Source organism: Geotrypetes seraphini, chromosome 1 (assembly GCF_902459505.1).
Source record: "Geotrypetes seraphini chromosome 1, aGeoSer1.1, whole genome shotgun sequence".
NCBI lineage: Eukaryota > Metazoa > Chordata > Amphibia > Gymnophiona > Dermophiidae > Geotrypetes > Geotrypetes seraphini.
In genome coordinates, this window is record NC_047084.1 from 131,618,435 (window position 1) to 131,906,792 (window position 288,358).

The window sequence follows — 288,358 nt, forward strand, 5'->3', positions numbered from 1 at the left end:
GGTCTTGCAATACGAGTACATACAGTATACACGCGTCACATCATCACAACTGAGCCTATGGTTCTTCTCTCTCTGACGCTGCGGGAGTGTAGTGACTGTTCTAAACGAGCAAAGTCTTGCAATACGAGTACATACAGTATACGCGCATCACATCATCACAACTGAGCCGATGGTTCTTCTCTCTCTGACGCTGCGGGAGTGTAGTGACTGTTCTAAACGAGCGAGGTCTTGCAATATGATTACGCATAGTATTTTGTATTAAAGTTTTGGGGTTGTGGAATGAATCGTCTGAGTTTCCATTATTTCTTATGGGGGAATCCACTTTGATATACGAGTGTTTTGGATTACAAACATGCTTTCGGAACGAATTATGCTCACAAACCAAGGTTTGACTGTAATAACCTATAAATTATTGGTGAGTGCCTCCATTTTCTGACGTCAGTGACCGAAGACATCACAGTAGCAGAAACTCATAGACTGGCTGCAGAAAGGTTTTTCACAGTATACATAGAAACATGAGGGCGGATAAAGGCCAAATGGCCCCTCTAGTCTGCCTTTCCGCAGTACCCATTATCTCTTTCTCTCTCCGAGAGATCCCACGTGCCTATCCCAGGCCCTCTTGAATTCAGACACAGTCTCTGTCTCCACCACCTCTTCTGGGAGACTGTTCCACGCATCTACCACCCTTTCTGTAAAAAATTATTTCCTCAGATTACTCCGGAGCCTCTTAACGTCATCCTATTCACTCTCATTGCAGTTTCCTTTCAAATGAAAGAGACTCGACTCGTATGCATTTACATTACATAGGTATTTAAACGTCTCTATCATATCTCCCCTCTCCCGCCTTTCCTCCAAAGCATAAAGATTGAGATCTTTAAGTCTGTCCCCATAAGCCTCATGATGAAGACCACACACCATTGTAGTAGCCTTCCTCTGGACCGACTCTATCCTTTTTATATCTTTTTGAAGATGCCGCCTCCATATTGTATATAATATTCTAAATGAGGTCTCACGAGTCTTATACAGGGGCATAAATACCACCTTTTCCCTACTGGACATACCTCTCCCTATGCAACCTAGCATCCTTCTAGCTTTTGCCATCACCTTATCAACCTGTTTGGCCACCTTAAGATCATCACATACAATCACACCCAAGTCCCGCTCTTTTCTCGTGCAGATAAGCTCTTCACTCCCTAATCTGTACCGTTCCCTCGGGTTTTTGCAGCCCAAATGCATGACCTTGCATTTCTTAGCATTAAATTTAGCTGCCAAATTTCAGACCATTCTTCAAGCTTCGCCAAGTCTTTCTTCAAGTTATTCACACCATCCAGGGGGGTCTAGCCTATTGCAGATTTTGGTATCATCCACAAAGAGACAAATCTTACCTGACAGCCCTTTAACAATATCGTTTATAAAAATGTTAAAAAGAACAGGCCTAAGAACAGAACCTTGAGGCACACCACTGGTACCATCCCTTTCCTTAGAGCGATCTCCTTTGATCACTACCCTCTGTCGCCTTCCACTCAACCAGTTCTTGACCCAGCCCGAGGACACTCAGTTTATTTAGTAGATGTCTATATGGAACACTGTCAAAGGCTTTGCTAAAATCTAAATGCACCACATCTATCCAATTCTATGGTCACCCAGTCAAAGAAATTGATCAGATTTGTCTGACAAGACCTACCTCTAGTGAATCCATGTTGCCTCTGGTCCTGTAATCCACAGGATTCCAGAAACTTGACCATTCTCTGCTTTAAAAGTGTTTCCATTAGTATGCTTACCACAGAAGTCAGACTTACCGGCCTGTAATTTCCTACTTCTTCCTTACCTCCACTTTTGTGGAGAGGGACCACATTCGCCTTTCTACAGTTCTCCAGTACCACTCCCGACTCTAGAGATTCGTTGAAAAGTTCAGTCAGCGGAGCTTCCAGAACTTCCCTAAGTTCCTTCAGCAACCTCAGATGTACACCATTCAGCTCCATCGTTTTGTATACCTTTATTTTAGCTAGGTCCTCACGAACACAACCCTCTGAAAATCGATCAGGGTCTATTACTCCTTCACCCCTATTCACGTTTTTCTTCTGCAGTCCTGCTCTCGGCACTTCAGCCATGAATATAGAACAGAAATATCTATTAAGTAATTCAGCCTTTTCTTTAACAGCTTCTATATATTCCTCCCCTTCACCTTTGAGTCTCACAATGCCACTTTTGCACTTCTTCCTATCACTGATATATCTAATAAATGTCTTGTCTCCCCATTTTACTGTTTCAGCTATTTTTTCTTCCATTTGCATCTTTGCTTTCCTGATTTCTTATCCAGCCTTTCTTAACTTTTCTAGATATTTTTGCCTGTCTTCCTCTTTCTGCGATCTTTTGTAGTTTGTGAAAGCTACCCTCTTATTCCTTGGCCTTCTTTTCCTCTTACTTACTTATCTCACAAAAAGGTTTGTTGCCCTTACAATTGCTCCTTTCAGTTTTCTGCATTTCCACTCCTTCCAGACGTTCCCATCCAGACAATAATTCCTTGATGTAAACCCCCATCCGAACAAAGTTAGTTTTTTTAAAGTCTAGAACATTTGCTTTCGGATGAGCCCTCTCTATACCCATCTTAATATTAAACTGTACCATGCAGTGATCACTGGATGCCAGATGATCACCCACTGTAACATCCCTGTTTGTAAGCACTAATTCCAGTATGAGCCCATCCCATGTGGGTTCCATTACCAACTGCTGGAACAGTTCTCCTTGAACAGAATCCAGGATCTCCCTACTTCTAGAAGACCCTACAATAGGGATACTCCAATCAACATCTGGCATGTTAAGTCACCTATTAGCAAGACTTCCCCTTTTTTAGATATATTCTGAATGTCTACTATTAAATCTCTGTCCTCTTCTTCCATCTGTGACGGAGGCCTGTATATCACAGCAATGTAAATATATTCACAATTCCCTCTTTACAAATTGATCCACAGTGTCTCTTCCTTGCCTTGCAGATCCTGCAATTGTGTGGCTTTAATATGATCTTTAACATATAACGCTACTCCTCATCCTTTTCTTCCTACCCTGTCTTTCCTGAACAGATTATAGCCCAGTATAACCACATCCTAGTCATGGTTCTCTGTGAACCATGTCTCTATGATTGCTACTATATCCAACTCCTCTTCTTCCTTCACAGATTCTAAATTCAGAATCTTGTTTCCCATACTTCAAGCATTATTATATACTGCTTTGCAGACATTGCCCCCTTTTCCCATCCGTGTAGAGGTGTTCAGTGATTTACTTACCTGAGGACTTATACTCACCCGGGAGCTTTGCTCACCCTGCCTATCACTTCTAGTTTAAAGCCCTCTTCAGAGTTCTCAGCGGTTTACATAAATAGTTAATGTTGATGCCTCTGTATAAGACGCTGGTGAGACCTCATTTAGTATATTGTGTACAATTCTGGAAGCCGCATCTTCAAAAAGATTTAGAAAGGATGGCGTCGGTCCAGAAGAAGGCTAGCTGCTCTTCTGGAGGGCCAGCTCCAGAATGGGATTTTCTTCTGGAATGAAGCACTGTATCTGTTGGTGGTGGTGTGCTCTGCTGCTCTAGTTTGGTTCCAAACATGGGTTCTTCCTCCTCTTCCACCACCTTGTCCTCTTCTAGGATTTGGGCCGTTCTAGGTCAAGTGGTCCAGAGCTCCTCACTCGACCATCTCAGAAATTGGTGACATTTTTTTCAGGGGATATGTTGGGCTTCTAATGAAGATATCCAAAGATTTGCGGCATGGTCTCAACTAGGTCCAGAATTAGGGGCCCCTTTATTTGGGCCACTTTTTTGTATCCATGGAAGATGTCGAGTGGTGACCCTCCTTGAAATTGGACCAGTTGACACAAAAGAGGGGTAAATGAGTAATTCCATCTATTCCTTTTCCATGTGCACATACAGTTTGTGCCCTTCAGCAAGAAGGTCAAAGCCAACACAAAGGACTTCACAAAGGACTTCCACATTGGTCAACTAGCCAAAGCACCTGCTTCAGACAGATGGGCGCCTTCCAAAGTCTTCCATAAACCAGTGGTCTATGAAGCGAGCAAGAGATCCTCCATCAGCACCAAAATGGGATCATACACAGGGTGCTATGGATCGTTACCTTAACCGTCACAAGATGTAACTCAAAAAACGTCAGCTTTTACGATCACACAGTTGTATTCAGAAAGAGCTGTAGGAATGCAGAATTTCTTTTTTGAAAATGTAGTAAGGAAGATGTCAAATAGGCAAATACGAGTGTGGTTTAAAAGGTTTGGTAAAAAAAGCAAGCCTCCATTGAGGGCTACGCTCTTAGCCCAGTTAACAATTTTTTCGTAAGCTATTTTTCTTATGATACAAAAAAGCTGGAAACCTAAGTGTATAGCCCTTGATGCAACTCCATCTACATGGGAATCAACACTACTCTGATTCACAAAATGCAACTCATCCAAAATACCGCTGTCAGACCAATCTTCAACCTGAGAAAATATGACTCGATTACAGACTTCATCAGGCAACTGCACTGGCTACCTATCCCATCACGAATAACCTTCAAAACTGCATACCCCCCGACGTCACCAGCTGACTCCCCCATAAAAGGGGTCGAGCAAACGGCAAGGAGACCAGCTCTTTTCTTATTCTCTTACTGCATTTAGAAGGTGCTGAGTGGTTTTAGCTGACCCGAAGCACGTGGAGAGAAGGTGCAAGCCGAGCGGGGATAGCGAGGAGCTGCAGGGAGAGAGGCAGTCTGAGCGCTGAGAGGCAACAGGGAGGAGCGGAGAGGAAAGAGTTAAGAGAAGCGGAGAAAGAGGCAGACTGTGCGGAGGGGGTCAATAAGAAGGAGAGGAGAGCAGAGTGGAAACAGGCAGAGGAGAAAGCAGCAGGACAGGAACAGACCGACCAGAGTCGAGGGAAAAGAGGCGAGAGATAGCTCCGCCTACCCCCCGACGTCACCAGCTGACTCCCCCATAAAAGGGGTCGAGCCAAAGGCAAGGAGACCAGCTCTTTTCTTATTCTCTTACTGCATTTAGAAGGTGCTGAGTGGTTTTAGCTGACCCGAAGCACGTGGAGAGAAGGTGCAAGCCGAGCGGGGATAGCGAGGAGCTGCAGGGAGAGAGGCAGTCTGAGCGCTGAGAGGCAACAGGGAGGAGCGGAGAGCGGAGAGGAAAGAGTTAAGAGAAGCGGAGAGAGAGGCAGACTGTGCGGAGGGGGTCAATAAGAAGGAGAGGAGAGCAGAGTGGAAACAGGCAGAGGAGAAAGCAGCAGGACAGGAACAGACCGACCAGAGTCGAGGGGAAAGAGGCGAGAGACAGCTCCGCCTACCCCCCGACATCACCAGCTGACTCCCCCATAAAAGGGGTCGAGCCAACGGCGCGCAGCCGTTCGGTGCGCGGCGAAGGCGAGCGGCAAAGGCGCTCGCCTTAGCGAGAGCGCCTTTGCGAAGGGCCTTTGCAAAGGGCCTCAAGGGAAGAACCTTCAACTTTAAATCTGTACTTGAGCTTCTACAACTACTAATTACCAAATTAACTTCAATTTAACACCCAACTTCCTACCAAATCTTTCCATTCTCTACCAAACCACCAAGCACCTACAACCTTCACACTAAGCAGGCAGACCTCACCAGTCACTTTCCTCAAGCCATTTAAATCAGGCAGACCTCCCTAGCCCAATAAGAAATAGACAGTCTTAACTAACAATTATCTGACTACTAACTACCTCTATCTCTCATACCTCAACACTATCTAACCTATAACAAATTAACTATAACTAATTATCTAAATAAAAAAAAAAGGGGGATTGCATAATAATTTACACCTTCTAAAATGGCAGGTAGAACCAGAAACAGCAAGACTTCAATCAAGACAGGCAGTACAGTCACCGGGGGTATCCAGGGGGTGGCTACGGCACATGTGCAGATGGAGGGAAAACCAGGACGGAGTACTGAGATCTCTGTACAGACCGAGGCCATTCCCTCGAAAATGTCTACAGTCGCTACACAGACGGATGCAACGAATCAGCTAGACGAAAACCTTCTACTGGAGCTGAGGAACCTGAGAGAGGAGGTCCAGCGCTTAAGAAGCATTCGAGACGATGAGACCTTCATCGACGGCGTCATTCAGGAACTGTCCCAGATCACCAAACAGGAACCTAACGGGACCATACCCACGACACCCAGACAAACTACCAATCCCGATACCTCCAGACCAACCATCGGAATACAGGAGGAGGCTGGAGACGCTGACTCCTGGCAACTGGTAACTTCCTCCACAGGAAAACGCAGAAAACCTTCCTCATCTTCTGTCTTTCTCTCACACACAGGGCTGTTCTACATCGACCCCGCAGATCACCTTGAAGAACAGATTCCAACTGCTACAGGTCGGACCTGACAACGAGGTATAGAGAGATGATCAACAGGAGATTCCAGTTCCAGAGACAACAGGACGACCCACCCCTAAGAAGCGCAGAGTGGTTGTCATTGGAGATTCGCTACTGAGGGGCACCAAGGGACCAATCTGCAGACCAGACTTGCAATCAAGAGAGGTTTGCTGTTTGCCAGGGGCCAGGATCCGGGATGTAACCGCTTGCCTGGATAGACTCTTCAAACCTCAGGATTATTTCCCCATGATCCTCATACACGTCGGAACAAACGACACAGCCAGGAGCACCCAGGATAGCATACCGGCAGACTTCAGAGCCCTGGGTGAGAAGCTGAGGAGGATGGATGCACAGGTGGTCTTCTCCTCGATCCTCCCTGTAAGGAGCAAGGGCAGAGCCAGGGAGGATCGCATCCAGAGGACTAACGACTGGCTGCGAGATTGGTGCAAGGAGATGAACTTCGGGTTCCTGCAACATGGAGAGACACTACTAGGACTACAAGGACCAGATGGGCTACACCTGACTAGAAGAGGGAAGAACGTCCTTGATCACCGACTGGCACGCCTACTTCACAAGGCTTTAAACTAGGTATGTTGGGGGAGGGTACAAGCACAAACAACCTGTCTGACGAGCTATGCCATCAATACTTTTCTGAGACTGGGGTAAACAAACACCACAATTCTGGGTCTGGGACTGGGACGAGTAAACACATTTCTAAGTATGGGGCGAGTACACACATTTCTAAGTCTAAGGTAGGTTTACATTGTAATTCTGGGTCTAGGGAGGATACACACATTGCAAGCTATACTGAAAGAATTAAGGTAGCTCAAACAGGTATTCCACCACAGGGTACGAACACTTTCAAACAAAGGGTAGGTTCACATTGCTATACTGGGTCTAGGGAAGGTACACAAACTCCAAGTAGTACTGAAAAGGTCCATGCAGCTCAAGCAGGAACAGCCCCAGGGAGGCATAGCAAACATACTACATGGAGGGCTATGTACGTCAACGCCCATAGTCTGGGCAACAAGATCCTGGAACTTGAGACTGAAATGAGAAACGCTGACCTGGATGTGGTGGCAATAACTGAGACCTGGCTCACTGACTCCCACGGGTGGGACATGGTGATACCAGGATACAACCTTCTTCGCCAAGACAGGGAGGGCAGAATGGGAGGAGGTGTAGCAATATACACTAAGGATGATATTAAAGTCACCAGAATCACAGATATCAGGTACACAGGGGAATCCCTTTGGGTAAATTTGGCCAGGGGGAATGACAAATGCCTGTATCTTGGCATAGTATACAGACCCCCAAGGCAACAGGATGACATAGATATAGAATTAATAGGTGACATAGAGAATATCACCTTACGTGGGGATACAGTGTTGTTAGGAGACTTCAATATGCCTGATGTGGATTGGAACACACTTTCCTCTGCATCAAGCAGCAGCAGGAGACTATTGAACTCTATGAAGGGAGCTAAACTGAGGCAACTGGTATTGGAGCCAACAAGGGAACAGGCAATACTGGACCTATTGCTTACCAATGGCGAAAGTGTCACTAAGGTCTCAGTGGGAGATAAGTTGGCCTCCAGCGACCACAACATGATATGGTTCAAATGAACATGATATGGTTCAAACTCAGGAAGGGTTTCGCCAAAACTAACACATCGACCAGGGTCCTTAGCTTCAAGAACGCCAACTTTGAGGGTATGGGGGATTTCATCCATCAAGCACTACAAAACCGAGCAGGAACAGATAACGTAGAGGAATTGTGGTCGACTCTGAAAACTACCATTCAGGAGGCGACCAATCGCTATATAAAATCAGTGAGTAAACAGCGCAGGAACAATAAGCCACAATGGTTCTCAGCGGAGATCTCGGACCTCATAAAAGAGAAGAAAAAAGCGTTCATCTCCTACAAACATACAGGATCTCAGGACTCTAGAGAAGTCTATTTGACTAGGGCAAGAGCCGTCAAAACAGCAGTTAGAGAGGCCAAAATCCAAATGGAGGAAACTTTAGCAAAGAACATCAAGAAGGGCGATAAATCCTTCTTCAGGTATATTAGCGACAGAAACCGCAGCACAAGCGGGATAGTACGCCTTGGGAAACCAGACGGGAACTTTGTAGAAGCAGACTCGGAAAAACCTGAATTGTTAAACGAATACTTCTGTTCGGTCTTCACCCGCGAGGCGCCGGGTTCCGGCCCTCAGCTACAGAAAAAGGATGGCTCAGTGGACCCGTTTAGTAATTTCAAGTTTACAACAAGCAGTGTCTACTGTGAGCTGACTAAACTCAAGGTTAACAAAGCAATGGGGCCAGACAACCTACACCCCAGGGTGCTCAGGGAGTTAGGGGACGTCCTGGCGGAACCACTATCCGCTCTCTTCAATCTCTCCCTTAGTACAGGTAGAGTCCCGTTGGACTGGAAAATGGCTAACGTCATTCCACTCCACAAAAAAGGTTGCAGAACAGAGGCTGAGAACTACAGACCAGTGAGTCTCACATCTATAGTGAGCAAACTAATGGAAACCCTAATCAAACACCAATTAGATAAGATCCTGGATGAGGAGAATCTACGGGATCCCCGTCAACATGGATTTACCAAGGGGAAATCCTGCCAATCCAACTTGATCAGCTTCTTTGACTGGGTGACGGGGAAGCTTGATATTGGAGAGTCCTTGGACATTGTATACTTGGATTTCAGCAAAGCATTTGATAGTGTCCCACACCGCAGGTTGTTGTGCAAAATGAGTTCTATGGGATTAGGTGACACTTTGACAAAATGGGTTGGGGACTGGCTTGGTGGTAGGCTTCAGAGGGTGGTGGTGAACGGCACCCCCTCCGTAATGACGGCAGTGATCAGCGGGGTGCCACAGGGCTCGGTCTTAGGCCCGATCCTTTTCAATATCTTTATAAGGGACCTGGCTGAGGGGCTTCGTGGTAAAATAATGTTATTCGCCGATGACGCCAAACTGTGTAATATAACAAGCAAGAGCACAACGGACAATATGAAACACGACCTACTCCTATTGGAGCAATGGTCAAAGACCTGGCAACTGAGTTTTAATGCCAAGAAATGCAAAGTCATGCACCTTGGCAGTCAAAATCCATGCGAGACTTACACCCTAAATGGCGAGATCCTAGCAAGGACGGTTGCAGAACGGGACCTAGGGGTGATCATCAGTGAAGACATGAAGACTGCCAATCAAGTGGAGCGGGCTTCATCTAAGGCTAGGCAGATCATAGGATGTATACGTAGGAGTTTCGTCAGCCGTAAGCCTGAAGTCATTATGCCGTTGTATAGATCTATGGTGAGGCCCCATCTGGAATATTGCGTGCAATTCTGGAGGCCTCATTATCGCAAGGATGTACTGAGGCTTGAGTCGGTCCAGCGAATGGCCACCCGGATGGTCTCCGGACTCAAGGATCTCCCGTACGAGGAACGGCTGGACAAATTACGGCTATACTCACTCGAGGAACGCAGAGAGAGGGGAGACATGATCGAGACGTTCAAATACCTCACGGGCCGTATCGAGGTAGAAGAAGATATCTTCTTCTTCAGGGGTCCGACGGCAACAAGAGGACGTCCATGGAAAATCAGGGGGGGGGGGGGAAAATTGCATGGCGACACCAGGAAATACTTTTTCACCGAAAGAGTGGTTGATCGCTGGAATAGACTTCCACTTCAGGTGATCGAGGCAAGCAGCGTGCCTGATTTTAAGAAGAAATGGGATCGTCACGTGGGATCTCTGCACAGAGTTAAATAGGGGAGGGTTATTAGGGTGGGCAGACTAGATGGGCCGCGGCCCTTATCTGCCGTCTTTTTCTATGTTTCTATGTTACATCATTCACCGTATACTTTACGGAAACTCCGTGGCTCCTCTCATCCAATTCTTCTCCAAGGCATGGTCTACTTCTCGCAGAACCCTCAACAGAATACTTCTAAATCTCCCTTCCACAAAAAATCTGCAATACAAACATGTTTTCCACTCCATGCTCACCTTTCTAGGCGTAAAAACTTGGAATGACCTTACTGAAACGACCAGGACGGAACCTAACCACACCACATTCTTGAAGAAACTGAAAACTCATCTGTCTGACACTTAATCACCTGTATCCTCTCCTCCCACCTCCACCCCTCTTCCTCCCCCCTCCTACCCTCCTCTTCTCTTCTCCCACCCTTCCTCCTCCTTCTCCTTCCTCACCCCCCTCTTTAAGTCGCCTTGAGCGTACCTAGGTATGAGCAACGCCAAAATAGAAGATTAGATTAGATTGATGGAGACTACGTTGTTTAACTTGCTTTTTCACCAAACTTTTCAAACCACCCTTGTATATGCAATGTGCTTTTTTGGATTACTGTTTTTTATACGGAGGATTTGGAAGCAGAATGATTCTCTCAGCCCTCTCTTCTCCTTCCTTAACTGCAAGAATGCACTGTGTACAGCTCTGTTAGCAAACATTTTCTGGCAGTTTGAAAATATAGTTTCAAGATAACCTTGAACTGTCTCTGCTGCTATAGAATATTATTATTTATTACAGGAAAGTATCACTGTGTGTTTTATCTGTTCTGAAAGTGTGTGTGTTTGTGTAATCTGTCTGGAATGCCCAGGATGTTCTTGTAACCATAACCGCTATGAACCTATTTCAGCGAATTATATCAACAATAGCACATTCTGTGCAGCCGGATACAAATCTTTGCTTTGTTTTTCCTTAATTGAGTTGGGTTGAACAGATGTTTTCCAGCCATTAGCAGGTTACTGGCCCTGTTTTGTGCTCGACAGTTTCAGAACGGGTGCTTAATTCAGAGACTTCGAAAGGAGAGGGGGAGTGGATCAGCAATGGTGAGCGAAAAAGGGGGACGAATCGGGACAAGGGGGAATTAGGGGTAGGATGAGGTGGGGAAAAGGAAGAAAAGATCTGAAGAGAAGTAGCAGAGAGGAAAGGAGGGAGAAAGGATACCAAGGAAAAGCTCTGTGATCTTGGGAGTTGGAGCCAGAGAGAATAGAGGAAAGTGTACTTCCCTAGCTCCAGTTCTGCTCTTCTTTCTTCAACTGACAGGCAGCCATTCGAAGTGCAGCGAGGGACCAAGCAAGCATGCAAAAAGCACACGCCTGCCTTGTACACTGCTGTGCCACTGCCACTGCTGGAAGAGAGCAGGGGAACTGAAGCAGGAACGCGGAAAGCGTGCTGGACCGCCGGGATGGGGAAAAAAGATACCGGGGGTGGTGCCTGCCTTTGCCTTGGGGCTGGCTGGCTGGCTTGGGACTGGCTGGGGGCTGGGAGCAGGCTGGCTGCCACTACATGTGCCTACCATTAGATGTGCCCACCACTAGATGTGCCCTGTACCCTGTTCCAGCCTACCAATAGACCATGAGAGGGGGAACAGAGTACAGGGCACACCATTTGGTTCAGAATTTTTTTCTTCCTCTACAGGTGGGTGCGTCTTATGGTCAGGTGCGTCTTATGGAGCAAAAAATATGGTACATCAAAACCCTGCTAGTGCACATTATTCGTACTGTTTATTTCAGCATTACAAATAACATTTTGAGAAGTACAGGACAAAATTTAACAGATCATGGGGGTCCTTTTACTAAACTGCAGTAAAAAGTGGCCTCAGCATGCCCTGGATACTGGGCTTGATGGACCTTTGGTCTGTCCCAGTATATCATTTCTTATGTTCTTATGTGAGCCAAGTATAGGACAATCGAGCCAGCTCTTAGGCATTGGTGGAATGAGACATTATGATGTCACAATCTCAGTTCTGGAATGTTGCTTCATAAGAACATAAGAATAGCATTACTGGATCAGACCAATGGTCCATCTAGCCCAATATCCCATCTTCACTGAGGTCAATCCAAGTCACAAGTATCTGGCAAAAGCAAAAATAGTAGCAGCATTCCATGCCTCCGATCCAGGGCAAGCAGTGGCTTCTCCCATGTCTGTCTCAATAGTAGTTTATGGACTTTTCCTCCAGGAACCTGTCCAAACCTTTTTAAAAACCAGCTACATTAACTGCTCTTACCACATCCTCTGGCAACGTATTCCAGAGCTTAACTTTTCTCTGAGTGAAAAACTATTTCCTCCTATTGGTTTTAAAAGTATTTCCCTGTAACTTCATCGAGTGTCCCCTAGTCTTTGTAATTTTTGACGGAGTGAAAAATTTATCCACTTGTACCCGTCCTACTCCACTCAGGATTTTGTAGACTTCAATCATATCTCCTCTCAGCTGTCTCTTTTCCAAGCTGAAGAGCCCTAACTGTTTTAGTCTTTCCTCATACGAGAGGAGATTCATCCCCTTTACCATCTTGGTCGCTCTTCTTTGAACTTTTTCTAGCGCCATTATATCTTTCTTGAGATAAGGAGACCAGAATTGAACACAATACTCCAGATGAGGTCGCACCATGGAGCGATACATGGGCATTATAACATTCTTAGTCTGGTTTACTAACACTTTTCTATTTGGGTTTCTGCCAGTTCTTTGTGACCTGGTTTGGCCACTGCTGGAAACAGGATACTGAGCTTGATGGAGCTTTGTTCTTCCCAGTATGACAATTCTTATGTTCTTCTATGGGTCTTTTCTGTGTGCTAAGGCTACTGTTTTGTTGTGGCTGGAAAGTGGTCAATTTTTCATTTTCCAAGTTAATGATCATATGCTAATTTATTTTTTGTTAAGTATTTATATACTGACTATGAAGGCTATCTAGGTGGTTTACATATAGACACTTCAAGCATCTTCCCTATCTGTCATGGTGGGCTCACAGTCTATCTAGTGCAGTGGAGGATTAAGTGACTTGCCCAAGGTCATAGGGAGCAGCACAGGGTTTGAACCCACAAGCTCAGGGTGCGGAAGCTGTAGCTCTAACCACTGCATCTCACTCTCCTCCAATGCAATATCGAAAGTAAGCCAAGTATAGAACAATGAAGCCATTGTGACATCACTGATGAGGTTGGCTCTTATTGGTGGAATGAGGCATTATGACATCAGGGAAAGGGACTCAAAGCGCTTTACATACAGGTACATCAAGCATTTTAACCATCTGTCCCAGTGGGCTCACAATCTATCTAATGTACCTGGGGCAGTGGACGACTTGCCCAGGGTCACCCACAACCTCAGGGAGCTGAAGCTGTAGCTTTAACCACTAGGCCACTCCTTCCTTTAGGATACAGCCATTAACAACAATTAGCATGTGTGCACTTACCGTCACCTATTTTGTAGGCAGGAAGGGCTCACGCACTAACCCTGCGCTAATCAGTTAGTGGGCAGTAATGAACAGACAAGCCTCTGACAACACAAAGAAAGGGATCAAAAGATACACCCAAAAAACCAATGGACAACGGAAATGGCGTCAGGGAGGGCCGAAGCCGATGCGGGCAAAGAATTTGTGATGCTGCTCGCACCGGGAAAATTAAAGAGGTACAAGGGAAGGGGAGGGGGGTCGGGAAGGAGCAGGGGGACAGAGGAGGATGGGTGTCAGTGCCCCCATCAAGACAGCGCCTGGTGTGGACGGCTCCCCTTACTATGCCACTGATTACTATTACTTAGCATTTCTATAGCACTGCTAGAAGCACGCAGCGCTGTACATAAAAACATTCATGTGTCAGATCAGATATGCTGCTGAGCAGCGCCCACCAAATGCCAAGCCGTGTGCTCTGTTCATATGGGCTGTAGCGCTCCTTTTGAAAAGCCTGCATGGTAATAAGCGAATTCATACCAGAGGCAGTAGGGAGAGCTAATGAGCACCTGAAGAATTAGAAACATAGAAACCTGATGGCAGATAAAGACCAAATGGCCCATCCAGAGCATCCACTATCTCCTCCTCTCCCTATTGGCTAAGGCTCTTAACATTTGCATCTCCTCTCCCTATTGGCTAAGGCTCATAACACTTGCATTGTGAGGTTATAGAAACATGATGGCAGATAAAGGCCAAATGGCCCATCCAGAGCATCCACTATCTCCTCCTCTCTCTATTGGCTGAGGCTCTTAACATTTGCATCTTCTCTTCCTATAGGCTAAGGCTCTTTACACCTGCATTGTGAGGTCATAGAACTTTATGGTTATAGAAACATGATGGCAGATAAAGGCCAAATGGCCCATAGGCAGCATCCACTATCTCCTCCTCTCCCTATTGGCTAAGGCTCTTAACATTTGCATCTCCTCTTCCTATAGGCTAAGGCTCTTTACACCTGCATTGTGAGGTCATAGAACTTTATGGTTATAGAAACATGATGGCAGATAAAGGCCAAATGGCCCATCTAGTCTGCCCATCCTCGGTAACCATTATCTCTTTCTTTCCGAGAGATCCCACGTGCCTATCCCTGGCCCTCTTGAATTCAGACACAGTCTCTGTCTCCACCACCTCTTCCGGGAGACTGTTCCACGCATCTACCACCCTTTCTGTAAAAAAGTAATTCCTTAGATAACTTCTTCCTATTTCCCTCTCCTTCCAGAGCTTCCTTTCAAATGAAAGAGACTTGGCTCATGCGCGTTTACATGACGTAGGTATTTAAACATCTCTATCATATCTCCCCTCTCCTGCCTTTCCTCCAAAGTATACAGATTGAGATCTTAAGTCTGTCTGTCTGTCCCCATACATTTTAACAGCTTTGTTTACTATCTAAACTATTGCTAGAAGAAACCCAGTAGGGAAACTGCCAGACAAACCCCTCCCTGCTGGCATCCTTTAAAAGCTGGTCACCTTTACGCACATCAGATCAGGCTGCTTCAGAACACGCCTCTCGATCATTTCAGCTGTGTTTTTCTACTGAAAACACACATCCCTCCATGCCACTAAGTTGTGTGGCTCAATTTATGCATCTATTAAGTTTAGACATGTTGAATCCCACCTTTGAAAAGTTGCTCCAGGCAATACTTTCTGGGAGAATTATGATTTTTATTTATTCATGTGGGTTTACTTTGCAGCTTTTCATTGACAGGCACAAGATGAGCGATGTTCAGGTTGAAAAAAAATCTTTCCTTGTCACCAAAGGTCTCGCGGTTGAAGGGGGGTCAACATTCAGAAGATTTGTCCGCATAACCATGGGAGCTACCTGAATAAATCTGCATTTTAAATTCCTCCCTGATAGAGGAGTAGTTACTAAGGGTTAGATTCACTAAGCAAACCGATCATGTACCGATTGATTTGCGCCCCCTTTGCGACCCGATTCCGATCCGTGCATGCAAATGAGGGGAAATGGCATGCAAAGTAGGCAGGGATGTGATTCACTTAAAAAGAAAAGGGACACCAACTGGGCTGACCGATCCAAAAATAAGCGACTGGTGAGGACCAGTCACTCAGGTCCTTTCCGACGGGCCTGCTCTCTGCCGCTCTGCTCTCACCCCAAATTTCTCCTGCCGCCACGCCTCTCCTGCCCTTCCCCGCAGTGCAAGCCCATGGTTTTAACCTGGGGGCTTAAAGTGGGTCAAAACCACGGGCTTGCAAAGGAAAAATAGAAAAAAAAACCTTGTTTTCTGCTCTGCCGAGCACGGAGGGCCGGCGCATGCGCAGACCATCTATAGTCAAGGAAGATGGTCTGCGCATGCTCAAGGATCGCTCTCCAGCGATCCATGTGGTTGGTGGGGGGCGTGCCAACGATCGCCCTCATTTGCATGCAGGCCTTTTGTGAATTTGTCGGCCTGCATGCAATCGGACAAGGAAAGTAAGGTTAATGATTATAGCCCTAAACAGCTTAATTGACCATACAAGCCATTACCTTTCATGTGGTACCTGAAGATTGCATTGCAGTAGTCGGGAACAATGGCTCATTCCTGTTCACATTAATGCAAATGTGGAGGGCCTGAAGTTGGGCCATTTTTTAAAGGACCCTCCCACCCCCAACAAGGATCATCTTTCAACATGAACTTTTCTACACCAATTCTTCCCCCCCCCCCCCCAGCACCTACGAGTTCTTTACCTGCTGGCTGGTGGGGGCACTCTTGCATAACATGACCATACATCCCGTTTTTAGGTAGCCTGTCCCGTTGTCCCCAAGCACAGCTTCGGGATTCCAAAATGTCCCATTTTCAGGGGCCCGCTGAAGAAACAAGTACCGTAGCGAATCCAGCCCCCCCTTCCCTCAGTACCTTTTTTTAATCCCGGCGGTTGCCTCCTGTCCTGATGTCTTCCGGCAGCGGCAGAGCGGCGTGCCTGCCTGGTCCTGCGCCACTTACTGAATGGATGCCGTCAGTTCTCGTGAGTCCCGTGAGAACTGACGGCAGCCATTCAGTGAGTGGCGCAGGACCAGGCAGGTGCGAGAGAAGCTCGCGCCTGGCCTGGTGCGCCACTCTGCCACTGCCGGAAGACATCAGGACAGAAGGCAGCTACTGGGATTTTAAAAAGGTACAGGGGGGGGAGGAGTGATCCTGTCCCATTTTGAGGAAAAAAGTAGCCTGGATTCAAAAAGGTGCCATAATCCCCCTAGTGGTATTCTCATGGTACTACCACCAAGGCTAAAACTGCCAACCCCCCCCCCACCCCAAACATCTCTTTTATATAGACGCCTATACTCAGAATAGTTTACATGAATTTATTCAGGTAGGCAAGCATTTTTCCCTGTCTGTGCTTCTTATAGAATGTGTACATACATCACAACTTCACACCTACTCTACCCAAACTACCTCCTGGATACACTTAGAAGTGAGTCATTTAGAAATATGTGTCAGCTTGTCAACACATGGACATCTATGCAAGGATCCAGCCACCAATTTTATAAGCAAGCTTTCTGTAAGCAATTTTATAAGCAAGCTTTTCATGTGTCAAAATGCTTCACATGCTGAAAAGTTCTCAACCCAAGCAAGAAGAGAATGACGTGGAGCCATGAAACTCACAAGTGATTGCTCAAGAGAAGTGTGGAATAACTTGTACGATTTATGGCTCCACATCATTCTCTTCTTGGTTGGACTGAGAACTATTCAGAGGCTCCTCGTATTGTGATGTCATAATGCCTCATTCCACAGTCAACCTCATCAGTGATGTCACAATGACTTGGTTTACTAGATGCATTTGCCTCATTGAAATGAAAAGTGTGGAATAACTTGTAAGATTCATGGCTCCACATCATTCTCTTCTTGGTTGGACTGAGAACTTTTCAGAGGCTGCTCGTATTGTGATGTCATAATGCCTCATTCCACAGTCAACCTCATCGGTGATGTCACAATGACTTGGTTTACTAGATGCATTTGCCTCATTGAAATGAAAAGTGTGGAATAACTTGTAAGATTCATGGCTCCACATCATTCTCTTCTTGGTTGGGCTGAGAACTTTTCAGAGGCTCCTCGTATTGTGATGTCATAATGCCTCATTCCACAGTCAACCTCTTCGGTGATGTCACAATGACTTGGTTTACTAGATGCATTTGCCTCATTGAAATGAAAAGTGTGGAATAACTTGTAAGGTTCATGGCTCCACATCATTCTCTTCTTGGTTGGGCTGAGAACTTTTCAGAGGCTCCTCGTATTGTGATGTCATAATGCCTCATTCCACAGTCAACCTCATCGGTGATGTCACAATGACTTGGTTTACTAGATGCATTTGCCTCATTGAAATGAAAAGTGTGGAATAACTTGTAAGATTCATGGCTCCACATCATTCTCTTCTTGGTTGGACTGAGAACTATTCAGAGGCTCCTCGTATTGTGATGTCATAATGCCTCATTCCACAGTCAACCTCATCGGTGATGTCACAATGACTTGGTTTACTAGATGCATTTGCCTCATTGAAATGAAAAGTGTGGAATAACTTGTAAGATTCATGGCTCCACATCATTCTCTTCTTGGTTGGACTGAGAACTTTTCAGAGGCTGCTCGTATTGTGATGTCATAATGCCTCATTCCACAGTCAACCTCATCGGTGATGTCACAATGACTTGGTTTACTAGATGCATTTGCCTCATTGAAATGAAAAGTGTGGAATAACTTGTAAGATTCATGGCTCCACATCATTCTCTTCTTGGTTGGACTGAGAACTTTTCAGAGGCTGCTCGTATTGTGATGTCATAATGCCTCATTCCACAGTCAACCTCATCGGTGATGTCACAATGACTTGGTTTACTAGATGCATTTGCCTCATTGAAATGAAAAGTGTGGAATAACTTGTAAGGTTCATGGCTCCACATCATTCTCTTCTTGGTTGGGCTGAGAACTTTTCAGAGGCTCCTCGTATTGTGATGTCATAATGCCTCATTCCACAGTCAACCTCATCGGTGATGTCACAATGACTTTGTTTACTAGATGCATTTGCCTCATTGAAATGAAAAGTGTGGAATAACTTGTAAGATTCATGGCTCCACATCATTCTCTTCTTGGTTGGACTGAGAACTATTCAGAGGCTCCTCGTATTGTGATGTCATAATGCCTCATTCCACAGTCAACCTCATCAGTGATGTCACAATGACTTGGTTTACTAGATGCATTTGCCTCATTGAAATGAAAAGTGTGGAATAACTTGTAAGGTTCATGGCTCCACATCATTCTCTTCTTGGTTGGGCTGAGAACTTTTCAGAGGCTCCTCGTATTGTGATGTCATAATGCCACATTCCACAGTCAACCTCATCGGTGATGTCACAATGACTTGGTTTACTAGATGCATTTGCCTCATTGAAATGAAAAGTGTGGAATAACTTGTAAGATTCATGGCTCCACATCATTCTCTTCTTGGTTGGACTGAGAACTTTTCAGAGGCTGCTCGTATTGTGATGTCATAATGCCTCATTCCACAGTCAACCTCATCGGTGATGTCACAATGACTTGGTTTACTAGATGCATTTGCCTCATTGAAATGAAAAGTGTGGAATAACTTGTAAGGTTCATGGCTCCACATCATTCTCTTCTTGGTTGGACTGAGAACTATTCAGAGGCTCCTCGTATTGTGATGTCATAATGCCTCATTCCACAGTCAACCTCATCAGTGATGTCACAATGACTTGGTTTACTAGATGCATTTGCCTCATTGAAATGAAAAGTGTGGAATAACTTGTAAGGTTCATGGCTCCACATCATTCTCTTCTTGGTTGGGCTGAGAACTTTTCAGAGGCTCCTCGTATTGTGATGTCATAATGCCACATTCCACAGTCAACCTCATCGGTGATGTCACAATGACTTGGTTTACTAGATGCATTTGCCTCATTGAAATGAAAAGTGTGGAATAACTTGTAAGATTCATGGCTCCACATCATTCTCTTCTTGGTTGGGCTGAGAACTTTTCAGAGGCTCCTCGTATTGTGATGTCATAATGCCTCATTCCACAGTCAACCTCATCGGTGATGTCACAATGACTTGGTTTACTAGATGCATTTGCCTCATTGAAATGAAAAGTGTGGAATAACTTGTAAGATTCATGGCTCCACATCATTCTCTTCTTGGTTGGACTGAGAACTTTTCAGAGGCTGCTCGTATTGTGATGTCATAATGCCTCATTCCACAGTCAACCTCATCGGTGATGTCACAATGACTTGGTTTACTAGATGCATTTGCCTCATTGAAATGAAAAGTGTGGAATAACTTGTAAGATTCATGGCTCCACATCATTCTCTTCTTGGTTGGGCTGAGAACTTTTCAGAGGCTCCTCGTATTGTGATGTCATAATGCCTCATTCCACAGTCAACCTCATCGGTGATGTCACAATGACTTGGTTTACTAGATGCATTTGCCTCATTGAAATGAAAAGTGTGGAATAACTTGTAAGATTCATGGCTCCACATCATTCTCTTCTTGGTTGGACTGAGAACTTTTCAGAGGCTGCTCGTATTGTGATGTCATAATGCCTCATTCCACAGTCAACCTCATCGGTGATGTCACAATGACTTGGTTTACTAGATGCATTTGCCTCATTGAAATGAAAAGTGTGGAATAACTTGTAAGGTTCATGGCTCCACATCATTCTCTTCTTGGTTGGACTGAGAACTTTTCAGAGGCTCCTCGTATTGTGATGTCATAATGCCTCATTCCACAGTCAACCTCATCGGTGATGTCACAATGACTTGGTTTACTAGATGCATTTGCCTCATTGAAATGAAAAGTGTGGAATAACTTGTAAGGTTCATGGCTCCACATCATTCTCTTCTTGGTTGGGCTGAGAACTTTTCAGAGGCTCCTCGTATTGTGATGTCATAATGCCTCATTCCACAGTCAACCTCTTCGGTGATGTCACAATGACTTGGTTTACTAGATGCATTTGCCTCATTGAAATGAAAAGTGTGGAATAACTTGTAAGATTCATGGCTCCACATCATTCTCTTCTTGGTTGGACTGAGAACTTTTCAGAGGCTGCTCGTATTGTGATGTCATAATGCCTCATTCCACAGTCAACCTCATCGGTGATGTCACAATGACTTGGTTTACTAGATGCATTTGCCTCATTGAAATGAAAAGTGTGGAATAACTTGTAAGGTTCATGGCTCCACATCATTCTCTTCTTGGTTGGACTGAGAACTATTCAGAGGCTCCTTGTATTGTGATGTCATAATGCCTCATTCCACAGTCAACCTCATCAGTGATGTCACAATGACTTGGTTTACTAGATGCATTTGCCTCATTGAAATGAAAAGTGTGGAATAACTTGTAAGGTTCATGGCTCCACATCATTCTCTTCTTGGTTGGGCTGAGAACTTTTCAGAGGCTCCTCGTATTGTGATGTCATAATGCCTCATTCCACAGTCAACCTCATCGGTGATATCACAATGACTTGGTTTACTAGATGCATTTGCCTCATTGAAATGAAAAGTGTAGAATAACTTGTAAGATTCGTGGCTCCACATCATTCTCTTCTTGGTTGGACTGAGAACTTTTCAGAGGCTCCTCGTATTGTGATGTCATATTGCCTCATTCCACAGTCAACCTCATCGGTGATGTCACAATGACTTGGTTTACTAGATGCATTTGCCTCATTGAAATGAAAAGTGTGGAATAACTTGTAAGGTTCATGGCTCCACATCATTCTCTTCTTGGTTGGGCTGAGAACTTTTCAGAGGCTCCTCGTATTGTGATGTCATAATGCCTCATTCCACAGTCAACCTCATCGGTGATGTCACAATGACTTGGTTTACTAGATGCATTTGCCTCATTGAAATGAAAAGTGTGGAATAACTTGTAAGATTCATGGCTCCACATCATTCTCTTCTTGGTTGGACTGAGAACTTTTCAGAGGCTGCTCGTATTGTGATGTCATAATGCCTCATTCCACAGTCAACCTCATCGGTGATGTCACAATGACTTGGTTTACTAGATGCATTTGCCTCATTGAAATGAAAAGTGTGGAATAACTTGTAAGGTTCATGGCTCCACATCATTCTCTTCTTGGTTGGGCTGAGAACTTTTCAGAGGCTCCTCGTATTGTGATGTCATAATGCCTCATTCCACAGTCAACCTCATCGGTGATGTCACAATGACTTGGTTTACTAGATGCATTTGCCTCATTGAAATGAAAAGTGTGGAATAACTTGTAAGATTCATGGCTCCACATCATTCTCTTCTTGGTTGGACTGAGAACTATTCAGAGGCTCCTCGTATTGTGATGTCATAATGCCTCATTCCACAGTCAACCTCATCAGTGATGTCACAATGACTTGGTTTACTAGATGCATTTGCCTCATTGAAATGAAAAGTGTGGAATAACTTGTAAGGTTCATGGCTCCACATCATTCTCTTCTTGGTTGGGCTGAGAACTTTTCAGAGGCTCCTCGTATTGTGATGTCATAATGCCTCATTCCACAGTCAACCTCTTCGGTGATGTCACAATGACTTGGTTTACTAGATGCATTTGCCTCATTGAAATGAAAAGTGTGGAATAACTTGTAAGATTCATGGCTCCACATCATTCTCTTCTTGGTTGGACTGAGAACTTTTCAGAGGCTGCTCGTATTGTGATGTCATAATGCCTCATTCCACAGTCAACCTCATCGGTGATGTCACAATGACTTGGTTTACTAGATGCATTTGCCTCATTGAAATGAAAAGTGTGGAATAACTTGTAAGGTTCATGGCTCCACATCATTCTCTTCTTGGTTGGACTGAGAACTATTCAGAGGCTCCTTGTATTGTGATGTCATAATGCCTCATTCCACAGTCAACCTCATCAGTGATGTCACAATGACTTGGTTTACTAGATGCATTTGCCTCATTGAAATGAAAAGTGTGGAATAACTTGTAAGGTTCATGGCTCCACATCATTCTCTTCTTGGTTGGGCTGAGAACTTTTCAGAGGCTCCTCGTATTGTGATGTCATAATGCCTCATTCCACAGTCAACCTCATCGGTGATATCACAATGACTTGGTTTACTAGATGCATTTGCCTCATTGAAATGAAAAGTGTAGAATAACTTGTAAGATTCGTGGCTCCACATCATTCTCTTCTTGGTTGGACTGAGAACTTTTCAGAGGCTCCTCGTATTGTGATGTCATATTGCCTCATTCCACAGTCAACCTCATCGGTGATGTCACAATGACTTGGTTTACTAGATGCATTTGCCTCATTGAAATGAAAAGTGTGGAATAACTTGTAAGGTTCATGGCTCCACATCATTCTCTTCTTGGTTGGACTGAGAACTATTCAGAGGCTCCTCGTATTGTGATGTCATAATGCCTCATTCCACAGTCAACCTCATCAGTGATGTCACAATGACTTGGTTTACTAGATGCATTTGCCTCATTGAAATGAAAAGTGTGGAATAACTTGTAAGATTCATGGCTCCACATCATTCTCTTCTTGGTTGGGCTGAGAACTTTTCAGAGGCTCCTCGTATTGTGATGTCATAATGCCTCATTCCACAGTCAACCTCTTCGGTGATGTCACAATGACTTGGTTTACTAGATGCATTTGCCTCATTGAAATGAAAAGTGTGGAATAACTTGTAAGATTCATGGCTCCACATCATTCTCTTCTTGGTTGGACTGAGAACTTTTCAGAGGCTCCTCGTATTGTGATGTCATAATGCCTCATTCCACAGTCAACCTCTTCGGTGATGTCACAATGACTTGGTTTACTAGATGCATTTGCCTCATTGAAATGAAAAGTGTGGAATAACTTGTAAGATTCATGGCTCCACATCATTCTCTTCTTGGTTGGACTGAGAACTTTTCAGAGGCTGCTCGTATTGTGATGTCATAATGCCTCATTCCACAGTCAACCTCATCGGTGATGTCACAATGACTTGGTTTACTAGATGCATTTGCCTCATTGAAATGAAAAGTGTGGAATAACTTGTAAGGTTCATGGCTCCACATCATTCTCTTCTTGGTTGGACTGAGAACTATTCAGAGGCTCCTTGTATTGTGATGTCATAATGCCTCATTCCACAGTCAACCTCATCAGTGATGTCACAATGACTTGGTTTACTAGATGCATTTGCCTCATTGAAATGAAAAGTGTGGAATAACTTGTAAGGTTCATGGCTCCACATCATTCTCTTCTTGGTTGGGCTGAGAACTTTTCAGAGGCTCCTCGTATTGTGATGTCATAATGCCTCATTCCACAGTCAACCTCATCGGTGATATCACAATGACTTGGTTTACTAGATGCATTTGCCTCATTGAAATGAAAAGTGTAGAATAACTTGTAAGATTCGTGGCTCCACATCATTCTCTTCTTGGTTGGACTGAGAACTTTTCAGAGGCTCCTCGTATTGTGATGTCATATTGCCTCATTCCACAGTCAACCTCATCGGTGATGTCACAATGACTTGGTTTACTAGATGCATTTGCCTCATTGAAATGAAAAGTGTGGAATAACTTGTAAGGTTCATGGCTCCACATCATTCTCTTCTTGGTTGGACTGAGAACTATTCAGAGGCTCCTCGTATTGTGATGTCATAATGCCTCATTCCACAGTCAACCTCATCAGTGATGTCACAATGACTTGGTTTACTAGATGCATTTGCCTCATTGAAATGAAAAGTGTGGAATAACTTGTAAGGTTCATGGCTCCACATCATTCTCTTCTTGGTTGGGCTGAGAACTTTTCAGAGGCTCCTCGTATTGTGATGTCATAATGCCTCATTCCACAGTCAACCTCATCGGTGATATCACAATGACTTGGTTTACTAGATGCATTTGCCTCATTGAAATGAAAAGTGTAGAATAACTTGTAAGATTCGTGGCTCCACATCATTCTCTTCTTGGTTGGACTGAGAACTTTTCAGAGGCTCCTCGTATTGTGATGTCATATTGCCTCATTCCACAGTCAACCTCATCGGTGATGTCACAATGACTTGGTTTACTAGATGCATTTGCATTTGCCCCTCCCCCGAGCCCGGGATTTTGCTGCGGAAACGCTCCATCGGGAGCCTTTGCCTGCCCAGCCGCCGAGGTGCACGTGTGAGCCCCGCTCCGCCCCTCCCCCGAGTCCGGGATTTTACATCGGAAACGCTCCATCGGGAGCCTTTGCCTGCCCTGCCGCCGAGGTGCGCGTGAGAGCCCCGCTCCGCCCCTCCCCCGAGTCCGGGACTTGGCCTCTGAACCGCTCCATCGGGAGCCTTTGCCTGCCCTGCCTGCACGAGGCGCGTGTAGGAGCCCTGCTCCGCCCCTCTCCTGCCCAGCAAGGGAGCCATTTAAATTAACAGCACTAACCTAAGCAGCAATCACAAGTTAACTTGAGGTGAGAGAGAACAGCAATTTAACACTAACTAGAAATCTAACTACTAAGGCCCTCAAAAGTACCAGCAAACCCTACAACAACCACTCTCTACCACTCACACAATGGATACAAGTACACCCAAACTCATCCTGGCCCTACTACTGCTTTCCCTCTTCACAGATAAATGGAAAACAGCAGGATACCACACACAATCAATCCCAATCATCACAGTACCACACAAACCCTTCCTACAAACCAGAAAACTCCAAACCCCAAGAACCTTAATCCTCTGTTCATCATCCAGCCATACAAGCATACCCTCAATCTGGGGAAAAAGACATACAACAAATGCCAAGACAAGCTCACAAAGACTACAGACATCACAAAAAATACTCACAAATATAGATCCTACACCTATCCCTCTCACAAAAACCACATCAATAGCATGCTCATACCTAAATATAAGATCGGTAAGCCCAAAGACAGAACTAATCAAAGACTGGCTAATTAAAGACAACCTAGGATGCCTCTTCCTTGCTGAAACCTGGCTCACAGCAGACACAGACCCTCACATTATCGAAATTTGTCCAAACGGATACAAAATTGAATTAGTATGCCGAGACAACAGAAGAGGAGGAGGGCTAGCAATCATAGTAAAAAACAACTTCAACATCAAAGTCCTAGCCAAGCACTCCACACCTCACTTAGACCTACTAGCCTGCCAACTTTCAGATAACACACTGACAGGAAATCTAAACTGCCTTCTATGCTACATCACCCCAGGAAAATGGAACACCACTAAACAAGAACTAGAAGAGTTCATCCTCCAGAACTCTCTTTCCTCTACAAATAATCTGATCCTCGGAGATTTAAACCTCCACCTAGAAGACCACACCTCCAAACAAGTAGTAGAAATGCTATCATACCTCAATATCCTATCGTACCAGATCCTCAACCCAGAACCAACACACGAAAAAGGTCATCAACTCGATATTGCAGCATACTCATCCCCTAATCTCAACACACAACACATCAAAATCACCAATGGCGCCTGGCAGCCCACCCTATGGTCAGACCACTATAAATACAACTTCACCATCAAATGGGAGCACAATAAAAATAAACCCACTCCTCCCAAAACAAGCATTATGTTCAGACAGAAAATCGATCCCACCACATTCTGGAGAGCAGTGGATCCTGCAATAGATTCCAGCAACCCTAGTAAATTCATAAATTCCTGGCGTTCTCTCAGCGAACAGACCTTGAACAAACTAGCACCACTAAAATCAAAAAATAAAATATGTAGACAATCAGACAAATGGTTTGACACGGAACTCCTACATCTAAAAAGGAAATGTAGACAACTAGAAAGGGCATGGAAAAAACAGAAACAAGACAACACCAAAACAGAATGGAAAATCCAAATCAAGCAATACAAAATCAAACTGAAGGAAAAACGAAAAAACTATTACTCCAATCTCATTGGCACTGACAAATTAGACACAAAAAAACTTTTCAACCTAGTAAGAAACCTCACCGATACCAAACCATGCCTAGCCACCCAGGGAAACCTAACACCAACAGCCTCTCAATTAGCAGATCACTTCAAAAATAAAATCACCACAATCAGAACAACATTCAATAACTCACAAAACAACATAGAAGATATCCTAATAAAACCCACAACAGATGAAGCCATCTCAGCAGACAGGTACTGGACCAACTTCCCTACAACCCAGTGGTCAGAACTGAACAGGCTATATAAAAAATACTGCAAGTCCTCATGCGACCTGAACAACTGCCCATCATACCTACTTGCAACAGCTTCCACCAACTTCAAAGCTAGCTACACGTTGTGGTTGCAAACCACACTCAGGGAAGGCCAGTTCCCACCAGACCTTGGAGAAATCATAATAACCCCTATACTGAAAGACCCCAAAGGTCTAATAAATAACCCGTCAAATTACAGGCCAATCGCTTCTATCCCTACATACGTCAAAATAATAGAAGGTCTAGTGGCACAACAGCTATCCATGTACCTAGAAGCCCACAACATCCTACATCCATCCCAATCTGGATTCAGAACTAACCACAGTACAGAAACTCTCCTGGTATCTTTACTAGATATAGCCCGAAGACACCTCAGCCAAGGAAACAGATTGCTAATCATCCAACTTGATCTCTCAGCGGCTTTCGATCTAGTGGACCACTCCATACTTCTCCAGATTCTAGACGCAATAGGAATCTCAGGTAAAGTGCACAACTGGTTCCAAGGCTTCCTTAAAACAAGAACATATAGAGTCAAGTCAAAAGAAATACTATCAGAACCATGGTCTAACCCCTGTGGAGTGCCACAAGGCTCTCCCCTCTCTCCCACACTTTTCAACCTATTCATTGCTTCCCTAGGCAGCACCCTAGATGCCCTAAACATAACATCATTCAGCTATGCGGACGACATAACCATCCTCCTTCCATTCGACATCCATGACCCCATCTCCACAGGACGCCTGAAAACTACAATGGAAACAGTAGAAAAATGGATGACAAATCATAAGTTGAAGCTGAACACGGACAAAACTAAATTCCTACTACTAGAGAAGGACAAAAAACCATCCCTAACTGAACTGGAAGTAAACTCAATCAAGTACCCAATACAGAGTTCCCTCAAAATCCTGGGAATACAACTAGACAGATGCTGCACTATGCAAACACAAATCCATAAAACCATCCAAAAAGCATTCTTCACAATGCGAAATCTGAGAAAAATAAGAAAATTCTTTAATAAAGACCAATTCAGAATCATTGTCCAATCCCTCGTACTAAGTATGGTAGACTACTGCAACAGCCTTTACCTACCTTGCCCAATCAACACAATAAAAAAACTACAGACCGTCCAGAACACAGCCCTCAGACTCATATACTCACTCAGCAAATACGACCACATTACCAATGCATACTTAGAATCTCACTGGCTACCAATAAAAGCAAGAATACAATTCAAATTCTACTGTCTCCTATTCAAAGTAACCCACGGCGCGGCACCCAGCTACCTAAACAACCGCTTTCACTACTATCTCTTATCCAGAAGAAGGAGAACACAGAACATTTTCACCTACCCTCCTCTCAATGGTACCCGACGTAAGAAACTATATGACAACCTACTAGGGACACAGGCAGCTAATATTGACTCCGATATCTCAAAATTACTGATCAAAATTACAGACATAAAAGAGTTCCGAAAAGAAATAAAAACACTTCTGTTCAAAAAAAATCTCCCATCAATATAAACCGCCATCTAATGAGTTCCCAACCAATTCCTTGGGAATAGAATCTCTTTATCCAACCCAAACTAAATACCCCCTCTGTCCATATCATCAACATTAATTAACCAACATCATGCAATCATCAAAACAACAAATACACTTCCACTTATAGGCATATGATGCTAATCTCCATCCGAAGAAACTTGACTCATCTCATGTAACATCTTTTGTAATCTAGAATATATTGTAATTCTTATTCTCCACCAGTTATAAATTGACTCAGTTGCTATGTAACATCTCCTGTGATATTGAATGTACTGTAATTCTTCACTATTACCTGTAATTAACACTTCCCCTGTAATGTAATTCTACTGGAAATGCCCAGATATCTTCCTTATTGTAATCCGAGGCTAAGTTATATCTGCTGCGATGTTGAATGTATTATAACTCTTCACAGTTACTTGTAATCTACTCTTCTCCTGTAATGTAATTCTACTGGAAATGTCCAGATTCATCTTTATTGTAATCCGCCTAGAACCGCAAGGCACAGGCGGAATAGAAATCCCTAATGTAATGTAATGTAATGTTCATGGCTCCACATCATTCTCTTCTTGGTTGGACTGAGAACTATTCAGAGGCTCCTCGTATTGTGATGTCATAATGCCTCATTCCACAGTCAACCTCATCAGTGATGTCACAATGACTTGGTTTACTAGATGCATTTGCCTCATTGAAATGAAAAGTGTGGAATAACTTGTAAGGTTCATGGCTCCACATCATTCTCTTCTTGGTTGGGCTGAGAACTTTTCAGAGACTCCTCGTATTGTGATGTCATAATGCCTCATTCCACAGTCAACCTCTTCGGTGATGTCACAATGACTTGGTTTACTAGATGCATTTGCCTCATTGAAATGAAAAGTGTGGAATAACTTGTAAGATTCATGGCTCCACATCATTCTCTTCTTGGTTGGACTGAGAACTTTTCAGAGGCTGCTCGTATTGTGATGTCATAATGCCTCATTCCACAGTCAACCTCATCGGTGATGTCACAATGACTTGGTTTACTAGATGCATTTGCCTCATTGAAATGAAAAGTGTGGAATAACTTGTAAGGTTCATGGCTCCACATCATTCTCTTCTTGGTTGGACTGAGAACTATTCAGAGGCTCCTTGTATTGTGATGTCATAATGCCTCATTCCACAGTCAACCTCATCAGTGATGTCACAATGACTTGGTTTACTAGATGCATTTGCCTCATTGAAATGAAAAGTGTGGAATAACTTGTAAGGTTCATGGCTCCACATCATTCTCTTCTTGGTTGGGCTGAGAACTTTTCAGAGGCTCCTCGTATTGTGATGTCATAATGCCTCATTCCACAGTCAACCTCATCGGTGATATCACAATGACTTGGTTTACTAGATGCATTTGCCTCATTGAAATGAAAAGTGTAGAATAACTTGTAAGATTCGTGGCTCCACATCATTCTCTTCTTGGTTGGACTGAGAACTATTCAGAGGCTCCTCGTATTGTGATGTCATATTGCCTCATTCCACAGTCAACCTCATCGGTGATGTCACAATGACTTGGTTTACTAGATGCATTTGCCTCATTGAAATGAAAAGTGTGGAATAACTTGTAAGGTTCATGGCTCCACATCATTCTCTTCTTGGTTGGACTGAGAACTATTCAGAGGCTCCTCGTATTGTGATGTCATAATGCCTCATTCCACAGTCAACCTCATCAGTGATGTCACAATGACTTGGTTTACTAGATGCATTTGCCTCATTGAAATGAAAAGTGTGGAATAACTTGTAAGATTCATGGCTCCACATCATTCTCTTCTTGGTTGGGCTGAGAACTTTTCAGAGGCTCCTCGTATTGTGATGTCATAATGCCTCATTCCACAGTCAACCTCTTCGGTGATGTCACAATGACTTGGTTTACTAGATGCATTTGCCTCATTGAAATGAAAAGTGTGGAATAACTTGTAAGATTCATGGCTCCACATCATTCTCTTCTTGGTTGGACTGAGAACTTTTCAGAGGCTCCTCGTATTGTGATGTCATATTGCCTCATTCCACAGTCAACCTCATCGGTGATGTCACAATGACTTGGTTTACTAGATGCATTTGCCTCATTGAAATGAAAAGTGTGGAATAACTTGTAAGATTCATGGCTCCACATCATTCTCTTCTTGGTTGGACTGAGAACTATTCAGAGGCTCCTCGTATTGTGATGTCATAATGCCTCATTCCACAGTCAACCTCATCAGTGATGTCACAATGACTTGGTTTACTAGATGCATTTGCCTCATTGAAATGAAAAGTGTGGAATAACTTGTAAGGTTCATGGCTCCACATCATTCTCTTCTTGGTTGGGCTGAGAACTTTTCAGAGGCTCCTCGTATTGTGATGTCATAATGCCTCATTCCACAGTCAACCTCATCGGTGATATCACAATGACTTGGTTTACTAGATGCATTTGCCTCATTGAAATGAAAAGTGTAGAATAACTTGTAAGATTCGTGGCTCCACATCATTCTCTTCTTGGTTGGACTGAGAACTTTTCAGAGGCTCCTCGTATTGTGATGTCATATTGCCTCATTCCACAGTCAACCTCATCGGTGATGTCACAATGACTTGGTTTACTAGATGCATTTGCCTCATTGAAATGAAAAGTGTGGAATAACTTGTAAGGTTCATGGCTCCACATCATTCTCTTCTTGGTTGGACTGAGAACTATTCAGAGGCTCCTCGTATTGTGATGTCATAATGCCTCATTCCACAGTCAACCTCATCAGTGATGTCACAATGACTTGGTTTACTAGATGCATTTGCCTCATTGAAATGAAAAGTGTGGAATAACTTGTAAGATTCATGGCTCCACATCATTCTCTTCTTGGTTGGGCTGAGAACTTTTCAGAGGCTCCTCGTATTGTGATGTCATAATGCCTCATTCCACAGTCAACCTCTTCGGTGATGTCACAATGACTTGGTTTACTAGATGCATTTGCCTCATTGAAATGAAAAGTGTGGAATAACTTGTAAGATTCATGGCTCCACATCATTCTCTTCTTGGTTGGACTGAGAACTTTTCAGAGGCTCCTCGTATTGTGATGTCATATTGCCTCATTCCACAGTCAACCTCATCGGTGATGTCACAATGACTTGGTTTACTAGATGCATTTGCCTCATTGAAATGAAAAGTGTGGAATAACTTGTAAGGTTCATGGCTCCACATCATTCTCTTCTTGGTTGGACTGAGAACTATTCAGAGGCTCCTCGTATTGTGATGTCATAATGCCTCATTCCACAGTCAACCTCATCAGTGATGTCACAATGACTTGGTTTACTAGATGCATTTGCCTCATTGAAATGAAAAGTGTGGAATAACTTGTAAGGTTCATGGCTCCACATCATTCTCTTCTTGGTTGGGCTGAGAACTTTTCAGAGGCTCCTCGTATTGTGATGTCATAATGCCTCATTCCACAGTCAACCTCATCGGTGATATCACAATGACTTGGTTTACTAGATGCATTTGCCTCATTGAAATGAAAAGTGTAGAATAACTTGTAAGGTTCGTGGCTCCACATCATTCTCTTCTTGGTTGGACTGAGAACTTTTCAGAGGCTCCTCGTATTGTGATGTCATATTGCCTCATTCCACAGTCAACCTCATCGGTGATGTCACAATGACTTGGTTTACTAGATGCATTTGCCTCATTGAAATGAAAAGTGTGGAATAACTTGTAAGGTTCATGGCTCCACATCATTCTCTTCTTGGTTGGACTGAGAACTATTCAGAGGCTCCTCGTATTGTGATGTCATAATGCCTCATTCCACAGTCAACCTCATCAGTGATGTCACAATGACTTGGTTTACTAGATGCATTTGCCTCATTGAAATGAAAAGTGTGGAATAACTTGTAAGGTTCATGGCTCCACATCATTCTCTTCTTGGTTGGGCTGAGAACTTTTCAGAGGCTCCTCGTATTGTGATGTCATAATGCCTCATTCCACAGTCAACCTCATCGGTGATGTCACAATGACTTGGTTTACTAGATGCATTTGCCTCATTGAAATGAAAAGTGTGGAATAACTTGTAAGGTTCATGGCTCCACATCATTCCCTTCTTGGTTGGGCTGAGAAACTTTCAGGGACCCCTCGTATACCGCGCATTGGAAAAGACTATCTAAGCATTTTATAGTAAAACTAATAGAATGCATATAAATGGATGTTTTGCAAAACAAAATCTCTACTTAATACAGAAAAATGGGTACAAAAGGCATGGCGGTCTCTTTTGCACTGCTCAGTCCTCGGTAAGAGAAAATGGTTCAAAAGAAACTCTTCCTTTTCCAATTATCCTCCACTTCTCAGCTTTGTGGCTGTTCTTTTCCACCTACCAAAGGAATACATTGGGGAGAATACTTTTGTCTCAGTCTCGTAATGAATGGATTCCGGGGAAATGCAAATTTCCATGTGGATTTTACTGGAGAATGAGAAATCCGGTTCATAGTTATTCGCGCGTGAGACTTCAGCGTGCCGACATTCCTGCGCAGACAATTCGGCACAAGACCCCAGTGCACCGCCTAAAAGTGATTTTTAAAGAGCTTCGATGCGGGGTGTGAGTGGGGAACCCCCTCCCCCAGTTTACTTCATACTCTTCGCGCTGCCGTTGGGGGGAGGAAGGTTGAGGGTTGGAACCCTCCATTATAGAGTAAACTTAACTTTTTCCCGATTTGTTAGGGAAAAGTTAAGTTTTCTCTATAATGGGGGGGGGGGGGTTTGTACCCCCCACATCCCCCCAACGGCAGCGTGAAGTAAAGTGGGGGGTTCCCCCCACGCCCCTCATCAGAGCTCTTTAAAAATAACTTTTTAGGTGGCTTGCGCTGAATTGTCTGCACTGCAATGTCGGCGCACCGAAGTCTCTCGCGCTTTTGTCCCATCACCACAAATCCAGATGTTGGGATCGTTTATTCTAGAAGCTTCTGTTGTAGACTCTAGAGCAGGGGTGCCCACACTTTTTGGGCTTGCAAGCTACTTTTAAAATGACCAAGTCAAAATGATCTACCAACAGTAAAATTTAAAAAAAAAACACAAAGCACACTGTTTGCATAGAAAATGTTAATTATTATTCCTATTCTGAGGTTTTTTCAAAGAGGTCAAAGCAGATGACTCTATGCACTGTCACCTCAGTAAAAACTATACAAAAATAGACAAATATACCCCCCCCCCCCTTTTTACTAAACCGCAATATCGTTTTTTAGTGCAGGAAGCTGCACTGAATGCCCCACGCTGCTCTCGACGCTCATAGGCTCCCTGCGCTAAAAAACACTATTGCGGTTTAGTAAAAGGGGGCCATAGTGCAAAATGTAGACAGCAGATATAAATTCTCGGACCGGACACATTTTGATCACTATATTGAAAAGAAAATCATTTTACCTACCTTTTTGTCTGGTGATTTCATGAGTCTCTAGTTGCACTTCCTTCTTCTGTAAATCCAATATTTCTTTCTTTCTGCCTTTCTTTCTCTCTCCCGCTGGCATCCCCTCTTTATTTCTGCCTTACTTTCTCTTCCCCCCTGTCCCCCCAAGCCATCATGCCAATTTCTCCACTTCCCCAATTCTTTCCCTACCCCCAAGCCACCAACGCGATTTACCCCTGCTGCTTCGCCGCCGGGCCCACAAGACTTCACTTCTGACATCAATTCTAATGTCGGGGAGAAAGTTCCGGGCCAGCCAGGCAGCGATTGGCTGGCCCAGAACTTCCTCTCCGACATCAGAATTAACATCGGAGGTGAAGTTTTGTAAGTCCGGCACTTGTACATGCCAGGCCTGGCTTGGGGAAGCAGCAGGGAGAAAAAGATTTCAAAGGCAACGCGATCGACTCACGTTGCCTTTGTGATCTACTGGTCGATTACTATCGACCATTTGGGGACCCCTGCTCTAGAGATATTAGATGCCTTGGTCTCATGTACTCATACATTGGAGAGTGTCTCTCGTTCCCCCTCCCGTTTCCTTCCTAAGTTTGTGACAGCTTGAAATGTTTTCTTTCTTCACCTACAAGAGCCGAAGGACTGAAACATCTCCTAGAAGAGTTCTGTATGCCACCTACTGATAGATCACCAAAAATACATTCCCTGAACAGAAACATCCTCTGTTCTAGAGAATACACCTGTCTTCTTCCAGAACAAATTACTCTGTACGGTAGGGTCTAAAGATCCTTTTGTATGGCCATTGACTCACTTCTGGGGATTTTTTTACAGTAGAACCAACACGTTGAAGAAATCCACGAACATTCAGAAGCCCAGGAATATGTTTGTACATTTTCAGCTACAATATCAGATCTGAGAACAAGATATTGACTTTCGGAAAGGAACATAAAAATCTTTTGGTCTCAAATACTGTGACTTTCAATGTTAATAAGATGGGAGAGTTAAATGCTAGAAGATTAAACAATATGATGAGAAAGTTTGAGTATATAGCACTAAATGATGAGGTAGATATAAGAGGCATCTCAGAGACCTGGTGGAAGGAGGACAATCAATGGGACAGTGTGTTACCTGGGTGCAAATTATATCGCAAGGATAGAGTAGATCAAAGGGATCATTCTGCAGTGTGGAATCGATAACGAGGACTACATGGGGTTGGGTTATACTAGCGTCAGGGCTCGTTTTAGACATGCTGGGGACCAGGGCAGAAATTAAGGAGGGGTCCCCGATCCCCTCTCCTCTCTGCACTCGTTCTACTTTGCAGTTCCGAACTTATGGAAACATTTGTCCCGAGAGTTAAGATTAGAGGAAATATTCAAATCTTTTGAAACTATGATAAAAATGGGTTGGTTTGTTTTTTTAAAAGAAGCATTCGGACAAAATTCGATCCAATCTGAATTAACCCATTTTTTTTTTTAAATGATTTGTGGGTCCTGTGAAATCTTAATATTATTTTATTTTATTTAGGAGTGAATGTTATCCTATATGTTTGTTGTTGTGTGAGTTAGGTCTATTCTATCTACCAATGGAGTTCGTTATTTATTTTTTATCCTGTTTTTGATTTGATTGTATCATGTAAACCACCTGGACCAGTAAAATGAATGAGCGGTATAACAAGATTAATAAACCATAACCCCCCCCCCCTCAATATCCCCCCCTTTCATTACTACCACACATAAAACAACTTTAAAAGACTTCTTTATACACAAAACACAGACAGACCTTTACCAAAGGATCACAGAGATAGAAATTGAACTGGGAACCCCAAGAAATTAAACTCAGCAAGTATTACAAGACTGGAGAAATAACAACAGACATGCACTTCTTTCTCTACTGAACACACTGGGATCCCAGGCCCAGGTCCACCTGAAATTAGCCATTTCCCTTGCTGTGGCTGGTGGGGATCCCCAAACCCTGCCAGTTAAAGACCACCTCCTCCAATCAATCTCCAAGCTCTGCAGCTAGCGACAGGGTCTCTGAGCTGGCACCAGCTGCAGAGCTTGAAGAGTTCTGAACACTGGACTGGAGGAAGAGGTGTTCAGTCGGCAGGGCTTTGGTAAGCCCACCAACGTAGGTATTTATAGTTTGTATTAGGCAAGGAGGCATGGGGCATGGCAAGAAGAAAATTTACTGCCCGCCATTTTATTGGACTAATTCATTTCTCAATTAGCTTTCTACTATTGCTACTACTAATTATTTCTATAGGCTAGGGCCTAGGATAGGCACGTAGGATCTCTCGGAGAGAGAAAGAGATAATGGTTACTGCGGATGGGCAGAATGGATGGGCCATTTGGCCTTTATCTGCCATCATATTTCTATGTTTCTATAACCATAAAGTGCTATGACATCACAATGCATGTGTAAAGAGCCTTAGCCAATAGGAAGAAGAGATGCAAACATTAAGAGCCTTAGCCAATAGGAAGAGGAGGAGCTGGTGGATGCTGCGGATGGGCCATTTGGCCTTTACCTGACATCATGTTTCTATGTTACTAGATATAAGCAGCCCTGCACAAATTCACAATGAAGACAGTCCCTGCTTGAAAGAGCTTATAATCTAAACAGGCAGAACAGACAAACAGGATGTCATGGATACAATTAAGGGGAACAGTTACTCTGCTGGCTGGGTTGGAGGGCAGAAGGGAGTAGGGTTATGGATTGAAGGCTACATAAAAAAGATGGGTCTGCTGTTAAAGAAGGGAAGGGGCTTGGTGGACAAACTCGGGTAATTTATTCCAGGCAAAGGGGCAGCTAGATGAAAGGAAGAAAGTCTGAAATTGTCAGTGGAGGAGAAGGGTACAGCTAAGAGTAGCTTATCTGAGGAACAAAGTTCTCTGGGAGGTGTATAAGGAGAGAAAAGAGAGGAGAGATATTGAGGGGCAGCAGAATGAACATACTTGTAGGGGTCAAAACCTCTTTCTTCAGGTTAGTAAAGTATACTGCTGTTACAGTATCGCTGTCCTGACCTGAGGAAGGGGGGTTTGGTCTCTGAATTACTCAAAAATGTATTAAGTTTAGCCCAATAAAAAGGATCACCTTATTTCCATTTTCTATGTTTAAACATTTATCAACACAACTACAATACTACTTTATCCCAAAGCAATAAATAAATAAAAGAAAAAGAATATTTTTTTCTATCTTTGTTGTCTGGTTTCTGCTTTCCTCATCTTCTCATCATTCTCTTCCTTCCATCCACTGTCTGCCCTCTCTCTGCCTCTTCCATATGGCATCTGCTCTCTTTCTATGCCTCTTCCAGAAACTGTCTGCCTCACCCTTCCATCTCTCCCTCCTCCACATTGGCCTGGCATCCATCTTCTTCCCTCTACCCCCTTTCCACGCTCATGGTGTGGCATCTGTCTTCTTCTCTTCCATCTCTGCCTCCCTCCATGCCCCCCAGCAGATTTTATCATCTCTCTCGCCTCCTTTCCTCCCCTCAGATATGGTATCTGTCGCTCAGAGGAAAGGGAGAAAGGTGCAGGACCTGCAAGGAGGAAAAGAGAGAAGGAAAGAGAAAAGCTGAACCATGGAGGTGAAGAAAAAGTGAGTGAAATATTGAACATAGTGGAGGGAGGGAGGAAAGAGAGAGTGTGAGAAACACATTGGTGTAAGGTTGTAATACAGGGAGATATACAAAAAGAGGAGAGATGGTGGGATAGGATGGGAACATAGGAACAGGGACAAAAAGGGGAATGCTGCATCTGCATAAGAGTGATATATGGACACAGAGGGGTAATGCTAGACATGGGAGGGTATATGGACACAGAGAGAAGATGGCTAGACATGAGAGAGAATAAGAACACAGAAGGAAGATGCTGGACAAGGGGAATATAGAGGAGTGATATTGTGTACAGGAGGAGGGGGTCATAGAATGGAGAAATGAAGGCAGGGAGATGGGCACAGGGGAAATACTAGAAAGGGATGCATAAATAGAGACATAGAGAAGGGAGATGCTGAACATGGGGAACAATAAATACACAGAGATAGATGGTGAGCATGGAGAAAGAAGAAATGTTAAATGGTCAGGAGACCCTGGCATGTGAGTTAAAAGAAGACAAAAGAAAATGGAGACTAGCGTCTGAGACCAACATGATTTGAAGAATAAAATGATGAGACAGTAAAAGGTAGAAATTTTTTTTTATTTTCTATTTTGTGATTAGAATATATCAGATTTGAAATATGTATCCTGCTAGAGCTGGTGTGAGACATAACTGGGGACTGCAAAGCCCAGGCTGTGCTTCTTTAGCTTCCAGTTGGCTTAGGTCTCTCTCTGACTAAGAGGTAGTTGCCTTAGCTGCACTCCCCTAACACTATTCCTACCATGTGTGACTGAAGTATTCTGTTAGCTTGATTTTTCTATGTAGCATTCTATAACAATTTGACTTCAGTTTTCTCAATAGTGAAGGAGATATTTGTGAGGGGGAAGAGACGAGAGGTAGGGGTTTTGTTGATCCTTGCTCTGTATTATTTGTGATTTATAAAATGACAATTGTACATAATATTGTTTCTCTTTATACTGTAATAAAATAAGTTCAGTATAAAATCATAACTATTTGAGGCTTGTGCGATGGGATCAGATGGTTTGGAGGGACAGAGTAGGGATGGGGACTGAGCTGGTGGGAACAGGGAGGGGATGGGGCCGTGCTCACAGGAACAAATTTTTTTCCCCATGCCATTCTCTACTCTTCAGCTTGGAAAAGAGATGGCCGAGGGGAGCTTGAATACCCCAATCTTCAGCCATGAGACCAGTGTCTCATGATGATAGTCTTCTGGTACCAAAGCCTCAGAGAAATGGATCTTACACGAAACCGACGAAGAATCTGCAATGCATCATAGAAACATAGAAATAGACGGCAGATAAGGGCCCACGGCCCATCCAGTCTGCCCACCTTAATGTCCCTCCCCTACCTTTGCCCTGTGAATAGATCCCATGTGCCGATCCCATTTTGCCTTAAAATCAGGCACGCTGCTGGCCTCAATCACCTGTAGTGGAAGACTATTCCAGCGATCAACCACTCTTTCAGCCAAGCACTGACAGTGACACTGATCCTGATTTTGAGCCTCATTTTATAACACAGTCAGAATTAAACTACCCGCTCAGAGACTTAGGTTTGTCAAAAGCAAAAGCAGAATTATTGGGTTCAAGGCTGCAGGGATGGTGTTTGCTCTCGCCAGGTATGAAAATTTCTGTCTTTCAAAGCCGCCAAGACGATTTAACAAATTTCTTTGCACAGGTTGTAAACCTCTGTTTCTGCACTGACATTGAAGGGTTCTTCACAGCTTTGAGTTGTATGTATGACCCACAGGAGTGGCATCTTTTGACTGATTCATCATTGTTAAGCCTCAAGGCAATGTCTACCCATCAATACCTATTGGCTATGCTGCACACATGAAAGAAACATATAATAATAAATAATAATAACAGCTTATATACCGCAATACCGTGAAGTTCTATGCGGTTTACAAAGATTAAGCAAAGGTACAAATTGATTGACTTTAAGAGGGGAGGAAGAAAGAGGGTTAATAGGACAGGAAATCCATTTTTGAGGAGAGAGTGATCAATAGAACAAGTTAATCGCTATAGAGGGGAGAGAGAAGAGAGGATCAGTTGTCTAGATACTTTAGGAACAGGTGTGTTTTCAGACGTTTCCTAAATTCCTCATAAGTGGTGGGCGAAAGCAATTGTTCTAGGTCTTTACCCCATGATGCTGCTTGGTGCGAGAGAAGGTGTTCATGGTGTTTTTTCAGTTTACAACATCTCACTGGGGGGGAAACGAAGTTGGAATGTGAGCTTCTCTTGTGTCTGTTGGCTGAGAAGACGAAAAGGTCAGTTATATATTTAGGGGCAAGTCCGTGTAGTGCTTTGAAGCAGAAGCAGGCAAATTTAAACTTTACGCGCGCCTCCATTGGCAGCCAATGCAGCTGCCGGTAGTAGGGTGTCGCGTGGTCAAACTTCCTCAGCCCAAAGATCAGTTTGACCGCTGCATTTTGCATCAATTGTAAACGCTGCATGTTCTTTTGGGAAATTGCTAAATAGGCGATGTTACAGTAGTCAAGTAGACTCAGTACGAGGGATTGGACTAGGGTTCTGAATGCCGCTGTATCGAAATAAGCTTTAATGGATCTGAGTTTCCAGAGAGTGAAAAATCCCTTTCTGATCAAGGAGTCCACCTGGTCTCTCATGGTTAGGCACTGATCCAAAGTTACACCTAGTATCTTTATGGTAGGTTGGATAGGGAATTAAGATTATTGATACATAGTGGTGATTTGGTGTCAAGCGGATGTGGCGAAGCAATGAAGAAACATGGACTTGCTGTTAAAACATATCCAGTACACAAGGTACAACTGGAACTTCTACGGTGATCTTAAAGGAGTAGCTCTTCTACTTGGAATGCAGCTTGGGTATACAGTACCAAGCACTGTTGTTTTATTTGTGAATGGGACAGCCGTGCTAAGGAGTTGCATTGCATTCAGAAGAATTTGGTTCCAGGACAGAAAAATATGGTACATGAACCACTTGACCTGACAAAGATATTTTTTGCCTCCTCTTCACATGAAACTTGAACTGATTAAAAATTTCATAAACGCGATGAAAAAAGGAAGGCAAAGGGTTTCTTTATCTAAGAGAGATGTTTCAAAGACTAATTGATGCCAAGATTAAGGAAGGCATTTTTGTCAGTCCACAAATCAGACACAACATCAATGATGAGAGATCTGAAGATCTTTTAGTCGGTCCAGAGAAAATCGCCCAGAAAGCATTCAAGGTTGTCGTTGTGAATTTTCTTGGCACTTACAGAGCGCCAAACTAAATCCAACTGGTTGACAAACTTCTTAGAGCATACAAAACCATGAACCATGAAAACAAATATTCCAATTCACAAATCTACAAATCAATCTATTTGGGTGAACTCCAAGATTCAAATTGGTGGAGAAAGACTTGTCTGGAAGCATTGGATGATAGCAGGAATACGTATATTAGAGGATGTTATTTCTAATGGTAAAATACTTGAATTTTCACAGTTGCAGCACAAATATGGCCTTACTAAATCAGAAAGTTTTAGATGGTTGCAACTGAAGCATGCCATTCAGGCGGGGTTCCCTGACTGGAAAAACCTTAATGATCAATATAGTCTGGAGTTCCTATGTTTTCAGACAGACTTCTTGGGTCACCAGGCCGCTCAGTGGTATAAATTATTAACTGGACTTATTAAGAAAAAACCAAATACAGGTCTGTGAGACATTTGGAGCATTGAGATTAAGCATCAAATTACTGCATCTCAATGGCCACGAATTTGGTCTTGGAGGATGAGATGTACAGTGTCGGCATCCATGAGACAAACTTGGTTTTTTCTGTTACATAGAGCTTTATGGACCCCTGTTCGTTTACAAAAACTGGATAGCTCTAAGTCTAATAAATGTTGGCACTGTCATCTCAAAGCAGGGACTTTAGATCATTTATTATTCTATTGTCCATTTATTGGAAATCAATTTGGGACCAAATTAACTGTTTATTAGATAACCCTGTGGCATTATCATATGATACTGTGCTGTTTGGCATGGCAATGAGAGCAAAGAGTCAGATATCTACAAATAATAACAAAATATTACTTATAATGACTGGGGTTGCCATTCAACAAATTACATATAATTGGAAAAATTGGAACAGATTAAATTATAATTTTTGGTGGAACACCTTATGTCATATTTATAAAATGGAGAGACTTATTGCAATACAACAGGGTTGTTTTAGGAAATTTCAAGATATTTGGGAGCCATTAACAAAGTATTGTAATGATTAGAAAAATCTTGTTTCCCTTAAATTTACAAGTTCAATTATGGGGTGGGAGGAAGGGAATTTTTATTGTTACATGTTGTATAAGTATTGATTATATGATAGATAAGGGTGGGGAGGGGGGGAGATAAGAGAATATTATATGTATCATTGTTGATTATTAAGTGATATATTTATGGTTATTTGTATGGATATGTTATCTCACTTATAAGTTTAAAAATGAATAAAGATTTTTTAAAAAACCACAAAAAACCATGAAGCGCAACAAGTCACTGAAGACACAGTTTCTACCGTTACACTTGGACTTCTTCCCCACAAATCTTGGTGCAGCCAGCGACGAACATGGTGAAAGGTTTCACCAGGACATTGCCATTATGGAAAAAGGATATCGGCGCAACTGGAATCCATCAATACTGGCTGTCTATTGTTGGACACTGCAACGAGATGCACCGGACACCGAATACAAATGAAAATCAGCAGGAAAACACTTTTAGCCACAGCGAACTAAACTAAAGCTTAACTTTATAGACCGGGTCATAAACCTAAGGAAGCTCGTCTCGGTTTACAACAATTACATAAAAACTAAAGAAAGTTTACAGCCGTATCAGAAACATCATAGTCAATTAAAGATACCACTTTGTTTCTCAAAATTCCTACATGATACAGTCAGTGGAAAATTATATTTGTGTTTATTTTTAAGAGGTCTATCATAATCACTAGTTTGTTGTAAGGAAGCAAAACTTTTGGAAAAAATTGTTGTCCAGTATAATCATAAAAAATCCATTAACATGAAAATAATCCCTTGGATCTTTCGATAGTACAACTGCAAAATATTAGATATCTCCAGTTGTGATCCAAAAACTGCTCAGGAAGAAAAAACATATTTCACACGAAGATATTTAACCACATATTTAACAAAAAGGATACACCTAAAGCCTACGACTTGTCTTAAAGCTAGAAAGGATTTTCCATGGTCTTGAGTTTGGGTAAGAAACATAGAAACATAGAAAGATGACGGCAGATAAGGGCTACAGCCCATCAAGTCTGCCCAAACCATTGACCCCCTTTTAAGTCTACTGGCCCCCTTAACTCTACTGACCTGCTCTATTAAGTCTATATCCTAGCGACCCTATTTATTGGTATGACTCCCGCAGTGATCCCACATAGGTATCCCATTTGTTCTTGAAGTCTGGGATACTGCGGGCCTCGATCACCTGTACTGGAAGCTTGTTCCAATGCTCTATCACTCGTTCCGTGAAGAAGTACTTCCTGACGTCTCCACGAAACTTCCCTCCCCTGAGTTTGAGCAGATGTCCTCTTGTGTTCGAGGGTCCTTTGAGAAGAAAGATATCATCTTCCACCTCGACCCGTCCCGTGATGTACTTAAATGTCTCAATCATGTCTCCCCTCTCCCTACGCTCCTCGAGAGTATAGAGCTGCAATTTGTTTAGTCTCTCTTCATACGAGAGACCCTTTAGCCCCGAGACCATCCTGGTGGCCATCCGCTGAACCGACTCAATTCTGAGCACATCTTTACGGTAATATGGCCTCCAAAATTGCACACAGTATTCTAGATGAGGTCTCACCATGGCTCTGTATAATGGAATCATGACCTCAGGCTTCCTGTTGATGAAACTTCTCTTGATACAACCCATCATCTGCCGTGCCTTAGATGAAGCCTTCTCCACTTGAGTAGCAGTCTTCATGTCTGCACTGATGATCACTCCCAAGTCTCGTTCTGCTGTAGTCTTGGTCAAAGTTTCTCCATTCAAGGTGTAAGTTCTGCATGTATTTCCATTTCTGAGATGCATGACCTTACATTTCTTGGCGTTGAAGCCCAGCTGCCAGACAGAGGACCAACTTTCTAAAGTACGGAGGTCCTGTTCCATAGTATTCTGCAGATTGTAGCTGTTTATGATATTGCATAGTTTGGCATCATCAGCGAATAAGGTTACCTTACCTTGAAGCCCTTGAGTCAAATCCCTAATGAATATGTTGAAGAGGAGTGGACCCAGGACTGAGCCCTGCGGCACTCCGCTGGTCACTTCCGACGTTTTGGAGAGGGTACCGTTAACCATCACCCTCTGAAGTCTGCCACTTAGCCAATCTTTAACCCATGCAGTTAGTGTTACTCCTAACCCCATCGATTCCATCTTGTTCAGCAGTCTGCGGTGTGGGACGCTGTCAAAAGCCTTGCTGAAGTCAAGGTATACGACGTCTAAGGACTCTCCTGAGTCCAGCCTTCTTGTTACCCAGTCAAAGAAGCTAATAAGATTGGACTGGCAGGACCTACCCTTGGTGAATCCATGTTGACTGGGGTCCCGGAGATTCCCCTCATTCAAGACCGTATCTAATTTATGCTTAATTAGTGTTTCCATGAGTTTACATGCTATTGAAGTGAGACTCACCAGTCTATAGTTCGCAGCCTCAGCCTTGCAACCCTTTTTATGCAGAGGAATGACGTTGGCTGTTTTCCAGTCCAACGGAACTTTCCCCGTGCTTAGTGAGAGATTGAAGAGCACGGCCAACGGTTCCGCCAGAACATCTCTCAATTCTCTAAGCACTCTTGGGTGTAAATTGACCGGTCCCATAGCCTTGTTCTCCTTGAGCCTTGTCAGCTCGCTGTAGACGTCTTCAGGTACATCCAGATCTTTTTACTGCAGAAAAGTACTTGGGAGTTCTGAAAGGACAACCTCAGTTTTGCGTTAAGATCTTGTTCAAATACAAATGAAGCCAATAAAGTTGCCCTTTCTGAGTCGTCAGTCAAAGATGCTTCCAAAATTTCAGATGTGTTTAAACCCTCTGATTTTTGTCCTTGAGCCAAAGATCCAGTTTATCAGCCAATGATGTTTTTGATGGTGTGTAAATCTCTATCTATCTATCTATATATCTATCTATCTATCATCTGTTGAAAACATGCTGATTGGCTAGATGCCAGCACTATTTGTATTGGCAGGAGCCTTGGAGTGGCTGAAAGGTGGCCATTAACAGAAAGTGCTGACAAGGCGATTATAAGATTAACACTCTGTGTTATATCAACAGTGTCAAGGCCTTCCTCCTGCCTGTCAGAATGAAAGAAAACCTTGCAGATGGCTAGCGAATGCTAGTGCAACCATTTGTATATACTAATTTTCCAAAAATATTTCAGTTTGGGTTAGCCACTCAGTTCTAGCATATAAAGGAAGTTCGTTCTTGTTGAGTCTGGTTTGTGAACTTAGACAGAATTCAGACCATGATGTTCTTACCATCTGGGTCACTGTCAGCGGTACAGAAAGACAACTTTGAAAGCTTTGTTTGAATTTCCTCCATTTGAGAGTCACACTATGGTCTTTATTTACTCCAAGGAGATTCTAAGCAGTAGGAGGTTTGCGCCAAAAAACATACAAGGAGTGACTAGAAGCCCTGAATATGTATACCCTAGAGGAAAGGAGGGACAGGGGAGATATGATTCAGATGTTCAAATACTTGAATGGAATTAACGTAGAACAAAATCTTTTCCAGAGAAAGGAAAATGGTAAAACCAGAGGACATGATTTGAGGTTGAGGGATGGTAGACTCGAGAGCAATGTAAGGAAATTCTTCTTTATAGACAGGGTGGTTGATACCTGGAATGTGCTGGTGGTGGAAGAGAAAATGGTGATGGAGTTCAAAAAAGTATGAGATGAACACAGAGGATCTCGAATCAGAAAATAATGGTAAATATTGAAGAACTAAGGCCAGTACTGGGCAGACTTGCACGGTCTGTATCCGCATATGGCCATTAGATTGAGGATGGGCTGAGGAGGGCTTTGACGGCTGGGATGATTTAGATGGGCTGGAATGAGCTTTGAGGGAGACTTCAGTAGATGGAACCTAAGCACAATACTGGGCAGAGCTTTGGGTTCTGGCCCAGAAATAGCTAAGAAGAAGGACATTTTAAATTAAATCAGTAACTTAAAGAGTGGGTAAGGTTAGGCAGACTGGATAGACCTTTTGGGCCTTTATCTCCTGTCATCTACTATGTTGTTGAACAGGTACTTTAAGTGTTTCCCTATATTTTCCTGGTAGGCTCACAATCTAACTAGAATACCTGGGGCAACTGAGGGTTAAGTGACTTACCTACAGTCACAAGGAGAAGCACTAGGATTGAAGCTGCAACCTCAAGGGTTCTAAGGCAGCAATTCTAACCACTAAGCCACTCCTCCACTTATCTCCGAAGGTGAGCTCAATGATTCAAACACTTTTGACGTTTTGGGAATAGAAAGTTTGAAGGTTGTCTTTCGATCTCAACACATGTTAGAACTACACGAGAATTTAATCTGATCCACAGAGAATCAGATTTTGTCCACATCTCCTAAATGTATTGGGTCAGCTTATTTGTGACCCAAAAGATCCAAGGTGGAATGTGAATTAGGTTACAGGTGACTTCCCTAACTCTCTCATAAACAAAAGTCATCCACTAATCTACTTAAGGACATATTGTTAACACTATGAAGTGCTGAGTTCAACTTTGTTATTCTGTGTTTCTCTATTGTGTTGGAGATCCATGTTTTTATCCTCTTCCTCAAATGATGGCAGATGAAGACATTCATAGTCTGCCCGGTGGCTTGGAGATACGTGATGATGATAACTTGGACCTCAGAAGAGCTAGTGAGGGAGTGATACTTCCGGTCTGATCAAGAGATGCCCACTTGCTGGATAACAGATGGGAAATCCATTCAGTGATCTTTATGACGTCATTGTTGAGGTATATCTAGGCTGGAGGAGGTAGAAAATAGAGGGCAGCACGCGGGACAATTAAACAGAACTTGCCTGCTGTCAATGAGAAAGTCCAGAGGAGTTTTATCTTCATCATGATGGTAACTAAGGCTGAACACATCCTAGCTGCAGAGAAAGACTAGGTGGAAAATGCAGCTTCTCAATCAAAAAGATTTTTTTTTTTTGTAAATCTTTATTCATTTTAAAGCCAAAAATAAGTGCAACATATTATACAGTCATCTTACACTTTGACAGCACTTAAATTCAATCAGAATTATATTCTGTGACATAAGCACATAAGCATTGTCTCCGCTGGGTCAGACCAGAGGTCCATCATGCCCAGCAGTCCGCACACGCGGAGGCCCATCAGGTCCAGGACCTGTGCAGTAGTCCTCTAACCGTACTCTTCTATCCCCTTTTCTTCAGAAAGTTGCCCAATCCCTTCTTGAACCCCATTACTAACTAGAAATGCCTTCACCGGATCAGACTTTAGGTCCACCTATTTTGGCGACCCGCACACGTGGAGGCCAAGCCAGGTGCTCCCAGATGGAGACCCTGATTACCCTCAACATATCCCTCAATGTGATTTGCAAGGAGGTGTGCATCCAACTCACGCTTGAAACCCAGAATGGTAGTCTCCGTCACCACCTCCTCTGGGAGAGCATTCCAAGCGTTCACCACTCGCTGTGTGAAATAGAATTTCCTGACATTTGTCCTGAGCCTGCTGCCCCTCAGCCTCAGCCCATGACCTCTTGTCTGTGTCACTTTTGACAATGTGAACAACGGTGTTTCTTGCTCAATTTTATCGAATCCATTCAGTATTTTATAAGTCTCAATCATATCTCCTCGCAGTCTCCTCCTCCAGAGGGTGAACAGTCCCAGTCCTTCGAGTCGTTCTTTGTAGCTCAAATTTTCCATACCTTTTACTAGCTTCGTGGCTCGCCTCTGCACCCTTTCCAGCAGGGTTATATCCTTTTTTAGGTATGGAGACCAGTGTTGGACACAGTACTCCAAGTGAGGTCTGACCATTGCTCTGTAAAACGGCATTATAACGGCCACCGATCTACTCGTGATCCCCTTCTTTATCATACCTAACATTCTGTTTGCTTTCTTTGCCGCCGCCGCACATTGAGCCGACGGCTTCAGGTTCCTGTCTATCAGTACCCCCAGGTCCCTTTCTTGATCGGATTTGGCCAATGTTACACCTAACATTTTATATTCATGTTCCTTATTTTTCCTACCCAGGTGCATCACCTTGCATTTGTCTATGTTGAACCTCATTTGCCACTTTTCCGCCCATTCCTCCAGCTGATTTAGATCCTTCTGGAGATCTTCACTTTCTTTTTGTGACCCAACTGCCCGACATAGTTTTGTATCATCTGCAAACTTGATTATAATACTTGTTGTTTCCTCTTCAAGGTCATTTATGAAGATATTGAATAAGATGGGCCCAAGAACCGATCCCTGGGGCATGCCGCTAGTCACCTTCTCCCAGTCCGAGAATTTCCCATTTATGCTTACCCTCTGCAGTCTATTCTCTAGCCATTTGCCTATCCATCTAAGTACGTCCCCTTCAATTCCGTGGCTACATATATCATCCACCCCTTCTACTTATCCAAAAATTTGCACTCAAAATTAAAAATATCTTCCCACCCACCCTGGACATGTATTATCAAAGAGGAAAATCAACAATCACTCCTTACAGAATTTTGTCAATGGCTCCCAAATATCCATAAACTTCCTATAATGTCTAAACTAAACTAAACTAAACATTAGGTTTGTATACCGCACCATCTCCGCATGCGCAGAGCTCGGCGCGGTTTACAGAGGTTAGGAGGAAAGGAAATTACAAAGAAGGGATATAGGAGAGGGACTGAGAAGATAGAGAGGGGCAGGGAACCAGAGAACGGGAGGAGATTAGATTTTTGAGAAGAGCCAAGTTTTCAAGCGTTTACGGAAGGATTGGAAGGAGCTAGAATTTCCCTGTTGTATGGCCATCATACGTTCCATTACAGAGGCATACCTCAACTCACACTGGCTACCAATTCAGGAAAGAATTCTATTTAATTTCTACTGTTTACTATTTAAAACTATAAACGGAAACAGCCCAACCTACCTGAACAACCGCCTCCTCCAAACTACCTCAACCGGGCACAGAAGAACACACACCCCATTCACACTTCCTCCAATCAAAGAAGTTAAACGAAAAAAACTATATGATGGCCTCCTGGCCACTCAATCAGTGGCGCAGTGGTTGACGCTACAGCCTCAGCACCCTGGGGTTGTGGGTTCAAACCCCGCGCTGCTCCTTGTGACCCTGGGCAAGTCACTTAATCCTCCATACCCCCAGTTACGTTAGATAGATTGTGAGCCCACCGGGACAGAGAGGGAAAATGCTTGAGTACCTGATTGTAAAACCGCTTAGATAACCTTGATAGCAGATGGCAGATGGCAGATGGAGTTCAATGTTGAGAAATGTAAAGTATTGCATGTGGGAATCAGAAACCCGAGGCACAGCTATACGATGGGAGCGATGTTATTGAATGAGAGTACCCAAGAAAGGGACTTGGGGGTAATGGTGGACATGACAATGAAGCCGACGGCACAGTGCGCAGCGGCCGCCAAGAGAGCGAATAAAATGCTGGGGATAATCAAGAAGGGTATTACAACAAGAACGAAAGAAGTTATCCTGCCGCTGTACCGGGCAATGGTGCGTCCGCATCTTGAGTACTGCGTCCAGTATTGGTCACCATACCTTAAGAAGGATATGGCGTTACTCGAGAGAGTTCAGAGGAGAGCGACACGTCTGATAAAAGGGATGGAAAACTTTTCATACGCTGAGAGATTGGAAAAACTGGGTCTCTTTTCCCTGGAGAAGAGGAGACTTAGAGGGGATATGATACAGACTTACAAGATCATGAAGGGCATAGAGAGAGTAGAGAGGGACAGATTCTTCAAACTTTCAGAACATAAAAAAACAAGAGGGCATTCGGAAAAGTTGAAAGGAGGCAAATTCAAAACAAATGCTAGGAAGTTCTTCTTTACACAACGTGTGGTGGACACCTGGAATGCGCTTCCAGAGGACGTAATAGGGCAGAGTACGGTACTGGGGTTTAAGAAAGGATTGGACAATTTCCTGCTGGAAAAGGGGATAGAGGGGTATAGATAGAGGATTACTGCACAGGTCCTGGACCTGATGGGCCGCCGCGTGAGCGGACTGCTGGGCGTGATGGACCTTAGGTCTGACCCAGCGGAGGCATTTCTTATGTTCTTATGTTCTAATAAAAACTTGAAAACATACTGATAACAACCCCAGACTACAAAATGTTCAGAAAAGAAATAAAGACTATACTCTTCCAGAAATCCCTGAAAAATCTTAGCACCACGAATACCTTTCCTTCTTCCCAACTCACCGATCTACTATTTACCCTCCGGAATTGACCAATGATCTTCTTTTTTAACCCACCTTCTATATATCTTCTGTAAGCCGCCTTGAACCGCAAGGTAATGGCGGAACAGAAATCTCCAATGTAATGTAAGATTCCCACCAGAATGTGTAATTTGACTAATCCCAGTTTTTCCAGTTCCTCCAAATAAGTTGTATGGTAACCCCTGTCATTATAAAGAGAAGTTTGTTATTCCAAGCAGATCTTTGGCTTTATTTGGGATTATTTGATTCATTCCACTTTCTTTGGAAGGAAGAGGGAGTCAAAAAGATGTTTAGTTGGAAAATGCCCATTTATTACAGAGATCTCAAACCAAAAACTGCTCTAATATTTATTTATTCCATTTTCGATACTCTTCTCCCAGGGGAGCTCAGAATGGTTTACATGAATTTATTCAGGTATTCAAACATTTTCCCCTGTCTGTCCCATAATCAATGTAATGTACCTGGGGTAAGGGGGTGGGGGGGATTTTTATGATTTTAAGCATTGTTCACTTCTTTTTCCCACCCTGATGTTCTTTGTCCTTATGCTTTTGGTTAGTTAATTGAACATAAGAACATAAGCAATGCCTCCGCTGGGTCAGACCTGTGGTCCATCGTGCCCAGCAGTCCACTCATGAGGCAGCCCAACAGGTCCAGAATCTGTGCAGTAATCCTCTATCTATACCCTTCTATCCCTTTTTCCAGCAGGAAATTGTCCAATCCTTTCTTAAACCCCTGTACTGTACTCTGCCCTATTACTCCCTCTGGAAGCGCATTCCAGGTGTCCACCACTCGTTGGGTAAAGAAGAACTTCCTAGCATTCGTTTTAAATCTGTCCCCTTTCAACTTTTCCAAGTGTCCTCTTGTTCTTTTATTTTTCGAAAGTTTGAAGAATCTGTCCTTCTCTACTCTCTCTATGCCCTTCATGATCTTATAAGTCTCTATCATATCCCCTCTAAGTCTCCTCTTCTCCAGGGAAAAGAGACCCAGTTTCTCCAATCTCTCAGCGTATGAAAGGTTTTCCATACCTTTTATCAGACGTGTCGCTCTCCTCTGAACCCTCTTGAGTAACGCCATATCCTTCTTAAGGTACGGCGACCAATATTGGACGCAGTATTCTAGATGTGGGCGCACCATTGCCCGATACAACGGCAGGATAACTTCTTTCGTCCTGGCTGTAATACCCTTCTTGATTATACCTAGCATTCTATTCGCTCTCTTAGCGGCCGCTGCGCACTGTGCCGTCGGCTTCATTGTCATGTCCACCATTACCCCCAAGTCCCTTTCTAGGGTACTCTTTTTCAATAACATCCCTCCCATCGTATAGCTGTACCTCGGGTTTCTGCTTCCCACATGTAGTACTTTACATTTCTCAACGTTGAACTTCATCTGCCATCTCGTCATCCATTCCCCTAGTTTGTTCAAGTCCCTTTGCAATTGTTTTGTTTTTGCATATGTGAGACTTGAATATTTATATTACTGTGTTCCGTTTTTATTTGTACATTGTTTAGAAATGAGCTTTGACGGAGATTTCAGTAGTTGGAACCTAAGAACAGGACCGGGCAGAGCTTTGGATTCTTGCCCAGAAATAGCTAAGAAGAAGAAGAAGAAAAACCCAACAAATTTTTAGATTGAATCAGGTTGGGCAGACTGGATGAACCAACTAACACAGCAAGATTCGTCCCGGTTCTCTGAAGCAACCCGCTCTACTCTTTAATTCCTCTGGAAATGGCCGGATAACTCCTTTTGTAATCCGCCTTGAACCGCAAGGTAATGGCGGAATAGAAATCACTAATGGAATTTATCTGCCATCATCTACTATGTTAGAAATACTGATACGCACTTAATCAGATTTTAATAAAACTTGAAACAGTGACTTGCCCGGGGTCACAAGGATTTGAACCCAAAGCTTCAGGGTGCTGAGGCTGTAGCTTTAACCACTGTACCACATTCTCCCCCTGCGTGAATTGCTTGTCTTCAAACACTTAGGTCTCCTTTTATGAAACTGCACTAGCAGTTTCTAGCGTCGGGAGCAGCGCGAGCCTTTCAGCGCGGCTCTCTCGCAGTTTCATAAAAGAGAGGGTTAAATGACATGAAACACTTTATTTTTCATTCCTAAATCATCGGTCTCCACGTCTCCATGCCCTGTTAAGCATAGTTTCCAATATAATCTTTGATGCTGCCTTTATTTTCAGCTGAAGCTGAAGACTTCCCTAGACTCCTGAGGCAGGCCAGTTTGGCCGAAACATGTACATGTCAAATCATTGAGATATTGGATAAATAAAATCGTTTCAATCATTGGATGAATAAAAGGACATTTTCATAACAGCTTGTGTTCACCAGTCTTACTAGGATAATTCTACTCCTTATTTTGTGTAGTTAAAATTTATGCAGGCAGAAAGGAGATGGAGAAATCCAAGCCCTCCACCTTTTTTTTTTTCACTAGGAGGGTCCTTGAATAATAGGGCATCAAGGCAAAGGGAAAGAGCACAAGCGAACGCTTTTTGTTCAGAGGTCAAAAGCTCGTTCTTCTTTGGGGTCTGTTTGATCATGGACAGTCGAGGCAGATGGTGAAGCTAGCAGCGGTCCATGGAAGCATCTAGAACTGCTTTGATTTGATGGTGTGTTGATATATATATTTTTTTATTTGTGAACACTTGATCCCTGTAATCATTAAGGCAAAACACCCGACGTAGGATTGTATATTCAAAACACAGGAGACCTCGGCTTTCTTCCCTTTTTACTGCTTTAAAAAGAGGTCAGTGAATAAAACTACACCTGGCCCACGCACAAAAGACTTCCAGCCGCAGGAAAGCATGATATTACAATACTTGAGGATGGGTTTTGTGTCAGGTCCCCCACCGCTCCCTCCTCATTGGGAAGCTCAGAGCTGGTCGGAAGAAGAATTTGGACTTCTCGCAGTGCATTTAAAAATGTTTAGAATAGTTCAAAGCACATATAGTGTCGGACATTATTAGTGGGGATGCAACTGGGAAAACTCTGCCCCATTCATCTACAGCGGTTGGGTCTCAGCATTAGGCTTTTTCTAAAATTTTCAGTGCTGGGTTTTTGGGTTTTTTCCTGGCTGCGTTGCTCATTGAATGAGGGTGGTTGGAAAAGTTTGGTTAAAAAACCCAACAAGTTAAATATATATATTTTAGTATTTATATACTGCTTATAGCCTAAGTGGTTTTTATTCAGGTACTCTAGCATTTTCCCTATCAGTCCCAGGGGACTCACAATCTATCTAATGTCCCCGGGGCAGTGGAGGACTAAGTGACTGGCCCAGGGTTTGAACCCTCAAGCTCAGGGCGCTGAGACTGTAGCTCTAACCCAGGGGTCTCAAACTCATGGCCCGGGGGCCACATGTGGCCCGCCAGGTGCTATTTTGCGGCCCGCGGTTTGTACTAGTGCTGCCCGCTCTTTGCAGCATCCTCTGGCTTTCCCCCTGGCCTCCCGCTCTTACCTTCAGCTAATTACCGCAGCCTGCAGACAGGATCTCCGGTGCTGTAGCGATCCTTGCAGGCTGCTGTCGTCCTCAACAGCATGTTCCCTCTGCTGCGATCCTGCCCCTGACATCAGAGGAGGGGCGGGACCGCGGCAGAGGGAATGTGCTGCGGAGGCCGATGGCAGCCTGCAAGGAACGCTACAGCACCGGCGATCCTCTCTGTAGGCTGTGGTAATTAGCTGAAACTAAGACCGGGAGGCCAGAGGGGAAGCTGGAGGATGCTGCAAAGAAGGAGGGAACATGCAGGCCTTTGGGGGGGGGGGGGGGATTTATAAACTATGAAGAGTTTTACCTCATGCAAAGTTGTCATTTCTTTAATAAGATATTAACTATTTTTTCTGCGGCCCTGCAAGTACCTACAAATCCAAAATGTGGCCCTGCAAAGGGTTTGAGTTTGAGACCACTGCTCTAACCGGTTTAGAAGTCAAGATTCAGGAAGTTGTTGAACTTGATGTTCCATCCAGCATGGGGGTTCTCTGAAGAAGCCTGTCGGCGAAACACGTTAGGACCCACCTGTACCTGCTGTAGCAAGTTGGCTTCCTAAACTCTCACAGCTAAGTTTTGCCTATTTTGAGGATTATAGTTTTCACTTAAGTATTGGACACTTCAAATGGACATTTAATAGAAAAAAGACATTCACCAAAATTTAAATACCTTTCTACCGTTTGAGGATGGTGCAATGATAGACTCTTTGAAAGTCTTTACAGGGGTTGCTGCCCCGGTTAGGTCACTTTCTTACCATATATTGGTTCTGAGCACCTTCGAGGTTTAAAGGCATTTTCATTTTGTTTTTCGTTTTTCTTAGTTCATTTTTCTTTACTTACATGTGCAATGGGAGAAGCCATTTACAAATGTACACATTGAAAAGCTGAGTGGTGCACCCTTGGAGTCTTTATATAACAGATATTACTAAGTTAAAATGCAAGACAAACTGTCTAATGCTTGGAAGCCTCCTTGCCGAGTTCCGCAAAGACCTCCACATTCTCCAATACTTGTCGTGGTAAGAGCGTATAGCGTAGCTGGTTTTAAGAAAGGTTTGGACAAGTCCCTGGAGGAAAAGTATGTAGTCTGTTATTGAGAAAGACACGGGGGAGGCCACTTGTCAGAGGGAAAGCTTCCAGGTCAGCCGTGTAGGAACAGCTATCCAAAACCTTTTGAAGACATCTGCCTGTTAAGGGCATTGGGGTGGGAGAGAGGAAAGAGAGAGAAAGAGATGCTGTACAGGGGGGAAGGAGAATTGTTGAACATAGTGGGGGGTGGGAAGATGAGACCTTTTGAAGACTTCTGCCTGTTAAGGGAAGAAGAGAGCAAGAGGGAGGGAGAAATGCTGTATGGGCAAGTGGAGGGGAGGTGTGAAAACTGTTAGGACATAGGATGGAAGGGAGGGAGAGATGGTGCACATGGGGAAAGGAATAAAGGGGGAGAATTGTTTGACATTGGGGTGGGAGCGAGGGAAGAGAGAGAAAGAGATGCTGTACGGGGGGAAAGGAGAATTGTTGAACATAGTGGGGGGTGGGAAGATGAGACCTTTTGAAGACTTCTGTCTGTTAAGGGAAGAAGAGAGCAAGAGGGAGGGAGAAATGCTGTATGGGCAAGTGGAGGGGAGGTGTGAAAACTGTTGGAACATAGGGTGGAAGGGAGGGAGAGATGGTGCACATGAGGAAAGGATAAAGGGGGAGAATTGTTTGACATTGGGGGTGGGAGGGAGGAAAGAGAGAGAAAGAGATGCTGTAAATGGGGGGAGAAGGAGCTGAGAGAGGGAAAAATGTTGCACATGGTGATGGAGAGGAAAGGGTGGGATAGATTTAAGGATACTAGGCTCAATATTGACAACCCCCTCCTGCCCCACCAGGAGAACCTTCCATGTCCTGCTCTGCAGCAGAGACACTCTCCTGGGGAATCACACACATTAAGCTAGGCTCTACCGTCTTCAAATTTATATTTAAATGTGAAAAGGCACAGGATAAGATAACCACAAACACGTCACAAAAGACAATGTATGAAAATCGTTTTAGTCGCCAAAAGACAGTGAAGTAACTGTCAGCCCGTGGCAGTAAGTAATTTGTAATCCGCTCGCAGCCGTGGCCTGAGATAACTCTAGGTATTCAATGCTGGGGAATATCTGGGTATGTGCTTTGACCTGGAAGTTAACCAGACGCTGACCAATATTCAGACCGATGTCCATTTAAGTTGGCCCAGATTTTTTTTGCTGTCCTGTTACTCACTTACTTAGCCAGTTTGCAGACTGAAGGTCCCCACTCACCAGCTAAGTTGTGGCTCCAGCTAAACTCTACCACCAGGGTGGCCCTAACCAGTTTGCAGAGATATTGATCATCAATTTCCAGCTAAGTGCCACTCATTCATCCTTCTCTCTCTCTCTCTCTCAGTCTTACTACTGCTATGAATTATTTCTATAGCGCTACCAGACGCACACAGCGCTGTCCAGAGTTACAAAGAAGACAGTCCCTGCTCCAAAGAGCTTACAATCTAAATAGACAAGACAAACACTATCGGTTGTGATTAGCTCATCAGGCTTTAAGTGGGGCAGGAGCCTCTCCAGCCTGGTTTAAACCCTTCAAATTTTGGGCCCCGTGTTTTTTGAAAAATGTTTTATGGCCTGTCTGTCAGAAGCCCTGGCAATGTTGAACAGTGTCCTTAGGGGCTTGACTAGCAGAGCACAACCAAACTTGATTGTCAATTCATGTCCACGATGCAGACACAAGTTGAACAGGGCAGATTCGCCTTCATTGCCTGGTCGATCCCCACTCCACATTGTCAAAAGCGTAGGGGGAAAAAACACAACATTTCAAGCTCACAAGGCCAAACATGCTGTTTTTGGACGCACTTCAATTCTGTCTTCAGTCATTTGGGGAGGGGGGGGGAAAGTGAAACAGAATCAGCCTTTACTACACATTCCTGACAGCTGGGCAGGTTTATGTGTTTTTACTACTCCTGCCAAAAAAGTTTTCATTCAGCTCGGTCACGGATCCTCAGCGTGTCAGGCATGTGATAATATGCTCCTAACAATTTCGTACAATTGCTGCAGGCCAGCAGCAGCCACTGCTCCAGATTTGGGGGTGGGGGTGTGTGCAAGGGGCTCTTACTGCTTCATCAACAATGCAAAGAATGCCATATGCCATTTCCAGCGGAGAAGAAGATTTTAACCTGTCGAACGCCAGAATATGGCTCTTCCAACCAACTCTACAAATAGGGACAGGAAGCTCTGGTGTATTTGAAGCCCCCCAAACTGGTCTGTTTCTCACATTGGCCAACAACAAATATCCATGTGATTGTCTTGCTTACCTTTGGCCTCATAACCAGATGATTTGGTATGATTGTTTACCCTTAAACTAGATCTATTTGTAGTCTCTCCAGAGAGCAATTGGCCACAAATAGGATCGGACCAGATATACTGTGCAGTAAAACCTTGGTTTGCGAGCATAATTCGTTCCAGAAGCAAGCTTGTAATCCAAAGCACTTGTATATCAAAGCAAATTTCCCCATAGGAAATAATGGAAACTCAGACAACTCGTTCCACAACCCAAAAACGTACTCATATTTCAAGACCTCGCTTGTTTAGAACAGTCTTTACACTCCCGCAGCTTCAGAAAAAGAAGAACCATCGGCTCAGTTGTGATGATGTGACGCGTGTATACTGTATGTACTCGTATTGCAAGACTTTGCTCGTTTAGAACAGTCACTACACTCCCGCAGCGTCAGAGAGAGAAGAACCATCGGCTCAGTTGTGATGATGTGACGCGTGTATACTGTATGTACTCGTATTGCAAGACCTCGCTCGTTTAGAACAGTCACTACACTCTTGCAGCGTCAGAGAGAGAAGAACCATCGGCTCAGTTGTGATGATGTGACACGTGTGTACTGTATGTACTCGTATTGCAAGACATTGCTTGTATATCAAGTTAAAATTTAATAAAATGTTTTGCTTGTCTTGCAAAACACTTGCAAACCAAGTAATTTGCAATCCAAGGTTTTACTGTATATCCAAAATTAGGCCTGAGAACAATTTACAGTAAAAAATATTACTTCCCAGTTCATATCCTGAGTTAGAACACAACTCAGAAAAACTGAATAATTTGTAAATGCTGTATTTTATTGGAATTAGATTTTTTTGTATTTTGGCTGAATGTTAATATTTGTATGATTTAATATGTTGCTGTGTGAAGACACATGGGGATTGCAAAGATCTGCAACGTGACATAATCAAGCTCGAGAAATGGGCATTGGTTCAACGTGGATAAGTGTAAAGTGATCCAAGTCGGTAACAAAAATCTCATGCACGAATAAAGGATGTCCGGGGCGGTACTTGGAGAGACCTCCTAGGAAAGAGACTTGGGAGTTCTGATTGACAAGTCGATGAAGCTGTCCGCGCAATGCGCGGTGGCAGTGAAAAGGGCGAACAGAATGCTAGGAATGATAAAGAAGGGGATCACGAACAGATCGGAGAAGGTTATCATGGTACAGGGACATGGTACGCCCTCACCTGGAATACTGCATCCATCACTGGTCGCCGTATATGAAGAAGGACACGGTACTACTCGAAAGGGTCCAGAGAAGAGCAACTAAGATGGTTAAGGGGCTGAAGGAGTTGCCGTACAGCGAGAGATTAGAGAAACTGGGTCTCTTCTCCCTTGAAAAGAGGAGACTGAGAGAGGACATGATTGAAACATTTAAGATAATGAAGGGAATAGACTTAGTAGATAAAGACAGGTTGTTCACCCTCTCCAAGGTAGAGAGAACGAGAGGGCACTCTCTAAAGCTAAAAGGGGATAGATTCCGTACCAACGTAAGGAAGTTCTTCTTCATCCAGAGAGTGGTAGAAAACTGGAACGCTCTTCTGGAGTCTGTCATAGGGGAAAACACCCTCCAGGGATTCAAGACAAAGTTGGACAAGTTCCTGCTAAACTGGAACATACGCAGGTGAGGCTTGACTCATTTAGAGCACTGGACTTTGACCTAAGGGCCGCCGTGTGAGCAGACTGCTGGGCAAGATGTACCACTGGTCTGACCCAGCAGCCACAATTCTTATGTTCTTCTATACCACTGCTAATGACTGGGGAGTCAATTCAGAGCGGTTTACATGAGCTTCTGTGTTTGTGACAGGGTGAAGTTCCTGTCACTGGCCAGTAGAGGGAGCCTGAGCCATGGAGTGTGTGTGGTAGTGCTGCCCGATTCACAATTCGAATCGGTTCACCGATTCACTTCGGGTGAATCGATTTATAATTTTAAAAAATCGGCTTCCCGATTCAAACCCTCCCCCCTTGCCCCCTAAAGCAGGAGCGGCAGCGCTGCTCTTACTGCCCGGCCGCTGCCACACTTGCTTTAGAGAGCGAGGAGGGAGGGTCAGTCGGGATGTGCTACTGTGCTGCTGTCCGGCTTCCCCCACCTGCCATCTGATTCCCCCCCTGGCGTCTGGTTTCCCATCCTGGTGTCTGGCTTCCCCCCTGGCCTCCCCGCACCGTTTACCTTCTAGTTGCAGCCTGCACAGAAGATCGCAGTTATAGCGTTTTTGCAAATTGCTTTTAACTGTTTCCTCTGCTGTGGTCCCTCTGACATCAGAGGCAGGATCGTGGCGGAGGAAACAGCTAAAAGTAGTTGGCAAAGACGCTAATCTTTTGTGCAGGCTGCAACTAGAAGGTAAACGGTACGGGGAGGCTAGGGGGAACACGGAGGCCTTCCAGAGGGGGAGGGGGTGCGCAGTCCTTTGGAGTGGGGGGGTGGGACAGGCTTTTGGGGGGGTGCAGGCCTTCAAGGGGGGGAACAGGCCTTCAAGGTGGGGGACAGGCCTTTAAGGGGGGAACAAGCCTTCAAGGGGGGGACAAGCCTTCAAGGGGGGGACAGACCTTCAAAGGGGGGACAGGCCAGGGACGTGGCATAGGCCTTTAAGGGGAGGACAGGCCTTCAAGGGGGGGACAGACCTTCAAAGGGGGACAGGCCAGGGATAGTGGCACAGGCCTTCAGGGGAGGCAGGCCTTTAATTGGGGGGAAAAGCCTTCAAATGGAGGGGACAGACCTTCAAGGGGGGGACAGACCTTCAAAGCGGGGACAGGCCAGGGGTGGTGGCATAGGCCTTTAAGGGGGGGGGACAGGCCTTTAAGGGGGAGACAGGCCTTCAGGGATGGGGACAGGTCTTCAGGGGAGACAGACCTTCAGGGGAGGGGGGCCTTGGTTTAGAAGTACATGGAGGGAGGGAGAGAAGGGGGTTCAAAGAGACGTGCATATGCTGGACTTGGGGGGGAAGAAATAATGGGTCTAAAAATAGAGGAGAGGGCGAGAGATGATGGATAATGGGATTTAGGGAGGGAAGGAACAGAAAGGGAGAGAAGTTGGACACAAGGGATGGTGTGGAGGGGGGATAGAGATACTGGATAGGAAGGTAGTTGGGAAAAGAAAGGGAGAGATGGTGGACCCTGGGGTGGTGGGGAAGGAGGGAGAGATGCTGGATGAAAGGGTAGTTAAGAAAAGGTGGATCTGTGGATGGAAGCGAAAAAAAAAAAAAAAAAGAAAGATGTCAGACCTTCTGGGGACGGAAGGGAAACGGAAGGGGAGGACAGAGATGGCAGATGGATGGTTAGAAAGAAGAAAGAAAGAGACCCTGGCAAGCAAGTAATCAGAAGACAAGCAGAGCCTGGGACCAACAAGATTTGAATAATGACCAGACAACAAAAGGTAGAAAAACTAATTTTATTTTCCATTTTGTAATTACAATATGTCAGATTTGAAATGTGTATCCTGCCAGAGCTGGTGTTAGACCGCAAACGTGAGCTAGGATTTAAGAGAGAGAGGAAAAGTCTCTTTTGTTTGTTTTTATTTTGTTTCCACCACAGCGCCAGTGTGGTTAGGAGAAGGCAAAGGGGGTGAAGAGGCTATAAAATAAACCCACCAGGATGTTTGAAAAAAAACAAAAAAAAAATACCCAACTGGGCAGGAAAATAGAATCAAATCGAAAAACCAATTCAATAGGCTGAATCGAATCGAATTGAAATTTTTTTTCCAGAATCGGGCGGCACTAGTGTGTGGACATAAGAGCTGGAAAGGCACCTGGAAGCTGTCCACTCACCCTAAGTGGAAAGGGTGCTGGAAAGAACAGCTCAAGGACAGAGAGCTGGGAAAAGGAGAAACTCCTTTGGGAGCCAGGTGACCCTTGAAGTGAGGAATGCTGGTCTCTGACCTAATCCCTTTATATGCTGTTAGACTGGTCTGCCTGGTAAACTTTGGGGATGACCAGGAGGGTACCCCAAGATTGATGACTTGCAGAGGACCTGGTGGTGGTACGAGAGACCAGAGGAGTGAGTGGTGGGGCTGTGCTTGCAGAGAGCAGTTGAGGGACAGAAAGTAAGTCCATAGGAAGAGCCCCCAGAGAGGGAGACTGGCTGAGAAGGAGTTCTCAGTATGTATGTTCAGGATAAGATGACTGAGCAACTGTGAGAGGGCCTGGAAGAAGGAGTAGCCAGAGGGCTCAGTAGAGCCTGGAGTCCAGGGAGGGGCTCAGGCTTGATGACCAGCAGAGGGACTAGTGAAGAAGAGTCCAGGGCCCAAGAAACTGTGAAGCATAGGGATCAGTGATGGCCCCACAAGGAGAGCCATCAGAATGGAGATCCAAGGCTGATGGGGGGCTGGCAAGCGACTGGCAGAAGGACAGGCAGGATTGTTAATGGCATCGGTAGCAGTTGGTGGATCCCTTGGAAGCAGCCTTGTAGACCCTGGGAGCATTGGCCAAAGATCTGAGGAACGTCAGGAGAAGGGACCAACTGGGACGGTGTCAACCAGTGGAGTGACTGGTAAACGACACTGGAAGCTGCCAAAGACCCAGAGGGCTAATGGAGGGTCAAAGAGGACTTGGAAAGACGTAAAGGACATGGAGTCCAATGGTTTTAGGAGTGGGAATGAAGTACAGTGTGTGTAACTTTGTGTCTGTTTTAACAGAAGAGTCTGCGAGTAAAACTGTATTTTCCTTCCCTTCGACTCGAATATCTCTTTCTGGTGATCTTGTTGAGGTGAAGGAAAGGCCAACTTAATGCACGTTTATTATTGAGCTAGAGAACGAGCTTCTGACCTTAATGCAGTGCATCACAAACTGTGTGCCCTGAGATGCCAACGAGGAGAAGAGACGCTGCCGCTGGCTGACTGCTTACAGGACGTGCCCCTTGCTCTGAGAGGCACGTCCTGTAGTCAGTCAATCTCCTTCTGCAGCACTCTCAGGGCCAAGGTTGGAAGATATCCGCGCACGTGCGTACGTCGACGTGATGACATCACACATGCGCGTAACATCATTGCATCGACGTCCGCGCATTTCCTGGTGCCCTCCAGCTGCAGTCCTGAGATTAGTGTGCTGCAGCTTAAAACGTTTGCCACACACCGCCTTAATGTCAGATAATGCCTTACGCTTATTTGAGCCCAATTGGACTTTTATTCCACATCAGCTTAATTTTCTCATTTATTATAGAACATAAGAATAGCCTCACTGGGTCAGACCAATAGTCCATCAAGCCCAGTAGCGGGGCCGCGGAGAGCTGGTTTGGCCACACTGCGTCTGTGGAGCTCGGCGTCCGGAGTTGTAGGGTAGGTGTTCCGGGCCGCGGGAGGAGTGGGTTGTCTGGGAGCCGACAGGATAGCGTTGTGGCCTTTGACCGCCTCTGGCTACTCTCCCGTGTGCACAGGTGCTCCGGCTAGCCTTTTCGGGGGTGGGGCAGGGACCCATGAGGTTGGCAGCATGACGCTTGCAGTGTTGCTGAGGGAGGGTGATGGGGAAACCGCCGCAGGCAGAGTTCAACTCTATTGCGCATGCGGCAACACAGAGCCATGGATCAGGGATCATGGCTGCACAGAGTTTCAACTGCGCATGTGCGCTAAGAGTTTTATTATAGCGGATATTACCTGGAAGAATGGACTATCACAGCCACTAAACCTTTTTACTCAGTTATCTAGTCAGAAACCACATCTAGTTTCCAGAAATAGATAAGTGGAAGTCAAGAGAGAAGAAGTTGAAAATCGTCCACCTAGATGAAGAGAGTCAAGCAGAGAGATTGCGGAAGTAGAGTTAGGGATGCCACGAAAATGTGAAACAAGATGGGTGTTCCACAAAGATCAAGTCTTGGACTAGAGAGAAGTGGCTTTAGAGAGTGGGAAGACAGACTTCTTCCTGGAAATTGTCCAAACCCTTCTTAAAACCAGCTAAACTATTCGTTCTTACCACAACCTTTGGCAATGCGTTCCAGAGCCTAACTCTTCTCTGAGTGAAAAACTATTTCCTCCTATTGGTTTTAAGAGTATTTCCCTGTAACTTTCAGTGTCCCCTAGTCTTTATAATTTTTGACGGAGTGAAAAATCGATCCACTTGTACCTGTTCTACTCCACTCAGGATTTTGTAGACTTCAATCCTATCTGTCTCTTTTCCAAGCTGAAGAGCCCTAACCTTTATAGTCTTTCCTCATACGAGAGGAGTTCCATCCCCTTTACCATCTTGGTGGCTCTTCTTTGAACCTTTTCTAGCACCACTATATCTTTCTTGAGATAAGGAGACCAGAATTGAACACAATACTCCAGATGAGGTCACACCATGGAGTGATACAGGGGCATTATAACATTCTTAGTCTTGTTAACCATCCCTTTTTTAAGAATTCCTAGCATCCTGTTTGCTTTTTTGGCTCACATACATTTTTGTATATCTTGAAATCAAACCATAAGGTTTGAAAATTGAGCACACAAGGCCTTTTTTCAATAAAGGAACATTTTAAAGAAGAACTCACAGTTCTTGCATTTCCTCCATCAGGGCCTATCGTTGTAAAAATTCTTTCATCTAGTTGACTCGAGGTTCCCAAAGTCAGAGCCGATATGCTCAACCACTCTCCTCAGTGTTTCTGAGGTACCTCTAGAATCTCTCATCTAGATCATTCATGTTTCTTGAGCATCCTTGGAGGCAGTCAATCCAAGAGGCAGTGATAGTCTGCATGCTGTGATACCACCTCAAGAAAGGACTTTGAGCTCCCTATTTGACCCGCTATGCTCAACAAGGCCTCCACCATCATTCTTCAAATTAATTATGCACCTGAATGGAGAAAGGTGTCAATAGGGCCTACTGTTACTGGTACAGCTGAAACCCTCCTTGGTATCGAGTCACTTGGATATGATGTACCTTTCAACATACCCATGGCAAGTAGGAAAGACAGGCTGTGACCATCTCACCCCAACTCCCCCCTTCCCCTTAGTGGCACAAACAGTGGTTTTAAGTTACTTCACTTATAAAGCCTACGACTGTTTAGAAAGGGCAGCTTGGTTACAAGAAGCTGGCAGGATGCATTTTGTCTGTACAAGATCTCGTTTGATGCGTAGTTGTTAAACCATACCCCGAAGCTACTTCTAAATTTAAGAGGGTATTTACAGTAGATTCAGAATTACATTAAAGTGTTCTTGTGATCCTACCCACTCACATGGATGGAGTACAGAAAATGATTTGTTCCCTGTTAAGTCTCTTTTACAAAGACTCCAAAGGAAATATCGCTTGTGGTTAGAAATTGACTGAAGATATAATGTCAGCCTGTTACTGCTAGGCATTAAGGACTTGATGTTTCGATGTTTCTATGAATGACCTAAAGGTCTGATTGAGGGAAATAGAGAGGGCTGGAGCAGAAATGCAATACAATTCCACTTGCATAACAGTTCCTCACTTCACAAGATTCCCTATTTTATTAGGGTAATTCAGCAAACATTAGGATATATGAGAAAGGCATGGGGGAAGCCACTGCTTGCCCTGGATCGGTATAATGGAATGTTGCTGCTCTTTGAGATTCTGGAATCTTGCTAGCTTTTAGATGCTACATGGAATGTTGCTCCTATTTGGGGTTCCAGAATCTTGCTAATCTTTGAGATTCTGGAATGTTGCTACTCTTTGGGTTTTGGCCAGGTACTAGTGACCTGGGTTGGCCACCGTGACAAAGGCTACTGGGCTTGATGGACCACTGGTCTGACCCGATAAGGGTATTCTTGTGTTCTTATCCAGTAATTATTAGAGAAGCATTTCAGAGTTAAAGCTGTGCAAAATTCTGAGGCCCAGGCTAATTCCAGAAGAAAGCTGGCTTATTTTCATTAAATTCTGATATCTCTTATTGGACCAAGCAAAGATTTGTCCAAAGATGACATACATGAAATTTCTAGATCATATAAGACAGTGTTCTTCAATGCAAGGTCCTGGGGGCCAATGGCAGTCCCCGGAGATCTCTTTGGCATCCCTCATTGCCTTCCTGGTTGATTTTTTTTTTTTTTTCTGCTACTCTGCCTTTCTACCCAGGCTCAGGACAGAAAGAGGAATCTGAATATCTTAATATATTAATCCACTCTCTTATAATCTCAAAATTGGATTACTGCAATTCTCTATATAAAGGTATCTCGCAAAAAGAAACAAGACGACTACAAATTATACAAAATACAGCAGTTCAAATCATCACAAACTCAAGGAAATCTGACCACGTTACGCCGCTTTTAAAAAATGCTCACTGGTTTCCAGTTCCCCATAGAATTACCTATAAACTGGCCCTCTTAACATTTAAAATCCATCAGACAAACCAATCTACATTTCTGGATCAAATCCTTACCCCATAAGCTCCCTCAAGGGCACTGAGATTGACAGGACAACATCTTTGCTTATTATCATCTTTAAAAGTCATAAATGCAAGGCATACAGACATCTTCATGGTCACTGCCCCCACACATGGAATCATTTACCAGGCCATATCAGAGAAGAAACAATGTTAGAAAGATCCAAAGGCTCTCTGAAGAGTTTTCTTTTCAGAGATTCCATTGCGAACTGATCAACTTAGATACGACTCCCAATGTTCATTCCACACAAGCCACATTAATGTATCTCATGACTAAGGCTCCAATCTGGCAGCGTTTTACCCTCTGCCCTATTGTTTTAGCCCTTCTTGTTCTTCTTGACTACCCCATCTTCCCTGAGTCTCCTTTTTGAGTCGCCTAGAGCCTGTTTAGGTTTCTGCGACTCACAAATATTAGATTAGATTAGATTAGAAAAATCGATGTCTATTTTTTATATGTTCTTCCCTCCCCCCCCCCCCACACACAATTTTTATTATGGAAATTGCTTAGAAATTTTAATAAGTTTTGGTTGTATCACATTTTTTATAAAACTTGAAAGCAGATGGGGCAAGAGACCATGCTTCAGGGACAAGGGAAAGAGTGCATTTGGAGATGGTCCCCAGTGAAGTCTGAAGGTGGGTTGTAGAGATGGTTGTCAACAGTGTTGTGGCTCCCCCCTCCCCCCACCATGGGAAAACATTTAAGTAGCAGCTCTCCAGCTCATTAGAAACCAAAGTGGCCCCAGCTTAAAAATGAATGAAGGCCACTGACATAAGAGGTCTTTTTTTTCTTTGGAATTAAATGTAGTATGATGTGGAAACTCTCCCATAAAATTCTGATGAAGATAGCTGTTTTGTTGCCTCTCTATTGAATGTTGTATTAACTATTTATTTATTTAAGCATTCAACATCTTTAACTCTAGCTAAGTATCTATTCTTTTTGAGGTGACCCTTCAAGTGCGCACAGGTCATTGGCACGCCGACAATTCCGCCCCGACAACTGCGCACAGGAGAAATGCACGCCGCACCCTATGCCTTCCTGTTTGTGCTCTGAGGGGGAGTTTGGGGGGAAACCCCCCAACACATTCACGCTCCCGTTGAGGGGGGTGTGTGGGGGGAACCCCCCACTATGCTTAAAACTCATGCTCTCCTTCCCAAGTCTTCCCATTTTTGCTCTTCCGCTGTCAGGGTGTGTGGGGGGAACCCCCCACTACAATTCTGCACTCCATTCAGGGGGATGCCAATGCACTCAATTGCTGCCAAACCCCCCCCCCCCACTATACTTACCATTGCACCCCAAAAATCCCACTCCCTTCATGCGTGCACTTGTCCCTGCGCGCATTTGACAGAATGGATTTGTCGGTGCATCAATGTCCTCCACTCTACTGACGGTCTACCCTTTTTGATATGAAAGTGAAGCATTAGTTAAATCCACTAACAAAATACTAAAGATCCCAGATAAAGTAATCAAGTTTAACAGGAAAACAACAGCTGCAAATAGCAGCATTTTCAACCTGGGTTTTTTGGGGGTTTTCTTGTAAAGATAGGGATTGCCAACACAACGTGGGCAGCAAGTTCGTGATGTTGCTCCTGTCTGGAAAATTAAAAAGGGAAGGGGGGTCAGGAAGGAGTGAGGGGCAGAGAAGAGGGCGGGGGAGGGGCGCCACTCACCCTCGGTATGCTACTGAGTTTTATTGTAAGCCGCCTTGTTAAAGGCATCACATAAATACGTTAATTAAGGGCTAGATTCACTAAACCTTCCGATCTCGTACCGATGATGGCAAAACCAGTTCCCCGCCCCCGCTCCCGCCCCGATTCACTAAACTGCTGCCCGATCAATCTCCCATCCGATCCAATCCACCCATGCAAATGAGTAAAACCCCAGTGACTGATTCACTAACATTGCTTGGCTATTATATCTGGCCAATTTTTTTTTTTTTAATGAAAAAAAGCTCCCCCCCCCCGACAAACACGGCCCTGCTGCCCCCACTGAAGAAAAAGGCAGGAGGGATGCCCACTCCTTCCTGTCATCGGCCCAGCTCCCTGACAAAAAACAAAACAAAACAGCAGGAGGGATGCCCACTCCCTCCTGCCACCAACCCTGGACCCCCTCTCCCGACTCCGTCCCCCTCCCGGTACCTCAAAAAGTTGGGAGCAGGAGGGGTGCTCAGTCCCTCTTGCTCTGTAGGCCTCTTGGACGCGACTGGGCCTTAGGCCCCGCCCCTGTGCATCATGTGATACAGTGGGAGGGGCCTAAGGCCCTGATTAGCTCAGGCACCTTGGGCTCCTCCCTTGGGAGGGGCCTGAGCCGCCTGAGCCAATCAGGAACTCCCTTAGGGATGAGCCAAAGGAAGCCCCTGAGTGGCCATTGTTTTGCCTTTGATATTTCTGGCCGTAGACTGTAAAGTCTGGTATTGTCTTAGGTTCCAAATGCTGAAGTTGCTGTCCCAGCTCACTCCAGCCTATCCAACCATCCCGTTGTTTGCAGGATATCTACCATAAATTCTGGCCAGTAACATCCCGGCCTTTGTTCTTTAATTTACATCCTTCGTTTTCTAATTAGAGATCCTTTATGTTTATCCCACGCTTTTTTGAATTCCTCTCCACCACTTCCCTTGGGAGGGCATTCCAGGCATCTACCACCCTCTCCATGAAGAAGAATTTCCTAACGTTGCTCCTAAGTCTTCCTCCCCGTAACCTCAAATTATGCCCTCTAGTTTTACCATTTTTTCTTCTCTGCTGCCTGTCTTTGCATTCTGTTGAAGAGGACAATAAGCAGTTCTAAGTTCCACAAGACCAGGAAACTTTAGAGAAGATTTGCCTGCTGGTTAATTTGTAATGCTCAAAGCAGGGGGAAATTAGACTTATGGATTCATCAAAAAAGGATGAGCCTGTGTTTGACATATCTGTAGAACACAGAATACATTTGCAGTATTTCCTTTAAACGGGTGGGGATCAGTGGCGTACCTGGGGGGGGGGCGGGGGGGGCGGGCCGCCCCGGGTACCAGCCCTGAGGGGGTGTTCCCGGCCTTGCCGCTCAGTCCCCCCCCACACCCGAAGGACCGCTCGCCCCACTGACCTTCCAGCACACCTATGAAGCAGCCCGCAGCAGGATCGCGACGTCAGCAATCCCTCAGCTGCTTGGGCGCTGCTTCCTGCGCCGCGGTCCCGTCCCTCCTCTGACGTCAGAGGAGGGGGCGGGACCGCGGCGCAGGAAGCAGCGCCCAAGCAGCTGAGGGATTGCTGACGTCGCGATCCTGCTGCGGGCTGCTTCATAGGTGTGCTGGAAGGTCAGTGGGGCGAGCGGTCCTTCGGGCGTGGGGGGGGCAGTAGCTTAAGGTAGCCCGGCGCAGGAAGCAGCTCCTAAGCAGCGCAAAGATAGCTGACGTCGCGATCCTGCTGCGGCTGCTTCATAGGTAGTGCGGGGAGGCCAGGGGGGCGAATGGTCCTTCGGGGTGGGTCGGGGCATCAGGCCTTCAGGGTGGGGCGGGCGGGCGGGCAGGCAGACTTTCAAGGGGGAGGGGGGTGACAGGCAGGCAGGCCTTCAAGGGGGGTGCAGGTCTTCGGGGGGGGTGCAGACCTTCAAGGGGGTGCAGGCCTTCAAGGGGGGGACAGGCAGGCAGGCCTTCAAGGGGGGGACAGGCCTACAAGGGGGGGGGACAGGCCTACAAGGGGGTGCAGGCCTACAAGGGGGTGGACAGGCCTTCAAGGGGGGACAGGCCTTCAGGGGGGGTGCATGCCTTCAGGGGGGGACAGACCTTCGGGTGGGGGGTACAATCCTTCGGGGAGGGTGCAGGCCTTCAGGGGTGGGGTTTAGGCGTTCAGAGGGGGACAGACCTTCGGGTGGGAGGTAAAGTCCTTCGGGGGGTGCAGGTCTTCAGGGGTGGGGTGTAGCCCTTCTGAGGGGGGACAGACCTTCGGGGGAGGGGGGTCCTGGTGTAAAAGTACACAGAGGGAGAGAGGGAAGGGGGGGTTCAAAGATACGTGCATATGCCAGACTTTGGGGGTTAGAAATAATGGGTCTAAAAACAGAGGAGTGGGAGAGAGATGGTGCATAATGGGATTTAGGGAGGGAAGGAACAGAAAGGGAGAGAACTTGGAAACAGGGGATGGTGTGGAGGGGGGATAGAGATACTGGATAGGAGGATAGTTGGGAACAGAAAGGGAGAGATGGTGGATCCTGGGGTGGTGGGGAGTTGAGAAAAGGTGAATCTGTGGATGGAGACAAAAAAAAGGAAAGATGCCAGATCTCCGGGAGAGGGAAGGGAAACGGAAGGGGAGAACAGAGATGGCAGACGGATGGTTAGCACGGAGAAAGGAGACCCTGGCAAGCAAGACAACAAGAGCCTGGGAACAACAAGATTTGAATATTGATCAGAGAACAAAAGGTAGAAAAAATAATTTTATTTTCTGTTTTGTGATTACAATATGTTAGATTTGAAAAGTGTACATGAGACAGCTTGAAATGGGAACTTTTCTATTTTTGTGAATGGCAAGGCTGAGTTCAGTTAAAATATATGCTTTATAAGAAAATATAATAATGTGTTTTATAAAGTTTATAAGCATTGCTGGCATACTCGGTGAGGTGTTCCTAGTGTTGGTGGTGGTGGTAGCATGTCAGTGTGTTGAGAGGAAGAGGTAGTCTGGGAAATTCTGCTGAGCAAACTCTGGGCCCATTTCCACCCCCAGTTAGTCCACTCCACTCAACTGGTTCACACACTGAGTGGGTCTTTGGGTGTTATTTCTGGGTAGTTGTTTTAGAATCTCTTCCAGTGGTTTGTCAGTATCTCCTTCTGGTCCAAGGAAGGAAACTTTGTCAACCTTAGCATTGACCTTCAGAATATGTTTGTAACAGCGCTGCTTGTGTGGCATTAGGCTATGTAGTGATCGAAAGAAAAAAACAGACCTTTGCACATTTTTGCACTATATGGTGGGTGTATGAGGAGATTCATTTCCTGCACAGTTAAGTCCATGTGAAGTTACCTTGTGCTGTATTTGACATCTAGCAAGGTCTCTGTTTGGAAGGAAAGATCTAAGCTTAAAAATGAAGTGGCCAGAAGTTATGTTAAAAGTAGATAGCGTAGCTGGTTTTAAGAAAGGTTTGGACAAATTCCTGGAGGAAAAGTCCATTGTCTGTTATTAAGACATGGGGGAAGCGTCTGCTTGCCCTGGATTGGTGCACTCAGCAGCAACAAATACTAGTTTTGGCTGGCTCTTTCCCCGCATTTCTCCTCTCTTCCCCACGATTTAATATCCAGTTCAGGCAGTAAGTAAATGCATCGGCAGGGGGGGTCTGGTAAGTCTTGGGGGCTGGGGATGGAAGGTGAGAATCAGTTCTGTAGGCTATCAGAAATTTGCTTAATTATCTACTCACACAGAAAAGCAGTAAAGTCAATAGGTTCTCTGAGTGGGAACAACCTGTTTGATCTTGCACTCTTGTGATTGACCAATTGTTTATCACTGTTTAATTTATCACATTGATTAATTTGAGCACACCTGAGGTGTCCTATGATGGTGTGCACTGCAGGCAGAGGAGCCTTATTGTGTAAAGCACTGGAGAATTCTCTCCTCTCGCTTACCTCTCACGCTGAGGACACCCTGCTTCAGTATAATCATTTATATGATTTATCTTATAAACATTATTACGTGGTCTTTTCCTCAAGTGCTGAGACATCAGGTTGTTCCCACTTGGAGAACCTATTGACTTTTACTGCTTTTCTGTGTGGCTTTAACATTTTTGCTATTCAGTATACCTAAACTATTATTCAGTAGAAAAAATATGGTTTGTTCAATCAAATCCTGTGTGGACATTGGACTTCTATGAGTGAATGTTCTGCTTGATTGAACAAACTAAATTTTTTCTACTGAATAATAGTCTAGGTACAATGAAAGTAAATAGCAAAAATGTTTGAGTAGATAATTAAGGAAATCTTTTTCATATTGCTTGCTTATGGACTGGGAAAAAAGACTGTTCAAGCAAATGTCTCCAGAATTGCTTTAATGGAAAAATGTGATTTTTTTTTTTTAAGTACTTTGTGAAATTTATTGTTGTTGTGAAATTTATTGTTATACTTTGTTTAAACTTAAAAAGCGGTGTCATTAACAGTGAATCTAATCGAAAAATCGATTCAACAGGGTGAATCGAATCGAATGAAATATTTTTCTCTGAATCGGGCAGCACTATTGGCTACCATGAGAATGGGCTACTGGGCATGATGGACCATTGGTGTGACCCAGTTAGGCTATTCTTATGTTATGTTCTCATCTGTAGGGGCCTTTGTTTTCACTTCTTATTTTAATGTATTTTTTTCCTGGGAACTTATCAGTGTTTTTTTATAATGGGAACAAAAATGGAAGAGAATTAATGTGTGTGGAATGGGGGGGTAACTAATTTCTTCAGCTAAATAATTCAATCCACTTCAAACAGACATAGGAGAACTCACGCACCATTCACACACCCTCCAACCAAAAACGTCAAAAGAAAAAAACTGTTCGACAACCTCCTAGCCATTCGAGCTGCAACACTTGACCCCCAACTCTACAACCTATTGACCTCGACCACAAACTACAAAACCTTAAAAAAAGAAATAAAAACCCTTCTATTCAAAAAACACATAAAACCAAACTAACATAATCAGAACTGTCCCAAGCATCACCTGCAACTACTCCATATGTACTTCTGATGTCATGACAATTCCGACATAATTTATGTTATGTTATGTTTGGAATAATGGTTACATAAATGAGGTTCAATAAAAGAAAATTTTCACTGCCTGTTTCTATTCTGACCATTTATTCCATTTCATGGTTATTGCAAAAAAAAAAAAAAAAAAAAATTTTTCCATGAGGGGGGGGGGGTGTCAAAAAATGATGGGCCCCGGGTGCCACATACCCTAGGTACGCCACTGGTGGGGATTGTTCCCATTGGGCACCTGGCCACTTTAGTTTAAGGTGTTAAGGTAGCTTCTCCCCCCATCTCCGTCCCCAACCGACCATATCTGATGTTGGCTAACCTGTCGATAATTGCATTGACTTTCTTAGAACGAGAACTGAATGGTGCAGCTGGGATTTAATGAACCCTGTCACACAACTCTTTTGGCTTCCTTTCTATAGGAAACTTTGGGGGGAAAAAAGGGGAAACCCCCTCCTGTAAAGAGTTCACAAAAGAGCTAGAGACTGCTCTGTGCTGGAGGTATGTCCCCCGCAAGCTTTCTCTACTCCCTTCCCCTCACCACCCCCGCCCCCAACTCCTTTTCTGAAAGGCCCGGAGTCTAGTCTTGGGGAAAAGTAAACTGCTGATGTAGAAAGAATAGCACATTCTGGAAACAGCCAGCTGCTCGCTCTATTTTTCCCCTAATACAAAAGGAAACAGAAATAAAAATTAGCCCCCATATTGGTTTTACAGTGCCAGGGTATTATGGCCATTGTGTAGTGGTCATGAAAAGGTGCGCCGAGAAGGAGTAATTCTCAAGGTGCTGGAATGGATTTTGCGAGCACCTTGTACTGCATGCCAGTCAAAGCTTTCTGCCGCGTCAATTAATATGACTGGTCAAAAAGGGTCTTAGAATGCAGTGGACTTTCAGTGGTCTTTTGTGGTAGTCCATGTAGAGCAGGGATCTCAAAGTCCCTCCTTGAGGGCCGCAATCCAGTCGGGGTTTCAGGATTTCCCTAATGAATATGCATGAAAGCAGTGCATGCACATAGATCTCATGCATATTCATTGGGGAAATCCTAAAAACCCGACTGATTGTAACTCCATGACAGGAGGGAAGTGTCGTTCTAGTTTGGGGGTCAAGGGCCACAATCCAATCAGGTTTTCAGGATTTCCGCAATGATTATGCATGAGATCTATTTGCATACTAGGAAGCAGTATACGCAGATCAATTTCATGCACACTCATTGTGAAAGCTTAAAAGCCCAACTCAGTTATGACCCTTGAGGACTGTTGCCCACGCCTGATCTAGCTTTTTGCTTCAGGCATGCAGGGAGATGTCATTCTACCTTGCCACAAAAATGTATACAGGCTTCCATCTTCATGCAAAACTGTCTAGCCAGCCCATTTTGAGGTGGAATGATGCTCACCCCCCTGTCCCCATGCACTGACTTCAGCCTACCTTTATAAGTTGGTTGTTTGACCATCAAATGCTGTTAATATTGTCACTGCCAGAGGAGAAGGTGAGTGTCATCATGTGACCGGGCTGAGTGGTATACCTGTCACATATCCACACCCCCAGGCACCATAGTTCTCTGTAAAAACAAAGCATACAGGGTTAGATACACATTCCCTTAAAACCCGAGTCCTCCCTGGACTCCATATCTCCAGAGTCCTTCCTAACTTCCATTTGCCCTCCATTTACTGGTCCCCTCCACCGGTTGCCACTGTCCTAGCTGGTCCCTCTGCCGGACTGCTCCGCAATCCTTTGGCCAATGCTCCTCGAGTCCTTGGACTCTCACAGCTTCTTCGTCACTCGATCATCCTATCCAGCACACACACACTGAGGATTTTCCCAGTCGCCCCCCAACTCCAGGCTCTTCTAGGTCCCAGCTACTATTAAGCTCTTTCTTGCAGGTGTATAGGTCCTTATGAATCCTCCCACTAAAGTGCTTCATTACAGGGCCAGATCTTTCTGTCAATATATAGGTCCCCATAAACCCTCCCACCGCCCAACTTTCACTTCTCTGCTGTACTAGTCTTCCCTGACAAGACTGGTCAGTCTGGCCACTCCACTCCACCAAACCCCCTATTAGCAGTGACCAGAAGTGGCTTTCAAGACTTACTAAGAGCTAGGCAGAAACCAGCATTCCTCCTTTCAAAAGTCACCCATCTCCTACAGGAGCTTCTTGCCTTCTGAGCGCATTGTGCTGGGAGCTGTTCTTTTCAGCACCTCAACCCATTCAGGGTGAGTGGACAGCTCCCAGCAGCACTAGCATCTCTTATACAAATTAGCTCTCCTCTCAGGCTCCATGAGCTCCACTGCTTGGGCTCCCTCTACTGGCCAGTGACAGGTACTCCACCCTGTCACCGGGTGGTAATTCAATATTGTGTTTTCATTGGCTAGGGAGGGCAGGTTCCCTAAAGCTGTGCCTCCCAAGTTGGTCCTGGAGTACCCCTTTGCCAGTTGCAAAAAAATATGTAACCGGACTAAGGGGCTCATTTTAAATAAAGATAGATGTCCAAAAGACTCTTGGACGTCTTACTAGACAAAACATCCAAGTGGGTATTCTCAAAACAGACTTTCTAGATGTCTTTCTGGTTGTTTTGTCTTCAGTGCGTCCAAATCTTAAGGGGGGGGTATTAGAGGCATATTTTGGGTGGGCTTAGGACTTGGATGCTCGGTAGGCATAATCAAACTTTTAACAAAACGTCCTGGGCTTTTTTTTTTTAATGTATGCAGCTAGACCTGTTTTAAAAGCGTTTAAATGCTAAAAAGGTGCCCAAACTGACCAGGTAACCACTGGAGGGATTAAGGCATGACCTCTCCACTTGCTCCCTTTGTGGTCACTGACCCCTCCCACCAGCCAAAGATGTGAAAAAAACCACCAGTATTTTCTAGCCTGTATGACAGGTTCACATGGTTCACATACAAGGGGGTGCTGAAAAGTTCTCAGCCCAACCAGCTTCCTAAATCTGATGTTATTTTGCCACTGTAGCTGAAAAGAGTGTTGTTTTCATTTATTTCATTAGATTTTGCAAATTGGCACTTTCCCAAAACATCCCAACTCAGACTTAAGGCGTCCTATTGAAAATGTCCTGCAAGTCTCCTCAATGGAGACTGCCCCAACTTGATTGGTTCCTCTTTAAGTGAGAAACTGGTAAAGAAAGTGGACAAACCTGCAACTTGTAGCATTGTATCATTACGTTTTACATGTTTTCAATTCTTGGAAACTTTATTACGCAAGCCGTTTGTCATTGCTTGTATGTAGGTTGCAGAAAATACTGTATGTTGTATGTGGGATAAGATGGTTGAAAGTCATTTAATTTGATGAATGTTTGCTGCTTGGAAACCGCTTAGAACTTAGCCAGTATACAAAGCACTCACATTGTTGGCTTTGTATTTTTTCTCTACTTATAAAATCAATAAAACACTTTGAACAAAAAAAAAAATAAATACATTTCTCTTGTTGGATATTTGAATTGATATGTCATAGAAGCCAGGTTTTTTTTCACAGGTCTGATGTGTGCATATGTTATGCAGCTGAATTTTGTTCCTCTCTGGATAACTTCTGGCCAGCCCATCTTCTATTCATTTGTATCACATGTGCAGGGCTAGCCAGACAGATTCCCCGGCACTTAGCTGAAGAGGGCTTTTGAATATCCCCTCTAGTTTGTGGGTGGTCCAGGGATGGAGCTGGCATTTACATAGTGCTGATAGTCAATATTTAGCCTGCTAAGTTAACTGCATAAATGGGTCCACGACACGTCCAACTCATTGTCCGGTGTAGCATGTGAGTAATTCTGCTGTATAAGGCTAAATTCCTTCCCCTTTCTCAGTGTTTTTACCTTGAATGTTCCTTTTCTTTTAAAAATTGTAGTTCGCTCCCTTGCATCAGCATTGTCTAGATGTTCTCTTTTGTGTACCATTTTTTTAAAATTGTAAATTGCTTAGAAATTGTACACTTCTCCCTCCATATTCGCAGTTTCAGCAATCACGGTTTCGATTATTTGTGGTTTTTAGCTTGCTGGCTCCATCCCCCAAATTACATCAGCTTGCATAGAGAAATCACCGATTCCAAGCGTTTACAGAGAAAATCGCCGATTCCCGGCACTTTCTTCACCATGTTTTGCCACTCCTTCAGGAACAGGCCAGGTCTCCCACCATGTTATTCGCGGTTTCACCCTATTCACAATGGTTTTTAATAGAAAACCACGAATAACACATGAAAAAGTTATTCGGGGTTTTTCTGTCTTCGCGGGTCTGTTAATCCCCTATGACCGCGAATACGGAGGGAGAAGCGTATTGCCAATGTTTTGGCTGTCATTTTCCAAACATGAAATTGATGCGTGGTAGGTCTATTGGACCATTGCTAGTCATGTGCTTTAGAGGTGCAGCTCGAGTAGGCAATGCCTTTCTCTTAATGCACTTCCCACATGTCTTAACATGCTGTTTTACGTCGGCAGACAATCTGGGCCACAAGAACCAGGCCTTGATCAGCTCAGTGGTGTGATCCACCCATATGGCCTACCTCATCATATGAACCACCAAAATACACTTCTACCTCCGTATTCATGGTTTCAGCAATCGCGATTTCGATTATTCGTGGTTTTTAGCATAGAGAAATCACTGATTCTCGGCATTTTCTTCACCGTGTTTTGCCTCTCTATTAGGAACAGGCCAGGTCTCCCCACCATGTTATTTGTGGCTTTACCTATTCACGATGGTTGTTAATAGAAAACAGCAAACAACACATGAAAAAGTTATTCGTGGTTTTTCTGTAATCCCCTATCAGAGCAAATACGGAGGAAAAAGTGTATAAGCATTTTAATCAAATTTTTAATAAAAATTGGAAACTCTAATGAGATGCCCACTTGTGGTGTCTCCAACCATCTACTGTAGTTTAGACAAGTGGTTCCCAAGCCTGACCTGGAGGACCACCAGCCAGTCAGGTTTTCAGGATAGCCCTAATGAATATGCATGGAGGAGATTTGCATGCCTTTCACCTCCATTATATGCAAATCTCTCTCATGCATATTCATTGGGATTATCCCAAAAACCCGACTGGCTGGTGGTCTTCCAGGACAGGGGTGGGAAACACTTGTCTAGTGTACAAAAAAATGTTAGCAGCGTAACCTGCCCAAAACATATGAAGGCAGCGGTATACGGAGGCTGAGTTCTGCCCCACCATCGTCCTCTTGTCCTTTTAAATCTACCCAGCATCACAAACTTGCTGCCCGCGTCGTGTCAGCTCTCCCTCTGATGTCACTTCCTGGGTGCAGGACCTGGAAGTGATGTCAGACCGAGCCGACACTGAAGCGAGCAGCAAATGTGTGATACTGCTTGTGCTGAGAAAGGGAAGGGGCACATGTGTGTGGTGGGGGTTGGAGGGGGTTGGGAAGGAGGATGGATGCTGGCATCCCCACCAAGATGGTGGCCAGGGGCAGACTGCCTCCCTTGCTACACCACTGCATGGAGGATGTCTGTGTGATCACTTACACCAGTGGTTCCCAAACTCCCAGCCAGTCGGGTTTTCAAGATATCACTAATGAATATGCATGAGAGAGATTTGCATATAATGGAAGTGACAGATATGCAAATCTCTCTCATGCATATTCATTAGGGATATCTTGAAAACCCGACTGGCTGAGACAGTGTTTGGGAACCACTGACTTACACTATGAAGGTACTAGATTTGATATGCTGCCTTTCTGTGCTTATAAAGAAAGCGGTTTATATATAGGGGATGAGGACTTGTCTACTGCCTTTGGCATTTCAAATCAGTGAGCACTGATCAAGGAGACCTGATCAAGGAGAAGAAAAAAGCATTCATCTCTTACAAACAATCAGGGAAGCAGGACTCTAGAGCAGACTACCTGACCAAATCAAAAGCCGTCAAAACAGCAGTCAGGGAGGCTAAATTCCTCATGGAGGAGTCTCTAGCAAAGAACATCCAGAAGGGAGATAAATCCTTCTTCAGGTATATCAGTGATAGAAGAAAAAACTCAGGCGGGATTGTACGTCTTAGGAATCCAGATGGAGACTATGTGGAAAAGGATTCGGAAAAAGCCCAACTATTAAATGAATACTTCTGCTCAGTCTTCACCCGAGAAGCGCCAGGGCTCGGCCCTCAGCTACAGACAAGGGTTGGCTCAGTTGACCCGTTTAGAAACTTTGAGTTTACGCCCAGCAGTGTCTATGGTGAGCTGTCAAAGCTCAAGGTTAGCAAAGCAATGGGGCCGGACAACCTGCACCCCAGGGTGCTTAGGGAGCTGAGTGATGTCTTGGCGGAGCCACTGTCCACGCTCTTCAACCTCTCCCTTAGTACAGGCAGCGTCCCGTTGGACTGGAGGACGGCTAACGTCATTCCACTGCACAAGAAAGGCTCAAAGATGGAGACAGCAAACTACAGACCAGTGAGTCTAACATCGATAGTGAGCAAACTAATGGAAACTCTAATCAAACACCAATTAGATAAGATCCTGGATGAGGAGAATCTACGGGATCCCCGACAACATGGATTTACTAAGGGGAGATCCTGCCAATCCAACCTGATCAGCTTCTTTGATTGGGTGACAGGGAAGCTGGATATTGGGGAGTCCCTGGACATCGTGTACCTGGACTTTAGCAAAGCATTCGATAGCGTACCACACCGCAGGTTACTGAGCAAGATGAGTTCTATAGGATTAGGTAACACATTGACGAAATGGGTTGGGAGCTGGCTTAGAGGTAGGCTCCAAAGGGTGGTGGTGAACGGCACCCCCTCCGAAATGACGGAGGTGATTAGTGGAGTACCACAGGGCTCAGTCTTGGGCCCAATCCTATTCAACATCTTTATAAGAGACTTGGCAGAAGGGCTTCGAGGTAAAATAACATTATTCGCCGATGACGCCAAACTGAGTAATGTAGTGGGCAAATGCACAACAGACGAAGATTCAATGCCCGACAACATGATGCACGACCTACTCCTACTGGAGCGATGGTCTAGGACATGGCAACTCAACTTCAATGCCAAAAAATGCAAAGTTATGCACCTGGGCAGCCAGAATCCATGCAAGTCTTATACCCTTAATGGCGAGATCCTAGCAAAAACGGTAGCAGAACGAGACTTGGGGGTAATCGTCAGTGAGGACATGAAGTCTGCCAATCAAGTGGAGCAGGCTTCGTCCAAGGCAAGACAAATCATGGGCTGCATACGAAGGGGTTTCGTCAGTCGTAAGGCGGAAGTCATTATGCCATTGTATAGATCCATGGTGAGGCCCCACCTGGAATACTGTGTGCATTTCTGGAGGCCGCATTATCGCAAGGATGTGCTGAGACTGGAGTCGGTGCAAAGAATGGCCACCCGGATGGTCTCGGGACTCAAGGATCTACCATACGAAAAACGGCTTGACAAATTACAGCTATACTCGCTCGAGGAGCGCAGAGAGAGGGGAGACATGATTGAGACGTTCAAGTATCTTACGGGCCGCATCGAGGCGGAGGAAGATATCTTCTTTTTCAAGGGTCCCACGACAACAAGAGGGCATCCGTTGAAAATCAGGGGCGGGAAACTACGAGGTGACACCAGGAAATTCTTTTTCACTGAAAGAGTGGTTGATCGTTGGAATAGTCTTCCACTACAGGTGATTGAGGCCAGCAGCGTGCCTGATTTTAAGGCCAAATGGGATCGGCACATGGGATCTATTCACAGGGCAAAGGTAGGGGAGGGACATTAAGGTGGGCAGACTAGATGGGCCGTGGGCCCTTATCTGCCGTCTATTTCTATGTTTCTATGTTTCTATGGAGGATTAGGTGACTTGCCCAGGCTCATAAGGAGCAGCACTGGGATTGGCTCTCACAGCCTCTGGGTGCAGAGGCAGCAGCACTACCTGTGAGCCACACTTTCAGTCTGTCCTAGGATGGCGATTCTTATGTCCTTAAGTGAGCCAAGTATAGGACAATCAAGCCATTGTGACATCACTGATGCGGTTGGCTCTGAGTTGTTAAAACGCATGCAGATTGTGAAAAATTGCAGGCGGACCTTAGGAAATTGGAAGACTGAGCGTCCAAATGGTTTAATGCGGACAAATGCAAAGTGATGCACATTGGGAAGAATAACCTGACTCTCAGTTACCGGATGCTAGGGTCCACTTTGGGGATTAGCACCCAAGAATAGGATCTGAGTGTCATCGCAGACAATATGATGAAATCTACTGCCCAATGTTCGGCGGCGGCCAAAGAAGCAAATAGGATGCTAGGAATTATTTAAAAAGGGATGGTTAATAAAGACTAAGAATATCATAATGCCCCTGTATTGCTCCATGGTGCAACCTCATTTGGAGTAATGTGTTCAGTTCTGGTCTCCTTATCCCAAGAAAGATATAGCGGCACTAGAAAAGGTTCAAAGAAGAGTGACCAAGATGGTAAAGGGGATGGAACTCCTCTCGTATGAGGAAAGACTAAAACGGTTGGGGCTCTTCAACTTGGAAAAGAGACGGCTGAGGGGAGTCTACAAAATCCTGAGTGGAGTAGAATGGGTGCAAGTGGATCAATTTTTCACTCCATCATAAATTATAAAGAATAGGAGACACTCGATGAAAGTATAGGGAAATACTTTTAAAACCAATAGGAGGAAATATTTTTTCACTCAGAGAATAGTTAAGCTCTGGAACACATTGCTAGAGGTTGTGGTAAGAGCGGATCGCGCAGCTGGTTTTAAGAAAGGTTTGGATAATTTCCTGGAGGAAAAGTCCATAGTCTGTTATTGAGAAAGACATGGGGGAAGCCACTGCTTGCCCTGTATCTGTAGCATGAAATATTGCTACTCCAGGTACTAGTGTGTTTAATTTATTTTTAATATTAAAATTTTCAGTGTTATTTGAAAATGTACCCTATATTAAATATTTTGTGAGAATCTCATACTCATTAGTTATAGGTGAAATAAATGCATTGTTCTCATTAACACAATTTCATTTTGTTCTTCTACAGGATGGTACAGAGGAGAAAAGAGAGCCATGAAGTTTGCTAGCCCACGAATTTGGCAGGAACCCACTGATCATTCAAGCAACTGCTACTGGCGAGCATGCATCTGCAGTCACATATCCTGACATTCCTTCGTCCATCACCCCGGTGCCACTTTGCCTTGAGCTCCCCATACCCACTCCCCCAGGGAGAGAGCTTCAAATCAGAGAATGAGGGAGATGCTGTAGAGTCGGCAGCTTGGAAGAACCTTCAAGACATCTTTCCTAATCTGTCTGAGGCAAAGGTGAAAGCTGGTGTCTTCATCAGACCACAGATATAGAAGATCCGGGAGTGCAAGGACTTTCCCAAGAAACTAACTAGGAAGGAGAAAGCGGCTTGGAACAGATGGTTCGGGGCTTCCTGGGGAAATCTCAAGGTCGAAAACTACATGGAGTTGGTTGAGAATCTGGTGAAGAATTAATCAATTGGGCTGTAGGATCTCTCTCAGAGACCGTGTCCTTGATGCTCATCTTGAGACATTCAAGGAGAACAAGGGTGAACACTCAGAAGATCAAGGTGAGCACCTCCATAAGAATATACTGGACTTCAAGATAATGAGATCATGATGGGAGGCTACATCTGGGCACAATTGAATTGATGAGGCTTTTTGTGGGCGGGACTTGGGCAAATTGGGGCAGGGCTGAAGGCAGAACAGGGAGGGGCTGAAGGTGGAATGAAGCAGAATGGGATTTTACCAATTCGTGAAAATGACTTACGATATAATTGCAAACCTCAAAAAACTGCTCACTTCAAAATCTTCTGGTGATCATCTTTGTATAACTTCAATATAACGTCATGTTAATTATGATTCATATGTTGCTTAAGATGAAAATTCAGTGTTTTCACATTTTAAATAGGTAAAATTGCGAAATTTTACCATCTTGGTCACAAAAGCAAAGTTTCTATACTTTCTAGGCACGAGCAATTAGGAAATTACACTTCAAGTTCAAGTATATTAAATATACCGCAAATATAAAACCAGGAGGTAAATCTAAGCGTTTCACGATAAAAGATTAAAAATTTTAAATAAACAAATTAAATAGAGTAGAAAACAAAATGTCGGTTCCCTGATTGGAAAAACCTTAATAATCATTATAGTATGGAGTTTCTGTGTTTTCAGACAGACTTCTTGGGTCACCAGGCCGCCCAGTGGTACAAAATGTTATGTGGATTTAATAAAAAGAAATTAAAAACTGGTTTAAGAGATATTTGGAGCATTGAGATTAAGCATGAAATTACTGCATCTCAATGGCCACGAATTTGGTCTTGGAGGATGAAATGTACGGTGTCAGCATCTATGAGACAAACTTGGTTTTTTCTGTTGCATAGAGCGATATGGACCCCTGTTAGGTTGCAAAAATTAGATAGTTCTTTGTCTAATAGATGTTGGCATTGTCATTTAGAAGCAGGAACTTTAGATCATTTATTGTTTCATTGCCCATTTATTATGAATTTTTGGAAATCAATTTCGGACCAAATTAATAATTTATTAGATAACCCAGCGGCATTATCCTATGATACTGTGATATTTGGTATGGAAATGAGAGCAAAAAGTCAGATTTCTGTGAATAACAATAAATTACTACTTATAATGACTGGGGTTGCCATTCAGCAAATTACATATAATTGGAAGGATTGGAAGAGATTAAATTATAACTTTTGGTGGAATTCTTTATGCCATATCTATAAAATGGAAAGATTTACTGCGTTACAAAAGGGATATTTTAAGAAATTTCAGGATGTATGGAAACCATTAACAAAATATTGTCAGGATTAAGTAAAATTATTTCCCTTATGTTTATTAGTTTATGAGGAAGGGAGGGGGGGTATTTTATTATTACATATATCATACAATAATGGAGTATATGGTTGGGGGGGATGGGCGAGGGATAGGGATAAGAATCTATGTAATATACCAATGATTGTTTATAAGTGATGTATTTATTGTTACTGTGAATGAAAATATTAACACTTAATGTAATTTGTGAAAATGAATAAAGAATTATAAAAAAAAAGAAAGCAAAATGTCAAAAGCAATTGGGAACATGAGGAAAGAGGATTAGAACAAAAAGAAAAAGGGATGAACAATATGAAAGGGGAGGAAACAGAGAATTGAGCTTTGCGCACACGAATTTCATAAAGCAAGGGACAAAAATTGTGTTGCATAGAGTATTTAGCTGGTGGCAGACGACATTTGTTTTTGTCCACCGCTGGTCCTAAAAGTGGAAATTCAATGCTGAGCCTTGTGTAGCTTTGCCACTGAATTTGGACAGGTTAAATTAGTATTGAGACTTCACCTTAGGTTAATGCATAAAGAAAGGATCTCATTGTGTTTATTTATTCCATTTTCTCTCCCGTTCTCCCAGGGGAACTCAGAACGGTACTTAAGCATTTTTCCTTGCCTGTCCCGATGGGCTAACAATCTATCTAATGTATCTGGGGCAACGGGGGGGGGGGGGATTAAGTGACTTGTCCAGGGTCACAGAGTCCTATTTATGCACTAAACCTGGTCAGCTAGGTCTGAATATCGGGACCTAACCATACTTTGTCCCTAGAACACCCCTGATATAGAAGCCATTTCCAGTCAGTTAATTTGCTTTGAATATTGGCCAGACAGTATAATCTATGTGTGTCCAGGGGTATGCCCACATAAGAATAGCCCTACTGGGTCAGACCAATGGTCCATCTAGTCCAGTTTCCTGTTTCCACAGTAGCCAATCCAATTCACAAGTACCTGGCAGGAACCCAAAGAGTAGCAACATTCCAGAGCTGAGATTGTGATGTCATAATGCCTCAGTCCACCAATGCCTAAGAGCCAACCTCAGCAATGATGTCACAATGCCTCATTCCACCAATGCCTAAGAGCCAACCTCAGCAGTGATGTCACAATGCCTCATTCCACCAATGCCTAAGAACCAACCTCAGCACTGATGTCACAATGGCTCCATTGTCCTAGACTTGACTCACTTAAGAACATAAGAGCTGCCATATTGGGAGAGACCAAAGGTCCATCTAGTCCAGTTTCCTGTTTCCACAGTAGCCAATCCAAGTCACAAGTACCTGGCAGAAACCCAAAGAGTAGCAACATTCCAGAGCTGAGATTGTGATGTCATAATGCCTCAGTCCACCAATGTCTAAGAGCCAACCTCAGCAATGATGTCACAATGGATTGATTGTCCTCATATAAGAACTTAAAAATAGTCATACTGGGATAGACCGAAATCCATCTAGCCAAGTATCCTATTTCCATCAGTGGCCAATCTAGGTCACAAGTACCCGACAGAAACCCAAATATGAATAGCATTTAGGTGCATGTATGCCGATATTCAACAGTACTTGTGTTTTAGCCACCTTATAGAATTACCCCTATAGTGGCACATGTATAAAAGTCAGTTTTTAAAACAGCGTATACGTGTGTTCATTTCTTATAATTCAAGCAGGAATTCTGGAACCATTACTGAAGACATCATTAATACTAATTTCTGGGCAGGCTGTCCGCATGCCACTAGGCTAAGGGTTTTCGTTTATTGAATTCCTTTTAGTGTATTTTTATGTCCATTTTCTGCCCATATTCCTGGGTCCTGTCCTCTCACTTCATCCTGTGAAAAGTGAGCGATCAAGCGCAAGCTCCGCAGCCATACAAAACTATGATTTCACCTCGCCTGGACAGACGAGGCCTAACAGACTGACAGGCCAAAAGTAGATTAGCAGAGCAAAGAGCTTTCCCTAAAGAATTTCTTCCTCTGCTCAAAGCCCACAAGAAGAAGAAAAAAAGGCCTTTTCTAATTAAACTTTTAGCATCGCCTTGTTTCTGTACATTCCTTTTTATGTCTGGAGTGGATGTGAGGGGCTACAGAAGAGTCATTTAAATCCCATTCAACCTGAATCTAAATCCACTTTGATAATGACCATGAAAGTCAACCCCCACCCGGGCCCTTCCAGGCTCTTGTCTGGGGTCAGGGCTTCGGTTCCCCCTTTGAACTTGCTGGATTTCTCAACAATTGCTCTGCTTGTTTCCTAGCAGCGGCCACTGTCTGCTTTCATCCCCTCCAGGGCTGCTTCCTGCTTTTTCTTTTCCCTCCAACCGCCCACTTGCAAGTCCAATTATCCATCCTTTTCATTTTCGCACCCAGGCGTACAGAGCCGCAGCTGTTCGGTGAGGTCATGGTCCCATTCTCTTGAACTGGGCCGTCTGCAAAATCACTGCTAGCAAGAGGCCTTGCCTTTTTGGCCTGTTCCTCTCCCCTATATTTCTTCCCAAGAGGACGGATGCCTGGTATACTAGTTTAACTCTGTAACTGAGCGGGAGAAAATGGGGTGGCCCTTTGCGTATGGAGAAATCTTACCGTTTCTTCGTTATAGATCTGTGAGATATTTAAATCATTGGAACCCCAAAATGCTACACTTGCTTGTGACTCGCTGAGTGACAAGATGCCAAAAGTAGGGTTACAAATAACAGAGATACAAGCTAGAAACGATTGGAGGGTCAGCATTCATTTTTGAAAGTACACGGCCAGTAGAATGGGACCGAAGGTACCAAAAAACGAAATATGGGATTTCTAGAATTAATTACTTTTTCTTTTTTAATTGAGAAATGTTTCTCATTTTTCACAGATATACATTAGTCCGTTCTTGAGGCTGAACTCTGGCAGAACTGTGCAGTTGGTATCCCTCTATCTTGTGGTATAAACTTGATTTCTGAGGTTAATTACTTTTTTCTATTGAGAAATATTTCTCATTTTGTACACTAAGGGGCTCATAATCGAAACAGAAATACTTCTAAAACCCGGCCTAAATCGGCACTTGGATGATCAGTAACACAAGTCGTCCAAGTGCCGATAATCGAAACGGGTTTTAGACGTATCTAAAAACGACTTATGCCTTCATAGTGCTGCAGTATGCCCAGAGCTAAAAGGGGCGTTTCAGGAGGAGTGTCGAGGGCGGGATTTGGGCGGGACGTGGGACGTCCTAGACTTAGTCATACTGCATGTATAACTGAAAGTTTTACAACACTGCCTAGACCAGGGGTCTCAAAGTCCCTCCTTGAGGGCCGCAATCCAGTCGGATTTTCAGGATTTCCCCAATGAATATGCATGAGATCTATGCGCATGCGCTGCTTTCAATGCATATTCATTGGTGAAAACCTGACTGGATTGCGGCCCTCAAGGAGGGACTTTGAGATCCCTGGCCTAGATGGAACCTGGACGTTGTGACTTAGGCCATCTAAAACCAGGTCTAAGTCCACAGAAGGTATCCAAAGTGAGCAGATAAGCACTGCAGACACAAAGTACAGACCCATACACACAGCCCCAGTGATCACTGACCCCTCCCCCATAAAAAATGTAATAACAACTTTACATATCTGCCTCCAGAACATCAGCACCTGGCAACCTGGCATAGGAAAGCCTAGTAGAGTTGCACAGAGATGGCTTAAGAGGTCTTGGGGGTGGGTTATTGAACCATGGAGAGGAGGACCCAGGCCCATAAGCCATTCTAATCACTGCATTCATGGTAAAAAATGTGCACCCCCCAAAAAAACCCAAAACCCTTTTATACTGCCATATAAGGGCTATTGGGGTGGTAGATAGGTGGGTCTAAAAGATTATGGGGGTGTTTTGGGTGGCTTATAAGGGAGCTGTAGCGAGATGTTTATGTGGGACCCTTTTTGTGAAGTTCACAGCAGTGCCCTGTACGGTGCCCCACTACTCTGATGCCATGTCTGGGTGCCCAGTCCCTCATTTTTCTGTCCCCTCCCACGCCCAAAAGTTATTTTTCTAGGCGTTTTTGACTTGGCCGAATTTTTGGTCAAAAATGGGGTATAAAGATAGACGACTTAGCGATCTGTACAATCAAACGACTGGACGTACAGTTAGACGATTTTGGGGGAAAAATATATTTTGGACGTATTTTTCGAAAATGGACTTTTTACATGTCCGACTTTGGGTGACTAGCGACTTAGGCCCAAAACGGACTTAGACGTTTCTTTTGATTATGCCCCTCCACATTTCTAAATAAACCCCACTGGTGTTCAAGCATGAAGTTTGAAAGGCAAATCTGTTCTACTATTCCGCTATCATTTTATCAGGGTGAAAAAAGCCTCAGAATATGGAGCAAGTCGGGTTTCAATCGTGAAAAAAATTCACTGGCTCCTGCTCACATCAAAGGCAAAAACCTTGCAAGTCTATTTTATTTATTTATTTTTTCCACTACAGTTTTTTTAGTTTTCTGTTATCTGTTTCAATGTTAGTAGTTGACAGTCGCCGTTTTTTTTTTAAACCTTTTTGTGGCTGATTTAACGCTGTTAGCCTTCCAGATCCTTCAAGGTCCGCAGAATTGGCAAGTCCCTCTCAGTAAACTCAAAAAAAGTTTCTATCTTTATCTTACGGAGCCAATCAACAAAATTACTTATCTCAAATGAATCTGTGTCTTTTATTTGTTGATTTTTATATATTTATTTTAAAATTTGTATACTGCATACAACTATGCCGTTTCCACTTCACATACATAAAATCTTGTTTCCCTGCAATTTTCACATATAACGTAGACATGTCTGGACAACATCAGAAACTTCCCCCCCCCCCAAATAAAGTATCAGTATATCAAGTCAAAACAAAATTCGCCAATTAAAAAACACAAAAGACGCCAGGTCAAACGATCGATTCCAAAGTAAGTTAGCCAAAGCAATTCACGTTTGCCTGCAAAGCAAGTCTAATTCCAGCAATTCAGAAAGACAAACGGGCTTTAAATCATACATTACTGTCAGGGAAATCTAAAGAGGATATTATCAGATGGAATAAGCATTAGCAAATAATTGCATTTTCAACATTTTCTTACCGAATCACAAGATACCAGGCAGGACACCAGACGTAGATTTCATTGATGCTCCAATTCTTTTTTTTTTTTTTTTTTTTTAGTTCAATATTTTTATTGAGTTTTATGAAAAAGTACAAGAAGCAGTCCAAATACAAGACATCAGAACAAAACCACTTAGTAGAGCAAATATTCAGCTACAGTCTGCAATAGAAGAACCAAATCATTCTAAAGGATCCAGAGTATTGGAACTGCTTGTGAAAAAATAATAAAAGAGAAGAGAGAAAAATAGAGAGAAGAGAGAGAAAGAAGAAGAAGATGAAGATAAAGATGAAAGAAGACAGGAGTGTCTATGAAACAGAATGAAATCTCCCAGGTGATTTACATCGCACCAATTTTGTGGAGAGTCGAGCTATATTTTTTTTTTTCATATGCATATGATTCAAATTTACGATAGATGCTCCAATTCTAACCTGCATAATCGACATTCTACCCTCCAAACTTAATTTCATCCCATTCACAGCTCTGCTTCGTTTTTTTGCCTATGACCTGGGCAGGAGCCAGTGAATTCTTTCCACGATTGAAACCCGACTTGCTCCATATTCTGAGGCTTTTTTCACCCTGATAAAATGATAGCAGAAGAGTAGAACAGATTCGCCTTTCAAACTTCATGGCTTGAACACCAGTGGGGTTTATTTAGAATTTTAGTTTATCGTTTCATTTGGTTAGAGATCTCATTTTTTACAAACATAAATTAGGTGTCAGGTCAAAAGCGCGCTGGGACAAAGGCGTGCCCAGACAATTGAGCGCAGCGCACGCCGCCACACCACTTTAAATTACTGTTTTTAGTGCTCCGACGGGGGGGCGTGGGGGGAACCCCCCCACTTTACTTAATAGACATCACGCCACGTTGTGGGGGCGTTGTGGGGGGTGTGAGGGGTGTGGGGGGTTGTTTTCCCCCACATTTTACTGAAAACTTGACTTTTTCCCTGTTTTTAGGGAAAAAGTTCAGTTTACAGTAAAATGTGGAGGGTTACAACCCCCCAAATCCCCCATAACACCGGCACGATGTCTATTAAGTAAACTGGGGGGGTTCCCCAACAAAACCCCCCCGTCGAAGCCCCTAAAAACTGTAATTTAGAGCGGCGCGGTGGCGCGCGCTGCGCTCAATTGTCAGCGCGTGCTTTTGTCTTTCGCGCCGTTGTCTATGAACCATAAATTAGGCCATACCTAGGGTTACCAGACATCCGGGGAAAACCCGGACACGTCCTCTTTTTAGATGGATGGACTTTCCAAAACCCAGCAGTTGTCCAGGTTTTGGAAAGCTTTGGCCATGTCTGGAGAGCCTCTGAGCAGGCGCGGATGATGTTACACGCGGCCGTGCATACTGAGGCCCCTGGACACAGTCCGAAGGTTACAATTGAATTTATGAGGCTTTTTGTGGGCGGGGCTTGGGCAATTGGGACAGGGCTGAAGGCAGAACAGGGAGGGGCTTAAGATGGAATGAAGCAGAACGGGATTTTACCAAGGAAAATATAGCAATCCTATCCATACCAGAAGTTGAAATTGGACAGAATTATGCCATTGGTATCCCTCTATCTTGTTTTATAAACAAGCTACAGACCCTACTTTTTGTACCTTTTTGCTTATATTTTGTTTTTTATACAACCAGAAGAGCAGAAACTATCTTATCAATGTACAGTCTTGTCTTTTCAAATCTAAACACTGACCACAACATCCTGACATTCAGACTAGATTTAGGCCCCCTTTAGACTGCGTTCGGGGTTTTTTTTCGCAGGCTTCTGCGAATTCCTATGAGTGTCGGAACTTTTACTGCAGTGACCCGCGATTATATTTTTTTAAAAACCCTAACGCTGCTTGATAAAAGGGGCCCTTCATTTCAGGAATAAGAGTGAGGTGTTGGCACAAAGTTATTCAAAGTTGTTCCATCGCAAGAGGATTGTGAAAAACCGCAAGAGGTCCTTGGGAGACTGGGCGTCAAAATGGCAGATGACGTTTAATGCCAGCAATTGCAAAGTGGAGCATGTGAGAAAGAGGAACCCGAACTTTAGCTATGTGATACAGGGGTCCACGTTAGGGGCAGGATGCACGACGCTCTGGCAGCCCTGTAAAAAAATACTGGGTCCGAAGCAATTTTGTTCAGCACAAATAGCATGCAAATTTATTGTTCGGAATAGCCCGATAAAAGGGGGAGGAACTGTGCCTCTGGGGTAACTGGCAGGCAGAGCTGCCGGCGAAGCTTGCTAGTTTAATGAGAAGTGGCTTTTATTTTGTGACTTGCTGATGATCAAACCCACCCTCGCTGGGGATTGAAGCAGCTGCCCTAACTACTGAGCCACTCCTCCATGCTTTGCAGGGCTGTTTTCACACAGGGTTACCAGGTGTCTGGATTTATCTGGACATCTCCTCTTTTTATTAATTCAATTTTCCTATAATCTTCTCCCAGGGGAGCTCAGAATGGTTTACATGAATGCATTCAGGTACTTAAGCATTTTTCCCTGTCTGTTCCGGCGGGTTCACACTTTATCTAATGTACCTAGGACAATGGGGGGATTAAGTGACTTGCTCAGGGTCACAAGGAGCAGTGTGGGTTTGAACCCAAAATCTCAGGGTGCTGAGGCTCTAGCTTTGACCACTACACCACACACTTGTTAGAGGACTGTTCAGGCGTCCGGGCAGCTTTTCAAAACCCAGGACTCTGTCTGGGTTTTGAAAAGCGTCGAGATCAGGGCCGTGTCTGGAGGGCATCTGGATAGTGTGGTAAAGTGGCTTAGTGGTTACAGCAGTTGTCTCAACATTCTGAAGTTGTGGGTTTGATCCTAAGCAGTGGTATACCAAGGGGGAAGGGGGCGGTCCGCCCTGGGTGCAAGCCATGAGGGGGTGCTCCCAGCCTTGGAATCATTGGCGTCCGGTTCCACCCCCTGGCGTCCAGCATCCGGCTTCCTCCCTGGCATCTCGCTTCCCCCCTTGCCTCCCTACACCATTTACCGTAAAGAAGCAGCCTGCAGCAAGATCGCGATGCCAGTGATCTTTGTGCTGCTTTGGTGCTGTTTCCTCCACCGCGGTCCCGCCCCTCCTCTGACGTCTTGCTGTAGGCTGCTTCTATACGGTAAATGGTGCAGGGAGGCCAGAGGGGTGAGCAGTCCTTCGGGATAGGGGGTGGGGCAAGCAGGCCTTCAGGGGGGAGACAGGCCTTCAAGGGGGAGACAGGCCTTCGAGGGGGACAGGCAGGCAGGCCTTCAAGGGGGAGGGAAGGCCTTCAAGGGGGGGCACAGGCCTTCAAGGGGGGGACAGGCCTTCGGGGGGTGCAGGCCTTCAAGGGGGGACAGGCAGGCAGGCCTTAAGGAGGATGCAGGCCTTCAATGGGGGACAGGCCTTCGGGGGGTGCAGGCCTTCAAGGGGGGATAGGCAGGCAGGCCTTTGGGGGGATGCAGGCCTTCAGGGTGGGGCGGGCAAGCAGGCCTTCAGGGGGAGACAGGCCTTCAAGGGGGAGACAGGCCTTCAGGGGGGACATGCCTTCAAGGGGGACAGGCAGGCAGGCCTTCAAGGGGGGGACAGGCCTTCAAGGGGGGGCAGGCCTTCAAGGGGGGACAGGCAGGCAGGCCTTCGGGGGAGGATGCAGGCCTTCAAGGGGGGGGGACAGGCCTTCAGGGGAGGGGGGCCCTGGTATAGAAGTACACAGAGGGAAGGGGGGGGGGGTTCAAAGAGATGTGCATATGCCAGACTTGGGGGGGGGAAGAAATAATGGGTCTGAAAATAGAGGAGAGGGAGATAGATGATGGACCATGGGATTTAGGGAGGGAAGGAACAGAATGGGAGAGAAGTTGGACATATGGGATGGTGTGGAGGGGGGATAGAGTTACTGGATAGGAGGGTAGTTGGGAAAAGAAAGGGAGAGATGGTGGACCCTGGGGTGGTGGGGAAGGAGGGAGAGATGTTGGATGAAAGAGTAGTTAAGAAAAGGTGGATCTGTGGAGGGAGATGAAAAAAAGGAAAGATGCCAGACCTGGGGAGGGAAGGGAAACGGAAAGGGAGGACAGAGATGGCAGATGGATGGTTAGCATGCAGAAAGGAGACCCTGGCAAGCAAGTTATCAGAAGACAACCAGAGCCTTGGATCAACAAGATTTGAAAAACAGCCAGACAACAAAAGGTAGAAAAACTAATTTCGGGAGCCCAAGCCCTCTTGCCCGGCAGCACCCGACAACATCGGGGCAAGAGGGCTTGGGCTCCCTCTTGCCCGATCATTGTCAGCGGAGCCAGGAGGGCTTGGGCTCTCTCCTGGCCCTATCGTATCGGGGCTCCCTCTTGCCCCACGATCCCCAACCCACCCGACGACATCGGGGCAAGAGGGAGCCCAAGCCCTCTTGCCCCGCAATCCCCAACCCCCCCTCCGACGACATCGGGGCATGAGGGAGCCCAAACCCTCTTGCCCTGCGATCCCCAACCCTCCGATGACATCGGGGCAAGAGGGAGCCCAAGCCCTCTTGCCCCCCGATCCCCAACCCCCCCCCCCGATGACATCGGCGCAAGAGGGAGCCCAAGCCCTCTTTCCCCGTGATCCACAACCCACCCCCCGGCCGAGTCTGATGGGGCCAGGAGGGAGCCCAAGCCCTCCTGGCCCGGGGACACCCTCTAACCCCCACCCCCCACTAAAATACGGGCAGGAGGGATCCTAGGCCCTCCTTCCCTCGACGCAACCCCCCCTATGACCGCCCCCCCAAACCCCCAATCGGCCACCTGCTGACCCGTGACCCCCCACTGACCCCACAACCCCCCTACCCCCAATCCCACCCCCGTACCTTGAACTCATTGGCTGGACGTACGGGTGCCAAACCCGCCCTTCAGGCAGGCCAGCCATCCCAGGAATGGGGCCGGATTGGCCCAGGTGGCTCAAAACCCGCCCACAGGTGGGGCCTGAGGCACCTGAGCCAACCAGAATAGGCCCAGGAGCCTTAGGCTCCTCCTGTGGTACTGGGCTGGGATTGGATGTGGGGAGGTCTTGGGGGTCAGCGGGGGGGGGGGGTTGCGGGGTCAGCGGGGGGCCGATTGGGGATTTGGGGTGGTTGTGGGGGGGTTGCATTGAGGGCAGGAGGGCCTGGGATCCCTCCTGCCCATATTTTAGTGGGGGCTGGGGGTTAGAGGGTGTCCCCGCGGCGGGTGGAGGGTTGGGGATCGCAGGGCAAGAGGGCTTGGGCTCCCTCTTGCCCCAATGTCGTCGGGAAAGGGGGGGTTAGGGATCGCAGGGCAAGAGGGCTTGGGCTCCCTCTTGCCCCAATGTCGTCGGGGGGGGGGTTGGGGATCGTGGGGCAAGAGGGCTTGGGCTCTCTCTTGCCCCGATGTTGTCGGGGGGGGGGGGTTGCGGTTCGACAGGGCAGGAGGGCTTGGGCTCCCTCCTGCCCGGATCATTGTAGGGGGGCGTGGATTCTGTAACCGGTATTGTTTTTGACAGACACCGGTTACAGAATCCAGCTTTTAGACGAAGGACTGGCTCCTCCTTTGCCTAAAAGCCCTTATTTTGGATGTTTGGGGCTTAGGCTTTTGTTAGGTTGATTATATGGTATAAGTTTAGACGTAGTGGTGGTCTGGGCGTTTAAACAGCTGAACGTAGAGGCAGGCCATTATCAAAAGAAACCTCCTTTTGGATGTTTTTTTTTTAATAATGAACATTTTCCCTGCTTCTACTTTCAACGTTTAAGGCATTAGGCCAAAAGGGGACTTAGACGTTTTTTTTAATTATGTCTCTCCACGTTGTCCCTGGAAGGCAAGATTACCAGACAGAAACTGACCTATTTTGGACATGTGATGAGGCAAATTCACCAGAAAAGGAGGTGCTTCTTGGAATGGTCAGTGGCAAAAGGAAGCAGGGGAGACCAAAGGCCTGTTGGCTGGAGACCATCAAGAATGACATGGGAATGGACATCAAGCGATTGGAAGAAGCTGTGGAAAACAGGGAAGCATGGCGAAGACTGACTTACAGGTTATCTAAGGGTCGGACACAACTGAATGGATAGTGGTTGTAATAGTTTTTCATAAAATTACTCCCACGCCAGCTACTCCCTACCCCTGGGAGATAACAATGAGAGTGCAGTTATAGAAGGGTGAACTAACCAACTTCTCAGAAATGCAAGTTTCAGGTGTCCCAGATAAGCCAACTCTAGATCGCCAGGAAGCACCATATCAGAGAAGTTACAATCAAATTGGAAAGGATCTAGAAAGGCTACTGAGTAATTATATGAGTAAGATTGTTGAGTGGATGGAAGAACAGGGACTGAAAGTGAATGTGGATAAGACTGAGATTCTGTTTGTGGGGAAACCTGATCCTAAATGGCCCAAGGAATTAAAGGTTATTGATGATGTTCTTCTAGTGAGTGAGTCAATGACGATTCAAGGTGTAGAGTTGAATTGTGGCCTCTCAACGAATTTACAAGCTGCAGAAACTTGGACAAGCATGTTTTGCGCAAATACATTTCTTCCATCGCGTAAAGCCTATGTTGTCTCCTTACGATTTCCGCACAGTAGTTCAGGCAATGGTATTATCTAGACTTGACTATTGCAATGTCCTGTATCTTGGGATAACCAAGACAAGATGCCGGGCATTGCAAGTGGTGCAGAACGCAGCAGCAAGATTCATAACAGGCGTATCGAAATACGATCACATCTCGCCCTATCTCCTGTTGTTTTTAGATCTCAGTACAAAGCAATAATGATTTGTCATCAATTCTTGTATGGGGCCATACCTGAGTTGTTTAAAAGTACACTTCTCCTTCCGTATCCACGGGGGTTAGGGGGTGACGGGTCAAAAGCGCGCGAGGACAAAGGCACGCCAACAACTGAGCGCAGGGCTTAATCGCGCCAAAGAAAACCCGTATTTTATGGGCTCTGACGGGGGTGTGTGTGGGGGGAAACCCCCCACTCTAATTAATAGGGATCACGCTGCCATGTTGGGGGGGTGTGAGGGGTATAACCCCCACATTATACTGAAAACTTAACTGTTTCCCTAAAAAACAGGGAAAAAGTTAAGTTTTCAGTATAATGAAGGGTGTTACAACCCCCCAAACCCCTCCCAACGCCAGCGCGATCTCTATTAAGTAAAGTGGGGGTGTTCCCCACTAACATCCTTGTCAGAGCCCTTTACAATACGGTTTTTCTTTGGCGCAATGAAGTCCTGCGCTCAGTTGCCCACACTCGGTTGTCGGCGCGCCTTTGACCTCGCGCACTTTAGACTATGAACCGGGTTAGGGGCAGAGCCGGCTTGCGAATATGAAAAAAAACACAAATAATATTCGGGCTGGTTCTGCCCCTAACCCCCCGCTTTCCCCTGGCAATTTTAAGCCCTGTAAGCACCCCCCCCCCCCCCCCCCTTAAGCCTTATCTGGTGGTCTAGTGGGTTTTCGGGGCAGGAGCGATCTTCCCACGCTACGGCCCTGTGCAGATCGCTCTTAGGAAATGGCTGCCTTGAGCTCCCGTCGTAGTCTCGAGAGATTCGGAGGGAGAAGTGTAAGATGTCAAACTATTTACCATCTAGGTCTCTGAGTTCTGAGAATTTAGTGTTATTAAAAACAAATGCTAATCCAAAATATGCTGAGACCAGTAAAATGGCCTTTTGCTGTGCGGGGGTCAAACCGTGGAACTCACTTGTCAGTCAATTACGAAAATGTTATGACAAGAGTAATTTCAGAAAAGTATTAAAAACACAATTATTTATTAATGCATTTTTCTTAGAACTGATCTTTGCGATTGTTCTCAAGATAGGCATTTTACGTGATTTTCTGATGATTATACGTTAATGTTTGTTTGATTTTATTTGTCTTACTGAATTATGTAAACCGTTTAAGTCTAATCAGTATATAAATTTTTAAAATGAATAAATAAATATTGAATAGACTGTGTTTTATATATTTTTGTCCAGTGCTGTGTACGAAGGGGAAGGTCTTGTCAATCATAAGCACATAAGCACATAAGCAATGCCTCTGCCGGGTCAGACCCGAGGTCCATCATGCCCAGCAGTCTGCTCACGCGGCGGCCCAACAGGTCCAGGACCTGTGCAGTAATCCTCTATCTATACCCCTCTATCCCCTTTTCCAACAGGAAATTGTCCAATCCTTTCTTAAACCCCAGTACCGTACTCTGCCCTATTACATCCTCTGGAAGCGCATTCCAGGTGTCCACCACCCGCTGAGTAAAGAAAAACTTCCTAGCATTTGTTTTGAATCTGTCCCCTTCCAACTTTTCCGAATGCCCTCTTGTTCTTTTATGTTTTGAAAGTTTGAAGAATCTGTCTCTCTCCACTTTCTCTATGCCCTTCATGATCTTGTAGGTCTCTATCATGTTTCCTCTGAGTCTCCGCTTTTCCAGGGAGAAGAGCTCCAGCTTCTCCAATCTTTCAGTGTATGAAAGGTTTTCCATGCCCTTAATCATTCGTGTTGCTCTCCTCTGGACCCTCTCAAGTATTGCCATATCCTTCTTAAGGTACGGTGACCAATACTGAACACAGTACTCCAGGTGCGGGCGCACCATTGCCCGATACAATGGCAGGATGACTTCTTTTGTTCTGGTCGTAATACCATTTTTAATAATACCCAACATTCTGTTCGCCTTCTTCGCGGCTGCTGCGCATTGCGTCGTTGACTTCATTGTTGTATCCACCAGTACACCCAAATCTCTTTCAAGGTTACTTCCCTCTAATACTAGTCCCCCCATTTGGTAGCTGAACATCTGGTTCTTTCTCCCTATATGCATGACCTTGCATTTCCCTACATTGAATTTCATCTGCCATTTATTTGCCCACTCTTCCAGTTTGCTTAGGTCCCTTTGTAGGTCCTCACACTCTTCCGTAGTTCTGACCCTTCTACAGAGTTTAGTGTCATCCGCAAATTTTATAACTTCACATTTCGTCCCCGTTTCCAGGTCATTAATAAATACATTGAACAGTAGCGGTCCAAGTACAGACCCCTGCGGAACTCCACTCGTGACTTTCCTCCAGCCCGAGTAGTGACCCTTCACTCCAACCCTCTGTCTCCTGCCTGCCAACCAGTGTTTGACCCATCTGTGTACGTCCCCTTCCACCCCGTGGTTCCACAGCTTCCTAAGTAACCGCTCATGGGGTACCTTGTCAAAGGCCTTTTGGAAGTCAAGGTAGATGATGTCTACAGGTTCCCCTTTGTCCAAATGGCTGTTTACCCCCTCGAAGAAGTGCAGTAAGTTTGTTTGGCACGATCTGATAAGCTTCTTTGACTGGGTAACAAGAAAACTGGATGGGGGAGAGTCTCTGAACATCGTGTATTTGGACTTCAGTAAGGCTTTTGATAGTGTCCCACACCGTAGGTTATTGAACAAGATGAACACATTAGGACTAGGAGAAACATTGACTGCATGGGTAGAGGACTGGCTTAGTGGCAGACTTCAAAGGGTGATGGTAAACGGTATTCCATCAAAAACGTCGAAAGTGACCAGTGAAGTGCCACAGGGCTCGGTTTTGGGCCCGATGCTGTTTAATATCTTTGTAAGGGATCTGACTCAGGGACTTCGAGGCAAAATTACATTATTTGCCGATGACGCTAAATTATACAACATTATGGGCAGGGCAACAGAACCTGACAGAGCAACCAGGCCCAACACTATGGAGCAGGACCTACTTTTACTTGGCAACTAAACTTTAATACCAAAAAATGTAAGGTAAATGCATCTTGGAAGCGGAAATCCATGCAGAACATACACCTTGAACGGTGAAAACTTAACAAGAACTGTTGCAGAAAGGGACTTGGGAGTAATCATCCGGGAAGATATGAAAGCTGCCAATCAGGTGGAGAAAGCTTCAGCAAAGGCTAGACAAATGCTGGGTTGCATCAGAAGAAGCTTTATCAGCCGAAAGCCTGAAATCATACTGCCGTTATACAGATCCATGGTGAGACCTCACCTGGAGTACTGTGTCCAGTTTTAGAGGCCACATTATCAAAAGGATGTGAAGAGAATGGAGTCGATTCAGTGAATGGCCACTAGGATGGTCTCAGGACTTAAAGATCTCCCATATGAAGAACGTCTGAGCAGACTGCGCTTATATCCTCTCGAAGAGCGCAGAGAAAGGGGGGACATGATAGAAACATTCAAATACATCACGGGCCGCATTGAAGTGGAGGAAGAAATCTTTTTTCTAAAGGGTCCCACGGTGACAAGAGGGCATCCGCTAAAACTTAAGGGGGGAATATTTCATGGTGACACCAGGAAATACTTCTTCACCGAAAGGGTGATTGATCGATGGAATGGTCTTCCACGCCAGGTGGTCGAGGCCAGTAGCATGCTCGACTTCAAGAGACGATGGGACAAACAGATGGGGTTGCTACAGAGTTAGGCTTAAAAGATAGATTCTCAAGAGAGGGAGGGTTCATGAGTGGGCAGACTTGTTGGGCCGCCGGCCCTTTTCTGCCGTCATACTCTATGTTTCTATCCAACAAGCTGCTAAGACCTGTCACTTCTATCTCTTCAATATCACCAAAATTCACCCCTTCCTCTCTGAGCACACAACCCAGACCCTTGTTCAAACTCTCATAGCCTTATGCTTAGATTACTGCAATCTATTCCTAACTGGTATCCCTCAGTGTCGCCTCTCCCCCTTATAATTTGTGCAAAGCTCTGCTGTGCGACTCATCTTCTACCAACCTCTGCCACCCCTCTCCTTAAGTCATGTCACTGGCTCCCCATCTGCCATCGCAGTTCAAGATCTTATTGCTGACCAACAAGTGTGTTCATTCTGCTGCCCCTCAATATCTCTCCTCGCTTCTCTCTCCTTATACACCTCCCAGAGAACTCCGTTCCTCAGATAAGTCGCTCTTAGTCCTCCACTGCCAATTCCAGACTTCGTTCCTTTCATCTAGCTGCCCCCTATGCCCGGAATAAATTACCTGAGTTTGTCCGTCAAGCCTCTCCCTTTCCCTTGTTTAAAAGCAGACTGAAAACCCACCTTTTTGATATAGCCTTCAATCCTTAACCTTATTCCTCTGCCCTCCAGCCCAGCCAGCAGATTAACCCTTCCCCTTAACTGTATCCATGACATCCTGCTTGTCTTAGGGAAGCAGAGCTGAGATTGTGATGTCATAATGCCTCATTCCACCAATAAGAGCCAACCTCATCAGTGATGTCACAATGGCTCGATTGTCCTGTACTCCCCTCTGCCCTCCAACCCAGCCAGCAGATTAACCCTTCCCCTTAACTGTATCCATGACATCCTGTTGGTCTGTCTTGGCTGTTTAGATTGTAAGCTCTCTGGAGCAGGGACTGTTTTCTTCTTTGTGACTCTGTACAGCGCTGTGTATGTATGGTAGTGCCAATAATTAATAGTGGTAGTAGTAATTATAGAAGGGGATAAGGGATTGGGGCTTGTATACGGCCTTTTTGCAGTTTACAACCACACTGAAAGTGGTTTTACATACAGGTACTCAAGCCTTTTTCCCTGTCTGTCCCAGCGGGCTCACAGTGAATCTAATGTTCCTGGGGCAATGGAGGGATTAAGTGATTTGCCCAGGGGTCACAAGGAGCAGCGTGGGATTTGAACCCAGAACCTCAGGGTGCTGAGGCTGGAGCTCCAGAAAAATGTAAAATGTTCATGTCTGGGCTTTCTTCGGGGGCCGCTGCAGTTACCCAAGCGAGAAGCCAAGAACCAGGCGAAGGCAGCGGCTGGCGTTTGATTTTCCCTCCAGAGCAAGCACATTCGACCATCAGAATGTTTTTGAGGTAGTGCATCCAGCACTCCAGCGGGACTTTGAGAGAATTCACAGTCTCCTGGCTCCTGTCATTTCTTTCAAAAAGCTCGTGCGCCAGCCAAGCATTCTCCCAGAACACTTTCATGCTGTTCCAGGACACTGACCACAAGCCACTGTGCATTCCTTCCAGTTTCACGGGTAGCACACATCCTTCCGCCCCCCCCCCCCCCCCCCCAGCCCTTCAAATGATGCTTCTGAATGAAAGAACAATGGTTTCGGAGCCTTTTGCAGCTTGGCTCGAAATGTTTTCTGATGAGCACAACCCAGACGTGTCAATGCTGCCCAGCAACATTTTAAATCGGGATAGGGTGGGCAGTGAATTGAAGGTCCACCAGAACACAACAGGACAGGGATACAGTAACAGCAGTAGAGTTTACTGACCTGAAGAAAGAGGTTTTAACCTCTGAAAGCTAATTGAGAAATGTATTAATCCATTAAAATGACGGGCACTAAATTTTTTTCCCGCCATGCCCCATGCCTCCTACCCAAATGCAAAATATAAACGGGTGGGCTTCCCAAAGCCCTGCCAGCTGAAGAGCTCTTCATCTAGGAAGGAAGGGGGGATTTGGTCAGAGATGTTTGGAGGTTGCATAGAAGAAAAACTGTCCACTGGCACTGGTATGGTCATCTTTGTTCTGAGTGCCATGGTGGAGGGTGCCATGGTTTGTTTTGCATGGGGTGAGGGGCCTTGGGAACAGAGAGAAGGTTGAGGAGATATTTGCAGAGGGCAAGGAGAAAAAGAGGAGGGGAGGTGAAATGCTGGGGCTGGGCAGAAGAGAGAAAGCGGTGAGATATCTACTCTGGAAGAGGGTCAGCAGAAAAAGGTGGGAAAGGGAAGGGGTTGACAGTGATAGTGGTGGGGAAAGTGTGTAGAATTTTAAAACATTACACTCAGAATTTGACTTTTTCTGTGCAGAATTCCTCTGGTTGCTGGTGGCTGCAGTTGAGGTCTCCCAGCTTGAAGGCCCTTTCGGCCTTTCTTGACAATACCCTGCTACCTCCAACCTGTTGCTCCATCTAACCCCACAAACATGAGGCATTTAGGGCCATTCTATAGGATTGTAGGCGGCCAATGCTGCCTAACCAGCCAATCAGGACACACGTTTTATAGGTGCCTCTGGTAGCCTTGGGAGGTGTGTAGGCCTGCCTAAGCTCACCTAAGGCTAGGTGTGGGTGTGCCTTCGCCCAGAAGTAGCCTTAGGTGGGCCTAAGTGGCTTACATGCCTCCCTAGGTCTGCGGTGGGCGCCTACATTTCAAGTAGACATGGCTGCTGAGCTTATTGCAGCAAGGGATCTTCCTGCCGTGATAAGTTTAGCGGCCTTGGCAACCCATCTCCCTCCCCTCACCTCAAAGACTATGGGCAGGAGGGATGCCCAATCCTTCCTGCCAGAACCCCCCCCCCTAAACATTGCCAGCAGGAGGGATGCCCAGTCCCTCCTGCAGGATCCCCCCCCCCCTCTTGACAATTGCCGGGGCGGCCTAAGGTAGTGGTTCTCAACCCTGTCCTGGAGGACCACTAGGCTAATTGGGTTTTCAGGCTAGCCCTAATGAATATGCATGAGAAAGATTTGCATATAATGGAGGTGACAAGCATGCAAATCTGCTCCAAGCATATTCATTAGGGCTATCCTGAAAATCCGATTGGACTGGTGGTCCTCCAGGACAAGGTTGGGAACCACTGGCCTAAGGGATCTGGCCAATTGGAATCTTAGGCCACTCCCGGTACATCCCAGAATGCACTGCAAGAGGGGCCTGCAATTCTGGTTGGCTCAGGTGCCTAAGGACCCTCCTACAGGAGAGGCCTTAATTGCCTGAGCCAATCTGGGCCTAAGGCACCTCCCTGGTGCATCGCATGATGCACTGGGAAGGGGCAGGCCCGCTATTCACACGATGGCAGGCCAGCCGGCTGGAGGCAGGAAGGATGCCTCCAGCTGACCAACATTATAAGGTAGGGGGGGTTCCAGGGGAGTGGAGAGATCCAGGGGGGTGAGGTGATATAGGTTCGGGGGTGGAGGAGGGGTGGGCTGGGGGGTTTGGCATGGGGGTAGGGCGGTAACCTTATAGGGTGGGGGAGGGTGGGGCGGTTCCTGCAGGAGGGATTGGGCATCCCTCCTGCCAGGGATGATAGCGGGGGAGTTGGGCGCCGACAGGAGGGAGTGGGCATCTCTCCTGCTGGCTGATTTGAGGTCGGGTATGGGGGTTCCCTGCCACCATGCCCCCTACATTATCAGCTGAGCGGCAGGAACTTGGGCGCCAGTTACAGAATTGCGACTTTGGGGAATCCCTGCCGCGATCAGCTGCTGCGGTCTAGCGGCAAAGATAAGTGGCTGAAATGTAGCCCTGGCCTACATTTCAGCCGCCTATCTTGGAGCGATTCTGTAACCGCCGCCCCGGTCTGACTGACAGGCAATCTGCAGCCACTTTAAAGGCAGCCACCGACTTGGGCGCTGGTTACAGAATCTGGGTCTTAGAGTCCCAGGAGAGCAAGTGAGAAGGGGGTCCCAAAGCCTTTGTCACCCAAAGGCTTTGTCACCCTCAGCTTGAAAACGGCTTGGCATCCCTTGTGGCCCAGGGCTCAGAGCAGCTGCCCGATTGCTACCCCCTAACACCAACCCTTTCAAAATCACATGTGTAACCCAATCGTATAGTGAACCTCTAAAGCTGAAGAATTAACAAAACCAAGATTACAGTTTCTCAAATGCGACTTTCCCCTCCTAGCATTTCTTTGAAGGGGGAGAAGAGTAATCGATACGTGCTATACCTACCGTTTCCCCCCGAAAATAAGCCCTAAATGGAAAATAAGCCCTAGCCTGATTGCTCGTAATATAAGCCCTACCCCAAAAAATAAGCCCCAGTTGAGATCGACCCCGAAAGCCCTCCCAATTCCTCCTGACACAGTCCAAGGCAGGAGGAATGCCCACTTCCTTCATCATCCCCCGAACCCCACCAAACACTCCCCGACTCCACCCCTGACCCTCCCCGACATTCCCCGTCTCTACCCTAGACACTCCCCGACATTCCCCGATACCCCGACTCCACCGCAACATGAAAAAACAAGACATCCCCTAAAAATAAGCCCTAATGAGTCTTTTAGAGCAAAAATTAATATAAGACCCAGTCTTATTTGTACTTCCTCAGCCACCCCTCATTCCCTCCCCAGGCCTCTGGTCTTGGGCTGGGACTAAGAGCTCTTAAGAATGTGAGCGTCATGCACCCGTCCGTCACACACAGTCTGTGCTCCATTTAGTCACTGCAAAAGCCAGAGATGAAAACATTCTGTCCTTGTTCCCGATCCAAAACTCTAAATCCCTGCCCTTCAGGCTATATAACGAATATTGCGAAGCCCCATGTACTGAGAAATCCCTGCTCCGCCTGAAGCCTGGAGGAAGGAAGTTTCGTGATTAACGGTGTGCGCAGATTAAATATTCCACCCTAGCAAATCCCGTGTCAACTGCATCACCATTTAAAGCAGAAGAGTCTTGCAGAAGAATTCCAAAAAAGAGCTCCGTTCGCAGGAAGGGACGACAGCCAAGCTTCTTTTTGGGGGGGAGGGGGGGAGGGATTTCTTTTGAATTCATCTCTGAAGGAAAAAATGGAGTTATACAGAAATAACTAAACTAAACCTTAAATTTATAGAACTGCGTCATCTTTATGAAAGTAAGGCTTAAATTAAATCTCAAAACATTTCTCTTTAAAGATGCCTACCAATAAGTGGAGGGGGGAAGCAACATTCCTGTTTCCCTCTCGTTACTCCCCATGCCTCTATCCTCCCCTTTTTTTATTTATCATTGTAATTAAAACTTCAGTATCCCCCAAAACCTCTGGTTTCTAATCAGTCCTAATTCCTCATAGTTTTAGGATTACCCTATTTTACTTCACCTAAATCAAAAATTATATTAGACCTTTCTAATTTTTAATATTGTAAACCACCCAGATACATGTGATGGTCGGTATATCAAGCCATGAATAAACTTGAAACTTAAAACTACAAGTATAAAATAAAGAAATTGACATATACACTATTAAATGAAACATGGTAAAACCGGAGAGGTGCCTGAAATTAAATGACTAAGGGTGAGGCAAGATACAAATTATACTAATGAGTGCATTCAATCATTTCTGACTATTAATTCACTATGGATGCACTTCACATTTGTTAATGACGTTGTTATAATGTGCTCCTCGTTGGAGCACGCATATTGTTGGCTTTGTATTTCATCTTTTATAAAATCAATAAAACTCTTTGAACTAAAAAAAAAAAAAAAAAAAACTACAAAAATTTAAATAAAGACAGAGAAGAAAAGCGACTTGACAATTTGGTGAATAACCAGGTTTTTTAAATGTTTACGGAAGATTGGAAGAGTATTCGAGTCTCTCAACCACAAAGGAATGTTATTCCATAATTCCGTTATTTTGAAAGCGAAGGACTTGCCCAACATGCTAGAAGAAACAATCCCTTTCATGGAGGGGAATCGTAATTTAAGTTTAATGGAAGTGCAGAATGACCTCAGAAGAGGCGTTTAAACTGGTTGAAAAGTGCGCTTGTGAGGGGCAAACCACTAATTAGATTGCCGAATGTTAGGCGCCATGAATCCTAGAATGGTAATTGGGCACACAAGCCCAGACCCATAAGCCACTCTAACCACTGCATTCATGGTGAAACGTGTGCACCCCCCAAACCCTATTGTACTGCCATATAGGTGGCACCTGCAGCCATAAGAGCTATTGGGGTGGTAGACAGGTGGATCTAGTAGGTTTTGGGGGTGTTTGGGGGGCTCACCATGACCTATAAGGGACTTGTGGTGAGATGTTTATGTGGTACCCTTTTTGTTAAGTTCACCCCACTACTCTGTTGCCATGTCTGGATGGCAAGTCCATCACTTTGCTGGCCCCTCCCACATCCAAAAGGTCTTGTTCTAGGCGTTTTGGACTTGAATGAATGTTTGGACGATAATGTGGTATAAAGATAGACGACTTAGCAGTCTGGACGATCAAACGGATGGACATACAAGTAGACGATTCTCGAAAAAGAAAATTATTTTGGACATATTTTTTGAGAATGGACTTTGGACATGTCCAACTTTGGGCGACTAGCGACATAGGCCCCAAATAGACTTAGACATATTTTTTGATTATACCACTCCACGGCTGTTTACACCTGCATTGTGAGGTCATAGAACTTTATTGTTATAGAACCATAGAAACATGAAGGCAGATAAAGGCCAAATGGCCCATCCGCAGCATCCACTATCTCCTCCTCTCCCTATTGGCTAAGGCTCTTAACATTTGCATTGTGATGTCATAGAACTTCATGGTTCTAGAAACCTGATGGCAGATAAAGGCCAAATGGCCCATCCGCAGCATCCACTCTCTACTCCTCTCCCTATTGGCTAAGGCTCTTAACATTTGCATTGTGATGTCATAGAACTTCATGGTTCTAGAAACCTGATGGCAGATAAAGGCCAAATGGCCCATCCGCAGCATCCACTCTCTCCTCCTCTCCCTATTGGCTAAGGCTCTTAACATTTGCATCTCCTCTTCCTATAGGCTAAGGCTCTTTACACCTGCATTGTGAGGTCATAGAACTTTATTGTTATAGAACCATAGAAACATGAAGGCAGATAAAGGCCAAATGGCCCGTCCACAGCATCCACTATATCCTCCTCTCCCTATTGGCTAAGGCTCTTAACATTTGCATTGTGATGTCATAGAACTTCATGGTTCTAGAAACCTGATGGCAGATAAAGGCCAAATGGCCCATCCGCAGCATCCACTCTCTCCTCCTCTCCCTATTGGCTAAGGCTCTTAACATTTGCATTTCCTCTTCCTATAGGCTAAGGCTCTTTACACCTGCATTGTGAGGTCATAGAGCTTTAGGGTTATAGAAACATAGAGCTTTGATTAGTCACCCATCAGCAATCTATAAATCTCTTTGTATATAAAAAAATGACCACACAAAATATGATACGTGCTTAATAGTGAACGCTCAGACCCACAACTATATCCCAGTGAAATATCACAGAGAAGTACCACCTTACTAAGATAAGTAGTTTTTGTTCCTTTTTTAGGAGCTGTGGATGTTGTTAGAACTTATGTTATACTAGTTGTTTAGCCCGTTACATTAACGGGTGCTAGCAGCCCTTACCTCCTCCCTGTCCAGCAGCACCCCTCCCTATTCCCTGCTCCCCCTATGGCCGACATCCGCCTTGGGGGGGGAGAGAGAGTTTATTTTGAAATCCCGTCCATGCTCTGCCGTCGTAGTCTGCAGCCGCCGCGGCCAGCAGCCACCGCGGCCTGCAACCGCCCACATCTGCTGTGGCCTGCAACCGCCGACAACCGTAGCAGCCTGCAGCCGCCGTGGCCGACATCTGCCTCAGGCCGCCGACAGCTGCCGCGGCCGACATCCGCCTCGGGGGGGGGGGAGAAAGTGTTTTGCGCGCATGCGTACTCCTATCTGCGGTGCCCTACAGTGCATGGAAAACGGAACACGCGATGGGAGTGCGCATGCGCGGCTTAGGCTTTTATTATATTAGATAGTAATGGTGGGTGAGACTGTGAACAAGCAATGATAGTCTCTTTACACAGCTTCTCTGGGATATAGTTGTGGGTCTGAGCGTTCACTATTAAGCACGTATCATATTTTGTGTGGTCATTTTTTTATATGCAAAGAGATTTATAGATTGCTGATGGGTGACTAATCAAAGCAGTATTTTCAGTATCACCCTTGTTTTGCTATTATAATTTCCTCTTATAATAAGTTCAATATAGAAACATAGAAACATGATGGCAGATAAGGGCCATCTGCAATAACCATCATCTCTTCCTCTCTCTCTAAGAGGGTCTAGGATGATTTTGTTGCAGCCATTTCATCGTGGCTGCCATGGTACATCCCAAGCTGAAACGGCCACGATGAATCGTTCCATTCCAGGCTCAAAAAACCCACTAAGCACCACCAGCTAATATTTACCTCTCAGTGTTTAAATAATATGTAAAATACAATAGCCTTGAACAAGTAAAAAAGAAGGCTGAGAGAGAAATACCCAAGAAATTGGCCATGTTTTCTCACTGAGGACCATAATAATTATGGCCGAAAACAGGCCCTGTTTTTCACTTCAGAATGACCCTGCAAGAGTGTTAGCATGACACGGTGTATGAGCACTCTGTATGTGTAAAAAATCCTGAGGTGCAGGGAAAAAAAGTATATTCAAACATTTCCAAAACACAGTCATAAAACACATTTTTTTCAGGCAAGAGACAGAAAGCAGATGGACCAAATGCAGCGCCCACGAGCCTTCAGTTTCCAGTGTTCCCTTCAGGATCTGGCGGATTCCTTTCCCCCCTTCCTTCCGATGTAAAAAGATGCATCAGGCTGAAATACGACAGGAAGACAGGGCAAGAATGAATGCCATAAATCTGAGCAACAAGAGCGCCTTCCATGGAAATGTTGGAAAGCTCTTATGTTCTTAGCAACCACAAGCGGTTTGTTTTAATCGTACTATATCTGATGAAGCTGAGGTTTGAGGGGCGGGAGGAGTGTGCTTGGTGTTGGATTAAGTATGAGATGCAGGATGCTAAGAAAAAGAAAGGCACAATTTGGAGAAGGGGTAATATCCTATAAATGGTTATGCTGTGGCTGATAAATGGGTTATCATGCTGATGTACCAGGCATGGTGAAGAAGGACACGGTAATATTTGAAAGGGTCCAGAGAAGAGCGACTAAGATGGTTAAGGGGTTGGAGGAGTTGCCGTACAGCGAGAGATTAGAGAAACTGGGCCTCTTCTTCCTTGAAAAGAGGAGACTGAGAGGGGACATAATTGAAACATTCAAGATAACGAAGGGAATAGACTTAGTAGATAAAGACAGGTTGTTCACCCTCTCCAAGGTAGGGAGAACGAGAGGGCACTCTCTGAAGTTAAAAGGGGACAGATTCCGTACGAACATAAGGAAGTTCTTCTTCACCCAGAGAGTGGTAGAAAACACCCTCCAGGGATTCAAGACTAAGTTAGACAAGTTCCTGTGGAACAAGAACGTACGCAGGTGAGGCTAGTCTCAGTTAGGGCGCTGGTCTTTGACTAGAGGGCCACCGAGTGAGTGGACCACTGGTCTGACCCAGCAGAGGCGATTCTTATGTTCTTATTTTTAATGTACCGTATATTCCACACTCCACAGTTACAAATTATGTCCAAAAGTGGAATTTAAAAAAAAGGTATTTAATCAATTCTTTTTTTTTTAAATAAATATCTTTATTAGCAATTGCAAAGGGAACATACAACCAGAAGTAGGGAAAGCAGATAAAAGCATAACAGCAGAACAGGACAACCTATGAGTCATAGTACAAAAACCCTTCGATTGAATGCCCAACACAAAAGACATTTGAAGTAGCAGAGAACCCCCAAGCAAACACAAGCTTGGGGCGGCTGCCGCTTTTTCCTGGATAGCTGCACTTGTGTAATCAATTCTTAAAGGAAGAAAATTTCTTCTCAATCTGTTGCCCAACAGTTTCAATTATGATGTCATATCGCTCATCATTCATATTTAGGGAAAAAAGGACCTCAGACAGGTTTTCTAATGCATACAAATCAGCCGAAACAGCTGTTCAGCTGAATGAAACCAGACTATAATCATTGGTCCTCCTCCTAAACCATTCTATTATGCAAATTCAGCAATCTTTAAAAAAATTTTTTTTTTAATAGTTTCAAACATCAAATTGCAATTTCTTCAGAGAATCCGTTCAAAAGTCAGGGCTGGAAACATCCCAGTCTGCTTATTCCATTCGGGTTTCTGCCATCCATTTTTGATTTATAGTGAGTTCCCTGGGTTTTGGAGGCCTCATCATACAATATAAGGGGGTTATAGTGAGCTTCTTTATGTGACTCAAGCATAACAAATGTGTTTTTTGCTTATTTAGTTTCAATAGGTTGGATGGAGTCCAGTCCTCTACCAAGTTCACTGCTTCCATGATATTTTCTTCATCTTTTCCCTTATTCTTAATCTTAAATAATAATAATAATAATAATAACTTTATTCTTGTATACCGCAATACCATGGAAGTTCAATGCGGTTAACAATAGAAGAGACTGTACATTTACAGAGATGTTACATAAATAGCAGTAAAAAAAAGGCATATACTAAAGAAGAGACAGTACGTATATAGCGATGTTACATGTTATAGCGGTGGTAAATGGAGGCAATGAAAAGGCAGGGCAATTAGATAAAACAGAGATTGAGAAAGAGAGGCCATAGTGGCTTGGGAGGGGGGCGAAGTCAGAGGGAATGGAGGCATGTCGAGGTCAGGAGGGTGCAGGGAAGGAGGGAAATAAAGCTTAGTCATTAAGAACCTAAGAATAGCCTTACTGGGTCAGACCAGTGGACCATCAAGTCCAGTAGCCCGTTCTCACAGTGGCCAATCCAGATCACTAGTACCTGCCCAAAACCCAAGGAGTAGCAACATTCCATACAGAATCCCAAGGATTCCATTATCTCAGAGTAAGCAAGATTCTGGAATCCCAAACAGTAACAAAATATTCCGGAACTCCAAAGAGTAGCAAAATTCCATGCTACCGATCCAGGGCAAGCAGTGGCTTCCCCATTTTCTTTCTCAATAACAGACTATGGACTTTTCCTCCAGGAACTTGTCTAAACCTTTCTTTAAACCAGCTACGCTATCCGCTCTTACCACATCGTCTGGCAACGCGTTCCAGAGCTTAACTATTCTCTGATTGAAAAAAAAAATGTCCTCCTATTGGTTTTAAAAGAATTTCCCTGTAACTTCATCGAGTGTCCCCTAGTCTTTGTACTTTTTCACGGAGTGAAAAATCGATCCACTTGTACCCGTTCTACTCCACTCAGGATTTTGTAGGTTCAGCTTTGTCAGTTTTTAGCTCATTAGTCATGGAAACATAGAAACAGGATGGCAGATAAAGGCCTCATGGCCCATCCAGTCTACCCATCCGCAGTATTCACTATCTACTCCTCTCCCTATAGGCTAAGGCTTTTTACACCTGCATTATGAGGACATAGAGCATTATTGTTAACACTTGCATTATGATGTCATGATGACAGATAAAGGCCAAATGGCCCATCCGCCCTGCAAAGAATCTGGCTCCCTCGAAGTACATGATACCTTCTACACTGTTGTATTATAGACTTTCCTGGGTCCATATGAACAAACAAAGAGTCTGAATATTGTTCTTAACAGTGTAAAGTGGTAGATATAAATTTTGAAGCCAAAATTACATAGAACTGTTTAAGAAGCTCCCATACATCATGTGACCATACGTCCCGTTTTGAACAGGACCGTCCTGTTTCCAGATCCCCTGTCCCGTTGTCCCCACACATAGCTTCGGGACGCCGAAATGTCCTGTTTTCAGAGACGGCGTCTCGAAGCTGTGTGTGGGGACAACGGGACAGGCGATCGCGGAGAATGGGCTCTCTCCCTGCTTCCCCGCCCACCGCTGAAACTATAGGAAAACAAAGTCCAGGCACCAGCCCTCAAGCCTTCTCCCTGACAATGTAGGAGAGGAAGTTCTGGGCCAGCCAATCGCTGCCTGGCTGGTCCCGAATTCAGTGGTGTACCAAGGGCGGGGCGGGAGGGGCGGTCCAGCACAGGTGCGAGCATGAGGGGGGTGTTCCCGGCCTTGGAGTTGTGATCCGGGAACTTCCCCTTCTCACAGCCCTTCTCTCCTGTCCTGTCTGATATCCCTTTACCTTCCGTTAAGCTGAAAACACTTCCGACCTCGGCAGTGATTCAGCTACGTTGCCCGCAGATCCCCCTCCTGCTTTCCGCATCTGACGATGATGCAACTTCCTGTTTCTGCCTGGGTGGACCATGGCAAATGGAAGGGGAGCCATGGGCAACGTCACTGAATCACTGCCGAGGCTGGCAGTGTTTTCATCTTGATGGAAGGTAAAGGGACATCGAACTGGACAGGAAAGAAATGAGAACATGCTGGGCCTGGACTAACTGGGTTAAAAAAAAAAAAAAATACAAATCAGGGCTGGGGGTGGGGTATTAATTACAAAGTTCCAGATTGGGGATGGGGGAGAGCTTATTGGGGGGGGGAGGATAGAGAAATCCAGAACTGAGGAGATGGAGAGGGTAAAAAGAAAGATGCCAGACCCCTGGGGCAGGAAAGGGAAGGACAGAAATGCCAGACCATGGTAGAGAAGAGGAAGAGGAGGAAAGAGAAGGAGAGGAGATAAACCACAAAAAGGGAGAAAAGGAAGGAGAGAGATGGACAAATGATTTTATTTTCAATTTAGTGATCAAAATGTGTCAGTTTTGAGAATTTATATCTGCTGTCTATATTTTGCACTATATTTGTCTATTTTTCTATAGTTACTGAGGTGACATTGCATATTTTAAAGTCATCTGCCTTGATATCTTTGAACCCCCCCCCAAATATAAATGATAATTAACCTTTTCTCTGCGTACAGTGTGCTTTGTGGACTTTTTTTTTTAATTTTATGTTTACCATTATGAATTAATAAGATACTGTGTGTACATGAAAAATGAATGGAAGAAATTGGGGGCGGGGCTAGGGCGGGATTGGGGGCGGTACTGAATATTAATAGCTGTCCCGTTTTGATGAAAAAAATAAATGGTCACGTTACCCATACACAATACGATATAAACGCACCATGCAATGTAAACTGTGCCTCTCCAGAAGAATGTGGGTCTTTCTAGCCCTCTGGCTGCCTCAGTTACTTCCTCACAGCATCTGTTATACTTCTTACAGTTTCTGAGTGATTTCTTCTGGCCTCTGCTTATAGACTAGGCTTGCCAAAGTCTGCAACAGTGAAGGAATATAGCAAGCAAGCACCTTAAACAGATTTAAAACTCTCCCTTCTTTGTCTGTTTCCTGTCTTTATTCCGATGTGATCTGCATCTTGTTTCTGTCATACTTTTTTTTTTTTTTTAAATTTATTTAATGTACATTTGGAATCAATTTGCTGCAGTAGCTCATTTAGTTTTTAACCTGATGGCTTTCTTCATTCTTTGCTTCCAGCTTAGATGGAAGTGGGGCTGAGATCTAGTGCCATAAGCCCTTATTTGCAACTAAAAGCTCATTTAGCCCAGTCATAGAAGTGCAGTTGGTGGCCTAGGACTAGGCAGTATTGTGGCTCCTTCCGGAAGCTTGCAGGCCTAAACCTCAATCTTGCCTCTTCGGTTTTACAAAGACTGAGAATCCTTTCCCTTCACTGAAAACTGTGGACACAACTGCATTTTGATTCATGGAATATATCCGTTTACCTAAGAATTGAATCCAGACCCTTTTGGAGGGTACCAGACTGCATTTGGCACTGAGTCACCGGGTTAGGACAGCTCATGCAGTGAAGGGCATCCCCCTTCATTCTGTAGCATACCAAACAGCAGAATTTGAAATTAATACTGTAGACTCAGTTATCTGGCCCCCATGGGGGTCTGGTAGATGCCGGATAAATGTAGTTTCTGGTTGCCTAACTGGAAAAGCGGAGACTTAGAGGAGACATGATAGAAACCTTCAAAGATCCTGAAGGGCATAGAAAAGGTAGACAGGGACAGATTTTTCAGATTATGGGGAACCACAAGTACAAGGGGGCACTCGGAGAAATTAAAAGGGGACAGGTTTAGAACAAACGCCAGGAAGTTCTTTTTCACCCAGAGGGTGGTGTACACATGGAACGCGCTTCCGGAGGCTGTGATAGGCCGGAGCACGTTACAGGGCTTCAAAGAAGGTTTGGATAGGTTCCTAGAGGATAAAGGAATTGAGGGGTACAGATAGGAGTAGAGGTAAGTCATAGGGATAGTCAGGGACCACTGCTCAGGCAATAGGCCTGATGGGCTGCCGCAGGAGTGGACCGCTGGGCGAGATGGACCTCTGGTCTGCCTCAGCGGAGGCAACTTCTTATGTTCTTACCATATATACTCAAATATAAACTGAGATTTTTGGCCCAAAAAGTGGGCTAAAAATGAGGTCTCAGTTTATATTTGAGTCCCCCTCCCCCAAAGACCACTGTCGCTGTTGTCCTCCGCCCCCCCCCCCCCCCCCCACCGAGGCCACAAGAGAAGTGGGAGTTAGAAGGCCTTGAGCATGCACAGAAGCTCCAGATCCAGCAATGGCCCAGTATAGAACATCGGTGTGGGGTGTCAGGCTCTTTCAGCATCGGTATCCATATGGTAAGCACAGTGCCGGTCAGTGGGGTGAGGAGGTAGACAACAGAACTGATCACCTTGGGCACAAAGAGAGGAAAGCAGCACTGGAGGCCTCAGGGAGAGGGCTTTTAGATTGGAGCGTGGCACTGAAGGTGGTCTTGGGGGATTGCTGGTTTCCAAACTGCCGGGTTTTGGCAATCCCTCTGGGCGCCTAGGTCGTTCTCTAAAAAGAGGACATGTCTGGTAATCTTGCCCAGTGGCATGACAATCTCTTTGCATTTAAGAGTTAGCCTTGGCTATCTGAACAGGTCTTTAACCTGGAGTCAGAAGGTAGCAGCAGTGGTCAAAGCTGTGAGGTTTTGGTTTTAAGTCATGCCTTCTCACGAGCAGCTTAAAGAGATTGCATTCAGCTACAGTTGGTAGTTTCCTTCCTGGAAGGCTCATAGTCTACATTACTTTGTGAATATCTTATTGTAACCCGAGGACGGGATAAAAGTCAAAATAAATAAATAAATACGTTTGCACCTAAGGCAGGGGTGTCCAACCTTTTGGCTTCCCTGGGCCGCATTGGGCGAAAAAAATGTTTCTGGGGCCGTACAAACGCTGCTGCAAGACAGAGGAGGGAGCCGGCAAGACAGTAAACACCCAGGGGCAGCAGAGGAAAACACTGCATCGCCCTCGACCGGGGCTGCACAAAATACTTCACGGGGCCGCATACGGCCCTCGGGCCACAGGTTGGACACCTCTGACCTAAGGGAATGGAGGGTTAATCCACTTGCCCAAAATCACAAGAGACCACAGTGCTTTCCTGGTTTGCTACCCACGTCTCTAAATGCCAATAAAATCACCATTAGGATCTCTGTCCTTCCTCTCCATAATTCTCTCTCACATTCTGGCTCTCACTCATACTCAACCTCTGGTTCATATCCAGGAAATCCCATGCTATTTAGGATTTGCCTCCCTAGCCATTAAGTCCTGTCATTGGCTTCTGACAGGCTAATATGGCTGCAATGAAGCCTACACAACCCATTCTCTGATAAGCCCATCAAAGGGGAGTCTCGGCAGACCTGCCCTCTGACCACCTTCATGGGCGGGCAGGATTATCCAAGATCATCATGACCTAAATGGCCTTCCACCACGGTTCTTCTGTCCCATGATCTCATCTAGAGTAAACAATCCAGCTCCACGTTGCAATATTTTTCAGTAGACCAGCTTGGATCAATAATGCTGACAGGTTAATTCTCTTAAAAAAAATATAGTTCAGGCCAGATCTGGACAGCTTTGTAGCAAAGCATACATATAGTTTAACTCAGTGGTTCCAAAACGTGTCCTGGGGGACCCCCAGCCAGTCAGGTTTTCAAGATATCCCTAATGAATATGCATGAGAGAGATTTGCATAAAACGGAAGTGACAGGTATGCAAATCTCTCTCATGCATATTCATTAGGGATATCTTGAAAACCTGACAGGCTGGGGGTCCCCCAGGACAGGTTTGGGAACCATTGGTTTAACTTCTTTTTAGACTAGAACAGTGATTCCCAACCCTGTCCTGAAGGACCACTAAGCCAGTTGGGTTTTCAGGATAGTCCTAATGAATATGCATGGAGCAGATTTGCATGCCTGACACCTCCATTATATGCAGATCTCTCTCATGCATATTCATTAGGGCTATCCTGAAAACCTGACTGGCCTGGTGGTCCTCCAGGACAGGGTTGGGAACCACTGGACTAGAAGACCCAACCTCCCAAAAACTAACCTTAATAATATTTTTGAAGGTGCGGTCTCCAGAATTGTACATTATACTCTAAATGAGGTTTCACTAGAGAATGAGAAAGAAGAGAAGATTTGATATAGGTACCATCTTTTTGCAGTTACAATCAAGGCAATTCACTTTTTAGTACAAGTACTTAATTTGTACCTGGGACATATGTGTAAACCAGTGGTTCCCAACCCTGTCCTGGAGGACCACCAGGCCAATCGGGTTTTCAGGATAGCCCTAATGAATATGCATGGAGCAGATTTGCATGCCTGTCACTCCATTATATGCAAATCTCTCTCATGCATATTCATTAGGGCTAGCCTGAAAACCCGATTGGCCTGGTGGTCCTCCAAGACAGGGTTGGGAACCACTGGTGTAAACAGTGGCATGACATAACAGAGGGACGATGGCAGACTGCACTGGGCACTGTCTTTGTGGGGGGGGGGTCCTGAAACCTCTCCTCTTCTATGCCCCCTCCCCCGCCTCATGTACCTCTTTAAATGTTCACCAGTGCGAGCATCATCTTCCACTTGCTGCTCGCGCCAGCAAGCATTTCAAGAGGTACATGGGGTGGGGGACACTCAAGTAGGGGGTGCACAGCACAGCGAAGCCGGATGCCACCGCCCTGGGCACCAACCTCCCTTGCCAAGCCATTGGATGTAGATGAATAAACATCCCCTTTACCATCTTGGTCGTTCGTCTTTGAACCTTTTCTTGCACCACTATAAGAACATAAGAACATAAGAAGTTGCCTCCGCTGAGGCAGACCATAGGTCCATCCTGCTCAGCGGTCCGCACCCGCGGCGGCCCATCAGGCCCATTGCCTGAGCAATGGTCTATACCTATCTATACCCCCCAATCCCTTTTTCTTCCAAGAATCTATCCAAACCTTCTTTGAAACCATTTAATGTTTTCTTGTCTACAACAGCCTCTGGAAGCGCGTTCCATGTATCCACCACCCTCTGAGTGAAAAAGAACTTCCTAGCGTTTGTTCTAAACCTGTCCCCTTTCAATTTCTCCGAGTGCCCCCTTGTACTTGTGGCGCCCCTTAATTTGAAAAATCTGCCCCTGTCTATTTTTTCTATGCCCTTCAGGATCTTGAAGGTTTCTATCATGTCTCCTCTAAGTCTTCGCTTCTCCAGGGAGAAAAGTCCCAACTGCTTCAATCTGTCGGTATATGGGAGATTTTCCATTCCCTTTATCAGTTTGGTTGCTCTTCTTTGTACTCCCTCAAGTACCGCCATGTCTTTCTTGAGGTACGGCGACCAGTACTGGACACAGTACTCCAGATGTGGCCGTACCATTGCACGATACAGCGGCATGATGACTTCCTTCGTCCTGGTCGTAATACCCTTCTTAATGATACCCAGCATTCTGTTTGCTTTCCTAGAGGCTGTGGCGCATTGCGCCGATGCCTTCAGTGTTGCGTCTACCATCACTCCCAGGTCTCTCTCCAGGTTACTAACCCCTAGTGGTGTTCCCCCCCACGTTGAAGCTCATCTGCCACTTTTCGGCCCACTTTTCCAGCTGCGTTAGATCCTTTTGGAGATCCTCGCAGTCTTCCTTGGTTTGAGCCCTGCTGTATAGTTTGGTGTCATCTGCAAATTTAATGACTTCACACTTAGTTCCCGCCTCTAGATCATTTATGTAGATATTGAACAAGAGCGGTCCCAGCACCGACCCTTGCGGAACTCCGCTCGTGACCCCTTTCCAGTCTGAGTAGTGGCCCTTTACGCCAACCCTCTGCTTCCTGTTTGCCAGCCAGTTTTTGATCCATCGGTGGACCTCCCCTTGTACCCCGTGGTTCCATATCTTTTTAAGCAGTCTCTCGTGTGGCACCTTGTCGAAGGCTTTTTGGAAGTCAAGGTAAATGATGTCTATAGATTCCCCTTTATCCACCTGGCTGTTCACTCCCTCAAAGAAGTACAATAAGTTTGTGAGGCATGACCTACCCTTACAGAAGCCATGTTGACTTGGTTTTAGCTGCCCATTTTTTTCGATGTGCTCACAGATGCTGTCTTTAATCAGTGCCTCCATCATCTTTCCCGGGACTGAGGTCAGGCTCACCGGCCTGTAGTTTCCCGGGTCCCCCCTTGCGCCCTTCTTGAAGATGGGTGTGACATTTGCTATTTTCCAATCCTCCGGGATCTCTCCGGTTTTTAAGGATAGGTTGCATATCTGTCGAAGTGGCTCCGCTATTACGTCTTTTAGTTCCTTGAGTACCCTTGGGTGAATGCCATCTGGACCCGACTATATCTTTCTTGAGATAAGGAGACCAGAATTGAACGCAATACTCCGGATGAAGTTGCACCTTGGAGCGATACAGGGGCATTATAACATTCTTAGTCTTGTTAACCATCCCTTTTTAAAATAATTTTTAGCATCCTGTTTGCTTTTTGGCGCACTGCACATTGAGCGGAAGGTTTCATTGTATTGTCTACGATGACACCCAGATCATTTTCTTGGGTACTAACCCCTAAGGTGGACCCTAGCATCCAGTAACTGTGATTCAGGTTATTATTCCTAATGTGCATCACTTTGCATTTGTCTACATTAAATTTCATCTGCTATTTGGACGCCCAGTCTTCCAATTTTCTAAGGTCCGCCTTCAATTTTTCACAATCTGCATGCGTTTTGACAACTTTGAACAGTTTAGTGTCATCTGCAAATGAAATCACCTCATTTGTCGTTCCAATTTTCAGATCATCTATATATATAAAATCGGATGTATGTATGTATGTGCCGCGATCACGCAAAAAACGGCTTGACCGATTTGAACGAAACTTGGTATGCAGATCCCTCACTACCTGGGGTGATATGTTCTGGGGGTCTCGCGGCCCACCTGCACACGTGGGAAGGGTGGGTTCACCCAATAATGTATATGTTCTTGCTCCTTGAGGTGAAACTAAAAATGTTGTTTATAATCAAGTTTTGTGTTAGTTGTATTGTATTCATTTTGTCAAATATTTCACATTATAATTTGAATATTGTACTTTTTATAAAGCTGTAAAAAAATAATTTCATTCACCACTATAAAGTATCTTTATTTGAATCCATTTACAGTGTTATTGCTATAATTAAATACCCGTGCAACGCCGGGCCATCAGCTAGTTTATAAATAAGTTAAATAGCACCGGTCCCAGTACAGACCCCTGTGGCACTCCACTGTTTACTCTCCTCCATTGAGAAAAATGACCATTTAACCCTATCCTCTGTTTTCTAGCCAATAACCAATTCCTAATCCATAACTGAACTTCGCCACCTATCCCACATGACTCTTTAATTTTCTCAGAAGCCTCTCATGAGGAACTTTATCAAAAACTTTTTGAAAATCTAGATACACTATATCAACCGTCTCACCTTTATCCACATGTTTATTCACACCTTCAATGATGTCAAGCAAATTGGGGAGGCAAAAATCTCCCTCGGCTGAACCCATACCGACGCCGTCTCATTAAATCATGTTTGTCTTCGTGTTCCACAATTTTATTTTTTATAATTGTTTCCACTATTTGGTCGCCTCTGAGATTAGGCTTACCAGTCTGAAATTCCCAGGATCCCCCCGTGTTGTTAGAAACATAGAAACATAGAAAATGACGGCAGAAAAGGGCTATAGCCCACCAAGTCTGCCGATTCCAAGTGCCCGCCCCCCAGAGTTCACTCCCTTAGAGATCCCATGTGAGTATCCCATTTCCTCTTAAAATCCGTCACGCTGCTGGCCTCAATCACCTGCAGTGGGAGTCCATTCCACCGATCCACCACTCTCTCGGTGAAGAAGTATTTTCTGGAGTCGCTATGAAATTTTCCTCCCCTGATTTTCAGCGGATGCCCTCTGGTGGTTGAGGGTCCCATGAGACAGAAGATATCATCTTCCGACTCAATACGTCCCGTGATGTACTTATACGTTTCAATCATGTCCCCCCGTTCTCTTCTTTCCTCAAGTGAGTACAGCCGCAGTTTTTTTAGTCTTTCTTCATACGTGAGATCCTTGAGCCCCAAGACCATCCTGGTCGCCATTCGCTGAACTGACTCGATCCTCAGTATATCCTTACGGTAGTGTGGTCTCCAGAACTGAACACAGTACTCCAAGTGAGGCCTCACCATCAGTGGCGTACCTAGGGTATGTGGCACCCGGGGCCCATTATTTTTTTGACACTTCCCCCATGTAAAAAAATATTTTTTGTAATAACCATGAAACTGAATAAATGGTCATAATAGAAACAGGCAGTGAAAATTTTCTTTTATTGAACCTCATATATGTAACCATTATTCCAAACATACCATAACATAACATAAATTATGTCTGAATTGTCATGACATCAGAAGTACATATGGAGTGGTTGCAGGTGATGCTTGGGACAGTTCTGATTGTGTTAGTTCGGTTTTATGTGTTTTTGAATAGAAGGGTTTTTATTTCTTTTTTGAAGGTTTTGTAGTTTGTGGTCGAGGTCAATAGGTTGTAGAGTTGGGGGTCGAGTGTTGCAGCTCGAATGGCTAGGAGATTGTCGAACTGTTTTTTTCTTTTGACGTTTTTGGTTGGAGGGTGTGTGAATGGTGCGTGAGTTCTCCTATGTCTGGTTGAGGTGGATTGAATTATTTAGAATGAAGAAATTAGTTACCCCCCCATTCCACACACATTAATTCTCTTCCATTTTTGTTCCCATTATAAAAAACACTGATAAGTTCTCAGAAAAAAAATACATTAAAATAAGAAGTGAAAACAAAGGCCCCTACAGATGAGAACATAACATAAGAATAGCCTAACTGGGTCAGACCAATGGTCCATCATGCCCAGTAGCCCATTCTCATGGTAGCCAATCCAGGATACTAATACCTGGTCAAAACCCAAAGAGTAGCAACATTCCATGCTACCGATCCAGGGCAAGCAGACACTTCCCCCATGTCTTAATAACAGATTATGGACTTTTCCTCCAGGAATTTGTCAAAACCTTTCTTAACACCAGCTACACTATCTGCTTTTACCATAACTTCTGGCCACTTCATTTTTAAGCTGAGATCTTTCCTTCCAAACAGAGACTTTGCTAGATGTCAAATACAGCACAAGGTAACTTCACACGGACTTAGCTGTGCAGGAAATGTGAATCTCCTCATACACCCACCATATAGTGCAAAAATGTGCAAAGGTCTGTTTTTTTCTTTCGATCACTACATAGCCTAATGCCACACAAGCAGCGCTGTTACAAACATATTCTGTAGGTCAATGCTAAGGATAACAAAGTTTCCTTCCTTGGACCAGAAGGAGATACTGATAAACCACTGGAAGAGATCCCAACACAACACCCAAAGACCCACTCAGTGTGTGAACCAGTTGAGTAGAGTGGACTAACTGGGGGTGGAAATGGGCCCGGAGTTTGCTCAGCAGAATTTCCCAGATCACCTCTTCCTCTCAACACATTGAAACGCTGCCACCACCACCACTAGGAACACCTCACCGGGTAGGCCAGCACTGTTATAAACTTTATAAAACACATTATTATATTTTCTTACTAGCTGATGCCCCGGCGTTGCACGGGTATTTAATTATAGCAATAACACTGTAAATTGATTCAAATAAAGATACTTTATAGTGGTGAATGAAATTATTTTTTTACAGCTTTATAAAAAGTACAATATTCAAATTATAATGTGAAATATTTGACAAAATGAATACAATACAACTAACACAAAACTTGATTATAAACAACATTTTTAGTTTCACCTCCAGGAGCAAGAACATATAAATTCTTGGTTGAACCCACCCTTGATCAAGCAACATAGAGTTGTCCATGGGAAAAACAGGGGGATCTTAAATCCACTCTACAGTATGTAATAGTCTGTCCCTGTGATTTGTTGATTGTGATAGAGAAGGCAAGTCTCACTGGAATTTGCAAGCTCTTAAACTGAAAAGGAAGATGTGTTGCAAGTTTCGTTCAAATCGGGCAAGCCGTTTTTTCGTTGGCAGCTTTTTTAATTTTTGCCATTGACATGAATGGGTGAAATCTGATTTTCAGGTTGTAGCTCCGCTCACGTGTGCAGGGGGGCCGCGAAACCCCCAGAACATATCACCCCAGGTAGTGAGGGATCTGCATACCAAGTTTCGTTCAAATCGGGCAAGCCGTTTTTGCGTTGGCAGCTTTTTACATTTTTGCCATTGACATGAATGGGTGAAATCTGATTTTCAGTTTGTAGCTCCGCCCACGTGTGCAGGTGGGCAGCGAGACCCCCAGAACATATCACCCCATGTAGTGAGGGATCTGCATACCAAGTTTCGTGCAAATGGGGCAAGCCGTTTTTGCGTTGGCAGCTTTTTACATTTTTTCCATTGACATGAATGGATGAAATCTGATTTTCTGTTTGTAGCTCCGCCCACGTGTGCAGGTGGGCCGCGAGACCCCCAGAACATATCACCCCAGGTAGTGAGGGATCAGCATACCAAGTTTCGTTCAAATCGGGCAAGCCGTTTTTGCGTTGGCAGCTTTTTACATTTTTTCCATTGACATGAATGGGTGAAATCTGATTTTCAGTTTGTAGCTCCGCCCATGTGTGCAGGTGGGCCGCGAGACCCCCTGAACATATCACCCCAGGTAGTGAGGGATTAGCATACCAAGTTTTGTTCAAATCGGGCAAGCCGTTTTTGCGTTGGCAGCTTTTTACATTTTTTCCATTGACATGAATGGGTGAAATCTGATTTTCTGTTTGTAGCTCCGCCCACGTGTGCAGGTGGGCCGCGAGACCCCCAGAACATATCACCCCAGGTAGTGAGAGATCAGCATACCAAGTTTCGTTCAAATCGGGCAAGCCGTTTTTGCGTTGGCAGCTTTTTACATTTTTTCCATTGACATGAATGGGTGAAATCTGATTTTCTTTTTGTAGCTCCGCCCATGTGTGCAGGTGGGCCGCGAGACCCCCTGAACATATCACCCCAGGTAGTGAGGGATCAGCATACCAAGTTTCGTTCAAATCGGTCAAGCTGTTTTTGAATTACTGTGAGAATGGCAGCTTTTTACATTTTTTCCATTGACATGAATGGGTGAAATCTGATTTTCTGTTTGTAGCTCCGCCCACGTGTGCAGGTGGGCCGCGAGACCCCCAGAACATAACAACCCAGGTAGTGAGGGATCTGCATACCAAGTTTCGTCCAAATTGGTCACAGTGAGAATGGCAGCTTTTTACATTTTTTCCATTGACATGAATGGGTGAAATCTGATGTTCTGTTTGTAGCTCCGCCCACGTGTGCAGGTGGGCCGCGAGACCCCCAGAACATATCACCCCAGGTAGTTGGAATTACTGTGAGAATGGCAGCTTTTTACATTTTTTCCATTGACATGAATGGGTGAAATCTGATTTTCTGTTTGTAGCTCCGCCCACGTGTGCAGGTGGGCCGCGAGACCCCCAGAACATAACAACCCAGGTAGTGAGGGATCTGCATACCAAGTTTCGTCCAAATTGGTCACAGTGAGAATGGCAGCTTTTTACATTTTTTCCATTGACATGAATGGGTGAAATCTGATGTTCTGTTTGTAGCTCCGCCCACGTGTGCAGGTGGGCCGCGAGACCCCCAGAACATATCACCCCAGGTAGTTGGAATTACTGTGAGAATGGCAGTTTTTTACATTTTTTCCATTGACATGAATAGGTGAAATCTGATTTTCTGTTTGTAGCTCCGCCCATGTGTGCAGGTGGGCCGCAAGACCCCCAGAACATATCACCCCAGGTAGTGAGGGATCAGCATACCAAGTTTAGTTCAAATCGGTCCCACAGCTTTTTACATTTTTCCCATTGACTTGAATGGGTGAAATCTGAAGTTATGTTTGTAGCTCCGCCCACATGTGCAGTTGGGCCACGAGACCCCCAGAACATATTATCCCGGATAGTGAGGGATCCGCATACCAAGTTTCGTTCAAATCGGGCAAGCCGGTTTTGCGGAGGCAGTTTTTACATTTTTTCCATTGACATGAATGGGTGAAATCTGATTTTCTGTTTGTAGCTCCGCCCAGGTGTGCAGGTTGGCCGCGATACCCCCAGAACATATCACCCCAGGTAGTGAGGGATCTGCATACCAAGTTTCGTTCAAATCGGGCAAGCCGTTTTTGCGTTGGCAGCTGTTTTACATTTTTTCCATTGACATGAATGGGTGAAATCTGATTTTATGTTTGTAGCTCCGCCCACATGTGCAGGTGGACCGTGAGACCCCCAGAACATATCACCCCGGGTAGTGAGGGATCCGCATACCAAGTTTCGCTCAAATCGGGCAAGCCGGTTTTGCGGAGGCAGTTTTTACATTTTTTCCATTGACATGAATGGGTGAAATCTGATTTTCTGTTTGTAGCTCCGCCCAGGTGTGCAGGTTGGCCGCGATACCCCCAGAACATATCACCCCAGGTAGTGAGGGATCTGCATACCAAGTTTCGTTCAAATCGGGCAAGCCGTTTTTGCGTTGGCAGCTCTTTACATTTTTTCCATTGACATGAATGGGTGAAATCCGATTATCTGTTTGTAGCTCCGCCCACGTGTGCAGGTGGGCCGCGAGACCCCCAGAACATATCAGCCCAGGTAGTGAGGGATCAGCATACCAAGTTTAGTTCAAATCGGTCAAGCTGTTTTTGCGTGATCGCGGCACATACATACATACATCCGATTTTATATATATAGATAAAGCACATATTTTAACTGAACTCTCTGACATCCTCAGCCTTGCCATTCACAAAAATAGAAGGAAGAAAAGTTCCCATTTCCTGCTGTCTCATGTCCCCGGCCTATACAATATTTTTCTTCTGCAGAGTGCAGAGCCTTCAAAAAGCTGACCAAATCCTCATTTCACTTGCATTATAAAGTACTGAGGATGCCATCTCTCCCCAATCCCAGATCCTAAAGTCTAAGACAATAGCGCAAACTAGTGCTGCCAGACTCAGGGAAAAAAATTTCGATTCGATTCAGCCTATTGAATTGGTTTTTCGATTCGATTTTCCTGCCCAATTGGGTGTTTTTTTCAAACATCCTGGTGGGTTTATTTTATAGCTTTTTCACCCCCCTTTGGCTTCTCCTAACTACACTGGCGCTGTGGTGTAAATAAAATAAAGAAGCATAAAGGACTTTTCCTCTCTCTGTTAAATCCTAGCTCACGTTTGCGGTCTAACACCAGCAGAATACTCATTTCAAATCTGACATATTGTAATCACAAAACAGAAAATAAAATTAGTTTTTTTACCTTTTTGTTGTCTGGTTATTTTTCAGATCTTGTTGGTCCAAGGCTCTGGTTGTCTTCTGATAACTTGCTTGCCAGAGTCTCCTTCTTTCTTCTTTCTCCGTGCTAACCATCCATCTGCCATCTCTGTCCTCCCCTTCCGTTTCCCTTCCCTCCCCCGGATGTCTGGCATCTTTCCTTTTTTTGTCTCCCTCCACAGATCCACCTTTTCTTAACTACCCTTTCATCCAGCAGCTCTCCCTCCTTCCCCACCACCCCAGGGTCTACCATCTCTCCCTTTCTTTTCCCAACTACCCTCCTAATCAGTATCTCTACCCCCCCCCCTCCACACCATCCCTTGTGTCCAACTTCTCTCCCTTTCTGTGCCTTCCCTCCCTAAAACCCATGTCCATCACCTCTCTCTCTCTCCTCTATTTTCAGACCCATTATTTCTTCCCACCCAAAGTCCGGCATATGCACGTCTCTTTGAACCCCTCCCCCTTCCCTCCATGTACTTCTACACCAGGGCCCCCCCTCCCCTGAAGGCCTGTCCCCCCCTTGAAGGCCTGCCTGCCTGCTCCCCTTCAAGGCCTGCCACCCCTGAAGGCCTGTTCCCCCCTTGAAGGCCTGCACCCCCCTGAAGGCCTGCACCCCCGAAGGCCTGTCCCCCCTTGAAGGCCTGCCTGCCTGTTCCCTTTGAAGGCCTGCACCCCCCGAAGGTCTGCACCCCCCCGAAGGCCTACACCCCCCTTGAAGGCCTGTCCCCCCCTTGAAGGCCTTTCCCCCCCTTGAAGGCCTGCCTGCCTGTTCCCCTTGAAGGCCTGCCCCTCCTGAAGGCCTTTCCCCCTCCCTCCGAAGGCCTGCACCCCCCCAAAGGCCTACACCCCCTCGAAGACCTGCCCCCCCTAAAGGCCTGCCCCCCTTTGAAGGTCTGCCTGCCTGTTCCCCTTGAAGGCCTGCCCCCTGAAGGTCTTTCCCCCCCGAAGGCTTGCACCCCCCCAAAGGCCTACACCCCCCTCGAAGGCCTGCCCCCCCTGAAGGCCTGCCCCCCCTTGAAGGCCTGCACCTTCCCTGAAGACCTACACCCCCCTCGAAGGCCTGTCCCCCCTTGAAGGCCTGCCTGCCTGTCCCCCCCCTTGAAGGCCTGTCCCCCCTTGAAGGCCTGTGCCCTCCCTTGAAGGCCTGTCCCCCCCCCGACGGCCTGTCACCCCCCCCGAAGGCCTGCCTGTCCCCCTTGAAGGCCTGTCCCCCTGAAGGCCTGTCTCCCCTCCCCCTCCACAAGGTCTACCTGCCCACCCCCCCCTGAATGCCTGCTGCCCCCCCCCCCCCCAACTACCTCGAAGGACCACTCGGCCCCACCACCACCACCACGAAGCACTGCTCATTCCCCCGGCCTCCCCGCTTCATTTCTCTGTGGAAACAGCCTACAGCAAGATCGCGCGATGCCAGCGATCTTTGCTTGCTTCGGCTGTTTCCTCCGCCGCGGTCCCGCCCCTCCTCTGACGTCAGAGGAGGGGCGAGACCGCGGCGGAGAAAACAGCCGAAGCAAGCAAAGATCGCTGGCATCGCGCGATCTTGCTGCAGGCTGTTTCCAGACGCGACACCCGGCGAAGAGGGGGGTGGAGAACTGGACCGGACCGGGAGCACCCCCTCAGGGCTTGGCACCCGGGGCGGACCGCCCCCCGCGCCCCCCCTTGGTACGCCACTGCTCACCATGGATCTGTACAACGGCATCATGACTTCAGGTCTCCTGCTGACAAAACCTCTACGGATACAACCCATCATTTGTCTTGCCCTGGAGGAAGCCTTCTCCACTTGATTGGCAGCTTTCATGTCCTCACTAATGATCACCCCTAGATTGCGTTCTGCCGTGGTCTTAACCAAGGTCTCACCATTCAGTACATAAGTTCTACTCGGGTTTCTCCTACCCAGGTGCATTAACTTGCATTTTTTAGCATTGAAGCCTAGCTGCCAAGTAGTTGACCATCTTTCCAGCTACTTGGGTTTCTGCCAGATACTTGTGACCTGAATTGGCCACTGTGGAAACAGATATTGGTCTAGATGGGCCATTGGTCTGTCCCAGTATGGCTGTTCTTATTTTCTTAACAGAAGGCCACGCTGATAACTCTACCCTTCCCCACTTAGACTGTAAGCTCTCTGGGAACAGGACCTGAATTTAACTCACCTTGAACTACTACTGGAAAGCTGTGAGCTAATAATAAATCTGTTTTTCCTTCGTGCTGATCACATTCACCTCATCTCGTCTTCCTTTCAGACAACTGGCAGTGAAGTTACACTGACATTTCTTGGCATCTGCTTGGAAGAAAAGACTTATGGCTTGAATAATAAATAAATATTATAAAGAGTTGGACTATGTAACACAAACAAGCTTAATGGCTTCTACAGGGCTTTGGATCTGGCCAAGGTCCTTTCAGATTATTTCAGTCGAATTCCAGAGGCCACAGCAGAAACATTCGCATTGAGGCTTCTGTCAGATTTCTATGGATCTGTGAATTCTGCTATATACAAGAGCTGATTGAAAGTAATGAGACTGGTGTTTTGTGGGGGGGGGGGGGTGTTAAAATTATTATTCAGAATCAGATGACTGAACATTTTTCTTTTTCAAAGTAGCATCCTTCACATTCAATACATTTTTTTTGCAGAGTTGCAAAAACCATTCAAAGATGTGCAGTGGACTGTTTTCTGACATCACTTTTAGCGCTGTGGCGTTTTCACTTCATTCTCTGAAGCGAACTTCCCGCACAGTCGCAGTACGCTTGCCATAACTGATGGCAATAATTGTATTAAGCAGGATATAAAGGGGGGCATAATCCAATATGTATGAAACACCCCTTGTTTTAGAGTTACAGTAAAAATAATATTGCTTGGTTAGCATTACTGGCAAATGTTAAAGTTTTTTAAAAGTTTTTTAAAGATGTTTTAAAGTTTTTTAAAACAGCAGCGTGCCTGATTTTAAGGCCAAATGGGATAGACACGTGGGATCTATTCACAGAGAAAGGTAGGGGAGGGTCATTAGGGTGGGCAGACTAGATGGGCCGTGGCCCTTATCTGCCGTCTATTTCTATGTTTCTATGTTTCTATGTTTCTATGTTTGTTCCAGAATAGAGGACGTACCTATGACTAAGAGCATGTGAACAAGGTCAGCATGCCCTAAATCAGGGGTGTCCAACCTGCGGCCCCGTGAAGTATTTTGTGCGGCCCCAGTCGAGGGTGATGCAGTGTTTTCCTCTGCTGCCCCCGGGTGTTTACCGTCTTGCTGGCTCCCTCCTTTGTCTTGCTGCAGCATTTGCGCGGCCCCAGAAACATTTTTTTCAGCCAATGCGGCCCAGGGAAGCCGAACGTTGGACACCCCTGCCCTAAATGAACACATTACATTACATTAGTGACTTTTATTCTGCCATTACCTTGTGGTTCAAGGTGAATTACATAAGAGGTTATCTGGACATTTCCAGAAGTGTTACAGCGTTGAGTGGGTTACTTCAGGGGACTGAAATGCTTCCTGCGGTTTTAGTTTGTCTTGATGGATTTTCTGAAGAGCAGGGTTTTTATTTCTTTTCTGAAAGTTTTGTAGTCTGGTGTCGTGATCAGTAGATTGGAGAGTTGGTGGTCTAGTTTCGCTGCCTGCGTGGCCAGTAGGCCATCGTACATTTTTTTGTGTTTGACACCTCTGATTGGGGGATGCATGAATGGTGTCTGGATTCTCCTTTGCCTGGTTGTGGTAGTTCGGATAAGGCGGTTGTTCAAGTAAGCTGGGCTGTTTCCATTCATGGTTTTAAATAGTAGACAGTAAAATTTGAATCGTATTCTTGCTTGTAATGGTAGCCAGTGTAAGTCGAGGTATGCAGCGGTGATATGGTCGTATTTCTTCAGCGAATAGATCAGTCTCAGAGCTGTGTTTTGTATTGTTTGTAGTTGTTTTATCATGACTGCGGGGCAGGGGAGAAAGAGGATGTTGCAGTAGTCTAGAAGTCCTAGGGATTGGACCATGAGTTGGAATTGTTTTCTGTCGAAGAATTTTTGGCTTTGCCTTAAGTTTCATATGACCGCAAATGATTTCTGTATTGTTTTGTTGATTTGTGGTTGCACAGTAAAGCATCTCCCTATCATCATTCCCAGAAGTCTTAAGGTGGGTTGATTGGGATATGTGATTGAGTTTATTACTAAGTTTGTTATGGTTGTGGTTTTGTTTTTGTTTTTTTGAGAAGTATAAATTTTCAGTTTTAGTTTGTGTTCTTTCATCCATGTTACCACTGTTTCTAGTAGTGTGTCTGTCATGGAGGGTGTTGGTTGATCAAAAGGAAGGAGGAAGGTGATGTCATCTGCATAGCGATAAGAAGTTAGGCCTAATTTGTCTAGGCAGGTGCCGAGGGATTCAATGTAGAGATTGAAGAGTGTTGGGGATAATGGCGACCCTTGGGGTACGCTGCAGAGGTTGGACCATGGTTCTGATTTTTCTTTGTTCGGCTTTACTCTGTAGGTCCTGGATTGTAGGAATCCTTGAAACCATGTGTGCACCTTTCCTGTGATTCCTATTGTTTCTAGAATTTGTAGTAGAATATCATGGTCTACTAGGTCAAATGCTGCGGTGAGATCTAGTTGTATAACCAGCATTTATTTTGCCTGTGCTGAGGTGTTGCCTAGCTGTGTCCAGGAAGGAACCTAGTAGTGTCTGTGCTGTAGTTGGTTCTGTCACAAGATATGCAATGCACTGAAATAGACCCCCCACCCCCACCATGTGAGAACTAAGTCATTATTGTTGCTAGGGAAAATTACAAATAAAATATTAACAAGAAACCATGTGACTTGAAACTAACCAATAGAACATTGCTGGAGTATGCAGTTTATCATTGGACCTTAATGAAGCAATTGTAATTCAACTGGAAGATGTACCAACTATATATGCTTAATTATTTCCTTTAATGATGCCATACACCCAATAAAATGGCCAGTCACTTGTAATTCTGGGAGATTCTTGGTTGGTATTCTACCATTTAGTGGAACATCAAGAACTCCCAAGGCCTTGATGTTTAAACTACACTTTTGTGTTTGGTAGTTGTTTTTCCTTAGCCTCCTCCAGAGAAGGATGAAAGCTCTGAGAGGGTATGAAACCTGTTCATGTAGTTACTTAGAGCAAACAAGAGTTTCATTACCACTCTTTCCAAGTTTAACACAAAATTCAATCACACGCCTCTGGCGTCTTTTTCAGCTGCCATGATGAAACATACAAAACTCTTCCTCTTGCTGTGACCCAACAATGAAGACTATGGCAGACCAACTGCAGGTTCAGAAATGTCAATGTATGAGCTTCACAAGAACCAGCACAGCATTGCCACGTCTACTTCTTGGAAAGAAAAACAGAAGCACTCATTACTTTTCAATCAGCCCTCGTAATTTTGCTCAAGTTTGAAAATGTGACAGATAAGAACATAAGAACTGCCATCTCCGGATCAGACCTTCAGTCCATCAAGTCCTGTGATCTGCACACACGGAGGCCCAGCAAGCGCAATTTTAGTCACCCATATCCCTCTATGCCTCTCGTAAGGAGATGTGCATCTAGTTTGCTTTTAAATCCTAGAACGGTGGATTCCGCAATAACCTCCTCTGGGAGAACATTCCAGGTGTCCACCACTTGCTGTGTGAAGTAGAACTTCCTGATATTCGTCCTGGACTTGTCCCCCCTTAGCTTCAGTCCATGTCCTCTTGTCCGTGTCACATTGGACATTGTAAATAATTTTTTTTCCTGCTCTATTTTGTCGATTCCTTTCAGTATTTTTAAAGTCTCGATCATATCCCCTCGCAGTCTCCTTTTCTCAAGGGAGAACAACCCCAGTCTCTTAAGTCGTTCCTCGTATTCCAAGTTCTCCATACCTTTTATTAGCTTTGTTGCTCGTCTCTGCACCCTCTCCAGCAGTTTTATATCCTTCTTTAGGTTGGGAGACCAATGTTGGACACAGTATTCCAAGTGTGGTCTGACCATTGCCCTATAAAACGGCATTATAACTTTCTCCGATCTACTCGTGATTCCTTTCTTTATCATGCTTAACATTCTATTTGCTTTCTTTGCCGCCGCCGCACATTGTGCCGACGGTTTCAGGGTCCTATCTATCAGTACACCCAGGCCTTTTCTTGTTCGCTCTTACCCAGAGTTGCACCTGATATTCTATACTCGTGTTCCTTGTTCTTTCTGCCTAAATGCATTACTTTGCACTTTTCCACATGAAACTTCATCTGCCATTTCTCCGCCCATTTCTCTAACTGACACAAGTCACTCTGGAGTTCCTCGCTATCCGTCTGCGATCTGATTGCCGGCATAGCTTTGTGTCGTCTGCAAACGTGATGATCTCACTGGATATTCCTTCTTCTAGGTCATTGATAAAAATATTAAATAAGATGGGCCCAAGTACCGAACCCTGGGGCACACTGCTAGTCACTTTCTCCCAGTCTGAGAACTTCCCATTTATGCCCACTCTCTGCTTTCTGTTCTCCAGCCATTTGCCTATCCATCTTAGTATATCTCCCTCTATTCCGTGGCTTTGTAGTTTACTGAGAAGTCTTTCATGTGGAACCTTGTCGAACGCTTTCTGGAGTCCAAGTATATTATGTCCACCAGTTCTCCACTATCAATTTGTTTGTTCATGGTCTCAAAAAATTGAAGTAAATTCGTCAAACATGATTTCCCTTTCCTGAAACCATGTTGACTGGCTCTCATCAGGTCGTGTGTATCCAAGTGCCGGACTATGCTATCTTTAATCAGTGCTTCAACCATCTTTCCAGGGACAGACGTAAGACCCACAGGTCATGTGGAAAAGGTCATATCACACACAGAGTTGTTGATATGACTCTTGGAATGTAGATTTTAGATTGCAATGATTTATCAAGTCACTAATAAACCTTTTCATGCAGATTGGTGCTAACTTATGAATGAAAGCAGTATAACAGCAGAAGGGCTTCCTAACAGAGAATAAGGAAACTTTGTTTATCTGAAATATGAGGATACCAGGGTGAATTTCTTCCACATCTGACTGGGCCTAAAAACAGGCAAATAAAATGTCACTGGTAAAATAACACAATGCTCCAAGAAGTCCAACAACTTCTCAGCTTTGGAGAAAGTATAGATTTGCTGTAAGGTTTTCTTCTCTCAAAACTGTGAGGTTTGGGTTTAGCTCACATCTTTTTCAGTAGTACCTCAAGGCAAATTATACTGAGGTACAGCAGATATTTTTTTCTTGTCCCTAGTGGGCTTATAATCTAAGGCAGTGTTTCCTAGTTTTTTTATGCCTGTAACCCTATGATTGCAGCCAAATAAAATTGTATGACACCCCCCCTGGATGTGACCCACCTAGATCATGATGCCAAAAGCAGGTTTTGTGATCCCCATTTGGGGTTCCAACCCACAGTTTGGGAAACTCTAATCTAAGGACTTTATTTAATTTTCGAAAGGGCGACTATGATAGAAATAGGAAAATGGTTAAAAGGATCAATTGCAAAGGTTAGGATGTAAACCAGGAGTGAATGTTATTTAAAAATACCATCATGGAAGCCCAGACCTTATGAATTCCACCTATTAGCAAAGGTGGAAAGAAAAGGAAACAAGAGCTGGCATGGTTAAAAGGTGAAGTGAAAGAGGATATTAGAGCCCAAAAAAATCCTCTAAAGAATGGAAAGAGGATCCGAATGAAGAAAATAAGAAGCGACACAAGCACTGGCAAGTTAGATGCAAAGCATTGATAAAGAAAGCTAAGAAAGAATATGAAGAGAAACTTGCAAAAGAGGCAAAAACTCATAGCAATTTTTTTAGGTACATCAGAAGCAGAAAACCTGTGAAGGAATCTGTGGGACTGTTGGATGATCAAGGAGCAAAAGGGGCACCGTCATTGAAAATGGCTGCCGTGAGTTCCCATTGTAGTCTCGTGAGACTACGGGAACTCACAGCAGCCATTTTCGTTGACAGTTCTGCACGGGGCAGGAGTGTAGGAAGATCGCTCCTGCCCCACGTCATCGCTAGACCACTAGGTAAGGTCTGGTGAGATTGGGGATGGAGCAATTCAGAAGGGGGGAGGGGGTCCAGGGCCCAAAAACCACGAATAACTGAATCCACAGATACTAAAACTGTGGATTTGGAAGGGGGAATGTATTCTTTCCATCTGCGCTTGAGGTCCTGCTAGTTGCTAACTTCTTTGATGGTTGATTGGTGCGCTGAGAATGAATTTTTCACTTGTTTTACCATGGCGAATAATTCCCTGGTGTGGCCCTTCTTATAGGCTTCTTCGAGATTCATGCATCGAGTGTTCAGGAAGTCGTTCTCGTCTTTCCTGGCTGCTCTTTGGAAATCAGTATGGAGTCGCCTTGTCTCATTCAATCTGCCCTCAGCCTCTGCCTCTCTCCTCTTATTAGCGATTTGGAGGGTGGTTGCAGTCAACCACTTCCTGCCATGTACTGGCTTCTTGTAAGGCACATGCTTTTGTGCACTTTCAGTGATGACTCCTTTGATCTATGCCCACAATTCATCTGGGCCCCTTCCTTCCTGCTTGAACAGATTGAACCTGTTACTCACTTCTACTGCATAGGGATGTCACTGACATCCAACTAGAGCATGACATGGGGACAAATTTCCCCCTGTCCCCACAGGAATTCAATTTCCCTGTCCCGTACCCAGGAGTTTTGTCCCTGTCCCTGCCTCATTCCCGTAAGCTCTGCCTTAACCGCACAAGCCCTGAACACTTATGATTTTAAAGCGTTTGAGGCTTGCGCGGATGAGGACGGAGCTTAGGCATTGGTGCAATGAGGCATTATGACATCACAATCTCAGCTCTAGAACATTGCTACCTTGGATTTTTAAAGCATTTGAGGCTTGTGCAGATGAGAACGGAGCTCAGGCATTGGTGGAATGAGGCATTACGACGTCACAATCTCAGCTCTAGAACGTTGCTACTTCGGATTTTTAAAGCATTTGAGGCTTGTGCAGATGAGAACGGAGCTCAGGCATTGGTGGAATGAGGCATTATGACATCACAATCTCAGCTCTAGAACATTGCTACCTCGGATTTTTAAAGCATTTGAGGCTTGTGCAGATGAGAACGGAGCTCAGGCATTGGTGGAATGAGGCATTACAACATCACAATCTCAGCTCTAGAACGTTGCTACTTCGGATTTTTAAAGCATTTGAGGCTTGTGCAGATGAGAACGGAGCTCAGGCATTGGTGGAATGAGGCATTATGACGTCACAATCTCAGCTCTAGAACGTTGCTACTTCGGATTTTTAAAGCATTTGAGGCTTGTGCAGATGAGGACAGAACTTGCAGGAATGGGACAGGGACAGGAAAATAACTTACCGGGATGGGATGGGAAAATGAGTTTCCGCAGGGACAGGGAAAAAATTGTCCCCGTGCCATTCTCTACACCAAACTTCCTCTGAATGTCTGGATGCTTGATCTTGCATAGTCTAACCCTGACTTTGGCTACAAGGAGATGGTGATTAGATCCACAGTCTGTGCCTGGTAGCATTTTTGCACAGAAAACTGATCCCTCCCATTTTTGCTGGCAGTTGATGTACCGTATTTTCTCGCATATAACGCGCGCGTTATACGTGGTTTTTACAAACCGCGCATACCCTTGCGCGTTATACGCGTGAGCGCGTTGTACAAAATTTTTTTTACATAGTTTCCCCCCCCCGACGCCCGATTCATCACCCGGAAGGAGCGCTCGCACTCCCACCCCGAAGGACCGCTCGCACCCCCACCCGAAGGACCGCTCGCACCCCCACAGCCTCCCCCCCTCCCCCATGGAGAAGCTGTCTACCTTGTTTCCGGATGCCAGCCCAGCTGCTTCCTCTGCCGGCGGTCCTGCCCCTTCTCAGAGCCCTATGCTGCGCTGCTTCCTCTTCAGGCGGTCCCGCCCTTTCTCTGATGTCAGAGAAAGGGCGGGACCCCCGGAAGAAAAAGCAGCACAGCAGGGCTCAGAGAAGGGGCGGGACCGCTGGCAGAGGAAACAGCTGGGCTCGCTGGCATCCGGAAACAAGGTAGACAGCTTCTCCATGGGGGAGGGGGGTGAAGCTGTGGGGGTGCGAGCGGTTCTTCGGGTGGGGGTGCGAGTGGTCCTTTGGGGTGGGGGTGCGAGCGGTCCTGCGGGGGGGTGAATCGGACGTCGGGGGGGCATCAGGCTTTCAGGGTAGGGACAGGACTTCAAGGAGGAAAGGAGAGTCAGGGCAGGCGAAAACAGAGTCAGGGTCTCCAGAGGAGAGTCGGGGCGGGCGAAAGGAGAGTCGGGCAGCATGCGCGGTATACGGGTGTGCGCGGTATATAAAAATTTATGTACATAAATATGTGTTTTTTTGCGCGCTATACCCGTGTGCGCGTTTTACACGGGTGCGCGTTATCTATGTGAAAATACAGTAGTCAATTTGGTTGTGATGCTGCACATTTGGCGATGTCCAGATGTAGAGGCGTCGCTTCGGCTGGGTGAAGAAGGTATTGGCGATTGCAGAACTGCACTGCTTCATTCCTCTCCCCCAGGCTGTGCCTGCCGACCACTCCTGCATCTTCTCCTTCTCCAGCTTTGCCATTGAAGTGATCCAGATGATGTCCTTTCTTGGGGTTCTAGCAAGGGCACTTTGGACCTCAATGTCCTGCTCTGACGCATCTGCTGTTGGATGATGGTCACATTCAGAGGTTTCCCTCTGATGCGGATGGACATGACCCTATCATTGATGTACTGGGGGGGTTCTGTACACACTTTGTGATCCTTTTGTTGGTCACAATGGAAACTCCTTTTCTCCTTTCTATCTCATTGCCTGAGTAAGAACTGATGTAGTCGTCTGAGCTGAAGTCCACAGATCCAGTCCAGTGCAGGTCGCCTAATCCCACTAGGGTCCACACTCATTCTTTCCATTTCCCTCTTGGTAATGTTCATCCCTCCCACGTTCCGTGTTCCAATGGTATATTGTTCTTTGCGGCTCAGGTGGCCCTTTTCATCATGGACTACATCAGCAATCAGGCCCCCATGCAGGTTTTCCCCTCTCGCATCATCGTCGTCTTGATTACTTTGGGTCCGCCTTTGCTGTTCCCCAGTCGCTTGAACAATGCTGACCACTTTCGAGCACCATATTTGAAGCTTGTTGATTCTGATCCGCAGAGTTTTGTGGTGAAGGTTTTATGGGGTAGGTCACCAGATCTTTCCCCAACCGATAGCACTCAGCCACATGACCGCCGGAGTTGGTATGTCATGTGTTGCCACCCTCCCGGCATTTTGAGCCGGCTATGGGAAGAGAGGGACTTAAGAATACCTGATTACTATTCATGTGTTGTAAACTGTTTTGGGTGAATTTCTTCATGAAAAGGCAGTTAATAAATCTAAGATGCAAGAGATGAATTAGCACTGCTTTTAATGCAGATGATTATTTATTTGCATGTATAATGAAGATAAAGTAATATTCTTGCTATATGGAAGTCATTTTTTAGGCAGGGATTCCCTCAATCAATTCCCGTAGACCAGTGGTCTCAAACTGGCAGCTCAGGGGCCTCATGCGGCCTGCCAGGTACTATTTTGCGGCCCGTGGTCTGTACTAGTGCTGTCCGCTCTTTGTAGCGTCCTCCAGCTTCCCCCCTGGCCTCCAGCTCTTACCTTCAGCTAATTACTGCAGCCTGTAGAGAGGATTGCCGGTGCTGTAGCGATCCTTGCAGGCTGACATAGTCACAGCAGCATGTTCCCTCTGCCGTGATCCAGCCCCTGATGTCAGAGGGGGGGCAGGACTGTGGCAGAGGGAACATGTTGCGGAGGCCGATGGCAGCCTGCAAGGAACGCTACAGCACCGGTGATCCTCTCTGCAGGCTGCAGTAATTAGCTGAAACTAAGACCGGGAGGCAAGGAGGGAAGCTGGAGGATGCTGCAAAGAAGGGTGGAACATGCAGGCCTTCGGGGGGGAGGGGGGGAGGAGGAGGAAGATTTATAAACTATAAAGAGTTTTACCTCATGCAAAACTGTCATTTCTTTAATAAGACATTAACTATTTTTTTTCTGCGGCCCTTCAAGTACCAAGAAATCCAAAATGTGGCCCTGCAAAGGGTTTGAGTTGGAGACCACGGCCGTAGACCAAGTCAGAAGACATCAAATATGTTACATCCCCACCTAATCTGAAGGAGCTTTTCTTGTTTTACAAGACTGAACTGGAACAGTCGTTGAACACCTGTTTAGCGACTCTGGGTCAATGAGTCACAGGCACACTAATAGAAGTGAAAGTGATTTTCAAAACTTTAGTTTTACTCAAAGCAAAGTGGATCCAAAGGCTAATCGTTTCATTCACTGTACGTGTGGCACTTTCACTTTGTAGGCAAAAACTCTTTACTTTTACTTAAGTACATTTTTAATGTGTTTTTCCTTGTACTTTTATTTAAGTATTAAAATATACAGCTATTTTTACTTTTACCTAGTAATTTGAACAACATTGTCCCCCTCTTTTGCTAAGGTGAGCTAACCGATTGGCACGCGCTAAACGCTAACGCGTCCATAAGACTAACATGCATGCGCGCTAATCGGTTAGCTCACCTTAGTAAAAGAGGGCCTGTGTCTGCCTAATTGCAGATTTTGCTATTTATTTTATGTAAAATTATTCATACCCCAATTATCCACCAATCGAAGCGAGGAACAAAATCAGATGAAATAATTCAAAATTTATTTACGGTGTCATCCGTAAGTAAAGAGGCAAACCTTACCAGACAGCTTTTCTGCAATACAGTAGTTACCTGAGAAAGACAAACTATCCAGTCTGGTGTTTCATTCCTTCCCATCGTTGTCTGAGACAGTTTGGGAAAAACGACGGGACCTTCACGGTATATTCACCAGGGAACCGGTGAAGAAGAGGGCGTTTATGGCAGGGGTATAGCCAATGGGGTGCAGGGGGACGAGGTAAAGTTGACCGATAATGAATGCAATGCTCCTCCAGGTCTTTTCCTTTGCCGGTTCACTTCCGATGAAGCAGAGGAAAAGGCCCACAAAAAGCCTGTTTGTAGCATTTCCTCTGCTGGCCGACTGCTGCTGCTGCTGCTGCTTTGGGAGGGCCCACAGGTAAACAATACCAGCTCCACACAGGATGGGGAATTGAGTCGAAGCAAGATCCACATTGGAGAGGGATGGGGTTGTCAGGTCAGGAGCAAGAAAACAGGGAGATTCCATGGGGGGGGGGGGGTGGAATTGGTTGGAGAGTGAGAGAGGGCAGACCCACAGAAGGAGGAGGGGGAGACGGAGAGTACGGGGATAGATGGTGACATGGATGGCGGGATCCACAGGGTGAAGGGGAGGGGAGGAGCCAGAGAAGGAAGAAAGTGAACCAGTGATCAGTGTTTGCTACACTAGCCCAATCTCTAAATCAACTGAAATCAAATTTAGATCATGTATAAGAGGAGGGGCCTCAGATCCCCATGCGCTGCCAGCACTCAGCTTATCAGTCGCACTAGACAGGGAAACAACCTCATCGGCCTCCCTCCCCCTCCTGCCCTAGATCTTGCTAGCGTCCAAAAAATCCAAAATCTTCAACTTCCAACAGTGAATGGTCTAAAGATTTTCAAAACTTAGCTTTGGCAGGGTATGTATGTTCAAAGGTTGTCTCAAAAGAACTCTTGCTGTTCTCACTCGTCCGTTCCCGCCGACGTTTCGCTGCAAAGGTTGCGTCAGGGCGGTGGACTCCTGCATGGAAAAACACAGCAATGTTAGAGTGAGCTAGGTGGAAATTACTACTCTCTGTGTCCACACAACTTACTCGGCTCAATTCTTTAGCTCAGTTCGGTGAAGACGTTGCTGTGTTTTTCCATGCAGGAGTCCACCGCCCTGATCCAGAAAATCCTTTCTTGGTTTATTTCAACTACAATAGGGCTACCATATTCTTCATTAAAAAAAAGAGGACACGTGGGCCCGCCCCATTCCACCTCCAGCCCTGCCTCCATACGAACCTCATCTCTTCAAGAAAAGTGTGGAATAACTTGTACGATACATGGCTCCACATCATTCTCTTCTTGGTCGGGCTGAAAATCGTTCAGGGACCCCTTGTATTGTGATGTCCTAATGTCTCATTACACCAATGCCTAAAAGCCAACCTCATCGGTGATGTCACAATGGCTTGGTTTCCCTAGACTTGAGCCCATTTACTAGATGCATTTGCCTCATTGAAATGAAAAGTGTCAAGAAAGTGTGGAATAACTTGTAAGTTTCATGGCTCCACATAACATACTCCACCCCACGCAATCTGGCTTCAGAACCAACTTCAGCACAGAGACATTACTAGTGTCCCTTATCGACATAGCTAGACAACACTTCAGCACAGGAAAAAAAATGCTGCTCATACAACTGGACCTGACCGCAGCATTTGACCTGGTAGACCATAGCATCCTACTGCAAATTTGGGACACAATAGGTATCTCAGATAAAGTATACTCATGGTTTGAAGGTTTCCTAAAATCCAGAACATACAGAGTAAAATCAGATAAAGAAAAATCAGAACTTTGGTCCAACCCCTGTGGCGTTCCACAAGGATCCCCCCTTTCCCCTACTCTCTTCAACCTCTATACTGCCTCCCTCGGTGCATACCTGGACACACTAGGCCTAACCTCCTATAGTTATGCAGATGACATTACCATTCTCATACCTTTTGATCAACCAAAGCTCTCCATGACAGACACATGACAGCGAACACTAGAAACAGTAGCGACTTGGATGGAAGATCACAAACTGAAACTGAACCCAGACAAAACAAAATTCATCCTCCTCGAAAATAACAAAATCCCAACCATAACCAATATAGAAATCAACTCAATCAATTACCCCATTCAAACCACCCTAAAACTACTAGGAATGACAACAGACAGATGCTGCACCATGCAACCACAAATAAATAAAACAATACAGAAATCTTTTGCAGTTATGAGAAACCTTAGACAAGTCCGAAAAGTCTTCGAAAGAACACAATTCCAGCTCATAGTATAATCCCTAATCCTAGGTCTACTAGACTATTGCAACATCCTCTACCTCCCCTGCCCTGCAACAATGACTAAACAACTACAAACAATCCAAAATATAGCTCTGAGATTCATCTACTCATTGAGGAAACACGACCACATTACAGAGACATACCTCAACTCACACTGGCTTCCAATTCTGGAAAGAATACTATTTAAATTCTACTGTATGCTATTTAAAACTATAAACGGAGACAGCCCAACCTACCTGAACAACCACCTCATCCAGACATAGAAAAACACACACCCTCCAATCAAAGAAGTTTCAAGTTTATTAAAAAAAAAATTTAAACCGCTTAATCAGGTTTCTAAGCGGTGTACAATATAAAATTTACATAAAAACAGATTAAAAATCAGGGATACTAGACAAAACCAAAATGGCTTAGAAAAACACATAATAAGACATATAGACTTACTTCAAACAATAGGAAAGAAAGGGAAGAACTACAATCGCGAAAGAAAAAGCAAAACAAAAAAGGAAAAAACAATACGAAAAAAATACAATGGAAAAAAACTATACGATGGCCTCCTGGCCCCTCTATCAGCAAAACTAGATAACCAAATCTCCAATCTACTGATAACAACCCCAGACTAGAAGATGTTCAGAAAGGAAATAAAAACTAAACTCTTCAAGAAATCCCTGAAAAAGGCTTAACACCACCACGAGTACCTTCCGTCTTCCCATCTTCTCCCTAACTCACTGATCTTCTCTTTGGAAATGACCAGAGATCTTCCTTTGTAACCCACCTTCTATAACTCTTTTGTAATCCGCCTTGAACCGCAAGGTAATGGCGGAATAGAAATCTCTAATGTAATGTAATTCTCTTCTTGGTTGGGCCGAGAACTTTCCAGCGGACCCCTCGTAGAGTACAATGAACGAAGTCAGACGGACGAGGCTAAACGATGAGTCACAGTGTAAAGGCACAAGAGAAAGATAACACTGAGCTCTGTGCCAAGCACATGTTTATTCCTGGCATCTAGCTCAGCAAACCACAGATGATGCATGTTATAGATGTTGGGTTTAATTGTACATCGAGATCTTTTTTCTTCGGTGGAGGACATTGCTACAGACACCACACTTACTAAAATATATTTGGAATTGTTTTGGGCCTGAAGCAAGTTCCCAGGTGCTGTGGAACGTTTTATAAACAACTTCCGAGCAAACCGCAAGTAATTTCACCGAAGGAGGAGGCGGACTCCCTGTTCCACATCAACACATCAGTCTGCTTTTCGCTAAACAAAAGCTCTAATTTGAATGTCAGGTCACCCTCAGAACCTCCATTCCTGCCATGCAAGTGCTGTCAGCCATGAGGGCTGTGTAAATAAAAGCTTGAAGGTCTCAAGCAAGAATGGGGTTGTTTTCAATAAACCTCGCTTAAACAAGGGTGGGGCAGGATTGTGTCAGCTCCACAGAACTGGAAATGCCTGACTCTTCCAAAAACAACACTTGGATGGGCGCCAAGTTCACAGAGGAAAGCAGTCATGAGCTGGTAATTAGTCATTCTGCCACTGGCCGGAAAGACTGCTGTAAAAGCATAAATAGGGGCCACTGTTTACATACATGTTAATGTGGGAAGTGAGGCTGAAGGAGCCAATGCCAAAGAGGCTCGGCAAAGAAGCGCACTGCACCGATTGCTTGTCCTGGATCGGTAGCATAGAATATTGCACTCTTTGCGGTTCCAGAATCTTGCGTACTCTGAGATAATGGAATGTTGCTACTCCTTGGGTTTTGGCCAGGTATATGGACCTGGATTGGCCACCATGAGAACGGGCTACTGGGCTTGATGGACCATTGGTCTGACTCAGTAAGGCTATTCTTATGTCCTTACGTAAGCCAAGTATAGGACAATGAAGCCAATGTGACATCACTGATGAGGTTGGCTCTGAGGCACTGTGGAATGAGGCATTATGACATCACAATCTCAGCTCCGGAATGCTGCTCTCTTTGGGGTTCTGGAATCTTGCTATTCTTTGAGATGCTGGAATGTTGCTACTCTTTGGGTTTTGGTCAGGTTCTAGGGACCTGGATTGGCCACCATGAGAACGGGCTACTGGGCTTGATGGCCCTTTGGTCTGACCCAGGAAGGCTAGTCTTATGTTCTTAAGAAGACATTTCTGACTGAAAAGGAGAAGTAAAATATCCCCTCATTCCATAAACTTGTGTGCACCATTCTATGTTTCACAAGTAGGTTACAGAATACCAAGTGGCGTAGCGAGGGTAGGAATCGCTTGGGGGGGGGCGGCAGCACCTTTCTCTCTGCCCCCTCCACTCCTTCTCCACCCCTACACCACACTTGCACCCTCCTTTCCCCCGTACCTCTTTAAATCTTTGCCAGCGTGAGCAGCTTCTTCGGTCTGCTGCTTGCACCAACATTGGCTTTCCCTCTGATGTCACTTCCTGGCCCCGCAACCAGGAAGTGATATCAGAGGGGAACCATGCTGGCGCAAGCAGCAGGCTGGAGAAGTTGCTTGGGCTGGCGAAGATTTAAAGAGTTACGGGGGGGAAGGGAGGATGGAGAGGTGCCATTGTCCCCACCAAGATGACGCCCTGGCCGCTGTGACTCCCGCCCCTTACTCCGCCAATGAGAATACCCCCTGATTCTGCAAATTTAGTCATCAATGCAATTTGTGCACAGAATTTAATACTCGGACTGGAAGAGCGTCACCAGTGGGGTGCCGCAGGGTTCGGTGCTTGGACTCATGCTCTTCAACATCTTTATAAACTATCTGGACATTGGTACAATGAGTGAGGTGATTAAATTTGCGGACAATACGAAGTTATTCAGAGTAGTGAAGACACAGGGGGATTGCGAAGATCTGCAAACGCGACATAATCAGGCTCGAGAAATGGGCATCGACATGGCAGATGAGGTTCAACGTGGATAAGTGTAAAGTGATGCATGTCGGGAGCAAAAATCTCATGCATGAATACAGGATGTCCGGGGCGGTACTTGGAAAAACCTCCCAGGAAAGAGACTTGGGAGTTCTGATCGACAAGTCCATGAAGCCAACTGCACAATGTGTGGCGGCAGCAGCGAAAAGGGCAAACAGAATGCTAGGAATGATAAAGAAGGGGATAACAAACAGATCCAAGAAGGTTATCATGCCGCTGTACCAGGCCATGGTGTGCCCTCATCTGGAATACTGCGTCCAACACTGATCACCGTACATGAAAAAGGACATAGTACTACTCGAAAGGGTCCAGAGAAGAGCGACTAAGATGGTTAAGCAACTGTAGGAGTTGCCGTACAGTGAGAGATTAGAGAAACTGGGCCTCTTCTCCCTTGAACAGAGAAGATTGAGAGGGGACATGATCGAAACATTCCAGGGAATAGACTTAGTAGATACAGACAGATTGTTCACCCTCTCCAAGGTAGAGAGAACGAGAGGGCACCCTCTAAAGTTAAAAGGGGATCGATTCTGTACAAACGTAAGGAAGTTCTTCCTCACCCAGAGAGTGGTGGAGAGCTGGAACGCTCTTCCGGAGTCTGTCATAGGGGAAAACACCCTTCAGGGACTCAAGACAAAGTTAGACAAGTTCCTGCTGAACCAGAACATACGCTACTCTCAGTTAGGGCGCTGGTCTTTGACCAGAGGGCTGCCGCGTGAGCGGACTGCTGAGCATGATGGACCACAGGTCTGACCCAGCAGCGGCAATTCTTATGTTAAACACCAAGACTCCCACCAGGCTTACGCAATAGATTATCCCAGTTCAAAATTAAATTATTTAGTGATGCTGACAACATCACTATTTTAATTCCTGGACATACTTCCCTTTCTCAAATCAATCAAACTGTGGTTGAGATTCTACAGATAATTGAATTTTGGATGTCAGAATTTAAATTGAAAATTAATAAAGAAAAAACTAAATTTTTCTTTGCATCACCAAATTTAAATGAAGATGTTACATCTATTGTTTTAACGATACAATCTATAGTATCTAGCGAACCATAAAGATACTTGGTGTAATTTTAGATCGTACCCTTACTATGAAAAATCAGGTTGACTCATTGATTCGAAAGGGTTTCTATACTTTATGGAAACTAAGAACTATTAGAGCATACTTTGATATTAACTCCTTTCGATTGTTGGTTCAATCACTTGTCCTTAGTCAGTTGGACTATTGTAACAGTCTTCATCTTGCTGGGACTCAGAGAAATCTTCATAGACTGCGCATAATTCAGATTGATTTTCAACTTAAAGAAGTAGGATCATGTCACTGATTTTTATCGTGGACTGCACTGGCTTCCAGTTGAGGCACGGGTTAAATTTAAGCTCGGGTGTATTTGTTTTAGGGTATTAAACAGGCTCAATTCCTGAGTATCTTATAGACTCTTTTATCATTACAAACTCTAAACATTCTAGAAAATCTCACTCATTATTTTCATTCGCTTCTGTAAAGGGATGTCAATATAAGAAATGTCAGGATTGATTGCTATCTTTTCAGGCAGCCTCATGGACTAGGGATTTAACTCATATTCATATTCCCAAATTCGTATCAACAATTTCGATGTGCCTTAAAAACGTATCTTTTTAGGGAATCTTTCGGAAGTTAGAAATCGGATGTCGATCCATTTGTATTACTCGTCTTTGTGAACCGCATAGAACTTAATGGTATTTGTAGTATACAAGTGAGTTTTATGTTATGTGATGCTATAAACAGGGCCCAATTTGGACCACCATTTATAGAATCTGGCCCAAAATGCAATTGGCACTATCAACCCATTATCAGTGATAACTGGTGTTCACTGGCCGCCTACAGTAAGACGCTGTCCCTTTAACGGGCCTGGAGCCAGATGCTCTAAAATCACCGTTAAAATCCATGGTGTTGTAGTTCTTCCCCATGAACCTTAATCTCACGTTTTATGTTGGTTTTATTATTATTTACAAAATATTGTTATTACAACCTGTTATAGATTGTAAGCCGCCATGAACGTTCCCCCTAGGGCGGGATAGAAAGTTTGAAATAAAATTTTGAGATTGGAAAAATGGTGCTGGTAAATTGTCCGATTTGAAAACGGCAATCGATGTTCAAACAACTTCGCATGCAAATGCGTTTCGCAGAAGTCCACCGTAATCCCATCCAATCAGTCGTAGGAGAAAGCGACTGACACCATGCAGGGATGCGTGATTGTCAATCATAGGCGTGCCTTTTTTAGCACATCATTGGCTTACGTCATAAGAGGCGAGGGGTGGAGAACTAACAACAAACCATGCAAATGTGAAAACACAAGATATATATGCTTTTTCTACACTACTTTGGTAAAACATTTGCAATCGGCAGCCCCAGACTAGCCGGTATATGCTTATTTTTTTTTCCCCAGAGTACTTCATATAGCTTTATTGAAGTGTTTAACAAAAATATAGAACAAGTATATTATCAGTGAATAAACTGTTGCAGTATATTTGAAATAAAGACATAAACAAAGATGTATCATTATAAGTCATTCACAATTATTATGTCTACAGTAACTGTCAACAATTGTATCCATGAGATCCTGTTAGTCTGTCTTGTCTGTTTAGATTGTAAGCTCTTTGAAGCAGGGACTGTCTTCTTCATGACTCTCTACAGTACTGTGTGCATCTGGTAGCCCTATAGAAATAAATCTTAGTAGTTGTAGTAGTAGTGTGAGGAGTTTCAGTCTTTGGGAAGTCATTTCCCTATGCTTCTCATCCATGTAGGTACAAACGACACTGCCAGGAGCACCTCGGAGAACATACCCGAAGACTTCGGAACCCTGGGTAAAAAGTTAAAGCAGATAGGAGCACAGGTGGTCTTCTCATCGATCCTCCAAGTAAGAGACAAAGTAAGCGTATCAAATGAACTAATGAGTGGCTTCGCAGATGGTGCATAGAGATGAACTTTGGATTCCTAGACCACGGAGAGGCGCTACAGGGACTGCAGGGACCAGACGGACTCCACCTGACCAGGAGAGGTAAAAACGTATTTGGACATCGACTAGCCCGCCTACTTCGTAAGGCTTTAAACTAGGTAAGTTGGGGGAGGGTATCCACTCACATTCCAGAGCAGTAAGAAGCTATCCTCAGGTGGCGAGCCACAACCACACTTCTGAGTCCAAGGTAAGTACCCATACTATATAAGATAAAATGGGAGTCACACTAAATCAGAAGGGAATCTCTTCACAGGGACTTAACAACAATAAGGTATGGAGGGCAATGTATGTTAATGCACACAGTTTGGGCAACAAAATTCTGGAATCGGAGACTGAAATAATGAACGCAGACCTAGATGTGGTGGCAATATCTGAGACTTGGTTCACGGGCTCGCACGGGTGGGATATGGTTATACCGGGCTACAACTTGCTTCGTCGAGACAGAGAGGGAAAGTTAGGAGGAGGGGTAGCACTATACATTAAAGAAAACATCAAGACTACCAGAATCACAGATGTTAGATACTCCGGGGAATCCCTCTGGGTGAACCTGGCCAGAGGGAACGAAAAATGCTTATATCTTGGTGTGGTATATAGACCTCCTAGACAACAGGAAAACAAGGACATAGAACTGATCGAGGAAATAGAGAACATCACTTTGCGCGGGGACACAGTTCTGCTAGGAGACTTCAACATGCCCGATGCAGATTGGAACACACTCTCTGCGACTACCTCTAGCAGCAGAAGAATATTAGCCTCCATAAAGGGAGCACGACTCAAACAAATGGTACTGGAGCCCACTAGAAACCAGGCGATACTGGACCTGGTACTCACCAACGGAGACAGCGTCACAGAAGTATTGGTAGGAGATACGCTGGCCTCCAGCGACCATAACATGGTATGGCTTAACCTCAGATGGGGTTTCTCTAGATCAAATACAGTGACGAGAGTCCTCAACTTTAAAGGCACAGACTTCGAACACATGGGAGATTTTGTCCACCGGGAGCTGCAGAACCAAGCACAAACCGACAACGTGGAGAATATGTGGTCGACTCTGAAATCCACCCTGCATGAAGCAACAAATCGCCATGTAAAAACGGTCAGCAAAAGTCGGAGAAACAAGAGACCCCAGTGGTTCAGTACTGAAATTTCGGACCTCGTTAAGGAGAAGAAAAAAGCATTTATTGCCTACAAACATTTAGGAAAGCAGGAGGCAAAAGAAGACTATCAGGACAGGTCTAAAGCTGTCAAGAAGGCAGTCAGAGAGGCCAAGCTCCGAATAGAGGAGAATCTAGTGCGGAACATTAAGAAAGGGGATAAATCCTTCTTTAGGTATATTAGTGACAGGAAAAGAAACAAAGATGGGATAGAACGACTCAGGAAATCGGACGGGAATTATGCAGAATCGGATTCCACTAAGGCCGAGCTACTAAATGAATACTTCTGCTCGGTTTTCACCTGTGAGGCACCGGGATCCGGTCCACTTTTACAGACAAGGGAAAGCCAGAAAGACCCGTTTCAAGACTTCAAGTTTACGCCCAGTAGCGTCTACTGCGAACTTTCAAGACTCAAAGTGAACAAAGCCATGGCACCAGACAACCTACACCCCAGGGTGCTCAGAGAGTTGAGAGAAGTCCTGGCGGAACCATTGTCTGTGCTCTTCAATCTCTCCCTAAGCACGGGAAGAGTCCCCTTGGACTGGAAAACAGCAAACATTATTCCACTCCACAAAAAGGGCTGCAGGACAGAGACGGCAAATTACAGACCGGTAAGTCTCACATCCATAGTATGCAAACTCATGGAAACACTGATCAAACAGAAACTTGATACAATCCTGGATGAAGAAAATCTACGTGATCCCCATCAACATGGATTTACCAAGGGCAGGTCCTGCCAATCAAATCTGATTAGCTTCTTCGACTGGGTAACAAGACAACTGGATGCCGGGGAGTCCCTGGACATAGTGTATTTGGACTTCATCAAAGCTTTTGATAGCGTCCCACACCACAGGTTATTGAACAAGTTGAAATCGCTGGGATTAGGGGAAATACTAGCTGCATGGGTTAAGGATTGGCTGAGCGGTAGAATTCAGAGGGTGATGGTAAATGGTACCCCATCCAAAACATCAGATGTGACCAGTGGAGTGCCACAGGGCTCGGTCTTAGGTCCAATCCTATTCAACATATTCATAAGTGATATGACCCAAGGGCTCAGAGGAAAAATATCATTGTTCGCCGATGACACCAAACTGTGCAACATAGTAGGTAAAAGCACTATGCCTGACAGTATGACGCAGGGCCTACTACTATTAGAACAATGGTCATCGACTTGGCAGCTCAACTTCAATGCTAAAAAATGCAAAGTGATGCACCTGGGTAAAATAAATCTGTGCAGGACTTACACGTTAAATGGTGAGTGTCAGTTTCAGTTAGTAGCCCCCCCCCCCCCAATGTATGGTGGTAGGGGTTAAGTGAAAGGCGTCCTGACAAACGCTGGTCCCAGGTTCAGTTCCCTCACAGAAGTTTCATTAGGGATAGAATCAAATAAGAAGCACAGCCAGAGGTGATTATATAAAGAATATATTATAGAAATAGTCTTACAGAAAAGCAATATTTATAATCATTACAATTAAGCATTACAATTAAATAGAGAGCATAGCAGTTTCCCTGCCTTACAGAGTTCAGAGGCAAAGAGGGACATAGAAGGTTGCAGTTCTAGGAAGAGCCAGAGAGAGAGAAAAGGGGGATGGTCTAAGCTTCGTGTTCCATAGATAAAGGGAAGGATAGACAGAGAGAGGGAGAGCCAAGACAGAACCAGAGTGCCAAGCAAAGAGCCAAGAGATAGCTAGATAGAAAGAGAGAGAGAGGGCCAAGACCCCTCTCCTGATAGCTTGATAGGAAAAGAGACACTGATAGCTCCATAGAAAAAGAGATAGATTGATAGAGCAGAGAGCAGGCTTTTATACCTTGGAATCTTATTCTGACTAGAGAAAATATTGTATCTCCTAGTATCTTTCTGTTTAGAACTTGCAAACTGTTTGAGACAATGGTTAATTTAATTGACAAAGGAGGGTGTAATACCTGCAAGCATGGTGATGAGATTAGGTCTCTGGCTTCTTTGTTTCTTGATCTGTGCACTTGGACCTAAGCACCCTCTTAATCAGACATTAACACCTTTTAGCTAGTCATGATTCAATCAGGGAAACTTAACACAGTCTCCCTGCACTAAGGGTCTATCTGCCTTCCCATGCCAGAGTCAGATTGATATAATTTCCCATAGGCCTCTAGGCTGACAGTGAGAACTTAGTTAGGACCACGGAAGAACGGGATTTAGGAGTAATCATTAGTGATGACATGAAAACTGCCAATCAAGTGGAAAAGGCTTCCTCCAAGGCAAGGCAAATGATGGGTTGTATCCGTAGAAGTTTTATCAGCAGGATGCCAGAGGTCATAATGCCACTGTACAGGTCCATGGTGAGACCTAATTTGGAATATTGTATTCAATTCTGGAGACCACATTACCGGAAAGATGTGCTGAGAGTTGAGTCAGTTCAGCGGATGGCCACCAGGATGGTCTCGGGGCTCAAGGATCTTCCGTATGAAGTAAGGCTGAATAAATTGCAGCTGTACTCACTTGAAGAACGAAGAGAGAGAGGGGACATGATTGAGACATTTAAATATATCACGGGTCGTATCGAGGTGGAAGAGGATATCTTTCGTCTTATGGGACCTTCGTCCACCAGAGGGCATCTGCTGAAAATCAGGGGAGGGAAATTTCATGGTGACTCCAGAAAGTATTTCTTCACTGAGAGGGTGGTCGATCATTGGAATGAACTCCCATGGCAGGTGATTGAGGCCAACAACGTGGCAGATTTCAAAAATAAATGGGATATTCATGTGGGATCTCTAATGAGGTAAGGGCAGGGGGTGGTGAGCAAAATCAAGGAGAAGGGACACTAGAGTGGGCAGACTTGATGGGCTTTGGCCCTTTTCTGCCGTCATTTTTCTATGTTTCTATAATGCCTCATTCCACCAATAAGAGCCAACCTCATCAGTGATGTCACAATGGCTTGATTGTCCTGTACTCTCCTCTGCCCTCCAACCCAGCCAGCAGATGAACCGTTCCACTAAACTCTATCCATGACATCCTGTCTGTCTGTCATGGCTGTTTAGATAGTAAGCTCTTTGGAGCAGGGACAGTTTTCTTCTTCTTTGTGACTCTGTACAGCGATGCATGCGTCTGGTGGTGCTTTAGAAATAATTCATAGTAGCAGTAGTAATCTAATTAAACAATTTTGGAATTCGGATAGGCGCCATTGTGTGCATTCCGTGAACTGGCCGTGTAAGTGGCAGCCCCGCCCATGACCCATCCATGCAAATGCCCCCTTGCCACCTATATGTGCCAGCAGAAAATCGCTCTCGGCTTCCTGTACATGGAATCTGCACCCAGCTACAGAACTGCTCTCCTAAATGAAAAATATCAGGTTTCCTATCTTAAAATGTTTGGGGCTCCTCTTGACTTCCATATCAATTTAGTGCAACTGGAGTTGATGTTGAAGATTTCCTGAACTCCCGAAAGAAAAATGACCACGTTTAGGGCTTAAGGTAACACTTTGTACTTGAAAGAGAAGAGCGGACTTGCAAAGACTGGTGAACGCCAGGAAACACATTTCATTCTGTCAATTCTTCTTTCAGTGTTAAAATTACAGGGTGTTGCTCAGAGGATTTCTCTTGCTTTCCCTGCGGCACTCAAGGGGAAGTAAACAGACTGGAAGTGTGACCTCTGATTTCTCTTCCTTGCTGCAGACTCTATAATAATGTCTAATCTTCCAACTCGTAATACCTTAATGCACTCAGCTTCCTTGCTTTAATTGCGTTCTCACAGCAGAAACATTTTATTCTCTATATATATCCTATAAAGAACGCATCAGAACAGTTGGCCATACTGGGACTGATTGGAGGTCCTGTTTCAAACAGTGGCCAATCCAGGTCACAAGTACCTAACAAGATCCCAAAAGACAAAAAAGGGATTTTATGCTGCTTATCCCAGGATTTTCCCAAGCCCATCTTAATAATGGCTTTTCTTTTAGGAAATGATCCAAAGGGGTTTTTTTTAAACCCGGCTAAGTTGAACCGCTTTCTGTACATTCTCTGGCAACAGATTTCAGAGTTTGTCTGCCCTAGTAATTTTGGAAAAAGTGAACAAGCAATTCATGTCTAATTTTATAGACCTCCGTCATGAAGTCAGAAATTTTAGTGGACTGTAAATTTATGACCAACTGAGGGCTAATGGTTTTCGCCTGCGCTTAGCGCTAGACGCTAACGCCAGCTCTTGGCACGTATCGTGGGGATAGTGCGCCCGGCAATGCAGCACACGCGAAAAACGCTAGCGGACCTTAGTAAAAGGAGCCCTAAGTCAATATGTCTTATGCTTATATTATCTTTTTCAAAGATGTTTTGCTATTTTATGGTGTTATTACTGATGGAATGAGTGGTTTATCAAATCAATACAATAGAAGACTATATTTTAACTCCGGATATCATATATGCTTTTGGTGTTTATTCAAGTTTGCTTAAATTTCTCTTACCTGTTCTCTGGCTGACGGCTGTGATTTAATCTTCCGGCAGCGGCAGCAATGAGGTAAGTAAGCCTGCTACGGCCGGCCTGACCCAGAAGTGCCTCTCTGCAAGTCTTGCCTGTGCGGGAACAGGAAGTCGCTTTAGAGAGGCGGCTTTCGAGACAGGCCGGCGTAGCAGGCTTACCTCGTTGCTGCTGCCGTCAGCTGCCCAAAGATTAAATTACAGCGGCCGTCGGGTTGGAGGAAGGACAGGGAGTCGGGAGATAGAGAGATCATGAGGAGAAACAGCATCAGAGGTTGGAAGAGGCAGGGTAGGGTACTGGAGAAACAACATGGAGGGAGGGAGGGAAGGCTGGAGACACAGCATAGAGGGAGGGAGGCTGGAGACACAGCATGGAGGGAGGGAGGGAAGGCTGGAGACACAGCATAGAGGGAGGGAGGCTGGAGACACAGCATGGAGGGAGGGATACCTGGAGAAGCATTGTGGAAAAGCGAGAGTGCTGCAGAAAACTGGGAGGGGAGGGGAGAGACAGAAACAGCAGGAGAGAAGGTTGGAAGGAGAGCGAGAGAGAAGCACTAAAAGGCTACAGGGGATGGGAAGGGGGACCAAGGAAATGGGTGGAGTGTGGGCGGGGCTGTGGGTAGAAGATGGGTGGGGTCATTTGTCTGCACAAATATGGTAACCAGTGGCATAGCGAGAGTAGGAGATGCCCAAGCAGTGGTGCCCCCGGCTCCATCCTCTCCACCTCCTTCCTTTCCCACCCCTACGCCACACTTACACTCTCCCTTCCCCCATACTTCTTGAAATCTTTGCCAGTGCGAGCAGCTTCTCCGGCCTGCAGCTGCGCGCTGGCATTGGCTTTCCCTGTGAAGTCACTTCCTGGCTCCGTCACCCAGAAGTGATTTTTTTGGGGGGGGGGCCAGGCTAGCGCAAGCAGCAGGCCAGAAAAGCTGCTTGCACTGGAGAAGATATAAAGAGGTGCGGAGGTGGCATGGAGGGGCAGAAAGGTGCTGGTGCATATTGAATTGGATGTGAATGTTGTGATATATCTCAATTTGGAGATTGAGTTTCATTATTTTCATAATTTTCTTTTCACATTGAGTGAGGTGAAGCTTGGGATTTATCAAGGAAGCCACCGCTGCCCCTACAATTTGTAGCATAAAATCAGAGGCGTAATGAGGGTGAGTGACACCTGGAGAAATCTTGTTACTCTTTGTGTTTCTACCAGGTACTTGTGGTCTGGATTGGCCACTGTTGGAAGCAGGATACTGGGCTAGATGGACCATGGTGTCAGGTCAAAAGTGCGCCGGGACAAAGGCGCGCGCAGACAATTGAGTGCAGCGTGAAGGTGCGCGCCGCAGAAAATTACTATTTTTAGGCTCCGACGGGGGTGTGTGGGGTGGAACCCCCCCACTTTACTTAATAGAGATCGCGCCGCGTTGTATTTTAATTAAAAAAAGTTTTAAAAATAAATTTTAAAAATATATTAAAAATATTTTTTTAAAAATATGTTAAATTTTAAAAAAATATATTTTAACTAAAAAAAAATGTTCACACGGGTTAGGTGAGAGACCAAGAAGAGTGGCCAAATCCAGCATGAAGGAACAGAGGCCGATGCTAGACAGACTTGTACCATCGGTGAGAGACAGGTGAAGGTTTGCCAACTCCAGTGTGTTGATCATTTTATCGTTACATTCTGTGCAGCTCAGGAGGAAAAGGCATCATGAATACTGTCACTATTACACCACATATCATCCCCATCGTGGTCGGCATGATGGTGACTTCACAACCAGCATTTAAACGTGGGTGACCTGGGCCTACATAGATTGGTGGGCGAGGCTCTGGTCACCTTGTTGGGCAGACTGGATGGACCGTGAGGGTCTTTTTCTGACGTCATTTACTAGGCTACCCTGTTACTGTATTCAGAAAAAAAATCAAAGATCTGGCTGGGTAAGTTCACATCCCACCCCCTGTCTTTTGGTCTGGTCCATGGCTTTTGTTTCCTGGTCTGATAACTGTTGGTACATTGTGCCTTGTGCTGAGAGGACCACTTTGGAAAGGGCCGTGCTGAATCAGTGGCACAGTGAGCACAAGTTGCGCCCCTCCCCCTGCCTCTTGTCCACCCCTGCTCCATTCCCCATCCCCCCCCCCCCGCTCCTTTCTCTGCTCTCTCCCTGCCGAGCATGTGTCCCCTTCCCTTCACCCCGTACCTTTTTACATTACATTAGTGACTTCTATTCCGCCTGTACCTTGCAGTTCTAGGCGGATTACAACAGAAGAAAACTGGACATTTCCAGGAAAAATTACACACTAGGGGCTGGTTACATAGTTGAGCCTTAGAGGAAGGTTACCAGATGGGTAGCGAGCAGAGAAGAAATTACAATATGAGTAGAAATCAGGAGACAACTGGCCGGTTATAGAATTATAACAATTTAGGGGCTGGTTTCGTAGGCAAGAGCAATTGTGCAAACTTGCTGCCTGCAACTTGTCAGCCATCCCTCTAACGTCACTTTCTAGGCGCGGGGGCTCGGAATTGACATCAGAGAGTGGCGACACTAACGTGGGAAGCAAGATCACACTGCTGCTCGTGTGGGAAAAATGAAAGAGGTAGAAGGGAAGAAGCGAATGCTCGCGACATGGGGGTTTCGGGAAGGAGGGGGCCAGAAAGGAGGATGGGGACTTGAGCCCATAAAAAGACTACACCTGGGGCAGCCTGCTCCCCCCGCCCCCCCCCCCCCCCCTTACTATGCCTGTATGCTGAATTGTCCCATTCCCACCCCCTTCACATCGTCTTCCCTGGCGTTGGCTTTCCTGTTTTTGACTTTTGACGCTTTGGAATTCTTGAATCCCCCGTCGCTTTTCTTGTTGAGACATTTTTGGAACCGCACCTCACTAGGACAGCTAATCATACATTGTTTGAGGGGGTTTTGTCTCTGTTTTTCTCGCATCTCATCACAGTTTCACCTCAGGCGAAAAGTGACTTGATTAATATTACAGCATCCAGAGGACAGGAACTCGCAGCCAAAACACGTACAGACTTACATTTAGCTTTGATGGATCTGTAGACTGAATGCCATGACGTTCATTTCCAAGAAATCAAGTGGGCAATTATGTTTTTTTAACATTAATTTTTTTGTTATCTTTACATGTACATTTCAAATGGCCACTGTTGGAAATAGGACACTGGGCTTGATAGAGGGAATGTGCTACATGTGGTATATTTCGATTTTAGCGAAGCCATTGACAATATTCCACACAGGCATTTAATAAATAAACTGAGTACCCTCGGAATGGGCCCCAAAGTGATGAGCTGGGTCAGGGACTGGTTGAGTTTAAGATGACAAGAGGGTAGTGGTCACTAGAGATCGCTCTGTGGAAAGGGATGTTACCAGTGGTGTGCCTCAAGGTTCATTTCTTGGGCTTGTTCTTTTTAACATTTTTGTAAGATTTGCCTCTTTGCAGATGATACCAAAATATGCAATAGAGTAGACCCTCGATTGTGTGAATAACCTTAAAAAGACCTAGCAAAGCTTGAACAATGGTCTGAAATTTGACAGCTAAGATATAATGCTATGAAATGCAAGGTCATGCATTTTGGCTGCAAAAAGCAGAGGGAACGGTACAGTTTAGGGGATAAAAGACTTATGTGCACGACAGAAGAGCGGGACTTGGGTGTGATAGTATTTGATGAACTTAAGGTGGCCAAACAGGTTGTAAAGGTAATGGCGAAAGCTAGAAGGATGCTAGGTTGCATAGGGAGAGATATGGTCATTAGGAAAAAGGAGGTATTGATGCCTCTGTATAAGACTCTGGCGAGACCTCATTTAGAATATTGTATACAATTTTGGAGACCACATCTTTAAAAAGATATAAACAAGATGGAGTCGGTCCAGATGAAGGCTACTACAATAGTTGGTGATCTTCATGTATGGAGATGTATGGAGACAGTCCTAAAGATCTCAATAAGTATACTTTAGAGGAAAAGCAGGAGAGGGGGGGATACGTATGACAGACACATTGAAATAGCCACCAAAACAGGAGAATCACCCCCACAGGTAGGTCGTACACAGAGAAACAGTGGAGATGGCCAACAAATAGTGCTCTTTATTAGCTCAATGACTCGACACGCATGTGTTTGGCCAACTAGGCCTGCCTCAGGAGTCTCGTAATGTATCACATCCCATCATATTGTACACAGAGTAACAAGATGAAATTCCAACAAGTGTAACAAAATCAAAGACATAAAAACGTAGATAAGGACTCGCACCTTCGTGTCAAGGCAACTAAACTATCATCTAGTGAGTTCGAGTTGCAGCGACAAGAAGGTGCGAGTCTTTGTAGTGTTCAAACTTCTATACGGCATATTCTCATCTTTGGTTCCATTGACTCTGAACATTTATAGACTGTCCGACTCAAGAAACTTACACAGAATCCCTGAAGAGGGAAAACACCCTCTTCAGGGATTCAAGACAAAGTTAGACATGTTCCTGCAGAACCGGAACATACGTAGGTAAGGCTAGTCTCAGTTAGGGCACTGGTCTTTGACTAGAGGGCGGACCACTGGTCTGACCCAGAAGCGGCAATTCTTATGTTCTTACATCAAATTTTGTATCATGTTTCTCCCGTTGTCTTATAGGGTTTTTTTTGAAATTTATCAGTCTGGAAGGTGTCTGAGATCAGAAAATAGTATGAAACTGAGCTTAGAGGGTATGATGCCAATCTCTCACGTTAGGATTGGTTCAGCGATGCCGTCTGTGGCAGGTGCTAAGCTTTGGAATGCGTTGCCTGGAATTCTGCGATACTGCGCTGGGAGGATGAATTTTAAGAAAATACTGAAAACTCAATTGTTTGTTAGCGCTTTCCTGCGTTAGGGTTTTTTGGTTTTTTCTTTTCCTTTTTTACGAGTGATGTTCTGCAATTGTGTTTATATATGTGGTACTTAACCTCTTATGATTGCAATCTTTGTAAACTATATATACGGTATATAAATTTTAAAATAAATGATTCCTTTATGTTACAGCTATTTTGTTAACCGAGTCATAGTAACATAGTAACCTAGTAGATGACGGCAGATAAAGACCCGAATGGTCCATCCAGTCTGCCCAACCTGATTCAATTTAAATTTTTTTTTTTTTTTTTCTTCTTAGCTATTTCTGGGCGAGAATCCAAAGCTTTACCCGGTACTGTGCTTGGGTTCCAACTGCCGAAATCTCTGTTAAGACTTACTCCAGCCCATCTACACCCTCCCAGCCATTGAAGCCCTCCCCTGCCCATCCTCCTCCAAACGGCCATGCACAGACACAGACCGTACAAGTCTGCCCAGTAACTGGCCTAGTTCAATCTTTAATATTATTTTCTGATTCTAAATCTTCTGTGTTCATCCCACGCTTCTTTGAACTCAGTCACAGTTTTACTCTCCACCACCTCTCTCGGGAGCGCATTCCAGGCATCCACCACCCTCTCCGTAAAGTAGAATTTCCTAACATTGCCCCTGAATCTACCACCCCTCAAACTCAAATTATGTCCTCTGGTTTTACCATTTTCCTTTCTCTGGAAAAGATTTTGTTCTACGTTAATACCCTTTAAGTATTTGAACGTCTGAATCATATCTCCCCTGTCTCTCCTTTCCTCTAGGGTATACATATTCAGGGCTTCCAGTCTCTCCTCATACGTCTTCTGGCGCAAGCCTCCTATCATTTTCGTCGCCCTCCTCTGGACCGCCTCAAGTCTTCTCCTTTTAGGTGATGACCTGGTATAAAAATCCAAGTTTTAGATTAGATTAGATTTTATTTAATATCCTGTTCTTCTCAATGAGTTCAAAACAGGTTACAAGTTAAACATACATAATACATTGTAACCGTTTGGACTGCATGCCATGTTTATAGTGCAACATGAATGTCCTAGTATGCCAAATACAGACAGTCAGTCTCCAATAGATGTACATTTCTCTTTTCAGCTTCCAGCATTACATCTCTCTCTCTCTCCCATAACTACTACTACCATTATTTGTTACTTGCATAGTGCTGAAAAGCTTACGCAGTGCTGTACAGTCTGACATTTAAAGATGGTTCCTACTCTGAAGAGCTTACAATCCAACTTGGACAGACAGACATCACATATAGGGTTGGGGGATGCAGTACTGAAGGTGAGAGGAGTTAGGAGTCAAAATCACTCTCCAAGAGGTGGGCTGACATTTATAAATGGTCCTTGCTCTGAAGAGCTTACAATCTAACTTGGACAGACAGACATGACATATAGGTTTGGGGATGCAGAACCCAAAGTGAGAGAAGTTAGGAGTTGAAAGCACTCTCAAAGAGAAGGACTAACTTTTATAGATGGTCCCTGCTCTGAAGAGCTTACAATGCAACTTGGAAAGACAGACATTACATATAGTATTGGGGATCAGAACCCAAGGTGAGAGGAGTTAGGAGATGAAAGCACTATGAAAGAGGTAGGCTTTTAACTTGAAGTTGAACACTGCCAGAGACAGAGCCCGCCTTAGGGATTCGGGTGGCTTGTTCCAAGCATATGGCACAGCAAGGTAGAAGGGGAGGAGATTGGAGCTAGCAGTTAAAGAGAAGGGCACAGATAAGAGGGACTTACCAGCTGAGTGGAGCTTACTGGGGTGGGGGAATCATAGGGGGGATAAGTGAAGAGAGATAGTGAGGGGCAGCCGAGTGAGTGAATTTACAGGTCAGTAAGAGGAGTTTCAATTGTATTCAGAAATGGATGGGAAGCCAATGAAGTGACTTTAGGAGAGGGGTAACGTGAGTATAGCAGCTCTCATGGAATATGAGTCATGCAGCCAAAATCTGGATGGATTGAAGGGTAGCGAGGTGCCTAAGTGGAAAGCCTGAGAGTAGAGAGTTGCAGTAGTCTATGTGCGAGGTGATGAGGGCATGGATATGGGTTTGGGTAGTGTACTCTTTGGCTCTCTGGTCAGTTTCCTATGTTTTGATTTAAAATGTTGGTGGTCCCCTGCCATAAACCCCCCACCCAGCCCTCTCCCAGATACAACAGAGCAATCCTTGGCATTCCTGGCTCACTGGTCCAGGGATTATTAATAACACTGGGATATCAAACCCAACATCACAGTTCATTTCTGCCAGACAATAAAACGGCACTGGCCACTTTTCCAATGTTATTTGGAGTCCAGTTTATAGTAATGGCAATGACCACATCAGTGGTCATTGCCAGTGGGGGGACAGACAGGAGGGCAGTCCACCCCAGGCGCCATCATGGTGGGGGAGCCGGCATCCCGCCTCCTCTCCGTCCCTTCCGCCTCTTCCCACCCCTCCCCCACCGCACACACGCCTACCCTTCCCTTCCCCCGTACCGCCATGAGTAACAACGTTAACGTGCTCCTCGCGACTGCGTCGGCTCCCGCTATCACCATATGTGGCTGAAGCTCGTCCAGAAGAAGAGAGGAGGCTTTTTGGGGACAGGGCTTGGAGCAGAAAGGGGTGGGGGTCATGTGTCCGGGGTTTCCCAGAGAAAAATATGGTAACCCCATGAAAAGGCAGTCAATACATCCCAATTAAAAAAAAGAAGAATTCTGTTTCTGTTCCCAGAGAATAGGAGCCCCATGGCTTACTGAATAGCTCCAAAACGTCATCAGTAATTTATGAGAAACACAAAACAGATTTATTTCCCTGAAAAAGTATGTGGCGTCATTTTTAAACTATCCACTTTGGGGCAAAGTCTGTGGATACTTTTAAAATTAAACTAAAACTCACGTTTATAGACCGGGTCATCTCCCCCCCAAAATGGAGCTTGACTCGGTTAACAACCTTATAATTAAAGGATGATGATAATAAGGAAAAGATGAAGTTAAGAAAAAGAGGGAAAAGGGAAAAAGCTCAAGATTTTAGAGCTGACATGAGAAAAATGAAGAGGAGTGGGTTGTTGCATATTTTGAAAATGATGATGTTTTCAGTGTTCTACGAAATAGTGGAAAAGAATTTAGGTCTCACATCGCAAGAGGACTTGTATTCCAAATCTTTGAACATTTGAACATATACGAATGTGCCAGTTTTTACCTGTGGCGTTTCTACAAACTTTCTAAGAGAAAGCGTGCTTACACTCTGAAACATTAGTACCTGAGGACTTTTGCACCTGCTTTGTGTGGCTTCTTCCAGGCAAGAATAAGGCACGTAGAGTTGCCTCAAGCCATACACAGCCCTGGGAATGGCGCCTCTAATTGAAGCTGGAACTCCCTGTGCCCTATCAGTGAAAGCCATAAATCACAGTTTTCAGTCATTTATATAGGTAAATGTTCTTCCATGGGAACAACCAGCCCTTCTGAGTCCTGTACGGGATTTAAAGTTAACAGTAGGACTACAATAATGGTGAACACAGAAAAAAAAAAAAACAACAAACCCCCCTCCCCCAAAGAAAACCAAGAAGCAAATAGAAAAAAAAAGTGGGAATGAAGAGTTACAAAAGATTTGAAGCAGACTTGCGATGTAGCGTTCTAAGTTGTCAATATATTTCATAGAGTGCTACTGCCATCTGCTGGTTCTCCAGTTCAGTTGCAAGTTATCCCAAACGGACAGATATCGTCTATCCAAGAACGACTTGCAACATGAGATTTGCGCTAAATGCTAACGCATCCATAGACTAACATGTACACTTTAGTAAACGAGGACCTTGATATACCACTTCTGTGTGGTTTACACAATCAAAGCAGATTACTTGGGGTAATGAAATGTTAAGGGATTCGCCCCGAATCTCAAGGAGCTGCAGGGGGAATCAAGCTCACAACCTCAGGATGCACGAACCACTGGGCCACTCCTCCACGCCGAAAGGAAGCCATGTGATTTTCAAGAATTCAACAAGGAAAACGCAACACCTGTAGGCATAATCTGGGAAAAGGAAAAGCTCACAGTTCAATTCTAGATATGTCTGACAGTTCTAAGAAATCATTTACTTTTCAAAGCTAATTTTTCAGTTGATATGGAACATATCGTACTTTCTCCATACTGTCCCTGCAAACATACCGATAGTGACTAAATTAATTGAATCTATTGTTTCTGAATCTGTTCCCTTTTCAGCATGGGTTTTGTATAATTATAGTACAGAAACGGTTCATAGTCATTCGCGCGCGGGACTTTGGCGCGCCGATATTTCAGTGCAGACATATCGGCGCAAGACTCCAGCGCATCGCCTAAAAAGTTACTTTTAAAGAGCTCCGACGCGGGGTGTGAGTGAGGAACCCCCCCCCCAGTTTACTTCATACTCTTCATGCTGCCATTGGAGGGGGGGAGGGGTTGGTGGGTTGGAACCCTCCATTATAGAGTAAACTTAACTTTTTCCTATAATGTGGGGGGTGGCACCCCCCACGCCCCCCCAATGGCAGTGCGAAGGGTATGAAGTCCCCGTCAGAGCTCTTTAAAAGTAACTTTTTAAGCTGTGCGCTGGGGTCTTGCGCCGATTTGTCTGCGCTGAAATGTCAGTGCGCCGAAGTCTCGCGCGCTTTTGTCCCGTCACCACAGAAACACTACTGATTTCTTTGGTAGCAAAAGTTCAGGGTCGATATGCAATTTTGCTACAATTTGACTTATCAGCGGCTTTTGATGTCGTCAACCATAATACTTTGATCCAATTGTCAGCTAATATTGGTCTTAACGGAAAGGTTTAAAGGATTTTTGATGTTAAGATCATATCGAGTCCATAATGAGGGCATGTTTTCATCTATCTGGGCTTCTGCTTGTGGGGTACCGGAGGGCTCTCCATTGTCCCCTATTTTGTGTGATATTTACACATTTACTTTGCAATCTTTGAAACTATTTCCAATCGAAACAATTTATAATTATTTTGTTGGAAGTCGATCCTTCACTGAATAGTTTAAAATCATCCGTCAGTTCCTGCATCTTAAGGATCCAAGATTGGGCATTTTCAGTGTGCATGAAATTAAATACCACCAAGACAAAATGATTGTGGTTTGGGCCAAAAATTGAGCAGTTGCCTAGCTCCGTTTTGTTAGCCTCTGGCGACTCACTGAAAATTGATTTCTCTGTCTAGAATTCTGGGTTTTATTCTGGATTCTTCACTCAAATGAATCAAGTTACTAAAAAATGATTTTTCAGTTTAAAGATGCTTAGAAGAATACATCATCCTTTTTTTCAGCAACATTTTGGAGTTTTGGTTCAGGCCATTATTTTATCTCAGTTGGACGATGGCAACTCGCTTTATGCTTGTTTAAGTAAATGTAATTCGAAGAGGCTACAACTTATCCACAATATGGCGGCTATATTGCTAAACAAACAAAACAGAAGACTGCAGACCTTGTACACGATGCAGGCAGACTTTATTTATAACAAGTAAAACATTAATTAAAAACCTCTTTCTAGGCAAGGGACCCAACACGGTCCGTGTTTCGTACAATCTTCATCAGGGGTCCTATGCAGCAAAACTAAATATGATCATGTCGTACCTTTACTGAGATCCCTTCACTGGATTCCTGTTTACTGGAGGATCCACTTTAAATGTGCAACTGTAATTTTCAATGATTAGATCCTTATCCAAATTGCTGGAGCCCCCTTCTCGGAACATTTTGATCCACTCTCTCGTGATTTCATGTATCGATTATTGTAATGTCCTCTACAAAGACGTGACAAAAAAGGGAATAAGAAGACTCCAGATCGTACAAAACACTGCAGTAAAAATGATATTTAATGCAAAAAAATATGACCACCCTGTTACTTCCCTATTACATAAAGCTCACTGGTTCCCAGTAGAGCACAGAATCCCGTACAAAATTATTTTATTAACAATCAAAACCAGACAAAATAACCAGCCAGAATTTATTAATAACCTTCTTATCCCTTATAATCCAACTAAGAATTTAAGATCTACAGCTCAAAAACCTTCTTTCTATCCCATCACTGAAATAGATAAACTGTTAGTGCCCCCTCTCTTTGGAATAGTATCCCGACTTACTTACGTGAAAAATCAACTCATCGATTTCAAGATGAAGTGAAAGACATTTCTTTTTCTCGATGCTTTTGAGATCTAACTGTCCTTTTAAGGGCGACCTAGAACCGAGATGGATTTTACCTTATATGGTTTCTTTCTTCCAGCCCTTTTTTCCTTTTGTTCCCGTTCGTCACGGTTTTTAAATGTCTCTGAATGTTGTTATTTCTGGCAATGTTTTGTCATTTTTAATTTGTATTTTAGCCAACAAATGTTTTTACGATTTTGTGCACCGCCTAGAAGGCTGGTTGGGCGGTATAAAAAATTTTAAATAAACTTGAAAATCCTATATGGTATTTTTTTCTTCTTTGGTCCCTGTTTCATTTAATTCACAAGAAATCTCTCATTCTAGGAGCTCTCAGAAATATAAACTTGGCTTTCCCACTGTTAAAGGAAGCAAAACTATGGTCAATTTCTGTCGATCATTTTCTTTTTTATTCGTAAAAGTTTGGCATGACCTTCCTTCTATAATTAGAGTTCTCTCTCATCCACCCACTTTTCGTAAAGAGCTGAAGACATATTTATTTCAGAAATTTACTAATGATCCTTCTTTTTCAAACAATCATAAAAGATAAAAAATTTTGGCCTAAAAGATATCATTTCTGTTCTAATCTCTTGTATAATTTATTAATATCTTGTTAACCAAGTCGAACCCTCCTGTTGGGATGAATCGGTATAAAAAATCAAAGATTAGATTAGATTCTTTTAGTGGCTGGAGTACAGACCCTTATGGCTGTATCATACAAACTTATATTTTACATTTCCAGAACAAGAAATGTATGGAGTCTTTCTCAAATAATACATGTTTGTTTGACAGCTGTTCCTTTGCCTAGTGGGGCTGGGGATGACCCTGGAAGTGGGTACATTTTAATATCTTCGTCAACTCTGAGTCTGACTTCACCCAACTATTCTATGCCTTAGTCCTTTCCCACATTGACTATTGCAACACCCTATTCAACGGTCTCACGGCGAACAACATATGACAAAACGGGGCAATCAAACTTCTAAAAAATCTCCATGTCCATGACCCTGTCTCCCAAGCTCTATCGTTGGCTCACTGGCTGCCCAGAGCCAAACATTGTGTCTTCAAGGGCCTGATGCTAGCGTTCAAATCCTTGCATGACATGGCGCCAGGCCTTGATGGCAAAGCTTCCGCTGTACGTGCCGAATACGTCCCTCCGCTCCTAGGATGAAACACATCTCAACACACCTCCTGTTTATGCCCTTCAACTGCAAACCACCAAATGACGTTCCTACTCCCACTTCATACTGAGCCACTAGAATCGACTGCCCCCAAATATCAGATCCCTTGAAGGACTCCTCAACTTTAGGAAAGCAATAAAAACATATTTATGTATTCATTTATTAAGCCCGTCCTCCCAAAGGACCCTAGAACGGGTTACAAAGGAACATTCATAGTATAGATAGGAGAAAATTAAGCAAAAGACATATTTGGCAGACGTGGCTTAGAAGAATTTGCAGCGTTCGTAGAAGATATTACATGACATAGCATAGTTTTAAAGCAGCATTCACTGTATTAACAGAACTTAACATAAAGGTACTAAAGCTTTAGTGCTGTAAGAGAATACATGATAAGTTCCCAAATCTCTTCACCTAACTCCCCTGTCTATGACATATGGATTACAAAGAAATGTATAGTGGAATTAGATCCTTCGTGTGTCTAGTTAGGATAAAAACTTGTATTGAAAAAACTTGCAATGTGTGGCGGAGGCCAAAAAAGCAAATAGGATGCTGGGAATTATTAAAAAAGGGATGGTTAACAAGAGTAAGAATGTCATAATGCCGCTGTATCGCTCCATGGTGCGACCTCATCTGGAATATTGCTTATTTTCGCTAAAGGCAAGTTCGACCATGTCTCCCCACTCTTGTCCAAACTTCACTGGCTCCCAGTTCACTCCAGAGTCATCTTTAAATGTGCCTGTTTAGCTTTCAAGATCCTACATGGCATCCTCCCTTCCGTTATCCCACTCTTCTGGAACTCCTCTAACCCTAATTCCACTAGATCCTCTCAAAAACTGAAACTATCATTCCCCTCTGCAAAAGGTATATCCCGCGTAGGAAAACTAGGAACATCCCTCCCCTTTAGAACCACAGAACTCTGGAACAACCTCACATCCCTGCTCAGAATTTCAAGCTCCCTCCAATCCTTCCACAAACACCTGAAAACTTGGCTCTTTTCAAAAATCTAACACCTCCCGCTCTTTGGTTCTTTATCTTCCTAGCTCCTTTCCTATAACCCTTCATTGTAGCTCCTTTTCAACCTAACTCTGTAAACCGTGCCGAGCTCTACGCTTGTGGAGATGGTGCGGTATACAAACCTAAGGTTTAGTTTAGTTTAGTTTAGTTCAATTCTGGTCTCCTTATCTCAAGAAAGATATAGCGGCACTAGAAAAGGTTCAAAGAACAGCGACCAAGATGGTAAAGGGGATGGAACTCCTCTCGTATGAGGAGAGATTAAAACGGTTAGGGCTCTTCAGCATGGAAAAGAGACGGCTGAGGGGAGTCTACAAAATCCTGAGTGGAGTAGAACGGGTACAAGTGGATCGATTTTTTTTTTCACTCTGTCAAAAATGACAAAGACTAGGGGACACTCGATGAAGTTACAGGGAAATACTTTTAAAACCAATAGGAGAAAATTTTTTTCACTCAGAGAATAGTTAAGCTCTGGAACGCGTTGACAGAGGATGTGGTTACAGCGGATAGCATATCTGGTTTTAAGAAAGGTGATGTCACTATATTATATCAGCGCATGCGCAGATGCCGTCCCGAAGCGGTCCCGTGCTGGAAGCTTTTCAAAACCTGGACAAAGTGCTGGGTTTTAAAAAGTCGCCCGGATGCCTGTACAATCCTCTAAAGAGACGACATGTCCGGGTAAATCTTGACGTCTAGTAACCCTACCCAGCGGCCCTCTCTGGTTCACATTCACAGAACCAACCTTGAGGCTTCAGTTCTGGCTCTGGCCCAAACCAGGTGATCCGTTTCAACTGCAGTTTCAGATCATTTGGGTGGAAAGGGCAGTTTCATTCAGCCTCTAGGTTGCACCAAGGCATCATGACAGTCGGTCTCTCCATTCACTGTCAAACAACACTTAATCTTCCTTTTGGTTTTCGACTGAGCTGATGATTTCAACACATTGTCCACAGTGACTCCAAAATCCTTTTCCTCATACAGAACCCAGAATTTCATACCGGTAGTTAGGATGGATTTTCCTGACGTGCCTCACTTTGGCGTTATCCACATGACATTTCATGAATTGCTTAGACGTTCTCCAGTCTCACAAAATCCTCCCGGAATTCCTCAGAGTCCACTCAGGTTTTAACTGCTTTGTATAATCTTGTTTCATCTGTAAATGTGATCATCTTGCTCGTTGCTCTTTTTACCAGATCATTTCTAAAAGTTATAAAAACACAAAGGGTAGGCCCAGGAGGCATGTGCCTAGGGCCTGGAATTGTCAGGGGGGCCCTAGGGTCGGCGTTATGGGGGAGCAAACAGGGCAGCTGCCCTGGGCCCAACAGTTCCAGGGGGCCCTGCAATCTGAACTTTTTCATTAAACTCCTACATTTTCCTTTTCAGAGGGGCCGCAACACACGGCAGCTGTTCTCATGAGCTGCTGGCAGCTGCCCCCGAAGCTTTCCCTCTGCCGCGATCTGCCCTGTCGGAAATGGGAAGTTGGGGAAGAGGGAAAACTTTGGGGCAGCTGCCGTGTGTCAGGGCCCCTCTGTAAAGGACACTTTTGGCTGCGATCTCTTGCCTCACCTCCTCCCCCCATACTGTCAGAAGTCCTCATCTTTCCCCCCAAGAAATTCAGCAGTTTTCCTTCCTCCCTTCTCAGCTGTATTGGCAAGCAGGGCCAGCGTTAGGGGGGGGAGCAAGAAGAGCAGCTGCCCTGGGCCCTTGCCTTCTGTTTTGAGCTGTGATGGTCTTCTGCTTTCTCCCTGCTTCCCCGATGCGATGGGTCCACAAGCCTTCCTCCTTCCCCCCCGATGTCAATTCTGATGTTAGAGAGGAAGTTCCAGCCCAACCAGGCAGTGATTGGCTGGCCCAGAACTTCATCTCTGATGTCAGAATTGACATCAGGCAGGAAGGCTTGTGGGCCTGTTGCATCGGGGAAGCAGGGAGAAATTGAGGGCGGTGGCTTGCCGAAATCAGCAGCAGCGGTGGTGGCCATGGGGGGGGGGGAGGGCGGGGTGGAGAGAGAGAAACAAAGAAAGGGGAGAGGCAGGAAGAAAGAAAAAAAGAAAGGAGAGGGGCCAGAGAGAGAGGAAGAAAAAGTTTAAAGTTGGAGGAGGGAATGGAGTGTGCAGGGTGGCAGGGGGCAGGCAGGGAGAGAGGAAGTAAAAGTTGGACTCATGGAGGGACAGAGAGAGATGTTGTTGGGGAATGGAATGAGGACTGGAGGAGAAGGAAGCATGCAGGAGGCAGAAAAAAGGGAAGAAATATTGGATGCACAGTCAGAGGAAGAAAGTGCAACCAGAGACTCATGAAATCACCAGACAACAAAGGTAGGAAAATGATTTTATTTTCAATAGTGATCAAAATGTGTTAGTTTCTTAAAATTTACATCTGCTATATTTATATTTTGCAGAGTATCAGAGGGATATGTGTCATTGTTTTGTGGTGTTTCACCGTATGCAGTTTGGCCTCTTGGTGATTCAATTGAACCTTTATCTACATTCTGTATTTCTATTTTTAGTTTATGATTACATATTCCATACTGGGTGAGGGTGTATCTGTGTTCTGTGTGTATGAAAGACATGGTTTTCTGTTAGCATTGACTAGCCTTGTTTGGCGAAATGCATCAGGCATGGTTCTTGGGAGCACCTTGAATTAACCTGATTTGAATCTCCTTATTTTCTGCCGATCTTTTGTTTCACGTTAGATTCTTTGGTGGACTGCTTGCCTTGTTGTTTCGTTGCAAATTAACATACATGGAGTGGAACGTATTAGAGGAGTTACAGATTTGGTTGCTTATACATACATGTGAGTTACAGTTGGTTGACGTAGAGTGAGACAGTTGAGAGGCGTTGTAAACTTGGTTATTAATATAGACTTATATTTCAGATAGTATTACTGCTTTACAAATATTTGAACACTCTCATATATGCATGGAAAGGGTTCAGAGTTAAATTCCTGGGTAAGTGGGTGGGAAGGAAGGGGGATTTGTTCAGAGATGTTTGGGGGTTGCATAGAAGAAAAACTGGAGAAAACCAAAAAAACTCTGTGGAGTGACGATGTTCCCAAATGGACTTTATTTGAAAGTATCAAAGTTCCAAAGGTACACCAAAATCATCCACATAAAATAATTCCATCCACATAAAAGTAAATCATCCACATAAGAGCCTTAAAGGACCTAGTCCTCTAGGGATACAGGACCCAACACGGTCCGCGTTTCGACAAAAAGTCTTCTTCAGTGGTCCCTGGGGGTCCTATAAAGGTGAGTACGTGGGAAACAATTATGTGGTGAACTGGAAGTGAGACACTGCTTACCCTTTTCTATTGCAAATGCAAGCAGTGTCTCACTTTCGGTTCACCACACAATTGTTTCCCACATATTCACCTTTATAAGACCCCCAGGGACACCTGAAGAAGACTTTTTGTCGAAACGCGGACTGTTGGGTCCTGTATCCCCAGCGGACTAGGTCCTTTAAGGCTCTTATGTGGATGATTTCAGTGGACCTTTGGAACTTTGACACTTTCAAATAAAGTCCATTTAGGAACATCGTCACTCCACAGAGGTTTTTTGGTTTTCTCTGGATTTTCTTCTTTGTGGATATTTTGGGGTCAATTCCTTTTGTTTTGTTTTGTTTTTTTAGAAGAAAAACTGTGCACTGGTATACTAATCTTTGTTTTGAATTAACAAAAAGAAAGAAATACAAGTGGAAATAAAGGAGTAAATAAGAAAACAGATAAATGGAGGCAGGGCAGGGTCAGGGCAAGGCCAGGGGGGCCCGGTGTACTTGTGTGCCTAGGGGTCCTCGAAGAATTAATCCTGCCCTGCGCATTCCAGTTCCAGGGACTTTCCATCATTCACTTTTCTCCGTTAGAATAACTGACCATTCCAATTTTGATCGTATTCCTTAACTAATTTCCAGTTGTAGAGTGTTTTGGTCAAGTCATTTTTCGAGTTTCTTCTTATTTTCACAGAGACCAATCTTGTAATGAATTTTTTTTTAACACCCTTTTTGGTCAGGTTCCCCAAAGCAGTAGAATGAGAAACATGGTCCATGTTAGGACCTGGAATTTATTTCGAACATAACTGCACAAACCTCCCCAACCCCTATTTTACAAAATTGTAGCCATGGAAGTAACAGCTCCAATGCTCGTAGGAATTCTATGAGCATAGAGCTGTTACTACTGTGGCCGGCACTAAAAACCAAACGATGTTTTTTTAAAAGGAGGTGTATTTTTGCCAACTAGGCGTACTTATGAATGCTAAGAGACCTTTGAAGAGTTACATAACATAGTAGATGACGGCAGATAAAGACCCGAATGGTCCATCCAGTCTGCCCGACCTGATTCAATTTAAATTTTTTATTTTTTTCTTCTTAGCTATTTCTGGGCAAGAATCCAAAGCTTTACCCGGTACTGTGTTTGGGTTCCTACTGCCGAAATCTCCGTTAAAACCGACTCCAGCCCATCTACACCTTCCCAGCCCATCCTCCACCAAACGGCCATATACAGACACAGACCGTGCAAGTCTGCCCAGTAACTGGCCTAGTTCAATCTTTAATATTATTTTCTGATTCTAAATCTTCTGTGTTCATCCCACGCTTCTTTGAACTCAGTCACCGTTTTCTTCTCCACCACCTCTCTCGGGAGCGCATTCCAGGCATCCACCACCCTCTCCGTAAAGTAGAATTCCCTAACATTGCTCTTGAATCATCCATCCAGTCGGCCCAACCGTACCCTTTCTTTAAATTACTGGTTTAATTTAAATTGTCCTTTTTCCTAGATATTTCTGGGCTAGAACCGAAAGTAGGTTCCATCTACTGAAGTCTCCGTCCAAGCTCACTCCAGCCCATCCTCAACTGAATGGCTCTAAACGGGACACAGACCGTGCAAGTGTGATCAGTACTGGCCTTAGTTCCTTCTCGGTTACAGCCCCAACTATTTGGAACTCACTCCCTCTATATTTAAGACTTGAACAAGATTTGAAAAAATTCAAAAATAGCTTAAAGTGTTTTCTTTTTAAAGAAGCCTTTAACTAAAAGTTTACTTTCCGGTTGATTCTTAATCTCATCGTCTTGTATTTAATTCAGATTATCTACCCCCTCTCTTTAGATTTTCCTGTTTTCAAATTCTTTTCTCACACCATCCTTATGTTCTAACCCAATCTGATTAACACATTTTTTTTTTTTTTTTTTTTTATTGTATTTTTTCTTTTTCCCTCCTTTCCTACTGTTTCATGTGTTTGTTACCCCAGTTCGTTTTTTTAATTTTAAAGTAATTATTTTTATTTACGATGTATTTGTGATTTAAGAAATCCAATTTTATTTCTTTGTAAAACACTTTGTATCCTGAAAAGCGTTTAATCAAATAATATAATAAACTTGAAACTTGAAACTTGAAACTGATTAGAGATTCTCTATGTTCATCCCATACTTGCTTGAACTAGGCTTAACAGATGTCCAGATTTCGCCAGCCATGACCTCCTTTTGAGGGTGGAACTGGGCGGGCCTGGGGGCAGGGCTATGGATTTTACAACAGTAAACTCTGGTAACCCTGCTACTACTACTATTTATTATTTCTATAGTGCTGAAAGGCGTATGCAGCACTGTACATTTTAACATACAATGGACAGTCCCTGCTCAGACGAGCTTACAATCTGATTTAAACAGGACATTTCAGGGCTGGGGAGGTTATAGTGGGTCTAGGTATCTGACAGCAGTGAGGGGGAGTTTTAAGAGTTGAATTTCTATAGAGTGTAATGCAAAGGAGCCTTTATAATAGACAGTCCCTGCTCAGAAGAGCTTACAATCTAATTTGGACAGGACATTTCAGGGTCTAGGTATCTGACAGCAGTGAGTGGGAGTTGAAGAGTTGAATTTCTATAGATTGTAATGCAAAGGAGCCTTTACAACAGACAGTCCCTGCTCGGAAGAGCTGACAATCTAATTTAGACAGGACATTTCAGGGTCTAGGTATCTGACAGCAATGAAGGGGAGTTGAAGAGCCTTTTCCTGGGAGGAGCATGAACAGGGCTCCCAGTTAAATGTGCAAATTCAAGAATACAGTTTATGTCAGGTGTAATTGCAGGCATCAGATGAGGTCGGACCTTGCAGGAGTAGGAGGGGACGGGGCTCGTGGAGACGGGATTTGGGAGTTGGGATCCCATGGAGAGGGGGGACAGATTTGTCCCTGTGTCATTCTCTATTAATTCTAACCGGCCAGATATTCACTTGATGGTCGGGATATTAAAAAATTAATAAACTTGGAAACTTGGAAACAGCCACCTAATCTGAAACAAAAACTAGTGAAAAGCAACCTCCCGACACAAGCTCTCTTGGAACTTGTATTACTGTGTTTCCCCGAAAATAAGACCTTGTGGGTACCTTGATTGATATTGGAATTTATTTTCACTCAGCAACACATATGCAGTGATTAAGTGGTGGGTTCGCCTATAGGGCTTGTCCCTGGGGGGGTTACATTTTTCTGAGCATTTGTGAGATTGAAATCAATCTTTGAAGTATTTGATATTTTCATCAAAATACTTTGGACGCATGGTACGATTATTATATTGTTTATTTTTTCATGTGTCTTATCTGAATCAGTTTACCTGAACTTTGCTTATTGACTGGGTCTCTAAAATTTTTATAGCCATAGTTTGTAATGTTTGAATATTCCCACCCCCACCCCCACCCTCCTCTGCTCATGCCAGCTGCCGTTTTGAATTTCCTGAACCCATGCAATATGTAGGATTGTAACTGCATTTGGATGGAGGTGGTTTCTTTTTTGTGCTTCCTCATTACTGATCCTACTGTGGTGTGTCCTCTTTTACTCATTTTATTGCTGTTTAGAAAAATTTTCATTACCGTGATTATTGTTGCTTCAGGAAATGTGCCTTACAAAATCCAGATGAATGAATGAATGACTAGCAGATGTCATCACTGGGAATTTGGTGCCATCTAGTGGGAAATTTAATGTAATGACAATTTCACATTTCTGGTGCCAAAAGCCATCTTTCCAATTAGGGGGCCTTTTGATGAAGCTGTCTTTTCTGGTTCCCAGTTCATGGCTTGCATTCGTATGTGCTGTACTTACTGATAGCTGCTTAAATGTTTCTCTCACTTCTTCAATTTTAGTCTTATCTTTCCATTTGTCCTGTAGGTTTTTATTTCTTTTCTTCTTAATGTCCCTTAATTTTTCTACTTTTCCCATGGGAGCTCAGAACAGTTTACATGAAATTTTTTCAGATACTAAAACATTTTTCCCTTTCTGTCCTGGTGGGCTCACAATCTATCTAATGTACCTGGGGTAATCCAGCCATTGTGACATCACTGATGAGGTTGGCTCTTAGGCATTGGTGGAATGAGGCATTATGACAGAAACAGAAACATGATGGCAGATAAAGGCCAAATGGCCCATCCTGTCTGCCCATCCGTAGTAACCATTATCTCTTTCTCTCTCCCCTATCCCAAAATTCAGACACAGACTCTGTCTCCACCACCTTTTCCAGGAGACTGTTCATCGCATCTACCACCCTTTCTGTAAAAAAGTATTTCCTCAGATTACTCCGGAGCCCGTCACCTCTTAACTTCATCCTATGCCCTCTCATTGCAGAGTTTCCTTTCAAACTTATTTATTTATTTAGATTTTTATCCCGTCCTCCCAGTATCTCAGAACGGTCTACAAGCAAACATTCACAGTGGAGTACATTTGGACAGCACAAAGACTATACAGAAGATTAAAATATAAGGATTATACAGTAATTTAAGTATAGGTTAAGAATGGACTGTACAGCAGTTTAAGTAGAAGTTTCGAGTGGAGAAGAGAGGTTAGAGGGGAGGGGGGTTGAGGTGTAGACTGTGGTTGAATTTTAGTTGAAGAGGAGGGTCTTTACCACTTTGTAGGTATTCAAAATAAAATTTAAAAAACCATTATACGAGGGTTCTTCAAAAAGTTTTTTACACTTTCATATTTTCATGGGAAATGGTTGGGGCGGAGCAAGTGGTAAGAGGGCGTGTCTTAGAATGTCATGTGACTAGTCAGTCTGGCAGACAGGGTGATTTTGTGGAAAAGTGATGTCATTTGCTTTTGAGATATTAGTGTTTAAAAATATAAAAGTGCTGAAACATTTTGAACATCCTTTGTAACATATGATAAATTTATTATTTTATTTACTTAGATATAGATCTTGCTGTCTATCTTTTTTCACCAGTACTTTAGATCCAGAACAAAACATTTAAAGCCTGATATCAGAAGGAGTATGTAGCTGAGTTGAAGGCTTGGCGTACTGACTCCACAGCCCTCCGTCGAAGGACCCGCCCACCAACATCCAGGCTCAGCTTCCACCACCAGCCAGGCGGGCCTTTCCTGCCAGTGAGCCCCACCATTTGTGTCCTGTCGTGCTTACCTACTAGCTGTCATTGCTAAATATAAAATTATCACCCCTCTTATCCCAGGTGAGTATCAAGTTTCTCCTTGACCTACTGAAACTGCCACTGGCTTGGCGCCTCACAATTCCAGTCATCATGGATCAAGGCAGGCATGGGGAACTACTAAGTAGTAGATTTAAAACAAACCGGAGAAATATTTCTTCACACAATGTGTAATTAAACTCTGGAATTCATTGCCAGAGAATGTGGTGGAGATCTGTTAGCTTAGCACGGTTTAAAAAAATAATTTCCTAACAGATAAATCCATAGGCCATTGTTGAGATGACTTGGGGAAATCCACTGCTTATTCCTAGGATAAACAGCATAAAATCTATTTTACTACTTGAGATCTGAGTAGGCCACTGTTGGAAACAGGATACTGGGCTTGATGGACCTTCGGTCTATCCCAGTTCTTATTTGAGCCAAGTATAGGACAATCAAGCCATTGTGACATCACTGAGGAGTTTGGCTCATAGGCATTGGTGGAATGAGGCATTATGACATCACAATCTTAGCTTTGGAATGTTGCTACTCTAGGTTTCTGCCAGGTACTTGGGACCTGGGTTTAGCCACTGTTGGAAAGAGGATACTGGGCTTGATGGACCTTCAGTCTGTCCCAGTATGGCAATTCTTATATTCTGATGTGAGCCAAGTATAGGACAATCGAGCCATTGTGACATCACTGCTGAGGTTGGCTCTTAGGCATTGGTGGAATGAGGCATTATGACATCACAATCTCAGCTCTACAAGGATGTTGCTACTCTTTGGGTTTCTGCCAAGTACTTGGGACCTGGGTTGGCCACTGTTGGGAACAGGATACTGGGCTTGATGGACCATGCTCCCGCATTGACAAAAAAGGCGGAGGAGTAGCAGCTATTAAAGCAGACCTAATCTACAGGCCTTAGGATGCCTATATTTCAGCCACCAGCTTTGAAACCGACGCTCTCTTCTTCCAAATTTGCTTTTCTGAAGATGGCTTCGCTGTAAAGGTTGAACAGGTGACAAGATGCATCCTTGCCCGACGCCACGTTTTATTGGAAACCAGTCAGTGTTGCCGTATTCAGCTCTCACTGCAGCTTCTTGGTTTTCATAGAGGCTCTTTATCAGCTGAGTTATGTGTTGGGTCTTCCCATTTGCGCTAGAGTTCTCCATAGTTTATCGTGATCCACACAGTCAAAAGTTTTGCTGTAGTCGATGAAGCAAAAGTGCAGTGGTCCCCTGGTCATTCGCGGTCGGCGATTCGCAGTCCCAGTCATTCGCGGTATTTTCCAACTGCGAATGACTGGGCAGGAGAGAGCAGCTGGAGTACCAGCGAGTGAAGGAAATCACTTGCCGTATGCTCCGACTGCCTCTTCCTGCACCAAAGTCGGGCCTCACCAATCAGGAGCTGCCGAGGCCCGACTTTAGTGCAGGAAGAGGCGGTCGGAGCATACCGCGAATGATTTCCTTCACTTGCCGGTGCTCCAGCTGCTCTCTCCTGCTTCTCCGGCTGCCCTCTCCTGTCTCCACCCCCCCCCCCCCCGCTAAAATCTGTATTCACAGTTTTTCAGCATTCGCGTGGGTTCCTGGAACAGAACCCCCGTGAATATTGGGGGAGTACCGTAGAGGGGCTTTTGGTATTCTTTGCTCTTCTCCAATATCCACCTAACGTTGGCGATAATGCCTCCTGTTCCTCGACTTTTTCTGAAATCACTCATTAGTAGCGGTTTAGACGCTTTCAATAAACGTGAATATTCCCTTTGAAAGCGCGTTAACTTTTTGAAGAACCTTCGTATTTCCAGTTTGTTTGGCATCAACCTTGAACCAGTGCAAAGATTAAGCTCTGCAAAGAACGGATTGCTGGATATACCTTCCTTTAGATAAGTCAGGTTAGAATACAGGGGAAAAAAATGTTTGATTTTAGGACCAGTGTTTTGGAAACTCTTTACCCAGTAATGTCAGAGAAATAGATCTGTTTTTGAGCTTTAGAAAACAGGTTAAATCCTTTCTTGTTTACGCAGGCTTATACTTAACTTTGATAAAAGTCAAAGGGCGAGAATGTTTGATTATACCAGTGCTGTGTTAAGATTTTGATGAGATGTATACTCTTTGTGTGTGTTTTTATCATGCATGTGAATTGTAAATCGCCCAGAATGGTAAATGGTGTGGGCCAGAAATTTTCAAAATAACTTAAAAGGTTTTTCTTTCACACCTATTTTCTTGCTAAGGGGAGGAAGGCACTTTGGCATTCGCATATTCTATCAATGGCGCCTCCTACCAGCGCCTACGTTAAGTGAAAAATGCCATTTAAGAGGCATTTTCAAATGATTTTCAAGGCCTAAAAGGTGTGATAAGGTGTGTAAAGCACCCACGTAGGCGTGATTACAGCACCACTGTAGGCTTGGTGAATGCCGCAGTGGCATTAGGTGCGATTCAGATCAAAGGTAGGCCTTGAAAACCCCGGCCCGCGTTTCCGGCACCTGCCTTTGCTGCAGGCAGCCGCTTCTAAGAAGGCCACCGACAACGGCGCTGCTTAGAGAATTCAGGCCTTCCTGTCCAGCCTGGGGTTAAGAACATAAGAAGTTGCCTCCACTGGGTCAGACCAGAGGTCCATCGTGCCCAGCGGTCCGCTCCTGCGGCAGCCCATCAGGTCCATGACCTGTGAAGTGGTTTCTGACTATTCTTATAACCTACCTCTACTTCTATCTGTTGCCCGATTATATTTTATGTGAATATTCCTGGCTGCTTCAGTGTGCTGATTCGATGGTGCTTATGCAGAGCCACAAATCGGTATAATGTAGCATCTCCATGGCAGCATGTCAGAGCAACAGGCAGTCGAGCTCGGCTGAATTCAGAATTTGTGGCCGCTGCCAGGCAGAAACTCAGGAGTTCCCCTTGGATCTGGGGCTGATGCACGCTAGTCTCATCACATTAGCCAGACCACAGCACTCCAGCGTGATCTTTTCAAATCCACGCGTCTTGCACAGGCTTAGCTTCATTGCCTTTCCAGCAAAAGAGAGATTGACTGGCATTTCCAAGGGTCTGACTCAAGCTAAACTTCTTCAGTATATTCCTGGAAAAAGTTTCAGCTTTCGGGAAGGCCTCATTATTGCTGGAATAGAAAACCAGATTAGGCGTTTGCTCCAATACGCTGTATGGTGTCAGAACAAATTAATACCCTGTAACGTTGGAGTACCTCTGGTGCCTCAGTTAAGAGTCTGTGTCTTAACATGTGGTTAAGCAAGAGAAAGACAAGGTGTTTGGTGAGGGTCATGTCATGTACTCTAGGATCAGAGCAGCAACCTGAGAACCAGAGAAGCCAAGGTTTAAATCTGGCTTCTCCCACTGACATTGCTTGTGACCATGAACAAATCACTTCTCTCTCCATTCATTGCCTCAGGAAGAGACTTAGGGGGCTATTTATAAACCTGTGATAAAATATTGTCTTTTCTACTGATCTCATATACCAGGTCCCAGTCATAGGATGCATTTATCAGCAAGTTAAACCGTCAGCATACTAACACACACACGGAAAGTCCTCATAATCTTCTGAATTATGCTTTATTGAATAAATAAGCAAATGTACTCACAATTAGCAGGACTTTCTCAGAGGCAGGCAGTCTCTGGGCATGATTTCTTGGTTACAATATGATATAGAAAAATAGGCAAAGGTTTGGAGATCAGGGATGGTGAAAATGCAGAGCAGTGGAAATGGGAAATCAATATAATATTGTTAAGAATTAATAGCCTTAAAAAGAGAATATAAGAACATAAGAACATAAGCCGTGCCTCTGCTGGGTCAGACCAGAGGTCCATCATGCCCAGCAGTCCGCTCACGTGGCGGTCCATCAGATCCAGGACCTGTATAGTAGCCCTCTATCTATACCCTTCTATCCCCTTTTCCTTCAGAAAATTGTCCAATTCCTTCTTGAACTCCCTCTGGAAGCGCGTTCCAGATGTCCATCACCCATTGGGTGAAGAAGAACTTCCCAGCATTGGTTCTGAATCTGTCCCCTTTTAATTTTTCCGAATGCCCTTTCATTCATGTAGTTATCGAAAGTTTGAAGAATCTGTCCCTCTCCACTTTCTCTATGCCCTTCGTGATTTTGTAAGTCTCTATCATATCCCCTCTAAGTCTCTGCTTCTCCAGCGAAAAAAACCCCAGTTTCTCTCTTCTGAACCCTCTCGAGTATCGCTTTATCCTTCTTTAGGTACGGCAACCAATATTGAACGCAGTACTCCAGATGCGAGCGCACCATCGCCCGATACAACGGCAGGATAACTTCTTTCGTTCTGCTTGTAATACCCTTCTTGATTATTCCTAGCATACTATTTGCTTTCTTAGCAGCTGCTGCGCATTGTGCCGATGGCTTCATTGTCATGTCCACTATTACCCCCAAGTCCCTTTCTTGGGAACTCTCACTCAATAACAGCCCTCCCACCGCTGTACCTCGGGTTTCTGTTTCCTACGTGTAAGATTTTACATTTCTCTACATTGAACTTCATCTGCCATCTTGTCGCCCACTCCCCTAGTTTGTTCAGGTCCCTTTGTAAATCTTCGCAGTCCTAGCCCCATTAAATAGCTTGGTGTCATTTGCAAATTTTATTACTTCGCTCTTCGTCCCCGTTTCTAGATCATTTATAAATACATTGAATAGCAGCGGTCCAAGCACCGACTCCTACGGAACACCACTTGTGACCTTCCTCCAGTCCGAGTAGTGGCCCTTCACTCCTACCCTCTGCTTCCTGCCCGCCAACCAATTCCTGATCCATCTGTGTACGTCTCCTTCCACCCCATGGTTCTTTAGTTTCCAAAGTAGGCGTTCATGGGGTACCTTGTCAAAGCCTTTTTGGAAGTCTAAGTATACAATGTCTATGGGGTCCCCTTTGTCCATCTGTTTGTTAATTCCTTCGAAGAAGTGCAATAAGTTTGTCAGGCACGATCTTTCCTTGCAGAAGCCATGTTGGCTTGTTTTCATAAGTTTATGCCTAGATGCTCCTCAATGCTATCTTTTATCAGTGCTTCCGCCATTTTCCCCGGAACTGAGGTCAGACATACCGGTCTGTAGTTCCCCGGGTCACCTCTCGATCCTTTTTAAAGATGGGCGTAACATTGGCTATCTTCCAATCCTCCGGGATCACGCCTGTTTTCAGGGATAGATTACAAACCTGCTGTAGTAGTTCCACTATTTCCTCCTTTAGTTCTTTCAATACTCTAGGGTGGATTCCGTCCGGGCCCGGCGATTTGTCAGTTTTTAATTTTTCTATCTGCTTGTCTATGTTCTCAAGGCTTACTTCCATGGATGTTAATTTTTCTGCTTGGTCTCCTTTGAAGATTTGTTCAGGTTCCGGTATGTTGGATGTGTCTTCTTTTGTAAATACTGACGAAAAGAACATGTTTAGTCTTTCCGCCATTTCTTTCTCCTCCTTCACCACTCCCTTCCTGTCTCCTTCGTTAGGCGGTCCCTCCTCCTCCCTTGCCGGCTGCTTCCCTTTAACATATCTGAAGAACGGTTTGACATTTCGTGCTTCCCTGGCTAGCCTCTCTTCATATTCTCTTTTTGCTTTTCTAACCACGAGGAAACAATATTTTTGATACTTCCTATGTTCTTTCCAGTTCTCATCGGTTTTGCCCTTTTTCCATTTCTTGAATGAATTATTCTTATCCCCTATCGCTTTCTTCACTTCTTTAGTTATCCACACCGGGTCTTTTGTTCAGCTCTTTTTGCATCCTTTTCTGAATCTGGGGATATACCGATTTTGTGCCTCACTCACCGTATCCTTGAATAAAGACCAGGCTTGCTCTACAGCCTGCCATTTCTTTGTGTTGTTCCTGAGTTTCTTCCTCACCATTATTACCCTTATTGCTTTATAGTTTCCTTTCTTGAAGTTAAAAGTTGTCGCTGTGGTTCTCTTTCCCTTTGGTATTCCTATTTCAACTTTGAATTTGATCATGTTATGATCACTGTTTCCCAACGGTCCCACTACTTCCACGTCCTTTGCAGGTCCTCTTAGCCCATTAAGGATTAGATCCAGAGTGGCATTTCCTCTCATCGGTTCTCTGACAAGCTGATCCATGAAGCAGTCCTGTATAGCCTCCAGGAATCTGGTCTCCCTAGCGCATTTTGAGTTTCCAAGACTCCAGTCTATTCTGGGATAGTTGAAGTCTCCCATAATGATCATGTTACCGTTTTTGCATTCCCGTTTCATCTAAGCTTCCATTTCTTCATCAGTAGTTTTGTTTTGCCCAGGTGGACGAAAGTACAGGCCCATCTTTATCTCGGGCCCTTTCCTTCCCGGTATTTTAACCCATAGCGATTCCAATTTGTTGGTCGTCGCTGTTGTGTTCACTCTGGTCGAGTGTATGCTTTCTTTTATGTATAGAGCTATTCCTCCTCCTTTCTGCCCTGACCTGTCCTCGTGATATGAGTTTGTACCCCGGCAGTGCTATGTCCCATTTATTTTCTTCATTCTAGCATGTTTCGGAGACCCCAATGATGTCTAGGTTCTCAGTTCTGGCCATGACTTCTAGTTCCCCCATTTTGCAATTTAAGTCCTGGTAATTTTTTGTTTTCGTTTCCTTTCCCTGTGCTTCGATCTTTATTTTCTTCTCCTGTGCTACAATCCTCTTATCCTCCTCTTCTGGCTCAATCCGCTCCTGTGTTTTGCCCGTTGTTTCTTCCCAGCATATTTCCTTCATAGTATCTTCACGGGATACCTTTTCCTGAATCATCGACACTTGGCCGACTGTCGGCTTTCCCTTTCTTCTTAGTTTAAAGCCTGTTCTATTCCTCTCTTGACGTTGTTTGCCAGAAGTCTAGTTCCCGTCGCGCTCATGTGTAGTCCATCTCTCCTGAAGAGCTTGCTCTTGCCCCAAAACGTTGTCCAGTTCCTCACGAAGTGGAACTCCTCTTCCTCACACCATCTCCTCATCCATACATTTATTGATTGTAGTTCCATCTGCCTCGGTACTGGTAGGATCTCTGAAAACGCCATCTTCTGAGTTCTCATTTTCAACTTCCTTCCCAGAATCTTGAACTGTTCTATCAGTGCACTTCTACTGTAGTCCCTCCTGCTGACATCAGGAAATTAGCAAAAAAAAATGGAACAAAATTCAAACTGAAGACTTAAAAACATTGTGGAGAAAAAATATTTCCTTTTACAAAAGGTTGATAAATGTTACAAGAAAAGATTATTATTCTAAACTTATTGGAACAGATGTCTGTGATCCAAACAAATTATTCAAACTAATAAAGGAACTAATTAACACTACTAATTAATAGTCCCAAGGATAAACCACCGTCAGCTCAACAACTAGCATGCTATTCTTTTAAAAAACGGTATAAGATATAAAAAATCTATTTCCTCCATTATGTGGCCCTACACGTGTTCTATAACAACGATCCAAATAATCCGAGCTGACCTTTATTGGACTGTATTTGACAAAATAGAGTGGAGCAACTTTATCAAACTTTATGATAAATATATTAATACTTATTGTCATTTAGATACATGTCCAACATACGAGTATCTTACGATGTGGACCTTTATCATTTAAAATGATTCTTTTAGATTGGCTAAATGAAATGCTCCAAAAGGTTCTTCCCCAACTAATGAAAACAAATTTTACTTACTTCATTATTAAAAGATACCAAGATAAACATAAATGAAACATCTGACTATAGACCAGTAGCATCAACTCAATTATTTTGTAAAAATTATAGAAGGATTAGTGTTTCAGCCCGTTACATTAACGGGTGCTAGAATAGATTAGTCTTATCCAGAATGGCTATTCTTCTTGTCTCACCCCCATATTCAGGCTCCCATTTCCCCTTTTCTCTTCCCTATTTCCTCCTTTTTCACCAACTTAAAAATCTGTCCCCTTTCTCTGTCCTTCACCTCCATAGAACTCTCTCTCCATTCCCCCTTTCCCCATCAACCTTCACTTATTCTTCCTGCTCCTACCTTCAGCCCCTTTCTCTCACATGCCCCCTTTTTAGCCCCCAGCTTCAGTCCCAGCCCTTTTCTCTCACATGTCCTCAAACCCTATAAAATCCTAATTAGCAACATTCTAGAGCTCAGATTGTGATGTCATAATGCCTCATTCCACCAATGCCTAAGCTCCGTCCTCATCTCATAAGTAGCAACATTCTAGAGCTCAGATTGTGATGTCATAATGCCTCATTCCACCAATGCCTAAGCTCCGTCCTCATCTGCACAAGCCTCAAACAGTTTAAAATCCTAAGTAGCAACATTCTAGAGCTCAGATTGTGATGTCATAAAGCCTCATTCCACCAATGCCTAAGCTCCTTCATCTGCACAAGCCTCAAACCCTATAAAATCCTAATTAGCAACATTCTAGAGCTCAGATTGTGATGTCATAATGCCTCATTCCACCAATGCCTAAGCTCCTTCATCTGCACAAGCCTCAAGCCCTATAAAATCCTAATTAGCAACATTCTAGAGCTCAGATTGTGATGTCATAATGCCTCATTCCACCAATGCCTAAGCTCCGCCTTCATCTGCACAAGCCTCAAGCCCTATAAAATCCTAATTAGCAACATTCTAGAGCTCAGGTTGTGATGTCATAATGCCTCATTCCACCAATGCCTAAGCTCCTTCATCTGCACAAGCCTCAAGCCCTATAAAATCCTAATTAGCAACATTCTAGAGCTCAGATTGTGATGTCATAATGCCTCATTCCACCAATGCCTAAGCTCCGCCTTCATCTGCACAAGCCTCAAGCCCTATAAAATCCTAATTAGCAACATTCTAGAGCTCAGGTTGTGATGTCATAATGCCTCATTCCACCAATGCCTAAGCTCCGCCCTCATCTGCACAAGCCTCAAACCCTTTAAAATCCTAAGTGTTTGAGGCTTGTGAAGTTAAGACAGAGCTTACAAGAAGGGGGCAGGGACCACGATAAAACTCGCAGGGACAGGATGGGGAAATTGAGTTCCTGAGGGGACGGGGAAAAATTTGCCCCCATGTCATTTATAATAATAAAATGCTAAGCGCGCATGTGCACTCTTACTGGCGTGTTCCCTGAGATCTGATCTGTCGGGCTGTGGCCGGTAGGAGTGCGCATGTGCGCCAGACAAGCCTCCCTGCTCTCCACCTCGCGCCGCTGCAGTGTGTCCTCTCATGAGACGCATCTGCGTCAGAGAAGGATTCCGACGAAGGTGGCGATCGTGAGGGGATCCGCCGTGGCAAACTTCGGGCAGAAACGGCCCCACACTCGCGGCTCGGTATCAGTGACACCAACCAAGATTGACTATGTTCCAGGCCTATATGACACCAGTCCGGACTTGAGCTCCCACTCCAGCTCACGGGTCCACTTAAGTTCGCGGGAGAGTGTCCCTGATGCTAGCCTCAGCGAGGGCTCTGGCGATATCTCGCCACAGTTACCGTCACCGCTGTGGAGCCAACAAGTGACCAGGCTGCCTATCCCCTGGACAGTGCTGAAGGTATGGTGTATCAAGGGCTGGGTAGAAATGAAAAAGACGTATAGCACTCGCAAAGCTGGCTACTTAACTGAGCACCACCACTACTGAGCATACAACTTCATTTGTGGCCAGTCTTTTACTGCTGGACAGGGGGAGCAGGAAAGAGGTGATGCTGGACATGGGAAGAGTTGCTGCTGGACAGGGGGGAAAGAAAAAGGAAGAGAGGCCTACTGCTGGACAGGGGGAGCAGGAAAGAGGTGCTGATGGACAGGGGGGGCAGAAAAAGGAAGGGAGGCCCACTGCTGGACAGGGGGAGCAGGAAAGAGGTGCTGCTGGACAGGTGGGGGAAGAAAAAGGAAGAGAGGCCTACTGCTGGACAGGGGGAGCAGGAAAGAGGTGATGCTGGACATGGGAAGAGTTGCTGCTGGACAGGGGGGAAAGAAAAAGGAAGAGAGGCCTACTGCTGGACAGGGGGAGCAGGAAAGAGGTGCTGATGGACAGGGGGGGCAGAAAAAGGAAGGGAGGCCCACTGCTGGACAGGGGGAGCAGGAAAGAGGTGCTGCTGGACAGGTGGGGGAAGAAAAAGGAAGAGAGGCCTACTGCTGGACAGGGGGAGCAGGAAAGAGGTGCTGCTGGACAGGTGGGGGAAGAAAAAGGAAGGGAGGCCTACTGCTGGACAGGGGGAGCAGGAAAGAGGTGCTGCTGGACAGGGGGGAGGTAAAACAAAGGGAGAAGGGCCGCTCTGGATAAGGGGAGCAGTGAAGGGGTGGTGGTGGACACAGGGGAGGTAAAAGGAAGGGAGAATGAACAGGGGGAGCAGCCAAGGGGTGGTGGTGGACAGCTGAGGAAAAAGAAAGACATAGAAAAAGAAATACAGAAAGTGGCTAAGGAGAGAGAGAGAAAGAAATAAAGACAGACACACACACATATATTCTAGCACCCGTTAATGTAACGGCCTATAAGACTAGTTCTCTATATAACTCATATTATCAAGACAATATTGTTTCACGCTTTTACAACATTTTTTAACGTATACTTGTCTTCAGGTCTTCAGAAATGTCAGTATTAGCCAACTGTTTTCAATGGCTAAAATATTTCTTTTACACTGGCCTCGTTATCAGACCCAGTTAAATATATTTTTTGAGTTTTTAAAAAACTATTATAAAGTGCTACATGCTTTACATTCATTTAAATTGTATTTATAAGTTAAACTTATCTTTTATTTAAAGTTGCTCATATCGGGAAAGGACCTGTTGCTTGAACACGTTCTCCTGTTCTCTATATAATGGCGTATACCTTTAATGGGAGCTGAGAGTCTGCAAATGACTCATGATTGGCCATGTTTTTGTAGGCAGCCCCCAATATAGGCACTGTTTGCAGAATCTGGCCCTAATCTATACTAGAACCTCAACACCCCTGTGCAGACATCCAGATGTGAGCGTCACTGCCACATCCACATGCACGTGAATCTGTTTTAAAGAGGTCATCCAGCTCCAGATCATATGCCATTGCACTTCCAAATAGGGCAAGTCGTACTTTGCTACATTTGGTCGTAAGCTATTTCAAAATACAATGCTTACCAGTCGTAAACTCATCTAAGCTTCACGGAGAGGGTGGTGGATGCCTGGAATGCCCTCCCGAGGGAAGTGGTGGAGAGGAATTCAAAAAAGCGTGGGATAAAAATAGAGGGTTTCTAATTCGAAAATGAAGGATGTAAAGTAAAGAACTAAGGCCTGCACGGTCTGTGTCCCATATATGGTGATTCGGTGTAGGGTGGGCATCAATGGGAACTCCACTAATATGGAACAGGAGGATGTTACTGGCCAGACTTTACGGTAGATGTCCTGCAAACAACGGGATGGTTGGAGTGAGCTTGGACGGCAACTTCAGCATTTGGAACCACTTTACAGTCTACGGCCCAGAAAAAAGAAGAGACAAGTTCATCTAATCACTTATGGGCAGACTGTATGGACCGTTCAGGTCTTTCTCTGCCGTCATTTACTATGCTACTAATATGTCTCCATTTCCAGGTGAATATATTTTGAAAATGAGACCCTAAGTGTGCCTTCATCCATCCTTCTAGCAAAGTGATGACAGAGGCACACAGCCAGGTTATTGATCCACTCGTTCCCTCCACCCCACCCCCCACCCCCAAATTGTTTGGGTGAAATGTTAAACCAGAATCTTGAGGGTAAACTGTGGGGACCTGTGAGATCTCATTAGACTTCTTCTGTTCCCACAGCTTTTGTTTGTATATCTGTGTTATATTGCTACACCATAATTAACTCAGCAGCATTGATTAACTCAGGTATCTTGCAAGGGGCATGTAACCTTTGACCCCAGAGGTCATGAATACGGAACGCTTTGAGACTCCTTGTACACGTTCTCCTGGCCACTAAAAGGTACTTCTCTCTGGCATCAGCTTAGAAAATGTGGCACAGTGGTTAGAGCTACAGGCTCAGCACCCTGAGGTTGTGGGTTTAAATCCCACGCTGCTCCTTGTGACCCTGAGCAAGTCACTTAATCCCCCAGGTACATTAGGTAGAATGTGAGTGCACTGGGCCAGATAGGGAAAAATATAAATAAAACAAATATTTTTCAGGCCCGCTGGTCATCCTTAGAAACCCATTATGGACGAGTTATTGTCTCCTCTGAATTATATGTCTCCATTTTGCACAAGGGATGTTCTAAGCTGAAAGCAGTATTATGTTTTCCACTATACATATAAAACCAGATGAATCACATCTGCGTTGCCACAGATTCTGTACTGCCAGCTCAGTTCTAGCAATCTTCAGTACAGCAGGGGTTCTCAACCCAGACCTGGGGGGGGGGGGGGGCACACCTAACCTTTCAGGTTTTAGCATATACACGCAGAAAATGCATGAGCCAGCTTTGCATAGAATAAAGGGAGCACATGCAAATTAATATACTGTTCTTTGCAAGAACACAACAGAGCCATTTACATTCTAAAATTGGAAAGGAAAACCATAATCTAATAGGAAAGGAGAGAAGATCTGAAGTCTGCGGCAGTGCAAATGTAGGCTGCAATAGCCTGTTCAAACAAACTTGTTTTTCAGACAGAGTCAAAGGTAGGACATTGCAAAGCATCTAGCCTAGTCTCCACCAGTGGCCAACCCAGGTCCCAATTACCTGGCAGAAACCCAAAGAGTAGCAACATTCCAGAGCTGAGATTGTGATGTCATAATGTCTCATTCCAACAATGCCTAAGAGCCAACCTCAGCAGTGATGTCACAATGTCTCATTCCACCAATGCCTAAGAGCCAACCTCAGCAGTGATGTCACAATGCCTCATTCCACCAATGCCTAAGAGCCAACCTCAGCAGTGATGTCACAATGTCTCATTCCACCAATGCCTAAGAGCCAACCTCAGCAGTGATGTCACAATGCCTCATTCCACCAATGCCTAAGAGCCAACCTCAGCAGTGATGTCACAATGTCTCATTCCACCAATGCCTAAGAGCCAACCTCAGCAGTGATGTCACAATGCCTCATTCCACCAATGCCTAAGAGCCAACCTCAGCAGTGATGTCACAATGCCTCATTCCACCAATGCCTAAGAGCCGACCTCAGCAGTGATGTCACAATGCCTCATTCCACCAATGCCTAAGAGCCAACCTCAGCAGTGATGTTACAATGTCTCATTCCACCAATGCCTAAGAGCCAACCTCAGCAGTGATGTCACAATGCCTCATTCCACCAATGCCTAAGAGCCAACCTCAGCAGTGATGTCACAATGCCTCATTCCACCAATGCCTAAGAGCCAACCTCAGCAGTGATGTCACAATGTCTCATTCCACCAATGCCTAAGAGCCAACCTCAGCAGTGATGTCACAATGCCTCATTCCACCAATGCCTAAGAGCCAACCTCAGCAGTGATGTCACTGGACTTAAGAACCTAAGAACAGCCTTACTGGGTCAGACCAATGGTCCATCTAGCCCAGAATCCTGTTTCCACAGTGGCCAATCCAGGTCCCGAGTACTTGGCAAAAACCCAAATAGTAGCAACATTCCATGCTAATCCAGGGCAACCAGTCTCAATAACAAGACTATGAACTTTTTCTCCAGGAACTTGTACAAACCTTTTTAACTGTTGTAAGCATATCCTTTAACATACCTGCACGGTATCTTAGTATAAATATGTTCAAATTTCCTTCTAAAAATACGTTTGCAGGCCCAGCCTTTGGTACAAAATACTCCCAGAACTGCAACCTCCATGGGGACACTGGGAGTAAGGTTAGAAATAAAGCATGGATTTTTACATTTTCAAAATTATGCACCTATTTTCAATCAGAAAAACTTCTACAATGGCTGGGCCTCCGCGTGTGCGGATCGCCGGATTTGATAGACCGAAGGTCTGACCCGGAGATGGCGCTTCTTATAGTCTTATGTCGGGAGGTGCTTTTCTTTCAGCAAGTTTCAAAGTAAAAGGACGCAGGAACTTTTACTTCAAACAATAATATAATGCAGACAGGGAGAGTATGGTGCAGTGGTTAAAACTACAGCCTCAGTACCCTGAAGCTATGGGTTCAAACCCCAGCTGTTCCATTGCCCCAGGTACATTAGATAGATTGTAAACCCACCAGGACAGACATGAAAAAATGCTTGAGTACCTAAATAAATTCATGCCATCTGTTCTGAGTTCCCTTGGGAGAACAGTATAGATAATTAAAAAATACCCCTGGACTCTGCAGGTGTGTGGCAATGTGAAAATCACTCTTCCACTGTGATATCAAAGTTGCTGGCCCCTTGCCTTGTACAGGTAAAACACTGGAACACCACTCTCAAACAGCCAATTGCTGGGTAGCTTCTTGTCTACCAGAACTAATGTTTGGTGAAGTTTATTTTACAGTAATCTAATCTAAACTTTGGTTTATAGACCGGGTCATCTCCCAGTGGAGCTCGACTCGGTTCACATATAATTAAGACTAGAGTACATAGCAGAAAACATAGGAGAAGGAAGAACTAATTAAAAACTAAAGTACATAAGAAAAATAACTATAATATTATCATTTCGTTGAGGCTGTAGTTAAACCATTTAAAAATTGCGAGAACAACAAAGTTTTCAGGAATTTGCGAAATAATTGCAGCTGGCCTAAAAGCCTAATGGAGTCGGGAAGTTCATTCCAGATCTCTACAGACTTGAAAACAAAAGATCGACTGAGCTTCCCAGCAGATTTAATTCCCTTAAAGAAAGGGAAGGCTAACTTATATCTTTGTGTGTTTCTCAAACGGCAAAGTCTAAGGGGACAAAAGGATCAAATATTCCATAGAGAAGCTTGAAGATTATGCATGCGCATTTAAACTGGATCCTAAAGCGAACTGGGAGCCAGAGAAGCTTTATCAACAAAGGGGAAACATGATCATACTTTCGTTTCCCAAAAATGAGCTGAGAATGATGTTTGATGGAGTTGTGTCATGTTATCATGTCCACTAGGGGGCAGTTTGAGTCTACTAAATCATGAGTAAGAGCACTTGTGAAATAAGACCATTATATTTATTTATTTATTCAATTTTCTGTGTAATGTTTTTGTATCGCTCAATGATGGGTCCTCACCTTGAATACTGCGCACAGTCTTGGTCGCTCTATCTCAGGAAAGGTTGAAAAAAGAGCGACCAAGATGGTAAAGGGGATGGAACTCCTCTCGTATGAGGAAAGACTAAAAAGGTTGGGGCTCTTCAGCTTGGAAAAGAGACGGTTGAGGGGAAGATAGGATTGAAGTCTACAAAATCCTGAGTGGAGATAATGGTTACTGTGGATGGGCCATTTGGCCTTTGTCTGCCGTCATGTTTCTATGAGTAGAACGGGTACAAGTGGATCGATTTTTTGACTTTATCAAAAAGTACAAAAACCAGGGGACACTCGATGAAATTACATGGAAAAACTTTTTAAAACAAAAAGGAGGAAATAATTTTGTACTTAAAGAATAGTTAAGCTCTGGAACTCGTTGCCAGGGGATTTGGTAAAAGCAATTGATGCACATGGGTTTAAAAAAGGTTTGAAAAGTCCATAGTCTGTATTGAGACAGGCATGGGGGAAGCCACTGCTTGCCCTGGATCGAGAGCATGGAACGTTGCTACTATTTGGGTTTCTGCCAGATACTTCTGACCTGAATTGGCCACTGGGCAAGATGGGCCATTGGTCTGACCCAGTAGGGCTTTTCTTATGTCCACAGAAAAGGCGCTACAGATGATTAAATCGAGGAGGGTTATTAAAACTTATGTCTTCAAAGAAATATAACAAGAATCCAAGACATTTTTATACAAACGTTTAGAGAACGTGCAGTATCAGCATTTTCTAGGACAACTTTATAGTACATCTTTTGGCATCGCTGTCATGCAGGGGAGAAAGCTGGCACTGATGGGTCATTTCAGAGAAGCCCATTCCTCGAGTATGTGCAGGAATAGCCTTATTGGGTCAGAGCAATGGTCCGTGTAGCCCAGTATCCCGTCTTCACGGAGGCCAATCCAAGTCACAAGTGCCTGGCAAAAACCCAAATAGAAGCAGCATTCCATGGAGAATCGCAAAGAATTGCAAGATTCCGGAATCCCAACGAGTAACGAGATTCTAGAACCTCAAATATTAGCAACATTCCATGCAGAATCGCAAGATTCCGGAATCCCAACGAGTAACGAGATTCTAGAACCTCAAATATTAGCAACATTCCATGCAGAATCGCAAGATTCCGGAATCCCAACGAGTAACGAGATTCTAGAACCTCAAATATTAGCAACATTCCATGCAGAATCGCAAGATTCCGGAATCCAAACGAGTAACGAGATTCTAGAACCTCAAATATTAGCAACATTCCATGCTACCGATCCAGGGCATGCGCTGGCTTCTTCCATGTCTGTCGCAACAGCAGACTTTGCCTTTTTAAAATCTGTTTTCTTTACAGTTCATGTTATTTGTATATTTTATTTCCCCCCCTACTTTAATATTTTCTTTGTGATCTGCTTTGATGTTTGAGTCGAAAGGCAGCATATCAAAAGCCAATGAGCATAAACATAATTGGATTTACCTTACACCTTTCTCAGGCGCGGATGCATTAAAAACGGTCACGAAGGCCTAGATTCACTAACCTGCCCGAATCGGAACAATCCGTTTCCAATTCGGGCAGGTGCGACTGATTCACAAATCAGTCATATTCAAATGGGGGCGATCGGAGGAACGCCCCCATTTGCGAGCAGGGATAGCAAATGTGCGATCTCCGCTCATGCGCAGCCCCTGACAGTAGTGACAGGAGAAGCAGCCTCCTGTCACTGCTATCAGGGCTTGTAATTTGTTTTTTTAATCGGGCAGATATTTTGCGTGTTTTACACACGCTAAATATCTGCTCGTTAAAAAATAAATAAATAAAGCCCCCCTCCCAGGAACTGCTTTCTCCCTCCCCAAACCCCTACAAATTGCCCCACCCCCAAACGCGGCCCTGCCGATGCCCAGCTCCCTCCTACCATGTGAAACCCCATCCTGATCTGGCCGGCCAGCCAGCCTACCTCCCTCTCTCCCTGTAGCTCTACCTAAGCTGGCAGGACGGCCGGCCGGGCCCGGCCCACCCGCTCCCCCCTACCTTTAAGAATTGTTGGGAGCAGGAGGGGTGCTATTGGGGTTATAGACAGGTGGGTGTAATGGGTTTTGGGGGTATTTGGGGGAGTTCTGGTGAGATGTTTACGTGGCACCCTTTTTGTGAAGTTCACAGCAGTGCCCTGTTGCCATGTCTGGGTGGCCAGTCCATCACAATGCTGGCCCCTCCCACATCCAAATGGTCTTGTTCTGGACATTTCAGACTTGGATGAATTTTTGGGCGAGAATGTGGTATAAAGATGGACGTAGTGGCGGTCTGAACGATCAAACGCCCGGATGTACAGAGAGACGATTTTAGAAAAAATATATATATATTTGGCATGGACTTTTTGAGAATGGACTTTTTGCCACTGCCGGCTTTGGGCGACTGTCACCCTGCGTCCAAATCGGACTCAGACATGTCTTTTAATTATGCCCCTCTATGTATGTTTAACCTGTAACATGTTCTTAGCTCTTTGGGGAGAATGGGATAGATTATGAAATAAATAATTAAATGATACATCATCTCAATTTACGGACATTTCACTTTACTGTCTTTGCAAACAAAGGACCAAAGTGGTTTACGGCCTATAAAATGAGCACATCGGACAATAATGTTCAAGATGTCGGCTTTATTTAAAAATAATTATACTTGGTAAGCCCGTTACATTAACGGGTGCTAGAATATTTGTCTGTCTGTCTTTCTTTCTTTCTGTCTCTTTTTCTCTCCCGCTGTCTCTCTCTCCTTGGCTCCCTTTTTCTGTCCCTCTCTCTGCCCGTGTCTTTCTTCCTTTCTGTCTGTCTCCCTCCCTCCTGCTGTCTGTCTGTCATTCTTTCCCTCCATTTCCCTGTGCAGTAGTATTTCCACCCCACTTCCCTGCAACAGCATTTCCCTCCCTCCCCCCACCCCCCCCCCCCGACTTCCCTGTGCAGCAGCAGCAGCGGTATTTGTCTTTCCCTCCAGGTCCCTGTGCAGCAGTTGCAGCATTTCCCCCACCCCTTCCCTTCTCTTACTGCGATCTTGCCTGCTCCGTTCGGCCGCTCCCCCGCGTTCTGGCCTGCTGCAATCTGGCTGCTCCGTTCGGCTCCTCGCGGCTGGAGTCCTCTTCTTTGTCGGCCCCCCTCCTTCCCTTCCCGCGGTCTTGAGCTTCGGTCTGGTCTGGCCTGCTTGCCTTGCCGTATTTTTTTTTTTAGTTGAAAGATGCGGCGGTGGCTCCTCTCATGATCCCCACCTGTGTCGGAAGTCCGATGCAGGCGGGGATCGTGAGAGGAGCCACCGCTGCGTCTTTCAACTGAAAAATGCAATACGACAGGGAGCAGGACAGACCGAAAAACAGAACCGTAAGCCGCGCATGCGCACTTGCTATGGGTCGCTACAGCTCACTGAAAACCAGCGCACGTATAGGAAGTGCGCATGCGCGGCTTACCGTTTTATTATATTAGATAATTATACTTGGTAATCCACATAAAAATATCTAGGACCCAATACACTGGGAACTTCGGACCTAACATGGTCCATGTTTTGACAATGCAGTCTTCCTCAGGGGTCCCTATAGGTCCTATGAAAAGAGCTCGTGGATTAAGAAATAGTCCAAATGAAGAGATTCAAAGAAAACTCTGTGCTGATGACAGGATGTTGTAAAAGCGGTCAATGTAGCTGGTTTTAAAAAAAGGTTTGGACAAGTTCCTGGAGGAAAAGTCCATAATCTGCTGTTGAGACAGACATGGGATGGTAGCATGGAATGCTGCTACTATTTGGATTTTTGCCAGGTACTTGTGACTTAGATACTGGGCTAGACGGACCAGTTCTTATGCTCTTATTCCGCCTCCAGCTCCGCCCCCTGAAGAACCTCCTGTCTTCTTCCCCGAGGTCTGGAGGGCTCCTGCACATGCACGGGATGTCAACACAATGATGTCACATGCATGCGAGTACATATGACATCATCACGGCGATATCGGCGCATGCGCAGAGGGCCTCCAGACATGGCCCTAAGCTTGGATACCCAGACAGTCCTCTAAAAAGGACATCTGTTGACCCTAGGAGAGTTTAATACTGACTAATGTCTCCCAGTCAGATCCCTCAAATCTTTATCTCACATCGAAGTGGTAGCATTGTTTATTTAGTGGTTATAGTGATCTGAGTTGTCATCGTATATCTGACAATACGTTTATAGCACATCACTAATGATAGAGTTGGAATGAGAGTGGAACTGTAGAGGCCAGTAATTAAAGTTCCTGGTGCTGACCAGTTCAGAAACTGAATCCTTTAAGGGTTTTTACTGATACTGAATTGTGCTACCACTGTGGACGAAAAGCCACCTCTGGAATTCAGCAGCTTTGCAGAGCTGGTCAAACATCTGGACACACTTAATTTTCTTCCTTTTTTTTTTCCTGTGTTTGTCCAGCTCTGTGGCTGTTTCGTTCTGTCCCATACAAACGGGCTCTTCCTTTGTGCATCTCTGAGCAGATGTTGCCAGCCTTTACCCCATGGAGTCAACATTATGAGGTTTTTTGGTTTTTTAAAAAAATCTGTACTCATTAGGATGGATTTGATTTATGAGGCTGATTTGAAAAGTTCAGAAAAATAGCAAGTTAAACAAATGTTTTCTAAAAGTTGACAAAACCTACTTTCCAAAGGGACGGAAAAACTGGACGCTCGCTGGACTAAAGTGCACAGCCTTCAATGGGGGACTATGTTTAACTTGCTTTTATATCGAAATTTTCAAACCACCCTCATAAATCAAAATGATTTCAATCACTAGTGAGAAAAACTTCTTTTAAATCATGGTTCTTTTCTACAGAAAGAATTTTGCTGTGAAGGAGAATCATGTTATCTCTGCAGACACAAATTCACAGTTATGAGAAATGCAGAAACCAAGCATCTGGGATAACATCTTCTAGACCAGTGGTTCCAGGCCAGCCCTAATGAATATGCATGAGAGAGATTTGCATATAATGGAAGTGATAGGCATGCAAATCTGCTCCGTGCATATTCATTAGGGCTAGCCTGAAAACCCGATTGGCCTGGTGGTCCTCCAGGACAGGGTTGGGAACCAGTGGTCTAGACCATGCCTGCACCACTCAAAAATGATCCGGGGCCAAAACAAAGTCGGAAAATGTAGTGAGGGCCGCAGGTAGTGGCCACGGCTCAAGACACCCGGAAGTGCACGGACGTTGCTGTGATGACATCACACGCATGCACAGAGGCCTTCTAGAGGGGCCCTGAGACACCAGTAGGGAGTGCCAACAGGGAAGAGGGCAGGAGAGGAGAGGCGCTGGCGGCAGCTGATTGCCTACAGCAGTGTTTCTCAACTACTTCAAGCTAAGTACCTCCAACCTCTGCCCCAGATCCCGCCCCCTTTACTAATTGTAATGTAATTTTTTCCTTTCATTTTTCATACACACACAATATACACAGCAGAAATAAATTCTCAAAACTGACACATTTCGATCACTAAATTGAAAATAAAATCATTTTTCCTACCTTTGTTGTCTGGTGATTTAATTAGTTTCTGGTTGAACTTCCTTCTGGCTGTGCATCCAATATTTCTTTCTTTCACAATCCAGCCCCATCCCCTTTGGGACCAGGTCTCTCTCTCTTTTACCTCTTTTACCTCTGTTACCCTCCCCAGTTCCAGTGTCAGTTCTCCTTTGTACCTACCACCACCTTTGTTCCAGGTCTCTCTGTCTCCCTCCTCTCTGTTCTTCCTCAGGGTCTCTCCCCCTCTGTCTGCACCTCCCATAATCTAGCACCTGTCTCCTGACTTTCCCCTTTAGTCCAGGACTCTCTCTCTGTCTTTCTTCTGCTTACAACCCCCCCCACCACCACCACCACCACCACCGCCAGAATCGCATCTCATCCTTTTCCCATGTCCAGCATTTGTTCTCCTTCCAGGTCTTTCTCTGCTTCTCTCTCTCTCCTTCCTTCCTCCCTCCCTGGTCCATAATCTTTCCACCTCTCTGCTGTCTCTCTCTCTCGTCTCTGTCTCTCTTCTGCCTCCCCTTTGTTTCAGGTTTCTCCCTCTCTATATCTTCCTTCAGCTAACATTTTGAGTCCTCCCACCTTTGATCCAGATCTTTCTGTCTCTCTCACTCTGTCTTCCCCTTCTCCAAAACCTGGCATCTCTCTCTCCTTGGTTCAGGGTGTTTCCCCTCTCTACCTCCTCTAGTCCAGCATCTGCCCTGTCTTTTCCTGTCTTCAAGTCTATTTTCCCGCCCTTCCTCAAGGTCCTTTTCTGTCTCACTCTCCCTGCCCACTCCTCCTCAAGGTCCTTTTCTGTCTATTTCTCCCCCCCCCCCCCCCCAGTGTCCCGTTCCAGCGTCCAGCCGGGGCCCTCGCGACAAGTGGGGCCTTACTTCTACTGTTTCCCGCACCCAGTGAGAGAGGTCATCTTCCGCGGTCCGCCACTAAGCTAATTACGGCAGCCTGCAGAGCGAACCTAGCAGGCTGCCATTGGCCTCTGAAGCACTTTCCCTCTGCCGCAGTCCAGCCCCTCCTCTGACTTCAGGGGCGGGACTGCAGCAGAGGGAACGTGTGCGGAGACTGACGGCAGCCTGCTAGGATCGCTCTTCAGGCTGCCGTAATTAGCTTGTTGGTCCTTGAAAGCGGCAGAGGTGCTTTCAAAAGTGAGACTAGGAGGGAAGAGCAAGAGAGCGGAGTGAGAGCCATCTAGGCCGCAGTGAGATCCGTTTTGGGCCGCATTACAGACCGGTGAGTCTCACATCCATAGTGAGCAAACTCATGGAAACACTAATTAAGCATAAATTGGATACGATCCTCGACGAGAAGAATCTACGGGATCCCCACCAACATAGATTTACCAAGGGCAGGTCCTGCCAATCCAATCTAATTAGTTTCTTTGACTGGATAACAAGGAAACTGGATGTGGGTGAGTCCCTAGACATTGTGTACTTGGACTTTAGTAAAGCTTTTGATACATAGAAACATAGAAACATAGAAGATGACGGCAAAAAAGGGCTACAGCCCATCAAGTCTGCCCACTCTGCTTACCCACCCCCTGTCTATGCCCTAATGACCCAATTTCCTTATCTTGACCCTCGTAGGAATCCCACATGGGTATCCCATTTATTCTTAAAGTCTGGCACGCTGTCTGCCTCGATCACCTGCACTGGAAGCTTGTTCCAATGATCAACCACTCTCTCTGTGAAGAAATACTTTCTGGGGTCGCCATGAAATTTTCCGCCCCTGAGTTTGAGCGGGTGCCCTCTTATGGCCAAGGGTCCCTTGAGAAAGAAAATATCATCTTCCACTTCGACACGTCCCGTGAGGTACTTAAATATTTCGATCATGTCTCCCCTCTCCCTACATTCCTCAAGAGTGTAGAGCTGCAATTTGTTCAGTCTCTCTTCGTACGAGAGACCCTTGAGCCCCGAGATCATCCTGGTGGCCGTCCGTTGAACCGATTCAATTCTGCGCACATCTTTACTGTAAAGTGGCCTCCAGAATTGCACACAGTACTCCAGATGAGGTCTCACCATGGCCCTGTACAATGGCATTATGACGTCAGGCTTTCGGCTGACGAAACTTCTATTGATACAACCCAATATCTGCCTTGCCTTAGATGAAACCTTCTCCACTTGATTGGCAGTTTTCATGTCTGCACTGATGATTACTCCTAAATCTCGTTCTGCTGAAGTCCTAGTTAAAGTTTCTCCGTTCAAGAAGTACGTCCTGCATGGATTTCCGCTTCCGAGGTGCATGACCTTACATTTCTTAGCATTGAAGCCTAGCTGCCAGGTTGAGGACCAACTTTCCAATGTAAGCAGGTCCTGCGCCATATAATTCTGTAAACTGCATTCACTTACTATATTACATAGTTTGGCGTCATCGGCGAATAGTGTTATTTTACCTTGAAGCCCTTGAGTCAGATCCCCTATGAATATGTTGAAAAGGAGTGGACCCAGGACCGAGCCCACACCGCATACTATTGAGCAAGATGATATCAATGGGACTGGGAGAGACATTAACTACATGGGTCAGTGATTGGCTAAACGGTAGACTTCAGATAGTGGTGATGAATGGTGCCCCTTCAAAAACGTCAGAGGTGATCAGTGGAGTGCCTAAGGGCTCGGTCTTGGGCCCGATCCTCTTCAACATATTTGTGGGAGATCTGACTCAGGGGCTTCAGGGTAAAATCACATTATTCACCGATGAACGCCAAACTATGCAACATAGTAAGTGAGAACACTTTACCAGACAGTATGACGCAGGACCTACTTGGTCCTCGACTTGGCAGCTAAACTTCAATGCTAGAAAATGTAAGGTCATGCACCTTGGCAGCAGGAATCCATGCAAAACTTACACACTTAATGGTGAGACCCAGTGGCGTACCAAGGGGGGGCGGGAGGGGCGGTCCGCCCCGGGTGCCAGCCCTGAGGGGGTGCTCCCGGTTTTGCCGTTCAGTCCCCCCCACCCCCGAAGGACCGCTCACCCCACTGACCTTCCCCGCACCACCTATGAAGCAGCCTGCAGAAGGATTGCGACGTCAGCGATCCCTGAGCTGCTTGGGCGCTGCTTCCTGTGCCGCGGTCCCGCCCCTCCTCTGATGTCAGAGGAGGGGCGGGACCGCGGCGCAGGAAGCAGCGCCTAAGCAGCGCAGGGATCGTTGACGTCGCGATCCTGCTGCGGCTGCTTCATAGGTGGTGCGGGGAGGCCAGGGGGGCGAGCGGTCCTTCGGGGTGGATCGGGGCATCAGGCCTTCAGGGTGGGGTGGGCGGGCAGGCAGGCAGGCAGGCAGGCTTTCAAGGGGGAGGGGGGTGACAGGCAGGCAGGCAGGCCTTCAAGGGGGGGGGACAGGCAGGCCTTCAAGGGGGGGACAGGCCTTCAAGGGGGGGTGTGCAGACCTTCAAGGGGGAGGGACAGGCCTTCAAGGGGGGGCAGGCAGGCTTTCAAGGGGGGGGGGACAGGCCTACAAGGGGGTGGGACAGGCCTTCAAGGGGGGGGACAGGCCTTCGGGGGGGGGTGCAGGCCTTCGGGGGGGTGCAGACCTTCAAGGGGGTGCAGGCCTTCAAGGGGGGAGACAGGCCTACACGGGGGGGATAGGCCTACAAAGGGGGGACAGGCCTTCGGGGGGGGGTGCAGGCCTTCAAGGGGGGACAGGCCTTCAAGGGGGGGACAGGCAGGCAGGCCTTCAAAGGGGGTGCAGGCCTTCAAGGGGGGACAGGCAGAACTTTAAGGGGGGACAGGCCTTTGGGGGGGGACCCTGGTATAGAAGTACACAGAGGGAAGGGGGTGTTCAAAGAGACATGCATATGCCAAACTTTGGGGGGGAAGAAATAATGGGTCTGAAAATAGAGGAGAGGGAGAGAGATGATGGACCATGAGATTTAGGGAGGGAGGGAAGGAACAGAGAGAGTTGCGGCTGGGAGCAGGAGAGCAGCGGCTGGAGAAAGGGCTGAGGAGAGCTAGCGGCGGCGGCGAGAGTAAGCTCCGCCCACCCGCACGCATCAGCACCCGCGTCATCGCCCAGGCTCCTCCTTAATAGGAGGGGAGCCAACGGCGCACAGCCGTTCGGCGCGCAGCGAAGGCGCGCAGCAAAGGCGCTCGCCTTAGCGAGAGCGCCTTTGCGAAGAGCCTATTTACAGAAAGCAGGACACCCTGAGGTAGCAAGTGGACCCTTCTAACCCAAACAGGCCAAAACTCTAATTACACCCCTTCCTAACACAAAACAGGCCAACCCGTTTCCTTTAACTCTCACACTACCTTAAACAGGGCCAAATCTAAAACTCTTGAACAGGCAACTCCTCTTACACGCAAACAGACAACTCTTCTTTCACGCAAGCAGGCACACTCTTCGTACACTTCTTGCGCACACAAGCAGACGAGTTTTCCTACACTCCTCATACACTCTTCTTTCACACTCAGTCAGGACAATATTTCGTGTATCTCTTTAACTTTTTGCCCTTTTCAACACTAATCTCTCAAACTTTCTCCCTCAGAAAGCAGGTCTTAACAACAACTTGAAAATGGCAGGGAGGACACGGAGCACCAAGACTACTATCAAGTTCAACACTCCAGTCACCGGAGGGACCCAGGGGATTGCCAAGGACTGTGTACAGGAGGAGGAGGGTGACACTGGACGGAGGGCAGAAGTCTCGGTGCAGACAGAGGCCACCCCCCCACGGTACACTACAGCCTCTACCCAGACTGAGGAGATAGGACAGTTAGACGGGGACACCTTGCAGGAACTGTGGAGCCTCAGGGAGGAGGTGAAGCGCTTGAGGAGCATCAGGGAGGACGAGGCCTTCATCGATGGTGTCATCCAGGAGCTGTCCCATATCACAGACCAGACCCATGACAAGTCCATCCCCGTGACACCCAAACCTCCAGCTTTAGATTCAACAATTGGGGTACAGGAAATGATTGGAGATGCTGGTTCCTGGCAGCTGGTAACCTCTTCCTCTTCTTTCTTTTCTCACAAACAGGGTAGTTCTACATCGACCCCACAACTCACCCTGAGAAACAGATTCCAGATCTTACAAGATGAATCCACCGAGGAGGTACAAGAAGAGGCTCAGGAAGACACCCAGCACATAACTTCAACTCAGGAGCGCACGGTTCGGCCCCCTCAGAAGGAGCGCAGAGTGGTGGTCATTGGGGACTCCATGCTGCGGGGCACTGAGGGACCAATCTGTAGACCAGATATGCATTCAAGAGAGGTCTGCTGTCTCCCTGGAGCCAAGATCCGAGATGTCACCACCTGTCTAGATAAACTTCTAAAACCTCATGATCATTTCCCTATGCTTCTCATCCATGTAGGTACGAACGACACTGCCAGGAGTGCCTCGGAAAACATACCCAAAGACTTCGGAGCCCTGGGTCAGAAGCTAAAGCAGACAGGAGCACAGGTGGTCTTCTCATCGATCCTCCCAGTAAGAGACAAAGGTAAAGCCAGAGAAGAGCGTATCAAATGGACAAACGAGTGGCTTCGCGGATGGTGCATTGAAATGAACTTTGGATTCCTAGACCATGGAGAGGCGCTACAGGGACTACAGGGACCAGATGGACTCCACCTGACCAGGAGAGGTAAAAATGTATTCGGACATCGACTAGCCCGACTACTTCGTAGGGCTTTAAACTAGGTAAGTTGGGGGAGGGTATCCACTCACATTCCAGAGCAGTAAGAAACTATCCTGAGGTGGCGAGCCACAACCACACTTCTGAGTCCAAGGTAAGTACCCCTACTATACATGATAAAATGGGAGTCACACTAAATAAGAAGGGAATCTCTTCACAGGGACTTAACAACAATAAGGTATGGAGGGCTATGTATGTTAATGCACACAGTTTGGGCAACAAAATACTGGAATTGGAGACTGAAATAAGGAACGCAGACCTAGATGTGGTGGCAATATCTGAGACCTGGTTCACGGACTCGCACGGGTGGGATATGGTTATACCAGGTTACAACTTGCTTCGTCGAGACAGAGAGGGCAAGTTAGGAGGAGGGGTAGCACTATACATTAAAGAAAACATCAAGACTACTAGAATCACGGATGTTAGATACTCCGGGGAATCCCTCTGGGTGAAGCTGGCCAGAGGGAACGAAAAATGCCTATACCTTGGTGTGGTATATAGACCTCCAAGACAACAGGAAGACAAGGATATAGAACTGATCAAGGACATAGAGAACATCACTTTGCGTGGAGACACAGTTCTGCTTGGGGACTTCAACATGCCCGATGCAGATTGGAACACACTCTCTGCGACTACCTGTGGCAGCAGAAGAATATTAACCTCCATAAAGGGTACACGACTCAAACAAATGGTACTGGAGCCCACTAGAAACCAGGCAATACTGGACCTGGTACTCACCAATGGAGACAACGTCACAGAAGTATCGGTAGGCGATACGCTGGCCTCTAGCGACCATAACATGATATGGCTTAACCTCAAGTGGGGTTTCTCTAGATCAAATACAGTGACGAGAGTCCTCAACTTTAGAGGCACAGACTTCGTACGCATGGGAGATTTTGTCCATCGGGAGCTGCAAAACCAAGCACAAACTGACAATGTGGAAAATATGTGGTCGACTCTGAAATCCACCTTGCATGAAGCAACAAATCGCTACGCAAAAACGGTCAGCAAAAGTCGGAGAAACAAAAGACCCCAGTGGTTCAATACTGAAATTTCGGACCTCATTAAGGAGAAGAAAAAAGCATTTATTGCCTACAAACATTTAGGAAAGCAGGAGGTAAAAGAAGACTATCAGGACAGGTCTAAAGCTGTCAAGAAGGCAGTCAGAAAGGCCAAGCTCCGAATAGAGGAGAATCTAGCACGGAACATTAAGAAAGGGGATAAATCCGTCTTTAGGTATATTAGTGACAGGAAACGAAACAAAGATGGGATAGAACGACTCAGGAAATCGGACGGGAATTATGCAGAATCAGATTCCACTAAGGCAGAACTACTAAATGAATACTTCTGCTCGGTTTTCACCTGTGAGGAGCCGGGATCCGGTCCACTTTTATGGACAAGGGAATGCCAGAAAGACCCGTTTCAAGACTTCAAGTTTACTCCCAGTAGCGTCTACTGCGAACTTTCAAGACTCAAAGTAAACAAAGCCATGGGACCAGACAACCTACACCCCAGGGTGCTCAGAGAGCTGAGGGAAGTCCTGGCGGAACCATTATCTGTGCTCTTCAATCTCTCCCTAAGCACGGGAAGAGTTCCCTTGGACTGGAAAACAGCTAACGTTATTCCACTCCACAAAAAGGGCTGCAGGACAGAGACGGCGAATTACAGACCGGTAAGTCTCACATCCATAGTATGCAAACTCATGGAAACACTGATCAAACAGAAACTTGATACAATCCTGGATGAAGAAGATCTACGTGATCCCCATCAACATGGATTTACCAAAGGCAGGTCCTGCCAATCAAATCTGATTAGCTTCTTCGATTGGGTAACAAGACAACTGGATGCCGGGGAGTCCCTGGACGTAGTGTATTTGGACTTTAGCAAAGCTTTTGACAGCGTCCCACACCGTAGGTTATTGAACAAGTTGAAATCGCTGGGATTAGGGGAAACACTAGCTGCATGGGTTAAGGATTGGCTGAGCGGTAGACTTCAGAGAGTGATGGTAAATGGTACCCCATCCAAAACATCGAATGTGACCAGTGGAGTACCACAGGGCTCGGTCTTGGGTCCAATCCTATTCAACATATTCATAAGTGATATGACCCAAGGGATCAGAGGAAAAATATCATTGTTCGCCGACGACGCCAAACTGTGCAACATAGTAGGTAAAAGCACTATGCCTGACAATATGACACAGGACCTACTACTATTAGAACAATGGTCATCGACTTGGCAGCTTAACTTCAATGCTAAAAAATGCAAAGTGATGCACCTGGGTAAAAGAAATCTGTGCAGGACTTACACGTTAAATGGTGAGACCTTAGTTAGGACCACGGAAGAACGGGATTTAGGAGTAATCATTAGTGAAGACATGAAAACTGCCAATCAGCTGGAAAAGGCTTCCTCTAAGGCAAGGCAAATGATGGGTTGTATCCGTAGAGGTTTTATCAGCAGGATGCCAGAGGTCATAATGCCACTGTACAGATCCATGGTGAGACCACATTTGGAATATTGTGTTCAATTCTGGAGACCACATTACCGGAAAGATGTGCTGAGAATGGAGTCAGTTCAGCGGATGGCCACCAGGATGGTCTCGGGGCTCAAAGATCTTCCGTATGAAGTAAGGCTGAATAAATTGCAGCTGTACTCACTTGAAGAATGAAGAGAGAGAGGGGACATGATCGAGACATTTAAATATATCACGGGTCGTATCGAGGTGGAAGAGGATATCTTCCGTCTTATAGGACCTTCTTCCACCAGAGGGCATCCGCTGAAAATCAGGGGAGGGAAATTTCATGGAGACTCCAGAAAGTATTTCTTCACTGAGAGGGTGGTCGATCATTGGAATGAACTCCCACGGCAGGTGATTGAGGCCAACAGCGTGGCAGATTTCAAAAATAAATGGGACATTCATGTGGGATCTCTAATGAGGTGAGGGCAGGGGGTGGTGAGCAAAATCAAACAGAAGGGTCAATGGAGTGGGCAGACTTGATGGGCTTTGGCCCTTTTCTGCCGTCATTTTTCTATGTTTCTATGTTTCTAGAAAGGGAGAGAAATTGGACATAAGGGATGGGGTGGAGGAGGGATAGAGATACTGGATAGGAAGGTAATTGGGAAAAGAAAGGGAGAGATGGTGGACTCTGGGGTGGTGGAGAAGGAGGGAGATATGCCGGATGAAAGGGTAGTTAAGAAAAGGTGGATCTGTGGAGGGAGATGAAAAAAAGGAAAGATACCAGACTTCCTGGGGAGGGAAGGGAAATGGAAAGGGAGGTCAGAGTTGGCAGATGGATGGTTAGCATGCAGAAAGAAGAAAGAAGGAGACCCTGGAAAGCAAGTTATCAGAAGAAAACCAGAGCCTTGGACCAACAAGATTTGAAATATAACCAGACAAAAAAAGGTAGAAAAATTAATTTTATTTTCTGTTTTGTGATTACAATATGTCAGATTTGAAATGTGTATCCTGCCAGAGCTGGTGTTGGACCGCAAATGTGAGCTAGGATTTAACAGAGAGAGGAAAAGTCCTTTTTGTTTCTTTATTTTATTTACACCACAGCGCCAGTGTGGTTAGGAGAAGCCAAAGGGGGTGAAAAAGCTATAAAACCCACCAGGAGTTTTGAAAAAAATCACCCAACTGGGCAGGAAAATCGAATTGAAAAACCAATTCAATAGGCTGAATCGAATCGAAATTTTTTTTCCTGAATCTGGCAGCATTAGTTTGCGCTACTGTCTTAGACTTTAGGACCTGGGATTGGGGAGAGATGGCATCCTCAGTACTTTATAATGCAAGTGAAATGAGGATTTGGTCAGACTTTTGAAAGGTCTGCAGAAAAAAAATATTGTATAGGCCGGGGACATGAGACAGCAGGAAATGGGAACTTTTCTTCCTTCTATTTTTGTGAATGGAAAGGCTGAGGATGTCAGAGAGTTCAGTTAAAATATGTGCTTTATAAGAAAATATAATAATGTGTTTTATAAAGTTTATAGCATAGCTGGCCTACCCAGTGAGGTGTTCCTAGTGGTGGTGGTGGCAGCGTGTCAATGTGTTGAGAGGAAGAGGTGGTCTGGGAAATTCTGCTGAGCAAACTCCGGGCCCATTTCCACCCCCCAGTTAGTCCACTCCACTCAACTGGTTCACACACTGAGTGGGTCTTTGGGTGTTGTTTTGGGATCTCTTCCAGTGGTTTATCAGTATCTCCTTCTGGTCCAAGGAAGGAAACTTTGTTATCCTTAGCGTTGACCTACAGAATATGTTTGTAACAGCGCTGCTTGTGTGGCATTAGGCTATGTAGTGATCGAAAGAAAAAAACAGACCTTTGCACATTTTTGCACTATATGGTGGGTGTATGAGGAGATTCACATTTCCTGCACAGCTAAGTCCATGTGAAGTTACCTTGTGCTGTATTTGACATCTAGCAAGGTCTCTGTTTGAAAGGAAAGATCTAAACTTAAAAATGAAGTGGCCAGAAGTTATGGTAAAAGCAGATAGTGTAGCTGGTTTTAAGAAAGATTTGGACAAATTCCTGGAGGAAAAGTCCATAGTCTGTTATTAAGACATGGGGAAGTGTCTGCTTGCCCTGGATCGGTAGCATGGAATGTTGCTACTCTTTGGGTTTTGACCAGGTACTAGTGACCTGGATTGGCTACCATGAGAATGGGCTACTGGGCATGATGGACCATTGGTCTGACCCAGTTAGGCTATTCTTATGTTATGTTCTCATCTGTAGGGGCCTTTGTTTTCACTTCTTATTTTAATGTATTTTTTTTCTGGGAACTTATCAGTGTTTTTTATAATGGGAACAAAAATGGAAGAGAATTAATGTGTGTGGGATGAGGGGGTAACTAATTTCTTCAGCTAAATAATTCAATCCACTTCAAACAGACATAGGAGAACTTGTGCACCATTCACACACCCTCCAACCAAAAACGTCAAAAGAAAAAAACTGTTCGACAACCTCCTAGCCATTCGAGCTGCAACACTCGACCCCCAACTCTACAACCAATTGATATCAACCACAGACTGCAAAACCTTCAAAAAGAAATAAAAACCCTTCTATTCAAAAAACACATAAAACCGAACTAACACAATCAGAACTGTCCCAAGCATCACCTGCAACTACTCCATATGTACTTCTGATGTCATGACAATTCAGACATAATTTATGTTATGTTATGTTTGGAATATAAGAAAATTTTCACTGCCTGTTTCTATTCTGACCATTTATTCCGTTTCATGGTCATTACAAAAAATATTTTTTTTACATGGGGGGGGGTGGTGTCAAAAAATGATGGGCCCCGGGTGCCACATACCCTAGGTACGCCACTGCCTGTTTGTTCTATTTTACCAGCGGGAGGTGCTCTAGGTCCTGATGCAATATTTAACCTCTAATTTTAGAAACTTACATGCACAATTGTATGCTTAAGAACATAAGAATTACAATATTGAGTCAGACCAAAGGCCAGTCAAGCCCAGTATCCTGTTTCCAAAAGTGGCCAACCAAGGTCCCAAGTACCAAACAGAAACCCAAAGAGTAGCAACATTCCAGAGCTCAGATTGTGATGTCATAATGCCTCATTCCGCCAATGACTATGGGCCAACCTCAGCAGTGATGTCATAATGGCTTGATTGTCCTATACTTGGCTCCCATAAGAACTTTGCCTTTCTGACATGAAAAACTGGATGACAAATAAGAAACTGCAGCTGAACGGCACTAAGACCGAACTCATATGGATTAGAAAGAAAAACACCAAATACACCCGCCCAACACTATCATGGGAATCCACCTCCCTAACAGCAGCAGACCAGGTACGTAGCCTTGGAGTAACTTTGGACGGCCACCTGTCCCTATCTACCCACATCTCCCATGTAGTCTCCACTTCCTTCTACTACTTCCACCAACTGAGAAGGTTCAAACCCTATATCTCCAAACTGGACCTAGCTCAACTCCTCTACGCCTATGTTCTCTCCAGGATGGATTACTGCAACTCCATCTTTAATGGAATAGCCAAAAAGGAACTCAAACGCCTCCAGTGAGTCCAAAACGCAGCGATCCGCCTCCTATACAACCTCAACTATCATGACAACATCTCCCCAGCCCACTGCACAGAGCACTGGCTACCAATCAACAAATGCTGCACATTCAAGGCTCTTGTAATAGCGCATAAAAGATTCCACGTCACCACCCCAGCCTACATAAGTTCCAAGCTACACCTGCACGCCTCTTCCAGAGAGACGACTGTGCTTCCCCCCAGGAAGGTTTCTCCTGATGGAAACCGCCCGCAAATGCTCCTACAGCCACTTCATCCCACAGCTCTGGAACCAACTCCCTCCCAAATCAGATCACAGAACTCATTAATGACCTTCCGAAGAGCTGTGAAGACCTTTCTCTTCAACTAAAGGTCTAGCCGCAAACAATCCCCTCTAAGCTCTCTCCCGCTAACAACCATTAGTTAGTGACCCTCTGGTCCAATCTACTGTATTATCTTCCCAGGAATTTCCTATGAATGTCCCCACCCAAGCTGTCCTTAAGTTACTGCACTGTCTAGCCTTGTCGTTATGTTACTGTATTGTTGTTGTTGTTGTTTTAATATCATTTTTTATTAAAGAGGCAACCAGAGAAACAGGCATGGCACAATGTGTTTACATATAAACAGAGGGAATAATACAAACTTGCAGTAGCTGTCATATTGTATGGCCGAATGTACTGTCCAATGTAACATGCTGTGAATGTTGGCTTGTAATAACCCGTTCTGAGCTCCCGGGAGGACGGGATAGAAATTGAAATAAATAAATAAAAATTGCTGTATTGGACAGACCGAAGGTCCATCAAGCCCAGTACCCTGTTTCCAACTGTGGCCAACCCAGGTCCCGAATACCAGACAGAAACCCAGAGTAGCAACATTCCAGAGCTGAGATTGTGATGTCATAATGCCTCATTCCACCAAGAGCCAACCTCAGTAGTGATGACACAATGGCTTCTTTGTCCTATACTTGGCTCACTTAAGAACATAAGAATTGCCATCAAGCCCAGTGTCCTGTTTCCAACAGTGGCCAACCCAGATCCCAAGAACCTAGCTAGGTCCCAAGTAGTAAAACAGATTCTATGCTGCTTATCCTAGGAATAAGCTGTGGATTTCCCCAAGCCATGAACTTTTCTTTTAGGAAATTATCCAAACCTTTTTTAAACCCTGCTAAGCTAACTGGTTTCACCACATTCTCAGGCAATGAATTCCAAAGTTTAATTAAGTTTCAAGTTTATTAAAAAAAAAATTTTTATACCACTTTTTAAAAACTAAAAGTAGGATTCAGACTTCTGAGCGGTGTAGAATAAAATAATATTACAATGATAAAACTGATGTAAAATTTGACATTAAACAAACAGGGGGGGGAAAGAAATATTCTCACTAAAGACGAACAGAAACAGAGGGGAAAAAGGGAAGAACTGCAATATTTTTGAGAAAAGAGAACAGTCAAGGGATTAACAGTAGGGAGGGGATTTCATAAAAATGTCAATAAGTATTTAGCCCTTATAAGGGCTGTTAAGTTTCAAAAGCGTCTTGGAACAGGAATGTTTTCCGCTTTGTTTTGAAATGGGGCAGAGATGTTTCTTCGCGGATGTCATTAGGAATAAAATTCCAAAGAGATGGTGCAGTCACTGCGAAATGGTTCAGCCTTAACGTGTTAATCTGTTTTAAGGATGGGACTACGAGGAGGTTTTGATTCATAGAGGGAAGGGCTTTAGCTGGACAGTAGGGGATAAGGAGGCTACTGATAAATTCAGCTTGATTACTTAGGCGTGGTTTTTTTTTTTGGTAAATCTTTATTCATTTTAAAGCCAAAAATAAGTGCAACATATTATACAATCATTTACACTTTAAACAGCACTTAAATTCAATCAGAATTATATTCTGTGACAAATACATATATCATCCCCCCCTTCTACTTATCCAAAAATTTGCACTCAAAATTAAAAATATCTTCCCACCCACCCTGGACGTGTGTTATCAAAAGGGGAAAATCAACAATCGTTCCTTACAGAATTTTGTCAATGGCTCCCAAATATCCATAAACTTCCTATAATATCTCTGAAGGGAATGTAGGATCAATCCCATAGTAATGTAAGAAGAAGATGTACTCTACAAATATGGTTTATTGAATTAATTCAGTATATATCTGTCATAATGTGAATTGTTTCTCCTCCAGAACCTAGAATGTGGACTAGTTTAAGAGCGAAATTTTGTTTAATTATGAAATGGACAGTATCCAGATATATTTTTCCTTTAAAAAATATGTGGAAGTTCTCTCTTTATTTTCTTATACAAGCAATGTATATGTATCTATATATAAAATGATAAATTAAAAAATTAAAAAAAAACTTCCTATAATGTCCCTGTTGTATGGCCACCATACGTTCCATTTTAAAATTGTGACATGGAGATTTCCACCAAAAAGTATAATTTAATCGATCCCAGTTTTTCCAGTTCCTCAGAATAAGTTCTATGACAACCCCTGTCATTATAAAGAGAAGTGTGTTATTCCGAGCAGATATTTGGCTTTTAGCCCTCATTAACCTACCAAATAGGATGGTATCGTACGTCATTGCCACTGGATTTTCCAATATTTTGTTCACTTGATCCCAGATGGATCTCCAAAATTTAAGTATCAAGGGACAATAGTGCAATAGATGATCCAATGTCCCAACTTCGAGACAACAATGCCAGCGTTTGGTGAAGGATGGGCAGGGGAGGGCTTCAATGGCTGGGAGGGTGTAGATGGGCTGGAGTAAGTCTTAACAGAGATTTCGGCAGTTGGAACCCAAGCACAGTACTGGGTAAAGCTTTGGATTCTCGCCCAGAAATAGCTAAGAAGAAAAATAAAATAAAATAAAATAAAAATTTTTTAAATTGAATCAGGTTGGGCAGACTGGATGGACCATTCGGGTCTTTATCTGCCGTCATCTACTATGTTACTATGTTATCTATTAGACTTGGAACTATCTAATTTCTGTAATCGAACAGGGGTCCAAAATGCTCTATGTAACAAGAAAAACCATGTTTGTCTCATAGATGCAGACACTGTACATCTCATCCTCCAAGCCCAAATTCGTGGCCATTGAGACGCAGTAATCTGATGCTTTATCTCAATGCTCCAAATGTCACGAAGACCAGTCTTTGGTTTCTTATTCAAAAATTCAGATATTAATTTGTACCTACTTATGCGTGTTTTGAAAATAAGTAGCTTCCTCGCATGTCCCCTAGTCCTAGTGTTTTTGGAAAGAGTGAGCAAGTGATTGACATCAACCCTTTCCACTCCACTCGGTATTTTATAGACTTCGATTCATAAGTGCCATTTGCTGTATCTGGCCTTGTATGAGTTTGCTCCCGTGACAAAATAAATTATGCCCAAATATAAACCAATGAAACTAACATCTCTGGAAACAACACGGGGGATGCCATGAAATGAAAATTTCTGGGTTCTCATCCCTGGGATGTCCTTTCAAGTTAATTTTTGTGCAACATAGACTCACATTTGAACAATAGCGACAGTAGAAAAATGATTCAAATGGGGTTTTTATTACCAATGAATGATATTGGAACCAGTGTAGTTTAACACTTAAAATATTAATATCTGTGACGTTTGGAAAGAAAATAGGATAGTGATTTATCTTATTTTGTAAAATTGTATGGCTACTTAGACCCAAAACTTTTTTAACTGAGTCGTTTGGTCTAAGTTCATCATTTTTGATTATAAAGGCACCATTGTCCCATGATTCCATACAATGAGAACTTTCTATCCTACTGTACGAAGATTTCTGTCTCTGTGGTCCATCTGGTGCAGACTAGATCACTCAGAGCTCATTTAACAACCTAATCATAAATTTTATGTTCTTTGATAAGTTATGGTCTAGGAGTTAGAAGAATTCCATTATGTAAGAGTCTAAGGACTGGACCCACAACATCCTATCTAAGGCAGGAACTAGAAGTGAAATATGTATAGCCCGCTAACATTTCCCCTTCTAAAATGTGTATATGCTGTACATCTGTGACACAGCCCCCATGACTGACCTTTCGGTAAATGTCTTGTGCTATTCCTATCATAACACCATTTTTTCTTCACTTCTTAAGACTTCAGAAGTCCATCTGCTCTATACTTGGAAGAAAAGAGTCTCTTGGTTAGGTCTGTACAAATTCCCAGGGTTGTGCTATCCTATGTAAGGCTAGAGCCCTACAGCTGGATGGAGTATTTCTTTCAATAAGGAAATAAAATAAATTAATTGCTTCCATGGCTGAATGCCTGTGAGGTCCTCCATGTATTCAAGCAGGAGTACATATATTATATTACATTCCATCATATTACATGAGTATTTATGGATGGCTAATGTGCCCCAGGAGTTTGATGCTATTTACAATTTAGAAGAGCCTGGCCATGACCAGGATTTACATTATTTCATTAGGGTTCATGACATAGATATCTTGGTTGTGTTTTGTAGGTATACGGTTTGGAGAGAAGATTGGCCAAGCCTGCTATTGTAATCTTGACATTATGGGTTATGGTATGAGTGTCACTTTCCTGGTTTGTGGGGTGAGGGGTATGTACAGAGCTTGATCATCTATCGAGATGGGAGAGGTGGTTTGTGTCTTGTTTGGTTTCTTATTGATCGTAACCTGTTATTTATTGAGGGGAGTAAGATATTTTCCAAATAGTTAGGTTTTTAGGCCTGTACGAACGTTTTGGTAGGAGGGGATGTTCCTTAATCGAGCTGGTAAAGGATTCTAATAATTTGCTTCCAGGCAAAATATCAAAGAAAAAACAGACTGATGGGCAGACTGGATGGACCTCACGGGTATTATCTGCCATCATTTACTATGTTACTATGAAACTAGGAATAGTTTTATACTTGATTCCTCTAGGATTATGGAATCTTAATCTCATATGGTTGCTGATCAGGTTCTATTTGTCATTGGGTGGTATTTCTATTAAACTCAACATGTAGTCTGGTGTTTCGCCATGGAAGATTAAAAAGATCAGTAAACATAGTTTAAAAATACGCCTTGCTTCAAAGGGGAGCCATTGTAATTTGAGGTACAGGGGTGTCACTTTGTCATATTTAATTGCTGAGAAAATAAGTCTGGCCGATGCATTTTGAAGCAATGCTGAATTCATTTCAGTTTTCTCAATGTTGTGAATATTTTCTTGGTTAATGTTCGCGTTTGTGCTTCCCAGGACAGGTTCTCGTTGAATATAATCTCTAGGATTCTAAATTCTAATTCCAGTTTCAGTGGGGAGTTATGTAGTGTTATTTGAGTGTTGTCGTTGATGATTCTGGGTAGGCTTATCAGTAAAAATTTGTTGCTTCTTAAAATTTAGTTTCAGTTTCATGTTGTTAGTGCAGTCGGCAACTAGATGAGTGATTTCCTCTACTGATTTGTTAATCTTATATAAAGGAATGCATATTGCAATATCACCTGCGTAGGAGACATAAGCAAGGCCGTTCATGTCTACGAAGTGTTGACATTACTATGTTGAAAAGTTTTAGGGAGAATGGTGAGTCTTGGGGTGTTCTTCTGATCCTTTTTCATTTATTTTACGCTGTATGTTCTGTTTATTAGAAATCCTTCTAGCCAAGTGTGCACTTTACCGCTTATCCCTAGGAAGTTTAGGAGTTGATGCTCTACCACACCAAAGGCACGAGCTAAGTCAAATTGTAGTACAGGGACTTGTTGTCCGATACTCATGTGTGTTCGGATCTCGGATGTCAGGGCGCTGAGTGGTGTTCAAGTATTGTATGTAATCGTTTATATATTGGGCTACAAAGGACCTCGGAACTGAGAAAAAGTCAATACACTTGAGTTCAGAACAGAAATCCTACATTTGTGATTTCTCCTCCTCCTAATTGTTTCTTTATTTGCTAAAGTGTTCTGTTTTTATTCCTGTCTTGGTGTCCATTTCTAGTTTCAGTTCCCACGTGAGTTCCACCGAGAAGCGCAGGGAAAGGGGTGACATGATTGAGACATTTAAGTACGTCACGGGTCGTGTCAAGGTGGAAAACGATATATTCTTTCCCAAGGGACCCTCAGTCACAAGGGGGCACCCGCTCAAACTCAGAGGAGGGAAATTTAGTGGTGACACCAGGAAGTATTTCTTCACAGAAAGGGTGGTAGATCACTGGAACAGACTTCCGGTGCAGGTGATCAAGGCCACCAGCGTGCTCGACTTTAAGAATAAATGGGACATCCACGTGGAATCCCTACGAGGGTCGAGTTAAGGAACTTACCTAGTTACCGAGTTAAGGAACCTTTTAAGAGGGTCGAGTTAAGGAACTAGGTCATTAGCATTCAGACTTAATGGGGTGGGTCAATAGAGTGGGCAGACTTGATGGGCTATGGCCCTTTTCTGCCGTCATCTTTCTTTCAACATTCTTTTCCCGACGCTTTTGTATTGGATGTCTCTGTAGGAGGGTATTTCCAGTGAGTATTCTAGGCTGGAGTGTAGGGCACGAGTTGGTTTATGGTTGTCGATTCTGTTCGCCAGGTATTGCGGTTCTAAAAGATGAATCTGCCTTTTGGATTAATTAAGTCCGCAGTGATGAAAATAACCTTACTGTGCACTAGGAGAATCAGTGAGGTCTCTAGATATCACAGCTGCTACTAAGCTGCCAGCCAGTAGGCATCCGTTCTGCAGCTCTCAAAGATAGATCCTTGGGGGGGATATATTTGGGAGGGGTTCATTTGTATTTTTCTGAAGACAATGTACGAGGCAGAGTAGGCCCAAGCCAGTCACAGAGAACTGATAGCCTGTGCAAACCTGATCCAGCTGCTGTGAATAATCCATCTGGTTGGATCATCCTATTGCTTGATAGAAAACAGCTGTTCCAGTATACTGATGGGAGCTGCCAGCTAATTCTTTCACATGCTTCCTGCTTCTAAAATTCTGGGAATGTCGGGGAGGGGGGGGGGGAAGCAAGGAACTAAAAGGCCTTTTTTTCTCATGGACTGGCCGGGCTCGTAGCAGCATATGTCACTTAATTCAGTGGATGTTTTGGGAATAAATGATCTTATCCTACATTAAAGACAGTTTGCAGGATTTTTGTGTGAATAGTAATGTGACAGGGCATCACGTGCATTCAGATTAAAAGTTTTATAGATCTATTAATCCTCCCAAAAAAGGATAAATACATTTCTTGATAGCAAAAGAGTTATTTACCATGTAGTTGTAAACTCACACATTAGTAGCTAATTCCATAAGAAGGACAAGTCTTGTAGCTGGTTATGCAGAGCTGGGCTCTGATCTTGCATTATGGTAGTGTTGCACTGCAGATCCAGCTTTAAGCCCCACCGTCTGTGGACTCTGGCTCCATGAATCGGACTATGGTGCTCCGTATTGTGGAACAGTTGAGCCACACTGAAGCCTACTGTCCACAAGGTCCAGCTCTGTGCTCACTCCTGGGAAGAGAGGTCATGCAGCTGTTATTTCCATAAAAGCTTCGGACAGCCGCACAGCTCATCAGTGAGGAATCAAGGGAGCCTCTTGGCTAGTGTACCCAAGAAGGTGGACACGCTGGTGATCTTGGTCCTCCCACAGAGAGAATCATCCCCCGTTTTCCTTCTTGCAAGATGGGTGGAATACTTGGGACCAAGAGAAAGATCAAGGGTGGATCTGACCAGTCCAGAGATAGACTGCAGGAGAGGTATATAAGGGGGTGGGTCAGTTGACTCACACTCTTCCTTTTCCTTCTAGCAACCATGGAACAAATTAGAGACAGTCAGAACCTCCAGACTGTTCCCCACATGATCTCCTCTCCACCCCAAGCCTCTTCTTACATTCTTAATTTGCTCTTCCTTTTCCTTCTCCTCTTTACATGCCTCCCTTCTGCTTCCAGACACTGCCTAAGAGCTTCTGAACTTCTCCACGGTGGTCTTCTTCTGGATCACACTTAGTATGGCCTAGATTCACTAAGCTCACCGATCGTGTCCTAACCAGTTTGCAACCACTTTCCGATCCCAACCCGAATCACTAACCTTCCTCCCGATCCAATCCGCGCATGCAAACGGGGAGGGAAATGGCATGCAAAGTAGGAAGGCAGCGATTCACTAAGCTGAAGAAGGAACACCAATTGGGCTGGCCGATCCAAAAGAAGCACCTGTCGCTCACGTCCTTTGCCGAGTGTCCTGCTCTTTGCTGCCCTGTAAGCCCAACCTCTCTAAAATTGAAAGGGGACAGATTCTGTATGAATATAAGGAAGTTCTTCTTCACCCAGAGAGTGGTAGAAATCTGGAACGCTCTTCCGGAGTCAGTCATAGGGGAAAACACCCTCCAGGGATTCAAGACGAAGTTGGACAAGTTCCTGCTGAACCAGAACCTACGCAGGTAGGGCTAGTCTCAGTTAGGGCGCTGGTCTTTGACCAGAAGTCCACTGCGTGAGTGGACTGCTGGGTACGATGGACCACTGGTCTGACCCAGCAGCAGCAATTCTTATGTTCTCATAAATCCATTAGTATAAAAAGTATAAAACAAAATAAAACATCTCCCGTATGCAAAAAGCCCTTGAGTGGCATAAAGAGAGGAGGAAATGATCCAACAGGGAGGGGCTTTGTGAAGTATGGGAGGGGACTAGTAGTAGTTGTTCCAATATAGAGAATGACATGGGGACAAATTTCTCCCTGTCCCTGTGAGAACTCATTTTACCATCCCTGTCCCTGCTCCATTTCTGCAAGCTCCGCCGCACAAAGCCTTAAACACTTTAAAATCATAAGTGTTTGAGGTTTGTGCAGTTGAGACAGAGCTTACAGGAACGGGACAGGGAAAGCGACAAAACACAAGGGGACGGGATGGAGAAATTGAGTTCCTGCGCGGAGGGGGACAAATTTGTCTCTGTGCCATTCTCTATTCCAATACACCGGTGGAAGCTCCGCATGATCACGGCGATGGCAGGTACGAGGTGCTGCTCAGATGTTCGTCACACATGATATCTTAGAGGACCTGCATGCAGGGCAGGATAATTCATCGAGGGCCCCTAAGCTCACAAGTACATTGGGCCCCCTGCCCCGCCCCGCCCCACCCTGCGCCCAGGCGGAAACAGGAAGCTGTGGGCAAGCAGCACCGCTTGCACAATTACAGTTCCCAGTGCCTTTCTTACCCACATTACTTGCTTGTCTTACTTTCCGTCGATGGGGGGGGGGGGAAGCTGCGTTGCCGATGGGGGGGGGGCCATGTAGCTGATTGATGCTGGAGGGGCCCATTGCTGCTTGGAAAAAACAATGTTGATGCCCTCCTTCATCGGGCCTCCCTCAAGTTTCAAGTTTATTAGTTGACTTGATTAACCGCTTAATCCAAGTTTCTAAGCGGTGTACACTTAAAATTTACATATATTAGGGAACAAAACAATACATACAATTAATAAATAAAATTAGTATATTAAAAATTAACATTACTAAAACAATAGGTAAGGAGGGATGAAATACAATTCATAAAGAAGAAGAGAAACATCAAGGGAAAATACAAAAGGGTAATAAGACATATGAGGAAAATAAAATAAGCCAGAGCAATAAGATAAAAGATTAATTTGCAAATGCATCTTTGAAAAGAAAAGTTTTTAACTCATTTTTAAATTTTGCAAACTCCTTCTCCTCCCGTAAAAACATAGGGAGGGCGTTCCAGGTCTGCGGTGCTGTACAGGAGAAGATGAATTGTCTCCTCGTATTAATAATTTTCAGTGAGGGAATCGATAAAAGATTCTGTTCGCTAGATCGTTTTGGGCCCTTTTGGGCCCTTTTGGGCCCTAGGCACGTATCTATTTGGCCTATCGGTTAATCCTGCCCTGCCTGCATGTATTGAGTTCCTTCCTGGGTGCATTCAATGGCATGTCTGTCTGGTAAGAGGCATTGATGTCCAGATATAGGTTTACTAGATTTACCTGAACATGTCCTCTTCCCAGGCGACTGGACGGCTTTTCGTCCTGATTTTGAAAAGCATCTTCTTTAGTACCATGTCAGGAGGGCATCCTTGCATGCGCGAGAACGAATTGAGGGGGTGGGGCTGGTGGCAAGGCTGGGACATGATGTGGGTGTAATCAGGCGGGCCTCAGTAGGCCTGGGGGTGGAGCTATGGGTCTGGATTTTATTTAACCCTATCCAGAGAACACCTTGACATCTATTCAGAAGCTTCAGGGGGAGAAATCTGGGGGTTCGTTGTGCACTTGGAGGGAGAGTGGAGCGACCATTTGGCCTTTATCTACTGTCATGTTTCTATTTCTTCTGATTAAGTCAGCGAATGTCAAAGCCAGAAGTTTTTGAAAAGCAGATTAGTGTTTCAGTTATTGTTTCAAGTGGGTTCATTTCCTAAAAGTAATTTACAAATTTGTTTAGAAAAGGTAAAAACCATTTATTCCTCCTCCCCCTTTTACTAAGCTTGCGGGTGAGGTTTCTACTGCTCCGATACTCATAGAATTCCTCTTATTTTTCCACAAATATGGGACCCCCTCCACTAAATCCCAAACCCACTAGCACCTACTAGAGGCCTGCCTCCCTGGTGATCAGTTGAGGGGAGGTGCCAAAAATGGTTGGAGGTTTGCGCCAAAAGACATACGAGGAGAGACTAGAAGCCCCGAATCTGTATACCTTAGAGCAGGAGTGCCTACACTTTTTGGGCTTGCGAGCTACTTTTAAAATAACCAAGTCAAAATGATCTACCAACAATAAAATTTTTAAAAACACACAAAACACACTCTACGCAGAGAAAATGTTAATTATCATTTATACTCTGGAGTTTTTTCAAAGAGGTGAAGGCAGATGACTCTATGCACTGTCACCTCAGTAACAACCATACAAAAATAGACAAATATACCCCCTCCCTTTTTACTAAACCACGAAAGCATTTTTTAGCGCAGGGAGCTGCGCTGAATGCTCAGCGCTGCTCTCGACGCTCATAGACTTCCTGCGCTAAAAACCGCTATTGCAATTTAGTATAAGGGGCCATAGTGCAAAATATAAACAGCAGATATAAATTCTCAAAACGGACACATTTTGATCACTAAATTGAAAATAAAATTATTTTTCCTACCTTTGTCTGATGATTTCATGAGTCTCTGGTTGCACTTTCTTCTTCTGACTGCATCCAATCTTTCTTCCCATCTTTCAGCCTGTATGCTTCCTCTCCTCCAGACCTCATTCCCTCCCCCAACTTTTTCTTCCACTCTCCCTGCTCCCCTTTCTTTCTTTCTCCCTGCCCCCTTCTTTCTGTCTCCCTGCCTGCTTCCTTTCTTTCTTTCTCCCTGCCCTCCCCCAAGCCACTGCCGCCACCATCGGGGAACAGGCCCCCAAGCCACTGCCGCCCCAAGCTCTCCCTGCTTCCTGACGCAGAAGCTTCAGGCCGACCAACATTACTCTCCCCGACCTCAATTCTGACATTGGACAGGAAGATTCGGGCCAACCCCGGCTCAGAATTTCCTCTCCGACATCAGAATTGATGTCGGGGAGAGGAAGGCTGATCAGCCTGGAGCTTCTGCATCCTGTTTATGGCATTGGGATGCAGGTAGAACACGAAGGAAATGTGAGTTTAACACGGAGCCCGGGATAGGCTCCACAATCGACTCGCGTTGCCTTCACGATCTACTGGTCGATTGCAATCAACCTTTTGGGCCCCCCTGCCTTAGAGGAAAGGAGGGACAGGGGAGATATGATTCAGAAATTCAAATACTTGAAGGGTATTAACGTACAACAAAATCTTTTCCAGAGAAACGAAAATGGTAAAACCAAAGGACATAATTTGAGGTTGAGGGGTGGTAGACTCTTAAGTAATGTTAGCAAATTCTTCTTTACGGAGAGGATGGTTGATGCCTGCAATGCGCTCCAAGGGAGGTGGTTGAGAGGAAAATGGTGGCAGAGTTCAAAAAAGCATGGGATGAACATAGAAGAAAATAATGGTATATATTGAAGAACTAAGGACAGTACTGGGTTGACTTGCACAGTCTGTGTCCTGTAAATGGTCATTTAGTTGAGGATGGGCTGGGGTGAGCTTTGACAGAGACTCCAGTAGATGGAACCTACCAGGCATAGCTCTGGGTTTCTGGCCCAGAAATATCTAAGATAAAGGACAGTTTAAATTAAACCATTAATTTATAGAGTGTGTACAGTTGGGTTGACTGGATGGACCATTTGGGTCTATATCTGCCGTCATTTCATCATTTACTATGTGCTAAGCCCTAAAGCAGGCATAGTGTGCCAAAAATGGCTTAACATAGGATGCAATAAAGTGTCTCATGGTAAGTTTCACTTTTGCATGTGCTAACCATGTGATATTTATTTTTTGGAGGTGCTGTGACATAAATGGAAAATGGACTAGAAATGGCTTTGAAAGCCTGCTCAAATTAGCTTGTGTTTTAGCAACATTATGATCTCTGTATCAGTGGAATCCCTAAGCTTTCTGGTTTGTAGTGGAAAATTAATCTTCAGAAAGTCACATTCCTAAGATATCAAGAGTTCTAAAAGGATTAGAACACCGGCATCTGTAGCCCAGCTCCCAGAGCCACAACAGCTTATAAACATTTACAGATGTTGTACCAGGGAAGCACCTCCAGTCTCCAGCTGTCTATGTTTTAATCCGAAATGATAGAGGTTGTGAATTACACATCTATCCATAGTTAGGGGCTGTCGACTCGTGTTCAAGTCCTAGCGACGATGAGTTACACATCTAAAAAGAGATCAGTTTTGTGCTAGTCCGATAAGATCCTCCAGCATCACCCCCATGGTTGTTTTCAACATGTCCGGTCATCTGGTTGCCTCTTTGCCTGGTTCCTTCGATCTTCCCAAACATGATGTCCTTCTCCAAGTGATGTCTCTTGTCTGATGGTGTGACCAAAATAAGACAGTTGTAATTTGGGCTTCGAGTGACAAAGCCGGTCTGATATCTTCCAGAATCGATTTGGTAATTCTTTTGGCGGTCCACAGCACGCATAAAATCCTTCTCCAGCGCCAAAGCACAAATATCTTGATTGACTCATCTATCCATATCTTGTCCAATGCAATTCCCTTTACTTCTAGACCAAAATTCATTTGCAATTATAAATGCCTTATAATTTCCAGGCTAGAGGGCTATAAGCTCAATGATTTTGAGCCTTCTCTGAGAGACTTTTAATGCTTTTTTTTCCACATACTTACAATGTGCTTCCAACCTTCCCTAGGCAGTGGAGTACCTAGCATATGTGACACCCGGGGCCCATCATTTTTTGACCCCCCCCCCATCTGTATTAAAAACATGATTTTTAGTAACAAGCCACACGTCACACATGAGTACCTAGGAAAAGGCAGCATCTTACATATTGCAGTGAGCAGTACATCAATACACCCATTGTAAAACTAAACAAGCCAGACCAGCACAGATCAATCCTACACCGTCAATCCTAACAGAAAACCATGTCTTTCGAACACACAGAACACAGAAAACACCTTCGCCTAGTATGGAATATGTCATCACAAACGAACCCCTCCCCCTTTTACAAAACTGTAGTGTGGATTTTAGCCACGGTGGTAACAGCCCTGACACTCATAGAATTCTGAGCATCAGAGTTGCTACCACCACGGCTGGCGCTAAAAAACGCTCCACAGTTTTGTAAAAGGGGGGATAAAATAGAAATACAGTAAAACCTTGGATTGCAAGTAACTTGGTTTGCAAATGTTTTGCAAGACAAGGAAAACATTTGATTAAATTTTAACTTGATATACAAGCAATGTCTTGCAATACGAGTACATACAGTATACACGCGTCACATCATCACAACTGAGCCGATGGTTCTTCTCTCTCTGACGCTGCGGGAGTGTAGTGACTGTTCTAAATGAGCGAGGTCTTGCAATACGAGTACATACAGTATACACGCGTCACATCATCACAACTGAGCCGATGGTTCTTCTCTCTCTGATGCTGCGGGAGTGTAGTGACTGTTCTAAATGAGCGAGGTCTTGCAATACGAGTACATACAGTATACACGCGTCACATCATCACAACTGAGCCGATGGTTCTTCTCTCTCTGATGCTGCGGGAGTGTAGTGACTGTTCTAAATGAGCGAGGTCTTGCAATACGAGTACATACAGTATACGCGCGTCACATCATCACAACTAGGCTGATGGTTCTTCTCTCTCTGACGCTGCGGGAGGAGTGACTGTTCTAAACGAGCGAGGTCTTGCAATACGAGTACATACAGTATACGCGCGTCACATCATCACAACTGAGCCGATGGTTCTTCTCTCTCTGACGCTGCGGGAGTGTAGTGACTGTTCTAAATGAGCGAGGTCTTGCAATACGAGTACATACAGTATACACGTGTCACATCATCACAACTGAGCCGATGGTTCTTCTCTCTCTGACGCTGCGGGAGTGGAGTGACTGTTCTAAACGAGCGAGGTCTTGCAATACGAGTACATACAGTATACACGCGTCACATCATCACAACTGAGCCGATGGTTCTTCTCTCTCTGACGCTGCGGGAGTGTAAAAACTGTTCTATAACGAGCGAGGTCTTGCAATACGAGTACATACAGTATACGCGCATCACATCATCACAACTGAGCCGATGGTTCTTCTCTCTCTGACGCTGCGGGAGTGTAAAAACTGTTCTATAACGAGCGAGGTCTTGCAATACGAGTACATACAGTATACACGCGTCACATCATCACAACTGAGCCGATGGTTCTTCTCTCTCTGACGCTGCGGGAGTGTAGTGACTGTTCTAAACGAGCAAAGTTTTTCAATACGAGCACATATAACATAGAAACATAGAAACATAGAAAATGACGGCAGATAAGGGCCATAGCCTATCAGGTCTGCCCACACTACTTACCCACCCCCAAGTCTACTTTCCTAGAGATATAGGGCTCCTTTTACGAAGATGCGCTAGCGTTTTTAGCACACGCACTGGATTAGCACGTGTTCTAGCATGCGCTAGCCGAAAAACTACCGCCTGTTCAAGAGGAGGCAGTAGCGGCTAGCGCATGCGTTAAGGCCCTAACAGCCATTGTAAAAGGAGTCCATAGTATTTTCTATTAAAGTTTTTGGGTTGTGGAACGAATCGTCTTGAGTTTCCATTATTTCCTATGGGGAAATTTGCTTTGATTTACGAGTGCTTTGGATTACAAGCATGCTTCTGGAACGAATTATGCTCGCAGACCAAGATTTTACTGTACGTAGACAAAGGTTAAATTGAACCACCAAGAAGCTGGACTCTGCATACAATGCAACACCACAGAAACAGCGATGCATCTCCTCTAAAGCAAAAAAATAAATAAATAAAAAAATTTTTCTACCTTGTCTTTTCAGGTTTCTGCTTTCCTCATCTTCTTGTCACTCTCTTCCTTTAATCCACCATCTACCCTCTCTCTGCCCCTTCTATAGGGCATCTTCTCTCCTTCTATTCCCCTTCCAGAAACTTTATGCCTCCCCCTTCCATCTCTCCTTTCACCCTCATTGGTCTGGCATCTATCTCCTTCCCTTCCCCTCCCCACAAGCCCTGGCATCTCCCCCTCCCCCTCCATGGTCTGGTATCTCCTTTTCTTTCTCTCCTTCCCGTGGACTTGGCATCTCTGGTTCCTCTCCTTTGTCTTCCTTCTCCTTCCTTCCCTCTGTCTCCCCAATTAGGTGCTACATAAGCAGCATTTCTCACTCCCCCCTTCCCTCTGTAGCAGCAGCATTTCTCTCCCTCCCTCCCTGTGTAGCAGCAGCATTTCTCTCCCCTTTCCCTTCCCTGTGCAGCAGCAGCAGCAGCATTTCTCTCCCACTGCCCCCTTTCCCTGTGCAACAACAACATTTCTCTTCCCTGCCCTGTGCAGCAACAGCGTTTCTGGACGGTTCCTTGCTGCAGTTGGTTTTCCATTCAAAGCCTTGGGCGTCGACACCTCGCGTGATCCGCGGCTGCATTGGAAGCCTTCTCTCTGACATTGTGACGTCAGAGGGAACGCTTCTGATGCAGCCGCGGATCGCGTGAGGAGCCGACAGCTACATCTTTGAGTGGAAAAATTGCTGCAGCAGAACCGGCCAGAAACTAAACACACACCGGAGGGAGCACAAGCTGGCCACGGACACCCCTGATTTGAAGTTTACTGCCGCCGCTGCTGGTTAAGGAAAGCAGTAGCGGCAGAATAAGGAAGGTGGCCGGCTGTGCACCCCCTTGGAGCGTGCACCCAGGGCAGACCTCCCCCTGCCCCCCCCTTAGTACGCCACTGTCCCTAGGTATGCCACAAAAACCAGTAGAATACCATTGTCCAGTTTTGATGCATCCAGTAATGTACTTTGAGAAAACCCTGCTTTAGTTAGGAGGGTCCCTTGTCTGTTAGGCTTTTTTGCTGGCAATATTTGAAAGGGCATGGTGAGAAATCACGAGCAATTTCTGGCTGGGATATAAAGTGCGGGGTGCTCCATAAGGGATGGCTTATTTGCTAATGAGAATCAGGGTGTGACAGGGATTATGGGGTTTTTTAGGGGGGTATATTGTCAAACACAAGGATGGAATGAAGTTTGATGAGAAATTACACTCTGGGAGAAATACAGTGGCTTTTATGGTAGAATTCACAATGTATGAGGTCAGTTTTTAAATGGCACTCAGAAACTCTGGAAGGTCGTAGAGAATGACACGGAGACAAATTTGCCCCCATCCCCACAAGCTCTCTCCTCATCTGGACAAGCCTTGAACACTTTAAAATCATAAGCGTTTGAGGCTTGAGTAGTTAAGGCACAGCTTGCAGGAATGGGAGAGGGACAGAACTCATGGGGGCAGGACAGGGATATTGTGATCCCCAAATTTGTCACTGTGTCATTCTCTATGTGTAGATACTCAAGGTACTTCAGTGGTCCAGCTTGCGGATAGCGTAGTGGTTTTAAGAAAGGTTTGGACAAGTTCCTGGAGGAAAAGTCCATAGTCTGTTATTGAGAAAGACATGAGGGAAGCCACTGCTTGCCCTGGTTCGATAGCATGGAATGTTGCTACTCCGTGTGGATTCTGTATGGAATGTTTCTACTTTGGGATTCTAGAATCTTGTTATTCTCTGGGATTCCGGAATCTTGCTATTCTTTGAGATACTGGAATGTTGCTACTCCTTGGGTTTTGGCCAGGTACTAGGGACCTGGATTGGCCACTGTGAGAACGGGCTACTGGGCTTGATGGACCATTGGTCTGACCCAGTAAGGCTGTTCTTATGTTCACTTTCCAGTCGATGGCAGTAGGAGCAACCGGGATCAAGTTTATTAAAATTTGATAAAATGCTAATCATAAATTCTAAGCGTTTTACAATAAAAATTTTAAAAAGGGGTCCAGTTAACAAACTTTTAATGACATAACATTACTTACATGGAACAATAGGGTAGTGGGGGAGAAATACAATTTGAAAAAAAGAGAGAACCATTAAGGATAATAACATAGGGAAAGGGAAAACATAAATTTTGTATAGAAAATGAATTTTTATATTGAAAATGAGCTAGAAAAGTCCCATAGACCAATTAACAGTCATATGCGTCTTTAAATAAAAAGCTTTTATCCAAATTCTGTTCAGACCTTAAATATGATGGTAACTTATTCCACATTGCTGGGGTTATTGTTCCAAAAGAAGAAGCCTTACGGGTACTAATAATTTTTAGGAATGGGACATGAAGAAGACAAAGCGATCAAAACTTCTGATCCATTGGGAAGACGGGGGGGGGGGGGGGAAGCAAGAGACTTCTTACAATCTTTGCACAATTTTACACCCATTAGATCTTCACTGGTGGCCACCTTTGGAACTGATATGGATAAATTTTAATCCTTGAGGCTTTTTTTTTTTTTTTTTTTAATTTTCAGAAAAGAGGCTTTCTTTTGTGGTCAAGATTAATATCCTTCCATGTTTCTCTAGAGCAGTGTCCCGCAAACCTCCTCGTGCCGCGGCACACTAATTGCAGTGGCTGCGGCTCAAGGCATCCGGAAGTGCGCGAACGTTGCCGTGATGACGTACGCACACGCACGAAGGCCCTCCAGACAGGCCCTGAGATGCCAGAAGTGGGTGCCAGCAGGGAAGAGGGCCGGAGAGAAGGAGAGACGCTGGGGACGGCTGATTGTTTACAGGACGTGCCTCTCGCCACGAGAGACACATCCTGTAGGCAGTCAACTTGCACCGATGCCGCTCTTCCTCCTCAGTGTGCCACGGCACACCTGAAATCTCAGGAGGCACACAGTTTGAGATACCTTTCTCTAGAGTTACACAATCCAGGAAGAAGCAGTTTTTCTCATTTGAAAACCATGTGTTAGGTATTGTTGGAACCTTTTATCTATTCTTTCTGTGTAAATGTTTAATCTCATGCCAAAATATAACTATATATACAATGGCTGTTCAAAAAGTATCAGACTTTAATTTTGCTTGCGTAAACAAATAAAGATAGGGATGCGTGGTTTGGTGCACGTATGTAGGCGACCCTAATGCGCATGCTTGATTTTTTTTCCCGCCTACAGAAGCTATCAGTCGCCAGCAGACCGCCGATGAGTGAGGAAGTGTAAGTGAGCACCGTCTGATTTTCATTATTGACAAAATGACAGAAAAAGTTGAACACTACTGCATTAAATTTTGTGTAAAGCTTGGCGATTCCCAAGTGGAAACGAACCGCAAGATTCACGAGGCCTTCGGGGACGAAGCAGTGGGCCCCACACAGACAAAGGAGTGGTACAACCGCTTCAGAGATGGCCGCACATCAGTGGAGAGTGAAGCACGTTGTGGTAGGCCCTCAACATCCAGAAATGAGATCGTCATTGACCAAGTGAGGACGCTGGTGATGCAGGATCGTTGAATCACCAAGGGATACTACTAAGAGGTTCTGCGCCTCCTTCGTAACGCTGCGAGACGCAAACGGCCGGACCTGTGGGCAGCGGGCAATTGGCAGCTCCATCATGATAACGCACCTGACCATTCTTCACATTTGATACGGAGTTTCCTGGTCAAACACAACACAGTCTTCTTATGTCCTTTGCCAGATACGGTCTCTAAAACTGAACACAATACTCCAAGTGGGGCCTCACCAATGACCTGTACAGGGGCATCAACACCTTCTTCCTTCTACTGACCCCATCATATCCAAGCTGCTGACCACAACTACGGACTACAAAGCGTTTCGAAAAGATATAAAAACTATACTATTCAAAAAACACATCCCAATATTATAATCTACCCTCATCTTCTCACCCTTCATAACCTCCTGCAACTCACACCCAACTGCAATTTCGTCCCCATAGGCAACATCTAATCTAGTTGCAACGGGCGATAAGCCAATTCATATCCAGAATCACTGTTTCCCCAAATACCGAAAAATCAGATATAACAACCTAGGAACAGACGATTTTTTGGTAACATAAGATTATGCTTTGTAATATTATGTAATGTAACTTAAGGTTATGCTTTGTAATATTATGTAATGTAAGTTATGCAATGTACTGGAATAATAAGGTAAAATAACATAAAGTAACTCTACGTAAAGTCTTGTAAAGTTATGTAAGATAAATTATGTAAACTTAATGCAAGTTATGCAAGCACGGTAAGGATAATGTAAAGTAACGCAAAGTAACTCCACGTAAAGTTATGTAAAGTTAGGTATGCAAAGTTTGTAAAGTTATACAAATAATTGTATTGTCATCGCCTGGAAATGACCAGCCATCTTCTAATGTAATCCGCTTAGAACCGCAAGGCACAAGCGGAATAGAAATCACTAATGTAATGTAATGTAATGTAATACTGACTACGCCTCTCTTTATACAGCCCAGAATCCTTCTGGCAGCAGCCACTGCCTTGTCACACTGTTTTTTCGCCTTTAGATCTTCGGACACTATCACCCCGAGGTCCCTCTCCCCGTCCGTGCATATCAGCTTCTCTCCTCCCAGCATATATGGTTCCTTCCTATTATTAATCCCCAAATGCATTACTCTGCATTTCTTTGCATTGAATTTTAGTTGCCAGGCATTAGACCATTCCTCTAACTTTTGCAGATGCAGATGCGCAGGTGGTCTTCTCCTCGATTCTCCCAGTGAGGGGCAAGGGCAGAGCCAGAGAGGATCGAATACAGAGGGCAAACGACTGGCTGCGAGGATGGTGCAAGGAGATGAACTTTGGGTTTCTGCACCATGGAGAAGCTTTGCAAGGGCTACAGGGACACGACGGGCTACACCTGATCAGAAGAGGGAAGAATGTCCTTGGACATCGTCTAGCCCGCCTACTCCACAGGGCTTTAAACTAGGTAAGTCGGGGGAGGGTACATGCACAAACAACATACCAGGCGAACTAAATTGCCAAAACTTTTTTGAGGCTAAGGTAAGTAGTCACCGAAATTCTGGGTCAGGGGCAAGTACACACACTTTTGAGTCGGGGGGTGGTTCACATCATATTTATGGGTCACATTGTAGTTCTGGGTCTATGGAGAGCACAAATAACGCAAATAATGCTAAAGGTGTTCAAGTAGCTCAAACAGGAATATCCCCACTGAGACATAACAAAAATATAACATGGAGGGCTATGTACGTCAACGCACACAGTTTAGGAAACAAGATCCTGGAATTGGAAACAGAAATAAGGAATGCCGACCTGGATGTGGTGGCGATATCCGAAACCTGGCTCACAGACTCTCACGGGTGGGACATGGTCATACCGGATTACAACTTGCTTCGCCGGGACAGAGAGGGTAGGAAGGGAGGGGGTGTAGCATTATATACTAAAGATGACATTAAGGTCACGAGAATCTCAGATGTCCAGTATACTGGGGAATCCCTTTGGGTTAATTTGGCCAGAGGGAAGGACAAATGCTTGTATCTTGGCGTAATTTACAGACCCCCAAGACAACAGGATGACCTGGATATGGAAATAATCGAAGATATAGAAAATATCACCTTCCGTGGGGACACAGTATTGCTAGGTGACTTCAACATGCCTGATGTGGATTGGGTTACACTTATCTCTGCTTCCGGCAGCAGCAGGAGGCTATTAAACTCTATGAAAGGAGCTGGTCTCAAGCAACTGGTATTAGTCCCAACAAGGGATCAGGCAATACTGGACCTACTACTTACCAATGGAGAAAGTGTCACAGAGGTCTCGGTGGGCGAGACATTGGCCTCCAGTGACCACAACATGGTATGGTTTAATCTTAGGAAAGATTTTACTAAATCTACCACACTGACCAGGGTCCTCAAATTCAAGGACACAAACTTCCAAGACATGGGTTCCTTTGTTCACCAGGCGCTACAAAGCCAAGCAGAAACCAATAGCGTGGAAGGAATGTGGTCGTCTCTGAAAGCCACCATACAGGAAGCAACAAACAGCTATGTTAAATCAGTAAGTAAAAGGCGAAAGATCAACAAGCCGCAGTGGTTTACTGAGGAGATCTCGGACCTCATCAAGGAGAAGAAAAAAGCATTCATCTCTTACAAACAATCGGGGAAACAGGACTCTAGAGCAGAATACCTGACCAAGTCAAAAGCCGTCAAAACAGCAGTCAGGGAAGGCTAAATTCCACATGGAAGAGTCTCTAGCAAAGAACATCCAGAAGGGAGATAAATCCTTCTTCAGGTATATCAGTGACAGAAATAAAAACTCAGGCAGGATAGTATGTCTCAGGAATCCACTAGGAGACTATGTGGAAAAGGATTCGGAAAAAGCCCAACTATTAAATGAATACTTCTGCTCAGTATTCACCCGAGAAGCGCCGGGACTAGGCCCTCAGCTACAGACAAGGGTTGGCTCAGTTGACCCGTTTAGAAACTTTGAGTTTACGCCCAGCAGTGTCTATGATGAGCTGTCAAGGCTTAAGGTTAACAAAGCAATGGGGCCTGACAACTTACACCCCAGGGTGCTTAGGGAGCTGAGTGATGTCTTGGCAGAGCCACTGTCCGAGCTCTTCAACCTCTCCCTTAGTACAGGCACCGTCCCGTTAGACTGGAGGACGGCTAACGTCATTCCACTCCACAAGAAAGGCTCAAAGCTGGAGACAGCAAACTACAGACCAGTGAGTCTAACATCGATAGTGAGCAAACTAATGGAAACCCTAATCAAACGCCAATTGGATAAGATCCTGGATGAGGAGAATCTACGGGATCCCCGTCAACATGGATTTACTAAGGGGAGATCATGCCAATCCAACCTGATCAGCTTCTTTGACTGGGTGACGGGGAAGCTGGATATTGGGGAGTCCCTGGACATCGTGTACCTGGACTTTAGCAAAGCATTCGATAGCGTACCACACCGCAGGTTGCTGAGCAAGATGAGTTCTATAGGATTAGGTGACACATTGACGAAATGGGTTGGGAACTGGCTCGGAGGTAGGCTTCAAAGGGTAGTGGTAAACGGCACCCCCTCCGAAATGACAGAGGTGATCAGTGGAGTGCCACAGGGCTCAGTCTTGGGCCCGATCCTATTCAACATCTTTATAAGGGACCTGGCAGAAGGGCTTCGAGGTAAGATAACATTATTCGCCGATGACGCCAAACTAAGTAATGTAATGGGAAAATGCACAACGGACGAAGATTCAATGCCCAACAACATGATGCACGACCTACTCCTACTGGAGCGCTGGTCTAGGACCTGGCAACTCAACTTCAATGCCAAAAAATGCAAAGTTATGCACCTGGGCAGCCAAAATCCATGCAAGTCCTATACCTTTAATGGCGAGATCCTAGCAAAAACGGTAGCAGAACGAGACTTGGGGGTAATCGTCAGTGGGGACATGAAGTCTGCCAATCAAGTGGAGCAAGCTTCATCCAAGGCAAGACAAATCATGGGTTGCATACGAAGGGGTTTTGTCAGCCGTAAGGCGGAAGTCATTATGCCATTGTATAGATCCATGGTGAGGCCCCACCTGGAATACTGTGTGCAATTCTGGAGGCCGCATTATCGAAAGGATGTACTGAGGCTGGAGTCCGTGCAGAGAATGGCCACCCGGATGGTCTCGGGACTCAAGGATCTCCCATACGAGGAAAGGCTTGACAAATTGCAGCTTTACTCGCTCGAGGAACGGAGGGAGAGGGGGGACATGATCGAGACGTTCAAGTATCTTACGGGCCGCATCGAGACGGAGGAAGATATCTTCTTTTTCAGGGGCCCCATGACAACAACAGGGCATTCATGGAAAATCAGGGGCGGGAAACTATGAGGTGACACCAGGAAATTCTTTTTCACTGAAAGGGTGGTTGATCGTTGGAATAGTCTTCCACTACAGGTGATTGAGGCCAGCAACGTGCCTGATTTTAAGGCCAAATGGGATAGACACATGGGATCTATTCACAGGGCAAAGGTAGGGGAGGGACATTAGGGTGGGCAGACTGGATGGGCCGTGGCCCTTATCTGCCGTCTATTTTCTATGTTTCTATCCTTTTTCATCTTTTCCACTCCCTCTTCAGTGTCTACTCTGTTACAAATCTTGGTATCATCCGCAAAAAGGCACACTTTTCCTTCTAACCCTTCAGCAAGGTCACTCACAAACATATTGAACAGGAGGGAGCCACTGGAGGCGTGGGGCTTGAGATCTCGTTGTCCCCTCTGGCAGCCCATTTGCCACCTATTCCAGCGCAGGAGGACGTTGAGAGCGTGAGTGCCGAGTTCCTGATGAGCCCGACACCCTCGCGCAGTATGGGGCCTCATGCCGACCTGAACGCTGAGCCTCTAACATCACAAGATGCGGGAGATAACCGCCCTTCACAGGTGACACTAAACGGCATTTGGCGACTGCTCCAGAAGCTGGAAGTTGCAGTCACCAAATCTACTAATGATATCTCAGTTGTTGTAAGTAAAATTGATGATCTTTCAGCCTCGGTTCACAATATTCAAACCAAGGCTAACTTAGAAACATAGAAACATAGAAAGATGACGGCAGATAAGGGCTACAGCCCATCAAGTCTGCCCACACTATTGACCCTCCCTATTAAGTCTAATGACCCCCTTAAGTATAATTGTTATTATACTGCCACTCTACTGACCCGCTCTTTCAAGTCTATACCCTAGTGACCCTATCCCTTGGTATGACCCTCGTAGGGATCCCACATAGGTATCCCATTTATTCTTGAAGTCTGAGATGCTGCGTGCCTCGATCACCTGCACTGGAAGCTTGTTCCAATGCTCAATCACTCTCTCCGTGAAGAAGTACTTCCTGGCGTCTCCACGAAACTTCCCTCCCCTGAGCTTGAGCGGATGACCCCTTGTGGTTGAGGGTCCCTTCAGAAGAAAGATATCATCTTCCACCTCGACCCGTCCCGTGATGTACTTAAAAGTCTCAATCATGTCTCCCCTCTCCCTACGCTCTTCGAGAGTGTAGAGCTGCAATTTTCTCAGTCTTTCTTCGTACGGGAGACCCTTTAGCCCCGAGACCATCTTGGTGGCCATCCGCTGAACCGATTCAACTCTGAGCACATCTTTACGGTAATATGGCCTCCAAAATTGCACACAGTATTCCAGATGAGGTCTCACCATGGCTCTGTACAATGGCATCATGACTTCAGGCTTCCTGTTGACGAAGCTTCTCTTGATACAACCTATCATCTGCCGTGCTTTAGATGAAGCCTTCTCCACTTGAGTGGCTGATTTCATGTCAGCACTGATGATTACTCCTAAGTCTCGTTCTGCCGTAGTCCTGGTTAAAGTTTCTCCATTCAGCGTGTAAGTTCTGCAAGGATTTCCGTTACCGAGATGCTTGACCTTACATTTCTTGGCGTTGAAGCCCAGCTGCCAGATCGAGGACCAACTTTCTAAAGTACGCAGGTCTTGCTCCATGGCATCCTGTAGATTATAGCCGTTTACTATATTGCATAGTTTGGCGTCATCAGCGAATAAGGTTACCTTGCCTTGAAGCCCTTGAGTCAGATCCCCAATGAATATGTTGAAGAGGAGTGGGCCTAGGACTGAACCCTGTGGCACTCCGCTAGTCACCCCCGACATTTTAGAGAGGGTACCATTAACCACCACCCTCTGAAGTCTGCCACTAAGCCAATCTTTAACCCATGCAGTTAGAGTCTCTCCTAATCCCATCGATTTCATCTTGTTCAGCAGCCTGCGGTGAGGGACGCTGTCAAACGCTTTGCTGAAGTCCAGGTACACGACGTCCAAGGACTCTCCTGAGTCCAGTCTTCTTGTTACCCAGTCAAAGAAGCTGATAAGATTGGACTGGCATGACCTACCCTTGGTGAATCCATGTTGACTGGGATCCCGGAGATTTCCCTCGTTCAGGATCGTATCTAATTTATACTTAATTAGTGTTTCCATGAGTTTACACACTATTGAGGTGAGGCTTACCGGTCTATAGTTCGCAGCCTCAGCCTTACAACCCTTTTTATGTAGAGGAACGACGTTGGCCGTCTTCCAGTCCAACGGAACTTTCCCCGTACTTAGTGAGAGATTGAAGAGCACTGCCATCGGTTCCGCCAGAACATCTCTCAATTCTCTGAGCACTCTTGGGTGTAAATTGTCCGGTCCCATGGCCTTGTTTACCTTTAACCTTGCCAGTTCGTTGTAGACGTCCCCAGGTGTGAACTAGAGAGCTGCACGGGAACGGGGACGACGGGAATCCCGCGGGACCCGCGGGCATCCCGCGGGTTCCCCCTTTGGGTCACGGGGATTCCATGGGGACGCCCCTAGGGTCGCGGGGATCCCGTGGGGACGCCCCCTAGGGTCGCGGGGATCCCATGGGGACGCCTCCGAGGGTCGCGGGGCTCCTGCGGGGCTGGATGTACTCAGTCGCGCGGCTCTTCTCCCTACCTTCTCTGCTTGCAGCACAGAGCTGAACGGAAGTCTTCCCGACGTCAGCGCTGACGTCGGAGGGGAGGGAGGGCTTAAACAAAGCTTAAACAAAGCCCTCCCTCCCTCCGACGTCAGCGCTGACGTCGGGAAGACTTCCGTTCGGCTCTGTGCTGCAGGCAGGGCAGGTAAGGAGAAGGAGAGTAGCCTCGCGGTTCGAGTGGCTACCAAGGGAGGGGGGCGGTCCGCCCTGCCCCACCCCGCCCCGGTTGCAGCACAGCCGGCCAGGTCCCCTTACTTTTGTGGCACTTCCCCGACCGACCGATAACAGCCCCGGTCCGACAATCCTCCCTGCCCTGTAGCCGCAAATCTAAAGTACCTTCTTACAGCAGCTGTAAGAAGGTAATTTAGATTCGCGGTTAAGGGCAGGGAGGTTTGTCGGACCGGGGCTGTTGTCGGTCGGTCGGGGAAGTGCCACAAAAGTAAGGGGACCTGGCCGGCTGTGCTGCACCCGGGGCGGTAGAGAAGGAGGGGGGAGAAGGACGCTGAAAGGCCATGGTGAAGACAGAGGAGGGAGAAGGACGCTGAAAGCACATGGGGGAACACAAAGGGGTGGAGAAGGACGCTGAAAGGCCATGGGAAGGGCGGGGGTGGGGAAGGACAGAGGGGGGAAAAGGATGCTGAAAGCACATGGGGAAGACAAAGGGGTGGAGAAGGACGCTGAATGGCCATGGGGAAGACAGAGAGGGAGAAGGACGCTGAAAGGACATGGGGAAGATGGGGGAGAGAAGGACACTGAAAGGAAATGAGGAAGAGAGAGTAGGGAGAAGACGCTGGCAGGGAAGAAGACAGATGCCAGACTATGGGGGGAGCGGAGAGAAGAAGATGGGTGCCAGACCAATTTGGAATGGGGAAGAAAGGGAGAGGCACAGTAACAGAGCAAATGGAAGATGCAGAAGGAAGAGAGACAGTGGATGGAAGGAATTGAATGAGAACATGAGGAAAGCAGAAACCAGATAACAAAGGTAGGAAAAGAATTCTATTTCTTTTTTTTTTTTTTTTTGCTTCAGGATAAAGTAGTATATTAGTTGTGTTGATAAAAATTTATAAACATTAGAGGCTCTGGTAGAAACCCGTTTACAAAGTATGTATTTTTCCCAATTAATATTTTCAAATTAATAAAGTCTTTTTGCTTATTTGTAAATGGGTTTCTACCAGAGCCTTTAATTCAGTAGCATAATTAAATGAAATAACTATTTCTGAAGTTTATAGGGATGGGCGGGGAAGGAGGGGATTCCTCACGGGGACGGGTGGGGACGGAGGGGATTCCTCGCGGGGACGGGTGGGGACGGAGGGATTCCTCACGGGGACAGGTGGGGACGGGTGGGATTCCTCGCGGGGACGGGTGGGGACGGGTGGGATTTCGGCGGGGACGGGTGGGGACGGGTGGGATTTCTGTCCCCGCGCAACTCTCTAGTGTGAACTCAAAATTCTGAAACGGGTCATCCATGTCTTGTTTTACCTTCAACTGTGGTCCGTGTCCCGGTGCTTCGCAGGTGAAGACTGAGCAGAAATATTCATTTAGTAGTTCTGCTTTTTCTGAATCCGCCACCGCGTAGTTTCCGTCCGGTTGTCTAAGGCGCACTATACCGTCTGTGTTCCTTTTCCTATCACTGATATACCTAAAGAAGGATTTGTCCCCTTTTTTAATGTTTTTTGCCAGAGTTTCTTCCACACGAAGTTTGGCCTCCCTAACTGCTGTTTTGACCGCTGCAGATCTGGTCTTATATTCTACTCTAGTTTCTCTTCTCTGCGTACGTTTGTAGGAAAGAAATGCTTTTTTCTTCTCCTTAATGAGGTGCGAGATCTCTTCAGTGAACCATTGGGGTTTGTTGTTTCTTTGCCGTTTATCTACTGATTTTATGTAGCGATTAGTTGCTTCGTGTATGGATGATTTCAGGTACAACCACATAGTTTCCACATTGCCAGTCTCTGCTTGGTCCTGCAGCGTCTGATGAACGAAATCTCCCATGCGTGCGAAGTCAGTGCCCCGTAATTTGAGCACCTTTGTTTTTGTAATTGATTTAGGGGATCCTTTCCCAAGGTTGAACCATACCATGTTGTGGTTGCTGGAGGCTAGCGTATCTCCTACCGAGACCTCTGAGACGCTTTCCCCGTTGGTGAGTACCAGGTCTAGGATCGCCTGGGCCCTAGTGGGCTCCGTTACCATTTGTCTGAGATGTTACTCCTTTTATGGTGGTCAAAAGCCTCCTGCTGTTGCTGGTTGTTGCTGAAAATGTGGTCCAGTCTGACAATATTAACAAGGAAATAGCCTCAATTCAAAGCTTGTCGGGAATATTGGTTAAGGGTAGACTTTTCTTTCAGAAAAAGATTGAGGAGCTTGAAAATTACAACAGAAGGCTTAATATAAGAATATTGAATTTTCCTAAATCTACAATTACAACTCCTATTGATATGTTCAAAAAGTATTTGATTGAAAATCTAAAGTTGTCCCCAGACTCAATTCCACCTTTCAATAGGATTTATTACTTGCCTTACTGGGACAGACCAATGGTCCATCAAGCCCAGTAGCCCGTTCTCACAGTGGCTAATCCAGATGACTAGTACCTGGCTAAAACCCAAAGAGTAGCAACGTTCCATACAGAACCTGAAAGAATAGCAAGATTCCGGAATCCCAGAGAGTAACAAGATTCTAGAATCCCAAAGAGTAGGAACATTCCATGCTACCGATCCAGGGCAAGCAGTGGCTCCCCCTTGTCTTTCTCAATAACAGACTATGGACTTTTCCTCCAGGAACTTGTCCAAACCTTTCTTAAAACCAGCTATGCTATCTGCTCTTACCACATCCTGTGGCAACGCGTTCCAGGGCCTAACTTTTCTCTGAGTGAAAAAATATTTCCTCCTATTGGTTTTAGAAGTATTTCCCTGTAACTTCATCGAGTGTCCCCTAGTCTTTGTCATTTTTGATGGGCGGTGTTGGGCAGAATGTGGACAAGGCTTTTACTTACACACAACCTACAGAATGCTGGAAGATACCAGCGGGTCACTGGAGCATAAGCACATAATGGACAGCTCTAGAACTCACTTCCTTCCATTTCAAAACTCTGGCCTGTCTAGTTGGGGCCTGGATGTCATCAATTGACACAGTGAAGTGAGTGTGTGGCTGTTTGTGGATGTCTTTGTACCTATGTGTAAAGACAGATGGAGGATGTTTCCCAAAACTCCTACTACTGCTATTTATAGCGATACCAGATGCACGCAGCGCTGTATATTAAACATAGAACAGAAGGTCCCTGCTCAGAAGAGCTTACAGTCTAATTATGAAAGACACACTGGACAAAAACGGGGCTACCGCTTGGGCAAAGGAGCAAGTGAATCTGATTTTGTGTATGGTCAGTCACTCCTGTATCTCCATTTACTCTGCTGCATTGGTCACGAAATATTATAGTAATAATTTGTGGGATTTAGGAACAATGGGAATGCATTACACTGGGAATCTGTATTCTCTTATCTTATTTTTCCCTTGTTTTGGTCCCCTCTCTTGATTTCCCGTCTAGGCCCTCCACCCCCTCCCCAGTTGTGTGTTTTTGCCTGGGCTTCATGACGGTGTGAGGGGTGGAGAAGGATGCTTGAGCTAGGGCATGCTTTTCTCTTGTGTATAATCAATAATAATAAAACGCTAGAGCACGCATGCGCTCTCGAAAATTCGTGAGGTGTGGTGCCATGAGGTGTGCTTCTGTGGCAACATTTTAACCTCACGGCGCATGCGGGGGCTGAAGGCGCGCGACTGTGCTCTCTCCCTGTCCTCGGCGCGTCACCGCCCGCCCTCACTCGCCACTGCCTCTCACTCGCTGCCTGCCCACGTCCTCGCTGTGTCACCTCAATCGCCGCCGCCGCCGCTGATCCTCCTCTTCAGAGCAGCCTGCGATCGTGGCCGGCTTTAAAGAACCTCGCAGGCCGCTCTCCATCCTCAGTAGCACGCTCCCTCTGACGCACGGGATCGCGTCAGAGGGAACATGCTACCGAGTTGGAGAGCGGCCTGCTAGGTTCCCTAAAGCCGGCCACCAAGATCGCAGGCTGCTTTGAAGAGGAGCAGGCCAGAAGACGCCGGGATGGAGGGGAGGGTAAGAAGGGGATCAATACCGGGAGCCAGGGGGAGAGGGAAAGGGAAAGGGGGCTGCTTTGGGGGGAGGGGTGTTCTGGGGGGAGACAGAAGGGGCCATGGAGAGGGAGAGGGAAAGGGGGCTGCTTTGGGGGGGAGGTGTGCTGGGGCCAGCTTTGCTCTGGGAGGAGACAGAAGGGGCCATGGAGAGACAGGGAGAGGGAAAGGGGGCTGCTTTGGGGGGGTGTCCTGGGGGCAGACAGCTGTGCTCAGGGGGGGGGAGACAAGACAGAAGGATACAGACAGCGGCCAAGGAGAGAGAGCTAAAGAAACACAGACAGACAGACAGACACATCTATTCTAGCACCCGTTAATGTAACGGGCTTAAAGACTAGTTCTCATAATAATAGCAACGTGGGTTCTTCCGTCATCTCTTTTGTAGACAGTGGGGGTAGGGTTACCATATTTTACAAACCCTAGACACATAACCCCGCCTTGTTCCGCCTCCAGTCCCGCCCCAATCTGCCCCAGCCCCGCCAGATTCCGTCTCCAGCCCCGCCCAGTCCCGCTCCCAGCCCCGCCCCCAGCAAGCCTCCTCTCTTCTACGATGAGCGCCGGTCGCGTCTGGAGGACCTGGAGCACGTGTGTGATGTCACCTTCGCATGCTTCGCATATATGGCTGGAACATGTGCTGGTTTTCCCAAACGTCTGGTAACCCTAAGTGGGCGCCAAGTGCGAGCAGCATTCACGGTTTTAACCTGCTAAACTGTAAAATGTTTTGGAACCTCACAGTTTTGTAAAAATCCAGATTGTCCTAACCATGCATTGAGCCATCAAATGCTACCAGACATAAAATGATACCTTTGGATACATCTTTGTAACCATAATTAAATCTGCTGTCCAGGCGAATGTTCTCCTGCGCAGCTCCTTCATCTCAGGGTTGATCTGTTTACTTGTTCAGTCTTTCCTGTGGTATCAATCATTTCATATTGGGAGCAGGGCAAGGCGCCAGCGCCTGCGTCAGGGGACATAAATACCACTTTTTCCCTGGGGTGGGGATGTGCTCTAACGAAAGAAGTTTGCCAGCATCCTGGAGTGAAGGGGGGGAGGGAGGTGAGGAGCAGGCCCTGAATGACTGCAGGATTTGGCTTATTTTAGCCACAATGACAGTCAGAAAGAGGGCAGGCCTGAGGCCTACAACCTTAGAATGATCCCCCCCCCCAACCTTCTTTGCAAACCTCCTCAGGCTGCCATTGATGCCAATGTTACGGCACACTCCAAAGGCTGCAATTGTGGAAAGGAGAAAGCAAATAGCATTTAAAAGCCCCTGCTGTCAGGGCAGAGAGGTGGCAGAAAGCAGCTGTTCAACACCTCCGTGCAAAGAGCTTTCAGCTTCTTTCACTGCCAGATGAACGGCCTCTGGGGCTCTACCTCAGAAAGGTGTCCTTCCTCCACCTAGGAGAAGCCGCTGAGGCCTGACAAAAAAGGAAGAAGTCAGATTTAGATAACTTTATCAGCATGACCATCTTATTAAAATTTGATATTCCGCCAAATCTAGCAATAGTTCTTGATGGTTTACGTAAAAATATACAGAAAACAGAAAAGAACTCTGTAATATATCGAAAAACATCTATGCTATACATCATTTACAAAATACATACAAATAGGGTTACCAGATGTCTGGATTTTCCGGGCATGTCTTCGTTTTGAGGACACGTCCGACCGTCCGGATGGCTTTTCCAAAACCCGGCAGGCCAGGTTTTCAGGATATCCAGAATGAATATGCATGAGGGAGATTTACATACCAAGAAGGCAGTGTAGGCAAATCTCTCTCATGCATGGTCATAGTGGATATCCTGAAAACCTAGTCTGCCGGTAGATCTCAAGGACCAAACTTGGGCAGCCCTGCCTATATGTCCTTTTCCAAAATACTGAGTTTCAAACAAAAAAAAAAAAAATCCTCTCTAACTCATTTAGTTACAAAGTTGTAACCAGTTCTGAAAAGTGCACCCAGAGTGTATCGGAACAGATATGAATTATAGAGCAGTGAAAGAGCCATTTAGCTAACTCTTCCACCCGGCTCTTTCTTTACTCGGTGGCTCGTGCAGCCTCATTTGTCAGCAGGATGAATCTTCTTCCAGCCCTGTCTTTGGAAGTCCTCTAGATTTATGACACCTCCAAAAATCTTTAGCATTCTTAATTTGCACAGAGAGCGGGGAGGGGGAGTGGAAAGCAGGGGAAAAAAGGTCCCTGGGAAGGAGGGGCTAATTATTATAACCAGGCAGAACCAGTAGCAGAGCTGCAGTGGACGAGAAGACATTTGAAATAAATCTTTCCGGCCACTAAGTCAAAAAGAACAGTGAGATTTGGCCATGGCAGAAGGACTTTGATAACTTGAAGTCTGCAGAAGGTTTTTATTTATTTTCTCTACCGTTCTCCCAATTAATATGAGTTTATTCAGGTACTCAAGCATTTTCCCTGTCTGTTCCAGCAGGCTCACAATCTGTCTAATGTACCTGGGGCAATGGGGGGATTAAGTGACTTGCCCAGGGTCACAAGGAACAGCATGGGATTTGAACCCACCACCTCAGGGGGCTGAGGCTGGAGCTCTAACCACTGCGCCACTCTAGAAATCAAAATGTAGCAAAAGTGAGGCAAGTGTAGGACAATGAAGCCATTGTGACACCACTGATGAGGTTGGCTCTTATTGGTGGAATGAGGCATTATGATGTCACAAGACCAGCTCTGGTTATCAGAGCCTGAAACCTTTCACACTATTTCTATACTGTTGTCCCAGGGAGCTCAGAGTGGTTTACATGAATTTATTCAGGTAGTTGAGCATGTTCCACTCTCTGTCCCACAATCTACCTAATGTACCTGGGGCAATGGGGGGATTAAGTAACTCACCCAAGGTCACAAGGAGCAGCGTGGGATTGAACCCACAACCTCAGGGGGCTGAGGCTGGAGCTCTAACCACTGCGCCACTCTAGAAATCAAAATGTAGCAAAAGTGAGGCAAGTGTAGGACAATGAAGCCATTGTGACACCACTGATGAGGTTGGCTCTTATTGGTGGAATGAGGCATTATGATGTCACAAGACCAGCTCTGGTTATCAGAGCCTGAAACCTTTCACACTATTTCTATACTGTTGTCCCAGGGAGCTCAGAATGGTTTACATGAATTTATTCAGGTAGTTGAGCATGTTCCACTCTCTGTCCCACAATCTACCTAATGTACCTGGGGCAATGGGGGGATTAAGTAACTCACCCAAGGTCACAAGGAGCAGCGTGGGATTGAACCCACAACCTCAGGGGGCTGAGGCTGGAGCTCTAACCACTGCGCCACTCTAGAAATCAAAATGTAGCAAAAGTGAGGCAAGTGTAGGACAATGAAGCCATTGTGACACCACTGATGAGGTTGGCTCTTATTGGTGGAATGAGGCATTATGATGTCACAAGACCAGCTCTGGTTATCAGAGCCTGAAACCTTTCACACTATTTCTATACTGTTGTCCCAGGGAGCTCAGAGTGGTTTACTTGAATTTATTCAGGTAGTTGAGCATGTTCCATTCTCTGTCCCACAATCTACCTAATGTACCTGGGGCAATGGGGGGATTAAGTAACTCACCCAAGGTCACAAGGAGCAGCGTGGGATTTGAACCCACCACCTCAGGGTGCTGAGGCTGTAGTTTTCACCACTGCACCACACTCAGGTGGGCTGCATCCTGAACAGGCGGAACGAAGCCCTGATTTTGTGTGAGGAGGCAACTTCTGAGTAGTCCCGAATATCAAGACATCTACAATGCAAAAACCAGAGGAAGGAATGGGAAGAGGAGGTTTTCTAGTAGACACAATTGGGTGCTTCTCCCATTGGTCAGTTCGTGACAGAAGCATCAGAGGCATGCATTGTACTGAGGTGGAGTGGCGTAGTGAGTGGGGGAGGTGTATGTTGGTGGGGTTGCCGGCACCCCTCCCCCCTCCTCTCCATTGTCACGTGTGTGTCTCCCCTTCCCTTCCCCCATACTCTGGCTGTTGACCGCCACGAGCAACAACTTCAGTGTTAGCTGACGTTGCTTCTGGGTGCTGCGCATGGCAAGTGACAGAGGGGGAGCCGACAGGGTCTCGAGGAGCATGTTGGAGCTCTTACAAGCATGGGGGAAGGGAAGGGGGTGTGCGGGGGGCAGGGGGAGCGGAGGTGGAGATGAGGTCAGGGAGGGGCGCCTTTCACCCTCGCTATGCCACTGCTGAGGTGCAAGCCCTTACCCAGCCATGCCTAGTGCAGAACATACACACGTGGGTGTGAGGCCCATCCTGGTTTCCTTCATGTGCACGCCCACCTTGTAAATACACCTATGAGATCCTCTGCTAAAATGTGGCTTTAGTACACTTTTAGATGCAGTGGTGTAGTAAGTGGGGAGGGGGAGACTGCACTGGGTGCCATCTTGGTGGGGGCATCAGCACCTCTCCTCTCTGCCCCATACCTCTTTGGTTCTTCGCTGGCATGAGCACCATCTCTAACCTGCTGCCTGCACTGGCCTCAGAGCTCCCTTTGATGTCACTTCCTGGTTGCAGGAAGTGATGTCAGAGGGAAGACCGAGGACAGTGATAACCCTAGTTTGGCCGAGGCCAGTGCAAGCAGCAGGTTGGAGATGCTGCTTGTGCCAGTGAAAAGTTAGTTACGGGGGAAGGGTAGGCTCGCATACAACGGGGGATGGGGAAGGAGCAGGGGGGCACCACCATCCCTCATTACCCACCTGTCTACCACCCAGTAGCCTTTATGCCTGCAGGTGACACCTATATGGCAGTACAGTAGGGTCTGGGGAGGTTTTGGTGGCCTCACATTTTTCACTATGAATGCGGTGGTTAGAGTCTTCTAAAGTTCACTAGCCCACCCCCAGACTACTTATGCCACCTCTGTGTAGAGTTGCCAGATTTTACTATAGCAAAATCCGGAATCCCTAGATCTGCCCAAAAGCCCTCCCAGTTCCACCCACCCCTACCCTGTTATGCCCCACCCCCGCTGCCTGCTCTCTTCGAGCAGGAGGAAATCCGCACATGCGCTGTTATAGGGGAAAACACCCTCCAGGGACTCAAGACAAAGTAGATAAAGACTGACTGTTCACACTCTCCAAGGTAGAGAGAATGAGAGGACACTCTCTAAAATTAAAAGGGAATAGATTCTGTACGAACGTAAGGAAGTTCTTCTTCACCCAGAGAGTGGTAGAAAACTGGAACGCTCTTCTGGAGGCTGTTATAGGGAAAAAACCCTCCAGGGACTCAAGACAAAGTAGATAAAGGCTGACTGTTCACACTCTCCAAGGTAGAGAGAACGAGAGGACACTCTCTAAAGTTAAAAGGGAATAGATTCCGTACGAACGTAAGGAAGTTCTTCTTCACCCAGAGAGTGGTGGAAAACTGGAACGCTCTTCTGGAGGCTGTTATAGGGGAAAACACCCTCCAGGGACTCAAGACAAAGTAGATAAAGACTGACTGTTCACACTCTCCAAGGTAGAGAGAACGAGAGGACACTCTCTAAAGTTAAAAGGGAATAGATTCCGTACGAACGTAAGGAAGTTCTTCTTCACCTAGAGAGTGGTAGAAATCTGGAACGCTCTTCTGGAGGCTGTTATAGGGGAAAACACCCTCCAGGGACTCAAGACAAAGTAGATAAAGACTGACTGTTCACACTCTCCAAGGTAGAGAGAACGAGAGGACACTCTCTAAAGTTAAAAGGGAATAGATTCCGTACGAACGTAAGGAAGTTCTTCTTCACCCAGAGAGTGGTAGAAAACTGGAACGCTCTTCTGGAGGCTGTTATAGGGAAAAACACCCTCCACTGACTCAAGATAAAGTAGATAAAGACTGACTGTTCACACTCTCCAAGGTAGAGAGAACGAGAGGGCACTCTCTAAAGTTAAAAGGGAATAGATTCCGTACAAATGTAAGGAAGTTCTTCTTCACCCAGAGAGTGGTGGAAAACTGGAACGCTCTTCTGGAGGCTGTTATAGGGGGAAACACCCTCCAGGGATTCAAGACAAAGTAGATAAAGACTGACTGTTCACACTCTCCAAGGTAGAGAGAACGAGAGGACACTCTCTAAATTTAAAAAGGGAATAGATTCCGTACGAATGTAAGGAAGTTCTTCTTCACCCAGAGAGTGGTGGCAAACTGGAACGCTCTTCTGGAGGCTGTTATAGGGGAAAACACCCTCCAGGGACTCAAGACAAAGTTAGACAAGTTCCTGCTGAACTGGAACGTTCGCAGGTGAGGCTGGACTCATTTAGAGCACTGGTCTTTGACCTGGGGGCCACCGTGTGAGCGGACTGCTGGGCACGATGGACCACTGGTCTGACCCAGCAGCGGCAGTTCTTATGTTCTTATGTTCTACCTCTGGGCAGCTCTACTGGGCTTTCCTATGCCAGGTGCTGATGTTCAGGAGGCAGGTATGTACCTTTTTATTCCGATTTTTATGGTGATATGGGGGGGGCAAGTGATCACTGGGGGAGTGTGTGGGGGTCGGGAGTCTGTGCTTTGTGTCTGCAGTGGTTCTCTGGTCACTTAGACCTGTTTTTACATTGCCTAAGTCACAACGTGTAAGTTCCTTCTAGGCAGTCTCGGAAAAATTTCGATTATCGCTGCAGGTTGGCCAATATCCCACCCACCTCTCGCCCTAACCACTCCTCAAAAACCATCCCTTTTCGCTCTGGGCACACAGTGGCAGTCAAAAGGCTTAAGCTGCCGCTAGATCTGTCTAAAACCCATTTCAATTATCGGCACTTGGACGGCCTGTCTTTTAGGCGGGTTTTTAGACATATTTTCGTATCGATTATGAACCTCTTTGCTTATAACAATAAAGCTGTATGAGCTCACATTGCAGATGTAAAGAGCCTTAGCCTATAGCAGGGGTGTCAAAGTCCCTCCTCGAGGGCCGCAATCCAGTCGGGGTTTCAGGATTTCCCCAATGAATATGCATGAGATCTATTTGCATGCACTGCTTTCAATGCATATTCATTGGGGAAATCCTGAAAACCCCGACTGGATTGCGGCCCTCGAGGAGGGACTTTGACAGCCCTGGCCTATAGGGAGAGGAGGAGATAGTGGATGCAGACTGGATGGGCCATTTGGCCTTTATCTGCCGTTGTTTCAGCGGTAATAGCACAGTACAGGAGTCTCCCCAGGAGAAAGGAAACGGTGTATCACCACAAGACTTTGCTACTTCAATCCAAGCTTTTCCCAGGGCATTGAACCCTTGGAATTTCGACCACTCCAGTGAAGCCCTTTACAGACCTCTGCAAAGTCTGATTCATACAGGGTATCTGAAACCAACCATTTGATCATTTCTAACCAGGCATCAGCTACTAATGCCAACTAAAAGCGAATGTTTATATGCAAAATACTTTTGTTCAAGTAGTCGTCTCTCTTTGTAACATATGGTCTGGAAGATAACATATGTGTTTGTTATAAAGAGGTTTTCTTCTAGCTAAACTCAGTTGCTGTGACATCCATTGTTTAGATGGAGAATGTGACTCTGGGCTTTTTATAAAGAGGATTCACGGCATTTAGTAGAAAATGGATGTGCCGTATGCAACCGTAGAAAGAGCTCTTAGACTCGCTTTGCTTTTTACTTCCTCTCTGCCCTCTGTTCATGGCTGTGACCTTCACGGTTCATCCACGACATTTTCACGGCTTGGCAGAGGCGCGTTCAAGCATCGAACTCAACATTTTCTTGTGAAGATTTGCCCTCCAGTTATGTATTGAAGATAGTTTAAAAATCAAATAATAAAATCACTCCCCCCCCCCCAACGCAAGTCATTCAGAAACAAGAGGCTCATGCGATCTATTACTCGCCAACTGTTAACAGAAGTTTTGGAGTCCATTTGTCACTGATCTAATCTCGTCTTTGATTTTTTTTTATACCGATTCTTCCCAACAGGAGGGCTCGACTCGGCTAACAAAATATTAATAAAATTATACAACTATGGGCTCCTTTTACGAAGCTGCGGTAGCGGCATTAACGCGCGCGACTTTTAATCACGTGCTAACCCCCGCGCTAGCTGAAAAACTACCGCCTGCTCAAGAGGAGGCGTTAGTGGCTAGCGCATGGGGCATTTCAGCGCGCGCTGTTCCACGCGTTAGGGCCCTAACGCGCCTTCGTAAAAGGAGCCCTAATAATAATAATAATAAATTTATTTTTCTATACCGCCATAGTCAAACTGACTTCTAGGCGGTTCACATAGAAAGAAGGCTGGACAATCAGCGAATTACAAAATACAAGAAAAAGGAAGTTACATCATAAATTGGAGAAACAAGGGGAAAGAATACCTGAGAGAAGAAAGATGTTACATAATACATTGGGGTTATAAGGGGAAAAGAATACCTAAGAACATAAGAAGTTGCCTCCGCTGGGTCAGACCAGAGGTCCATCGCGCCCAGCAGTCCTCACCCACGGCGGCCCATCAGGTCCATGACCTGTTAGGTGGTCCCTGACTTTTCCTATAACCCATCTCTACTTCTATCTGTACCCCTCAATCCCCTTATCCTTCAGGAATTTATCTAAACCTTCCTTGAACCCCCGTAGCGTGCCCTGCCCTATCATAACCTCTGGGAGCGCGTTCCATGTGTCCACCACCCTCTGAGTAAAGAAGAACTTCCTAGCATTGGTTCTAAACCTGTCCCCTTTCAATTTCTCCGAGTGCCCCCTTGTATTTGTGGTTCCCCAAAGTCTGAAGAATCTGTCCCTGTCTACCTTCTCTATGGCTTTCAGGATTTTAAAGGTTTCTATCGTGTCTCCTCTAAGTCTCCGCTTTTCCAGAGAGAATAGCCTCAGCTTTTCCAACCTGTCAGCGTATGAAAAGTTTTCCATACCTCTTACCAATTTAGTTGCTCTTCTCTGGCCTCCCTCAAGTATCGCCATGTCTTTTTTGAGGTACGGCGACCAGTACTGGACGCAGTACTCCAGATGCGGGCGCACCATTGCACGATACAGCGGCATGATGACTTCCTTCGTCCTGGTCGTGATACCCTTTTTGATGATACCCAACATTCTGTTTGCTTTCTTTGAGGCTGTGGCACATTGTGCCGATGCTTTCATTGTTGTATCCACCAACACACCCAGGTCTGAGAGAGGTCATCTGATTAAGCAAGGGATTTGTCAAATAGAGCGGTTTTAATTGATTTTCAGAATGTCTTGTGGGTCTGTCTGGCTTTATTTATGTGGTTTCCCAGCCAGGATTGCTGTCTGTTTGCTTGGAACATGAAGGTTCTGTCTAGGAAGGATTTGTATTTGCAGCCTGTGATCTTCGGGTATGCAAAGATGTTTTTGTTTCTGGTTGTACATGTGGGGTTGTGTAGAGTGAAGTGTGTTTGCAGGTAGGAAGGTGCTAGGCCCCAGACTTGTTTGAAGCAGATACAAGCCAGTGTAATTTCTTGTAATAGGTAGCCAGTGTAGGTAGCCAGTGTAATTTCTTGTAATAGGGGCTAATGTGGTCTTTATATCTCAGTCCGAAGATCAAGCGAACTGCAATGTTTTGCACTAATCTTAATTTTTGTACTGTTGTTTTTTTTTTGGGATACCCACGTAGGCGATGTTGCAGTAATCTAGGGTAGATAGGATCAGCGACTGCGCCAGTAATCTGAATGATGTTGTGTCAAAGTATTTTTTAATAGTCCTTAGCTTCCACAGCATGTAAAAGCATTTCTTCACCAGTAGGTTTGTGTGGTCAGTCATGGTTAAGTGAGTATCTAGAGTGATGCCCTGTATTTTTATGGTTTTGGCGATTGGATATTCATGGCCGTTTATTTTTAACAATGTTTTCGTTAGTTTGTCGTTGGGGCTTGCCAAAAAGACTTTTGTTTTCTCTGTGTTTAGTTTTAGTTTGAAGCTGGTGGTCCATTTTTCAATTTCTATCATTGTGCACGAGAGGTTATCTATAGTTTCATTTGTGATGTCGTTTAAGGGGATTAGAATGGATATATCGTCTGCGTATATATAGTGTTTTAAGTTTAATTTTTGTAGTAGGTGTAGTAGTAGTTGAATAATGTGGGAGATAGAGGGGAGCCTTGGGGCACCCCTGATGGATTTTTCCATGGGTTGGAGTAATTTCCGTTGCTGGTTACTCGGTAGGATCTGTTTGTTAGGAATTCTTGGAACCATTTCATTACCTATCCTGAGATTCCTATTGCGTCAAGGCATAGTAGCATGATTTCGTGGTCTACTAGGTCGAATGCACTGCTGAGGTCAAGTTGCAGAATCAATGCGCTTTTGCCTTTGCTGAAAAGATCATAGAGGTGGTTTAGTATGGAAGCCATGACGGTTTCTGTGCTGTATCCTTTCCTGAAACCTGATTGGTGTTCACTGAGGGTGTTAAATTTGTCTAGGTAGTCTGTTAGTTGTAGGTTGACCAATCCTTCCTGTAGCTTTGTGAAAAGGGGAATGCTTGCTATGGGTCTGTAATTGGTTGTTAGTGCTGTTGAGGTTTTTTGATCTTTGGGAATCGGAGTAATTAGTATGTGTCCCATATCCTTGTTTAAGGTTCCGTTTGTAAGGGAAGTTGTTAACCACGTGAATAGTTCCATTTTGATGTTAGGGGGGGGGGCAACTGTCATGATTTTAGGGGAGCATTCATCGAGAAGGCAGTTAGATTTGGAGTAGTTGTTGAATAAACTTAGGAACTGGTGCCAGTTTGGGAATTCGAAGTGATCCCAATTCATGTCTGCTCTGGGAACCTGATCATGGGGTTCAAGGTATTGAAGTGTATTGGTTGTGGGTGTGGGTAGAGTAGTTCTTAGGTCAGTGATTTTATTTTTTAAAAGTTAGCTAGGGTTTGAGCGGATGGAGTGCTCTCATTGTGCTTTTTCAGGATTCATGTCGTGTCTGTTAATGTTTTTACTAGTTTGAATAATTCTTTACTGTTTATTTTTGTTGAACCAATTTTTTGTGCGTAGTGCTTTATGCGTTTTTCTTTGATCAGATTTTTGTATATTTTCATTTTTTGTTTCTAGTTTGTCTTGTCTATTTCTTTGCTTGTTTTTTTGCCAGATTCTTTCCAATTTTCTTAGTTCCTGTTTGTTGGTTAGTAGTTCTGAGTCGAACCATTCGTTTGGTGGTCTATCTTTCTTTTTGTATGTTTGGTATGGGGCTATTTGGTCTAAGAGGTCTTTACTGAACTTTTCCCATCTTGTTGGGAATTTCTGTATTTTGTGTATGTTGTTGGTTGTGGGACGTAGGTCATAGTGAGCCCAAAATTCTGTTGGGTTTATGGTATCACGACTGGTTATTGTTTTGTGTTTTTACTTTTGTATTTCGGTTGAGAGCTCTTTTTTTGCCAATGTAGGTTGAAATTGCCAATATAGTAGTCTGACCAGATGCATTTTTTTCCAGGTCCCTGTGTAGTATTGTATTCTTGGATCAAGGGTTTCTTTTTGAGAGAAAGTAACTATGTCTAGTTTGTGTCCTTTTTCATGGGTTATCTCTGTGTCTGGAATTGGAAAATTGAGTGACATTAGGAAGTTGGCAATTTCGGTTACTTCTGGCTTTCCCTTTTCTAGGTGTATGTTTCTAGGTGTATGTTTATGTCCCCCAGAATTTTTGTTCTAGGTGTATGTTTATGTCCCCCTGAATTTTATCTTTTATGATTGATTCTTTGAAAAAGAAGCATCATTAGTAAATTTCTGAAATAAATATGTCTTCAGCACTTCACGAACAGTGGGTGGATGAGAGAGAATTCTAATTATAGAAGGAAGCTCATTCCAAACTTCTACGAATAAAAAAGAAAATGATCGACAAAAATTGGCCATAGTTTTTATTCTTTTAACAGTGGGAAAGCCAAGTTATCATCCAAGTTATCAACCATAGAGTGGCAGAATTAAATGCAAGTCATTTTGTTTAAATTAAAGTAATCAGCTTTTTTTAATTAAAATTTTGTAATGTTGTCCATTTAAATATGTAACTGTTGACTGGAAGGGGAAAGGTTTCACCCGCCTATCAGTCCCTAGTCGGGACCGGATATGACATCATAGGATTCACTATTTCAAACCAGGGCAGAACGCCAAGGCCATCTTTCTGATAGCCGGCGGCTTGTGAAGGAGATGAATAGTTATAGTAGGTAAGAGATCTCCTCCATGATTTGGTTTCTTGGAGAGGATATGTTTAAGAACATAAGAACATAAGAAATGCCTCCGCTGGGTCAGACCTGAGGTCCATCGCGCCCAGCAGTCCGCTCACGCGGCGGCCCATCAGGTCCAGGACCTGTGCAGTAATCTTTTATCTATACCCCTCTATCCCCTTTTCCAGCAGGAAATTGTCCAATCCTTTCTTAAACCCCAGTACCGTTCGCTGCCCTATACCGTCCTCTGGAAGCGCATTCCAGGTGTCCACCACACGTTGGGTAAAGAAGAACTTCCTAGCATTCGTTTTGAATCTGTCCCCTTTCAACTTTTCCGAATGCCCTCTTGTTTTTTTATTTTTTGAAAGTTTGAAGAATCTGTCCCTCTCTACTCTCTCTATGCCCTTCATGATCTTGTAAGTCTCTATCATATCCCCTCTAAGTCTTCTCTTCTCCAGGGAAAAGAGACCCAGTTTCTCCAATCTCTCAGCGTATGAAAGGTTTTCCATCCCCTTAATCAGTCTTGTCGCTCTCCTCTGAACTCTCTCGAGTAACACCATATCCTTCTTAAGGTATGGTGACCAATACTGGACGCAGTACTCAAGATGCGGACGCACCATTGCCCGGTACAGCGGCAGGATAACTTCTTTCGTTCTTGTTGCAATAACCTTCTTGATTATCCCCAGCATTTTATTCGCTCTCTTGGCAGCCACTGCGCACTGTGCTGTCGGCTTCATTGTCATGTCCACCATTACCCCCAAGTCCCTTTCTTGGGTACTCTCATTCAATAACATCCCTCCCATCGTATAGCTGTGCCTCGGGTTTCTGATTCCCACATGCAATACTTTACATTTCTCAACATTGAACTTCATCTGCCATCTCTCTGCCCATTCCCCCAATTTGTCCAAGTCCCTTTGCAATTTTTCACAGTCCTCCTTTGTCCGAGCTCCTCTAAATAGTTTGGTGTCGTCCGCAAATTTTATTATCTCACTCTTTGTTCCTGTTTCTAGATCATTTATGAATATATTAAATAGCAGCGGCCCGAGCACTGAGCCCTGCGGAACACCACTCGTGACCTTCCTCCAGTCTGAGTAGTGTCCCTTCACCCCTACCCTCTGTTTCCTACCCGCTAACCAGTTTCTGATCCATCTATGCACGTCTCCGTCCACCCCATGGTTCTTCAGTTTCCGGAGTAGACGTTCATGAAGCACCTTGTCAAAGGCTTTCTGAAAATCTAGGTATATGATGTCTATGGGGTCTCCTTTGTCCATCTGTTTGTTAATTCCCTCGAAGAAGTGCAATAAGTTGGTCAGACACGATCTCCCCCTGCAGAAACCATGTTGGCTGGTTATCAGAAGTTCATGTTTTTCAAAATGTTCATCAATTTTTTCTTTTATTAGTGCTTCCGGCATTTTCCCCGGAACAGAGGTCAGACTCACCGGTCTGTAGTTTCCCGGGTCTCCTCTTGATCCCTTTTTAAAGATGGGCGTAACGTTGGCTATCTTCCAATCCTCCGGAATCACACCTGTTTTCAGAGATAGGTTGCAAATTTGCTGTAGTAGTTCCGCTATTTCCTCCTTTAGTTCCTTCAGCACCCTTGGATGGATTCCATCCGGACCTGGGGATTTGTCAGTTTTTAGTTTTTCTATCTGTCTGCGCACATCATCAAGGCTCACTTCTATGGATGTTAACTTTTGTGCTTGATTTCCATTGAAGAATTGCTCAGATTCCGGTATGTTGGTTGTGTCTTCGTTTGTGAATACAGATGAAAAGAACATGTTAAGTCTTTCTGCGACCTCTTTCTCTTCCTTCACCGCTCCCTTCCTGTCTCCGTCATCCAGTGGTCCCACCTCCTCCCTAGCCGGCTGTTTCCCTTTAACATATCTAAAGAACGGTTTGAAATTTCGTGCTTCCCTGGCTAGTCTCTCTTCATACTCTCTTTTGGCTTTTCGAACCACACGATGACATTCTTTTTGATACTTCCTGTGCTCTCTCCAGTTTACCTCAGTTTTGTCTCTTTTCCATTTTCTGAATGAATTTTTCTTATTGCTTATCGCTTCCTTCACTATTTTAGTTATCCACGCATTTATGATTTAGTATGTTTTGTTTTGTTTTTAGTTCCCCAGCCTTCAAAAAGAAATGAATGAAACGCATTGGTAAAGGGGATGAATGATTTATAAACTGAAAAGCTAAGTTATTTAAATTATCTTAAGCTATGAAATGAAATGAAATGTGCTGAAATGGATAAATTATTTAAATTATTAAGAAATTATTAAGAAATTGAAAAAAGAAAAAAGATAAAGTACAAAAACAATAAGAAAAAATATATCTATAAAAAAGATAACTAAAATGGGGGAGTCCCTGGACGTCGTGTACTTGGGCTTCAGCAAAGCATTTGATAGCGTCCCACACCGCAGGTTATTGAGCAAGATGAGTTCGATGGGATTAGGGGAAACATTAACTGCATGGGTTAAGGACTGGCTGAGAGGTAAACTTCAGAGGGTGGTGGTAAATGGTACCCTCTCCGAAACAACGGAGATGATCAGCGGAGTGCCACAGGGCTCGGTCTTGGTCCCGATCCTATTTAACATCTTCGTAAGAGACTTGGATGAGGGGCTTCGAGGTAAAATTACATTATTCGCCGGATGACGTCAAACTATGCAACATAGTAGGCAAAAGCCGACAGTATGATGCAGGACCTACTCTTACTGGAGCATTGGTCAAAGACTTGGCAACTAAGTTTCAATGCCAAAAAATGTAAGGTCATGCACCTTGGCAGCAGAAATCCATGCAGAACTTACACCCTAAATGGTGAGACCCTGGCAAGGACTGCAGCAGAACGAGACTTGGGAGTGATCATTAGTGAAGACATGAACACTGCCAATCAAGAGGAGAAAGCTTCATCCAAGGCTAGACAAATCATGGGTTGTATCCGTAGAAGCCCGAGGTCATAATACCGTTGTACAGATCCATGGTGAGAGCTCATCTGGAATACTGTGTACAATTCTGGAGGCCACATTACCAAAAAGATGTGCTGAGAGTTGAATCGGTTCAGAGAATGGCCACCAGGATGGTCTCAGGACTCAAAGATCTTCCGTATGAGGAACGGCTGGGTAAGTTGCAGCTATACTCACTCGAGGAATGCAGAGAGAGGGGAGACATGATTGAGACGTTCAAGTATGTCACGGGCCGTATCGAGGTGGAAGAAGACATATTTGATCTTATAGGACCCACGGCAACAAGAGGGCATCCGTTGAAAATCAGGGGTGGGAAATTTCATGACGATACCAGAAAATATTTCTTCACCAAAAGGGTGGTTGATCACTGGAATAATCTTCCACTACAGGTAATTGAGGCCAGCAGCGTGTCAGATTTTAAGAAAAAATGGGATAGGTATGTGGGATCTCTTCATGGAGGAAGTTAGGGGGTGGTTCATTAGAGTGGGCAGACTAAGATGGGCAGAGGCCCTTTTCTGCTATCATTTTCTATGTTTCTATGTAAAATAGTATTGCCAGATTGGGATGCATGAGGAATGGATCTCCCAAGGAATTAGAAAATTCTAGGGGAAGTCTGATATCCCTCGGCAATACCATTATAGAAATTGATATTCTGTCACGAGTTTAAATGTGAAGTTTTGAAATTCTTTAGATCCTGACAACTTTGCTGTGGATTCCCTCTATCAGTATGCTTGTGGATCAGTAAATAATAATATTATAGTATATTCCATCTCCCGGCTGCAGCTCTGCACTGATGAAGAGCCAACGCAGCCTGTATTTTAGGCCTGCAAATTTGGAACTTCACAGCAGTCTTGATCAGTCTTGCCGGGTGATTGATGTTCCCATTAACAAAGCACCACTGCTTACGTGTAACAGATGTTTTGTGTAGACAGCAGGATTGATTAGGCGCATAAGTGGGTGACGGCATCCTTCAGTATAGGGATGTAACTGTGCTCGCAGAGCTCTGAATATACGTGACCTTTCCTCAGCTACTCGGTTAGTTCCAAAGTTTAAAGAATTAGGCAGCTCTCGGGGAGGTGGGAGGGACTTCGTGTCTGATCAATCCTGAGGGTCTATAGTGACAGGTGAGCGACCTTGCCTTTACTGTTGACATGCAGGATTGATTCAGGCACCCAAGTGGACCACTCCCAAGAAGAGGGCTGGCTCCAACCCCTCGTACCATTCAAATTTCAGAAGCAACCCACACTGACAGAAAACAAAGGTTAGTCATTCAAAGGGGATAGATTGGCCGGAACAGGTTGACCGAAAGTGCCATCTGCTACCGAAACTTCCAGGCGGTCATGAGGACCATGTGGCTGCTTTGCAGATAATAATAATAATTTTATTTCTTGTATACCGCCCTACCAGTAGTTCTAGGCGGTTCACAACAGTGTCATAAAAAAAAAACATTTCAATTAACGAATACAATCACACACACTTCTATGAGCAAATTTATACATCACGGTTAAAATACAATTTCAAACATTCAGCTATTAAAAGCTCAATTAATACGACCTAGTTAGAGGGAAAGGTTACAAGCACAACCTAACAGAAAAATATCTTTAAAAACTTATAATAAAATTCAACATTCTTGTTTATCAGTTTTTAATATTTTCCTAAATATAGGGTAAGAATGAGCCTAAGCAATCAGTGGCTTATCCAGGAATTCACTTTCCCCCGCCTGGTATTCTAGAGTCCTGTCAAAGAATGTTTTATAGCGACGGTTAGGACGCTGGTCTTTGACCAAGGGCCGCCGCGTGAGCGGACTCCTGGGCATGATGGACCACTGGTCTGACCCAACAGCGGCAATTCTTATGTTCTTATGCCTTTGGGGTAGGCAAGATAAACATGCCTGAATTTAAAAAACGCTCTGGCCCCAAACGGCCAGATGGTAATGAATGAGGCAGAGTTGGTAACAGAATTGGATGCAGACAGCTAGGCAGTTGGCCACATTTCATTTTTGCAACAGGTTGAAGTTGGGGGTTTATTTTTCAATGTTTCTCTCTGTTTTTAATATAGTGCCTTGCAATAAATAGAGCAAGAAGGTGAACAATCAAATAAAAGACTCCATTTGCCAAGATGGGCCAGGAGAAAAGTTGGCAAAGAAGGGAAAGATGCAGTCGTGTTGGGTAGACGTGATCAACTCAGTTCTTTTAAGCTAGTATTTCTGATCTGAAGAAGAATGGGTCACCTTCAAAAGCTAATCATAACTGCGAACGCGGTTATTAGCGCAGGGAGCCGTGGTGAATGCTCCGCACTGCTCCCGATGCACTTGGGAACTCTATGAGCATGGGGAGCAGCACGGAGCATTCAGCATGGATCCCTGCGTTAATAACCACTACCGAGGTTTAGTAAAATGAGGGGGGGGGGGGGGAATGCATTAGGTTAGGTATTACTTTATTTCCTTCGTGCTTTTATCTTATTTCTATATACTTGTATTACCTTGAAAAGTGGACTAACACATAGAAACATGATGGCAGATAAAGGCCAAACAGCCCATCCACAGCATCCACTATCTCCTCCTCTCCCTATTGGCTAAGGCTCTTAACATTTGCATCTCCTCTTCCTATAGGCTAAGGCTCTGTGCACCTGCATTGTGAGGTCATAGAGCTGCCTATCCGCAGTAACCATTATCGCTTTCTCTCCCTATTGGCTAAGGCTCTTAACATTTGCATCTCCTCTTCCTATAGGCTAAGACTCTTTACACCTGCATTGTGAGGTCATAGAGCTTTATAGTTATAGAAACATGATGGCAGATAAAGGCCAAATGGCCCATCCGCAGCATTCACTATCTCCTCCTCTCCCTATAGGCTAAGGCTCTTAACATTTGCATCTCCTCTTCCTATTGGCTAAGGCTCCTTACACCTGCATTGTGAGGTCACAGAGCTTTATGGTTATAGAAACATAGAAGGAAGAAGGAAGGAACAGAAATGGGTATTTAGATTGAAGACCTATATCCCTTATGGTTTAAACATCAGAGTTGAATGGCGCGCGTTTTTTTGATAGTCAACCCGGAAGTAACAGTGATTGGCCATTGGTATGCATGTCTGTGTTTGATTGGCTGAATAGAATGATTTTTAATCCCAGTAAGACGCCGGGCCGCCTTAGTTGTTGAAAGGAAATCATTGAAGCAGTGGCTCTTTCTTGAAAGTAAGTAGCGATATGAGTGTGTTGGTTAGATGATAGAAAAGTTATATGTTTTTTATGAATGGTATCGTTTGTTTTGCAGATAAATCCCCTGATGCAGCCGTAGGGCGAAACAGGGCCTGTTGGGATATGTTTTGATTAAGAAAAGCGATACTATTCGCCAGCGGGTGTTGGATACCGCTAGAACTGCAACTGCAGTGATTTTGAGCCTCCAGAAGGCTATGAGATAAGTGCTCTTTTTCCCTATGAAACTTAGCTGGAGAGAATAAAAAATATAAAATAGAAAATACAATAAAATTAAATTTTGGTAAGGGTAATTGAAAAGAGTATATTTCCTGAGAGGGTTGTTAAACTATGTCAATGTTATTACTGGCATAGTGGTTTAAGGCTTGAAAAGATACTATGTCAATGTTATTACTGGCATAGTGATTCACAGGCTTTTCCTGTGAATAATATAGGCCTTATTTACATTTTTCAAATGTCCTTAGGTGTGTTGTTACCCTTACAGTGTGATCGTTTGATTGAATGTTAGCACTGGTCTTCTGGAAGCATTTATATATATGAATATCATTAGTGTGGTTATGTAATTGAAAAAAGATATTCAGCTTGTAGTTTGTGAAGTTATAGAAACATAGAAACATGACGGCAGATAAAGTCCAAATGGCCCATCCGCAGCATCCACTATCTCCTCCTCTCCCTATTGGCTAAGGCTCTTAACATTTGCATCTCCTTTTCCTATAGGCTAAGGCTCTGTGCACCTGCATTCTGAGGTCATAGAGCTGCCTATCCGCAGTAACCATTATCTCTTTCTCTCCCTATTGGCTAAGGCTCTTAACATTTGCATCTCCTCTTCCTATAGGCTAAGGATCTTTACACCTGCATTGTGAGGTCATAGAGCTTTATGGTTATGGAAACATAGAAACATGATGGCAGATAAAGGCCAAATGGCCCATCTAGTCTGCCCATCCACAGTAACCATTATCTCTTCTCTCTAAGAGATCCCATGTGCCTAGGGTTACCAGACATCTGGATTTACCCGGACATGTCCTCTTTTTAGAGGACATGTCCGGATGTCTGGTAGGCTTTTCAAAACCTGGCACTTTATCAGGGTTTTCAAAAACTTCCACCTTCGGACCGCGTCAGGACGGCATCTGCACATGTGCGGATGCAACATGGTGACATCACATGCATGCATGCATGGGTGCGACATCTTCGCATTGCATCTGCGCATGCACAGATGCCCTTCCGACGCGGTGGCGAGGACGAGAGCAGGTTGAGAGGGGCAGGGCTGGGGTGGAACAGAGCGTGATTTGGGTGTAATGGGGCGGGGTGGGCCTGGGGATGGGCCTATGGTTCAGATTTTACAGGAGTAGAATCTGGTAACCCTATACATGCCTATCCCATGCCTTCTTGAATTCAGACACAGTCTCTGCCTCCACCACTTCCTCTGCGATACGACCATTTTGCTCAACATAGTATGTGAAGAGTCTTTATGTGGTTTGGGGGAAAGGTAGGAAGAATTATTTCCTCCTTAATTTGGCAAGAACTAAGGGTAGGTTCAGAACAGGGCCAAAGCCAGTGGGGAGCCTGGGCCTCCCACTTTGGGCTCAGCTCAATGGTAGCACTGTGGCTAGTGGGATCCCCAAGCTTCACTAGTAAAGAGGTCTTCTTCCAGCAGCCAGAAATGCTCCAATGCTACCGGTTGCTGGCACTCTCCATGGGTCACTACCACGCTGCCCCCTCATGCTCATTTTTCATGCATATTTACGAGGTTGGTTTGAAAAGTTGGATCAAAGAGCAAGTTAAACAATGTAGTCTCCATTTAGGGCTATACATTTACCCCCTCTTCTATCTATATATATAAAATCAGATGTATGTATGTGTGTTTGTATGTGTGTGTGTATGTGCAGCGATCACGCAAAAACGGCTTGACCGATTTAAACGAAACTTGGTATGCAGATCCTTAACTACCTGGGGTGATATGTTCTGGGGGTCTCGCGGCCCACCTGCACACGTGGGCGGAGCTACAAACAGAAAATCAGATTTCACCCATTCATGTCAATGGAACAAATGTAAAAAGCTGCCATTCTCACAGTAATTCAAAAACGGCTTGACCGATTTGAACGAAACTTGGTATGCTGAACCCTCACTACCTGGGGTGATATGTTCTTGGGGTCTCGCGGCCCACCTGCACACGTGGGCGGAGCTACAAACAGAAAATCAGATTTCACCCATTCATGTCAATGGAAAAAAATGTAAAAAGCTGCCATTCTCACAGTAATTCAAAAACGGCTTGACCGATTTGAACAAAACTTGGTATGCTGAACCCTCACTACCTGGGGTAATATGTTCTTGGGGTCTCGCAGCCCACCTGCCCACGTGGGCGGAGCTACAAACAGAAAATCAGATTTCACCCATTCAAGTCAATGGAGAAAATGTAAAAAGCTGTGGGACCGATTTGAACGAAACTTGGTATGCAGATCCCTCACTACCTGGGGTGATATGTTCTGGGGGTCTCGCGGCCCACCTGCACACGTGGGCGGAGCTACAAACAGAAAATCAGATTTCACCCATTCATGTCAATGGAAAAAATGTAAAAAGCTGCCATTCTCACAGTAATTCAACAACGGCTTGACCGATTTGAACGAAACTTGGTATGCAGATCCCTCACTACCTGGGGTGATATGTTCTGGGGGTCTCGCGGCCCACCTGCACACATGGGCGGAGCTATAAACAGAAAATCAGATTTCACCCATTCATGTCAATGGAAAAAATAAAAAGCTGCCATTCTCACAGTAATTCAAAAACGGCTTGACCGATTTTACCGAAACTTGGTATGCAGATCCCTCACTACCTGGGGTGATATGTTCTGGGGGTCTCGCGGCCCACCTACACACGTGTGCGGAGCTACAAACAGAAAATCAGATTTCACCCATTCAAGTCAATGGAGAAAATGTAAAAAGCTGTGGGTCCGATTTGAACGAAACTTGGTATGCAGATCCCTCACTACCTGGGGTGATAGGTTCTGGGGGTCTCGCGGCCCACCTGCACACGTGGGAAGGGTGGGTTCACCCAATAATGTATATGTTCTTGCTCCTGGAGGTGAAACTAAAAATGTTGTTTATAATCAAGTTTTGTGTTAGTTGTATTAGAACATAAGAACATAAGAACATAAGAACTGCCTTCTCCGGATCAGACCTTCGGTCCATCAAGTCCGGCGATCCGCACACGCGGAGGCCCTGCCAGGTGTACACCTGGCTTAATTTATAGTCCACCATATCCTTATATGCCTCTCTTAAGGAGATATGCATCTAGTTTGTTCTTGAAGCCTAGGACGGTCGATTCCGCAATAATCTCCTCTGGGAGGGCATTCCAGGTGTCAACCACTCTCTGAGTGAAGCAGAACTTCCTGACATTAGTCCTGAACCTGTCCCCCCTTAGCTTCATTTCATGTCCTCTTGTCCGTGTCAAATTGGACAATGTAAATAATCTTCTCTGCTCTATTTTGTCGATTCCTTTCAGTATTTTGAAGGTCTCGATCATATCCCCACGCAGTCTCCTTTTCTCAAGGGAGAACAATCCTAGTGTTATAAGTCTGTCCTCGTATTCCAGTTTCTCCATACCCTTCACCAGTTTTGTTGCTCGTCTCTGCACCCTCTCCAGCAGTTTTATATCCTTCTTTAGGTAGGGAGACCAATGTTGGACGCAGTATTCCAAGTGTGGTCTGACCATTGCCCTATAAAGCGGCATTATAACTTTCTCCGATCTACTCGAGATTCCTTTCTTTATCATGCCCAACATTCTATTTGCCTTCTTTGCCGCTGCCGCGCATTGTGCCGACGGCTTCAGGGTCCTATCTATCAGTACACCCAGGTCCTTTTCTTGTTCACTCTTCCCCAGAGTTGCACCTGACATTGTATACTCATATTCCTTATTTTTATTGCCTAAATGCATTACCTTGCATTTCTCCACATTGAACTTCATCTGCCATTTCTCCGCCCATGTTTCTAACCGACACAAGTCGCTCTGGAGTTTCTCTCTATCATCCTGCGATCTGATCGCCCGGCATAGTTTTGTATCGTCTGCAAACTTGATGATCTCACTGGATGTTCCTTCCTCCAGGTCATTGATATAAATATTAAAAAGGATCGGCCCAAGTACCGAGCCCTGGGGTACACCACTAGTCACTTTCTCCCAGTCGGAGAACTTCCCATTTATGCCCACTCTCTGCTTTCGGTTTTCCAGCCATTTGCCTATCCACCTTTGTATATCCCCCTCTATGCCATGGCTTTGTAGTTTCCTGAGAAGTCTTTCGTGTGGAACTTTGTCGAACGCTTTCTGGAAGTCCAAGTATATTATGTCCACCGGCTTCCCACTATCAATTTGCTCGTTCACGGTCTCAAAAAATTGGAGTAAATTCGTCAAACATGATTTCCCTTTCCTGAATCCATGTTGACTGGGTTTCATCAAGTCATGTGCGTCCAAGTGCCGGACTATGCTATCCTTGATCAGTGCTTCAACCATCTTGCCAGGGACAGACGTATTGTATTCATTTTGTCAAATATTTCACATTATAATTTGAATATTGTACTTTTTATAAAGTAAAAAAATATTTTCATTCACCACTATAAAGTATCTTTATTTGAATCCATTTACAGTGTTATTGCTATAATTAAATACCCGTGCAACGCCGGGCCATCAGCTAGTAAAAGATAAAGAAGGGGATCACGAACAGATCGGAGAAGGTTATCAAGCCGCTGTACCGGGCCATGGTGCACCCTCACTGGAATACTGCATCCAGCACTGGTCGCCGTACATGAAGAAGGACACGGTACTACTCAAAAGGGTCCAGAGAAGAGCGACTAAGATGATTAAGGGGTTGGAGAAGCTGCCGTATAGCGAAAGATTAGAGAAACTGGGCCTCTTCTCCCTCGAACAGAGAAGATTGAGAGGGGACATGATTGAAACATTCAAGGTACTGAAGGGAATAGACTTAGTAGATAAGGGCAGGTTGTTCACCCTCTCCAAGGTAGAGAGAATGACAAGGCACCCTCTAAAATTGAAAGGGGATAGATTCCGTACGAACGTAAGGAAGTTCTTCTTCACCCAGAGAGTGGTAGAAAACTTGAACGCTCTTCCGGAGTCTGTCATACGGGAAAACACCCTCCAGGGATTCAAGATGAAGTTAGACAAGTTCCTGCTGAACCAGAACGTACGCTGATAGGGTTAGTCTCAGTTAGGGCGCTGGTCTTTGACCAGAGGACTGCTGCGTGAGTGGACTGCTGGGCATGATGGACTACAGGTCTGACCCAGCAGCGGCAAACCTTATGCTCTTATAAACTGCACTAGTGGATTTTAGCGCAAAGAGCCACGCTGAATGGCCTGCGCTGCTTCCGACGCTCATAGAGTTTCTATGAGCGTCGGGAGCAGCGCGAGCCATTCAGCACGGCTCTCTGCACTAAAAACTGCGAGCTTGGTTTCGCAGAAGAGGGGTTTAGTCCAGCGAGTTTCCAGTTTTTCGTAAGTTATTTTTCCAATAATATGACAAAAACTGGAAACTCACTGGACTGAGTGCATAGCTAACGTGACCATACGTCCCGTTTTGAACGGGATCATCCTGTTTTTAGGTAGCCAATCATGTTGTCCCCAAGCAGCTTCAGGATGCCGAAATGTCCCGTTTTCAGAAAGAGAGCAACCCGCTGTAACAATTTTAAAAAAAAGGCGCTGTCCATGGGTCAATTCTGACATTGGGGAGGAAGTTCCAGGCCAGCCAATTGCTGCCTGGCTGGCCTGTAACTTCGGAGGGGGGGGGGAGGTTTATGGGCCAGCCACTTGTAAAGTCACTGCATGCACTTGGTTTGTTGCTGCATTGGCATTGGGGAAGCAGGAAGAAATTGGCGACGGTGGCTTGGAGAAATCTGCGGTGGTGGGGAGGTGGGGCAGGGAGAAAGAAAGAAATTAAGGGGGTCAGGGAGAGAGAAAGACAGAAAGAAAGAAAGAACGAAAGGTGACAGGGAGAGAGAGAGAAATAAAGGGAAGGGGAGTGGGCAGGGAGAGAGAGAAAGACAGAAAGAAAGGGGGGCAGGGAGAGAGAGAGAAAGAAAGAAAGAAAGAAAGGGAAGGGAAGGGGAGGGGGCAGGGAGAGAGAAAGAAAGAAAGACAGACATCTACAATGTTATTACCTAAAAATTAGTAGATGTCTTGTTTTGAGGGGGAAAAAAATAAATGGTCACGTTATGTATAGCCCTAGATAGAGACTATATTGTTTATCTTGCTTTTCTACCAAAATTTTCAAACCACTCTCGTACTTACTACTTTAAAATTCTAGAAAGGCTAGGAATCTACTTTCCATTATACTAGGCTCCCCGTCGTAGAATACCCTCATAACGCCCATTACTCCCAAAGATCTGGCTCATTTTCGCTGCACAAGCTCTCTAGGCCTCTTTGGCGTAGGCTAGCTTCCATCTTCTCACTGCCTCACTAGCAGACTCCCTCTAAGCCCCTTCCTTCCTTCCCATTTCCTTGGTTTCCTTTCTGGTACTTTGATGTTTGTTATTAATTTAGCTTTGTTTCTGTGACCTGCCTTGGTCTTCCTTTGCCATTCCCTGCCTGTCTCTTTCTCTCTCAGTCTCCTTCCCAATACGTCCAGCTGCCTACCAAGCTTCCCTTGCCAAGGCAAAGGAAACCAGATCGTGTGCTGATAACTGTGAGGCTGAACTATTGCAATGATATCCATAATCTGAAAAAGCAAAGCAAATTAAAGCAGTGCTTTGATTCACAGATCTGACAATTCCTCTCTTTGTATAGCACTGGGGTAGGGTTACCAGACATCTGGGAAAACCCGGACATGTCCTCTTCTTAAAGGACAGACCAGGTGCCCAAAAGGATTTCCAAAACCCAGCAGTTTGGGTTTTGGAAGGCCACGAGCTCGTCTGGAGGGCCTCTGTGCATGTGTAGATGTGGACGAGATGTGAGCATTCAAATGACATCATCGTGGCAACATCCACACATGGACTAAGTCAAAAATAATGAGGTGAGGAAAAAGCTCTCAAAAATATGCAAAAGTGAGAGGTCAAAATCAATGACGAAAATATAACTAGAACCAAGACTTCTCAATGAATGAATAAATAGTGAAACCTAAATATGAATGTTGAAAATGCAAAATAAACCAATTTTTCACATACACTCAGATTTGTGTAATCCGATCAAGAGCCGTGGCTGTTATAGGGGAAAACACAAAGTTAGACAAGTTCCTGCTGGACCAGGACGTATGCAGGTAAGGCTAGACTCAAATAGGGCACTGGTCTTTGATCTAAGGGCCGCCACGGGAGCGGACTGCAGGGCATGATGGACCAATGGTCTGACCCAGCAGTGGCAATTCTTATGTTCTTAAGACTCTCTTGCTTGTACAAAAGAGATGAGTGGACAGGGGAGATATGATTCAGACGTTCAAATACTTGAAAGGTATTAACGTAGAACAAAATCTTTTCCAGAGAAAGGAAAATGGTAAAACCAGAGGACATAATTTGAGGTTGAGGGGTGGTAAACTCAAGAGCAATGTAAGGAAATTCTTCTTTACGGAGAGGGTGGTAGATGCCTGGAATGCGCTCCTGAGAAAGGTGGTGGAGATGAAAACGGTGATGGAGTTCAAAAAAGCGTGGGATGAACACAGAGGATCTAGAATCAGAAAATAATAGTAAATATTGAAGAACTAAGGCCAGTACTGGGCGGACTTGCAGGGTCTGTGTCTGTATATGGCTGTTTGGGGAAGGATGGGCTGGGGAGGGCTTCAATGGCTGGGATGGTGTAGATGAACTGGAGTGAGTTTTGATGGAGACTTTAGTAGTTGGAACCTAAGAACAGTACCGGTCAGAGCTTTAGATTCTTGCCCAGAAATAGCTAAGGTGAAGAAGAAGAAAAAAATAACAGCAACAAATTTTTAGATTGAATCAGGTTGGGTAGACTAGATGGACCATTCGGATCTTTATCTGCCGTCATCCACTATGTTACTATGAGTGATTTTCATAGATGATTGAAAGGTGAGAGGTTCAATTGTATATGTTGCATTTTGAGATCGAATCTGTTTTTGTGTGTATTGTAAAATCTTGTTATGGTGAACATCATAAGTACTTTTCATGGTTGCAGTTTATACAAGAAGTAAGTAAAAATATATATTAATAAATTAAAAGAGACAAAAGACAAGGGAGAAAACTGAGATTGCAAGTTGTAGCAGTGATGACAAATTTGGCAAGACGATCTCCCTGGCTAATACATCTGCTTTAAGTTCAGGCAGCATCTGGACGGCCTTAGTCTCTGTAGAAAAATCAATTTCTTCACTGATGGTAATCACATCAGAAATATACACAAAGGCTCAGGCTTGGGAAGTAATGGCTGAAAACCAGGGCCAGAAGGCTGATCATTTAAATCGATGTTTATATCAGATTTCCCCAGTTCAGGTTGGTCTGCTGCAAGACAAGGTTGACGTACACCAACAATGAGGAAATCAGGGAAATTCCACAAAAACTCTCAACCTGTATCTGTGGAATTTTCCTAATGTTCCCCTTACCATCCCTTTGGCTACCTTCAAGAGGTGGAGATCCTTGAATAAATTGTCCTGCGGAAAGCGAAGTTTGTTTGCACCGTCTGGAAAATGAGTTAGCTGACAGGGTGAGAAGCCTGACGGAGACTTGATTGGGGATAGCTTGGACTTCATTATGATGATATTATTTATTTAAAACATTTCTAATCCGCCTTTCTCCAAGGTGGCTCACAAATTTCCATACATAATAAAATATACATTAGGTAGCGGAAAGCACAGCCTCGCGAGATTATGTCATCACATCTTCAACAGGACTACGTCTAAGCAATTGTCAAGTAACATCATTCTTCAATATAGTGCATAGCTTTCCAGTAATAACTCAAAACACAAGAAAGCTTGAACAAACAGATGGGTTTTTAAGCAACTTCCTAAATTGCAGAAGATTTCCACAAAAACACATTCCGGACAAAACATTCCACATCGATGGTCTGGCTATAGAGAAACAAGAACTCTTTGTACATAATGAATATTATTCTCTCTTTTTTGTGCCTGAGATCTCAGCTTCCACGGTGGAACATACAATAGTAAGCATTTTTTCAAATAGTCTGGCAGACAATCATAGATACCCTGATGTACGAGTTTCAGAACTTTAAATTAAATGTGAAACACTATGGGCAACCAATGCAATTGGGCAGCAGAATTTTGTATAATTTGCAAAGCTTTGATACACACCAATGGTAAACCCAAGTAGATACCATTACAGTAATCTACCTGCGATAATACCAAGAGCTATCTAAGGAAGAGACTGGAAGGGCTCTCTTTCATACTACCTTTTATTTTCCAATAATACATATCCCCTGAGCTGTGTATGGACAGGAAGTGGTTACTATGTTAGTACAATGCAGTCAGCTTTCTCAGTGATTGGTCCGGCTTTGTGGAATGCCTTGCCAGGCCATTTGTGTTTATGGTCAATGGTCTGATCTTTATGAAATTGTTGAAAACCTATTTTTTTGTGACGGTGTTCTGTTAAAGGGAGGCAGAAGGTGGTCCAGAGATGTGGGTTTTTTAAGACAAAACTCTGGCTTTTCATGCGGGGAAAATGAACTCTTGGATGTGTTCTCTAATTGCCCAATCCCAATCTTACTATGACTTCAGAAAATCTATGAAAACCTATTTGTTTGGTAAATTTAATGTACTGTATTCCACCGAATTCTACTGTATTATATGTCTTCGCTGATATGTCTCAGTTCTCTTGCTGTGAGCCGCCTGGAACTTCTGGTTGGGCGGTATACATGAAAATAAATTACTATTCTTATTATTTATATGCTGCTAGCTGCTATCATTGTCTTGTAGAGTGATTCAATTATGTTATATGTATCATTTTATGTGATTAAGGATTTTTTTAATTGTAAACCACTTAGGTATCAAGCAGGTAATAAGTTCTAGAAATAAAATAAATAAATAAATGCTCAAGTCTAGGTGCCTGTTACCGGTGGCGCAGTATGGGGGTGGGGTGGGGGCAGACCGCCCTGGGTGCTGTCTTTGTGGGTGGTACCTAACCCACTGACCTGAACAGAGAATGAAACTGGGCAGAGGCGGTGTTTCGCTTTCTCTCCAGGCCCTGTTAGGGTATAGACCTGTGAATTTTGTTGTAAGCTCTAATGTGATTATGCTGCTAATTGCCTGAGACTTTAAAGCTGTTGCTCTGTCTTCGGTTCCTCCCCCTTTTTGCCTTGTCTGCCTGTTGGCCTGTTCGGTTCCTGAGGAAGGGGCTATTGCCCTGAAACCCCGCTGGGTCGAGCTGTGTTGAAAGAGGACTGCACCTTACCTTTGGTCTTTGATCCAAAAAAAGCTAGACGCTCCTTGCTACTATTTGACTACAGCACCTTTATTCAGCTATGAGAGGGACAAGTGACTAATTTTTTCATTCTCTGTTCAGGTCAGTGGGTTAGGCATTCGGGACATTGCAGGACAGTGAACTTTTTGTCTTCCACACTGTTTGCACTTGACTTGCACTTTAAAGCACAGAGGAGCACCCAGCTGATGGTGTGCGACTGGCAGTGAGTGGTAATCTCTGCTCAGTGTTTGCTGGCTTTCCTATTCTAAGCACCAGAGCTGCTCTTTGAGTCGCTCTTTAAAGCTGAGGGTGCTCTTTATCTTAAAAATTTAGATTTGAGGTTTATATATTTTTGGTGGAGTCTAGGGAGTTAACTTTCCTGCAATGTCCTAGGGCATGCCCAACTTCTATTTTGGTGTCTTTTAAGGATATTTTGTCTTGGGGTTTTTGCTATAGTAAGCTTCTTTTTACAGTGGCATGTAAATTTATTCAAATAAATAAAAACAAATTGTAGACTTGGAGTTAATGCCATTTCCATTGGCTATGATAAAGAATTAGAACAAAAGATAAGTTACTCTAATTTGTCATGTTAATGCTCAATACACATTTTTGAAAATGAAAAGAAAAAAGAGAAGTGGACAGAAGACTGACCCTGCTGTCCAGCTACAATGATTTATGGAAAAATAGAGCCAAGACAGCTGAGTCATGAGAAGGAATTTATGGTTAAGAAAAAGAGAAAGTATTTATTAGACATGGAGAGCAGAACAGCGTGCAGAATATTTATTAGTGTCTGTAAACATCTCCTGAGTATAGACCAGGTACTAGGGGCCTGGATTGGCCACCATGAGAATGGGCTACTGGGCTTGATGGACCATTGGTTTGACCCAGTAAGGCTATTCTTATGTTCTTATGACAATTCCCTTTTTCTGCTACAACTCATGAGGAAAGTTATTCCTCAAAGCAGGAATTCTCATTGGAAAAGTACAGGCCAGTCATGGGTTGTTGCTAAGCATAAAAGCTCTTCTCAAGGTACTTCCAAGAAATTTGCCCCCTGGGAGCACAAAGAGCATACTGGGACATATTATCATAGCTTATCCCTCAAAGGTTTCAACCTAATTGTCTGAGATTGGTTGCAATCCAGCAAAGATCACAATTCCAAGGGGGTGAACTTCCTAATTCACCAACTGGATTTGTTGGAAATATGGCGGATTTCTTACCCTTCTGATCGGTAATACACCTTCTTTTCTAATCTACATAGGGTGCAGGCTCAATTGGACTATTACTATCTGCTAGATCTTTCCTATAGATGGTGGATGATGTACAAATTTTAAATGCCACCCTTTCAGACCCTCCCCCTCCCCCTCCACTGTGGTTCTCTTTCTACAGATAACATTGGAACCGGCTGAAAAAGTTTGGTACTTCATCTGCTATCTCCACGGAGATCTAGAGCTCCATAAGTATTTAATGTGCCATTAAGCAAACTTTCAACCCTTATAACATCAGCAATGCATGAAATAAAACAACAAATTCAGAATATGAACATCAAAGGTAGTACTCTTGAAACAATCCCCCCGTTAATCCTAAAACATTACTTCAAAATCTTTGGACCATATATTCATGGTATGATTAAAATTAGCCTAGAGACAGGTGCAATCCCAGACATGGAAATTTGCAATAATATATCCAAAAATTAAAGATCATAAAGCCCCCAAAACCGAATGCTCCAATTACTGCCCAATATCCAATCTCCCATTTCTATTCTTAACTTCCTCGACCAAAGAAAAACCATCCTATTAATCTCACTAGACTTCTCAGATGCCTTCGATACTGTAGACCACCAACTTCTGCTCAATAGACTAACATCCATGGGAGTAACCGACACTGCCCTTGAATGGTTTACATCCTTTTTCTCTAATCAAGCTTCCAAAGTGCATACTAATCAAACCTCATCTGAGTACTTCAAACTAGATTATGGCTTACTACAAGGATCCATTCTGTCTCTCCTCTTCGTAATATCTTCACCTCTCCGCTACTTACTATTGCTCAATCAATCCAACTAATACACCCAATTGATCCAAATGACCCAACAGATATTCAGAACATCAACAACAAACTAGAAAAAATTACTCATTGGCTTACTACAAACATGCTATTCTTAAACCCATCCAAATCAAATGGAATGATCTTCTTGGGGAATAATAATAAAAACCTAGGGCTCCTTTTACTAAGCTTTGATAGCGTTTTTAGCACATGCAGAATTGCCGCACCCACTAAACCCGCGCTACACGGCTAGAACTAACGCCAGCTCAATGCTGGCATTAGCATCTAGTGCGCGCTATAACCACTATCACAGCGTAGTAAAAGGAGCCCCTAGTCTCCCCCATTTATCTTACATCAACACCTCTTCACATCTTTAACTCTGTTAAGATCCTTGGAGTTACTATCAATGATGAATTAATTTTCCATCAACAGATAAGCTCAGTTGTAAGAAAAAGCTTCTACAAATTAAGAATGATCAGATCGCAAAATTAGTCCACTTGACGTCTCGAATTATCGCCCAATTGCAAATATTCCATTTTTGGCAAAACTTGTCGAGAAAATTGTTTTTCGTCAAATTTCAGACTTCATTGAACAAACAAATGCCCTCCACCCAAACCAGACTGGATTCCGCCAACACCATTCAACTGAACTTTCACTTATCGGGCTAACTACTAAAATTATTTATCATTTAGACCATTATCAGTCAGTATTACTTATCTCATTAGATTTCTCATCAGCCTTCGACACCATTGACCATAAACTTCTCCTATCACGATTACATGACGTTGGTATTACAGATCAAGTCCTTGACTGGTTTTCTTCTTTCTTTACAGATCGGATTTCTAAGGTTGTATTTAATTCAACATCTTCAGACTCTTTCACAACTGATTATGGCATTCCGCAAGGTTCAATTCTATCCCCTCTGCTTTTCAATATTTTTTTAGCTTCTCTATTAACTTTAGGCCAATCCATCAGTTTTACAACTTTTGCCTAAGCGGATGACGTCCAATTAGTACATCCAATAGACTTAAACAACCCAAATGAAATTACCATTATTAATGAAAAATTTGAAAAGATTAATTTTTGGCTTGATGCACATATGCTCTCCTTGAATATAAATAAATCAAAATTAATGATTTTCCTTTCAAAGGCGGCCTCTCATTACTAAACTCAAAAATCTCCCTTTCAAAGTGGTACCCTCTTTAAAATTACTAGGAGTCACTTTTGATTGCAAATTTACCTATCACCAACATATTAGCACAGTGGTCCAATGTTGCTTTCATCGGCTACGCACGATTAAAGCTTTAGAAAAACTGTTAGAGCCTGCGTCCTTGAATATTTTAATCCATTCACTTATCTCTTGCTTAGATTACTGCAATGCCCTTCTTAAGGGCATTACAAAAAAGGAAATAAAAAGACTTCAAATGGTTCAAAATACTGCAGTAAAAATTTTATTTAACGCAAAAAAATATGATCATGTCACGCCTCTTTTACACAAAGCTCATTGGCTGCCTATAGAGCATAGGATCACCTACAAATTTCACTACTAACCTTTAAAACGAAAGTGAATAGCCAGCTAGAATTTATTAATAATTTGCTTATCCCCTATAATCAAACTAGGACCCTACGATCTACCGCGCATAATCTCCTTACTGGTCCCTCATTGAAACATATCAGTACAATGAGGAACACAATTTTTTCTGTTAATGCTCCTTTTCTCTGGAACAGCATCCCTAACTACTTGCGGGAAATACAACACTTATCAATTTTAAGGTGAAGCTAAAGACATTCCTTTTCCGCGATGCCTTTGTAACCTAAAACAGGACGACTTAGTTTTAAGTAACATCTCCATTTTCATTTCCCCAACCTTTTGTTCTTCCCCTTAAGTGTTTTCTTTTCTTTTTCTTTCTATTCATTGTAGTTCCAATCCCCTCTTCCCTTTTGTTCCCGTTCGTCTTTGTCCTTAAATTGTATTTTCCCTTGGTTTGTTTTTGATTAAATTACATTTGAATTGGTATATTATGGCATTTTTGTACACCACCTAGAAGGCTTGAGTGGGCGGTATAATAAACTTGAAACTTGATCTCTTAACATTCTATTATACTTCCTCGTGATTTCACAAATTGATTACTGCAATTCCCTATATCAACAAATAACCCAAAAAGAACTTATAAGATTACAAATTATCCAAAACACAGCAGTCAAATTAATCTACAATGCAAAAAAGTCTGATCACGTTACTCCACTTCTAATAAAATCCCACTGGTTACCAATCACACATAGAATCATACAGAATCCCAAAGCTTACCTTCAAGACTAAACTAACACCCCCCAGGATTTATAGACAAGACTACTCATCTATCTAGAACAGTGGTCTCAAACTCAAACTCTTTGCAGGGCCACATTTTGGATTTGTAGGTACTTGGAGGGCCTCAGAAAAAATAGTTAATGTCTTATTAAAGAAATGCCAATTTTGCATGATGTAAAACTCTTTATAGTTTATAAATCTTTCCTTTTGGCTAAGTCAATAATAATATTGTCATTTATAGCTAAAGTGACATATGATGAAGAAACTGTTTTATTTTACTTTTGTGATTATGCTAAACATACCGAGGGCCGTGGGCCGCATGTGGCCCCTTGGCTGCGAGTTTGAGACCACTGATCTTCAACACTCCGATCCATCAACCAACATCTCTTTAATATCCCTTCTCTAAGCAATCTCTTCTACGACACCACTAGCAAAAAAGTTTTCTCTGTTACAGCCCCTACACTCTGGAACTCTCTACCCCCACGCCTTCGGGAAGAAACACCTATGACCAAATTTAAAGTAAGTCTAAAGACCTTTCTATTTAAGGATGCTTACGATAAGTAATCCGCAAACCTCCAAAAGAAGGAAGAGCATATCCCCTACCTACTGTATTGACCTTTATTGTTCTTCTATTGTTACATTACATTACATTACACTAGGGATTTCTATTCCGCCATTACCTTGCGGTTCAAGGCGGATTACAAAAAGGTTAGTTTAAGGACAGAATTACAATGAATAAAGAATTACAGAGTTACAGAATAACAGAATTATATGAATTGTAGAGAATAGCTAGAGAGGTAATATGAAGGTATTGAGGGCTTTTAGTGGTCGTGTTGTTATTTCTGTTTTAGGAATTTCTTGAAAAGTGTGGTTTTTATTTCTTTTCTGAACGTCTTATAGTCTGGGGTGGTCATCAGAAGGTTGGAGATTTGGTTATCTAGTCTTGCAGCTTGTGTGGCCAGGAGGCCGTCATGTAGTTTTGTTCTTTTCACTTCTTTGGATGGGGGGGGTATGAATGGGGAGTGCGTTTTTCTGTGTCTGGTGCTGGTTGCTTGGATGAGGCGATTGTTCAGGTATGATGGACTGTCTCCGTGTAGTGTTTTAAATAATATGCAGTAAAATTTAAATTGGATTCTTTCTTGGATTGGGAGCCAGTGTGAGTTGATGTAGGCTTCAGTGATGTGGTCGTGTTTTTTCAATGAATAGACGAGTCTTAAGGCTGTATTTTGGATTGTTTGGAGTTGTCTTGTCGTATTTGCCGGACATGGGAGGAAGAGAATGTTACAGTAGTCCAGTATTCCTAGTATTAGGGATTGTACTATAAGTAGGAATTGTGTGCTTTCAAAGAATTTTCGGACTTGTCTCAGGTTTCTCATGATTGCGAATGATTTTTGAGTTGTTTTGTTTATTTGTGGCTGCATTGTGCAGCATCTGTCTATGGTCATGCCTAGTAGTTTTATGGTTGTTTGGATGGGATATTTGGTTGCGTTTATGTCAAGGATGGATGTGGTTTGGATCTTGTCGTTTTCTAGGAGGATGAATTTGGTTTTGTCTTGGTTGAGTTTAAGTTTGTGATTTCCCATCCAGGTTGTGACTGCTTCCATTGTTTGGTGAAGTTCCTCTGTCATGGTAGGTTTGGAATGATCGTATGGGATGAGGATGGTGATGTCATCCGCGTAGCTATAGGATGTTAGGCCTAGATTATTTAGATGGGTTCCTAGAGAGGCAGTGTATAGATTGAAGAGGGTGGGGGATAGTGGAGATCCTTGTGGTACGCCGCATGGGTTTGACCAGGATTCTGATTTTTCTTTGTTTGATTTTACTCTGTAGGTTCTGAGTTTTAGGAATCCTTTGAACCAGGAGTATACTTTGTCTGAGATGCCTATTGCATCTAGTATCTGTAGAAGGATGTTGTGGTCTACTAGGTCGAATGCTGCCGATAGGTCCAGTTGTATGAGTAGCATTTTTTTCCCTATACTAAGTTGTTGTCTGATGGTATCCATGAGGGAGCCTAGTAATGTTTCTGTGCTGAAATTTGTTCTGAATCCTGATTGCGTGGGGTGTAGTAGGTTGTGATCCTCTATGTATTGTAAATTGTATTTCTCCCCTATCCCTCATGTTTCAATATGTCATTTAAGATGGTTGCTGTCTATGTCTCCCTAAGATTTTATCTGTTTATGACTGTACACCGCTTAGACAATTTTTTAAGCGTTAGATCAAATTTTAAATAAAACTTGGATACTACGCCGATTAAACCAATTACAAAAATTAAGTTTGGCATTGATCCCAAACCTAGGTGTTGCTAGGCGGTTGCAGTTAGGTTGCCTAGCAGCACTTAGTAATAAGATGCCGTTTATAGAATCTGGCTGTAAGAGACTAAAACTGAACAAAGCTCCTGGACCGGATGGATATGGCCCTAAATATTATAATATATTAGTGAATCTGGTGCCAGCCTCAATGTGTGCTACATAATAGGATGGGAGAAGATAAGGATTTGGGGAGCCAGAACTTAGCATATGTATTATTATTGCCTAAGCCAGGAAAAGATCCCGCCCAAGTGGGATCCTACCGCCACATATCCTTAATCAAGATGCTAAATTGTTAGCTGCCATTTTGCCTATTTTGTGGGCAGTCTGGGGACGGAGTCAGTGGTCTGGGGGGGTGGAGTTAACCAGTGGTGTACTGTACTAAGCACAGGGCAGTGGCTGGGGTCTGCCCTAGGTGCAAGCAGTAAAGAAGTGCACAGAGAAGCCGTGGAGCTGCAGGCCACAAGCTACCAGCCCCCGCCCCCTTTAACGTCAACTTCCTGTTCTGGGACAGGGGACCAGCAGAGCTGGCAGCTGCACGCACACAGACCATGGCTGCATGGCCACTTCACACACCCCCACCCTGCCTGAAGGAGGCATGCCAGGTACGTCCAGAAGTCAGCACTTGTGCAGTCTTCATTGGAGTGCTTTGAGACATCAACTCCGAGGCCACTGCTGGTGGTGCGTGCATCAATGCAGGAGACTTATGCAGACTTTGTGTTGACTTAGGGTCCTGGACTCTGTGCTGATCGCTTTATTATTAATTCTTGTTGATATGCCAGGTTTGCAAATTATAGTCATTGTTGGTAGGGGTTGCTAAAGTGAACTTTCTCACCGCAGATGTTTAGTTTTAGTGAAAACATTGCCCTTTCAGGCTCATATCATTACTACCCTTTCCTCTTCAATCAAATGTGCATTATCAATGCTTGCTCTGTGAAGAATAGAAAAGGCCCACTGACCCAACAAGACTGCCCACTCTAAGGACCCTCCCCCCTAAGCACTTCCATGAAGTGAACCCACATGCTTATCCCATTTTTTTCTTAAAATCGAGCACATTGCTTGCCTCAATTACCTGAAGTGGAAGATCATTCCAACGATCAACCACCCTTTCGGTGAAGAAATACTTCCTAGTGTTGCTATGAAATCTCTCACCCCTGAGTATTTTATCTAGTTAGGGGCAATGCCCTGGATTTGTTATGCATTACAAAGGCTTGACTTTCTTCACAAGAGATTGTCATTGTTCATTTCTTTTGTCCTCCTGGTTCATTTATTTATATTATTTCTTGAAAACATTTCTAATCTGCCTTTGTCCAAGGTGGCTCACAGTATCACATACACAATTCAAGTCTGAACATCTTAAAAGTCACATACATCAGTAAAAAATATGTTTTTAATCGGACACACATTGGGAAGAAGGTAGGTGGAGTTCTCTTAATCATTAAGGAGATATTAAATTTGTAAAGTTAGAAGTTCCTTCATTCGAAGGAATAGAGATGTTGTTTTTATCCTCTGCCTTTTTAAATTTAATATTATGTTACTATGCTCCAGATACTTTTTTTTTATTTTGTAAATCTGTTTATTACGGGATTTCCAACAGTTCATCCAAAAATCAGAAATTACAAAGCATACAAAGCACAGGTATGCATCAAATACAAAAGCAATCAAACAAGCCAAAACAGCAGAGAACAAGATAAGGAACTCCTCAGTTTTGCTTTGTTTTATATTAGAGAATGACACGGGGGGAAAAATTTGTCTCTGTCCCCGTGAATTTTGTCGCTGTCCCTGCCCCATTCCTATAAGCTCTGCCATAGCCTTGAACACTTATGATTTTAAAGCGTTTGAGGCTTGTGCAGATGAAGACGGAGCTTGCGGGAATGGGGCAGGGACAGGAAAAGAACTCAACAGGACGGGATGGGAAAATGAGTTCCCGCAGGGACGGGTAAAAATTTGTCCCCGTGTCATTCTCTATTTTGTATAGCGAAAAGAAAGCAAACCGTAAGGCCCCACCACCCACCACCATCACCAGCACCCCTTCCCTCTTGCCCCCAGGTCCAGGGCTCAAAGGCCTAGAAAGATCCAGGTAAGACTTGTGTCCTGTTGTCCCAGAATGTTGCAGTCGCCTACATTCCCAGTCTCCCACGTGGGCCATTAACGCCACCCAGTGCGTGAAAGAGGGCAAAATGTCTCCCCTCCAGTTTTTGAAAAATTGAAACCAAAACGTACTAAAATAGAACAATAATGCAGGAGATGTCATCAGTGTTATTCTTTACTCATTCTCAGTTAAGTTCAACACAGAGAGAACTTCATGGGAATTCAGATTTCCACCCCTATCACACCATTCTTCACCATTCCTAGTATCTCATCTGTTTTTTCAGATGTACGCGTCTACTTCTTGTTATCTACTTTTTAATTATTTATTTTCTGTTACTCGAAAAGTGAGGTTTTCCTCTTGATATATACTAATAATACAGGAAGATGTCCCCTCCAGTTTGGCAGACACTTTTTTGCTATGGCTCTTGCTTTGGCCAAAAAAGCTATTTTGCTCATAGAAACATAGAAGGTGACGGCAGATAAGGGCCAAGGCCCATCAAGTCTGCCCACATCAATGACCCTCCCCTACCTCCCTTTGCGAAGAGATCCCACCTTTCGATCCCATTTAGCTTTAAAATCAGGCACACTGCTGGCCTCAATCACCTGCATCGGAAGACCATTCCATCGATCCACCACCCTCTCGGTGAAGAAGTATTTCCTGGTGTCACCATGTAATGTCCCTCCCCTGATTTTCCATGGATGCCCTCGTGTTGACGTGGGTTCCTTGAAGAAGAAGATATCCTCCCCCACCTCGATACGGCGCGTGAGGTACTTGAATGTCTCGATCATGTCCCCCCTCTCCCTGCGTTCCTCTAGGGAGTAGAGCTGCAGTTTATTCAGCCGTTCCTCATATGCTCCTGGTACTTTTAATCAGATCCAAACTGATTTTGTTGAATGGTTGGCTGCCTCTGATATACGCAATCGTGCCTCCTTGAGTATGGAGATTTTGATGTGGATAGGAGAAATGATAAATCCTTTTGTAGGCACGTTGGAAGCATTGTATTGATGTTAATACTGGATTTACTTTTTGTTAATACAAGTTTTGCCTCCGTCTCAGTCAGACTGGGCTCTCATCTTCTGTAAAAATGTTTTATTTTTGTAGGGGGGACAATTTGAAATCTCTGCTTCAGAGCAACCTAGTTCCTGCGGAACACCACTTGTGACCTTCCTCCAGTCCGAGTAGTGGCCCTTCACTCCTACCCTTTGCTTCCTTTCAGCCAACCAATTTTTGATCCATCTATGTACGTCTCCTTCCACCCCATGGTTCTTCAGTTTCCGTAATAGGTGTTCATGGAGTACATTGTCAAAGGCTTTTTAGAAATCTAAGTATACGATGTCTGTGGGGTCCCCTTTGTCCATTTGTTTGTTAATTCCTTCGAAGAAGTGTAATAAGTTCGTTAGGCATGATCTTCCCTTGCAGAAGCCATGTTGGCTTGTTTTCATCAGTTTCTTTCTTTCTAGATGCTCATCGATGCTGTCTTTTGGGAGAAGTGGTAAGAGGGCGTGTCGTAGAATGTCATGTGACTAGTCAGGCAAGCCAGCTCACCTTGCAGGAAGTGATGTAATTTGCTTTGGAGATATTTAATAAATAGTGTTTTAAAAAATAAAAGTGCGGAAACATTTTGGGAAGATCCTTCATGTAAAGGAAAGTGTGCTCCAACCACTGTTCCCTCATAGCAGAGCGGGAGTCCTCCACCTACAGTCCTGCCATTAGGGGGTGCTGTTTTACTATCATACTTGCAGTAGTGAGAGATGGTTAACAAGACTAAGAATGTTATATTGCCCCGTATCACTCCATGGTAGGAGCTCACCTGGAGTATTGTGTTCAATTCTGGTCTCCTTATCTCAAGAAAGATATAGCAGCGCTAGAAAAGGTTCAAAGAAGAGCGACCAAGATGGTAAAGGGGATGGAACTCCTCTCGTATAAGAAAAGACTAAAAAGGTTAGGGCTCTTCAGCTTGGAAAAGAGACGGCTGAGGGGGAGATAGGATTGAAGTCTACAAAATCCTGAGTGGATCGATTTTTCATTCTGACAAAAATTAGAAAGATAAATTCCTTGACAAAAAAGTGTTTTTTTAGTCTGCGCATGTTGAGGAAGGTCAGATCACTATTCCATCAAGAACATTTCTCAGTATTGGTACAATCCACTGGGCTTTCTCAGCTAGATTATTGTAACTCAGTTTATCTGGGCATTAAGCAGAGCAGTCTAACACGACTTCAGTTAATACAGAATACTGCAGCTAAGCTCATTTTTGGGAAACGAAAGTATGATCATGTTTCCCCTTTGTTGATAAAGCTTCACTGACTCCCAGTTCGCTTTAGGATCCAGTTTAAATGCGCATGCATAATCTTCAAGCTTCTCTATGGAATATTTGATCCTTTTGTCCCCTTATGTTGGAATATCCTTAGACTTTGCCATTTGAGAAACGCACAAAGATATAAGTTAGCCTTCCCTTCCTTTAAGGGAATTAAATCTGCTGGGAAGCTCAGTCGATCTTTTGTTTTCAAGTCTATAGAGATCTGGAATGAACTTCCCGACTCCATTAGGCTTTTAGGCTAGCTGCAATTATTTTGTAAATTCCTGAAAACTTTGTTATTCTCGTAATTGTTAAATGGTTTAACTACAGCCTCAACAAAATGATAATATTATAGTTATTTTTCTTATGTATTTTAGTTTTTAATTAGTTCTTCCTTCTCCTATGTTTTCTGCTATGTACTCTAGTCTTAATTATATGTGAACCGAGTCGAGCTCCACTGGGAGATGACCCGGTCTATAAACCAAAGATTAGATTAGACTAGACTAGGGGACACTCGATGAAGTTACAGAGAAATACTTTAAAAATCAATAGGAAGAAATATAGTTAAGCTTTGGAATGCCTTGCCAGAGGTTGTGGTAAGAGCAGATAGCGTAGCTGGTTTTAAGAAAGGTTTGGACAAGTTCTTGGAAGAAAAGTCCATAGTCTGTTATTGAGAAAGACATGGGGGAAGCCACTGCTTGCCCTGAATCAGTAGCATGGAATGTTGCTACTCATTGGGAATTCCAAATGGAATATTGCTATTCTTTGGGATTCTAGAATCTTGTTACTCTTTGGGATTCCGGAATCTTGTTACTCTTTGAAATTCTGTAATGTTGCTACTCCTTGGGTTTTAGCCGGGTACTAGTGACCTGGGATTGGCCACCATAAGAATGGGCTACTGGGCTTGATGGATCATTGGTCTGACCCAGCATGGCTGTTCTTATGTTCTTACTTGAACCAAGTATAGGACAATCAAGCCATTGTGATATCACTGATGAGTTTGGTTCTGAGGCATTGGTGGAATGAGGCATTATGACATCACAATCTCTGGAATGTTGTTCTCATTGGGGTTCTGGAATTTTGCTATTCTTTGAGATGCTGGAATGTTGCTACTCTATGGGTTTTGGCCAGGTACTAGGGACCTTGATTGGCCACCATGAGAATGGACTACTGGGCTTGATGGACTATTGGTCTGACCCAGTAAGGCTAGTCTTATGTTCTTAGCAAATCCAGGGAACATGCCTGTCCCTAGGGATTGAAAACACAATATTGAAACACTGCCTTTTAGTGCTGCCCGATTCAGCCTATTGAATCGATTTTTTGATTCAATTCGATTCGATTTTCCTGCCCAATTGGGTTTTTTTCTAAACATCCTGGTGGGTTTATTTTATAGCCTCTTCACCCCCTGTGCCCTCTCCTACCTACACTGGTCCTGTGGTGTAAACAAAATAAACAAACAAAAAAGACATTTCCTCTCTCTGTTAAATCCTAGCTCACGTTTGCAGTCTAATACCAGCTCTGGCAGAATACAAATTTCAAATCTGACACATTATAATCAAAAAACAGAAAATTAAATTATTTTTTTATCTTTTGTTGTCTGATCATTTTTCAAATCACGTTGGTTCCAGGCTCTACAACAAATGTCTTCTGATAACTTGCTTACCAGGGTCTCTTGCCCATTTGTTGTTTTCTTCTTTCTCTGTGGTAACCATCCAGCTTCCATTTCTCTCCTCCCCTTCCCTCCCGTGGAGGTCTGGCATCTTTCCTTTTTTCCGCCTCTATTCCTGTAGCTGCAATGGACCACACCATACCCAGATCCACCATCTCTGCTTTTGTCAACTACCCTTTCATGCAGCATCTCTCCCTCCTTCCCCCCCCCCCTTCTCTTTCTAACTACCCTCCTATCCAGTATCTCTATCCCCCCACACACACACACCATCCCTTGTCCAACTTCTCTCCTTTTCTGTTCCTTCCCTCCCTAAATCCCATTGTCCACCATCTCTCTCCCTCTCCTGTTTTTAGATCCATTATTTCTTCTATCCCTCCCCAATCTCCCCTCTTCATGATCTCCCCCAAGTCCATCTCCCCTCTTCACCATCCATCTTCCCTCCTCCACCAAGTTTATTTCTCCCATTCATCTTCTCCCCATCTCTCCTCCAGTCCACCAACTCCCCCAAGTCCATCTCCCCTCTCCCACCATCTACCTTTATTTTGACGTTACAACGTGTTGCCGGTGACGGTAGTTATTTAGCGATCCACTCCTTGCGTCTTCTCTCCTCTGCGGCCCGCCCTCAGTGAAAACTTCCTGTTTCCGCTTGGGCGGCCTAATGGAGAGAAGACGCCCGGAGTAGTGGCAGGGTAGTGAATTGCATTTGCTACCGCTGCTTTTGCCTGGCCAGGGAGGAGAAATACTGTAAAATCTATAATTACATATTAAGGGCATGTATGTATTCAGAAGACAAATGCTGAGCCCAGAAATACCTTCATATAAGGCTATTTCTCTTTAAAGTAAAAATGATTTTACATTTGGAACTGAAATCTCAGATCCCTTATCACGTTCAATACATGCCTCCCTTCATCTTGTTTAGAGGACAGCTCTGAGTGGACTCCACCATGTGTGGGCGAAGAAAGTGCAGTTAACCCACTCTGTGCCGGTCTGCTAGTCTTAGAGGCTCTGCGGAGGTCGGAGGGAGCTGTGTGTGTGTGTGGGGGGGGGGGGGGCAGTCTTGATCCACTGTGCAGCTGGTGGACGTTTGAATATCCCTGGTCCTGCCTGTTCTCGGCTCCTTTCTGCATCGAGCCCTGATGATCTGCTTGTTGTTCCTTCCTGTTCCTCCATCAGACTGGAATGAAGCTTGGGCGGGAAGGAAAGCGCCTTGCTGCCGCCGATCTGCACGCTGAGACCCGTTCGGGATTTCTCTCTGCCACCGGAGTCCTTGCTTCGATGTAACTTCCGGTTTTGCATCAGAAGCAAGGACTCCGGTGGCAGAGAGAAAGCCCGAACGGGTCTCAGCGTGCAGATCGGGGCAGCAAGGCCCTCTCCTCTCCTTCCTGGCCAGGCAAAAGCGGCGGTAGCAAGGGGGCCAACGAATCGGTAAGTCCGATTTTCTTTAATAGTAAACCGATTCGAATCGATTCTCCCAAAGTGAATCGGAGAATCGATTCGAATGGCGAATCGGGCAGCACTATTGCCTCCCATTGGCAGTAATGCATTTGAGGACTCCTGCTCAGCTTAGAGGAAGTAGTATTTCCAACCAGGTGCTCCTTCATAGAATGACCTTTCACTTGACCCCTGGATCACGTAGGTAACTCAGGGATTTTATTTGCAGATACTACAGGGAGTGAACATGGAAGCTGTTTCCTAATGCTAGTCCCCCAGGAAATTATAACAGTTTTAAATTGGTAGAAGTGTAAAACTAAATGGTTTCTCCTAGTGTAAGATTTACATATAATCATGTCGCATTTCCCAAAATCAAATTATGGCAACTGTATAGCCTGGTTTCTAAAACGAGGGTCTTTTTCTTTTTTTTTTTTTATAAGTGCAAGAAAATAAATTCTCTGGCAACTGAGCAATAAAAACTGAGCACTTGATGAGCAAAGCAATTTCTGGACGATAGCAGGAGAATGAGAAATGCATCCATGGAAAATATGTGAGGCTGCCAAGGAATACGAAGCCAAGACAGAGAACGGCCAAGTCAGCCGAAAGGCGGGCCAAGTCTAAAGCCAGCTCGTCAGGAATTCTGCTTAGATTTGGTGCAAAGCCCTTCGTCTGCGTGGATGCCATGCCTCATGCGGTCAAGGCAGGGCAGTTTGGTTTCAACAGCATCTGAGAAGGATGCATTTCGGTAGTCTGGCGGCTGCAGCTCCTCTGTTTATTAACAGATATGTAAGTATGATCTGCTCACACACAAAAGCTGCATAACAAATCCAGTGCTCCGATAGGCTCAGCTGAAGGAAATACCTGACAGTAGACTTAGGGTTACCAGATTTTACATTTGGCAAATCTGGACCCCCCTAGGCCCGCCCCAAGGCCCACCCATCCCTGCTCCGTCACGCCCCCAACCCCGCCCCCACTACCTGCTCTCACCGAGTAAGACATCCGCGCATGCGCAGATGCCCTCTTGCCCAACGCACTGTGAAGGAAAGCTTTTCAAAACCGTGACTCAGTGCCGGGTTTTGAAAAGCCGTCCGGATCCCCTCAAAAGGAGGAAATCCGGACGTCTGGTAAACCTAAGCGTACTGCCACACCTTAAGAGGATGTATAATATTCAAACGGTAAATCCAACGCTGTTCCATCCTGCAAAGCACTCTGGACAAATCCAGAAAAATGACAGCAGAAAAGGGCCACAGTCCATCAAGTCTGCCCACTCTAATGACCCCCCCCTCGACTTTACCCCCCTAGAGATTCCACATGCGTGTCCCATTTACTTTTAAAATCTGGCATGCTGCTGGCCTAAATTACCTGTTGCGGTCAACCACCCTTTCGGTGAAGAAATACTTCCTGCTGTCGCCATGAAATTTCCCGCCCCTGATTTTCAGCGGATGCCCTCTTGTGGAAGAGGGTCCTTTAAAAAAGAAGATATCATCTTCCACCTTGATACGGCCTGTGATATATTTAAACGTCTCAATCATGTCTCCCCTCTCTCTACGTTCCTCGAGTGAGTATAGCTGCAATTTATTCAGCCTTTCCTCATACGGGAGATCTTTGAGTCCCGAGACCATCCTGGTGGCCATTCGTTGTACCGACTCAACTCTCAGCACATCTTTTTGGTAATGTGGCCTCTAGAATTGTACACAATATTCCAGATGAGGTCTCACCATGGATCTGTACAACGGTATGATGACTTCGGGTTTCTGGCTGACAAAGCTTCTACGGATACAACCCATCATTTGTCTAGCCTTTGATGAAGCCATCTCCACTTGATTGGCAGTTTTCATGTCTTCACTAATTATCACTCCTAAATCACGTTCTGCTTTAGTCTTAGCTAAGGTTTCCCCATTTAGTGTGTAAGTTCTGCACGGATTTCTGCTGCCAAGGTGCATGACCTTACATTTTTTAGCATTGAAGCTTAGCTGCCAAGTCGAGGACCAATGTTCCAATAGAAGTAGGTCCTGCGTCATACTGTCGTGCAAAGTGCTTTCACTTACTATGTTGCAGAGTTTGGCGTCATCAGCGAACAATGTTATTTTACCTTTAAGCCCTTGAGTCAGGTCCCCAACGAATATGTTGAATAGGATCGGGCCCAAGACCGAGCCCTGCAGCACTCCACTGGTCACCTCCGACTGGAGGCTGGAGGCAAGAACAATTCTCCCCATTCAGCCTGCAGGGATTAGTGTTTTTTAAACGCTGTATAACCCAGATATTCATCTCCACTGAATACTGGTGTCTAGCAAGACCAGCACCTGGACAAGTAGCCAGAGAAACTTTTTCTGAGCAGTTGTCCTGTTAGCGGGCTGAATATTGATGCTAACCAACTCCACCCAGTCTCTTTCCCTGCACCGCACAGACACTACTCGTACCTGGCTAGTGCTGAGGTGTTCGTTCTGGATTTTCAGTGGCCCGATCAAATAACGCTACTGAAAACCTGGGTATGGACCGGGGGAACAGGATAGTCTTGCTGAATATCAACACTAATATTTCTCTCAATGCGTTGAACAGGCTACAGATTCAATCATGCAACTGCTCAAGAAAGTAGACTACCTACTGCAGTGGGCTCTGACGTGTGGCCTTTGAGCCAACTTAAGTCCCAGCAGATCTCCGTTGCAGCCCTCAATCATAGAGGCAGATAAAGACCAAATGGCCCATCCAGTCTGCCCATCCATAGCATCCACTATCTCCTCCTATCCCTATAGGCTAATGCTCTTTACACCAGCATTGTGAGATCATAGAGCATAATTGCTATAAGCTAAGGGGTTCATAATCGAAAAAGAAATACGTCTAAAAACCAGCCTAGGGAAGGGGACTTAGGGCAGGTGTTTGAGGCATCTCTGTGGGAAAATATCTCGTCTAGGATACACCATTTAGCCGTGGCCCCTATGTTGGTGGAGAATGCGCTTAAAATGCTGGTGCGCTGGTACCTCACCCCAGTGATCCTGAGTAAGATGTCCGCTAAGGTCACGGACTTATGTTGGAGGGGATGTGGGCAGCGGGGAACATTTTTTCACATGTGGTGGAGCTGCCCCTCCATTCAAGACTTCTGGAGACAGGTGTTTAAGTATGTGGGGGCTCTCCTTCAAGTGCCCCTCACGGAAAGGGCGGAGGTGGCTTTGTTGGGGTTTCCCTCTGGAGGGGCAGATGACACCCAGGATAGACTGGTACGATTGGCCTTCACAGTGGCTAGGCTGACTGTGGCTCACCACTGGCGCAGTACCACTACACCTACTTTGGCTCTAGTGCGAGAGAAATTGGGCTGGGTGTGTGAGAAATACCGGCTCTCGGCCTTGTTGACTAGAAAATGGCAGCAATATTATGATATTTGGGGGAGATACCTGGCAGTGGAGGGAATGGATGTGAATAGTTCTGTTGTCAGATGAAGTACTGGTTCCGGCCAGGATTGGATCTTTGGGGGTTTGTCTTATTGGGGTTCTGTGATCTTTTGTCCCCTTCTTTTCTGATTTTTCTTCTTTTCCTCTCCTTGGGGTGCTACCGTGCCTACTGGTGGTGCTCTAGGGTTTCCGGGAGGTGCAGGGTGCTGTTTGCTGTCACTGGGGGGAGGGGAGGAATTGGGAGGGGGAGGGAGGTGGCATCAGGGGTTTTGTTGTTCTGCAGATTGCCGGCCTGTACTGTTGTTGGATTTTCCTGATGTTTTGCTGTGCTGTTTTTTCTTGTCAAATAAACAATTGCAAAAAAATAAAAACCAGCCTAAATCGACACTTGGATGTACAGTAACACAAGTCAAACAAGTGCTGATAATGAAAACAGGTTTTTAGATGAATTCAGAGACTTTTTAGGCCTCTGAATGCTGATGTGCGCCCAGAGGTGAAAGGGGCGTTTTTGAAGGAGTGGTGAGGGGCAGGATTTGGGTGGGAGGTGGGCAAAATCTAAACAGAATTCCTGATGAGCTGGCTTTACACTTGGCCCGCCATTCGGCTGACTTGGCAGTTCTACAGGGATAATCGAAAGTTTTAAAAGGCTGCCTGGACAGAACTTATACGTTGTGACTTAGCCGATGTAAAACCAGGGCCAGATTCCGTATAGCTTGGGTTGCCGCTGAGCTGATCGTGGCAAGGGAATCTCCCTGCCGCGAGCAATTTAGCAGTTGTGGCAGGGAACCCATCCCCCCCCCAGTGAAGACTACCGGCAGTCCCTCCTGCTAGAACCCCTGAAGCCACCCCACCCCTGAATGTCTGCGGCAGGAGGAGTGCCAAATTCCTCCTTATGCCACCTCACCAAGACATCCATCTGGCAGGCTACCGAATATCCAGGGATAACCGGTGGTGACCAGAGGGACCAGCGGAGGCAGGAACGATCTTTGGCACCCAGAGAGACCAGGGAAGTGTTTGGAGGAACCTGGTCATGATTTTAGAAGTGTGTCAGTGAAGTGTGGAGAAGAAGCTGGCGGAAGACCAAAAAGTAAACCAGATGTGCCTGGTGGTGGTGAAGTGACCGGTGATGACCTGGTCTTGTATCTTACTTTAGGAATTGTCCAATTAGAATATTTCTTGTTTTATTCTATTCTGTTCTTTGAAGTGTAGGAAAAGCCTCAGATATCGGAGCAATATATTTCATCTAGAGAAACACCAATTATTGTATAATGGATGATCAGATGCCAGCTCTAATCCTTGGCATAAAAACCTCACCCTCCAATCAAATTAGATAATCTTCTTATCTTCATATGAATAATTAATCCTTTACTTAAAATAGATTAATCTCCAACTTGGTGCAATTAACTCATCTTCTTTCTCATAATGGATTAATCTCCTTTCATTTGAACACTTTTCGATCGATCTCATAAAGAGTCAATCTCCTTTCATTAACTAATCGTGTTCATTTAATCTCCTCTCACGCAATCAATTATGTTCATTTGATTAATAGTATTCCCAGTAATTTTCTTCTATACACATATTCATCCACCTCAAGTATATCATAACAAAGCAGATTAAGTCACCAGCGTGCAGGACTTATCTGAAAACATTGGCATCCATAGTGGTTGGTCCAGCTGTCCTGTTCAGGTAAATATCCACAAATTCAACCCAGAAACTGTCACTTAAACAGGAGCTGTCGCTTTTTTTCAAATCCGACGTGGCCAGCGTTTTGCGGTGTTTCTCAGCCGCCACATCAGGGATTTATGTTTGAGCAGCACATCCCGCCTCTTACAGGCTGCTATTCAGTGGTTTTCCACCCACGCTGACAGTGTTACACAAAACAGGCGCCATTTTGTATTCCACCCCCCATGTACATCTACTAATGTTATCTACAAAATGCAGTGTCCTTGTGGTCTTTTATATATTGGACAAATGATAAAGAACCATTACTGCATCAAATTGGGGAGAATTGAGGCTCCTTTAGTTCGTCACTATTCATATCATTCTTTAAAGAGAGAGGGAAGAATCAGAGTATGGATGGCCACAACCACTGACTCACAAGCTTTGCTTTGAAGAATGTTGGTGTAGAAGGACTGAAGTTGAAATACAATAGATCAAATTCATGGGTCATTACGGAGGGATGATATAGAGTAGGGTTACCAGATGTTCGGGAGATCATCTGCGCATGCGTGGATGCAACACAGTGATGTCACGTGCATGTGCGCATGCGTGTGACATCATCGAGTTGCACCCCTCCCCCCCAAGTACTGCACCCAGCACCCTTCCTTCCCATCCTTCCCTCTGCCCTCGTCAGGCTTTGCACCCAGCACTCTTCCCTCCCTCCCCTGTCAGGCACTACACCCAGCACCCTTCCTTCCCTCCCTCCCTCTGCCCCATCATGCTCTGCACTCAGCACTCTTCCTTCCCTCCCATGTCAGGCACTGCACCCAGCACTCTTCCTTCCCTCCCTCCCTCCCTCCACCCCCATCATGCTCTGCACCTAGCACTCTTCCCTCCCTCCCCTGTCAGGCACTGCACCCAGCACCCTTCCTTCCTTCCCTCCCTCTGCCCCATCATTCTTTGCACTCAGCACTCTTCCCTCCCTCCCCTGTCAGGCACTGCACCCAGCACCCTTCCTTCCTTCCCTCCCTCTGCCCCATCATTCTTTGCACTCAGCACTCTTCCCTCCCTCCCCTGTCAGGGACTGCACCCAGCACCCTTCCTTCCCTCCCTCCCTCCGCCCCATCATGCTCTGCACCCAGCACTCTTTCTTCCCTCCCATGTCAGGCACTGCACCCAGCACTCTTCTTTCCCTCCCTCCCTCCGCCCCCCATCATGCTTTGCACCTAGCACTCTTCCCTCCCTCCCCTGTCAGGCACTGCACCCAGCACTCTTCCTTCTCTCTCTCCCATCAGGTGCTGAACCTAGCACCCTTCCTCCTTCCCCTGTCAGACTGTGCACCGTCCCTCCCAGGCTCTGCCTTCTGTCCCTCCCTCCCTGCTCTATCCTTATATCGCTGCCGATCCCTGGTGGAGGTGCAGCGGATTATCAGTGGAGCAGGAGTTCGGAAAGCTTGCTCCTGCCTCCACCAGGGATCAGCAGAGTAACATAGTAAAATAGTAGATGACAGCAGATAAAGACCCGAATGGTCCATCTAGTCTGCCCAAACTGATACAATCTAAAAATTTGTTGGGCTTTTCTTCTTCTTCTTCTCCTTAGCTATTTTTGGGCAAGAATCCAAAGCTCTACCCAGTATTGTGCTTGGGTTCCAACTGCTGAAGTCTCCGTCAAAACTCACTCCAGCCCATCTACACCCTCCCAGCCATTGAAGCCCTCCCCAGCCTAAGTCACAATGTATAAATTCTGTCTAGGAAGTCTCGTTGAACTTTTGATTATCGCTACAGGACGATTAAGCCTAGGTCGGCCCACATCTCGCCTTCCTCCCGCCCTAACCACTCCTTCCAAAATGCCCCTTTTCACTCTGGGTGTAGAGCAGCACTAAAAAGGCCTAAGCTGTTTTTATATACGTCTAAAACCTGCTTTGATTATCGGTACTTGGACGACCTGTCTTTTTGATCGTCCAAGTGCCGATTTAGGTAGAGTTTTAGAAGTATTTCTGTTTCGATTATGTACCTCATAGGCTTTAAATGTTTATTTGCAATGCCCTAGGCTCATAAAGTTGCATAAAATCATGTTTCTGGTTTGAGCGGGGTGATATGGAAAAAAAATTCAGACATGGAGGGGTTGAAAATGGGGATGAATTTTTATCGCCGTGTCACTCTGTAGACCAGACATTAGAGCATCTTTTGGAAGGGTTATAGAAACTTCAGATGTTCCAAGTGTGTTGAATTTAGGGGTGAATATGTGGAATAACTTGTGCATTTCATGGCTCTTCATGGTTGGGCTGAGAACTTTTCAGCGGCCCCCGGTATTGTGATGTCATAATGCCTCATTCCACCAATGCCTAAGAGCCAACCTCATCGGTGATGTCACAATGGCTTGGTTTCCCTAGACTTGAGCCCATTTACGAGATGCATTTGCATCATTGAAACAAAGCGTCAAGAAAAGTGTGGAATAACTTGCAAGTTTCGTGGTTCCACATCTTTCTCTTCTTGGTTGGGCTAAGAACTTTTCAGGACTTATATTTACACTTGTATTTTTGTATTTACACTTCTCGTAATTGAGAAGATGTTTCATGTTTATTAAAATTTGATGCAAATGCTTATAACTTGGTTTCAAAGCTAATTCAACTTTCTGTCCCCCGGGGCGTTTCTTTTTCTCCTTAATGAAAATATAACTGCAGCTCTAAGGCCCAGTCAAGATGTTATTTTAATCCAGATTTGGAAATGAATCCATTGGTGTTTCACATGTCACCAGCCTTGCTTTTTCCCCTTATAGTCTGGTGGTTTAACTGAATCCTTTCATCTGCAGAAACTGGCACCCACCGTGCCATTCAGAGCATCCAACCTCTGCATCCCATCGCCACCGTTTCATCCGCACCCATTCAGAAAGAAAACAGGACCCCACCGAATCACTTTATCTGAAAGGAAACGGCACGGGTGTATTTATAGAATGTGTTTATGCTAACCAAATGTTGCCCTCAATTTAAAAGTGAGGCCAGCGAAGCCAAAATAATCTACTCTGGTGGGATGTTTCCCAGTTTAGAAGAGAAAGCACGTTCTATAAATGCACTTATTCTGCGAGCCAGAAGTTGCGTAAAAACCACGCCTGCAAAACCTTCCTTTTGTGATAGCACTGCTGATGTCTTGTCGGTTCGCTTGGGTACACAGGAATGAAGGTTAGCATCGAGGCCATAGCTGAGGCCAGTAAATTCAGCTCTCTTAATATATTTCTGATCAGAGAGGAAGAGCCACGCTCACTTTGGTCTGATTAAGGGAATGTAGCTCTGAAAAACTACTCAGAAGTGAGTGGGGTGCATGTGTGGGATTTATAGGCCGCACTAATTTGCAGGAAGCAAATTAGTATACTAGAAAGATAGAGCAAGTTCCCGATATCTCAAAGTCTTTTATTCTATTTAAACCACCTCCTAGCCTCACAGAGGTCACCCAATAGTGTATACAGTACTCCCCCGATATTCGCGGGGGTTCCTGGAACGCAACCCCCGCGAATCTTGAAAAACCGCGAATACGGTTTTTCATGGGGGAGGCTGAAGAGGGCAGCGGGAGAGCCGCAAGTGCAGGAAATCACTCGTAATATGCTCCGACCGCCTCTTCCTGCACTGAGTCAGGCCTTATCCAATCAGGAGCTGCGTGTCAAAGCAGCTCCTGATTGGATAAGGCCCGACTTAGTGCAGGAAGAGACGGTCGGAGCATACCGCGAGTGATTTGCTGCACTCGCCGGTGCTCGGGCTGCTCTCTCCTGCCCTCTCCTTGTCGGCGGTTCGTGGTCGGAAAATACCGCGAACGACCAGAGGAACACTGTACATAAACAATTAAATAAAATATACCGATCGGAATAAACTAGGGTTACCAGATTTCCTCTTTAAAAAAAAAAGAAGATATCTAGCCCCACCCTGTTCTGCACCAGCCCCGCCCCCACATGAACTTCATGTTAGGGTTACCAGATTTTCCAAACGGAATATCCAGACCCCCTAGCTCCGCCCCAAGGCCCACTCAGTTCTGCCCATCCCCACCCCATTACGTCCCGATCCCCCCCCCAACCCTGCCCATGCTCCTCCCCCCTCCCCACCCCCAAGCCTGCTCTCGTCTGGCAGGAAGGTATCCGTGCATGCCCGACAGCGATTTGTTAGAAGCTTTTCAAAACCTGGACATGTTCGGGGAAATCTGGACGTCATGTCTCTTTCGCTGAGTCTGGGGCCGTGTCTGGGGAACGCCCACACATGTGTGGACGTTGGATCAAGCTCAGAGCCTTCCAAAACCCAGACAAACTGCTGGGTTCGGGGAAATCCCTCCGGACAGCCGGACAGTCCTCTACACAGAGGACTTGTACGAGATTTCCCAGACGTTTGGTAACCATTGAAAGATCTTTAGTACCTTTTTGCTTTGCTCTTTGGGTTCATGACAGAAGGTTTCTGAATTGTGGCTTCTGGCCACGTGGACTTTGCCTCTTATTTCCTCCTGCAACGCCATTCTGTCCCCGGTCATGATTTGGCCAATCTTTTGACCTCCGCAAAAAAGCGCTCTGGACGATGACTTTATTACCAGCCCCACTAGCTGGGAATCTGAGTTTCGCCCATTAATACATCTGTTTCGTATTTTCCTTTTTAGAAAGTTACGGAAGGCTTGGGGCTTCTTTTACGAAGGCGCCTTAGCGGTTCTAACGCGCGTGACTTTTCATCACGCGCTAACCCCCGCGCTAGCCGAAAAACTACCGCCTGCTCAAGAGGAGGCGGTAGCGGCTAGCGGTTTTGCACGTGCTATTACGTGCGTTAAACCGCTAACGCGCCTTCGGAAAAGGAGCTCTTAATTCTGCTGGATTTGTTTGACATGAGACACTGGTTGAATTGGCTTATAATCAAAATACACCCTGTTTATTAACTGTGATATGTACAACTGGTCTATTTCATGTTTGAGTTATTTTTGGTCTATTTGTCTATTTATTTTTCTTAAAAAACAAAAATTTTCTTGGGAAGTAATGATGGTTGGTTGATATGTTTTGTTCTATTGATTACGATTTTGTAGCTCACCTGTTTGCGCAGCTTTTTCTTATTTTGTTATCCACATAGAACTGGAATATTTTGTGGAATAAAAATAAAGCATTAGGATAGGTTATGTTAAGTATTACAACGAGAGATAGAAACATAGAAGATGAAAAGGGCTACAGCCCATCAAGTCTGCCCACTCTGCTTACTGTCACAACCCTAGCCCTAAAGCTCGGCTTGTGCCAGGAAAAGCTATTCCTAATCCCAGCCTGGCCTTGAATAGGGCCAACCAGTGTGACAGAGTAAACCCCAATAGAAAGGTAGGCTCTGAATTGCCACTTAAAACCCAGCTTACAAAACCCTGGGGAGGTGAGGACTATGAGGGGAACAGCCTGGATCAGCCTCAGAACAATTCCTCTAGCTCAGCTAACTCCCAGCTGCAGGGCTTAATTAGAAGTCCTGGGAAATCTAAGGAGAAGCTGCAGGTTGCCCTGCCCCCTCATAGAACAGGGCGTGGTCGCCTCAGTGCTCTTGAGGCAGCACTGAGGAAGAATCAGGCAGTCTGCCCTGGGTCAGCCCAGGAAGGAGGTTTGCAGGACTGCTCTCCTGAACCTCACCACTTTCATGATATTGAGATGGTGGATACAGCCCCTGTCTCTGAAGCCAACCAGCTAGCTGAACCGGAGCCCATGGACTTTATGGAAACTATCATGGATACAGAAACTTGTGCCATGGAGGAAAGTTAAGTACAATTCCTATGTTTTTGTTGTGCTTAAGTTTGTGTACTTTTTGGGTTTTTTATTGGAACCTGTTTGCACCTGTGTGAAGCCGTGAGCAGTGCTGGGCTCACTGCAAGGTGCCTGAAGCTGGAAACCTTGTTCCAGGTTTATTTTTGCTGGACTGTTTGGTTTGTGTTTGCCTTTTGAAAGTTAAGAGAAAATACAATTTGGCCTTTGTGCAGGGGTGTTAGATTTGGGGAGAATCCACATAAGATCCTTGGTTGGGATTGTGGGGCCATTTGTGGCATTCTGTTTAAAAACAGAGTTAATTTAGTGGATTCAACTACTCTCCTCCCCCACCAACTACTGCTGAGTTGGTTGGGGCCAGGCCTGCTTCAATCTAGGCCTGGGTACAGCACTTTCTTTCTTCAAAGGAAGTGTTATAGTTTATTTCTGCCTGTTTGCTAAAGGCAGAACTATTAAGGCTGAATTCTTACAGTTTAAGGAGCTACTCACCTGTGATACCTGCAAGGAAGGTGTGGGTTGTGTGTTTTTGCAACTCAGTTTTACTTTTTCATGTTTTCTTGTGTTCATGGAAAGAATGGACTGAACCTGTTCAGGATTTGTAACCACAATAAAGTGGGACTTTATTTTTACTTTGAACTTATTGTTTTTGACCTATTTCTGCTTCTTTATTGACTGAGAAACCAGCAGGACTTCCAGCCTCTTCTGGAAGCACGTGAGACGCAGGCTATTTTGGGCGCTGACCGGAGCCAAGCATATAGGCCGGCACCGGCAGAGTCACATTACCCTCCCCCTGTCTATGCCCTAATGACCCCATTTTCTTATCTTGACCCTCGTAGGGATCCCACATGGGTATCCCATTTCTTCTTCAAGTCTGGCACGCTGTCTGCCTCGATCACCTGCACTGGAAGCTTGTTCCAATGATCAACCACTCTCTCTGTGAAGAAATACTTTCTGGTGTCTGCAGCAGCCACTCTCTCCTCCTCTCCCTATTGGCTAAGGCTCTTAACATTTGCATCTCCTCTTCCTATAGGCTAAGGCTCTTTACACCTGCATTGTGATGTCATAGAACTTTCTGATTATAGAAACATAGAAACATGATGGCAGATAAAGGCCAAATGACCCATCATAGAAACATAGAAACATAGAAGATGACGGCAGAAAAGGGCTATAGCCCATCAAGTCTGCCCACTCTGCTTACCCACCCCCTGTCTATGCCCTAATGACCCAATTTCCTTATCTTGACCCTCGTAGGGATCCCACATGGGTATCCCATTTATTCTTAAAGTCTGGCACGCTGTCTGCCTCGATCACCTGCACTGGAAGCTTGTTCCAATGATCAACCACTCTCTCTGTGAAGAAATACTTTCTGGTGTCGCCATGAAATTTTCCACCCCTGAGTTTGAGCGGGTGCCCTCTTGTGGCCGAGGGTCCCTTGAGAAAGAAAATATCAACTTCCACTTCGACACGTCCCGTGAGGTACTTAAATGTTTCGATCATGTCTCCCCTCTTCCTACGTTCCTCAGGAGTGTAGAGCTGCAATTTGTTCAGTCTCTCTTCGTACGAGAGACCCTTGAGCCCCGAGATCATACTGGTGGCCGTCCGCTGAACCGATTCAATTCTGCGCACATCTTTACTGTAATGTGGCCTCCAGAATTGCACACAGTACTCCAGATGAGGTCTCACCATGGCCC